The 244,936-nt window shown below is 38.5% G+C and overlaps 1 protein-coding gene across 2 annotated transcripts; it reads right to left on the bottom strand.

Moving 5' to 3' along the window:
* Positions 1-50,938: 50,938 nt before the first annotated feature.
* Positions 50,939-244,442, bottom strand: LOC136867275 (SLAIN motif-containing protein 2). 2 transcript variants are annotated; one of them, XM_067144424.2, is made up of 9 exons: positions 244,055-244,442; positions 217,364-217,509; positions 211,097-211,401; positions 198,246-198,639; positions 172,902-172,949; positions 131,064-131,252; positions 101,457-101,551; positions 61,051-61,202; positions 50,939-53,943 (listed from the first exon to the last, which is right to left on the bottom strand). In XM_067144424.2, exons 1-9 carry the CDS (start codon positions 244,321-244,323, stop codon positions 53,886-53,888), a joined length of 1,656 nt encoding a protein of 551 aa, XP_067000525.1. In that variant the 5' UTR covers positions 244,324-244,442; the 3' UTR covers positions 50,939-53,885. The 2 variants fall into 2 exon arrangements, with proteins under 2 accessions (XP_067000525.1, XP_067000526.1); XM_067144425.2 differs by lacking the exon at positions 244,055-244,442 and adding an exon at positions 239,740-239,875.
* Between the last annotated feature and the right edge of the window lie 494 nt (positions 244,443-244,936).

Below are 244,936 nucleotides of genomic sequence, written 5' to 3'. Positions count from 1 at the left end.
GGAAGTTGAGCTTGGCGTTAAGAAGTTAAAGAATCCCCAGGAATGGATTTAATACAATCAGAGCTTGTAAAAAATGCTGGAAAAGAATTTGTTAAACACTTTCACAAACTAGTGGCCAAGATATGGGTAGCTGAAACAATCCCTGATGAATGGAGCATAGGTATCATCTGCCCGATACATAAGAAAGGTGATATCATGATGTGTTCTAACTATAGAGGTATCTGCTTATTATCCATTGCTTATAAAATATTTTCCAATAGTCTCTTTAGCAGATTGGTGCCTTACGTGGAAAATGCAGTTGGTGACTATCAATGCGGATTTCACCAAGGAAGATCTACAATTGATCAGCTCTTCACAATTCGCCAGATACTTGAAAAATGTAAAGAATTTGGAATTGATACACACCATCTCTTCATTGACTTCAGATCAGCCTATGACAGCATTGATAGAAGTAATCTCTATGTAGCAATGGAAGAGTTTGAGATCCCTAAGAAATTGATCGCCCTTGTGAAAGCTACCATGGAAAATACTCGGAATCAAATTAAGATCCAGAATATGTTATCAAGTGCTGTAACGACTAAGAATGGAATTAGGCAAGGAGATTCATTATCATGGCTTTTGTTCAATATAGCTTTGGAGAAAGTTGTTAGAGATGCGAGTATCAACACAAGGGGAGCCATCTTTTATAAATCAGTTCATATTTTGGCACATGCAGATGATATTGATTTAATTGCAAGAACACCATGAGCATTGAAAGAAGCTTTCACAAGCCTCGAAAAAGCAGCAAGAAAGATGAATGTACAGATTAATGATGGAAAAACTAAGTACATGCCCGTAACCAAGAAAGACTAGCCTAGTGGGTCTACATTCATAGAAATTGGCTCGTATAAGTTTGATGTTGTGCGTAGCTTTACCTACCTTGGATCAGAAGTTAATTCCAAGAACAATGTTAGTTCTGAAATCCAAAAACGTATACTGTCTGCTAACGAGTGCTATCATGGCCTCAGAAAACATCTGAAGTCTAAGCTGCTGTTCAGTAAAACTAAAGTCCTGATGTATAAAGTTTTAGTAAAGCCTGTATTAATATATGGTGCTGAGACTTGGACACTCTCAAAATCTGATGAAAGACAGCTCAATATATTTGAAAGAAGGATTTTGAGGCAAATTTTTGGGCCAGTGGAAGAAAATGGTGTCTGGAAAAGAAGATATAATCATGAATTGTATAATTTGTATAACGAACCAGACCTTGTTAACTGTATAAAGATCAGAAGGTTGGAGTGGGCAGGACATGTGCTGTGTGCTAATGACAGAATGATAAAGAAGATATTTAATACAGTGCCAGAAGGAATCAGGAAAGTTGGCAGACCAAAGTTAAGGTGGGAAGAAGGGGTGAGAGAGGATGTAAAGATAATTGTAATCAAGAATTGGAGGAGCACTGCACTTAACAGGAAAGAATGGGGAAAACTTCTTCAGAAGGCCAAGGCCCACAAAGGGCTGTCACACCATTGATGATGATGATGATGATGATTATGATGTCGCATCAGTGAACCTAATGTTTTTATGACTAGATAGACATGTTCTATTGATTGAATTTGTTTGGTTTGGTTAATCTACAAAGTACCTATGGGTCAAGTACTTCATACTCAACAGGGAAGTTAGGATTTCCCTCATTTAACCCTGTAACGTTTAAATGGGAAATGTTTTAGTCATATATAATTTATAGTAGCTGAAGACGTCCAACATTTGGATGAAACGTGGACTAGTAACTTTTAACAGGTGACTCATCACTGATTAAGAAGTATTGTATAGGTGGATCTATAACATTTTAATGTATGTATATTTATTTATCTGGCGTTCAGCCCACCATAACTCCACAGGACGTTGTGTATTATACATACAGATCAAAACCTTGTGATGTGTCTTCAATAGACAAACATGAGCCTTAGACAATTTCCCAGACTATAAGACCTGTGAACTCACAGGGGTGAGAAATTCATTGATTCATTTGGGTGCAGATCACCATTGACAAAGTTTCTTACTAATGTGGTCCATGGCCGAGCTAGCTGGAAACTGCTTGATGACCACAAAATCTCCAGCCTGAACTGGATTGGGTGACATCCCCTGTTGAATTTACCAGGCATCCATCTTTGAGCTTTCCTTTGAAGCTCCACCACTCTTTTCCATTTCTCCTTGTTGTCAGTGGCCCGAGATGGTTGCCATGGATAATTGAATTTCCACTTCAGCTGTACGAGGGTCGGTGATGTTTCTCCTAAGAAACAGTTCCGCCTGAATGCACCGTTTGACTTGTGCATGGCTATGTTGAATGCTGCACAGAAATAAGGTATATGTCCCAGCACTGCTGATCACAGCTGTAGTAGGCAACCAGGCATACACGAAGATTTCTGTGAAACCTCTCGATGGGAGATTTGAGGGTGATGCGGACTAAGTAAAACGTGAGTGGTACCCCAGGAAAAACAGAGTTAGTGAAATTTAGCAGAAGTTAATGTGAAGGCATTATCTGATACTATATATTTGGGAGGGCCAAAAACATTAGAAACATGGTGAGACTGAGTGTCAATGGCAACACAGGAAGAAACGTTTCTGACCAGAAACAACCAAAAAATTTTGGAGAAGGCATCCACAACGGAAAAAATTCCAACATGATTTCTTTTCAACTGAACTAACAGACCAAAAAAAGTTGATAAAGGAGCACTCGCCGGGATAGATCACAATGTCAGCAGAGTAAAAAACCACTAAAGTATTCTGGGTCGTTTACGTTTCCAACATATTCCAAAACATCAGACCTCATACAGGGCCAGAAGAAGAGACCTAAAATTTTATGGAGGGTTTTATACTGTCCAAGATGAGCACCCAGGTACGAATCATGGAAGTAATTTAGAATCATTTTCCTCAAAGAAACAGGAATGAAAATTTTAGGCACCTTATTGCAAATGCCCGGATACATCAGAAAACCTTGTTTGATCAAGAATCCTTTCTGAGTCATCTGCCCTCAGAGACCTCCTTCATCAAACAGCACATTCAATATCATCTTTCTGAAAATTTCCAATATCTGTAAAAGACCAGAGAATATTTTAGAGAAGAGCAACAGACTCTTTGTTGGAATATCGTTGATAGTCTGCAACACTTGGTTCAAGAAAAGAGACTCCCATAAAATCACAAGATATAGCTGGGATGATAAAATAGGTACAGTAATAGATTATATTCTGATAGATCAAAATGTATGGAAAAATGTCAATGATGTTAAGGTCATTCCAAGTGAAGACCTTGGTGGAGACCATAGACTATTGGTTGCAGTTATTGCAGAGAAAAGACCTCCCAAAGTCTGTAACAAAAGAGTCCCAAAAATAAAAACCTGGCAACTAACCAAGCCAAGTCTAAAGGAAGGATTTAGGGAAGGTGTCCGCAGGTTGTTGCCAAGAGAAGAACTGAAATTGGTAGATGAAGAATGGGATACTCTAAAGAAGGTTGTGGTTGGTACAGCAGAAAAAGTATGTGGACGACAGAGTCAAATAAGAAAACCTAAAGAAAGTGCCTGGTGGAATGATGATATTAAAAAGGCTATCAATGACAGAAACCGTGCAAGAAGATCCTTATATCAACCAAGAACGCGGGGAGATCAATATGAAATAGAGGAGAAGCTGTCACTTTACAGAAAGAAAAAATTACACGTCAAACAGTTGGTTGTAGCTGAAAAGCAGAAATGCAAGGAAGATCTGGCTACCAAAATAACGCAGGATGGAAATAAAAAACTGTTATACAGTATTGTTAAGAATGGAAGAACTCAAAATGAATCTATCCAATCTGTAGAACTTCCTAATGGTGAGGTGACTAGGGATAAGACCAAAATATTACAGGAGTTCCAAAGGCACTTTGAAACTTTGCTGAACTGTTATGAAAATGTCACCCCATTAGACGACGAACCTTATGATTTTGGCAGCACAAATACCACTAATCTGACATGGTTGGAAGTAGACAGCAATATCTAAGCTGAAAAACAACACATCAACTGGATCAGATGAATTAAGTGTTGAGATGATCAAAGCACTAGGAGAGGTAGGACAGCAGTGGATGTACAGGGTACTAAATAGAATCTGGAAAGAGAATGTAATACCCAATGACTGGAAGCAAGGAGTCATCATCCCATTGTTGAAAAAAGGATAGAAAGAAATGTACCAACTACAGAGGTATAACTCCGCTGTCACATGGCCTCAAAATCTACGAATCCATCCTTGAGAGCAGGATTAGAAAATATGTTGAACCTACACTTGAGGAGGAACTACATGGATTTAGACCTCATACATCAACTATAGACCTCATTTTTGCCACCAGAATGCTCTATGAGAAGTATTCGGAGAAAGGTAATAACTGTTTTTCTGGACATCGAGAAAGCATATGACCTTGTACCACGCAGGCATTTATGGGAATGTTTGAGACATAAGAAAGTGCCCGATGACATCATAGCATGAGTACAACAATTATATGATGAAACCAAGGGTTGTGTCCAGGTCCAGAATGGAAGAGTCAGGTTGGTTCGAAATGAAGAGTGGAGTCCAGCAAGGAAGTTGTCTTTCACCACTTCTCTTCATAATCATAATGGATGAAGTTTTAAAAGTGGTTAAAAGAAAGGATCCAACAACTAATGGCATGGTTTTTGCTGATGATGTAATGGTATGGGGTGAGACAGAAGTGGAAGTACAAACTAGACTACATCTCAGGCATGAAGCTTTTACAACCTTAGGTCTCAAAATCAGCAAAATGAAGACAGTTGGCTTGGTGATGAGTAGAAACTCTCCAACTGTTCATCTAAGAATTGGAGATGAGGAGATGGATATTGTAGACAACTTCCAGTATTTAATTAGTGTTCTGTCATCAGACAATACTATACATCAAGAGATTAGTAACAGAATACAGAAATCTTCCAAATTCTATCACGTCAAATACTTTGGGATGAAACATTTCCGTTAGTTTCCAAGATCAGCTTGTGCAAAATATATCTAGTACCTATACTGACGTGTGGCCTGGAAGCAGCAACACTTACTGGACCAACAAAGAGTCGTCTTCAGGCAACAGAAATGAAGTTTCTCCGTTCTTGTCTACAAAAACCAAAAATGGATAAAATAAGGAATGCGGATATCCGACAACAGCTTGGATTGGAAAGAAGCTTGCTGGAGACTCTAGAAGTGAAGAGATTGCAATGGTATGGTCACATGAAAAGAATGAACCCTCACAGGACTCCTCAAACATACTTTGACCACAATGTTCCTGGGAAGAGACCAAGAGGAAGACCTCGTGATGTATGGGAAAACCAGATAATGAAGGACCTTGAAATTAGAGATGCTAACTGGTGTCGCATGTGTGAGCAGCATCTGTGGATGGATAGAACAAACTGGAGGAGGCTCGTATACAACTGCACTTGGCTTGCTGGAGCGATGATGATGAGTCTCCAACAATGTTGTCTTTCCCCCTTAAATGGACAGTGGTAAATTTGTAGGCCAACAGGCACAGTATCCATCTAGCTGTTCTCTCGAGCTTTTCCACATTGGTGGACATCCAAGATGGGGCTTCATTATCAGTATGGATGAAGACATGCCTGTGTTCCAAATACAAGTGGCATTTATCAACCCCTAACACAACAGTCAGGCATTCCTTCTCATAGATGGAATATCAAAGTTCAGCTCTGTGAAGCAATTTATTGAAGTAAGTGATTGGAGCTGAGCCCGCATTGCTCATTCTTTGTTTTAAAACAGCAGAGACAGCGATGTCGCTGGTGTCACTGTAAGACAAAATCTCTTGAAAAATCAGGGCTATAGAGGATGAGCGAATGAAAAAGGCTGTCTTTCAATTGATTAAAAGCCAGATCATGGGACTCCCCTCCAAACAAAATTGAAATTCTTCCAAAATGTCAGGTTTTAAAAAATGAAATAGCTGTAAAATCCAGTCATCTTAAGGAACCTTCTCACAGCATGGACATTCTTGGATTGAGGAAAATCTTTAATACATTTAACCCTGTCAGGGTTCACAGAATCCAAGATTATATGGCCAAGGAATGACATGCAGCTTTAACACAAAGGTATGTTCTCTGGGTTTACAGTGAAAACCTGCCTACGCAATCAATCAAGGACCTCTTGCAGATGATTGATGTGATCATTAAAGGATGGAGAATAAACAACAAGGACATCCAAATAAGTGAACACACAGAAGAACTTAAAATTCCCAAAGACAGAATCCAGAGTACGACTGAGTGGTGTTTGTCTCCCTACAGGAAAGCCTATCAGTTTGTTATTAAATTCAGAGTCCAAATGGGGTGGCAAATGCAGTGTAAGGTCGGCACTTTGGGTGTAAAAGCACCTGATAATTTGCAGAATTCAGATCAAGGATAGTAAAGTATTTTGTGCTATTGAAATGCTGGAAGGCATTTTCGATAGTAGACAACGGGAAATTGTCAAAGACAACTTTCTCATTGAGTTTCTAACAGTCTACAATTAGCCAGAATGCATTGTCATTTTCAGGATTGAGGAAGGCTGGGCTACTATAGGAGGACTTTGACTGATGAGCTCACTACCTCATTTTCCAGAAGACTGTTCATACAATCTCTCATGGCAGCAAGCTGCAGCAGAGAACACCCGAAAGGAGAGGACCTGATCAGGAGATCGTCCTTCAGTTCAATAGAATACAAAAAATTCTTTAGCGCACCCTAATTTTGAGGTTACAACATCAAGAAAAATCTTCCAACAGACTGCTTAAAATCAACCTCTGGGATTCTGTGAGATCACAAGAAACGGCAGGTAATTTAGGACCTACAATGGCGCAAAGTGAGGCCTTTTGGAAAGGAACCTCGAATGGATAGTTTATGTCAGACCTGAAACGAAAGGTAAAACTGCAGAAGATAAAATCAATGGACAAACCAGTGAAGTGCAAAAAATTGGATCATTGGTCATGGAAACCAAGACAGATTGGACACCACATAGAATTCCAATCCCTAGAGAGACCATTTATTTTAATGTGACACCTAAAACTTGAACACATGTCAAGATTTACCCCACACAAACCACATTGATTACAAAAACTGGGGGGAATGAACTTGGTCTCAACACTCCTTGGAGACATGTCCCGCCCCACATTTCCAGCATGTTATGACACCCTTATTCAACCTACGGGGTGCATCTCATTGTTGTACAACATTGGCAACAGGACAAGCACAGGAGAACGAGGTAAAACAAGGGCGATGATAGTTCCCCAAAGCACAAACTGAAAAAACAGTTGAAGAGAAGGAGACAGCTTTGGGAGACGAGTGACATGCAACCTCTAGAAAGGAGGACTCTGCTGGGAGGAGGTTGGTACAGGTCATTTTATATCAGGATAGATTCCAATTCTCTGCCTAAACAGATGATATCGTCAGGAATCTCAACCTCACACCTTCTGATACATCATTCATATTTGGGAGACAAATTCCTATAGAACATGTTAAAGATTTCTGCACCAGAACGAGGGATGCTTAATCTATTAAACAAGGTTAAAATTTAAAATCCCTGTCGCATAGTCATTTGTTGACTCATTTAAATCCTGTGTGCGTCTCAAGATCACCTGTTTGAGATGAAAATTGAGGAGGGGGAGGGGGGGAGGGGGCAGAATCAAAGTTTAGTCTCATTTTCAAAATCTTCCCAGGTATGAATCTTTCTGTTAGCTAATCTAAACCATCTTAGTGCCACATCCTCTAATATAGCAAGGATCACAGGGACAAAATGATCTGTGGAGATTTGGCAACATTCAACAATGTTGGCCACCCTTTCCAGAAATTCAATGGCACAGGAGTACTTTCCATCTCCTGAAAATGTTAAACCCCATTTACTTCAACACTGAGGGTAGGATTGACAGAAGAAGGTTCGGAATGATGAGAAGGCAAAATTATGAGGTTATAATTCAAAGGACAAACCAACCTACTGTTACATAGATCATTCTGTGGAGATGGGTCGCTCTCAGGCTTGGTAATTCTTCTATCTAGGTTTTCTGGGGAACTACTAACTCCAGATTCTGATGATGAGTTTGCAGCTGCCAACTCGAGCCTCTTTATGTATGAGTTCCTACACATTCATTTCTCTGCAGAAAACTTCTTCCTCACTATTAAACAACATTAACTTTTGTCTCTCTCCATGGTAAATATGCTCAGTTGAGATATTGTCCAGGGAAAAACAACAAAAAGAGTGATAATATACAAAACACACACAGAGAGAGAGACAGATTACCCAGCAATGAAACTTAAATAAAAAACATAATCTAGTATTGCACACAGGACACAGAACACAATAAAGAAGAAGAATATTAGTAAAGTCCAAATATACCCTATCGAAAACCCTGTTTTTTGATAGGATACCTTTGTCAAACCACAATTCTGATACTATTGAAACATCCACCCAGTAACTACCTGTAAAGTTGCAACAATGCCAAACCGATAAACGCAGAGTCGTCAACATAGTAGAAATGAGTATTACAGGCTGAGGACCCTTTGACGAAGAGTGGACTAGTGTTGTAATAATTTGATGACTACCAATACATAACATCCTGAATAAAAATATATAATCGAAATGTCCGTAGTATGGGCGCCAGAGTTCACCAGAATGGATCCCTCGAATTTTGATAGAGCATGATAATTCTTTATATCCCAGGGCGTGTACATAATGCTGCGTACTGGTACATCTGCTGCAGGCCTTACCTAACCTCCTGAAAATGACTAAATAGGTAGGAACTGCACCTAGGTTCATCAATAACTCCACTGATTCTAAAATAGCTAACTATATTCTTAACAAAATCTGTGCATGAGCACCCCATCAACACACAAAATTATACATAAAATACACACACAAGAGATTGCTGGAAGACTCGATATTTACAACAACAACAAAAATAAAAACAGTGGGAAAACAAAAGCGAGAACTAAACTACCATTTGTAGATAGTCCAATGAACAATGTACATATATGTAGTTAAATACCCTTCACTGTCTCTGTATCAATACGACTTGTCGATTCTCATAATCGGCAGTTATAACATCATACAGATACTGTACCATGTAATACTGTGTTCACAGACTTAAACACTCGTTGTAAAGATATATACATTTGAGTAACACACGCTTGTCGATCCTGAACATAAATTATGGAAAGTCTGAGATAGCTTTCACCAACATATAATGCCAAGCCACCACAAGTGCTACAATACTTAATGCGTAAACACTCCACAATTTGTCGATCAGCCACTTTCCATGAACATAACAAGACTACGTTCCACGAACGTTTGAAGTCCAGTCCAGTATATTGCAGCAGTCTCACTCCAGTACTGTGTATCAGCACTACTTCATTCCCGTACAGTGTGTCAGTTGTGGTTCCTTTCCAAAATCGAGATAGATCCTCGCCAGCCAATCATGGTAGATCCTCTTGTCAAGACCATGCCCTGAACTTCTCCTTGGTTCCAAGTTATAAACAAACTCTTGGCTGTTCCACATGAGTCATAGAACTTTCCTAGTACAACAACAAGCTCAACTCATCAGACTGGGATGACTGCATGAGTCATACAAATTACCAGAGTCCAATATAGCAATGTTTTCCCACTCATGAAAAACAAATTACTCATACCTATATATGTGGATATCTCCCAGCTTACGAATATAAATGACAAAATATACAAATGATTTTTTTTTTTTTTTTTTTGCTATTTTGCTTTACGTCGCACCGACACAGATATGTCTTATGGCGACGATGGGATAGGAATGGCCTAGGAATTGCAAGGAAGCGGCCGTGGCCTTAATTAAGGTACAGCCCCGGCATTTGCCTGGTGTGAAAATGGGAAACCACGGAAAACCATCTTCAGGGCTGCCGACAGTGGGGCTCGAACCCACTATCTCCCGATTACTGGATACTGGCCGCACTTAAGCGACTGCAGCTATCGAGCTCGGTAATATACAAATGAAAAAACTGATAATAATAATAATAATAATAATAATAATAATAATAATAATAATATTAATAATAATAATAATAATAATAATAAATCGAATGCTGACAATAATATCTCTCAATTCTACATATAGTGCGAGGGTGTGATATATGTACTATCACAGTGTACTGTCTGAATTTAGACTCAGCTACCCTGATTTATTTGAGATGAAATGACTACCTGCATAAGCACAAACCTAGTAAATAAAAGAGAATGTAACTCAAATCGTAGTTTATTGTATAAGAGTAAAAGAAAAATTCAAAGGAAAAATGACAAGGGAAATAGAACGAACTATAGGGAATGAGGGAAATGACATAGTATTCTGTTACTTACAGGCTCGCTATTGCATAGATTGTGGGCAGGTGGCAAGGGATACAATATGTATTTATCTGGCTTTCAGCCCATAACTCCACAGGATGTTGTGTATTATACATACAGATCACAACCTTGTATATAATATGAAGATTGCAGCAACGCTCAATCATTAAATCAAATTCTGGCGCAGTAAATTACTAGGTTATCACTCAAATATGCCACAAATATTTAATCCAAAGAATAGAAATGATGGTCCCAACACCCATTCTTTTCTGAAGCAAACCCCATACACTCTCCAGCAACAATCATAAATCCCAGAAGATGCGTAAAATAAAAATATTCCAAGAGGAGTTGACGTAAGCAAAGCTGGAACAGATACTGAGGTCCCCAGGGAATAAAAAAACATGGAGGTGTAGTAAGATAAAGGAGAATAAACCAAAATGGTTCTTGGCATCCAGTATAATACCAGCGCATGAATGGAAGAACAGAGAAGTCAGGTAATGTAAAACATATGAACGCAAGTTAAAACAAAACTCAAATAATGGAAAGAAAATTCTCGAAGGACTAATAAGAATACCTTTTTCCCTCTCAAACATCATTCACATGAAAGAACAAGAGCTGTCTGTATGAGAGAGACAATCTCCCATGGCAGGACATTCATGAATAGGATTTTTCACACATATATCAGATGACAATATGTGACAGACTAGACTCTTCTAACAGATGTTTCTCCAAAGATACCATCAACAAGAACAATAACAATAACATCTCATATACCAAGGCATATTCAACACATCACATAAGGTCCCTTGCTGTCAGTCTCGAAAGCTACAGGGAAGCTGTTGAGTGTGTGTGTGTGTGTGTGTCTCTCACTCTCTCTCTCTCTCTCTCTCACACACACACACACACACACACATCAAAAATGAAATATAACTCGTGTTGCTGCAGCAAATGTCTCTTGTGAGTAGATCGAATCTTTTTAAGTGAGTGTAGACTCTCTTATACCATAAAAATGCTGTACAATAAATTTGGTCATTCATCCCCCCTCTCAACAAAAGTCCACACAACATGACATGGCCAAAAACTCCCAGAGAAAACAGTAAAATAAAACATTGAAAATTCCATCAGATAGCTCCTCAGTTGTAATCATGTAGGCTGTATGGACCTCAAACCAGCCTTCAGGTCCAGGTAAAAATCCATGCCCTGGCCAGGAATTGAATCCAATGCCTCTGAGTAAGAAGCAGGCATGCTACTTCTACACCATGAGGCTGGCTGCATACCATATTAATCCTCTCCCGGCCATACCATAGTAAAGCGTACTGTGGGGAGAATGTGCCTCTCAGCCATAGCGTACTAAAGTGTGGTAACAACTTTGAATGGACTGTGGTTTTTGGAGAGCTGAATTCAATCGCATTTCTTTGTGTGAACTGCGACCAGCATTTTATGAATATCTATGAAAAACAACCTTTTAACACAGAGCAGCATTTTAGGAACCTCTGTTAAAAGGATCTCTTTAACTTAATTGCAACAAAAATCTTGAACATTACCTTATTTCTCATATCGTATGTGCATATCATTGTTAATATTATTGACACTACACTGTGTCTTCCATTGCTTAAACTTTTTACAGAAATTATTTTATTCAACCAGCCATAACTTAATATTCTATTGATTGTAGTACAGTTTTTATGACCATTGTGTCGTTACATTGTTTATTTTATTCGATACATTTGTGTGATTTGCTTCATGGCTGATGATGACCTACATGATATCAAGTCTATTAGTACGAGCCATGAAAGCATCAATGGCAATATTGTCGAAGTTATTATTGTTATTAATTTTAGTATGTTCTAAAAAATCCAAGTAAATTTCTGCTAAGATACCCATAGCTAAACCTTCTTGCTGATAGATAACACTATCAAAAATAAAATAGTTTTTATTCACAACCAATTCTAGCATGGACATAAAATCTTGTATTTCTAAAATACTTAGATGGCTGTATTTGCTTAATTTTTTTTAATGATAGGGTATAATTTAGAAGTTGGTATATTAGGATATATATTTGTAATGTCGAACAAATGAAGGGAATGATTAGGTTGGATATTAAATTTATTTAGTTCCTCTATCAAATCTGTAGCGTTATTAATGGATTTTTTGGATAAAAAATTATAATTTCTGCTTAAAAACTTTAGAATGAATTGAGAAGTTTTATAAAGAGGGCTTGGTCTATAATTGATGATCGGACAAAAGGGGATGTCAGTTTTGTGTATTTTAGGAAGGGCTTAAGCAGTGGGAAGTCTTGGTTTCATAGTAATTTATTTTGTTTTTTCTTGATCTGTTAAAAGGAACAAAATATTCTTTGAAGTTTGCTTAAGTGGGCGTTGGATTCTTTGAGTAAGGTCCTTTTTGACTGTAGAAAATGAACTGTCTGTAAAGAATTTTCTAGTTTTATCTAAATGTTCATTTTTATTCATTAAAAACAGTCGTGTTACCCTCGTCTGCTTTTGTGACAATAAGATTATTATCCACAACCTTCTTTTTAAGTGCATGTACTCGTTTCTGTTCAATAATGATTCTTTATTATTATTATTATTATTATTATTATTATTATTATTATTATTATTATTATTATTATTATTATTATTAGGGTGGTTACTATTATAGATACGATTAAGGATGTTATTCAGTTTTCCTTTTACTTCAACCTCGTTTCTTCCTGCTTTTCTGTTTTTCATGAAATTCTTATCTTTTCATATTGCGGATCTGCTGTTATTTCAGTAACTGTATATCTCCTGCAATCGTTACATGCTGTAACCGTTCCAAGTGCTTACTGGTTAAAAATACTTGTTACGTTATTTACCAGCCACCATAAATTTTTTATAAATTCCTGCACTTTTTACTGGCGGTCTAAGAAAAAATACTTTCATTTCTGGGGATAACATGCTTATAAATGCAACCGGGAGAGGGTTAAGAATGGTAAATAAGTGTATGTTTACAACAATCTTTGTAGTGCTCATACCTTTGCATTATTGTTTGAAGTCTTCTGGAGACCCAAAGTTAAAATGCGAGGATCTTCAAAAGGCAAGTAAAGGTATGTAAAGATTGTTGGTTACAAGAATAATGTCCAGATAGAGGAGGTGACTAATACTAAAGAAGTATTCAAATTCACCTATGTCACAATGACATTTACAGTAAGATAAAAAAGCTGAAAACTAGAAAAGCAGTTGGAACTAATAAGGTTTCGGGGGATATGCTAAAGACAACGGGTTGGGATATAGTACCACATCTGAAGTACTTATTTGGTTATTGTTTGCATTAAGCTATACCAAATGAATGGAGAGTTGCTATAGTAGACCCTGTGTATAAAGAAAAGGGTGATAGACATAAAGCTGAAAATTACAGGCCAGTTAGTTTGACATGCATTGCACATAAGCTTTGGGAAAGCATTCTTTATGATTATATTAGACATGTTTGCAAAAATTAATAACTGGTTTGATAGAAGCCAGTTTGGGTTTAGGAAAGGTTATTCCACTGAAGCTCAACTTGTAGGATTCCAGCAAGTTATAGGAGATATCCTGGATTCAGGAGGTTAATTGCACTGTATCACGATTGACCTATCTAAGGCATTTGATGGGGTAGATCATGGGAGACTACTGGCAAAAATGAGTGCAGTTGGACTTGACAAAAGAGTGACTGAATGAGTGGCTATGTTTCTAGAAAATATAACTCAGAGAATTAGAGTAGGCAAAGCTTTATCTGTCCTTGTAATAATTAAGAGGGGAATTCCTCAAGGCAGTATTATTGGACCTTTATGTTTTCTTATATATATATCAATGATATGTGTAAAGAAGTGGAATCAGGGATAAGGCTTTTTGCTGATGATGTTATTCTGTACAGAGTAATAAATAAGTTACAAGATTGTGAGCAACTGCAAAATGACCTCGATAATGTTGTGAGATAGACAGTAAGCAATGGTATGAGGATAAATGGGATTAAAAGTCAGGTTGTGGGTTTCACAAATAGGAAACGTCCTCTGAGTTTTAATTACTGCATTGATGGGGTGAAAGTTCCTTTTGGGGATCATTGTAAGTATCTATCTAGGTGTTAATATAAGGGTACAGATCTCTGCACATGGTTATGACGGTGTTTAGGGGTTGTAGTAAGGATATAAAGAAGAGGGCATATAAGTCTCTGGTAAGACCCCAACTAGAGTATGGTTCCAGTGCATGGGACTCTCACCAGGATTACCTGATTCAAGAACTGGAAAAAATCCAAAGAAAAGCAGCTCGATTTGTTCTGGTGATTTCCAACAAAAGAGTAGCGTTACAATAATGTTGCAATGTTTGGGCTGGGAAGAATTGGCAGGAAGAACACAAGCTGCTCGACTATGTGGTATGTATAAAAATAGTATATCAGATGTAAGGCTTTTCAGGTGTTTGCTCTATTAACCAGCGTTTTGTCTTAGGTCTGACACTAGAGTCATCAGAGTGGGATGTGTTAGACCCTACCCACTGATGCTGGGGTATATGCAGGAGAACTACTACTACTATTCTCGTTTTCATTCCTCCCCTGAAGGGGGAGGCGGGCCTCTTAGACGGTGACGCCGTCGCTCAGGCCGCGAGATTTGGTACGGTGAGGGAGATGTGCGGAGAAAGTGAGGGGGTAGGCGTCCGTGGCCTATAATATGAACTGTCCCGGCATTCGCCTTAGTGCAGGAGAATGGAAAACCACAGAAAACCATTCTCAGGACAGCCGACGGGCGAGGCCAGGCGAGACATGCAGCACTGTGCCCCAGGCCCATCTCCCAAATGCGGAGGCGTAGAGCCACGGTATATCGCGTACTTTCAAGGAGGTATAGCACGATAGTATTTGCACGACCCAGGGCAGTATGAACAAGGAAATTCCCAACAGAAGGTCGTAGCAACACGTGGAAAGTACTAGGGCCCACCAAGGTCAGGTGGATAAAGAATAAATAAATTACTACTAAATAAAATAAGTTACTACTGACTAAAATAAATACAACGATTTGAAGGAAATTAGGAATTTAATAGGAAATGAAATATTTCAAAGTTCTTCATTAATATAATTCTTTTGGAATAATAAAAGGTAAAATTGCGAGATCTCGTTTTAAAAAAGTAAAGAAAACCCTTAATCAGACCTTGGGATCCCAGAACTACACCTAGCAAATTACAGTGAGTTAATGCAACAGAAAGTAAAACTTGACTGTAGCACAAGAGGAGAAAACGGTTTCTTATGAGACTATCTCTGGTCACCAAAGAGAAAACTCCATACAATATTTCACCAGAACAAGTTCATAAAGGATAATACTCAGAAACAGAATTAATTCAGAAATTAATAATCAGGCAGAACGAAACTTATAAGGAAATAAACATTAAACTCTTAACACCAATCTTGCGGTTAACTCAACAGTATTCCCATTCACATCATAAGTCAACATCATATCCTTGATAACTCCCAATAATCCTCGCTACAGAGAATGCCCGTCAGCTGTTAGCTCATAACAGAGAGCTCCATCACAGTAATGTTTACAAGTACTGTCATAGTAACGCGGTCACATGACCGAAAGAAAATGGCTGCGCATCAACAACCGAGGTAGTCAAACGAACCGCTTTCTGCTGACTAACTAACTTTTCTCCAGGATGAACCATTAACACACTCCAAAAATCAAAAGACATTAAGAATAAACCCACCCATAATATAATGATTGAAAAATGCCTTTTAGATGCCACAGTCAATGAATAACATCGGTTTTTGCAATTACATCTAATTTGAATTTTAAGATGAAAAGCACAAGATAACTTGTTTGGAATTAATTAATAGGCGTAAACATAGCCAAAATATTACATTAAAGAAACCCCAATAACTTAAATCATATCGTTATTACGAAGTGATAATCTGTAACATCATGTCGAAACATATTCAAAGGTAAATCCTTTGATTATAGAAAGATCATGCACAATATAATTTAGAATGTTTCCACTTCGAAGGATCAAAAACAGTTCCACTTTCAGTTAGCATGCATTTCTTCAAGTTAATCCAGTCCCCAGTTAAAAATTTTTGGTTATCAGTACTTACGGACTCGCCGAACATATAATAATGAAATAAAAAGGAAACCCAGACATCTTGGCTCTTGCCGGATAGCGAGTAATTCATGCAGTGTTGAACACCATGACTCCTGCTTCTTCTTTACTTAATTTTCAATGTATTTTCCAACAGCAGCGATGAGAACGAATCTTTTCACACCGACAAGCTTCGACCACCACAATAATCAAAACAAAAACCGGTCGGTGTATATACAGATTCACGGAGATCATGAGAACAAGTTGAGTACTGAGAATGTCACTAGATGGCAGTCCAATGCAGAGAGCGGGTTTCACACAAGATTAGGGCTCGTGTGAATTATACAGATAACTAGGAGTTTGCGGGCAAATGCAAAATCTAAAGTGATGCTGCAATACAATCAACGGAGTATGACGTTGTTGGAAAGTTGACTTTGATTAGATGAGTCGATCTCCAGGTACTCGGATACTTTTAAACTCTTCAAATATCGTCAGAGTCTCCCCCCCCCCCAAAAGATTAAGGCAAAAAGTCTTCATACCAACTTTTAATAAAATAAAATCCTCATGACTTGACTTGCAGGAAGGGTGAAGGATCAGGTCATATAAAACCCTTGAGATTTCACAGTAGGCAGGTAGTACCAACCGTTTACCAGTGATTTAATATACATCTGGGTACGGTACCAACATTAGTAGAACACGAACACACAAATTCGAAAGTCTTCTTCCCATAAAGTAATACCAAATTCCACATTAAATCATCCCATTCGAAGAAAACTAGATCACACTTCATTCTAATTTTTTTAAGGAAAATAATACTGATAAATGCATACGTTAATTAAATTTCGGGGTTTCTACTATAGAGAAAGGCATGATTCTCTTGTAAATTCTAACTAATTTATCTAAACATATTTATTTAGTGATAAAAGGAATCAACGCATAATGATTCACTACACGGAAATGTTAAATCCCCAAAACTCAGGAACATTAACCATGTATAAGGTAAATAGAGTATCAGGTTCATTTCAAGATAAATTCTAAAGATAAACAGGATCACCCCAGAAAATCATACATAGATCAAGAACAGGTCTCAAATAAATTCAATAAATAGAAAACCAAAGAAAATTAAAATATACTTTGAACATAATAGCAACAGCATTACCAATCAGTGAGTTAAATAGTCAATATTTCAAAATCTTTGTTGTACAACCAACACTACAGAAGCATTTCAAAAACTTAGATCAACATCTCATGGGTTCTAAGCATCACCAACAGGAAAAGGAAAGAGAAAAGTATTCAACTCATCCAACGGAAGAAAAACACAGAAAGCACAGAATTCAAATTAATGCTAATTCCATGACTCTAAGATAAACAATTCTCAAAGCAAGGGAAACATTGACCTGATCGGTTGGAGACCTTTTTCGAATAAAGATGGTAGGGTTGCGCATAGTCCGTCATCAACAACAGATCAGCCAAGCAACACCAAGCAAGAATAGTTTACAGATCAACACCAAACACTCGTCAGAGCATAATAAACCCCATGGAATTAACAGGACAGAAATCGTGCCCAAAAAAAAAAAACTTCAGGAGGGAATACAATCCGGAATTAAATAACTAACCTATTGCATGGTATCACTAAGTAATTCATCCCCAATGGCACATCCAATCACATCAAAAGGCAAAGGTAAGACCTCAGATTAGATAACCAAGGAGGAAGATAAAGAGCAATGACCTACACAACGTACACTACCGGTTGTCCCTTACAGAACCACTGAGGAAACGAAAACCCCAAGAGAGTGGCACATAACATAAATAGAACCATATAGTAAAACAAAGCAAACACAAGATTACATCGGATTAGCTGGTAACTCAGAGAAACGTGAGATGAAGCAACCAAGGTACACGAAACCAAGAAGAATTTAATAGCAAGACAAGGTAATTCACTATGAGTTGCAGATACACCCCTAAATTCCTTCCAAAATCTACTGAGACACAGAGGTACAATTAAAGGTAACACACGCCCATACCAAAGTGCCAAAGCTACTAAATACTTGACATGATACCCATAGGAACGACCACTGACAAGACACACGGGTTAACTTGTTAGAGTTTAAAAGACAAACATCTTCCACACCATGAGCTTCAGCCATAATTCCATCGCAATAAACATTAAATTAGAATTACTCCACCAAAACTGATCATAAATCAATGTTCTCAACCACACCGATTAGGTCCAAGAAGATACACGCTTCGGGAAAAGATCCCATTAGCAAAACCAAAACAACACTGACAGCCAATAGATTAGGTAAATTACATTGCACCAGCAGCGATCTGCAACTCAAGAATGAAAACAAACCCTAGATACCTCTAAAGTTGAGAGTTAAAGAAATTCAACAACAATACTCAAGCAGTTCACAACCCAATTCCATTACACCAAGAAAAGATAATAGAATTCCAATATAGTTTCCACCCAAGTAAGCAATGTTAATACATTTACCAGATAAATAAGATTAGGAATAGTTTCACGCTTAGAACAAAACCCCACAAGCAGTTGACAAGGCTAGCCAAGAAGAGAACACAAGGTCATTAAGCTATAGATAAGTACAAAGTATCAGTATGTAGGAAATGAAGCTCGATTAAGACACAGAGTCCATGCACTAGGCAAACGAACTATCATCTCCACCACTAACTAACCATACAACATCAAAACCAATAACCACTCCAAAATAAACGACATAGGACGTCCCTCGAATCACTACCAATCCCACACACACACCCAATGAAAAGATGACAGATGGAAATCATTCATGTAGTAAACACACGCCATACATATCAGCACAGTTACTCTTTAGGATAGCAATGATCAAGTCACATCGTGATAAATTGATCTAGTGTTCAACATTCTATGCGGAAACAACCAGGGCATGATTTGTTAAGTTAAATTACCCACTTAGTAGATAGAAAATATCCGCAAAGCACAATTAGCAAGGTAAACACGATAAATTACTAAACTGGTAATTCAGTAGTACACCACACAAGCATTAGTTTTCAAATAAACAATGATGATAATTTGGGAAATAACTCAAGAACACTAAAACAGATAAGATTACCGGAAATTCACAGGTTACAATTTATCAATCAGAAAATCATCCAAGAAGTTACCAAATGAACCATCCACAAATACTTAACACAAGGCAAATAATCAATTCACTCACCAATTAGTAGTATGCGTAACAAGTTCAATTAAGGGTGTCAGTTCTCCACCAACGTTACACTTAACAAAAGGTTTCAAGAAGAAAAATCACCAATTAACCAGGTTTAATTTGGGAAAGGTGAACACGCCTAATACGTTTAGTAATCGGATCACTGACTAAGACAGATACCAGAGTTAGAAACTGCAATAAGGTACAGGAACCTTGATACCTGGGGGCAAGTTTAGCAGAAAACTTATGGACAGCCTTGCTGATGGGGTAACACTTTACATAGACCTGATCACCAACTTTCAATCTCGATGACTTTCTGCCTTTATACTTATTTTTAACCTTTTCATAGGACACAGACAACTTCTTCTTTGCTTCATCCCAAATTTTTTGCACATCTTTAGGTTTAGACAATTCAGGCAACAGATCTTCAATAGACAACAGATCGGACATAGGAGAATATGGAGTATAACAGAATATAAGGTCCATAGGTGTCTTTCCATGAGATTCATGAGTAGCACAGTTAAAAGCATGGGCCAGCCAATGCAAACAAGAATCCCATTTGTATTGTTTGTCGTGATGATAGGCAATCAGAGCAGACCTTAAGTTTCTATTTAACCTTTCAGCATATGAAGGATTCGGATAATACGGAGTGGTAGTAACGTGGGAGACACACAATTCAAATAGATATTTCCTGAAAGAATTACTAGTGAAGGAACTAGCATTGTCCAAAACCAGAAACTTGGGAGGACTGAAGGATGAGAAGATGGAATATAGGCAGTTAATATAAGTACGGGAGTTGGTGGACTGGGTAGATAATACCCAGCAAAATCTAGAGAAAGCATCAATACATACAAAGATATGGGTGTTTCCTAGAGAAGAGCATGGAAAGGGTCCTATGTAGTCTATAAATAACCGTTCCATGGGGCGAGAGGCTTGGGACAATGACAGAAATCCAATTCTGTTGTTCAAGTTAGGCTTACTAATGCCACAAGATTGGCAAGATTTTATCATAGTTCTAATGTCATGATCCATTTTCTTCTAAATGAATAACTATCGAATCTTTTGCCTGGTTTTGTAAGTACCTAGATGGCCACCAATGGGCGAAGAGTGATAGTACTTAAGTATGATGGGTACAAGAACCTTTGTAACAACGATTTTTAGATTACGGTCCTTCCGACCCTTACAACAAGGACACCTTTAGACAGAGAATAGGGTTTTACTTCCATACCATCATTAATTGCATCTATGATCTTCTTCAATTCAGGATCCGACTTCTGATGATCTTCGAACTCATGACACAATAGAGGAAAGTCTGAAAGGATTGCGCCGGCACCAACAGCATTGACCTCAAGTTCCCCCACATTAGGGTTCAGTTCAGACTCATCATTCCCTTCGAATATTCTACTTAAACAATCTGCAATGACATTCTCAGAACCTCTAATATGTCGAACGTTGAACTTGAAAGAAGAAATACGGAGCGCCCACCTGGTTATCCTTCCGGTTCTTTTGGGCCTATTTAGTACCCAAGAAAGAGCCTGATTGTCTGTTTCCAACTCGAAGTTCACATGCTCAATGAATGGTCTAAACTTTTCAAGAGCGAACAAGACTGCAAGACATTCTAGTTCATAGACGGAGTACTTGCTTTCCAAACTATTAAGAGTTCTAGATACGTAGGCAATAGGTCTATACCCACCATCTTACTCCTGTAAGAGTACCCCAGCAATAGCTTTGTTGGAAGCATCGGTTTGCACAACAAATCGCTTGTTAAAATCAGAAATTGCCAATACCGGAGCATTGGTCAAGGCAGCTTTCAGAGAATCGAAGGCTACTTGTTGGGCGTTACCCCAGGTGAACTTCACATCTCTGCGTCTAAGACAATTCAAGGGAGCAGCAATTTCTGCAAAATTTGGAATGAATTTCCGAAAAAAAATAGACCATACCAATGAAGCGGGCAACACCTTTAACATCTTTGGGAGGTGGGAAATCCCTGATAGTCTGAGTTCTGGAATGATCAATTGAAACACCTTCAGAAGAAACTACATGTCCTAGGAAGGACATGCTGGGTCTGGCGAATGCAACCTTTGATAACTTCACTGTCACTCCGGCCTTCTTTAGCCGTTGCAAGACTTCTCTGACGTGTACCATATGTTCCTCAAAGGTATTCGAGAAAATTACCAAGTCGTCCAAATAATTAAACACAAACTTAAATTTAATGTCTGAGAGAATGGAATTTAGCAGTCTCGACAACACGGCTGCACCACAGCTCAATCCGAACGGTAGCCTCAGGAACTCATACAGGTTCCAGTTGGTTATAAAAGCAGTAAGGGGAATGGATCTCTTGGATAAAGGCACTTGATAGTACGCTTGGTTCAAATCAAGTACGATCAAAAACTTTGCCCCAGAAAACCATCCAAAACAAGTATGAAGGTCGAGTAACGGGATAGATTGTAGTACTATCTTACTGTTGAGGGCTCGATAGTCTATAACAACATGAAAACCACCAGAGGGCTTAGGCACTAAGAATACCGGAGAAGCATATGGAGAGGTGGAAGGTCTGATTACCCCATCTTTTTCCATCTGTTCCACAATCTTCTTCAATTCCAGCATACGTGGTGGAGACAGACGATACAGAGGAGATCTAACCGGTTGGTGGTCTAACAACTCAATGTCATATTCTAGGACATCAGTCAACCCTAATTTACTCGTTAAGACTTCCGGAAATTTTTTACAGAGGTTACGCACTTGTTCAGCTTCAATTTCCCCTAGATGTCCCAGATCAAGGCAATTCAGATTACTATCCTCGTCAGCAGACGGGTAACCTACACATGAAGCAATAGGTATCTTCAACGGAGCATCAACCAAAGCAAACTTAATGTCAGATGAAAATTTAAAAAAGAAATTCCTACTCTGTAAGTCTAACACTAGACCCACACTAGACAGAAAATCCGAACCAAGAATTACATTACAAGTTAAGTTAGGTGTTACCAAACATTTGACCTTCCAGGTAAATCCACCAATCCTCAATTTAACCTTCACTGAACCTAAGATTTTCAAAAACTGAGAATTAGCAGTGACGCATTTGACATTAGTAGATTCAAGTTCTGGCAATTTACATGAAGATTTCATTCTATTGTACCATGTCGAATTAATTAGGCATACCATACTTCTGGTATCAAGTAAGGCATTTACTGGTTCATTATTGATTTCTACGGGAGTACAAGTACCTTGGGAGGGAACATGAACAGAAATCTTGTTACATTGGTCTGGACAAATAATTTTTTCAGAAGTCCAAGGATTTTCAACGCTAGGCCTGTTACATTCCAACTCGTCCTCTAGTCATTGATTACTATTCTGAACTGACAAAGGACAGTTTTCTTGACATGTTGTTTGGATCCACAGGAATAGCAACCACCAGAAAAACGTTTAACAACTGGACAAGTGTTCCTCAAATGACCCTTAGATCCACAGTTGAAACATTTGCAAACATTTCCATCCTTAGAAACTGAAGAGACAGTCGGATTCCCTGGTCTAACAGGAGGAGGAAGGCTGACAGGTCTGGTAGTCACCATGTTTGATATCCTCGGTGAATGAGCATGCCTCTTCCAGTTCTCGAAAATTGGTGGGACATCAGGTCAACGAGAGGTAGGAAAGATATGAGGGTGATATGCCTTCTAAAATCCTAGCTACCACCTCACTTTCCTGAACAGAGATCATAAATACTTTGCAGTAAAATCTTAAGTCCAAAACATAAGTTAACAAATTTTCATGTAGAAACTGAGTTCTACAACATTGTTGAGGAATTAAGCTCTGGAGAGCAAGAGATGGAATGAACTTCCCTAGTACCAGCTCATGGAAAGCATTGATGGATAGGTTCCATGATATAGCTTCTGAGATCTCTCTTTTTAAAATCCCTTCACAGTGAGGAAAAAGAGCACGAAAAATACCCAAATCGTCCACAGAATAAACATTAGCTGACTCTGTCAACTCCACAAGAAATTTTAAAAACCTGATGCTTTCTTCAATAGAGTTAACTGAAAAATTGTTTACTCCTTTAAAAATTTCCTTCAAACAATTAGGAGAGGACGCAGAATTAACTCGAGTTAGCAAGTTTTCTAGAAAAGAAGTTGTGATACCACAGTTACATGGGTTATGAAGAGAGGATACTATAGTAGTTGGAGAAGGTTCAGACGTAGGCGTGATGGAGTTAACTTTCTCAGAAATTCCCATATTACTAAAATCTTTGTTGATCAACAAAAGGTCAAGTTTGGCTGAAATGCCCAAAACAATAGTTATTAACTTAATACATTCTAACACAATTTTGTCCTCAGGTTTAACAGCAAGAATGTCCTGAATGCGCCCAAGATAGTGATGAGCTCTGGCCTTTAACCTGTTCACTTGAGCTCTTGAGGGAGGTAAATCAGAACATTCTTCCCTAATAACGTTAATTTCTTGCAACGAGTCACATATCACACTTAAAAATTCCCCACATTTAGTTCGATCAATAATAGACAGGTCAATAGGAACATGAAGATTGGCTGTCAGTAAGGCAGCACACTCCCGTATAGTACTAGGTACCTCTAAATTACGGATCGATAGTTCATATATCAACTCAGCCTTTCGAAGCTGATAGGGAAAAATCACCATACGAGACATAGTTGTGGGTAAGGAACAATCAAACAAAGATTACACCCAATACACACTTCCTTCGCTAAACTTATTTCCAACTAAAGAACAGGTGGATCTACACCCAAAGGAAAGGTTATGCGCAACGCATAAGAGACTTTAGACACCAAATAAACAATTAGAGATCCATTAATCTTTACTCCGCAGTTAATTTGGGTAGGCCAAACCCGTAGAATCATCAAACACAAGGCAGAAAGACACAGATATACACAAAGACAAATAACAGTGTGAGATGTTTTCACTTTTCTTCGTGTAAATAAAATTCTCAGTTACAGGACTGAAAAGTTACTAAGAGAAAATCAAATAAAATAACTCACCGGTTGTTAGCCTTATTATTAGATCAAAGCAAATTTCTCAATCAATCAATACTGATCTGCATTTAGGGCAGTCGCCCAGGTGGCAGATTTCCTATCTGTTGCTTTCCTAGCCTTTTCCTAAATCTTTTCAAAGAAATTGGAAATTTATTGAACGTCTCCCTTGGTAAGTTATTCCAATCCCTGACTCCCCTTCCTATAAATGAATATTTGCCCCAGTTTGTCCTCTTGAATTCCAACTTTATCTTCATATTATGATCTTTCCTACTTTTATAAACGCCACTCAAACTTATTCGTCTACTAATGTCATTCCACGCCATCTCTCCGCTGACAGCTCGGAACATACCACTTAGTCAAGCAGCTCTTCTTCTTTCTCTCAATTCTTCCCAACCCAAACTTTGCAATATTTTTGTAACGCTACTCTTTTGTCGGAAATCCCCCAGAACAAATCGAGCTGCTTTTTTTTTTTTTTTTTCCCGTTCTTAAATCAGATAATCCTGGTGAGGGTCCCATACACTGGAACCATACTTCAGTTGGGGTCTTACCAGAGACTTATATGCCCTCTCCTTTACATCCTTACTACAACCCCTAAACACCCTCATAACCATGTGCAGAGATCTGTACCCTTTATTTACATTCCCATTTATGTGATTACCCCAATGAAGATCTTTCCTTATATTAACACCTAGATACTTACAATGATCCCCAAAACGAACTTTCACCCCATCGACACAGTAATTAAAACTGAGAAGACTTTTCCTATTTGTGAATCTCTCAACCTGACTTTTAACCCCGTTTATCAACATACCATTGCCTGCTGTCCATCTCACAACATTTTCAGCAGCAAGCTAGCATACCAAGCTCCCAAGCCAAAGAATTAGGAATTCATAACCCTCAGATACCTCACACTGCAGCGATAGGCTCCCCCTTGATGATAAACTGCACATGGAACAGAAACATACAATATTATAGTCTCAAGCCGAATCTTGCCTTCCCCTTTACAGTTCAATGCACTTAACACATTTAATTATTTTAGTCAGTATTTAATCATTTTAAAGATAGGTAAAAATGACCTCCAACAGTTTATAAAACGAAAATAGAATCACAGGGAAAATTACAATGCAAACCAAACAAAAGAACCACGCTCTGCTACCAAAAACACTATCGCGTACTTTCAAGGAGGTATAGCACGATAGTATTTGCACGACCCAGGGCAGTATGAACAAGGAAATTCCCAACAGAAGGTCGTAGCAACACGTGGAAAGTACTAGGGCCCACCAAGGTCAGGTGGATAAAGAATAAATAAATTACTACTAAATAAAATAAGTTACTACTGACTAAAATAAATACAACGATTTGAAGGAAATTAGGAATTTAATAGGAAATGAAATATTTCAAAGTTCTTCATTAATATAATTCTTTTGGAATAATAAAAGGTAAAATTGCGAGATCTCGTTTTAAAAAAGTAAAGAAAACCCTTAATCAGACCTTGGGATCCCAGAACTACACCTAGCAAATTACAGTGAGTTAATGCAACAGAAAGTAAAACTTGACTGTAGCACAAGAGGAGAAAACGGTTTCTTATGAGACTATCTCTGGTCACCAAAGAGAAAACTCCATACAATATTTCACCAGAACAAGTTCATAAAGGATAATACTCAGAAACAGAATTAATTCAGAAATTAATAATCAGGCAGAACGAAACTTATAAGGAAATAAACATTAAACTCTTAACACCAATCTTGCGGTTAACTCAACAGTATTCCCATTCACATCATAAGTCAACATCATATCCTTGATAACTCCCAATAATCCTCGCTACAGAGAACGCCCGTCAGCTGTTAGCTCATAACAGAGAGCTCCATCACAGTAATGTTTACAAGTACTGTCATAGTAACGCGGTCACATGACCGAAAGAAAATGGCTGCGCATCAACAACCGAGGTAGTCAAACGAACCGCTTTCTGCTGACTAACTAACTTTTCTCCAGGATGAACCATTAACACACTCCAAAAATCAAAAGACATTAAGAATAAACCCACCCATAATATAATGATTGAAAAATGCCTTTTAGATGCCACAGTCAATGAATAACATCGGTTTTTGCAATTACATCTAATTTGAATTTTAAGATGAAAAGCACAAGATAACTTGTTTGGAATTAATTAATAGGCGTAAACATAGCCAAAATATTACATTAAACAAACCCCAATAACTTAAATCATATCGTTATTACGAAGTGATAATCTGTAACATCATGTCGAAACATATTCAAATGTAAATCCTTTGATTATAGAAAGATCATGCACAATATAATTTAGAATGTTTCCGCTTCGAAGGATCAAAAACAGTTCCACTTTCAGTTAGCATGCATTTCTTCAAGTTAATCCAGTCCCCAGTTAAAAATTTTTGGTTATCAGTACTTACGGACTCGCCGAACATATAATAATGAAATAAAAAGGAAACCCAGACATCTTGGCTCTTGCCGGATAGCGAGTATTCATGCAGTGTTGAACACCATGACTCCTGCTTCTTCTTTACTTAATTTTCAATGTATTTTCCAACAGCAGCGATGAGAACGAATCTTTTCACACCGACAAGCTTCGACCACCACAATAATCAAAACAAAAACCGGTCGGTGTATATACAGATTCACGGAGATCATGAGAACAAGTTGAGTACTGAGAATGTCACTAGATGGCAGTCCAATGCAGAGAGCGGGTTTCACACAAGATTAGGGCTCGCGTGAATTATACAGATAACTAGGAGTTTGCGGGCAAATGCAAAATCTAAAGTGATGCTGCAATACAATCAACGGAGTATGACGTTGTTGGAAAGTTGACTTTGATTAGATGAGTCGATCTCCAGGTACTCGGATACTTTTAAACTCTTCAAATATCGTCAGAGGTAGAGCCGTGACCACCTCTCCTCTGCTCGGTTGGCCGGTCAGAGTACAGAGCTGATGGGACAACAACCCACTCTGCATCTACCGACCTGCAGGAGAAGGACCAATGGGAGGGGCGGACCACCTAGAAGGTAACGCCTTCTCTCTGGCCAGGAGATCAGGCAGGTTTGGTGGATTTGTAGGAGTTGGACAAGGGAAAACCGTGATGTATTTTGGGGTTGTGGTGAAGGTTTGGCATCTTGTCTAAGGGGGGTGCAGCTCTGCTCTCGTGCTTTTTATTGAGAATATTTACATGAGTTATATATTAAGTTACATATAAGATTTACAATACAGTTTACAAATACTTATAGTGATGGTACAGTTTGCCAGTTAGACATGATAGTTTAGTAATGGGGTACTGGGGTAGAGTTGGGATGTAAGGATATGGAGGGTTGATGTGATGTTGGTGATGGATGTGACTAGAAGACGGAGAAGGTCTAGTATTGGGAGGGGTGGTAGAAGGTAGCTGGTTTGGGGAATGGGTAGGTGTATGGCTTGCGGAGGTGTGGTGGGTGGTGGGGGTGGCCGGGGATGACCGTGAGGGTTGTTGGGATGGGAGCGCATAGTTTGGGGTGGGGAGCGGGAGTGCTCTACTCGGTGGTGCTAGCTGTGGTTTCGGATGCCGGTGGTTATGAGATGTTGTGCTTCTTCTTCGGAGGGGAGTTGAATTCGTACCATGAATGTCGAGCCGTTCCTGTTGTAAATGCGATATGCTCGGAGGGCTGGGACGCCTGCTGTTTGGTGTTCTTCCAGGATGTCTCTTGTTGTTATGGTTGGGTCGATACCCCGAATGACACAGCTCAGCATTGGTGTGGCTGCTGAGGTGCTGGTGTCGCGGTGATTGCATCTTCTTGTGAGACTGGGCGCGCTGCGCTGGTTGCATCTGTTTGGTTGGTAGGGGGTTGCTGAGGACTAGGTGGTGAGGAGCTTAGGGAGGTGATGAGTATTGACATTATAGGGGAGGGATGAGTGGTCGTGGTATTGATGATAGAAGTATGGGGAGGAGTGAAGGGCGAGGTAGTGGTGGTGGTGGTGGTAGTAGTAGTAGTAGTAGTAGTAGTAGTAGTAGTTGATGTGGACGATATGGAGGTGGGGGGCGGTGAGGACTTCTGGGTTGTTTTAGGTTGATATTCATTAACAGTAGGGAGAGTGTTGGGATTATCAAACATTTGCTGCCGAATATATTCTGGGGTTGGCACCACTGCATATTGTCTGTTGTCGATCTTCGCTCTGCAGGCTTCCTGGACTGCTGTATCTTCTCTGTCACGTAGATATGCCAGGACCTGCATTGAAGGCCGGGAAGTTGTTCGATCCATGAGTCGGCGCACATCGTGGACTCGGTAGCCAGACTTGCGTAGTTGGGTCAAGATGAAGTGTTCCGTGATGGCGGTGTCCTCACCTGTGATAAGACAGGAATACATTTATTTTTCTTGGGCCGACTGAGTTGCAATTCGAGGTCAGGGCACCCCAGCCGAAAAAATTTCAGGTGTGTTGGTTGATCCCGAGTTAGGTCAGAGATGCTGCAGGAGAACTTATCAGAAGCCTTTACAAGAGGCACAGTCTGATAACTGCATACAGGAGGTAAATCTCCACAATGGAATTATTGCCCGCCTAGCAATTCCAAATGGAAAATTCTAAATTCCCATGGAGGGAATTAGATATTTTTTCACCAATAGAGCATGTCGAAAATATATCAGATGTAAGGCTTTTCAGGCATTTGCTCTATTAACCAGCGTTTCGTCTTAGGTCTGACAATAGACTCATCAGAATGGGATGTGTCAGACCCTACCCACTGACGCTGGGGGGTATATGCAGGAGAACTTCTTCTTGAGACGTTTTCATTCCCCACCCTGGGCGGGCCCCGTAGAGGGTTACGCCCTCTCTCGGGCCAGGAGCAGTGAAGAGAACAGTGTGAAGTGTTATATGGGTAAGGTGGGTGATCGAAGATGCGTGTTGATGAAGGAGAAATGATACGGGTCTCTTTGGGCAGGGAGATGCGTTTTAAGGAGTGGCCGAAATTTAGATAGGAGTTCCAAGATGTAGAATGAGGAGGTGAAGCGTAGCAGATATAGTGCAAGGGGAGGTGGTGAGAAGTTGGAGGAGTTTGGCTTGCGGTGGTGATGGGAAGGAGGAGTGAATTGGAGGAGGAGGAGGTGGACGGACTTGTGGTGGAGGACGAAATGGAGGTAGTGGCCGGGGTCGATGACGTGGGCTGTGAGGTGGGCGGGGAGGGGAGCGGGAAGGTTCCACTTTCAGGCGTCGACCGTAGAGGCGTGCTCCGCTGGCGATGAGGTGTTGAACTTCGTCCGCAGTGGGCAGGTGGAGTCGGACTAGATAAGTTGGTCCCAAGGCATTCCATATACGAAAGACTCGACGAACAGGTATGTCTGCCAGGTTTAATTCAGTGAGTACGTTTTGGTCTGAGATTGCAGGATCCATGCCGCGAAGGACACAACTGTACAGGGTGGTGCGATCTGGTGGTGGTGATGACGGTTCTGGAGCAGCTTCTGCAGTGGAGCAATCTGGTGGCAGCGACAGAGATGATGGTCCTTGTGCAGACTCGGGGTAGGAGGATGACTGTGGGACCCGTGGCGTTGCTGCGGCGTCGGTGTTGGGGGACGAACTGTTGAAGTAGCGGGGAGGGATGCGAAGGAAAGTAGGCGGATCAAGAGATGATGAGTGAGGAAAGCGGTGAAAGATGGGAAAATGTTACTGTGGTGATAGGCAGGTAAGGATAAGCAAAGGCAGAGGTCGTAGTGGTCGTGGTGAGGGTGGTGGTATTGGCCATGTTAGAGCGTAGCGTAGGTTGGGGAGGCTGACTTCCAATGCGGTGTCAGCCATATGCTTTATTGGGGTCAGCAGAGAGCTTGAGTATAGGTGAAGAGCCCCTGGCCGAACAAAAATTAGGTTAGTTGATACGGAGTTCAAGTCCAGATACTTCTGAGAGGTCGATGAAAGACCCGCAGGAGAACTTTTCAGAAGCCTTTATAAGAGGCACAGTCCGATAACTGCATACGGGAGATAAATCTCCACAATGGAATTATTGCCCGCCTAGCAACGCTGGTTAATAGAGCAAACGCCTGAAAAGCCTTACATCTGATATATTTTTTACATGCTCTATTGGTGAAAAATATCTAATTCCTTCCATGGAAATTTAGAATTTTCCATTTGGAATTGCTAGGCGAGCAATAATTCCTTTGTGGAGATTTATCTCCCGTATGCAGTTATTGGACTGTGCCTCTTATAAAGGCTTCTGGTGGGGTCTGACACAGGCCAGCCAGCGATTCTCGCCAGCCAGGAACCAGCCCCCGAATTTAAAATCCGCAAAAATGTTTTCAAAAAACCTACTCCAGTTCAATTTTCTACGCGAAGAAATTGCAGATATACACCCCACGACAATGAGTTCATTCTTAAGCTCATTGGGGAGGACGCCGCACAATGGCTCGTGGGCTCAGTGGGATCAGCCCACTTCGGCTCATCCGAACCCCTGAAACCCCTATCCCTACCCACAATTAAAAACCAATCCCCACCACCCCGTCACAGCTTATTTAGCTGCGTAATCCGTGGGGTGGACCCCGACATTCCTGACGAGGTTATAGTACAGGAGCTCAACGAGGAAGGTATCCCCGTGCAGAAAGCTTTCCCCATGAAGAACAACTCTGGGCCCATCTTCATGGTAAGAATCTTGCTCCCTACCTCCCAGGACGTCGACCAAGTACTGGCCCATGGGGTATCTATTTTCAGACACCACCATCGGGTGGAACCCTCCCGAGCACCAGCCCCCCAAACCCATCAGATGTGAGCGGTGCTTATCGTACAATAACCATGACACAGCACACTGCACCTCCGTAAGACCAGTGTGCAGCCACTGCTCACAACAGCACACCACCTCCCGATACCCCAATACCCAGCTCCCACCTAAATGCAACACCTGCGGCGAACCCCACCCCACCTACTCCCTCAAGTGCAAAGCGCATCCACAACCACCTGAAAACCGCCCTGACTTAATATCCCCATTCCGAACCATAGACTCCCCCACCCAACTAACCCAATCCCTTTTTCCTCCCCCATCCCTTGAATACATAATCCGATTTCTAACCCTCTCCCTCATGAACATCCACCCATACCACCGACCACTGGTCCTAGCCCAACTCCAAGCTGCAGCCAACCAGACCCTAAATGCCCACTTCCAAACCACCCACTCCAGACTGAACACCCACTTCCACTTCACCCGCCTTGAAACATTAGTATAAGCCTAGTCCCAACTCACCTCCGTGAACCCAGGCCCCACCTCGCGCCTTGATCACTAAGATTAACATTAACGATCCTCCCACTACGGCCTAGACCAACTCCAGGCTGGAATCCCCCCACCACCCCCACCCCACCATTTTCCCAGAACCCCACCCGATAGCGGTAACCCATGGGAAAAATAAGCTGTGACATCCAACCCGCCACCCAAACTCCCATAACCCCATAGATATTCCCAATCCCCAACTCCCATTCCACCCCCCCCACGCACAAAAGCCCAACGAGCCCTCATCGAAACCCCTCCTCTCCACCTAACAGCAGATGTAATCAAACATACACTGATATATGTCTCATATGTTTCAGAAACAGAGTATCTCCAACAACAAGGCAAGAATAGCAGTACCATATAAATACTGTAATCTAACAATTTGTAAATAGCACAGCAGAACAACCGAAATACCTTATAATATGGCAACTCACTAAATAACACAAAACATTGTAAAAAGTTGTAAATATGATAAAATCATATAAACACTCACTGTAAATACCCTATGTATAAATATTTTCAATAATGTAAAAATAAGTAAATAACCATTGTAAATATCCTAATAGCCCCCAAATAAACTCATAATAATAAAAACAAAAACTGTAAAAGCCTCATATTGTCAACAAATAACACTAATCAACAATGCAGCAAGTAGAACGGAAAATGTAAGAACCAAGATGAACATTGTAAAAAACAAATTGTAAAACAGAAAAAATTGCAAATTGTAAATATGCTGTATATAATGAAAAAAATCAATAAATACTTAGCCAAGAGGTCGAAACCCCCTCCCACCTCCTTCATAGAATCAACGCCCATCCCCCCCCGCCCTCAAACCCAATCAATCCTCTAAACCCACCAAATCTCCTGGCCAGAGAGAAGGCGTTACCTTCTAGGTGGCCCGCCCCTCCCCTTCGGGCCCTCCGTAGGAATTTACAATTTTCCATAAGTGGTATGTTCCGAGCTGTCAGCGGAGAGATGGCGTGGAATGACATTAGTAGACGAATAAGTTTGAGTGGTGTCTTTAAAAGTATGAAAGATCACAGTATGAAGATAAAGTTGGAATTCAAGAGGACAAACTGGGGCAATATTCATTTATAGGAAGGGGAGTTAGGGATTGGAATAACTTACCCAAGGAGATGTTCAATAATTTTCCAATTTCTTTGAAATCATTTAGGAAAAGGCCAGGAAAACAACAGATAGGGAATCTGCCACCTGGGCGACTGCCCTAAATTCAGATCAGTATTGATTGATTGATTGATTGATCCTGAAGTGCTCCCTGAGTTATGATGCCTGGTTTCAGGCTTCTCTTCCTGTTGGTTCTGGTAGCATTCGTTGTGCTGTGGATTTGGTGATTCCATCATTTTTAGTGTCTTTCCACAATTCTCTTTGTCTTATCGAGGCTCTCCTTCCACCTGGTGGATGCCTGGATCCTGATGCTGCTGTACAAGACAGCACAGGTTAAGCTTAGTCGGCATAGTTCCCCCTGATATTGGCAAAAGAAGTATTCAAGCTCCTTGGGATGCCCCTCTTATCAGTCATCTCCACTTGCTTCGCAGCAGTCAACTAGTAGTCTTCTCGCTACTGCTTCTCCTGAATCTGGTGCATGGCTCCAAGCATTACCTTCGCCTTCTCTTGGTCTCTATCTTTCAAAGAGAGTTTCCATATCTCTGTGACTTTACATTTGGGAGCAGAGGTCTACAAGCCTCACCGATATTGTGGTGCCTACGTTGATCAACGTGGCCTGCATGGCCTTTCCCGTGTGAAAAGTAAAGGCAGACACATCCGTCACTCCACTATAAATGATGTCCTCTTGCAGGCTCTCATTTCAGCAGAAGTTCCTTCAATACGACAGCCTACTGGCTGCTGCCATTTATACGGTAAAAGGCCAGGCGAAATGACATTCGTGCCATGGAAAAAATGAGGTTTTACCTGTGCCGACACATTTGCCCAGTCCAATCCTGCCCTTTCATCAATGAGTGCTGGAGGTGCAGCTGTGAGTAGGATAAATGCTAAACAAAGAAATTACAATGATTTGTTGGACAAATTCTTCTTCGTTTTTCAAATCCAGTGGTATGTGGGTAATGATGGCCTCAATTTTATCAAAGAGGTTGACCAATGGATTGCTCAGATTTCTGGCAATACCTTCTCAACTAATTTCCTTATTCAGCGCTTCAATGTTGTTCTACAGCTTGGAAATGTCACATCCATTCTTGGGACACTACCACCTAGTAAAGACCTGGATGAAGTTTATCTTCTTTAAGACATGGCTTTATATTTTATAGAAACTGAATTTTTGTTTGTAAAACATACAAATGCAATAAGCAGTGCCTATTCTAGCTGCGTTAACCAACTGTGCAGTCTGTGGTCAGTGGTTGTTAAGGTATCCATTACGCTGATAAGTACACCTAATCCACTACTTGATATTGGAAAACCATTTGTGTACAGTAGCTGTGGATTATCATGTCCATTCAGGAGTAATATTAAGCCACAATCCATGGCATAAGGCAATGGAAGGTCAAGGAACAATGTGCTCCATACCGTCTGTCCTGTGTCCGATGTTATATTTCTTTGCAAACACTGCATGCTATTTGTTGAATGCCGCATGGCCGGCCTTGTGTTTAATCCTTGAAGCTCGTGATATGAATAAAATTATTTGCTTACAGTGAGTTTCGAACTCACCACCCAAACACAAGACGTGGTACCATCTCTGTACTTAGTCCATTACACCAAGGTGACTGTTGCCTCTAGCTTATCAGAAAGCATACTTGGTGTAAAACTATTTCCCGCTTCACAAATTCACACAGATTTTCTACCAGTATGCCATTGCTTTTAGTGCTAATTTCATATCTAATCGAAAGCTTATAATTGGCATGTACTTTTTACATAAACGTATGACAGTTTGATATGTAGTGTAAATACCTGTTGCATAGTCTGGCTCCATGGCTAAATGGGCAGCGTGTTGGCCTTCGGTCACAGGGGTCCCAGGTTTGATTCCCAGCAGGGTCGGAAATTTTAACCATAATTGGTTAATTCCTCTGGCACGGGGGCTGGGTGTATGTGTTACCTTCATAATAATTTCATCCTCATTATGACGTGCAGGTCACCTAGAGGCATCAGATCAAAAGACCTGCATCTGGCAAGATGAAGTTGTCTTCGGACACTCCTGGCACTAAAAGCCATACACCATTTTTTTCTTTCTTTTTACCTGTCGCATACATGTTTTTTTTTTTTTGCAAAACTCTTGCTGTGATGACGCAGTAAGTGCTTTAAAGGTGACTGTAACATCTTGCAGTCAATGCTGGAGTGGAAACAAAGCACGACATTATTAATATAAGTTCTAGATTTTTTTTCCTAAATATTAAACAGAGGTAAACATAACTCTTATTTCTAAATAAGTGAGTGTGACGTGATAGAATCTGATGATGTTCTGAATTTATATACTGTATCACAATGACCCACTGTCCTCATTCAGGGACATCAATATTTTCTTCATTATTACTTTTAAATCAAGGGGTGCTTTCAAAAATACTTGCAGCTGCACTTTTTGTGAATCTGTGCAGAATCTTTCACTAAAATCATTTTGTGAAATAAAATATGTTTAATTTTTCATAAAATCCAGTAGCATCCATTTCATCAAAAAATGGAAGTCAAAAATTCTCATCTCTTAAAGCATAACTGAAGGTTTGGATACGATTGTTTTAAAATTAATCTCGAATACCAATGCATGGATTCCGATGACTTCAATTTCCCAACTGGTCAAAATGGACTTGTTAAAAAATAATAAACATACTGTCCTCAAATGAGGACAGTGCTGGGCCTAAATGGGTTAATTACATAAGAGTCATACAATTAAGATCTTTATGTGCATTCTTAACAGAGTCACAAGATCTTCAAACTGACAATAAACCAAGCTGGATTCATGAAGAAAAAAAAAAAATACAGAACTAATGCAATTCATGCTGTACAGCTCCTAGTTTGGGAGGCCATTAGAAGAACAAGCTGTAATACACTAATGAGCAATACTGCAGTGAAGATACCTGGCTGGTAGCATCCCTTTTTGCCTTGATGACGGCAGCGGTGCAACGTCGCATGGACTCCACAAGACACTGGAAGTGTTGGGGACCCATATTGATCTGTGATCACTGCACAGCCTCCCATAATCTACAAAGATTGGTCAGATCAGGGTCCAGGGCAAGCACATACCGCTTGACACCATGCCAGATTTAGGGCATCCTCGGATGCCAGGCAAGCAACTTCACATCCGTGGAGTGCTCATTGAAGCAATCAGCCACAATTCGGGAATGATGGACTGGAACATTGTCTTTCTCTGCAGGATGCTAGAGGTGAACATGATCTGCCAGAAGGATCTTGAAACATTCGCTGGTGACAGACTTTGTCAGATGTACCAGGGGTCCCATTTCATCCCAAGTAAACAGTCCTCATACAAAGACACCACGACCATCGGCATGAATTGTACCCTGCCAGCAAGAGGGATCCACTGCCTCATGTGGTTGATGACACACTTGTACCCAGCTATTGGCGTGTACCAACTGGTACCTTGACTAATCTGTCCAGGTGACCTTTTCCTATGCTTTGAGCATCCAATAACGGTGTTCCTTTACCCATGTCGGTCATCATGCCTTGTGACAGGTGCTGAGCAGGGGTACCCTTGTGGGATGCTTGCTTCTGTGACCCATGGCATGGAGATGTTTCTGGATGGTATGGCTGGTTACATGTCTTTGTTGTCCAGCATTAAACTGATGAGTAATCTGATGCAATATGGTCATTCTATATGCTCTTAGGATCTGAGCTAGCCGACAACAACCCATCATCAACACGTACACTGCAAGAGTTGACCCTGGCGTCAGTGGTTTTGCCCCAGTCCACAAACTCATGGTACACTCTTGATACGGTGACCTTTGGAAAGCCTGGTGCCTACACTACTTCAGAGATAGTGTGACTCGTATGTCTGGCGCCAACAATCTGGTCACAATCAAATGTGCTAATCTCGTGTCTTATCCATCCTGTAGTCAGCTGTTACTCCTATATGCCATACGAGGTCTGATGTCCTCACTGTTACATGTCAAGCCCTCCTATTACATTCCCCAGGCTGAGCACAACACCATTTTCCAACTACAGTAGCTAATAATTGCTCACAAGTGTCTCTCACTTTCCTTGACCTCGAGGACGTTTCTGATAGCATATCAAATGCCTTGATATGGCTAGCACTTCAAACATGGTGTCAGGTGGGTGCAGCAGCTTTATGCACTGCCAACAAGCTATGTAAAAGCTGCTGCAAGAGCATCTGGCAACTTTTGCTTACAGTTGGCATCCACCAGAGGTTGGCCCTCTCATAACTTCTGTTCATCTGTCTGATGGACATTGTTGTGCAGACCTACAGCTAACTTATATAAGATATTAATGCAAGCTGGATGAAGAGGCAATCAGTGACAGGCATCACTTGCAATGGCTAGAAATTAAAGACCTATCACATTGTCATCTGTCCAATTGCACTCTATAGTGCATAATGTTGGCTGATTATGAAAGAGACAGATGGTCAGTTCCCAAGTGTTATATGAGACAAAGATGCTCAAAAAGTCAGCCGGTATCACTAGGTTGCATTGTGAGTTGAACATACAAAAATGATCGGGGTATTGTTAATCCAGGAGAAAATATGTGACAGCTAACAAAGATGATTTGAACATATGTTACCAGCAGAAACAGTTTTACTGCAAAGATTGGAAGGTTTTTGGAAAGAGACCCATACAACAACCTAAATACTGATTGGCCAATATGCTACACAAAATGAAGAGCATAAATCTACACTCCAAACAGGCCTCATGACAGAATGAAATGGAGACAGCACAGACACATATCAGATCCTGCCACGAGGTGAAACAGCGAATAATAATAATGATGCAGTGTTAACTATAAAAATTGGATGGACAAATTTTGTAGCATTAAAGAGGCTTTTTTTAAAATCAAGTCTCATAAATCATTTCTCTCAAAAAGTAACCAATCAAAACATTATTAGAAAGGTAAATTTCAGTACTGTAGCTACAAAATCCAATTCTATATTTAAGGTAATATGGAAAATTTTACTTTTATGATGAACACAGTTTATGAAGCCATTGTTTATCAACATATTTGACTTAATGTAACATGAATTAAAGCTACCCTCATTTATTGGACATATGTATTTGTGTATGGGGAATTTATCTCCAACTATCATCCATTGTTTGAATTGCCAATAATTAGTGTGACCTAGCACGTCTGCATATCTAAGACTGTTATCTGCAATTTTACATCAATAGCTTTGATTATTCTAATTCGCTCAATAAGCGAGTTGATCGTGCACATATCTCTCTTGAACTGTGCAGTGTGCAGCTTCCTTGCTTGCTGCGAGCGAGTTGTGAACAAGCAGAGCTCCATCATGGACGCAACTACCCGTGTTCATTGGAAAACTTTGTGGAAAACGCGATTGAGAGTTGGTGGAATGGAGTCTGATACTCCAGGATAATAGCCATGTAAATTAAGGCTTTTGCCTTAATTCTAGTGTTTTACTATTTATCATTCATTTGTAATAAATGTGACCTCTGAATTACTGGGAGCACGTGTTTCATTTCAAAAATGATCTAAGAACGTAAGCTATGGAATTATATTAAATTGGACACTCAAGGATGTAAGTACAAATACCTTTTTTAATTATTTTGAAACTGTTCTACTGCTGGATTATTTGGAGAAGAAGAATCTGAGCAACATGCTATCATTGACATTAATATTGTGGGAAGTTCTAGCAATGCTGCCTGAATTGTATCAAGCCAACCTCGTAACTTTAATTTGTAATTACACCTACCTTTTCATGGACCTGTCGGCGACGGTTTATTCATTAAATTAGACTGAGATTTCTTCTGCATCCGACATTTTATTAATATAATTTGAATCCCCAAGATTTTAAAATGTAATAAGACTTTTGTAAAATTTAACATTACAATTGTAACTGATAATGGGGCAATTCTGGAACTCTTTATATGCGCCTATGAGAAGTAAATTATTCCATTCGTTTAATTTAATTGAAAATATCGTGTTAACTTTTCTGTTTCTTAATGTTGTTGGGATTATTATTTTTATTATTAATTTTGGTTTGTGGATTTTTTACTATTTTTCCTGGTTCATGTTTGCGGTCTCTATTGCACTGTTATTAATGTATTGAATGATGCTGTGTGCTAGTTTATTTTTGTGATGGAATCATTCTTTTACTCCTTTCTGGGATGGTTTATTTTCTGTCTCATTCGCACATTGCTGTATTTCCAGGGCCTCCTAAAATTTAAATTTTATAACCGGCATTTTGGTCCTTTATTAATATTTTGTTAGACGAAATGACAAATTCAAAATACCATACATTATTATTGTAATATCGTGGTTGTAGGGAACTGAAATTTGTTTCTCCCATTCCTTAAAGATACTTCAGTTTACGCTTCTCAGTCTATTCTTGTCCGTGTTTTCTTTTCCCTTTTCTTTCTTTATTACATCACATTTATTTTATCTCCCTGTATGCTATATATCAGTTGGCTTTGCCAGTTGTTAATGAATTATGTTAGCTTGGGTTTGAAGCTGTAGGCTTTATTGTGTGTATCGTTGTTCAGTTAATTGTGGAATATTAATACTGTTCTCCCTTCGTATTTGTAACTAATTTGGGGAATATTATTTTTTGGTCTCCTGCAATTCTCTTATCTGTTCATGTAATTATTTACGCGTGTAATATTTAATTTGCTGTCATTGCATTTTAAATTTTGTGTGTTACTGTGTTTCTGGGATGTTTGAAATGTTTATGTAGAGGGACTGGGAACAAATTTCAGTTTAGTCAGATTAATTGTAGTCTACCTGATGCTTGTTGTTTTAAGGGGCCTAACATCGAAGGTCATCGGCCCCTATGTAGTCTACCTAGTTAAACTTACTGGCCAGTGGTGTGATTAACTAAACGTATGGATCCGCTTAACATTTGAGTTATTGGTTCTGATGCGAGTTGCAGACTTCGCTTATTTTTTTATATATTGTAAGAATTACAGTAGCTTGTCATCTGAGTGTGTGTTCATAACTAATTATTTTAAACATAGACATTTGTCTCCTATTTGAATGAATTCATTTAACAAGGAATATTTTTTGGGTGTAAGTTCTTCAACTTGCTTATTTTGTTACATTGTAACAATTTCTTTAGGTTGCTATGTGAGTGTACACTCATAATTTTAATAATTTTAAAAATAGATATTTAATACCTTATTCAAAGAATTAATTTTAACATTAAATTATATGTTCTCGATTTTGTTTATTTTTCAACTTATTGCAAGTAATTTTAAATCTTATTTAAGTATCATCCATGAATATTTTTTTCTTCCTAATTTTTTAAGTAAAGTTTGAGTTATTGATTTTTTAAATTTCGTCTTTTATTTGGTAGTTAGCGATATTGACGTGGCAAACCCTCAAGTAGTAATTTAAGATCCTGTCCTCTTTAATCCTCAATTTTCTGGACCCTCCACATCGATAATTTAATGGTACTGCCTTCAAGGTAAGTAATTTTGTGTCTTGTGCTCATATTGACATTTCTTATGTGTCCATTGTTGTGTATGTGCTCAGGTATTGCACTTAACTTTGTTCATATCTGAATCAGTGGCAGCTCGTGATGATAAAAATGGGTGGGGCACATTCAACATACTAGGAACACTAGGAATCAATTAAATTAATCTTCCCTTTTTATTTCTTGTATATAAAACTGCGATTGTAGGTTCTATTTTTATCTTTGAATGATTTATGCTAAGCTCTGGTCTTGGTCAGCCCATTTCTTTAGCTAATAATCTGTTTTCGTAATTAAGAGATTTTGTTTGTAAGTAGCTCACTTGATTCATTTTAAAAACACTTATGCTCGCACAGGAACACACTCCGATACATCCCACTAATCTTCACACACTTTTCAGACTTACAATGAACATCGACACCCATGGACACGATTAATCTAATAACAGGTTTGCTACAAACACTACTTTTGCGCGCGTTAATAATTTAATACATGTGCCGACAAGAAAGTGTAGCTGGGTGCTATCTGGTCGGCTGTAGGAGAAGTAAGTTCAAAATACGAACTAGCGCTGAAGTGTCACGTCGTAGAAATACTGTGACCGGGTCAATGGAATTTGCCATTACCCCCTTCACCCCTCACAGTTCACAGAATGAGGGGATGACGTTCAGGTATAAGAAAGAGTCGGTCCCATCCGGGATTAGACCTTTACTATGTTGCCTAGTTTAGTCCAGGGCTGCTAGAACAAGAACAACCATGGTGAATCATAGCCTCTTGAACTCACTGAAGGTGGTCGTGACAGCAATCGTGCATAATGTTGTTCTGATTTTTATAATAGTTTTAATCGGTGGAGGGGCACGTGACCATGTGACCTAAAGGCAGAACCGCGCCTGATCTGAATGATGTTCTTTGGTTTACCCATTAAGTTTGTGATCGGAGCATCTTAGACAATACCAAGGATATTAAAAAACAAACACATAATTTTTCTAATAAATGTATTTAAATTATCAATCACTTTACATTAACGTAGAATTATTTTGGATATGTACATGATTATGTTCACATGTTTGTAATATTAATATTTAAATAGTATTTACATAAAGAGTCCATCTGACAAAAAAAAAGCACATTTCCTTTAAAAATTTGGTAAAAAAATTACAATTAAACATTTTTATACATTCTATTATGGTTATCAACTTCACTTTACAATTTCATAAAACAATTAAAATTTCAATGAAGAACAGGCAGAGTTCCTCATAAAATTTTAGACGGTTTGATAATGCTTTATCTAATATGTATCATGCAATACAATCTAACAAGCTTAAAGAAAATCAAATTTTACAACAAAAGAAACTGGTAGAGTTTCTAAAATTTGTAGACTTGTGCAGGGTTCTCGTAGATAATACTTTTAGGTAGAGCTGGGTATAAATTTGAATTTAGCTAAACAAACTGCCAGCATGAAAGTATACCATTAAGTTGTTCTGTTACAGACCATCCTTCTCCATATTTTCTTAATGTTTTGATAACTAAGATGAAACCTAAGCTCCTTCCAACAACATATTTCCAGTTTTAGAGGAATGTCACATGTTTATTTAACATATTTTATTTCAGTATCACAATGCAAATCTGCAAAGATCAACTCACCATTACAAAACAGAAGGGGAAAAAATAATGAAAATATCAAAACCAGGATCATGTGAACACAGGCAGAACACTTATCTCTGATCATTATCTTGACACTTGTGACAATTTTAAATTACTTGAGGCCTTCAATATATGGCACTTGCATTATATTGCTGCTTTATGCACTAGGGTGACTAGATTTCCAAAACCAAAAGAAGGACACTGAAAATTTAACACAACAAAAGGGGCAATCTACATAAAAGGTGAATAATATATAATTATACTGTATCATTATTTTGAACACAAGTTAAATGCAGGACTAAAGTGTTTATGATTACAGTTATACAGTATCAGAATTATCATTATATTTATGTGAAGTCATTATATCCTCCAAATGCTTTTCTTCTTTCAGTATTCTCTCATAAAAGTCAATATACAAAATATCAAATTGTTTTTGCTTTTGTAGTCTTGATGTTAAAGGCTTGTTTCATCTCACCACACAGAACTCATGAAAGAAAATTCTTTCCACAACTGCATTTGTTTCTGGGATTGTGATAATAAATTCAACAATCAACAGTAAGTTTTTGTAGTGAATTTCTTTTTCTTGGAGCACCTTAAACACATTCAAACCACTTTTTGTCCACTTCAGTGTTTGTGCCCTTCCATTCTTCTACCTTGGAGTTCACAACATTGTTTACACGACTGACTTCATCAAGTAACTCATCTTCATCAATGATACTGAATATGTTGCTATAAACATCGCTGATAGTTTTTAGGCTGCTTTGAACTTCAGCCCAAGTTGGGGGAGTTTGCAACTTAATCCGACAAAATGCTTATATTGGTTGGAAATGGTGAGTCCATTTACTTACATATTCAAAGGAAGTATTATAAAATAAATTTGTAGTTGTTAAATATTTCATAAAAGATGCTCTCATCTTTCAATTCTGAAATAATCAACATTTTAAGGTTTTAAATTCTCAGCTTTCCTACTTGTAATTTTCTGTCAGAGCAATTCCAGTTCTACCATTTCAGATGCCAAAATGTTTTCTTTTTCTGTTTCCATTGTTGTTGCTGAGAATATTTTCATCAGCTGGCCTTGAATGAAATGGAGCCAAAGGAATAATCGTTGATCTTTAAAAGTGATTTCAACAATGTAGGACATTTGCCTTGTGATGAAAGTAACTTCGAAGTCCATCATACATGTCAATAATTCTACTCACAGCCAGTACCGACAATAACCATCATAGATATGGTAATAAGCTTTTGGGCTTTTGCCAGGTCAAGAAAACAAGGTGAAATTTTTTACATTACGCAGAGAACTTTGCTCCGCGTCTTCAGAAAAAAATATCTGTTTTCGAGGAAGACTTCTCTTTTATGGAATTGTATGGAGACCACTATGAACAACATGAGCAGCACACCCATACTAAGAATGTTCATTTTTCCAGTCTTGAAAATACCTTGTTGGTGCCACCTCGTTTGTATCCACCAAAATTGGTGTTGCAGTTATCTGCGAAAAATGCAAGAATTTTTTCAGTCAGCTGGTGCTTTCACAAAATATCTATGTATGATATGGTTTGCAGGCAGTTCTGCTGTTTCTCCTGTTATGTTCTGGAACTTTGTCAGGATGAAGTACCTAATAAGGATGGGCACCAACTTCAGATGTCTATGGTTCCTGTTTTACTTACGGCAAGTGCATAGTTTGAACTGAGCTGACACATAGGCCTACTGATGAACAGTCAAACGAACACACATCTTCTTTCACTTAAATCTGGCATGTAGCTTAGTTGAGTTACGTTTTGTTTCACATTCCTTATCGCCTTGATTGCTTGTTTACATAATTCAGACAATTTCTTAAAACTAAATATTCAGCGACTTTAGGGAGACGTATCATCGGAAATCCTCACGACATATATAAACCACCAAAGGCCAGCATATACAATATGGTACCACAAGAAAACGTACGAATTCCTTTAAATTCCGTGCGAGCCGTGTAAACACTGTACGGAGAAAAGCCGGGCAGCTTCGCGGTTTTTTTTTTTCCACCAGTTCTTCCACAGTCCACAGCGGATTCTCATCTCGTAGGCTTCTGTGTTGAGACTTTTTACTTAATCACCTCCCCCAACTTTTATTAGCTTTGAAGTATTTCACTTGTTACTCAAGCGTTACAGCATCACCCACGTGTTGCTCACGGCTGGCAGCCATTATGAATATTGAACATGCATGCTATTGCAGCCAGTACTGCCAACAGTTTTTTTGGATCCATCTTCAACACCGTACAAATTATGCAAACTAAACAGCAATGGAACGAACTCGAACAAAGCTTAAAAGAACACATTGCAATAAGATATCAAACTCATGTTAAATAATTATTTATTTTGCTACATACACCACTGAGAACAATAACTATTCACAGCCATCTACGTATGAAATATAAAAGTTGGTAACGAACCCGAATAACATACAACTTGTGAAATGTTTTCCATATTTTTACAACGCAAAAATGTTTAATTGGTCAAGTCAGTTCACCAGAATATCTAACCAAACTGAGGTAAGCTACTGACTGCAGCAACAAGCAACAAACATAGGAACTATTTACTGCTGCGGTAGAAGTCTGGCTAACATCAAAGGGATCGCTTAGGTCTTGAGTTGACTCTTAGTATATACACAGACTGGCATTGGCATGCGTGCTTGATATAACAGTGCTACCAATCAATTTAGCATTTTCGACTTATCCCAAAGAGAGGGCTTTCACAAAGGTGGATGTTTTCTAATTCAAAAGGTAACAAATTATGTCCGAATATACTAGTGAAGTCATGCTATGAATTTAAGAAAGACAGGGACAAAATGGGATCAAGGTCTATGTAAACAGGCACAACGCGAGTCCTGTTAAGGTTTTGTCAGGACAACGGAACCAGAGGATTAAAAAAAAAAAAGAAAAGGGGGGACATCCGGTCACCCTATTATTCACCACACTGCATCACACACCTATCAAAACAAGTAATGCACCAACCATAATATAATAACAATACTACAAACAACTAAACAGGAAAAATAATCTCTCTCTCTCTCTCTCACAGGGCAAGATTCAAGCAACAATTGACATAGCAGAAGAATTCACTGTTATCGTTATAAAACAAGAGGGAATAAGTGAGAAATTCAGCATAGGTTGAATGGAAAACTGTATTTTTAATGTGGTCTCCTCTCACATGTTAAGTGAACTGGTCAGATAATTAACAGAAAATACCATTTTCAGTTTTAAAAACAAGTAAGTTGGCATTAAACATACATACCATTTGGTCTCTATCACACAAATGAGAAGAAAACTAAAATGAATAATTTTCTATATCAAGAATGACAAAAATTTACATTCAAAAGTTGCTCAAACATAATTCATAACCAAGAGAAGATTGAGATACAACATTCTCCATATGTTGTTCCCATGTTATCTCCTCTCACTAAAATAAGGAAATACTGTTTCTATGGGATATTCTTCTGTTCAGGGTTGTTTCCCATAAGATCTCATCCCAGTAAACACCTGCTGTAATTTCATTTTCTATGTAATAGCCCACTAGATTAAGTTTACTCCAGAATCTGAAAAGGTTTGAGTGCCAACACATCTGCAGAGCAAATATTTAACACAAGTACGTAATGGACTGAACAGGACTATTATAATTTAATTGATTTCTTAGTGAAGATGTGATATACAAATTATTCCTAATCACAGAAACTGAAAAGGGGGAAAATCCACATTTTTCAGAAAGAGCTTTTTACAGGGCCATCATCATTGTTCTGCTTGTCCAATATGATCTTGGATTTGGTTGTGAGTCATTGATCTCCGTCTCTGTCTGTCTTTACCCCATACTTCATCAAAGACATCTTGAAAGTTTGCCACTCTCTTCCTTAGGTGTTGTTCAATTTGTTTCTTCCATCATTTCTTGGGTCTACCTCTTGGTCTTTTCCCTCTAATCTCCAGTTCAAGCATCAGCTGAGCTGGTATGGTCATATGAAAAGAATGGGAGGAATGAGGATCCTGAAGTTGATACAAGATTATACCAATGGGCAATATGTGTTTAAAAATGCCATGAGACAACAGAAAATTAAGTAGCAGAAGTGCACACTGAAAGCTTGATCAGACAAAGCTGTTCTTGGCTTTATTAAGTATTCCCAATATTACGCCAAGTTGGCCTATAAAAATTAAATATGCTACAAAGGGAACTTACAATATTGTGGGTTGCCATTGCTTACTATGCCTTTTGATCTCTAAACCACTGGCAATGCAGAGTGCATTTTGGTACCATTTCTCATATCAGGGGTAGCCAACCATTTTAGATTTGAAAAAGTTTTATTTCAGAAATCACAAGTGGGCAACTAATAGCCTAATATTATAAGACACTTTGACAACCAGTCGAGATATGCCTAAAGTTTTATATAAGCTCCATTTGTGAATGGACATTAAAAACTGCATTAAAAATGGTAAACTTGTTTCGAGAGACAGCTGGAGCATGTACTCACTAGGTTGCTTCGTAGTCTGTACGTTGTGATACTTTTCAAAGCAATACCATTTGTGGTTCCATTCAATAGTCTTTCTAAGCAGAGTGTAGTATGAATGCTGTATTTGTACCATTCATATACTCATTGTTTTCAAGTATGGAAGGATTCCTCTTTACGGTTACTCCCCATTTATTGTTAGCCGTTAATCATTAGAAATATCTAATTCAATGTCGTTCGGTACCTATTATAACCGGTCTGTACATAATTAATCACAATTATACGCTGCACCATGTTGACACCAGCTCGGGTGCTCCAGGGAATAGCTCTACATATACGACATTGTTTTGTAAAAATACATTAAGGTTTAAAGAAAGAAAGATGCAGCAATAATTTATATTCCAAGACTACACCATTTGGAACTCATAATCTTGCCCACAATTTCATCAATAATCAAGAAAATACAAGGTGCATAAAAGCGAGAATTCTCACAGCCCGTCACCTACTATCAGCTGGAAACTGTCTGACTCGTTGGCTGAATGGTCAGCGTACTGGCCTTCGGTTCAGAGGGTCCCGGGTTTGATTCCCGGCCGAGTCGGGGATTTTTACCTTCATTGGTTAATTCCAATGGCCCGGAGGCTGGGTGTTTGTGCTGTCCCCAACATCCCTGCAACTGACACACCACACATAACACTATCCTCCACCACAATAACACGCAGTTACCTACACATGGCAGGTGCCGCCCACCCTCATTGGAAGGTCTGCCTTACAAGGGCTGCACTCGGCTAGTAATAGCAAAAAAAAAAAAAAACCAGCTGGAAACTACAAGAATTCTCAGTGCTCATCACCCATCAGTTAATGAATTTGCATATAAATGTTGAAATAGTTTGTTGTTATATAGGGCACGTTGCCATGTAGAATGATTCTCGGCGCATAAGAATACCCGTGTATATACGAAGTTTCCATGGCTACAAAGATCATACAATTAAAAAAAAAAATGCATGGACATTAAAATCTACGATCCCTCTACTTCATGACATGATTGAAAGTAGTTAAAATTATAGCCAAGAGATAGCACAACATGCTACGAACGATACCCGTGCATAAAAACGGAGATCTCCGAGGCCCGTCATCAACCGCTGGCTGCAGTACTATGGAGATCTCTGGGACCGGTCGTCAATGTATTAAATACTGCAGTAAAAAATGGTAAATCTAGATTTGTTTCCAGACACTTGACACATTAAATATTAAAAACACAATTACTATCTTCCTAATTTTGTCAAAAACAGTCCTTTGTTATCACTCTGACAGTCAGTTCAGTTATAGATAAATTCTTCATATTTCAAAAGTTACACTTCCTGATAGACATTAAACACTGCAGTAAAAATGACATGCCTAATTTTGTTTCAAGAGACAGCTGATTTGCTCCCAGATGCTTGACACTGTAATTTAACATGTTGCAAATCATACGACATAAGTGTTACTCTCATGCAGGAAATCAAGTGATCATCAGTAATTCTGTACCTCTCCTTATTTTTTATGGCATTCATTGTAGAGAATGTTGTTTTACACAGATATGTAGATCCGAGAAAAGCTGTTATAAATGCCACCGTTTGAATATTTGGATAGGATTCTTCAGTCAGTAATTCCTAAGGTGTGTTGCCATCAACAGCTCTTACTTTCAGGTAAATGTCACAGCACAACTTTACTACTTACTATTACTACTTTATTGGGATCTCCTTCCATTAATTCTGACATTTTAGCACAATAAAAAATACATGGACATTAAAATCTACGATCCCTCTACTTCATGACATGATTGAAAGTAGTTAAAATTATAGCCAAGAGATAACACAACAAGCTACAAACGATAACCGTGCATAAAAACGGAGATCTCCGAGGCCCGTCATCAACCGCTGGCCGCAGTACTACAGAGATCTCCGGGACCGGTCGTCAAATCATCCACGCATTCAGTTCCCAGTTCTTTAAATAGAAATGCCATGAAAGTTGCAATATCCTCTAACTGAAAGAACTCCATAAATCTTGTTTGAAATTCCAAGTGCAAATAATCTAGCTGTGTTCCAAATGCTTGAAACTGGAGGTTCTTTTACCTGTGCATTCATTGTCCATATAGCTTAAATTACCCTTCCTCAGATCAGTTGAAAAAATTGTAATCCTTTCCTTAAAAGTTTTGATTAGGCTCATAACTTCTATAAAAAATTTGTTCTTTTTCCTGCAATCTGACATTTACTTCATCGAGCGTTTCAGTAACATCACAAGGAAGAACTAGAAAAAATCCATAGGAAAGCAGCATGATTTTTTCTGGGTGACTTCTTACAAATGAGTGGTGTTATGAAAATGACATCAGTAGATGAATAAGCTTGAGGGAGTTTTTTTTAAATTAGAAAAGATCATAATATGAAAGTAAAGTCGGAATTCAACAGGACAAATTGGAGAAAACGTTTTTTATAAGAAGAGGAATTAGGAATTGGAATAATTCACCAAGCAAGAATTTTGATAAATTTCCAACCTCTTTGATATCATTTAAGAAAAAACTAGGTAGTAAACAATATGGAATTTGCGACGTGGGTAGCAGCCCTAAATAGAGATCAGTGGTGATTGATTGAATGAAGAAATTACAGCTTTACCAGCCACTGCTGGTCTTCTAACACACGATTACATTCTCCTCCCGATTTTAAAAACTCCTTAATTTCTGGAAGAAAATTCCTGAACCTTCCTGAGCCAATGTACCTCTGTATGCAAAAAAGGAGATCTCCATGTTCAGTTCTACATTCTTCAAGCAAAGCTCACATCTGGCATGAATCAAGTTGACAATTTTGAATGCTGGGATCATACCATCATCTGAACTCAGAATTTTTATGAATAATACAACTGTACGATATGAATGTAGGTATATCTTCATCATCCTTGCAGAGTGCAATGAAATCAATTTTATTTCCAGTCATACTGTAGCTGGAGCACCATCTGCTGTAATGGACACTAACTTGTGCATTGAAAATTCTGTCTTAGTGATATAATCTTTAAAAGTATTGTAAATGTCTTCACCTCTTGTTTGGCCATTCAAGGCAATAAATGTTAGCAGTTCTTCTATTAATGTAACATCAGGAAACACCATTCTTGCAAAAATTCCCAATTGTATTGTGTCAGTAAAATTAGTGGATTCATCAAACTGTAGACATAACAGCCCTGCGAGACTAAATTCCGGCACCTCGGCATCTCCAAAAACCGAACGAGTATTCGCGGGACATAAAGCCGATATCATTAACTGGAAGAAACATAAATCGCATATAATGGAGTGGGAGTAGCACCCCATTATATGTGAATTAGCTGTCAGTACATATCAATATGAAACTTAATACATATGAGAAACATAACTGTCGACAACTGATTTACCCAGTACACCTCTAGCCGAAGATCTTCCATCATCATAAATTGACACCACTGGTCAGGACCATCAGGAAGAATACAGAAGTAGTAGAAGTGAAGAACAAGCCAGTCTGTTCCAGCACAATCGGTTTCAGCAAGGGCAAGACAACCCCTTTTTCCTATGTTCCAAAGAAGAACAAGAGTGTAGTTGTTGTCAACAATGCATGACAATCCATACACAGATCCTAAAATTAGTGAAGCACAGAAGCTGAAGCAACATTTTTTAATAACAAGATTAAAACAGGTGTTGATGTAAATCAGATGAGCCAGAACTTTCTGGCGAGTTGTAGATCCAACCATTGGCCATGGACAATTATTTTTTCTTCCTGTTGAACATGGGTGCCCACTGGAGGCTGCAAGGAATCTGATTCCATAAGCTCCTACTTCAGAGGATGAAGGTGTTGAAATGGCCTGAGCTTCTTGCCATGCGCAGTCTTCACTCTTGCCACTTGCCATCAAATTCAGGATATGTTACCAAAATCAGACCAAGGGGCCAGTTGGTCCTCTTCACTCTGTCTGATTCCATCAACTTGATCTCTCCAACCAGTAACATCCCTTGCCTTTGCTTCCTCTGATGGACTAGCAAGGCTAAATATTCGCTGCAGAACTGCTGATGGAAATCCTCTCGTAGCTTTCGAAGGTATCTCAGCCTTCGGTTCATGCTGCTGACATATCCAAACCCAAGACCTCAAGAGTCAGGTAGACCCTGCACAAACATGGCAAATGTTAACCGCTTCAGAGACTCGGGTGTGTCTACCACATAGATTAAAGGCCGAGAGTTCAATGTTGCCTCAATGTCACACAGGATGGTTAGAAGCTCTTCAGAAATTAGAAGTTCCTTAACCAATTGGCCCAGCCTCTCCAACCATAGTGCTACAGGGGGGATTGAAGACCCATTTGATTTTTTCCACACTAAACATTGCTATTATTTCCTCTCAAGTCTGGAAAGGCTATAGTTTGTGCCCAGAAAATTAGTGCCATTATCAGTGTATATGATGTACAGTGCACTCTCCCTCTTCGTACAATAAATCTTCTTTGTGATATCATGAAACATTCTGAAGAGAGGGACTTGGCAAACTTGAGATGTACAGCATGGCACACAGCACTTGTGAAAAGTACTATCCATGCATACCTTTTCTCCTGATTAAAGTCCCCAAAAAGTACTTGGCAGTCACTGCTTCCTAAGAGTAAGCACTGCATAATATTCATTAGGACGTTTTGGTCACCTAGACCAGCTTCATGTAAGACTGCAGGCCAGCATTATTAAAAGATGATGTATCCAAATAGAAAAAGTATTTCCAAACTTTTGAGTGCTTGCTTAGTTGAATCTGATTATTATAAAATATATGAATTTTCCAATTCATAAACTCAGTTCTTCAGAGTAATGTTCTCCAAATTTCTAAAAGTATACAAAGGAACAAACCAAAATGGAAGGTTCAGCACTACAACCTGCATCCTGATAATTTCTACATGGGTGTATCTTATACCAGAAATGCCTTCATGGACAAATTCTTAATTTTTAACTCATTACCGGTACATGATGTCAGACAGAATAGCAGCAGAATTTTTAAAATTATTTAAAAATGTAGAAAGAGTTTTTATTGTAGATGGTTGGTTTTGGACATGACCAGGATATTACACTCTCTCAAAATATACAGTAAAATAGTAAAGTGGTGGTTATTATTCTTTTTTAATACTGTTCCAAAAAGAATCACAAAGAAAACTCTGAATATCAATATCTTATTAGCAATATGCCTGCATATTACTAATAGATAATAATTATGAGAAAAACAACTTTTTAGTATGAGCAGCAGTATAGATTAACTCTCAGTAAGTGTAACAAAAGTTTAAAATTGAACAATAGAAACTATTTAAATATATCAAAGATAATAAACTATGCCTGAGGAAATAGAGAAAAGAAAAACAAAGAAAACCACAAACAAAGGGTTCTGTGAGCAGAGAGAGCAACAGAAAGGAGAGACCAGGACAACTTCACATCTTCATACACTGCCATCTTTGTAACCGTGGGGCTATTCCTGAGAATTCTGTTTCTTGAGGAGGAGAGTGTAGGATTATAAGAAAGCAGGAAAAATTGCACTGGACAGAAAGGCAATCAGAAAAATATGTTACCGGTAATACAGGTCTTAGAGGACAAGGAGGACAGGGTAAGTACAGATAAATTGGCCGTGCGGTTAGGGGCATACGGCTGTGAGCTTGCACCCGGGAGATAGTGGGTTCGAATCCCACAGTCGACACCCCTGAAGATTGTTTTCCGTGGTTTTCCATTTTCACACCAGGCTGCACCTTAATTAAGGCCACGGTCGCTTCCTTCCAATTCCTAGGCCTTTCCTATCCCATCGTAGCCATAACACCTATTAGATCTGGGAGAACTGGGATTGATGGGGGCAAGCTCATCTATGAAGACAGCAGTGTATGAAAATGTGGAGTTTGTTCTTGTACTTGAGTGCTTTTATTTCTGTTTGTTGCCCTTCCCCTGGTCACGGACTCCATGGTAGTCTGTCAGTTTATATTGTGCGTGTTCCTATTCTCTCTCCTAGTTTCCCATTATTGATGATTGTTATTTGTATACTTGTGTGCACTGTTTCTATTAATTATAAGTTTTTTTTAAAAAAAGTGACAATGTATAAAATTCTGAACATACAGATTAACAGGTAAAATTATAGGAACACAACAAAAAATACAAGCAAGTGACATTCTCTTTTGACCACCGTCCCCTTCATCTTAATCTGTCTTACTGTATGGCCACAAAAATGGATACTTCTCTCACCTCTGCACTATAGTTTAAGAAATCCAATTTAAATATTGTAGATAATTTATATTCAACTGCACATATCTATTGAAACTTCAATGAAAGGCAAGTAGTGATTCCTTTCAAGCAGATAATACTTATCAAATTTGCATACAAAAACTTATCCCATAATATGAAATATGAGGACAATGAGATCTAGTAACTGTTAAATTCAGTTTATGAGGAATGCGATAATCCCTTCCAGCAATTCCCTGACCAACGACTGAATAAGACCTGAGACAAGCAAGTACCTTATTCTCAGGTACATCATACCACCAAAGGAGTGCACACACTACTGTATTATGGAATGGTATCAAACCAGCTCCTATAGAATAAAAAAAAGATAAAACATTTGAATTATTACATCACATGATTGATGACTGAGGGATAACAGTGAATTGTTTACAGTGTAATGGGAATAAGTATGTTTAACCAAAGACAAAGAAATGCAAGGAAGACTAAATAAGAATTTTTATATGTCCCAGCAAGTCATTGAGTATTAATAGCTGAAGTTCATATTCACACTACTCCCCCAGTGTTATCAATCAGATGTTTTTAAAGCACAATCTGACTGTCGCTTGAGTAAAATTTAATGATGCATTAAATAATACTCAGCAATTTAACAACCCAACAGAATACCTGTCTTCACATGCTACAGTAACAGCATTACCTACTTCCATTCCAGAATGATGAATGAAATACCTTTATAAAGTCAGTCACAATTATAAAAGCACCAGAACCAACAGAGTTTCCTCTTTATCACAAAATTACTTGTTAAATAAAACTGTTATACTGATTTTAAACTTAAAGTACAAATGCAACTGGTATAACATGGCAAATTCTTTGAGTTAATTAGCATTAATCAAATTAAAACTTAACATAGTTAACAAGTACCATTTACATTAATTAGCTCATTTTGACAGATGATAGCATTTTAATCTTATTAAGTCTAAAAAACTGTATTTTTAGTACAATGAATACTATTCTGTCTTTAGTAACAGTGAAATATTTCAAGTTCTAATACTATCGACATTTATCAGTCTGTCAGTTGGCATTAATGGAATAGGTTAACGAATAGGCACTGTGGTGAGGAGTGTTTCATTACTAGCATCAGTAGCATCCATCCATCCAATCAACTTTCGTCGTTGGTTGAGCAGAATATGTAGATCTATACAACAGAAAAAGAATTACATGATTACAAATGGATGAGAGCGCGCTCTTAAAAAATACAAGCAGCCATAATGCAGGAAAGGTTATATAAGAATGCAGTGATAATCTGTTAACAAGTATGGAAAAATGTTGTAAAAATACAAATACAAGGTCTATTTCTATTATTTCTTCCTCACCACAAAATTACTTGTTTAACAAAATGTTATATTATCCATTTTTGAGAAAGTGTCTGGTAAAATATTTTGAGTAAACCAACCATCTCAAAAATGCATTGTACCGTCTTTAGATCCTACTATTTGTAATGTGTATTCATTATTATTATTATTAGCTGCTTTATTGCCCCACTTAACTATGAAAAGTTATAAAAATATCAAGTCCACCTTACAAGGAAACTGTCAATATGGTCATATCAAAACCAACAATTAAATTTCGCTGAGAGGATGAGGGGACCATTAGAAAGCTGCTGCTGCTGCTGCTGCTGATGATGATGCTTATTTAAAGAGGCCTAACATTTAGGTCATCGGCCCCTAATGGTAACGAGGTGGAACAAAAGACATGATAATTAAAATTTTAAAATGTATCCACTGACTAGAATTTAAAACATGAAAAAAATGATTATGAATTTAAAATAATCAGTGCATCTAATTTGCAATGCCTTATTTTCATATAAAATGACAGAAAACATAGATTAAGGTAGAATAAGCCATTGCCATGAAATGCAGTAATATATACAGTTGAACCTGCTTTATACATAACTCTGTTCTGCGTAATTCGTATTTGTACGTAATTTGCTTCAGGTCCCGGCAAAATGTAATTTTAAAGCGTGTTAATTAAACCTTAGTTATACGTAATCCGTTTATACGTAATTCGCTGTTATACGTATTAAGTGTCAGTTAAATATAACTGAGTTGTGCGTAATTGTAATGAGCACGTGCTTTCTTAAAAGAAAGTACCGTATTTACGAAGTTTCCTCTTTGTCGGCGTAGGTTGAAGTAGAGCGGTCGGGTTTCGGTGCTGAAACGGAAGACAAAGTCGCTGAGCGACATTGTTGACCCTTACTTATTGGCGGCGTAACACAGGCCAACCGAGCGAGTCCCCTTCGCTCTCTATCTCGCTCCTCCTTTACCTTCGTCGTTTTTGACACGCCGCCAAAGATTAAGATACATTATAAGCAAAGTGGGCACTTTCGGTGTGGAAACAGTAGAAAATACAGTAAATTTGATTGAATATCAGAATTTCTTTCGTGGGAACAACAGAGAAGTAAAATGTCCACGGTGCCGGTATCTGGTGTTTACTGTTGAACAGTAGTTTTGTCATTCAGTTGCTTTCGATTAGCCATGGAGAACAGTAAAAAGGAAAAGTTATACCCTAGATGAAAAAAGTAAAATTTATACGAGAAGTGTACGCTAATCCACACAAAACAAAAACTGAAATTGATTCAGACTTATGGATTGCTTATACCACGCTATGTACAGTCATCAGGAAAAGAAACGCTATTTTGGATTTCTTAAAACTGGGTTGAAAATCAGCAAAGCGCAGCCATCAGCAAGAAGGAAGGTACGTAGAATTGTTAAAACACTTTTCACATGGTTCCAGCAAAAGCGGGCTGCAGCTCTACTAATTAGTGGAGACATGCTGAAGGCAATAGCTACAGATTTAACTAAAATGATGAGTATCACTGCTGATTTCAATGCTTCATCAGGATGGTTGCAAGGTTTTAAAGATCGTCATGGAATCACAGGGAGAACAATTTGCGGTGACTCAAAAAATGTGGACGACGTTACAGTGCAACACTGGAAAGAAGAGATTCTGCCGGGTATCGTAAGCGATGATCAGCCTCCAAGCATCTACAACTGTGATGAGACGGGCCTATTCTACAATCCCCTTCCTAATAAAACAATAGCTTAAAAAGGTGACTCATGCCATGAAGGGAAGAAAAGTAAAATTCGTGTAACAGTACTTCTCGCCACCAATGTAGATGGATCTAACAAACTTCCTCCACTTGTGAAAGGAACATTGAAGAATCCGAGGCGTTTTAAGGGTGCGAAAACAAAACCTATGGAATATGAATCCAACAGAAATGCTTGGATGACTATGCTTCTAATGGAACAGTGATTGAAAAAACTGGACATTAAAATGAAAAATAAACAGAAGAAAATCCTTCTTCTTATGGATCGATGTGCACCACATCCATCTCAAATCGTTCTGGAGAATATCCAAGTGGAATTTTCCCCTGCTAACTGTACCAGCGTTCTACAACCGCTTGATTTGGGCATCATTGCAAATTTCAATGTGCATTATAGAAAAATGCTGGTTCAACATTTATTAACACTGAGTGATGGAGGAAAAGAATCTCTCTCCAGTAATTTGCTACAAGCCATGGACTTAATATTTGAAAAATGAAATTATTCTCTCTTGAAACGTTTAAATCCAAGAAGTTTACAAATTCTAACAAACTGATGAAATTCTAGCTAATATCTTTATGGATGATTTAGAAAATAACAAAATAATAATACAGTATCAACGGTCTTCAATTATGGTTAAGGTATATTGATGACACTTTTGCCATTATAGATACACAGAAAAATGATAGTCACAGCGTGCTAACATCCCTTAATGAGCTTGACAATGATGTCAAATTCACTAAGGAAGACGAGATCAATGCTTCTCTAAACTTCTTTGATTTAAACATTTCAAGAGAGAATAATTTCATTTCTCAAATATATAGAAAGCCTTCTTGTGCCCCCAATTACTATAAGAAACTATTCCTTACATGTGCAATCTCATAAACAGGCTGCATTTTTTAGTCTTGTCTATAGAGCATTAAAATACCCACTCACAACTGAAAATAGCAAAAAAGAACTAAACTATATCAAGGATTTGGCCAGAATTAATGGCTATAATCCCTTGATGATTAATAAAATCATCAACGAGATAAAATTAAAAACCGCAACCAAGTTGATTCCGGACAAGCCTAAAAAAACAAAATATGCTACCTTTACCTACACGAACCGAGGCCTATTTCAAGTTACTAACCCTCCAAAGAAATACGATATCAATATCGCTTATAGAACCCGATACATGAACCGTAATATATTCTTCAATTCAAATATAATTAACATTAATCACAAATTTGTAATATCTGAGGAGCAGAGAAAAATAAGGAGTGAACGAATGAAGAAGTTCTGGGAAGAGAAAAGAAGAAGACTGGCCAGAAAGCATTAAGTTTCATGCGGTCCACAGTTGGCCAAATTCGGAAGCAAGAAAAGAAAATTCTCGAACTCTGGTATCTATAGGCTTAAATGCACCCATTGAGGGTTTTCTTATATCGGACAGACTGGACGTAGCTTTTTGACCAGATACCTTGAACACTACAATGCTTCAAAACATAAGAAGTATTCCGCCATGAGCACCCACATGGAAGAAACTGGTCACAGTTTTAAGACAATTGAAAAAGACCTTCAAATCTTAAAATACGTCAATAAGAGTAAACTTATGACAGAGTTTGAGAACATTTACATATTCTTTGACCAGCATTTTAACGGAAATCATAAATGATACTTCAGAAATTAAAAGTCCAATAATCGAAAAAATTCCAGAACTACTCTCTCTTTTCAATATAAATAATAATAACTTTATGAGAATTTTCAATTATACAACCGCTAATAATATTTCCTCTGTAACAACAGCTACTGCTCTACCATCCTTTCATGCGACACCCCCTCCACGAACATCCGACCCGCCTAACGAATCGGTCACCCCTCCTCCTCACATGACTCACTCCCCGCCTCTACGTATACGTACGTACAACACTAGAAGCAATAATAAATCTACTCGCCAGTTTGCTTCACGCAGCCAACGCTAGCGGACACCTCACATTAGTCCCAAGGGTAAGCCTCCTCTTTCAAACTTTTTTTCTTTCTTTTCTCCTTCGTTTTCATTTATAACATAACTTCATTTCCCCTCTTTTTCTTTTCATTTCAGATTCCAAACTCCAATTTGTGCTACAATCTGCTCTATTCATCTAAGAATTGCTAGAACTCTCCTTATATTCAAGATCGTCGTTACTCTTTAATGAGTCCATTATTGCTGTTCTATGTTACATACGATTTTAGTTTTACTGCTAGCGCGTGAATATGGACTAGTTAACTTGTATTTACTTCTGGCATCGAGATCATCTCTCCTACAGAATTTGCAACTATTGGAGATCACGTCATATCAACTTTAGTTTTGTCGTTATGCACCTTTTGACTGGTTCAATTTGGACTCTTACTATTCAATGAACTCTATTTCAACTCTTGTTTTTGCATAACTGAAGGAACTCCATCCTTAATAATTAATCCACACTTCATGCATTGACGTATATTTTAATGTCCACAATATCTATTTTTTACTTTAACAACCCATGATTGTTTTTAACTTCACACACTGCCATTGTTCAATGTATTCCACAACAAATTCTTGCTGTTAATCTGTACATATTGTTACAATCTAAGTCTAATGTTATATTATTACTTTTTATTACGACATTGTTATTCTTTTAACATGAGTACACAATTTTGATCATTTTAAGCTCAGAGCCCTGACCTAGTCTTTGTACATTAACGGCTGATGATGTTCGCCATGCTGAACGAAAAAAAAAACATGTCCCATTATTTAAGACACCTCATGATTATTTTATAATTCAATGAGTGTATTGAGTAGGTGGTTGTAAATAAAAGAATTTTACAAATGAAGGGCTTAGTGGAAAAGGGGGGTAACCCTCCAAAGTGTACTTTTGAGATATTTAGCATTTTATTAGATTGCCTGTAACTTTATCAAAACAATAAGAATCAGAAAATGTTTTAAGGATTGAGTGATGTAGGTACTGTATTAACTTCCTGCAAATGTGGGGCTGAATACGTTGATTTTTATTGTAAAAAACGTTCACTTGACTACTGACATGTAGATGATATTGTAGATAAAACACAGATTTTCAAATACAGCCTCATGAACATTAAACACCCTAAATAACATCAAGCTCATTGGTTTCTTCTATTTCATTTTCATTGTCTGATTTCAAATTCTGATAAAAGCCATGGAGTACGGGAGGCACAAAATTCAACATGGACATTATATCACGCAGTTTAGCCGCTTTGATGGGCCTACCATTAGGATACTTTGGTTCCAGAACAGTGTCATTTTCTGTGCCCTTCCCTTACCCTTCTGCAGACTTATGGTAGTATATTGGCCTATATCACTGTATGTGAACCGTACATGCACTTTATGCCCTCCCTGGAACCTCATAACAGATGCCTCTCGGAAGTCCACGCTTATGCCAGAAGGGGTTTTGTTTCTTTTTCTTAGCTTCTTTGTTAATGGAGTTAAACTAACAAAATCCTCTTTCTGCATTTCCACTACAGTGAACGGTTTCTTTTTCCTTGCATTTTGGATCAGGTTCACCCATTCTTGAGAGGAGTAAACGTATTGGGTACGTCGCTTTAACTTTTCAATGATGCCAAAATCTGCATCCCAAGGCAAATATGTATGGCTAGGCACCAAAAATCTATGTTCTATGCTCTCAAACCAGCCCATTTCAATCATGTAGATCCACACACACATAATGGGAAAATTATTTTGTCCCACACAAGAATCACTATAAACAATAAGGTGTTTCATGTTTCCTCTGATTTTGGGGATAATTTGAAGCAAAACTAACTATTTTATCCGCTCCACGTCCTGCCATACACTCTGGCCAAACAACCAAAAAGATAAGCATTTTGGATATTTCGATCTCCTAATTTATAAAAAGCATTAAAAAGTTCTTTCTTCCTGTCTTCTGCAATATCCTTGTAGCCACACCATTCTGTTTTACAGCACTGGATACTGGTACACACTTCAGCAGGTATAAACTCCCATCCGTGTGCAATATATTCTTCTCCACCGTTACATGCCTTCTTCCTGCTATTATCTTCCCATTTTTCTGGATTTCTCTTCCTCTTTATTGCTTTTAATTTCTATATTTTCTTCATTTATAAACAAACCACTACTTTCTGCATGAGTCATATTGATTACAAGCCCAGGTTTGCAACCTGCTCTCCCATTGGTTGGTTAGGTAATCATTTAGCCAGTCGGAACCCAGGCATCAGAGAAATTTGGGATACCTCCTTATTCCATTCAGAAGTGTGAGACTGCTCTGTAAGGCCTGTTATATTATCCTCTTTAGTACTGACATGGAGCAATCCTGCACTCTGATAGTTCAATAAACAGATGCCAGATGGACTCAGCTCACATAATATGCACTTAGCTCAATTTTCACCAAAAGGAGGGATACCCCCCTTTTCCACTAAGCCCTTCAATTTTAATATATTATCTTTAATATGGTTCTATTATGAGATTAATTACATGTAACCTTGATATATTATGCGTAAGATATCTGAATTCAGAGCCCAAGATGGTTTAAAAGCAATAGATGATCCTTGCTAGAATTTACCAGCCTTTTCAGCTAAGCACGGAAAATTAGCTCGAAATGTTAATTTACTATCTATTATGACTCCCAAGTAAGGTATTTTGTCTGCAAATGTTAATTGTTTTGAGTTCAATCTGATCTTTGGTCTCTTTACTTTTCTTTTTCTTGTTAACAGTGCAGTAGTTTTGTTAGGATTAAATTGTAATTTGTTATCACATCCCCACAGTTTCTTTATAGAGTTCATCTGATTTTATCAGCGCCACATCTAGTTTGTTCCATCATTTTCTACTTCAGCTGTCCTTCCCAGATTAATTTATTTACCCTTTGTTGGTCATGCTTTCTGTCATTGGTATTTCCTTCCCAATTAATAACTAGCAAACTGAGATCACCTGCTACAAACACATTTCTTTCTGTGTTGTTCCCACACAGCTGATTATCTTATCAAATAATTCTGCTTTTGCATGACCCCTTTCAGATCTGTACACCCCCAAAACTTCCAGTTGCCTATTATCTTTAGAGATGATCCTCAGACCTAGTAATTACACAATAGCAATGAGTTGTTTACAAATAAACTAGTGAAATAATCAGAAGCCCTTATAACTGTTACCTCAGTATAACTGAAAGCTTTTCATACTATGAATACTAAAATATACCTACCGAAATCTTGGAGCAGGTATGCGAGATTGGGGACGAGGAATATTACTTGCACCAGCAGAAGACGGTCTGCCAATACCTGAAGGCCGAGTAGCAGGGGGTTTTAAACCAGATGCAGGACGGCCTCGGGTTGACTCTGCTGGTCTGACAGCACCCTACATAACAATACAAAGAATTTGTTACACACAAAATGATTTTCTTTTGAACAAATTCAGTCTTTATGCTGTCAAACTATGGAAATATGACAATAACCAAATGCAGATTTCATAAAAAAAACCATTGAACTGTTCCTGTAGTTCAGTTAAACACTAGCAATGTAATGACAGACAAAGGCTGTCAAGCGGCAGAAAGAACTTCAAATACATTAAAAACCAAGAAATGAATTTTAAAAAACCCTCACAGATGAACAGGACGGGATGTGACATCTACGGTTCCAGTTACATGCAAGCTACAATAGCGCTACACAATTCCTTTTTATCAAATAAGCTGCATCTTACTGAACAGATATTACTGACTTTCCATAAATGTACCTAAATATAAGTCTATCCTGAATCTAAGGCCCGGTTTCATCAACACATGTTAGTACTTAACATGGTGTTAAATCATTTTAACATACGATTTAAGAAAATTTGCGTTTCATCAACAACTGTTAACATTAACAAATGTTAAACTGCATATTAAAGTTAACATCAGCCATTTCCAATGTTAAATGGCTAACATTAGCATTTAGCAACCTGTTCCAAAATGGCTGCTGTGAATCTCGCTTTCGATGCGGAATTGCTCTATTTAGATCTTTTACAAAACAATCCTGATCGTAGAAGAGTTCAGCGACGTGATGACTTTGAAAATTTGACGGATGTGGAATTTCTTCATAGATACAGGTTATCGAAAATAGTCGTTGCTAAGGTTGCTGACGAAATTCGAGTGAGGTTAGAATATCCAATGAAGATAAACTTACGGTACCTCTTTCTCCAATGTTGCAGGTACTGCTAATATTACGATTTTTTTGCTACTGGTTCTTTTCACATAATGGTCTGAGACAATGCTGGAATTTCTAAAGCCACTGTTAGTAGAGTTGTTTGTCTAGTGTCTTTAGCAATAGAAGAGCGTCAGCAAATTATCCGCTACTTCTATGAAATAAGCCGTTTTCCTAGTATTTGTTCTAGGTGCAACAGATTACACACATGTAAGAATCCAATCACCTGGGGGCAATTGGGCCGAAATATATCGTAATCGGAAGGAATATTTCTCTGTATATTTTCAGGTGATTAGTGAGCCTAACCTCCAAATCAGGGATATACCTACTTGCTAGGTGGTCTGGTTCTGCACACGACAATACAATATTTAATAACTCCCATATCGGAGAACAGTTTGAAGTGGGACAATTAACAACGTCATTTTGTTAGGTGACAGTGGATACCCGCTAAAAAAGTATCTGTTAACCCCATTGAAACCCTCGCAGACTTTCTTCCATGCCTCGTCCTTTTCTTTCATCGTCAAGCCACCTGTGCGCTTGCACTCAATAACTTATATATATTTACTAATTCAATTAACAATTCTTTTTCGAAGGAGGAAAAATTAGAACTACGATTCCGTTTCACTTCACGCGCCATATTTTACAGCTGTACTCAAACAAAAGCGCATTGGAGCGTGCTGTAAAACTGCATGTTCGTACCACTGCCTCCTTGATTCGCACCAGTTCGCAATATTGAGAGAGTTAACAGTCGATTAGTTAACATTTCACAAGAAAAGATTGATGAAACGCAAGAAACCTAACAAGATGTTAAATTTTTTACTCCGTATTAACTACTTGTTAGTATATATTCAACATGTGTAGATAAAACCAGGCCTAAGAAGACTAATTTGAAGAAACTTCCTAAGAATTTTCTTTATTCACTTACTGATAATATTCCATGCCATCATCATTATACCCATCACCACTACCACTACAGTCTTAATATGCACTGCTGCATTCTTCACCTACATCATCTTCCCACAAGATGTCATTTTTAGAGCCATCTATGGCATTTGATATGCAGCACGTTTTGAACCCATTTGCAATCAGTTCACTTGAGATCCTCCTCCAAGATGTAAGGATCTATTCCTCAAGGATAATTATTGAGAGATTATTTTCTATTCTGGAGGAGCTAAACATCTAAACAAGGCTGTAAATAATATGTAATATATCCAACGTAGAGGAGAGAACCAAAAGAAAAACATCACAGGAAATATCCTTAACTAGAGAGAACATGGACACGCTCCTCTACATTCACTCAACACCACAAAATAAGCAACTGCAACATCTTTCGTGAAGGTTTTGTATCTGGCTCAGAAACGGAAACGATGGCGAAATATACACAAGCAATATCCATGGAGATCACAGTCCTCAGTATTAAGGAAATGATTATACTAGCCTGCAAAAAACTTTTTTTGTGTGGTAAAAACAAAAATAGGTGGGTTTTATGTATTTCTTAACGCAGAATTTGAGACAAAAATTAGTTTTGGCGTATCGTGTCTGGTTTGGTGGCAATTTTACAAAATGTTATTTTGTTCTTACATAAAATTGTTGATACTTAGTATTGATTAAATTTGATATATTAATGTAAATTTCAGCTTGCAAAACGTAATCATATTTTGCATGCATTAAATACACATAAATGCTGCTTTGTAAGCAAGTAGATAGTTTGTATTATATTTTTAATGTATATTGAAATTCGTCAAACTGAAGCATAAAGCACCTATTTAGTCTCGGCTGTACAGTTGCTTTTAAATTAATATAACCGTACCTTGAATAAAAATAACATGGTTAAACATACGTAGTTTTGTTACTTACATAATGTGCAGGTCTTTTTCCGTTTTCTGTGGAATTTCCGGGTTTTTGAAGTTCTTGAATGATCTCTAGAAGGGTAGTCTTGTGCAATCGACTAACAGTAATCGGCTATCATATTCACATCCCAACCTCCCTGAAAGCATCGTTCTGCATCTTTGAGACCCTGGTGAAACCTTTCACCTTGTTCTTCACTGACAGCTCCTAAATTTGGAGGGAAATAATCCAGATGCGAAGCTAAGAAATGAAGCTTAAGGCTCATATTACAACCAAGTTCCTTAAACTTTACCAACATTTTCCTTACAATGTATTGAGGGTCCTTAATGTTGCCAAGGAATTTAGTCACTACATCTTTGAATGCGTTCCATGCCTCTTTCTCAATTTTGGTCATCATATCTGTGAAATTTTTATCCTTCACCAGTTTACGAATCTGTGGTCCATTAAATACGCCTTCTTTGATTTTTGCATCTGATAATGAGGGAAATTTAGAGGATAAATATTGGAAGCATAGGCTACTTTTATCTAATGTCTTGACATACTGTTTCATAAATCCTAATTTGATGTGCCAGGGTGGAAGCAGAATTTTTTCATGGTCAATAAGACTTACATTCAAGACATTTATTGGATCCTGGTTGTAGTTGTTTCCTTTCTGGCCAATTCACTGTATCCCAATGTTTATCCTGTGCCCTGCCATCCCATTTGCATAGGAAACAGGGAAATTTTGTATAGCCTTTTTGTTGTCCCAGCAACAATACAATGATCTTCAAATCACCGCAAATTTGCCACCCATGCTCGTGATATTTAATTTTTTCAAGCACCAATTTTAAGGTCTCTCATGTTTCAGACATTTTTGTGGAGTGTGCAAGTGGTACGGATGCCAGAACATTTGTATTATAAAGCAAAACAGCCTTTAAACTTCTTTTGGAAGAGTCAATAAAAAAACGCCAGTTACTAGGATCATACTCTTTCTCTCCCAATTGACATAGAAGATTTGAAACATCCGTACAAAATACAAGTTCATCTTCTTGAGTATATTACTTTCGGAATTCTTTGTCACAATTTCAGTACCAGGAAAATGTAACACCGTATGCCAACATATTCTTTTCGCGCAATCTTGAACCAAGTAATTCACATTTTTCTTTGGTTAGCTCGAAGTCCCTTATCAGATCATTCGATTCGGATTGCGTGAATTTGTCTGAAGGTGTGTCATATTGATGTGGCTCGAAATCTATTTCTTCATAGTCAGATTGCAATGCAAACAATAACAAATCGAATCACATAATTGTATTCCAAAAAAAGTTGCGTGAGAACATCTCTCAACATTACATCTTACGAATTCATGCAGATACTAAAACACTGAATTACGTCAAAACTAGACGTGATAGGAAAAAAATAGCATCATTTTCGGAATCAGGGCAGCGATTTCCATAAGAATTACATATTTTCTATTTTACCGCAAAATCATGTTGGCTAGTGTTATTAGAGAGACGTTTTCCACCAGGAGTGAGAATGTAGTCTCCTTTAAGAAACTAATCATTGTAGTGCTGCCACAGATTATCCCTGAAGGGCTTGTTCATAACAACAGCCATTACTTGCAGGTGTGAGGTTATGTCAGCAGAAATTACAACAAGGTTGAGTTTTGTGATCAGGTTCCTTACTTCCCAAGTGATGTGCCATTTGAAAGAATCCAGTATCAACATGCCTTTGTTGTTAAGTTATGAGCCTGGTCTTCAAATCCAAACATTCTAGCATCAGGACAATCGACATCTATTCCTTCTCCTGGTATACAAAAACAAATCTCATGGACAGTTTCTCTTTTAGGTATGATTTTTCTTTTTATCATCAGGAAGGAGAATTCTTCTGGCTGTTGACTATGGCATAAAGCATGATTAAAATTCTTGCCTTCTCATTATCAGTCGTTTTAATTACTACATTTTTTCACCCCTTTGTGTAGACCATCACACCAGATATCACGTTATAATAGATGGCAATGGTCATGGTCTTTCCTCAGTTTTATTACATGATGCTGAAATGTAATAAGTTTGCCAGCATAATTATACTGCGGGAAGATGTGCTAGCGTGGTTCTTTGCAGCAACAATAACCGTACTCTTGCTTCAACTCAAGCACTTTCATTTGTATAATCTCCCACATGATGAGGAAGCCTTCATTTCATTTTTCATACACATACTGAGCAACTTGCTGTTCCAAATTATTAAAACTTTCCTTCTTAGGGCTGCTAAAAGATTTGCATTATGAACTGCCATTCTCTAACTTCTTGTTTATTGACATTACTTACAAATGTTCGCTTTTGAAACCCCAAATGTTCTTCCTTTCATATATCTATGAACCTCAGAAATGACATCGTCATTGTTGTCTTGATACAGTCATGTTAGATCTTATTTCACCATCTGAGTGTTCACTCACAAGTGACATGTCACTGACCAATATAGTCCAAATATATTACACATGTAACAATATTATAGGATTAATCTTTTAAGTGATGTATTCTTCAGCATAATAGAGTTGTGATTGTGGTTATTTATATTGACTTTTATACAATACTATGTTATCTGTGTTTTCGTCAGTATATTTTTTGATATAATCTTTTCAAATTGAATGTGTGTACATCTTCAGTCTGGGAAGCCATATTTGTTTATTTACTTATAGTGCTTAGTTACCATAGCACTTGAATGATCACGTAAGGTTAACCGAAGTTTATATACCTCTGCTGACACATCATGCATTGAGATGGATAATTCAAACAGAAGTAATGTTTCAGCTAATGACAAAAGTAATTCCTCTCAGCCTGTGTGTAACCACTGCGGGCAACTGTTTAAGTCCACTCGGGGGAAGGGGTCAATATTCATATCTCAAAAGCACATCCGAATGAGCACTGAACATGGCTAGTGAATAGACAGACAGCTGGGGAATCGAACCACCAAGTAAATACTGAAATAAATTTAGGAACATCTGTAGAACAAGTGCATGAATCTAGAAAAGAAATAAAACAACAAAACACACATAACTCGTACTACCAAGAGCAAATGGTGATATGGAGGAAAAGGCTACAAGGTGACATCAATGATTCTGAATTTTTCTTATTTGTAGAAGACTTTCTAAAGTTTCTGTCCACTGCAATTGATTTTTTGCCTGGGCCTAAACACCCAGCAAGGAAATTTTACGAGGCGCGTAAAAAGAAATCGTATGTTAATACGGAAAAAGGATATAAACAAAGTTCAAATCCGCAAAGGTCTGCTAATAGGGATAGAGAAAAAAGACGAAGTAAATATTTATATCAGTTGACTCAATTTCAGTTCCACAATCAACGTAGGAAAGCAGTTAGAACTGTCCTTCATGAAAACAATGAAAGATGTCTGATTAATTCGCAACATGTATATGGCTATTTCCATGAAATATTAGGACATGAAAATAATTCAGTGAGAGAAAATTATCCCCCAAAAGTGAGTGAAGCTACACAAATGGTTTACAATGACACGTTTAATGATGTTATATCTAAAGATGAAATACAGTTTGCAACAAGTAGAATTGCGGTGGACACTTCACCTGGACCAGATTATGTCATCGTTAGAGCTATTAAAAGTTACATTGCTTCCCAGATAATTGCCACAATAGCCACTCGTATGCTTCAAACAGGACAGTTACCACAGTGTTTTAGAAAGGCAAGAACCGTTCTTATACACAAGGGAGGTGACCCTGATGAGATTGCAAACTGGAGACCAATCACAATATTTTCTGTTGTTAGGAGAGTAATTGAGCAAGCTCTTGATAAACACCTGAGAGAATACGTTGCTTTTAATCCACAACAACGGGGATTCATATCTTCAGCCGGTACACATATCAATACTTCTACACTCGATTCGGTTTTAAATTCCGCGAAACTGAACAAAACTGATCTAACAGTGATTTTTCTAGACGTCAGAAAGGCGTTTGACAACATTGGGCACCTTTATTTACATGAGACCTTGAGGATATTAGGAATACCTGAGAAATTAAAGGAACTAATAGTTAATCTCCAGACAGGAAACACTACAAAAATAGAAACTGTAACTGGAAAGACAGCCACCTTAAGCCTAAAAAGGGGTGTTATGCAGGGATCACCTCTTTCTCCCTGTCTCTACAATCTAGCAACAGATCATATTTTAAACGAACTAACTGAAGACTCTCTCACAAGCCACTATGGATTTTCTTTAGTACCACATCTTCCACCTCTAACGATCATGGGTTTCGCTGATGACTTGGTTGTCATAGGAAATAGTTGAAGAGCAGCACTTGAGCTCTCGAATATAGTCACAAGGAGATTTCATGAAATAGGGCTTTATATCAACCCAATGAAATCTACGGCAATCTGCAACGAACGCGGAAAGTTAATCGAAGACCCAGCTGAATTTAAGAGCTATGATATATCGAGTTTGCGACGTGGGGAAACAATCCGCTATCTGGGAGTTAACTTTTCAAATGAAATAATTTTTCAACCTACACAGGAGCTTAAAAAATTACGGAATAAATGGAGAAATTGGTTTCTTCTCCACTATTACAGGTTGACCAGAAATTTAAAGTAATAAACACAGTTATATGCCCATCTCTCATATACCCATTCCAACAAGCCAGAAGATTCCGAAAAAGTTCCTTGCTAATACAGACATACTAATTCGAAGTGCTCTTAAGGAAATTCTTCAAATACCTGCAGACATTCCTAATGGAATGGTCTACACTGAGAAAAAATATAAGGGGTTGGGACTCTTCTGTGCCACATGGGAAGCTCATCTTCAGCACATTAACATCTGTAAGGTACTATTAAGCTCAGGTGACGAATACATCCGTGCTACAAGAAATCTGAAAGAAGAAATAACTCTCACTACAATCCCTCAATGTCCCTCTATCTGACACTTTGCTGCATCCACACCTAGAAGTAACAGATGCCAGGAAAGTGAGAAGAGTACTGAGAGAAAGGGCATTCAGCGAGTGGTGTAATTTGCAGCAGAAAGGAAGAGGTGTATGTTTGTACAATGAATATACTCCTGCCAACTCCTGGATTCGAGACCATCAAGGCTTATCATGTAGTGAATGGCGTGAAGCAATTAAGATGACAGCAAACATTTCAGCAGTTAGATCAGTACCAGGAAGATCTCAGAATGATTCCCTTTGTAGGCGCTGCCTCAAGGAGATTGAAACTCTTGTGCATGTTCTGGGATCTTGTCCTCATGGTGAACTTTTAAGGAATACGCGTCATCATAACATTCGCTCGTTAATTGTGGCAACGCTAAAAGACCATGGTTTCCAGGTATTTGAAGAGGTTCATGGCTTAGCGGACAATGGAAGCCGCAGAAGGATTGACATCATTGCTTTCAAGAATAAGAAGAGAGGTTACATCATCGACCCCACAATTCGCTTTGAAAGCCATAAGTCGCAGCCCTCAGATGTTAACCTAGAGAAGAGGAATATTTACTTACCAACAATTCCTTACTACAGGGAGAAATACCAGATAGAGGAAATCAACATAGTAGGTCTGATGACTGGAGCAAGGGGAACGATTCCTGCTTTTGCTGCTAATTTCTGGAAACAGATGTCTCTGCCAGTTACAGTGTTACGGGAGATTGCCATCATAGCCTTAAGGGGCTCACTGATAATTCTAAGAAATCACTGTTACAATTAGGTTACCTTCAACATTTATCAAGTACAGTATATCTATTTATCTTCTAAAAATAAAGGTAAAAGTATACTTTGTCGCAAGGCAGCCTCTGCATGAGAGGAAGTATTTCATAAAATAAACTAAAATAAACTAGCTAAACCACCCATTCTTCATACAGATTTATCAGCAAGGATTAAAGAGGTTAATGAAGCAAAATGAAATGTGAATTATAAACTCACTAAATATGAATCCTAAACCTATGTACACAATATTACAAAGATATAAACGCAGAATATAAATATAATACGATGACGACGGTAATGAAGAGCCATTAAGAGTTATGAAGAAAATGCATATGATGTTTCTTGTATAAAATTTAATTTCAAGGTCACTTGGTGCACTTCATTTTGCAATAGGGCTTAAAGAACAAGCCTAAAGGATCTGCAAGATCATTAGCATTGATATATACTTCAATTATATTAACTTGTATTATATATATATTTTACATATTTTCGCGGCTGAAGCATTTGCAGGCTTGCTCTTCAAGCTATTCACCAAGTTTTGTCGGCATTTAAAAGCACAGTGCCGGACATTGCTTATGTTGCGCTGATCTTCAGGAGCTAGCATCTTACTTTATTTAAGCGACATGTCTTCGACTTCTACACAATTTTGGGACTTCAAATTTATTAAATCGTGTTGTGATTTCGCGCCTGGCAGTGTTTGCAGGCTTGTTTAATGAACTGTTCACCTCTTCTCGTAAACATTTTAAGGCACAGTGCCTGACATAGCGTGTGTTGTGCTACTCTTCAGGGACTTGCGCCTCGCTACATATAAGTGACTGATCTTCGACTTCTTCTGGATTTTATGATTTAAAATCGTGCAGTGCTAACCCCTATTGTCTTATATTGCTCCTTGAACTGCTTTTGTGAAAGACTTATCCTTTAATTTTTTGTTTTCCTATGCATTGTTTTTGTATTTTTAATCGGCTGATGATGACCCAGATTGGTGGTCGAAACCGGTACCGCTTTTAACCAAATAAGAATGTAACACTACATTTCTTATTTACTTGTATTGAATAGGTTGAACCACTTAATTTTCTTGTTTCAATTTAATTAAGCATTACTAGTGACAAGTGCCGACAAGTTTCCATGTTTTGTTTCCCTAACGGAGTGACTAGCGAGTAGTAAATAGTGAGTAGTGACAAGCAACCGACTAGTAAGTTTTTGACAAGTAACAAGAGGTCTGTTTCTGAGAATGAAAATCCACAGCCTGTTTCCAGTCATTCGACCGGGTCAGGAATGGAATGAAGCCCCATCTAGCGGCGAGGATAGGAAATGTGAAATTCCCAGCCGGCTGAAATAAGACATACCTAGTACTAAGCAGTTCAAAAGGTGTTGCAAACATTACTTACATATAAGAACTTAATCTATAGCACATATCCTAAGGTAATTTACGTTCTTCATGTAAATATTAACCGTAGGAACTAGATGATAAGCTTTTCCAGTTAGTCTGTAAGTTATGTAATTTTAGTTTGTTGGAGAATTTAAATTAAACAGTGTATTATGGTTGGGCATAATAGCAGGCTCTACAGTCTCAGCCACACCATAGAAAACAAGACAATAATAAAATATCAGTGCAAAGAATGAATAGAGAGCATAGGATCTAAAAATAAGCAATGTGTAGCACACAGCTGCCAATCATTACAAAAATCAAGGAAAATGTTTGCATGATACCGTACTTTCTCATAAAACAATAATCACCACCAACACCCACTGATTTACTTTTAGTGACAAGCAGGCTCTTCAAAATTAACCTAAAGGCATCTGTCAATCTGTAGTAGTAGTATGGGTTCTGGAAAGGAAGAATTTTCTCTTTCCCTTGGAAATGGTGGGTGATGTGATGTATGGGCAGGGTTCAACTGTATTTTGTGTAAAAGTTTAATTTTTTAAGACCAGCTTGGATTACACAGAAACTCAAACATTTCCATGAATAATATGTTACTAGGTGTTTTCTTTTTTCCAGGTTTCTTTCTAATTTTATTTATCATGAATTAGTTTCGACAAACTGAGAAACCTCAAAATTGCAGACTCCATACGTACGCACCAGAACTAACATGCACAGCACAGGACATGGAGCAGTTTGAGGAAGAGCTACAAAGAGATATGAGTGGCCAGAACACCATGGTCATGGAGGAATCTAAATGCCCATGTAGGCATAGATAGGCAAGGATTCAAAAAATGTGCTGCGAGCAGAAGGCTGGAGAACCAGGTACCAGAAAAGAGAAAGCTGCTGGATTTCTGTAAGAAAAACAGTTTACTGATCAGAAATTCATGGTTTAAGAACAGGGAGAGGCACAAGGTAACTTGGTATAGAAAGGATTGGTCATAACGGTCTAGTGGTTCATGTGCTCTTTGAGTGGGATTTTTTTTTTTTTTTTGCTTTATGTCGCACCAACACAGATAGGTCTTATGGTGATGATGGGATGGGAAAGGCCTAGGAATGGGAAGGAAATGGCCGTGGCCTTTAAGGTACAGCCTCAGCATTTGCCTGGTATGAAAATGAGAAACCATTGAAAACCATCTTCAGGGCTGCCGACAATGGGATTCAAACCCACTATCTCCTGCATACAAGCTCACAGCTGTGCACCCCTAACCGCACGGCCAACTCGCCCGGTCGGGGGGGGGGGCGACGACGACGACGACGATGGACTAAAAGATGCATAACCAATGTAAAGGTAATTCCTTTGGAGGCCTTGTAGTGTGACCAATGATTGATGGTAATGGACCTCAAGGGCACCCACAGGGATATTAGAAAGCCAGAAAGGCAAATAAGGGTATGAAAACTCTGAAAATAAGGTAAAATACAAGGTAATAATAAAAGAAAACCTTCCATTTGGAGAACCAAGAGCATTTGAGGAATAATGGGAAAAATTCAGAAGTACATTGGTAGCTACTACAGGAGTTTGTGGTAGGAGTACCAGTCAGAAAAGATGGAAGGAAACACCCTGGTGGAATGACAGGTTAAAAGAAGCAGTAGTAACAAGACAATCAGATGTGGTTCAAAGGATAGAAGAAGCAACAGAAGATTGCAGAGCCAGAAAGAAGTGAAGAGGTAGCTGGAGAGTAGGGCCTCTCAAACGCCCAAAATCTCACACGTGCACACTGAGGCACAGAGTTCCTGTGCACAGTGCATCAGTCCCACTTGGCTCGGCTCGGACCAATGCTTTGTCTCTAGGCTACTTGGCTAAGCTTGGCTCAACCCGGCTTGGATTTGGAGCACTATGGAGCAAGTGTGGAAGAGGGAGACAGGCGTGGGGAAAGAGAGAGACAGCGCTATTGCTCCAAATCGAGGAGTGGGGGGGTCTGCACTCTGGTCAACCAAGCAAAGTCGTCTTTTGCACCGCGCACAGCGCAATGCACTGGTGCATTCACCCTGAGAGGCCCTGCTGTAGAGGAATGCATGAAGTACGTGGGTAAGTGAACGGTGATAATGAAGAAAACGGCAAGGGTAATGGAACTGGATGAAAGAGTATGTGGGATGATGCCATAATGATAGGTTGATAGATCAAAATGGAAATGAAAAACTCAAAAAAAGTGGAAGGAATACTTTGAAGATCAATTAAACTCAAAAGAATGGCATGAAATAGAACCTCTCATGACTGGAGGTGGAAAAAGCACTGAACAAGCTGGAGGGAAAGCACCAGGAGAGGTGGGGAAACACAGAGGCTGTATTAGGTAATTAAAGTAATGTGGGAGGAGAGAAGGATCCCTGAAGACTGGAAGAAGGAAATAATTATACCCATCTTCAAATAGGGAAATAGAAAAGAGTGCAGAAATTACAAGGGAGTTGTGCAAAAGATTTTGAAAAGATCCTAGAGAAAAGAATCAGGGGCAGAGTGGAAGGAGAGCTGAGGTAAAAACAGTATGCCTTCCAACCTGAGAGGTCAACAGTGGACCTCATGCTTGCTACAAGGCAGCTACACGAGCATTGCTACGAATACAGGAAAGATCTGCTGATAGCTTTTTTTTTTTTTTTTGGATACAGAGGAGGTATATTATGATGTGAATAGAAGCAAGGTATGGAAAGCACTGGAGACGAGGGTGTCATACTGTAAACTAACAAGGCAACGTACTGTCCCTCTTACTATTCACTGTGGTAATGGATGAGATGATGAAAACAGCAGCAAAAAGTGGGGACAAAAAAATGAGAGCAATGATGTCTGCAAATGACTCGATGATTTGGGGAAATAGGGAAAGGGAGATACAGGATCACCTGAATGAATGGGAACAAACTGCAGAAGAATATGGGATGAAGATCTGCATAACAAAGAGTGATTTTTGGTAACATCAAGAGAAAAATAGAGAACCTCAAATGAGATAATTTTCAGTGGGGAGAAATTACAAGAATAATTTGGTATAACAGGGACTGGTCACGAAAGTCTAGTGGATTACATGCTCTTTGACTGGAAAACTAAAAGATGCATAACCAATGCAAAGGTAATTCCTTAAGATGCATAACCAATGCAAAGGTAATTCCTTTGGAGGCATTGAAGTGTGACCATCAATTGCTGGTAATGGACCTCAGAGCCCCCACAGAGGTATCAGGTTTCTAGGAAGCATAATTGAGGAAACAGGAAGAAATGAAAATGGAATGAGTGAGACAAACAGGAATTTTTCTTAAGAATATGAGAAGCTCGATCTGGAGTAAGGATGTCCCCAAGAGAAGTAAAAAGGTTATACAGTATACTGAACTTACTATGTACTAATGCCAACGTAAGCAGCAGAAATCTAGATTATGGGGTAAAGAGATGAGGGCAAAGTACATGCAGGGCAAAAGTTTCTGAGATGCAGTAAAGGAGTAATGAGATTGGATAGAATGAGAAATGAAAATATCAGAAAGAAAGTACAAGAGGAACTATTGCAGAACAAGACTACGACAGCAAGACCAACGGTATGGATACAGGAAGAGAATGCCCAAGAATACAGTATCCAGGAAGATACTCGAGCTGGATTTTCAGGAAAAACAACCAAGAGGAAGACCAAGGGATAGGTGGCCGAATGGAACAGAGGACAGTACAATTTACTGAATTAAAATACGGTCTAATTCGGAAGTATATAGGCTAACATAATGATTATAAAATAATTTATATAGGACGGACTGGCCGGACATTGGCCTAGCAATACCAAGAACACTTTAAAGCAATACAATATAATAAATATTCAGGTTTTGCTGAATACATTTACAACAACCACACCTTTCAAGGTATTGGAAAATATCAATCAATCAATACTGATCTGCATTTAGGGCAGTCGCCCAGGTGGCAGATTCCCTATCTGTTGCTTTCCTAGCCCTTTCCGAAATGATTTCAAAGAAATTGGAAATTTATTGAACATCTCCCTTGGTAAGTTATTCCAATCCCTAACTCCCCTTCCTATAAATGAATATTTGCCCCAGTTTGTCCTCTTGAATTCCAACTTTATCTTCATATTGTGATCTTTCCTACTTTTATAAACGCCATTCAAACCTATTCGTCTACTAATGTCATTCCACGCCATCTCTCCGCTGACAGCTCGGAACATACCACTTAGTCGAGCAGCTCTTCTTCTTTCTCTCAATTCTTCCCAACCCAAACATTGCAACATTTTTGTAACGCTACTCTTTTGTCGGAAATCACCCAGAACAAATCGAGCTGCTTTTCTTTGGATTTTTTCCAGTTCTTGAATCAGGTAATCCTGGTGAGGGTCCCATACACTGGAACCATACTCTAGTTGGGGTCTTACCAGAGACTTATATGCACTCTCCTTTACATCCTTACTACAACCCCTGAACACCCTCATAACCATGTGCAGAGATCGGTACCCTTTATTTACAATCCCATTTATGTGATTACCCCAGTGAAGATCTTTCCTTATATTAACACCTAGATACTTACAATGATCCCCAAAAGGAACTTTCACCCCATCAATGCAGTAATTAAAACTGAGAGGACTTTTCCTATTTGTGAAACTCACAACCTGACTTTTAGCCCCGTTTATCAACATACCATTGACTGCTGTCCATCTCACAACATTTTCAAGGTCACGTTGCAGTTGCTCACAATCTTGTAACTTATTTATCATTCTATAGAGAATAACATCATCCGCAAAAAGCCTTACCTCTGATTCCACTCCTTTACTCATATCATTTATATATATAAGAAAACATAAAGGTCCGATAACACTGCCCTGAGGAACTCCCCTCTCAACTATTACAGGGTCAGACAAAGCTTCACCTACTCTAACTCTCTGAGATCTATTTTCTAGAAATATAGCAACCCATTCAGTCACTCTTTTGTCTAGTCCAATTGCACTCATTTTTGCCAGTAGTCTCCCATGATCCACCCTATCAAATGCTTTAGACATGTCAATCGCGATACAGTCCATTTGACCTCCAGAATCCAAGATATCTGCTATATCTTGCTGGAATCCTACAAGTTGAGCTTCAGTGGAATAACCTTTCCTAAAACCGAATTGCCTTCTATCGAACCAGTTATTAATTTCACAAACATGTCCAATATAATCAGAAAGAATGCCTTCCCAAAGCTTACATACAATGCATGTCAAACTTACTGGCCTGTAATTTTCAGCTTTATGTCTATCGCCCTTTCCTTTATACACAGGGGCTACTATAGCAACTCTCCATTCATCTGGTATAGCTCCTTCGACCAAACAATAATCAAATAAGTACTTCAGATATGGTACTATATTCCAACTCATTGTCTTTAGTATATCCCCAGAAATCTGATCAATTCCAGCCGCTTTTCTAGTTTTCAACTTTTGTATCTTATTGTAAATGTCATTGTTATCATATGTAAATTTTATTACTTCTTTGGCCTTAGTCTCTTCCTCTATCTCGACATTATCCTTGTAACCAACAATCTTTAGATACTGCTGACTGAATACTTCCGCCTTTTGAAGATCCTCACATACACACTCCCCTTGTTCATTAATTATTCCTGGAATGTCCTTCTTGGAACCTGTTTCTGCCTTAAAATACCTATACATACCCTTCCATTTTTCACTAAAATTTGTATGACTGCCAATTATGCTTGCCATCATGTTATCCTTAGCTGCCTTCTTTGCTAGATTCAATTTTCTAGTAAGTTCCTTCAATTTCTCCTTACTTCCACAGCCATTTCTAACTCTATTTCTTTCCAGTCTGCACCTCCTTCTTAGTCTCTTTATTTCTCTATTATAATAAGGTGGGTCTTTACCATTCCTTACCACCCTTAAAGGTACAAACCTGTTTTCGCATTCCTCAACAATTTCTTTAAACCCATCCCAGAGTCTGTTTACATTTTTATTTACCGTTTTCCACCGATCATAGTTACTTTTTAGAAACTGCCTCATACCTGCTTTATCAGCCATATGGTACTGCCTAACAGTCCTACTTTTAAGACCTTCCTTTCTATCGCATTTATTTTTAACTACCACAAAAACAGCTTCATGATCACTAATACCATCTATTACTTCAGTTTCCCTATAGAGCTCATCTGGTTTTATCAGCACCACATCCAGGATATTTTTCCCTCTGGTTGGTTCCATCACTTTCTGAATCAGCTGTCCTTCCCATATTAACTTATTTGCCATTTGTTGGTCATGCTTCCTGTCGTTCGCATTTCCTTCCCAATTTACATCTGGCAAATTCAGATCTCCCGCTACAATCACATTTCTTTCCATGTCGTTTCCCACATAGCTGACTATCCTATCAAATAATTCTGAATCCGCATCAGTGCTACCCTTTCCCGATCTGTACACTCCAAATATATCAAGTTGCCTATTATCTTTAGAAATCAGCCTTACACCTAGAATTTCATGTGTCTCATCTTTAACTTTTTCGTAGCTTACAAATTCTTCTTTCATCAGAATGAAAACTCCCCCTCCCACCTTTCCTATCCTATCTCTACGATACACACTCCAGTGCCGTGAGAAAATTTCTGCATCCATTATATCATTTCTCAGCCATGATTCAACTCCTATTACAATATCTGGTAAATATATATCTATTAAATTACTTAATTCTATTCCTTTCTTTACAATACTTCTACAGTTCAACACTAACAATTTTATGTCATCCCTACTTGATTTCCAGTTCCCTGTTCCCTTATCACCGCTCCCTAGGCCATCCCCTTTCCCTGAATGTACCTCCCTATTACCCTTCCAAACAAATTTCCTAACTTATAAGTACCACTGCGGTTTAAATGAAGGCCATCCGAGCGCAGATCCCTATCTCCTACCCACCCATTAGGATCTAGAAATCTCACTCCCAGTTTCCCACATACCCACTCCATAGTCTCATTTAAATCCCCAATCACCCTCCAGTCAGTATCCCTCCTACACAGTATTCCACTAATAACAATCTCCGCTTTCTTAAACTTCACCCGTGCTGCATTTACCAGATCCCACACATCTCCAACTATGTTGGTACTTATATCAGCTTGCCTTACGTTGTTGGTACCAACATGAAACACTACCACCTTCTCCTTCCCCTCCTCCCTCTCTTCTACTTTCCTCAACATCTGCCTCAACCTAATTCCTGGATAACATTCTACCCTGGTTCCCTTTCCTCCACACACTTTCCCCACGTGTCTAACGATGGAATCCCCCATGACCAGAGCCTCAACCCTACCCACCTCATTTGATCCCCTCCCCTCCTGGTCAGCCCTATCTTTCCTGATAGCTGCAGAAGCTACTTCCTCCTCCCTTTTCTCCTTCCCATGACCCTGTTCCACCTGTCTTTTCCTATCCTCTACTCTACATTTCCCTTTCCTACCTTTTCCCTTCCTCCTACTTCCATGCATCTCAGCAACAGTTCCCTGTCCCTCATCTTTCCTCTGTTGTTCTACCTGGAGTGACTCGTACCGATTTCGCACAGACACCTGTCCTGAATTCTGATCCTGAGTAGAGCCCTTGGCCTGCAATCTCCTTCCCCTTAGAACATTAGACCACCTGTCTTCTACAACTCCTCCCTTTCCTTCCCCTCCCTCTTGTACACCTACTGTAACCTGTACATTGTTTGAGGGAGTCCTATCTTCCTTCCTGTCTTCTGTGAGAATCCTAATTATCTCCCTCAAACTTTCCAACTCCTCCCTCATACCCCTCAATGCCTCACCACACCCACAATAAGTACACTCGCGCTCCTTAGCCATTCTTTACGGGGGAAAAATTTTAAATTAAAAAATAAAGTAACTTATTTGCAAAAAAATAAATGAACGGAGGGATATATTGTCTGGGATACTACACAACAATAAGGTAATTAATATACGACTACACTACAATACTACTTTGTCGTGCTCAATTTTTTTTAAAATCCTACAACCCCTAACAAGATAAAAACTGCTGTTAATTACTGAATATATTAAACTAATCTCTAAAGATAATTACAGGTTAGAGTTAAACATTCGTAAGACTATTAAAATATTCCTAGTGCAGAAAAAGGAACCAGACAAAATCTTAAATGAAACTGCTGCAGAAAATATTGTATTTACAAACTTGAGATGATGTAAGGTTACATACAGCTCACTCACTAGCAGCACAGAGGTGAACCTTTCTTAGTACCTGAGCAACAGTTGAGACAATATGTCCAGTCAGTCCTGTAACAAGGTAAGTTAATTGTAACAGAATTTTGGATGTACATATTTTAACTTCCTTCACTAGTATCTCCGTTTGTTTTGTTTTGCAGCACAACTGTGCTTACCAACATTTTAAAATCTTGATGACACATCAATACAGATTTTAGCACATTTTAAAATTACATTTTTAATTAGATGGAAAATAAGTTCCGAAAGCTGGATTTGGACTAAATGAGTTAGACATATTGTGCTGATATGGACTGTATTTTAATTCAATAAACTGTATCATAGCCATCAGCACTGTATAAGAAAATGGCTTTAATTTTTTATGATAAATTTGACAGAGGAAGGTGTTCAGATGAGAGGAGACTGAACCAGGGTGAGGATAGAAAATTAGTGGTAAGGCAGAAGATGGAGGGGCCTATGTTCCAAACAGGCCAAGCTTGTGGTTGGGAACTATAAAAGACGAAGTAATAAAAGTCAAAATGGTATTCCAAACTTTAGGTGAAGTATATATTTCCAGGAAGTAAGAACAGATCTTTTCCATAAAAAGAGAGGGGAAATTTGACACATCTGAAGACAGCAGGAGGCCTGTTGTTCTTCATTCATCAAGACCATATAAAGCAACAACTACAGAAAGACAGCATATTTTCTACAGAGATACCGGTACCATAGAGCTAGACTCTTTGAGTATATCTAATAGAATGTTCTGGCACCTCTTATGTAGGCAAGACAAAGAGATCAAACACACTATGTAGTCAAAAAGCTAAGGACACCCCAATAAAAACACTCTATGTGATGTCCGGCTATGCATCCGAGGGTATATAATTACTGTAGGCAAAATGCATCAACATCATAGATGTGTTTTCTGTCAGAATGAGTCAATGCAGAGAACTGAGCGAGTTCAAATGGCTCATGATTACAGGGGTCCAGAAGTTCAGGAAAACCATCAGAGATATTTCACAGGAGTTACATGTGCCCAGGTCCAATGTTAACGATATTATTGTGGAGTAAAAATGTCAGAGAAGCACTGAACCCAACTACCACTCTGGCAGGCCTTAGAAAATAACTGATCAGGACTGCTGAGCTCTAAAGCAAACTGTATGAACCAATCGTCAGATGTCCTAGTCAACTACTGTACAAGACTTCCATTGTAGTTTAACTGTCCAACTAGTTGGCTGAATGGTCAACATACTGGCCTTCGGTTCAGAGGGTCCCGGGTTCGATTCCGGCCAGGTCGGGGATTTTAACCTTCATTGGTTAATTCCAATCGCTCGGGGGCTGGGTGTTTGTGCTGTCCCCAACATCCCTGCAATTTACACACCACATATAACACTATCCTCCACCACAATAACACGCAGTTACCTACACATGGCAGATGCCGCCCACCCTTATCGGAGGGCCTGCCTTACAAGGGTTGCACTTGGCTTGAAATAACCACACAAATTTTTTAAAAAAAAATTGCAGTTTAACTGAAAGGAATAAAATAATGAATATGCAAGTTAAATTATGTCGTCGAAGATTTTTGCAACATGCTGCTACCCGGAAGCCACTGATCACATGAATGAATGTGCAGTGCAAATAATGCAGTCATTGGTCTTTGGATCAGTGGAAGGAGGTTATGGTGGGTCACAGTTTATGCTGTGGTACTCAGCTGGGTGTATGGACCTAGCAGCAGCCTGGTGAACAGTAATGTGATGACAGTGAAAATCAGTGGAGATGGTGTGATGATCTGGAGCTGTTTTTTCTGGCTTGTACATGGACCATTAGTTCCAGTCATTGGCACAATAAACATAGGTGTTTATGAGAACATTTTAGTCAATAACATGCTTCCTACACTATGGCAACATTTTGGAATTGCATATTTTCTGCATATCAGCATGATGATGCTCCTGTCCACAAAGCAAGGAATGGGCTGGACTGGCCTACTCAGTCTCGATCTGAACCCCAACGAACATGTTTGGGATGAACTAGAGCAGGGATGGCGAACCTTTTCCAACTGGTGTGCCATTTCAAGTCTGGTTTATTATTCTCAAGTGTCTACTGTGCCACCTGCTATTTTCCTAATTCCGAAATATGTTTCATAATATGGTATTAATTAATTATTATTTATTCATTTATTTATTAGATATAAGTATTGCATTTGATTGTATGTTTCGTGGTCTCAATTTGCAAATACTGCAAAAATACATTTTTGTAAGTTTTAAGAATACGTAACATTATTTGTAAAAATCATATACAGTAATAAGCGTCCATTGTAACACACTTCCTCATTAAGTATTATTAGATATAAAAATAAAAAATACTAATATTTGCCAATGGACTTCAAGTGAAATATCGTTCTGACATTTAGTGTGAAACTTGTTGCTGAATCTTAGTAGCCATGTCATTTATATTAGGTTCATAACTTGCTCTCTTCAGTAGGTACCACACACGATGCACGTAGTTCTGAACCAAGACAGTTTTTAACTGTTGACTTCACAAAGTTCTTTGTAGAAAATAGTTGCTCGCAGGCGTATGATGACCCAAACAAAGTTAGTAGCGCTGTAGCAAGTTTATTCGTGGCTGAAAACTTTTGTGGGAGGCTGTTCCACTGTTCAAGTATTTTCTCTGGCTTCTGGAGAGAGTATTCACCATCAACAGCACACTCAATTTTTACCAGTGCTTCACCAAGCTGTACGAATTTGTTCACCCATGTATTGCTTTCTTGAAATTCAATCAACTCTATTTCTAAATGGTCAATATGTAACCTGACCTATATATCACTCATTTGTACAATACGAGGCTTTGAAATAAAGTGCAAATTTTTCTCCAAATCTCGAAATTCGGAAAATCTCTTGGAAACTATTTGTTTTGAATTTTGTATGACGTTCACATACTTCTTACAAATACTTTTCTGTGTCTTCAAAAGTTAATTGTTCTGAAAAATTTGACATCAATTCAAGTTGCACTTCAAGTTAAGGAAAGTATTTAAATGTCTTTGTTTCAACATCCCTGATGAATAATTCAAGTTTTCATTGAAATAATTTTATGATCTCAAACAATCTATCTGCAGTATGTCCCTTTCCTTGCAGGTCCTTATTCACATCACTGTATATTGCTGTAAAATCACGGAGAAACATTAAATCGCACAGTCAGATAGGGTCCATGAGTTCCGGAAATTATTCCTGTTTTCTGTCATGAAGAAGCGAATTTCGTCCAAGAGCTCGACAAACCTCTGGAGTACTTTCCCACTACTCAGCCAGCGAACATTATTGTACATTACAAGTCCGCCATATTGAGATTCCACTTCGTGTAACATCTTCGAGAACTGGCGATTGTTTAGAACACGTGTAGGAAGTTCCCAATTTTAGTTACCACCGAGAATACACTTTCAAATGACTTCATACCTTCTTTCGCACAAAGGGCTTCTTGATGTAATAAGCAATGGAACTGTAAAATTGGGTGTTTAATTTCTTCTTTAAGAAATTCCACAAACCCATTATGAATACCCACTATACTTGGGGCAGCATCAGTTGTTACGGACACAATTTTCTGTAAGTCAAACATTTTTAATACAAGTTCTGGCTTCACTTCGTTCAATATATCTTTTCCGGTTGTCATAGTTCATAAATTTAGCAAATTAACTAATTCCTCCCTCATCACATTTCCACAAGGAAATCGGAAGAAAACAGCTAACCTTGCTTGTAAGGTCACATCCGAGCTTTCATCAAGACATATTGAATACATTTGGGAGTGATCCAAATAAGCTTTCAATTGCTCTGAAACATCTTCACTCATTCTTATTATTCTATCCTTGACAGAATTTCTGCAGACTGGCACTTCTTTAATTCCGTTAATTATTTGTTGTTTGTTAGGAAAGTCTTCAAATAATGTGTCGGACGACAATAAGAAACCCTTCTTCAAGAACTCACATCAGAAAGCGGTTTCCCATGAGACAGGAGGAAACAGCTGTACTGATATTATTCCTCGACCTGAAAGATGATACAAAAACTACTTTGTTTTGTGTATTGTTCTATTTTTTGTGAAATGAACTCTCTTCTTTCTTCATTTGGCATGGAACAAACATTTGAATGATTCGTCTCGAAATGACGCTTTACAGATACAACTGTTTCCGAACAGGCAACATGAAACTTTATCGTTCCTTGTTCTTGAAAAATCTGGTCACTATCTTCGTTAAGTTTTTTCGGCACCGAAAACATGTTTACGAGGTCCATGTACAAAACCACCAGAAAACAATATTCAATAAGCAGTTACACACCAAGAATAATTACGCGCTACTGGCTACCACACACAAGTCGAACTTCACTGACTGAGGTGTGTGTATGAGTAAAGGGCACGCCGGCCGCATCTGACACTTATCTCACTAGACTTCTGGACCTATCAGTGTTGCCATATTGCACGTCGGAATGGAACTACAATTTAGATTTTCGATATTTATTTCTTACACGTGAACACTATGATTATGCGATGCACGAGATATGTATAGTGTACAGTACAAGGCTTAAAATGTTAATATGGTCATGTGGCGTGCTACCGAAATCGTGTTCACGTGTCACTAGGTTCGCCATCCCTGAACTAGAGCATCAATTGTGTGTAAGATCAATTTACACAGTAACATGGCAACAAATGGAAGAATGGAAACAAATTCGACATTCAGTGTACCAGAACTTGGTGGAAAGCCTTCCATGAAGATAAAATGCTGTAACGGTAACAAAAGGATGTCTTACATGCTATTAGATATATGGTGGTGTATTTGCAATGAAAGTAAGGGTTATCCAGAGACTTTTGTCCACAAGTGTATAAAACATCGAGCTCTCTTTGGGGGAAAACTGTGGCATTGGCAGCTGGGCGTTGAAACCTCCAAGAAAATTCCATGAAGATTTTAAAATAAAGAAATATCTGAACAACAAAAATTTAGACTAAGGATACAAGATAACAATTAATGGATGCTGATAATTCAAAATTGACCATCATGTATTCAAAGATACAACTGTCGTAGGAAATTCTACCCAAGCTGTCACACAATAACCACTTATCAGAGGATTAATTTGATCTGAGGAGAAACTCTTGCTTTTTGTTTTTTAAGGGGAAGTACAACTAGATAACCATCCCTTATATCAACTGGGACAGAGAGGTGAACTACTTAAACAATATTAACTGAAAATGAACAACAGGTCAGCACACATACCCAATGTGTTCATCCAGTGGTGAAATATCTGGTAAGTAAGCAGAAGTGCACGATGCTTTTGGACATTTTATGCGGGGAGTCCTTTCTGACGTCATGCATATGAGTCCAGTAGCTGCATAGATCATACATACATACACCACGTGATGGGTCAGCTAATGAGGCTTCAAATGGAAATTCTAAGTTCCCATGGAGGGAATTAGATTCTTTTCCACCAATAGAGCTATCAAAAATCAGATCAAAAATTAGATGGATGGCTTTTCCGGCGTTTGCTCTATTAACCAGCGTTTCGTCTTAGGTCTGACACTAGACTGTATGCAGGTGAACTTATCAGAAGCTTATTTATGAAGCACAGTCTGATAACTGCATACGGGAGATAAAACTCCACAATGGAATTAATGCCCGCCTAGCAATTCCAAATGGAAATTCTAAGTTCCCATGGAGGGAATTAGATTCTTTTCCACCAATAGAGCATATCAAAAATCAGATCAGTCTTTCAAGCTCTGTCCATGCTTCTTTTTCTTATACTCAATCAATCAATCAATCAATCAATCAATCAATCAATCAATCAATCAATCAATCAATCAATCAATCAATCAATCAATCAATCAATACTGATCTGATTTTTGATATGCTCTATTGGTGAAAAAGAATCTAATTCCCTCCATGGGAACTTAGAATTTCCATTTGGAATTGCTAGGCGGGCATTAATTCCATTGTGGAGTTTTATCTCCCGTATGCAGTTATCAGACTGTGCTTCATAAATAAGCTTCTGATAAGTTCACCTGTATACACCCCAGCGTCAGTGGGTAGGGTCTGACACATCCCACTCTGAAGAGTCTAGTGTCAGACCTAAGACGAAACGCTGGTTAATAGAGCAAACGCCGGAAAAGCCATCCATCTAATTTTTGATCTGATTTTTGATATGCTCTATTGGTGGAAAAGAATCTAATTCCCTCCATGGGAACTTAGAATTTCCAATTGGAATTGCTAGGCGGGCATTAATTCCATTGTGGAGTTTTATCTCCCGTATGCAGTTATCAGACTGTGCTTCATAAATAAGCTTCTGATAAGTTCACCTGCATACACCCCAGCGTCAGTGGGTAGGGTCTGACACATCCCACTCTGAAGAGTCTATTGTCAGACCTAAGACGAAACGCTGGTTAATAGAGCAAACGCCGGAAAAGCCATCCATCTAATTTTTGATCTGATTAATGAGGCTTCTCCACCAGTTCCGGTCTCTGAACCTCTCTCCTTCTTCAATGTTCTCCACGGTATGTCCTCGCTGTTCAATGCCAGTTTTCACCGTGTCCTTGTACCCGAGTTTAGGTTGTCTGCCCACTTGGTCTTTTGTCTCAAGTTTTAGATCAAACATTTGTTTTGGTAATCTGTTAGCAACCATGTGTCACTTACATCCATACCAGAGGCGCTCAGCTGAGTGCCCATTGAGGCTTGCCCATGCGGCTGGACTGGCGTTACGTACATGCGAGCAGCTCATGTAAGAAGCATCCGTCACAATGAAGCGAGAGAGTGAACGCACTTTATCAGGGAAACGAGGGAGCATTGACATTCAACTGTGATTACGAAGCTCTCCTCCACTATTCAGGGAAGTGTTGATTGGGGTATATTATTTAAAATAAAACTTTATAATCGGAACAAAAAAATCTGATCTATTCAAGATATTCCGGTTTGATTTATACTGCGCTTGATATAAACAGTCTATTTTCTTTTCTTATATTGCCGTGGTGGGGAGGCTTGCGTGTCCCAGTGAAGCAGATAGCCGAGCCGCAGGTGCAACCATATCGGATGGGTATCTGTTGAGAGACCAGACTAAGGAATGGTTCATCGAAAGGGGGGTAACAGCCTTTCGGAAGTTGCAAGGGCGGCAGTCTAGATGATTGACTGATATGGCCTTGTAATAATACTCAACATGGCTTAGCTGTGTTGATACTGCTACATGGCTGAAAGCAACGGGAAACTACAGCCGTAACTAACTCCCGAGGACATGCAGCTCTCTCTGTGTGAATGATGTACTGAAGATGGCTTCCTCTCAGGTAAAATATTCTGGAGGTAAACTAGTTCCCCATTCGGATCGCCGGGTGTGGACTACACGAGAGGGGGCGATCATCAGGAAGATGGATACTGACATTCTACGAGTCGGAGCGTGGAATGTTAGAAGTTTGAATCGTTGTGGTAGATTAGAGAATCTGAAAAGGGAGATGGATAGACTAAAGTTAGATGTAGTTGGTATAAGTGAAGTACGTTGGCAGGAAGAACAGGATTTTTGGTCAGGCGACTACCGAATTATCAACACAAAATCAAACAGAGGAAATGCAGGAGTTGGTTTAATAATGAATAAGAAAATAGGGCAGCGGGTAAGCTACTACGACCAGCATAGTGAAACAATTATTGTCGTCAAGATAGACACCAAACCAATGCACACCACAATAGCGCAGGTCTATATGCCTATCAGCTCAGCGGATGATGATGAAATCGAAAGAATATATGAAGAGATAGAAGATTAATACAATATGTAAAAGGTGACGAGAACCTAATTGTGATGGGAGACTGGAATGCAATGGTAGGCCAAGGAAGAGAAGGTAATACAGGAGGAGAATTCGGATTGGGACAAAGGAACGAAAGAGGAAGTTGGCAACTCTACGATTGACACGCCCCAGTGCCTACAGGAAAGGGTTCCAGAGCTGTTAAACCAAGCACAGATGATGAAATTTGCCACTTAATGGCTAAATAAGACAATGCTCATAGAAGATACAAACACTACCCAACAGAAGTGAACCAGCAGACTTAAAAAACACTGCGTAAAAAAAAAAACCTCTAAAATTTGAAGCGCTAGACTACGTTACGCCCATAACTTGATTCGACCTGACGTACACACTGCGACGATGTGTAAATCTATGAAATATTTTGGCATCAGTAACCAGAAATCTAACGAAGAACAAAATGTTAATGTAGATGAATTAAACGACCATTTCATTTCGCCAATGGGAATTAATTCGGCCGTGAAAGAGAAAACAAATAATACATATGATAATATGCCATCCCCAGTGATAAATTTTACTTCAGTCATGTCACACCTCAAGAAGTGATTGACTCAGTCAAACGCATTATGACCAAGGCTAGGAGCATAGAAAATACATACATACATACATTACATACATTATCATTATAGACTGTTATGCCTTTCAGCATTCAGTCTGCAAGCCTCTGAGAATTTACTAAACGTCGCCACAATCCTCGATTTGCAACTAGTGTTGTGGCCTCATTTAGTTCTATACCTCTTATCTTTAAATCGTTAGAAACCGAGTCTAACCATCGTCGTCTTGGTCTCCCTCTACTTCTCTTACCCTCCATAACACAGTCCATTATTCTCCTAGGTAACCTATCCTCCTCCATTCGCCTCACATGACCCCACCACCGAAGCCGGTTTATGCGTACAGCTTCATCCATCGAGTTCATTCCGAAATTAGCCTTTATCTCCTCATTCTGAGTACCCTCTTGCCATTGTTCCCACCTGTTTGTACCAGCAATCATTCTCGCTACTTTCATGTCTGTTACTTCTAACTTATGAATAAGATATCCTGAGTCCACCCAGCTTTCGCTCCCGTAAAGCAAAGTTGGTCTGAAAACAGACCGATGTAAAGATAGTTTCGTCTGGGAGCTGACTTCCTTCTTACAGAATACTGCTGATCGCAACTGCGAGCTCACTGCATTAGCTTTACTACACCTTGATTCAATCTCACTTACTATATTACCATCCTGGGAGAACACACAACCTAAATACTTGAAATTATCAACCTGTTCTAGCTTTGTATCACCAATCTGACATTCAATTCTGTTGAATTTCTTACCTACTGACATCAATTTAGTCTTTGAGAGGCTAATTTTCATACCATACTCATTGCACCTATTTTCAAGTTCCAAGATATTAGACTGCAGACTTTCGGCACAGTCTGCCATTAAGACCAAGTCGTCAGCATAGGCCAAACTGCTTACTACATTTCCACCTAACTGAATCCCTCCCTGCCATTTTATACCTTTCAGCAAATGATCCATGTAAACTACGAACAGCAAAGGTGAAAGATTACAGCCTTGTCTAACTCCTGTAAGTACCCTGAACCAAGAACTCATTCTACCATCAATTCTCACTGGAGCCCAATTGTCAACACTTCCCATTCCCATTAGCTTCCATATCTTCCCCACATTTACCAATCACCCTTTCGTATCCTTCAGTTCTATTGCCAACTCTCGCATTGAAATAGCCCATTAGCACTATTCTATCCTTGCTGTTGATCCTGACCACGATGTCACTCAATGCTTCATAAAACTTGTCAACTTCATCCTCATCTGCACCCTCACATGGTGAATACACGGACACAATTCTTGTCCTAATTCCTCCCACTGACAAATCTACCCACATCATTCGCTCATTTAGGTGCCTAACAGAAACTATGTTGCGTGCAATGGTATTCCTGATAAAGAGCCCTACCCCAGACTCTGCCCTTCCCTTTCTAACACCTGTCAAGTACACTTTATAATCTCCTATCTCTTCCTCATTATCTCCCCTTACCCGAATATCACTTACTCCTAGCACGTCCAGATGCATCCTCTTTGCTGACTCAGCCAGTTCTACCTTCTTTCTTCCATAAGCCCCATTAATATTGATAGCTCCCCATCGAATTCCATTTCGTCATGAAAATTCTCCATCACATCATTTATCCATTGGTGAATATCTTTAATAAAATTATTCACTGCAACAGGGGGCTTATCCAGAAATATGGAAAATGACCATAGTTCGCCGGCTTCTGAAAATAAGACTGGCAAAGGGCGTCAGTGATTATCGGCCGATTAGCATCTTATGTATACTGTCAAAAGCATTAGAATTCATAGTTCGCACGCAGATTACCAACTATCTTACTCAACACAATCTCCTCGATATCCACCAGTCTGGCTTTAGTCCAAGACACAGCACTTGCAGTGCATTAACACATGTGATTTGGTGGTGGTAATTTTAGTTTTAAGAGGAAGTACGAAGAAATCATGTGACTGATGACATAAGGCAAGCTATGGACAACAAACAACTGACAGTTCTAGCATTATTGGACTTTAGTAAAGCTTTCGACACTATTGACAGAGACATACTTATATACAAATTAAATAGTTTAAATTTATCCGCAAGTGCACTCCAGTGGATCAGTTCCTATCTCACTACCCGCCGGCAGTATGTTCTTAATAACAATGTATATTCAAATTGGTGTACGGTTGACGTAGGAATACAACACGGATCAGTACTGCACCCCCTATTTTTCTCTTTTTATATAAATGGTATAGCTTTTGGATTAAAACACTGTAAATACCACTTACACGCAGATGACTTACAGATATATATACGCAGTAAACCCAAAAACCTTCACTCAGAAACACTTCACCTGAATGAAGACTTCATGACCATAGATATACAGGCCAAAACTCACGGATTAAAATTAAACCCATCAAAATCCCAGCCAATAATTATTGATTACCCTAAATTACTTTGCAAACTCAATCAAACAGCGTTGCTACAGTTATCCATAAGTGGTACTCGCATACAGTGTAGCCAAAACGTAAGGAATCTTGGTATAATATTTGACGAACATCTGTCCTGGTCTGCTCAAACTATATCTGTATGAAGAAAAATATACAGAACGCTACACTGTCTCAGTAAATTAGAATTCACTTTCCCTTTTAAACTAAATAAAATTCTTGTTGAATCACTCGCATTACCTCATTTTGATTATTGCGATATAGTTTACAACCACCTAGGAGTAGACTGGGGAAGGAAATTACAGTGTGCTCAGAATGCTTGTGTAAGATTTGTCTGTAGACTTTGTTACGCTGACCATGTTTCACCATCTTACAAACGGCTTGGGTGGCTTCGCCTGCAAGAATGACACACACTTCATACTCGCTCCTTTCCACAGGTCATAACAAAAATACCTGATCCTGCAGCACCATGTGTTTATTATCCCTTTCTGCACACAGAACTATTTATAATTATAAGCTATAAATTTCATTTTTGTTCCGCATTGAAGTGCAATTATAATAAATCTTTTCAATACAATATATCAAGTAAATAATATTACATCAGTCTTGGTCATTACAACATATCCAGTAAATAATGTTACATCATATTATTTACTTAATATATTGTATTGCCAATTCATTTCTTGTATGTTCACAGAACAGCAATCTACACAAAATCATTCACTGTTACCGCAGCCCGACAATGGAATCTCTTATCAGTGGACGTCAGAAGCATGTCTAGCAGCTCAGCTTTTAAAAATGCCTGTGCCGAAATACTAGGTAAACATGTATGAATCATCAAATTTTGACCTGAAAACACCTCCTCCTACTGCTTCTTCATTATTATTTTACCCCTCCTTTCACACATCATCTTCTTCATACTAATCCCTCTCTTCATCACTCAATTGAAGGTGATATCTTGGTATAATGTAGAAATGTATATATTTTCTAAACTTTCTCTTAAGTAGTAGTTATAGTACTCATTATTAATATATCTTTAATGTACTCTACATACGCTGTGTATTATATAGATGATACGATTTGTTTTTAGTATAATTTCTTTTATTAATATTATTACTGTTATTATTATTAATATTGTTTTCATATTATTGTCATCAGTAGTTGTTATTAACAGTGTTCTAGGTTAAGACTGGTTAAGTGTATGAAAGGGAGTACATCCCTAACTTCGCCAGAATAAATAAAACATATTATTATTATTATTATTATTATTATTATTATTATTATTATTATTATTATGTAATTCTTTTTCAAAGTAATGCAGCTGGTATTCTGTTTAAAGACAATGAAAGTATTATTTATGGGATAATTTACTAGGATATATCAATTATCCACGGACAGAAAGGAGGTTCTTCAATTTATTTAATTTTGCACAGCCATAATATATTTTTTTATTTTACTTTCACTTGCAGAATATGCCAGATATGTCATTGTCATCAAAAATCTAGCAATTTGATTTTGTAAAAAATTAACTTTTTTTTTTTAATTTGAAAATTTGTGTCATTCAGACAGCACCTAGCAAGAGACTATTTTGTTAAATCTTGATTTTTCTCTTGTGCAGATCTTAAAATAAATGTCAAGCCTGTTTTAAATTGTCTTCTTTTGTGTTGTCATCAACCCTTGTCCTTTAAATGCCTCTAAAATTGTGACTGCTAGTAAACTAATCTGGGATCTCTCGTATGCTCGCTGAGTTAGACTGGGTAAATAGGAGGCAGTATTTTCTTGTTCCATATTAGGTCTTTAACTATTCTGTACAAGTTTACTACCTGGCTGAATAATTTCCTTGTCTCTAGAATCAGTATCAGACATAACACTTCCAAGATATTTAAATTGATGGGTTCATCTGTAGCCATTTCCCCTCCCATAGGTGTCCCATAGGTTGTCACTATCTTTTCATGACCAAAACCTCACTTTTCTCTTGACTGAAGATGAGTCTATATTTTTTAACAGCTTTTGTCCAGGTTTTCTTTAGTCTCCCCATATGCATAAGTCATCAGCAAAGATGATGGGGTGTTTTATTTTTTTATTATTTTTTTTTACCTCCAAAGGTTTGGTGTACTTTTCTCTGAATTTCATTCATCACAGTGATGAAAAGAAGAGGTGACAAAACATCACCCTGCCTTAACCCCGATTTTAACCTTTTCACTGCTGAGTTTTGATGACCAAGCGAGCACTTTGGGCCGGTTTCTTTAATTTTTTTTAAGGAAGTAGCACTTTTACAGATACATATTTACTGATACTATTTATGGAATGCATATTGTCCCGTTAGCTCCACAGCCCAATACGGGGTCAGGGATGAAGTGAGATTATATTTTACACCATTTTTTTACGGCCGAATGCCCTTCCTGATGCAGACCTGTTGAGAAGATAATAAATATGAATGATGGTGAATGATAATGGGTAAGGAAGTGGAAGGAATCAGCTATGCTTCATGAATAAAAACAGTCCTGACATTTGCTTCGGAGTGAAAAAAAAAAAAAGAAAAAGAAAAAAACCATCCTCCTGACAGCTGATGGTGAGGTTCGAACCCACTCGCCTGCCGAGTGCAGAGCTGGTCTCCATAGCCGCAGCACGTTAATATGCATAGCTACTCTGCTCGGTGATACTATTACTGAAATATAATATAAAATTGTTGATCCAAGAACTGGTATTATCAAAATCATTTACATTTGGGGGGAAAAAAAAATTATCTGAGGAAGGGGTGACAATTCCACAGGAGATTCATCATTACTACTTTTTCTCGCACTTTCTTGTAGTTCAATATCGCCAACTAGATATTCTCCATATTCGTTATCGAAATATAGCTCTCCAGAATCACTATTTATGAGGAAACATTCGATTTCTTCGTCAACAAGAGATGAATGTATACTTCAAGATGCCATGATGACTACATGTTAGCGGGAAAGATGTTCCACTCCATCGAAGCTGAAATAACACCAGATTGCTTTCATAACACGTGAAATGGAGTGGTAAATCTGCCGTACAGAACTTCTTTGAGCATTTCCATGGAATCTCAAAGCATGACACTATATCGCATTCATTTGTGAGATCAGTGACGTACACACTGTACCAAAACGTATACATACAGGTATGGCGGACGAGGCACAGCATTCAATAACGTATATATATGGGTTTGGCAGTGAATGAGTTAAGAAAAAGTTTCAGTCATCCCTACAGGCACAGGAAGAGCCTCATGTCAGTGGCCTTGGGAACTGGATAATTTCTTCCAAAGTGGCTTGTTTAAATGTAATGCCAAATTCTTGCACTATTTCCAGTTGCAACTTCATGTTTTTCTCCTTTTCCTTGTACAGTACTGTTCCAGATTTTCTTTCACTAATAGCAAATATATGACCTTCAACTTGAAGCAAGTTTTCCTAGAGAAAACTCTTTTCCTGTAGTGTCTGTAGTCTTTACTTTACTGTGGGTAAATATGTGAAAAAGAATGGAATGATGTATCATTAAGGACATTCCCTTCTCTAGGAAAACTTGCTTCAAGTTGAAGGTCATATATTTGCTATTAGTGAAAGAAAATCTGGAACAGTACTGTACAAGGAAAAGGAGAAAAACATCAAGTTGCAACTGGAAATAGTGCAAGAATTTGGCATTACATTTAAACAAGCCACTTTGGAAGAAATTATCCAGTTCCCAAGGCCACTGACATGAGGCTCTTCCAATATCCCCAGTTTTTCCTGTAGTGTCTGCCTTGTCTCTGAACTTATTGGATTGCAGAGGTCCCAACTTTGAAGTGGTTTATCAGTAATCGCCCTCTGCCCCCGAGAAAAATTTGGAGTCAAATCCAAAGCATACCCCTTCCTTCTTGATAATGACACCCCTTTTGCCCTTCCCTCTAGCAATCTATCCGGAAGTATATCATATTACACAATAACATTTGCATGCAACCTGTTGGTTCTGTGATAAAACATTCCTTGTAGCTTGTTTCTCATGCAGCAGCTGCTTTTCAGTGTAGTTTTTCTTGAAGCATCCTTCCGACTGTGATGACATTTTCGTTTTCTGAATCTAAGTGATACCACTGCAGATGTGCTTAACGTAGACCTCACTTTTTTCTCAATCTTTCTGTCAACTGTCAGGTACACTTAACACAGCAAATACAACATTACTGAAGGATTTGTAGCGGAGAAGAGCAGCGCCTGAGCTCCTTCACTCACAATGAATTTGACAACGCTTATGGGTAGCAAAAGGAAGTCACGATCGAATAAGTATCATTGCCATCTCACAAGCATTGAAATAAAGACGATTTAGGAGAAAGGCTCGAATGACTGAACATTTTTCCTTTTCTTTTGTTTCCGTCGAAAATTATTTTTTCGTGATAATGTCAGCTTTTCCGTAATAATTTCCCCTTTGACCATAACTCCGTAATCGTGAGGTGAAATCCGTAATAATTATGGACAATCCGTAATAGTTGGCACCTCTGGGAATGTAATATTGGATTATATTAAAGAGACGACTTGAGTGTATTCATTAACTTGGAAATCAATGACATAATAATGTCAGGAGTTTTTGCCACATACGCTGTCTCAGGAAACACTACAAATAATAATCACAGGTGAAAAAAAAACATTTACTACTACTATTACTACTACTAGTATTAAACTTTATAAACCATATCTTTAGTCGTAGGATACATTCCTTTTGGACTATACTCTTAACCCTCGGTGTAGCCCAGTCATTTATTTTGTTGTAGTACAGAGTATATTCGTTGCTAGGAATATTGATACTCTCTCTGTGAATGATGCAGTTAACTGACGAGTGTGTTTCCGACTTGACTAGGTGCGCCATTTAGGCGCCAGACGGATTAAAAGTGGTGTGGGCTACAATAGTATAATTCGACCCTCTAAGTCGGCGTATTCATCGCCTATCTTCCTAGTTCCGAAACCTCAAGGTGGCTTCAGGCCTGTAATTGACTACAGGACATTAAATCAGAAGGTGGTGTTACAATCTGTGCCCCTTCCCGACCTTCACTCTTGTTTCTCATGGTTTCGGAAAGCTAAGTTCTTCACCATCTTAGACCTTAATCAGCCATATAACCATATCCCTCTAGCAGAGGAATCCAAACATCTGATAGCTTTTGCCATGGATTGGAACTTGTATGAGTACAACCGCGTGCCTTTTGGGCTCCCCACGGGAGCAGCTGTGCTTACGAGACTGCTAGATAGGGTCTTCTCCGACATCAAATTCAAGTACTTATACCATTATCTTGATGATGATGTCGTATTTTCTGAGACCTTCGAAGAACATCTAGATCATATGAAAGAGGTCCTCAATCGCCTTCGTAAGGCAGGGTTAACTGTGAAGTTATGTAAGGTTGCTTTCGCTAAGCCTTCCACGTCATTTCTAGGGCATATTGTGTCGCCCGATGGTGTCGCAGTGGATCATTCATTGCTGTTTCAGTGCTGACAATGACCGAGCAAAGAAAACGTCGCTGCGCAGGTGGCCTAGTAGATTAATTAAGTCAGTGGTTAGATGAAAGTAATGATAGTATTGTTAGCGGTTATAGTGACGATAGTGAACAGGATATTCTTACACACGAAATACACTAAACTGAATCTGAAGAAGGCACAAGCAGTGTCCAGCGACAAATAACGATGTAGGTACCGGCAGCAATAATTTCAGATGGTTCACTTCCAAGTACAATTTCAAGTGTCTAATGGATCATCCACTTCCAAAGTGCCTACAAGAGCCCATATTATTGTGCACTTTCCTGGCCTTAAGGGAATTGTTCGTACTGTGAAAACTGAACTAATTGAATATTTAGAGCTTTTTATAGATAGCAATATAATACAAATGATAACCACAGCAACAAATATTTATATAGGTGAATTAAGAGACAAGTTTGAACGTGATCGTGATGCAAAATTTACCGATACTACAGAAATATGTGCTTTGATAGTATGCTTAAAGTAAATACAAAATTTTTTTTTATTCCACCTTCTCAATACTAAAAAATCATTTGATGTTTTACAAAAACATTACAATGATATTAATAGGTGCTAGTTTCGGTCCACTGTGGACCATCATCAGCCTAGCCAAATTACAACAGTAAAAGACATAGTGATAAAATAAAGTTAAATAATGTGGAGAAATGAGAGAGGATCTAGAAGGATGGGATGGTGGTGGAATGACAGACAAAAGTGAAAAACTGTATATGCGAATTATGATAAAAGTAACAGAAGTGTTCACATTGACAAGTAAAATATTTGTGAAGTCACGTAAAAACTCTTGATGAGATAGTCTTTGGTTGACAGTTACTCCTGTGTTGCACAATTAAAATTTATAACTAAGTATATGCTTCCAGAAAGTTCTAGATGTGAGTTCCACTTTAGCATAGAGGGAAGAGTTGTCCGATGAGACCAGCATAAGATTAAAAGTTGACGAAGTTGGACATGTTCTATGGTGGAACGAAAAGCTTGCTGTGTTAAACAGAAGTAGTCTCAGTTCAATCGGAACCCCAATGAACTTGGGGAAAGAAGTTAGTATTAACGCGATAAGAATGAATATATCAGTAAAACATCAGACTTCTTTAAAGATAGTTCCTTTTCCATAATTAAAAAAGACCCCACACAAAAAGTCCAAAGACTCCTTAAACAAACCTTAAAAAACTCCTCCTTCCTACTCACTGAACATGAAAAAAGCCAGCTTATAAGTATGAACCCTGGGCTTCCTACGGCTAGAGCTCTTCCAAAAATTCATAAGGCAGGTGCTCCCATTCGTCCAATCATCAATTTTAGACTGAGCCCTTTGTATAAAACTGCACAATTTATTCAAAAAGTTTCTAAGCAAAAATAACCGTTTTTCATCCAATAAGTCGGTTAGAAATACCTTTGAAGTAATAGACAAACTTAATAAATTTAACATGCAACCTCACTACTCACTTCACTCCTATGATATCGTAAACAGGTACCCAAGCATTCCAATTTCTAAATTAATTCCCATCATCAAAAGTAACTTACACAAAAACAGTCATTTGAGTAAATGGGAAATTCAAGATTTCATTACACTGTTCAATTTAGTTGTAAACAACAACTTTTTTTACGTTTAATGGTACCATCGTATCAACAAAACGGTCTGGCAATGGGTTCACCTGCATCAGGCATTCTCGCATTCTGGACTTTCTCGAGAATACTAAAATCAACAATAAATTCGACAACATCCTCCTTTGGGCTAGGTATGTCGACGATGTCCTAGTAGTTATTAACGAGAATTTGGAAGATGCTCACACCACACTTAAAACACTTAATAACATCGATCCTCATATTAAATTCACATTGGAGTCGGAAGTAGATCAAAAAATCAATTTTCTGGATCTTACCATCACTAGACAACAGGAATCTTTAACCTACAAGATCTACAGAAAGCCCACCCAATCGGCCGTCACAATCCGACAAGATTCAGCTCACCCCCTCCCCCACAAAAAAGCAACCTATAACAGTCTTGTACATAGAGCATTCAACGTTCCCATGAACAAAAAAGATCTTCATACCGAATTGAATACTATCCGCTACACTGCCAGATTCAATGGCTTCAATAGCCATTTCATAGAAAATATCATTAACAAACATAAATTTCGCCCCAAGACCACACTTAAAAAAGAACCACCTAAACATGACTCTCTTTCCACTTTCACTTATGTTAATGGAATTCACAAGATCACCAATGTTTTAAAGAAAAAAGGTATGAACATAGCCTTTAAAAACAACAACAACAACAACAACAACAACACAAATCTTATATAACACATCACATATTAATAAAATAAATAGGTACACAAAATCAGGCGTCTACAGGATTAAATGTAATACATGTTCTAATATTTCTTATGTGGGGCAAACCGGCAGGAGCTTCAACATTAGATATTTGGAACATTTCAATGCAGTCAGATATAACAAATTCTCAGCTATCGGCCAACACATGGTCCTCTACTCAATATAACTGAGAACTTTTACATTCATTTGGATCAATACTTTAATGCCAACTACAATCTTAACGAAATAACTGAGAAATAATACCAATACAAATGGTCCGTTATTGGACATTATAAATTTTCCAGCTAACTCATTCCTGGCTGCTAGCGTTTCGCCCTCGTGTGCTAGGCTGGGCTCATCAGTTGGTACCTAGCACACCTACCAAGACACTGGCTAGTGCATACCGGGGAGGCCACTGCGTAGGCTAATTGTAGCCACCAGCAGTGCCAATGCACTATAAGACACTTTGTCTCATTATAAAAAATTGATGCCTGCTTGGCCATCAGATGATTAGATGTTGATTCCCGTAGGGAATCTGAAATATTTGTTCCAAATGAGTAAATTTATAATACCAATATAAATGGTCCATTATTGGACATTATAAATTTTCCAGCTAACTCATTCCTGGCTGCCAACGTTTCGCCCTCGTGTGCTAGGCTGGGCTCATCAGTTGGTACCTAGCACACCTACCAAGACACTGGCTAGTGCATACTGGGGAGGCCACTGCGTAGGCTAATTGTAGCCACCGGCAGTGCCAATGCACTATGAGACACTTTGTCAATAACGGACCATTTGTATTGGTATTATAAATTTACTAATTCGGAACAAATATTTCAGATTCCCTACGGGAATCAGAGACAAAGTGTCTCATAGTGCATTGGCACTGCCGGTGGCTACAATTAGCCTACGCAGTGGCCTCCCCAGTATGCACTAGCCAGTGTCTTGGTAGGTGTGCTAGGTACCAACTGATGAGCCCAGCCTAGCACACGAGGGCGAAACGCTGGCAGCCAGGAATGAGTTAGCTGGAAAATTTATAATGTCCAATAACGGACCATTATATTGGTATTATAAATTTACTCATTCGGAACAAATATTTCAGATTCCCTACGGGAATCAACATCTAATCATCTGATGGCCAAGCAGGCATCGTATTTTTTATAATGAGACAAAGTGTCTCATAGTGCATTGGCACTGCTGGTGGCTACAATTAGCCTACGCAGTGGCCTCCCCGGTATGCACTAGCCAGTGTCTTGGTAGGTGTGCTAGGTACTAACTGATGAGCCCAGCCTAGCACACGAGGGCGAAACGCTAGCAGCCAGGAATGAGTTAGCTGGAAAATTTATAATGTCCAATAACGGACCATTTGTATTGGTATTATAAATTTACTAATTCGGAACAAATATTTCAGATTCCCTACGGGAATCAACATCTAATCACATAACTGAGAAACCCAATATTTTATTTGACCTTTTCATTACTTATTACAGAAAAAACAAATCGGTCGTTCAAAACTCTTTCTTTACGTCAATTAAGTGTCCCCCGCCAATACAAACACCATCACTTCCTCTCCCGTCCACCGCGCCTTGAACCTTTCCTATCCCTCCCACCTTCCACCACTTACATCATTCCTCCCCTTCGTATTCACCTACCCCCTCTCCCGCTGATCTACTCCGCGCTACGCTCACTCCGTAAGTTGCGATCAATACAGCAAGTTTGTTCCACGCAGCGCAAGGCGAGTTATCGTTTATATTTTCCGGTGCCTCGCTCGTTCTCTATTTGATTACTCGCGTTAATACTAACTTCTTTCCCCAGGTTCATTGGTGTTCCGATTGAACTGAGACTACTTCTGTTTAACACAGCAAGCTTTTCATTCCACCATAGAACATGTCCAACTTTGTTAACTTTTAATCTTATGCTGGTCTCATCGGACAACTCTTCCCTCTACGCTAAAGAAGTGGAACTCACATCTAGAACTTTTTTTTTTCTTTTTCTTCTGCTAGGGGCTTTACGTCGCACCGACACAGATAGGTCTTATGGCGACGATGGGATAGGAAAGGCCTAGGAGTTGGAAGGAAGCGGCCGTGGCCTTAATTAAGGTACAGCCCCAAAATTTGCCATCTAGAACTTTCTAGAAGCATATACTTAGTTATAAATTTTAATTGTGCAACACAGGAGTAACTGTCAACCAAAGACTATCTCATCAAGAGTTTTTACGTGACTTCACAAAGATTTTACTTGTCAATGTGAACACTTCTGTTACTTTGACCATAATTCGCATATACAGTTTTTCACTTTTGTCTGTCATTCCACCACCATCCCATCCTTCTAGATCCTCTCTCATTTCTCCACATTATTTTACTTTATTTTATCACTATGTCTTTTACTGTTGTAATTTGGCTAGGCTGATGATGGTCCACAGTGGACCGAAACTAATACCTATTAATATCATTGTAATGTTTTTGTAAAACATCAAATGATTTTTTAGTATTGAAAAGGTGGAATATTAAAATTTTGTATTTACTTTAAGCATAGTCTTAACTCAATACGGAACCTAACAATGAAGTTTATTACTTTGAACTTTGATAGAGTGCTAAAATTCCCTAAAATAGTCATAGAACCTCTAAGATTTTTAACCTGATATAGTTTTTACTTATTCACCCTGCAAATATGTTCTAGTGCAGGTATTTGGGTATATATAAATTTAAAAGCTGTAATTCTTTTATTTCAGTTTCCATGGTATATTTCCCGTAGTATGAGATGCAATTACATTTTTTCTCATGGGTTTTTATTTCCACTTCTTGCTTCTTGTTGTTTTAAGGGGCCTAACATCGAAGGTCATTGGTTTCCACTTCTTAACAAAAGAAAAACCTACATATGGTCTTCAAATTTGGCTTAGAATATTTATATATACTACTTTTTAAGATATTATTACCAAAGAAACCTAAAAATAGCACATATGGGTAATTCAGATTGAATTTTAGTTTGTAGCCCTAGCGCGAGTGTCCGAGGGTCAAGACTTCCTACTCTTCTGCCCTCTAGTTATTCCTACGTTAGTTGGATATAATGCACAAAGTAAGCGAGACAAAACCAAACTCTACGTCCCCAGTTAAGTTCCGTGAAGGTCAACTGTCAGAGAGCGACTAGCCTGCATCAAGACTGGCTGGTACAACCTTGCAATACTTGCTGGCAAGGAGGGATGGGTGTGAAACAAGACTCACCTATGGGAAACTGGCAGGTACAAAGCTTGCTGTACTCACCATCTGAGCAAGTTGGGCAGGTGCAGAACAGGTTTTTATTCATCTCCAATATTTAGCTGCCAGAGGAGAGTGATTACTTCAGTTATGTACAGATATTTCAGTTGTCTTAACAGTGAATACTGTAATGTACTCGAAACATCAATAACCTGTAACTAATGTCAATAAAAACACTGGTATGGATGGAGCCACAGGAAGAATGTATGTTCAGTTTAACAGACCCCCAGGAACTTCAACACACAATAACTTTATACGATCACGTAACTTGCAAAATGATCCACTCTGTTCGCTCTGTTTAACCCTATTGATTCTACATTTTACTTAGTTATTGATGGTGATGGTGGTGGCAAATTTTGTTTTAAAAGGAAGTACAACTAGGTAACCATACTTTCTTAACAACTTGAGTGTAGACATAAATTAGAATAATTTAATTTCTATGCTTACACACTTGTTGGCACTGATATATAAACACTAGATTTCTCAACAGACAGAACTAATAAATATGACTGATTATGTCTTACCTGAGGTTTAGGCACCGGCTGTTTTTGGCTAGGAGGAACGAGCTTCAATTCACGACGCGGTAAACCAATTGTCGTATTGCTTGGAGGAGGGCAGTCTGAAATGAAAATAAATTATTTCAGCTTTGGAATGACCTGCACTTTTTTTTTTGGCACAAGTGAAGTTGCATTCATTTTTGCATATGAACAAGAAACATTCAGGGTTGTATGATATTTCTGAATACCAGTAATTTAATTAGAGAACTAAAGAGGGTGATAGAAAGTTCTTAAACCTTAATAGACTACATTATAACAAACATTCCAGGGGAAGTATGCAGAAGTACTGTAGTAGAGAACTTTGTTCCAGATCACAGTGGTCAAGAATGAAATATTTCTTATCCTCTTTAATCTAAAATAAATAACCCAGTAAGGGAAGTCAGAAGAAATGTGTCAAAAATAATATTAACCCCTTATGTGTCAAAAATAATATTAACCCCTTAAGCGGGGAGCTCAGTACAGACCAGCGCTCTCTCAGATGGGAAGCAATTTCCCTGATCGAAGAAAGAATTTAAATACTTGCTTAAAAATCATCTTAGACTAAAATAAACTCTGCAAGGACCCTAGGAGAAATATTTACTTGCAAAAGGTACATTAATTGTTGAAAAATCATATTATTTTTAATTTTTCAATACTTTGTGCAAGAACTTACTAAGTGCTTTTGCACTGTGATACTGAGCTTAGTTTCTCCTATAGTTTTTTTTACAATTTGTTTTATGTAGCACTGACACAGATAGGTCTTATGGCGACAATGGAATAGGAAAGGGTTTGGAGTGAGAAGCGAACATGGCCTTAATTGAAGTACAGCCCCAACTTTTGCCTGGTGTGAAAATGGGAAACCACAGAAAACCATCTTCAGGGCTACCGAAAATGGGGTTTGAACCCACTATTTCTCTAATGGAAGCTGATAGCTATGCGACCCGAACCGCACAGCCACTTACTCGGTTTTCCTAATATTAAAACTCGGGAATTACGTTTATACAGTAACTTATACCTAAATATTTTCAGCAGTTTACTAACATCTCTGTCTGGAAAGAAATGTTTGTACATGTAAATTGTAGATTTACAAAGTTTATATGCACTTAAAAAGTTGAGAATGGAATAAATTATAATACCCATAAAATTTTCTGTTATGTTTTTATTGTTTTGAGGGATCCAGTTTATATACCTTAAGTTTATAACTAACACACACGGACTATATACATTACACTACACCGCAACACACCACACACCTTCACAGCGTTATGTCTTTTACAGTTGTTAAGTATGATAATACATGAAAGCAAGGAGTGGGACATGGGGACACTTTGCAATCCTGACATGTAAAGATTGTCTCTCATCTTTACTTTTTTCCCTCACTTAGAAGAGAGGATTTCTTTACAGGGAAATGTTGTCCCACTAAAAACAAAAACGATCCTGTATATGACATAACATAAGGAAAATAAATGTTCAATTACAGTCGACTCTCGATAATGTGAAACTAAAGGGACCAAAGAAAAAGTTCAATTTACTGAGAGTTCAAAATAATAGGAGTTCAAGTAACCAAGAGGAAGGGAGGGAAAAATTCAAATAAGCAAGTTTCTTTCACAACATTTGTACAATTATGAAATGTTCACACAGAAATGTTCATTTGAATGTTCATACAGAAATGTTCATTTGAATGTTCATACAGAAATGTTCATTTTGAAAAAAAGTCCGTAATTTTCTTTTGAGTGAGCAACTTCCATCTATCATTGTCCAATGAATTTTCGATAGTGATGAGCGCTGAGAAGAAATCGTCACTTGTGTCCGTTCTGAGGGCGTAGGAACGCAGGGTAGTAAGAGATGTCCTTGCCTAGCTCAATGTGACTGCAATTGGCGGTTGTTGTTCTTCGTTTTCTTCCTCGTCCTCATCCAGAGAGGCTAAATTCAACAGTTCAGCATAGGTTAGGGCACCGTGGACACCGATGTCATCGTCAACTTGAACGTAAACCTCAAACGTTAACTGTCCACAGTTAGGTAGAAGTCCCCATCCTGAGTCAAAATTCGTAAATTTTGGCGGCTCTGATGACTGTTCCACGTTTTCAATTTGCTTAAACCTGCACTTTTTGAAGCAGATATAAATGGTGGTATGGTTGACATTTTTCCAGACCTTTATCAATCATAATTATAGCTGCCAAACTCTTATGTTCGCCTTCTCACCTTTTTCGATGCTATCCAGTACAAGAAAAACAATTTCTCTGCGGTAGAGAGTTTTTAAATTTTGAATAATGCCTTGGTCTAATGGTTGTAATCTTGATGTTGTGTTGGGTGAAAAAAAAAAAAAAAATCAATTTTAAGTGGTCTAATGGTGGTGGGTTATTATGCATGGTGCAGTGGTACAAAAACAGTAAGATTTTGCATTTTTCCTTTTTCATGTCACTATTAACTGAGGTCAGCCATTCATTAAACAACTCTGTCGTCATCCATGCTTTTTTGTTTGACCGATAAGCTATGGGCAGCAATTTTATTCCTTTGAAGCAGCGTGGTTTTGCAGATTTCCCTATAATGAGTGGTTTCAACTTTTGAGTCCGTCCATGTTACATGCTAGAAGGACAGTTATTCTTTCCTTGCTCAGTTTCCCTCCACGACACTTCTCGTCTTTGAACGTTCAGGATCAGGAAGACATTTATAAAAAAGCCCGGTTTCGTCTGTGTTGAATATGTTCCTTGGGTCATAGCCATTCAAAAGTTAATTTAGTTCGTCAATCCATTCGGAACAAATGGAATTATCGACACAGACGTTCTCTCCGCAGATCTTTTTAAATGCGATGGCATGTCAGTTTTTGAAATTTGAAAGCCACCCCTCACTTGCTGCAAATCCTTTACTCCCGAGAGAGTGAGCAAAAGACTTGGCTTTTTCCGTCAACATGAAACCGCCCAGGGGAATATTTTGTCCTACACTGACGAATCCACTTAAGCAAGTACTCTTCAAGATGGGGAAATTCACCCTGACGTGACCTTTTTCTACTCGCACTTAAGGAACTTTTGGTGACGCGATCTTTATTTTTCAAAATCATCAACAATGTCGATGGTAAAATACCAAACTGTTTAGCAACATGTTTTTTTAATTGTCTATCCTGCACAACTTGAAACATATGCTTTTTTTTCACTTATGGAAAGACACTTGTTGAACTCATTTTGATACTTAAAAATTACTCAAATCAAATGTTAACATACTGTAAAACACTTTAACGTTTGAAAGAAGACTCAACACTGAGAACTCACTCATACATCTCATTATTGATGTAAACAAACGACAGGTCTGTGCACGATAACAATACATACTGTAATCACCGACTTCAAATTATAGAACGTCGATGAGCAAGATGCCATTCCTACAACTTCAAATTACCGATGGGACCAAATAACATTGATTTTTTTCAATTTATCAAGTATTTTTCAAGGGACAAGGAAAAAACTTCAAATTATCGAGAGATTCAAATTGAGTGCATTCTGGAATGCAATGACAACCAGACAACAACTCTTACTCTGAATTAGTCCTGATTAACAAGAGTTCTTCTATTATATCATTGTGTAAGTCGCAACGATGAGGAGAAAGTATGTACTTTAACGATGAAAAGTCTCCTGACACTTGGTTGTATGGATGGAATTGTCGCAAACTTGTCTGTATGCATGTTGCTCAAATGTACCTCCAAATTCCTTCAATGATTGCCCTAGAAATAAATTGGCCCGTATAAGGCTCGCAATGCGCCACAGGATTCAAACATGTGGAAATGAGATTGTGTGAGGAATATTCCTAAAGGCAATATATGTACAGCAGATTGGGAACTAAATGCAGTAACTATGAGCTGTCTTGGTGATAATCCTACTATATGAAGTCGCATGTCAGTTCCTCACAGAATCGACTTTTCATCATTCAGAATCAACATAGCTGAGCAAATACTGAAAGAGCTCTGAATATGCCACAAGAAAATATTCATCTCATGGAACCACAATGCAGAGGCTCCTTGGAAGCCACTGGGGACATTTCCCTTAGAAAATTGCTGCTACAATGAGTAAATCAGCCCCATCAAGGGGATGCAATGTCTCTTTCAAGTATGGAATCTGGAAGAAATCTTGTTTTGAGTGTGCCAAATGTAAAGTTGCCCCATGTGGATGGTCTTTCATCCTGTATATAAAGGAAAGGGTGATAGGCATAAAGCTGAAAATTACAGGCCAGTCAGTTTGACATGCATTGTATGTAAGCTTTGGGAAAGCATTCTTTCTGATTATGTAAGACATGTTTGCAAAATTAATAAACGGTTTGACAGAAGGCAGTTTGGGTTTAGGAAAGGTTATTCCACTGAAGCCCAACTTGTAGGATTCCAGCAAGATATAGCAGATATCCTGGATTCAGGAGGTCAATTGGACTGTATTGCGATTGACTTATCTAAGGCATTTGATAGAGTAGATCATTAGAGACTACTGGCAAAAATGAGTGCAATTGGACTTGACAAAAGAGTGACTGCATGGGTGGCTCTGTTTCTAGAAAATAGAACTCAGAGAATTAGAGTAGGTGAAGCTTTATCTGTCTCTGTAAAAATTAAGAGGGGAATTCCTCAAGGCAGTATTACTGGACCTTTATGTTTTCTTATATATATATCAATGATATGTGTAAAGAAGTGGAATCAGAGATAAGGCTTTTCGCAGATGATGTTATTCTGTACAGAGTAATAAATAGGTTACAAGATTGTAAGCAACTGCAAAATGACCTCGATAATGTTGTGAGATGGACAGTAGGCAATGGTATGATGATAAACGGGGATAAAAGTCAGGTTGTGAGTTTCACAAATAGGAAAAGTCCTCTCAGTTTTAATTACTGCGTTGATGGGGTGAAAGTTCCCTTTGGGGATCATTGTAAATACCTAGGTAGAAATATAAGGAAAGATCTTCATTGGGGTAATCACATAAATATGATTGTAATAAAGGGTACAGTTCTCTGCACATGGTTATGAGAGTATTTAGGGGTTGTAGTAAGGATGTAAAGGAGAGAGCTTATTTGTCTCTGGTGAGACCTCAACTTGAATATGGTTCCAGTGTATGGGACCCTTACCAGAATGACTTGATTCAGGAACTGGAAAAAATCCAAAGAAAAGCAGCTCGATTTGTTCTGGGCGATTTCCGACAAAAGAGTAGCGTTACAAAAGTGTTACAAAGTTTGGGCTGGGAAGACTTGGGAGAAAGGAGACGAGCTGCTCGACTAAGTGGTATGTTCCGAGCTGTCAGTGGAGAGATGGCGTGGAAGGACATCAGTAGACGAATAAGTTTGGATGGTGTCTTTAAAAGTAGGAGAGATCACACAATATGAAGATAAAGTTGGAATTCAAGAGGACAAATTGGGGCAAATATTCGTTTATAGAAAGGAGAGTTAGGGATTGGAATAACTTACCAAGGGAGATGTTCCAATAAATTTCCAATTTCTTTGCAATCATTTAAGAAAAGGCTAGGAAAACAACAGATAGGGAATCTGCCACCTGGGCGACTGCCCTAAATGCATATCAGTAGTGACTGATTGATTGATAATGATATTTTTAAAAATGTTATAATGTGGTGTGTAAACACTTTCTTACTTTACTACCATTAAATGTAAAAGAACTGCATTCCCAGGTACTCTTTCCAGAAAAATAATTACATGCCTATGGGTTAAATAAGACACAAAAAGAACAACTTCTTTCTGTTTTGATAAAAGTTAGCAGTGAATTTATTTCATCTGCACAATTTCTATAGTTTCAATTAGAGTGCTATTTTATAATTAGGACACGCCTAAGTAAAATAATTGTAGTGCAGTTATTTTAACAGTTAGTATCTTGCTTTACCATCATGAAAATTTTGTGTAGTATAAAGTATTTCCATCCTCTGACATACATATTTTTATTCACAGAATACGCTATTTTATTTCTATTGATATTTATGTGAAAATAAAAGAATAACCGAGGGAGGCAGGTATACGGACTGTGGATGTTAATGAGCATTAAGGAAAATGAGGGAAGAGAGAATTATGTTTTTAACAGAGAACAAGAATGAAGGTAAGTCTCTCGCAATCAATGTACAGGATATGAAAGGTAGGTAAGGGGAAGGGAAAGGAAAGGGAAAAGTTGTGTAAAACAGATGGGCTAATATTTTAGGGGGAAGAAAAATAAGGGCTAAGGGTTCTCCCCAGGGAGTGAGTGCAGGACAGGTATTTGTGAAGAATCGGTATGAGTCACTGCAGGTAGAACAGCAAAGGGAAGATGGGAAACAGGGAAGTGTTACAGAAGAGAGGCAAGGCAAGAGGAAAGAGAAGGAAAGGGAAATGTAGAGTAAAGGATAGGGAGAGGGAGGTGGAATGGGGTTGTGAGAGGGAGAGAAGGGAGAAAGAAGAAGGTTCTATAGCTGTCAGGGAAGTTAGGGGAGATGAGGAGAGGAGGGGATCTAATGAGGTGGGTAAGATTGAGACTCTGTTCAAGGACAATTCTATTGTCGGGTATGTGGGGAAAGTGTGAGGAGGAAAAGGAGCCAGGGTTGAGTGTTATCCAGGAATTAGGTTAAGGCAAATATTGAGGAAAGTAGAAGGGAAGGAGGAGGTTAAGTAACAAACCAAACAAACCAAACCCCATGGCACTACAGCCCTTGAAGGGCTTTGGCCTACCAAGCGACCGCTGCTCAGCCCAAAGGCCTGCAGATTACGAGGTGTCGTGTGGTCAGCACGACGAATCCTCTTGGCCGTTATTCTTGGCTTTCTAGACCGGGGCCGCTACCTCACCGTCAGATAGCTCCTCAATTCTAATCACGTAGGCTGAGTGGACCTCGAACCAGCCCTCAAGTCCAGGTAAAAATCCCTGACCTGGCCGGGAATCGAACCCGGGGCCTGCGGGTAAGAGGCAGGCACGCTACCCCTACACCACGGGGCCAGCAGGAGGTTAAGTACAAGGCATTTCCATTTTGATACCAACAACATAAAGCAAGGAGAAATAGGTACTAACATAGTTGGGGATGTATGGGATGTGGTTATGACAGCGCAGGAGAAGATTAAAAGAGCATAGACGGTTATCAGTGGAATGCTGAGTAGGAGGGATACTGACCGGAGGATGATCATGGTTTACATGTGACTGTGGAGTGGATATGTGAGAAACTCGAAGTGAGATTTGTAGATCCTAATGGGTGGGTAGGAAATAGGGATCTACGCTTAGATGGACTACACTTGAACTGCAATTGCACATATAAGTTGAGGGGTTTGTTCAGAAGAGTTATAGGGAAATATATATCGGGAAAAGGACTGGAGTAGGGAGTCGAAATGAGGGTATAGGGATGTGGAAGCCCAGTAAAATGATATAAAGTTGTTAGTGTTAAACTGTAGAAATACTGTAAAGAAAGGAATACAATTAAGTAATTTAATAGATACCGAGCAGAGTGGCTATGCATGTTAATATACTATGGCTATGGAGCCTAGCTCTGCATTCGGGAGATGAGTGGGTTCGAACCCCACATCAGCTCTCCTGAGAATGGTTGTCTGTGGTTTCCCATTTTCACTTCAAGGCAAATGTCAGGACAGTTCCTATTCACAGGCCACAGCTGATTCCTTCTACCACCTTATCCAGTTTCATTCACAAACATTCATTTCATCATCATTAGCCTCTCAATTGAGGGTGTCAGGAAGAGCATCTGGTCATAAAACATGGCATGTAATTTCATCCTACCTCATCCCCAACCTCATATCAGTAAATGGGTCTAAGGGGAGAAAAAAACACATACACCTGATATTGTACCAGGAATTGAATAACGGCTAAGAAGTTATATTATAGATACAGACATTTTCTACCCGGAACTGGAGTGTTTACCATAGACAGGACCGGAATGGTAGAAGGGAAGTGTTCATGCTGGTGAAAGAGGAATTCGTAAACTATAAAAAGTTGATTATGGGAAACATGAAATTCTACATGTAAGGCTCATCTCTAAAAATAATAGGCAACTTGTTTTTGAGGTGTTCAGACATGGGAAGGGTGGCACTGACAAGGAATTCTTTGATAAGTTATGCAGGGAACGCTATAGAAAGGACACATTATTGTAGTGGGTGATCTCAATTCACCAAATAATAACTGGGAATGTAATGCAAATGATAGAAAGCATGACCAACAAATGGCAAATGAGTTAATCTGGGAAGAAAAGCTGAATCAAAAAAGTGACAGAACCAACTAGAAGAAAAAATATTCCAGACATAGTGCTGATGAAACCAGATAAGCTCTATAGAGAAATCAAAGTGATAGATGATGTAAGTGATCACGAAGCTGTTTTCATCACAGTTAAACATAATTGCAATAGAAAGGAAGTTTGTAAAATCAGGACTACTACGCAGTACCTTCGGACTGATAAGAGAGGCAGGAGGGAGTTAAAAATTCTTATGATACGTAGAAAATGGTAAAAAAACAGCCTATGGAATAGGTTTAAGTAATTTTTGAAAATGTGAAAATACGCATGCACTTTTAAAGGTGCTACAGAATGGTAAACACCCATTATATTATAATAGAGAAGGAAGTGGAGGTTAAAGGGAAATAGCATTAGGAATGGTTGTGGACAGAGGGAGGGCATATGATGCTGTTGATGATTTGTCTGTCAGATGGAGATGTAAAGCTTTGAGCAGACCCAATGGTGCTATTCGATAGGAGCAAGTTATGTGCCAGCACTGTGTTTCACCCACTCCCTTTCTACTACCATATATTATTAATTTCATCTCTCTCTCTCTTTTTTTTTTTTTTGTGCTATTGGCTTTATGTCGCACCGACACAGATAGGTCTTTTGGCAACGATGGGACAAGAAAGGGCTAGGACTGCGAAGGAAGTGGCCATGACCTTAATTAAGGTACAGCCCCAGTATTTGCCTGACGTGAAAATGGGGAAACCACGGAAAACCATCTTCAGGGCTGCCGACAGTGGGGTTCGAACCCACTATCTCCCGAGTACTGGATACTGGCCACACTTAAGCGACTGCAGCTATCGAGCTTGGTCAATTTCATCTCATTAACTCCTCTGATAAGGTTGATATCAGGAAGGGCATCCAGTCATAAAAATTAGCTACTAAGATTCATCTTACTTCATACCCGACCCGTAGAGAAATGGGACAAGGGTTGGACTTAACTGGAGCTAATAACTTATGGTAACACTCGTATGTGATGTGGCTTATGACAATGGAATATATATTTGATTTGTAGAGAAGAATTTCCAACATTCAAAGATAATCATTACTGCCTACTCGCTAGGGATACATATCGCAACGGCAAGTATACTTGCTAGACCATAGGTCTTTGAGGTTTATGCCTACCTGAAACCTGAGTTAAAGGGATGGGGAGGGCTCACAGAATGTTATGTTATATAAACAAAACAAAAACAAGGCATCACTGGCATATGTGTATGGATAGTGGGAAACTGGGAGAGAGACTTGTAGATCAACAAGGGTAGGTGGGATATAGGGATCTGTGAAAGCCTTCACTTTACTTGAAGTAGTATGTATATATTAGGTGGTTTGTTTAGAAGGATTATAGAGAGGTATATACAGGGGAATGGGGTAAACTAAGAAGTAGAGGAAGCTGGAAGTCAAACAAGGATAAGGTTACCAGATTTCCAGATGGCAAATAAGAAACACTTCAATTTCTTCACCATCGTCATCATTATCATCATCATCATCATCATCCAGCTCCTGCTGGGTCGGGGTATTTATGGCACTTTTCCATCTTCCTCTTGCCTTCCACCATTCCTCTTCCACGCACTTGTCCCAGTCTAAATTTCATCTTCTTATGCTGCTCTTCACTGATTCAATCCACCTTGTTCTAGATCTTCCTCTTGCTCTCTTACCCTCGCACTTTGCCTACAGTATCTGTCTTGGAATTCTATTCTCCTCCATCCTCTTTACATGTCCAACACCTTAGTTTATTCTTTTCAATTCTCTCATTTAGCTTTTCCATCCCAACTTCCTTCCTAACATCTGCATTTCTCACTCTGTCTTTCCTTGTCTTTCCTATCATACTTCTTAGGAATTTCATCTCACTGGCTTGAATTCTATTCTCTTGCCTGCTAGTCAAAGTCCAAGTCTCAGTTGCATAAGTCAGTATAGGTACATAGTACATTTTGTACATTATCTCTTTACTTTTCCTTGGTACTTCTTTGCTCCAAACAAGTTTTGTTACACTTTGGTAGAATGCATTGCCCTGCTGTACCCTCCTGCTAATCTCCACATCCACCCTAGCATTTTGCATTAATTCACTTCCTAGGTATTTAAAGCTGTCCACATTTTTTCTAGACTCTGAGTTCCAGTTTTTTTCATAGGGCCCTTTCCTAGCCTTTCCCCACTGCAACACCACCATAGTCTTGCTTTTGGTGATGATGCTTGCTGTTTAAAGGGGCCTAACATCTAGGTCATCAGCCCCTAATGGCACGAAATGACAAAATGTAAGGATAATTAAAAATTCATAATCTTCCACTGACCATAATTCAAAACGTGAGGATGAAGAATGAATGGATGGATATGAAGTTAAAACAATTAGTGGATCCGACCTGCAATGCCCAACATTTCAAGAAACTAGCGTTAAACAATAGTATTACTGACCAAGAGACTGCTTCTAAAGCACAATACTGAATCGATGATGTTTGTAGTCTAAAGAGGTCCAAAATCCATGTCATCGGCCCCTCATAATGGTACTTATCGCTAGGAAAGTAGAACCATGGTATTTGTCATGTTGCAGTACTAATCCAAAGTAGCGTAGACTCGCGGTTTTCCACATATTATGGTACTACTCACAGGTAATGTAATGCGTACATGTAACACAGACCTATGGTGTTTCACACATTGTGTTGCTATTAAAAGGCAACGCAGACTTATACATGCAACGCAAACCTATGGTGTTCATAAATGGACCAACCACAGGGACTCGCACTATCCCGTGACGTTCCTCACATAGTGAGTACTAATCATAGGCAAGGCAGAACCATGGTGTCGCTCATATAGTGGTACGAATCACAGGTACTGTAAAATGCATCCTAAGCACACACTGTCGCTACTAATCACAAACCTATTGTGTACCTAACATAGTGGTACTACGCACAAATAAAAGCGACCCATGGTGTTCCCTGCATGGTGGTACTTATTACAAGTAGTATCATGGTTCTAATTTGATCATCCCTTGGTTGCCCCTTTTAGTTGCCTCTTACGACAGGCAGGGGATACTGTGGATGTATTCTTCATCTGAATGCCTCACCCACCGGGGGTAGTCTTGTTTTTATCTGTAATGATTTTCATTACATACTTCTCAATTTTTTCTTTCAGTACATCTAGTTGTTGTTGCACTTCTTTACTGTTCCTTCCCCAGATCACATCATCATCTGCAAATGGCAATATCTTCATCTCTTTATCTCCATAGGCTCCCTTTGTTTCCTTTACAACTTCATTCATGCCCATAATAATTAAAAGAGGTGACAGCACACTCTCCTGTCTTAGTCCAGTCTTATTCTTAAACCATTCTGTCTTTCCAACTGGGGTCAGTACCCTGCTAACACAGTTTTTATACATTGCTTGCACCATTTCTAACATCTCTCCTAAGTCTCTTCTTAACCATGGTTTCCCAAACATTTTAATTTTATTTTTAGAATTGGCTTTACGTCGCACCGACACACATAGGTCTTATGGTGACGATGGTATGGGGAAGGCCTAGGAATGGAAAGGAAGCGGCTGGCCTTCAGGTACAAGTCCAGCATTTGCCTGGTGTGAAAATAGGAAACCACGGAAAACCATCTTCAGGGCTGCCGACAGTGGGGCTCGAACCCACTATCTCCCGGATGCAAGCTCACAGCTGTACGCCCCTACCAGCACGGCCGACTCGCCCGGTCCCAAACCTTCTCTCTGGGGACACAATCATATGAATTTCTTTACCATATAGCACTAAAATAAAACACCATAGCCATTAATGAATGGAAAAGGTGACCAAGGATGTATTAACTAACCGGTAATAATATACCAACATGAAATATTTATTATATATTACAAACTAAAATGCACTAGTCTCTGGACTGAAATATACATTTCACAAGTACTTGTCATTTGAAAGTGCAATCTGCAACAATTTCTTAGTCAACAAAACTTTTTTGTGAAACTCCTTACAATTATCATAGTTGAAGTGCAACAACAACAACTCCCTTTTTCCAGGCGACACAGGTGAAATGCAAATATGGTTCCTCTCCACTTCGTCTTGTCTCTCCAGCATTCCTCATCCAACACTGTGTTCTGGTCCAGAGTCCGTTGTCCTATGCCGTTCTTCACAGAGTCCATCCATCGTAATCTTGGTCCTCCTCGTCCTCTGTCTTTCCAGAGCTTGTCTTAGCAGTCTTTCTTCATTCATCCCCTTGATATGTCCAAACCACCTCAATCTGCTCTTTTTCAGTTTGTCACTTAGTTTTTGCACATTTAGCTCTTCTCGTATGTCTGCATTTCTCACTCTATGCCTCCTTTTCTTCTGTTTCAAACTCCCCAGGAATTTCATTTCAGCTGCCTATACTCTACTCTCATCTCTCTGAGTCACTGTCCAGGTTTCTGCTGCATGTGTCATTAAAGGTAAGTAATATCCCTTGTACATCATTATTTCTTCAGCCTTCATTGATACATCTTTATTCTATACTAATCTCTGCACCTGGTGGTAAAAGGCACACCCCAGTTGTATCCTTCTACCAATTTCCATATCCAGTCTTCCATTTTCTGGCAGTTCACTTACCAAGTATTTTAAGTGTTCTACTATTTCCAGTTCCATGTCTCCAATTTTGATAGCTCCTTTTCCTTCTTGACTTCCTCTACTCATCACCATTGTTTTGCTCTTCTCCACGTTGATCCTCATCCGCATTGTTCAATCCTTCTATTCAGTACATTCAGCTGTTGTTGTACCTCTTCATCTGTGGATGCAGTCCACATATGCAGATCTGCAGAGTGGTCTACACGAGGTGTAAGTTAACACCTACAAATGTAATCCCAAAAGTAAGGTCTCCTATTTTTTTATAAATACAAGACCTGTTTATTTCTACAATGGTTTACATCATTTTACAGCTTGAACATTTAGCTATTTTTCTACATAATCACATCTTTATACATTTTTGTAGATGCTGTGATAGTTTTTGTATGCCCATGTCATACCAGCTTGCCGCCATGCTGTTCAGGAAGTTGTGAACCTCATCTTTCATCTCGTCGTCGGTGCTGAATCGCTTTCCAGCCAAATGTTTTCTTTCAACTTAGAGAGCATGTGATAGTCACTGGGCACCAAGTCGGGACTATAGGTTGGGTGGGTGGGTGGTGATGTTCCACTGAAACTGTTGCAGGAGAGCAACGGTGTGCTGGGCGACATGCGGGCAAGCGTTGTCATGGAGAATGTTTACACCCTTGCTCAACATTCCTCTTCTCCAGTTCTGAATTGCCCGTCTGAGTTTTTTCATGGTCTCATAGATCTGTCAGCGTTAATTGTGATCCCAGTGGACATAAAGTCGACCAACAATACCCCTTTTCTATCCCAAAACACAGTTGCCATGACTTTACTGGCAGACTGTGTTTGCTTGAATTTCCGCAGCTTTGGCAAAGAGGGATGCCGCCACTGGCGTGATTGTTGCTTGGTCTCAGGTGTAAAGTGGAATGCCCAGGTTCCGTCACTCTGACAATTGAGTCCAAAAAGTTGTCTTGTTCGGCTGCAAAGCGTTGAAGAAATGCGTGGGAAGAATCAACTCGTTGCTGCACGTGCTCTTCAGTCAGCATGAGTGGCACCCATGTTGCGCACACCTTCTGGTACTTCCGGTATTTCAACTTTTCCATTAAAATTCTGTGTGCGGCGTTTCGGGAAACCTCAGGAACCAAAGTGCAGAGATCATCCAGGGTGATCCGCCGATCTTCACGCATGATTTGCTCAACCTTCACGACTGTCTCGACGGAAACTGGCGGTCTCCCGCTCCTTTGTTCGCCATGAATTTCATTCCAACCGGCTGCAAACTCTCTACACCACTTGCGAACATTTTTGACATCCATACACGACTCACCACACACTTCTGTTAATTGGCAATGGATTTCCATCGGTTCAGTATCTTTTGTGTTCAAAAACCGAATAACTGTGCGCACTTTGCACTTGGCAGTAACATCCAACGGGAGCTCCATTCTCAACGGCTGCCAAGCGAAGACCGAGTGTCTCAGCGCGGCGCGCATGTTTACATGCGAGCACGGGAAACACTCTTCACAATATTGTGACCAACAGCCACACAAACAGAGTTCTGTATTTATCAAAAAAATAGGAGACCTTATTTTAGGGATTACTTGTAAATATGCAGCAGAACATTATTCCTAAACTTAACATATCGAAATCATTAAATTTGATTCAGTCATTTTCTTACGGGCAAGTGCGTATAAATTCGTGAATATCTCTGTTGTTAAACTGGCAGCCGGTATATTCATACAAGTATTTGTGCACAAATTTTATACTTCACAATATCACTGAATTACGAAGTTCATTATACAGTCTATCCACACGAGTTGTTTCAAATGGTACAAGTCTGTTACGATGATACGCGAACAGTCTTTCGGCACGAATTAAAGTGTTCTAGGCTCTGATAATACTAAAAATAGTCAACGTGTTGCAACCTATGCTCGCAATATTCTGAGTTGAAACAGTTCAAGATCATTACAATTTAAAGTAGCCGTGCTAATTTTGAGTTTGTTCAAATCATTCACACGAAAATTGAGATATTTGTCAAGTCCAAATATTGGCGAAATATTACAAGTCTTATGACTTTGATGTTATATATACGTTAATTTCCTAAGTTTGAATGTCTGACGAATTACAAGTCCAACAATTTATAAGTTACTCACTGGTATTCACAGAAACTAAGTGTCAACTTGCAGTCGAACTTATAAGTATTATAATGTTCCGGCAAGATGAATAATGAGTTCGACTCGTCGCGTGCATCATGACATGTGAGCCAGCTGTGAAGAATGCGAACTGAATTGCTACGGTCTGGTCTTCTGCTTATATTCCGTACGACCCAAGGATGCTTGCCACATCACTGGGGGAGTGATTCCTTTCTCGCTTATATCTCTTGAATGCCGTGATGGATTTTATTGAAATTAACATATGTTTACGTTCAGAATGTGACCTACACGATGATGTATGTCTCATTTCCGTATCTTTATCGGCTGAAAAGTTAGAAATTTTCCTTCAAGTACATTCGAGAGAAAGGCGTGCAACATGTGGCAGTGACGTCACCCGCAGGGTCATTGCTCGTGAAGTGTCCAGCTCACCATGAGGAACTTCATATAGCGCTCTCCCAAGACGTCGGGCATACGAACATATATTTCTGCTGTCACTTTTCCATATATTCCGGCAATTTTAAAATAATGTACTGGGATGGAACAGTTCCTGGTACTATATATATATATATATATATATATGTACATACATTCACCATACAATAAATAAATAAATAAATAAATAAATAAATAAATAAATAAATAAATAAATAAATAAATAAATAAATAAATAAATCTCACCCGTTAGAGGAGAGATCCTCACCAAGACTATGTGTAAGCAGGGTAGCATCCTGCTCCACAAAATTTACCAAACTCAGAATGTTTTAAGCAAGCCTCGGACCTACGAAACTAAATTCTATAACCTCATACATCTTCAACAGGAATGCTACTGCACCCAGGAGAGTTTCTGTTAGGCATGTAAATGAGAGTAACAGAGTCCTACTTCCATTTGAGAGGCAAGAAACAACTTGGGAAACAAAATAGAATTTGATGGGGAGCTATCAATATTAATGGGATCTTAAGGAAGAAAGTAGAATTGGCTAAGTCAGCAAAGAAGATGCATTCAGACTTATTAGGAGTTAATGATATTTGGGTAATGGGTGATTTGAAAGTATTCTTAACAGGTGTTAAAAAGGAAAGGGCAGAGTGTGGGGTAGGGCTCTTCAAAGGAATACTATTGCACACACCATAGTTTCTGATAGGCATGTACAGTAAATGAATGAATGATGTGGGCAGATTTAGCTGTTGGAGGAATTAGAACAAGAATAATTGTCTCAGTCTACTCTCCATATGAGGGTGCAGATGAGGATGGAGTTGACAAATTTTATGAAGCACAGAGTGACGTCGTAGTCAGGGTACCTGTACCTTCATGGTCTTTCTCCTGCACCTTTTCCAACAATCAAAAAGATGTAAAATGAATATCAAAGAACAGGATGAGAAGGTACCAAGATGTCATTGTATAAATAATACCTTATTCCCCATACCCACATATAGTCTAGAAACCTGCATGTTGCAGACTAGAGACCTTAGTAAACTGCAGGCCTGTGAAATTAAATTTCTCAGAAATGAGGATGTCAGATCTTTGGCAGTGTCAGCAAGACTTACATGGTTCAGGGCATGTAAAGAGAATGCCAGGCACTTGAACATCACATGCATACATGGAACAGACATTCAGCAGATGGAGACGTGTTAGACAACCAAGGAAATGATGGCTAGACCAACTGAAGATAAATTTAGAGAATGAAGGAGGGGACTGGAGAGTGATGTAGGGAGAGACCTACATGGAGAGACAACGCTAGTGAGAGCTTGAGATACAATAAAGAAGAGAACAATTGATCCACCTCGTGCATTCTGCCTGTTGTGTCTTAGGGCAGTATGAATTCTAGTGTATTCACAATTCATCACTATTACACTCTATTTTAATACACATATCTTAGATACACTACGTCATATAGTTTTGTGTTAAGTTTCGTTTTCAAAAGATTTGAGTTTACCTTAGAGATGTTTGAGATTATAAAAAAAAAAGCTTACTACTGTCTATAAGATGAAGATCTATTATTAGTTTCAGACACAAGGCTTTGGATTGACAATGTGATAATTTTAATCTCTCAAGTTATCACGATTTTAAGAAGTGTTTAGTGTTGTCTTTTAGATGTAATGTAAAAGAGTTTTAGAGACTATGATGTAATTTTAATTTTAATACTGACAACTGATTTTTAATATGTTCACTATTGTTCAAGGTCATCATTTTAAGATTAAGTTAAGGCTGAGGATGCTCATTAAATGAGCGAAACATGTCCCATAAAGAGATATAATTGTATGAAACTGTCACCACCTAAAGGTGGATAGTGTTGAGTAGATGGACAATAAATAATTTCCTATTATAATTTTTGTTAATAACAGTATTCAATACAGATTAACCATGAGGATAATGACCTTTATCTGGGAAGCTGTGATAATATTTGTTTTGTGTGAAAGCTGCTACTTTCACCTCTTTATGGCATCAGGTCTCGAAGAAAGAAATACTTTGGATCACGTTTTAATTACCACTGTCTGGTAATGAATGAATATAATTGTATCACTTTTCATGATACCTCTGTTGCGACAGTGTAAAATTTCACGAGATCCAGTTTGATGAGTCAAACGACTCGATTGCGATTGATATATCTTCACAAACTATGTACGAGGGCCATCCGGAAAGTAGTACCCATTAGTGCCACATGAAGTGCTGATGACTCAGGTAGCCGCTGGGCAAGGTCAGACCGCGTCAGTGGCTTGTCTGCCTGCTCTGTGCGAGGTTGTGTGACGTTAGCATTGCCTGTGTTGTGTCTGTGATTGTTTAAAATGTTTAAACAAATTGAGAACCCCGCCAGTTGTAAAGTGAGGGCCGTGATTAAATTTCTTAATGCACGAAACATTTGACCTTGTGATATTTATTGCCAATTAACGGAGGTGTATGGAGACAAGTCGTCTGTTCAGCGCTGGTGTCGCAACTTCAACCTGGGGAGGGGGAATACACACGACGAGGAGCGTTCAGGGAGACCATCTGTCATTACAGACCAACTGCTGAGCGCAGTAGACGAATGCGTGAGGAACAATCGGTGCGTCACAGTTGATGAACTCTGAACATTTTCTTAATGTGTCTCGAACAATTGTTCATGAAATTGTCAAAGACCATCTGCATTATTCGAAAATCTGTGCAAGGTGCGTCCTTTGCATGCTTACAGAGGAGCACAAAACCAAGCGCATGGCTGCAGCACTGACGTTTCTGGGACGTTATTCTGATGAAGGAGACTCTTTCCTGACTCGCATCATTACTGGGGACGAAACATGGGTTTGTTATGCATCACCTGAGAGTAAACGACAGTCAATGGAGTGGCATCATGCTCATTCACCAACCAAACCAAAAAAATTCAAACAGTTCTGTCCACCAGGAAACTCATGGCAACCGTTTTCTGAGATCGCCAAGGTGTACTGCTCATTGATTTTATGGCCCGTGGAGACACAATTAATGCTAATGCGTATTGTGAAACATTAAAGAAATTACAGCGGGCAATACAAAATCGACGGCGAGGTCTATTGTCTACAGGCATCATTCTCCTTCATGACAATGCCAGGCCTCATGCAGCTGCGATAACACAACTTTTGCAGCAATTCAAGTGGGAAACCTTCGACCATGCCCCGTATAGCCCAGACGTGGCCCCTTCGGATTTTCATCTCTTTACGAAGCTTAAAGACTTTCTGGCAGGAAAAAGATTTGACAGCGATGAAGAACTTAAACGAGCCATGACTACGTATCTCAATACGCTGGCGGCGGAGGACTATGACGCTGGAATACAAAAACTCGTCCCACAAATGCCTAAATTTGCTTGGAGATTATGTGGAGAAGTAGTGTAAAGTATGCTCTTTCCAATGAAAATGTGTATATTTGTTAATATTTACTCCTGTGTCTTTATTGCGAAAACGGGTACCACTTTCCGGGTGGCCTTCGTATGAGAGTATTCGACCCCTTGTGTTTCCCCATTTTGCTTGTTCTATGCCCATGTCATAATCTTTTCTTGCTAAGCTTATGTTAATAAACCTTATTCGTTTTAATAGACCTCTGCTCTACGTTATTGTGTCTCTGCTTTGGTGACATGCCTTTTACACTTTGTTTCTCTAGTGTAAGAGGCCCGGATTCAACTCCTGACAGTTTCTAGCCAGTTTCGACTGATCCAGAGTAAATAGGTAGGTAGATAGGTGGTGTAGAATGGAACTAATTTCACAGGCAAAGCATGTAACTTCGTCTACCAAAGTGAAGTAATAAGCCACACACAGTGTCACAACAGTGTTAAATTAACTTTGTAAATACATGCAAAACAATCACAAAGCCGTAGAACTCTATAAATAATAGTGCTATATTCTTCAAAGCTTAAGTGAACTATTTGTGAATAATATGATAATTGTGCCAAGTGTCACGTATGTTAAAAAGCATGCGGGTTCGATTCCATTGACATTCAGCCGCATAAAAGTCAATTGCTTTATGTTCTCAAGTGACCAGTTTATTTGCGGGTTTGATTCCAATGACATTCGACCGCATGAAAGTTAGTTGCTTTATTTTCTCAAGTGATCAGTTTATTTGCGGGTTCGATTCCATTGATATTTGGCTGCATGAAAGTTAATTTCTCACTTTCTCAAGTGAACAGTTTGTCTTAAAGAAAACATTTGTTGTTGGTTTCATTGACATTCGATATGGCATCAGTGCAGTTATTTTCTTCAGTTCAGAAATTACACCTCAGACTTAACACTTTCAGTATGTCCAAGGGCTTAAATACGTGTGTCCACGCTATTCTTCCGAGTGAGTGATCTCAGCAAACCAAACTCCTACACCTCCAAGATCTTCAAGAACTTCAAGAATTTCTAGAAATTTTAGAGTTTCCCTCGTTGGAGGATACCTGGTTCCATGGTGCCAAGAGCTGATCCATGGTGAGGACAAGAGGGGTAGCAGAAAAACGCGGGACAATGCCAGCCACAGCTTTCAGTATTCTTCAGTTGATAAGGTCCCATTTTCCTATTCCGAGGCCAATTCATCTTCTACTGTACTGAGGTTATATGAACTTGACTTTTCACAATAAAACAAACAGTTCTGAAAATTTTTAGAACATCATTTAAAGCAAATCCTCTCCCTCTCCATACCACTCCAATTTAATGTGCCGTACACACTCTGCGTAACATCTCGTGCTCTTCAAGCCTAAAGTACGGGCATTTCCTGTTACAACATATATATATATCTTTCTTTCCAGACCTTGTCTTTTGAAGGGAGATTAGAATTAAAGCTTTTAGTATTCTTCAGTTGATAAGGTCCTATTTTCCTATTCCGAGGCCAATGTTTAAATCTTCCTCACTCAGTACACTGAAGCTACTGGCTACCAGCACTGCATATCAAATATCAAGAAATACCATTTAGAATCAAATTTTAACATGTAAAGAATTTTCACAAGAAAGTGATGGACTGCTTTATGGAAAAATAATGTGTATTGTTTTTAGTGTATTTTTAAACATTTCGTAAAGGACACGGGTTCATCCATTTTAAATTATTAGACAGTAATAATGATGTATCTTAATCAGTTACGAGACGCTATGGCTGAAGAAGTCTCAAATTAGATGAAACATGTACCAAAGAATGTATAATATATTTTAATATTGAATGTGTTCTCGCTTGTAAAGTGAAGTGTATTGATTGGGTGGACCATTAAACCTAATACTAGTTCTTAATCGCTGTCACTGTCGTCACACAAGTTAATTATTAACTCTTCAGTAACAGAATCAATGTGCGGTTCCTGAACTCTGTAAGAATACAAACCTCCGCTTTACACTTTGGTGAACTAGCACAAAGCTGCAGAGAGTGAATTCAGGTAGGGGATTGGGGCATGTGCACTGCTGAAGTGTGTAGGTTCCCTTGTATTGAACACACAAAGATTGAACTGCTTGATCAATCGTTCAAGAATTCTGACCCTACGAGGATGGAGAGCCCCAGAGGGTGTTACGGGCATTCACCTCTCCCAGCAAGGAGGAGGAGGAGGTATCAGAGTGACCAGATCTTCAAGGTCAGATGTGAATATCCAAGTTGGGCAGAAAGTACACGTTGCACACCGTTGTCATTGCGAACTGCAACTGCCTCCAGCTAAGTATGCAGCGGCATTTCTTCACTGAAGAGTGGTGGTGATTATAGTTTCAAGAGGAAGTATTAGACAACCATCCTCCATATAACAATATCAGAGAGAAAAATGGAAGGGATCCGACACTCAGAAAAAAGACGGTATCAGCCAAAGGAAGACAAGGGCCACAAAGGACGTGAAAATGACTCCCTAGGATTCGCAAACCTACTGCTACACCGTCGGGGTCAAAAAAGAACAAGAGTTGACCAAGGGAGGTTGGATAGGATAGATGAAAGTGAGGAGCCTGGCACAAGAAAGTAGAAGAATGCCAGGACTCAGACAAGGGCCCCGTCGTCGCCAACCCACACTCCCAATTCGAGAGCCCCTGGGGCCCCTTTTAGTCACCTCTTACAACAGGTAGGGAATACCGTGAATTATATTCTACTGCCCCCACTCACAGGGAGATCTTCACTGAAGATATAAGAATGGACAAGGGTATAAATGCCCCCAGATGCCCCACTGTCCACAGCTAGTCGGCCCTTAGAATGAAGACAATATCCTCACATGGTCATGTCATGTCCAGGTCTCAGACAAGATTCCTGTACACAAGACTATGTTGGCTGCAGAGATAGATATCAGTTGACAACTCAGCTAGGCAATGCTGATAACTACTGCAGTTCCACTGCAATAGTGCCTTTCTGTAGATGAGCAGAGTGATGAAATTAGGACAATTGCTTATCCTTCTTTTGTCCAAGCTATCTGCCATTTTTTGACATCATTGTCGTCATCACAATCCACAATAATGACTGGTTCAGCTTCCACTGTCTCCTTAGTAGAGGGTGACTAGGCAACTGAACACTGCATGGATGGTGAGCCATCTGATTGGGAACGGTGGGCTTTCTTCCTGGGAGAAATGGGTTTCCCAGAAAGAGATTGAACAAGATGGCATTGGGGCCTCTCGGTTTTGCTCACCGTTTGTGTACTCTCTGGAGGAGGTCCAACGGGTGGTTGGCCGGATTTCTTTGGGGGTGCAGTGACCCTCTCCCTCCCCGATCAAGGCTTCTTTTCCAATATTGTAGGGGAGCGCTGGGGCTTCCCCTTCTCTTCCTTTTTATTCTGGGCATCGGTAGGAGGGCCAGAGACCTTCCTACGATCTCCACTTTCTTCACTTACTCTATTTTGTGGATGGTTTGGACTTTTCAATGCTTGTTGAATACTAGTAACTGGTGTACCAACTTGGTTTGTTTACGTTCGGAGGAGCGAGCAGGCGAGCCAGCGACAGCTGTGTGTGTGACGTAGCTGCAGGACAGGATGGACTACCCGCCTGATGCCATGTGTAGACTGCATGGCCTGGTATGTTCTGGATATGAACGTCACACCTTCGCGAACATTCTATGTATTTTAAAACCTCTATAATAATAATCGCAGCGACTTGAGCGATATGTCAATTTGAAGAGGATAACGTAAACGTCTCAAATTATGAATCTCAAGAAAATCCGTCGAGGGATTCGCGAGATAATCAACTTCAAAGAGATCACGTTATATGATGACGTAGGAGCCCCGAACTGAATATAAGCTGGGCTCACTAGACCCGATCACAGAGTCATAGCTGGGCGTCCAGCCTGACTCTCCACGCTACAGTGTTCGTCAAAATGCTGACAGAGTCTAACTTCAAATGATTCAAAGTCTTCATGTGGGACTTAAACTCTGACAGATGTGTTGAACTTATAATTTGTGCATGTGTGAACTCTAATGTATAACAAAGTCTTTATAATGGACAATGTGTCCATCAGTCACGTTGAATTTATAAATTTTGCGTGTGTTGGAACTCTGATTATGACAAGTCATGTATTGGACTTAGGTGACAACAGTTGAGTTGAACTTATATTCTGTGCGCTTGTAGAAACTTCGATATAACTTGCTTTCAATCTTGTAGAACTGAGTTTATTACCACCTTGCCTGTGTGAAACTCAGCCTCTGAACAAACATGTCATTAATTACAATGTGACACTACTACGTTATACTATTAACTGTGACATTTTGTTAAATCTCAGTTAGCATAATTTCAGTTATGAACACGGGTGTTTATGAAAGTGTTCGAACTTTCACATGAATGTTAATGCAAATGATTACCATAACCGTGTGCTACGATGCCAGTGTTTCACTCCAAACTCAAACTGTGTTCTTTATTCAATTCAAACAAAATTGTGTATTATTTCTTCTGAACAGCCTGTAAATTATTTGTGTGTGTTTGAGAGCAGTGTCTTTGATAAACTTTCAAACAGTAGCCTATTTTATTTAATGTCAAGTGCGCCTAACAGCGAACTGTGCTTTTCATTTCAACCTTAGTTCTTCATTAAAGTGTTTAGTATTATTGCATGACTGACAGCAGTGTCTTTGATAAACTCTAGAGCAGTAATACATTTCTTTCAATGTCAAGTGCTCCTTTATTTAGTGGAAAATCACCACAAACTGTGCCAAGTGCGTGAACAATTTTCAGTTTCGTTATTTCTATTCATGAACTGTGCTTTATTTTCTTCCAATTTCGATGCTACCTGCATCTTCATCTTTAGTGAACTTATAAATTCTATCTACAAGATTAAGAGTGAATTCGACTGCATATCACAACCACATTAAATGAAACTGTGCTGTTAAACCAAAATGTCGGGGGACTGTGTAAATTTGGACACTCGTGTAAGTTATGTGACATGTGATTACCCCCAACATCATCGGAGATCGTCCAGAACGTCGCAAGTTCGAGGCTCAAACCCATATCAAACCGACCTGGTTGTTCCGGCCTTATCTCAACGTAATAGTGGCAACTTGCAGAGCGTGTTCCAGTCCCGTTCAGCCTGGTGAACTGGGAGCAAGGGTCATCAAAAAGGCGATGTTGAAGACAGAGACTATCAACAGTAAGGTGATGTACACTTTAAAATGCATTTTCTGAATAAAAACTATTATTCAATCTCTTTCAAAATTTTCTTGTCGATAGGACCCTGCCTCCTGTACCAAGCCCTAGCTAGAAACCACCCAGTATTGCCCTGAGACCTACTTCATGCTAACTTTAAAATTATGGTGAGTTCTGTGCTTGGGCGACCTATTCAGCAAAGGAGACGGAGAACTCTGGAGCAGCCATGTATTTGAACTTTCTCCGGGCATCTGGATAAGATAGCTTATCCATATCCTATCTGAAATGACCTGGGAGATAAAATAAATGCCAAAATGACGTGGTAAATACGTTGATATTGTCTATCTTTTGGTAAGGCGTTAAAAATACTTTAAATGTGTTAAGTAATGTTATTTCCGCATAAAAGTTATGTACGTCATCTAAATCCGTTAATCTTCACTTTTCATTTTAAAAAGCTGTTTAGTTTCAATTTAAAATGAATACTCATGCATTAAAGTGCCTTTTGAGAGGGGAAATATGTCAACAGCAGAACAGCCATTGCAGTATTCAGTAGTGGCTCATTTAGCTAATATACAACCAACGTGCATTCTGTTTACTGCTGTGTTACAGGTGTTATTGGCGCACTAGTGACTTTGCATATTATTACGAGTTTCTTTCGTGTTAATATTTAGTAATACGTCATTATTAATCAGGTTGGTAGTCAGTGTTTGTCTTGGTGTTTAGGATTTAGTTAACTATTTTAATTTACGTTTACATAACCTTTGTTAAAGTTCCGCGTGGAGTGAAGATGGATGATTCCGACATTTCTCACATAAAGCATAAGAAGGGAAAAGCATTGAGAAGTGGAGAAAAACAGTGTGTTCTCAACGTTTTTAAGAAGTTTAGTGATGCAAATCCTGGTAGTACTCTTGAAAATGTGATGAGGTTAATAACCACTACTACTGGCATTTCAAGGACTAGTATTTATCGTGCTAGAAAGGAACTTAAAACTGTAGGAACAGTCGTTCCACAAAAAAAAAAAAAAAAGAAGTTGGAAAAAACCGAAGTTATTGGACAAGTATGGTTGTTTCACTAAAGACGCAATTCAGTGAAAAGTTTACGAGCTTTTCTTTAGAAGTTAAATACTCACAACCGACAAGATCTTAAGGGTCTATGAAGAGTGATGAAACCCTGTATTCATTTTCGCGTGCGATGCTTCATAGGCTTTTAATAACTTCAAATTTCAAGTTTATGTCACGTAGTCTCCAACCTCTGCTTACTGAAAGGGAGGAAATAGTTTTGCGGCAGGGACGTTATTTGTGTCAGAATAAGAACGTTTCGGGAGGAGGGAAGACCAATTTATTACTTCGATGAGACTTTGGTAAATTCAGGGCATAGCTGTGCGAAAGTATGGAGTGATAAAACTATCACATCCAGTAAGGACGCATTCTTGAAGGGATTATCAAGCGGCTTAAAGAATCCTTCGGGGAAGGGGAAATGCTTGATAATTACACATACTGGCAACGAGAAAGATTTTGTGATGATGATGCTTGTTGTTTAAAAGGGCCTAATATCTAAGGTCATCGGTCGTGAAAAGTTTCGTGGAAGGAGGGTTACTGTGTTTCGAATCTACCTCCACGAAAGACTACCATGAGGAAATTATCGGAGATGTATTTGAATAATGGTTTGTGAATGTTCTTACTTGTCTTCAAGCCAATGCCGTAATTGCTATAGACAATGCGTCTTACCATTCGGTTAGAATTGAGAAACTGCCTAATCAATTGTGGAGAAGGGGAGATATAATTAAGTTTCTGGACAGGAAGGGAATCCCTTACGAACCGAACAGTGTTCAGTTGGAACTTCTTAATGTCAGCATATTAAGGAATCGTGTGGTGCGTATCGAGTAGATGATATCGCATTGCAATTGGGAAGGCAACTTTTAAGGTTACCTCTGTACCATTATTCTTTAAATCCAATTAAAAGTGTGTGGAGCCAAGTTAACAACAAAACTTTCACCCTTGTGGAAGTAAGAAAACTGCTGCTGGAAGGAATTGAACTAGTAACCCATCAATGTTGGGAAATGTGTGTAAAACACGTCATTGAGACAGAAGAAAAACAAATGTGGGATATAGACCACTTAGTAGATGATGTCATTGAACGGATAGTGATAAATGTGAATGATTCCGGCAGTGATGACGACCACGGCAACATGGAGGTGATTGAGTAACCTATCTTTCTTCTGCATGCGACATTGGTCAAGAACATTAACCTTCGAAATTGTATTGAATATCATCTTGATTCGTTCTGGTGACTGTATAAATGTTGTATTCTTCTTAACACATTAGTTACAGATTATCTGAACTAGTTATCGATCTTGCGGTTTATTGACGCTACTAGTACTGCAATGTGCACGTGGCCAGACTTGTTATTCTTATCTCCCAGGTAATTTGAGATAGGGTATAGCGTGCTGGTCGCCTGGACCTTCTCATCCTCCCTGAATGTGGGACAATCATTGGAGAATGAAGTGTGCACGCCTGTGCAGTTGACGATTTGATGCACACAGGTGGTGGTGGTGGTGGTGTGCACTTGACACCAGCATGCTCACCTTTTCCATACATCTTACCAGTCGTGGAACCTTGGCATCGCAATGACGTGTAGCCAAATTTCTGGCAGGTGTAACCCTTCGTTGGAGCTGGAATGTACAAGTGTAGAGTCAGATGACACATCAATCTTTATACATTCAAGCAGGGACTGGGCTTCGAAGGTCAGGATGAAACCACCCGTATCAAACAACTCATCACCAACATGCCTCTTTAAACTCGTCACATCCGTTACACACCAGCAAGCAAGCCTAAATCACATCCCTGTGGAAGATCACTCCTTTACAGGAGTTCAGAGATTTGTGCTTCTAGATGTTAACTCCCACATTCCTTAACATGTTAGCCTTAAGCAACCATCTAGAATGCTTGGCCGCCAGTGTCTTAACAAGTATGGAACAATCGCAAAGCTTTTGCAATTATTGTTTTTAACATTATGGTTTATTTTGGTCCGTACTCATATTTATCTATTAATAACACCGAGAAGTCCCTGGTAATGTGTCTAATACTGTCATTAAAAAATACGTATTAATCCTTATTAATTAATCTGTCATACATGTTTTGAGAACCACATTCATTTTCTTCATCAGTGACCAAACATTTACCAAATAAGTTATAAATTAAAAACATGAATTTTCAATCTAAATAAAATCTTTCAAATTGCATTAAAAATATATATTTTTTCCTTTAAAGTATTCTGAATACTCTATATTAAGTCTCTAAAACCCATGTTTGCAATGAAAATTTAAACTTAAAATTCATATTGCAGCTCCTTCTGTTATCCTCGTCTGTTGAAACAACCCCCAATATTGTTAATAACTTTTGAGCCGAGTTGTGATTAAGCTCTCTATTAGATGTTGTGGCTGCTTGTTTAATTATCAAAAACTCAAATACATGCAGCCAAACTTGACTCAAGAATCAGTGTGATCTTGCTTTCCTTTCTCACAGAACATGCGAGCCAGTTTTGTTGTAACTCACTCCTTTGTTACATGCGTGGCTTCTTGTTTACTCGTCAAACCAGAACCGTTTCAACGACAGCTGTCTCATAATTCATCTTGCATCATTCGCATCTCGTTGACTTCACTAACAACAATTCCCTCAGCTGCATTACTGATTAGGAAATGATTGCTGTCTAAGGAACTCTTTCCGCAGACCCTGGAACCAACCAGGAATCGAGGAAGATGTTTGTCACTTTCTTAATCGACGGACACTGGAACATACCTCTTACGCTTTCTTTTGCAGAAACTGGGGTTCCATTTTTGGTCCCACAAGTAGCTAGGGAAGTAATGGGTCAACATTTGGCAAAGCCCTGCATGCCGAAGTAGGCTGCATAATCTAGAGGTCTCCTGGTATCTGGAGGTGGGTCGCTAGTGACTATTCTCCCAGTAGCCATGTATTACCTCACCACAACCCAAAACTTGTGATTGGGGGAAGATGAAACATCCACACACATGCACTCATTCAGGAAACAAACATTCTACCCAAGGCAGAGAAGCTGGCTAAACAGTCAGAGAAATGAAAATTGAGGAATTTACAATAAGAAAGGAACAAAAATGAAAAAAGAGAACAGACACCTCTCAGACAACTCAGGAGACACCTTGCTAGTCTGGTCAAACTCCGAGGCCAATCCAGCGTGGGCAATCCCGAGCTGGCACAGCCCTCAGGATCAATGAGCACACAAGTCCCCACACTGATGTCAAGTTCCTGGTGTCCCTAGAAGGGATCAGTGGAAGCAGATGACAAAGTTTAATAGACATCCAGTTGCTAACATTTCTATGGAAGTACATGGTTAAAATTTACCCCGACACAAAAGAAAGAGCAAAGATTAGATCTGAAGAGCCTAAACAGGTGTGAGTTGCTATATGCAGTACAAATGGGGCTGGACTACCACTCCAAGCTGTTAGTGTACATTTGTAAATATTGTTCATAGCCCATGCACAATGTACCAGCAATTACAATTATGAACTTGGATTTCCCAACTTATCAATACTTGATTTATTTCTTATGTAAATACATCAGAAATAAATTGAGTATTGATTAGGTGGGAAATCCAAGTTCATAATTATGATTGTTGGAACTATCAATACGGGGCTAATGAAGCTAATAAACTACAAAGTACCAATAGTTGTACAGAAACCAAACCAAACAAACTTTTGAATAATTTCTCATAGTGACTGTGTACTGCTTTATCATATTTATTCAAAGGGTCTTCTATAACTGTATATTTTATCCAATGCTTGTTTTCTGGTTAAATCAGGAATGGAGTATTCTAGTAATATAAACTTATCCAGTTACATGTATTATACATCGCAACCTTTCACTCCACTGGAATAAAAATTGTGCAAGTTTTCCGAATACGTTACATTAAATGTGAGAAAGAAACTAGTCAAGGAATTGAATAATATCCTTGTACACATGGGCAGTTATGATGATGTGATATGACAAAACTAGCTTTAATGAAAGCATGCATATTACTACTTATATTGTTCTTGACACATTCAACATTATTAAGGGTTACTAAGGAGAGAAATAATATGTTGGTTGGACGAAATGAAACCATCATTAGAATAACAATAAGATGTATATGAGAATCTATTTAATAATTGATTCAATAGTGATAAAAGTATAGGTTATTCTTAAGAGAAGTTTGCTTAATTCCAAGTACGAATACAGTAACATTAATGCAATTCAATACTAAGGCGGATGTCGTAAACATTGGAATTGGGGTGTGATAAACCGCTCGTAGCACGTAACTAATTATCTTTTGTAAGTTGGAGGGTGAATACTGGAGTAATGGGATACATAAATAATATTTGGACCAAAATTATTACACTGATAAACTGATGAACAATGGTCCAGAGGGGTGTTTCGAGCTAATTAATGATATACCCTTAACCCATATAGAACTACCACTACCCTAGAGAGGAGTCTTATGTTTTCAGTTTAGTTAGGCATATTGATTAAAAGACACTGAAATCAATAATAGAGAGAATATTTAACAAGGGAGCTGCAAAATTCTAAACCCATTCTCATGGATGCTCCCAACAAAGTGGAAACTTCTATAAGGCAACAACTTCAAACTAGCAATATAAATACCATGTAACTCTGGTACTTAAACCACCTGGAAACTAAAGTTTTCTTACCATGGCTTAAAGCATTGGTAGAACCAAATGGACTTCCAGCAGGACTGGAACGTACAGAACTTCTAGCACTCCTCACTCGTCCTTCTGCTGAGGAATGATCTGAATGGTCAGACTGATATCCATGATTCAAATCTTGCATACTACGTTTTATGGGAGAGAGGCCATCATCTCCATTGCCGAGAGTCAAACCTACATAATAGGAAAGTTCACAATTAATTACCTCTGACTGACAAAAGCTCTAAACATTTGATGAAGTAATGACCAAATTAAAAATTACACCATTAACAGACTACAAAACTAATACACATTTTTACCCTAATACTTCATATTCAAAACTAATCTCTGAAATTCTAACTAATTTCAATGCTGCTGGAAATTCTCTGTTAATGTACATATTAAAAATCATACATTTTTTATTGAAGTTTTCTGGGTCTGTTATTGGATTCTGGTGGTGAGGGTTTTCTTTTCCCTTTGATTCTAAGCAGACAGTCCCGCTTACTTCAATGGACGATTTTGCTTCGTTTGAGTACTGACACAGCATGCAGCTGATGTGAGTTCCTGTGATGTGGCAAAATCTCCTCAGGCATCCTTTAGCTTGTCGTTCGCTTCAGACTTCACATATTTAAAAATCTATGTACTTCATGTGTTATTTCTCTAGCTTGCTTATGTAAAATCTTACAAGTAATAAATGTCATGTTGGTTCTGTACTGACTTATAAACATATAAAATTCTTATTCTTTTATTATAAGACCCACCAGTCATAATACGAGGATGAATCAAATGTGAACCGGACTTCATTTTTACAATTTTGCTGAATCCACCATTAAAAAATAAACAGGCACCTCATGTTTCTACATAGTCTCCTGAATTTGACACACATTTTTGCCATCGAATTGGCAACTTTTTGATGCCATCCTCGACGAAAGAAAAACGTGTGTGCAGCCAATTGCGCACGTACTCCTCTACCACTGAATCATCATGGAATCGCTTTCCTCCCAGTTCTTCTTTCAATAGTCCAAACAAATGGATTCAGATTCAGATGCTTCTGACAAACTTCCTGGAGAAATTTTTTTGTTCCTGGGTGGACACGAGGAACCCACTTGGCAGACAATTTCCGAAGGTTGATGATGGCTTGAACACTTCCAAAGCTTATTCCTATGAGTGAATAAGATCACATACAGCATGAATGTTGTCTGCAGTGATGCTTGTTCGTGGTTGCCTTTGGTGGGGTTCATTTCCACTACTTCCTGTCCTGCCAAAAATTGTTTGTGCTGTTCATAAACCTGGGTCTTTGAAAAGGTTGCTTCCCCAAACTGTGCATGGAGCCTTCTATAAATTTCTGAAACTCTGGTGCCTTATTTCGTCAGAAACTTGATGATGCGCTGCGCAATGGACGTGTGTACCTCTTGCTCGTTCATGCCATACTAAAGCGAGCGATCACTCTGTGGTGTGTGTTGCACCAAGACCCCTACTCTACACATCCCCACCAACAATCTCTCAAAACCCCACCTATTTCTGTTCGCTATCAAAGTCGCTAATTTTAAATTCCAGTTTATATTTGATGCACTCTCGTATACAGTCCAATTCAACTAAAAAGAACATTCACAAAAACACATTTAAGTACAACATGTTTCAATCCATTAACATCATCTTCAGCTACATATTGTTAATAATAAAGTATACAAAACATTTTAATTCTGACAAAAATGAACAAATATTTACTTAACACATTGGAAACCGAGCCTGAGTGTGTATCGGGTGGGGTAACAGCGTAGATTGACCACGCACGAGGCTAACTCGAGCCCGCATATTTATTACAATGTCAACACAGCCAGAATGAGAAACGGGCGGAAACTAAATATACCACTTTGTAGAACTTTCATAACAGCTACACCGTGTGTTCATATCCTCTGTTGTTTTCTCGAACTTACAGCAGCTTATTTTTGCATGCGTTTGCTTCTACACTTGCTGCTCGAGGCGGATGCTTTAAGAGTTTTGTTTACATCATGCAAAGTGTTTAGACTGTGATTTGTTTCTGCTATCATGAGTGGATCATTGAATGAAAGTGGAATTGTAGAGATGTTAGAAGACATTTTTGATGACAGTGGTTCAGAAGAAGAGGTAGATGATTCAGACCAAGACCCTGATTTCAAACTTCATGTTAACATGCGAGAGGTGGCGCCTGCGGCAGTTTGCCGTACTTTTTAATTATCTGTTAATAATTTTGTTGCTAGCTGCTGTAGGGCTTAGGGCACTCATTTTATCCCTTCCCTCCCTCTCTCTCTCGCCTGACGATTATCATCAGTGTATTGCCTGCTGCATTCCGGAGTAGTTTAAGTTTTCTTCCACTCTCGCATCTGCCGTGGCAAATTGCCTTCGTGCGACGCCTCGCGTAGTACATTCTTACATGACTGCATTTCCAAGAAAGTTTCTTACGTAAAGTTCATGAGGTTTATGGTGGCTTTTAGTGAACTATGGTGCTGTAGTTTTATCTTGAATTGTGACCAAATCATTCACTGAAATGTACAAAAGCAAACATTGAGGCTCATGCGCTACCTCTCATGCTCTTTAAAAACTCTATGTAATTCTACCAGATTTTGCAAAAAAAAAAAAATCATTACATTTTTGAACATTGAGAAAATATTGTTACTGGGTTATTATGTTAGTACTAGTTGAAAGGCAGTTAAACAGGGTACATATTTATATTTTCATCAGAGCATTTTTTGCAAAAGAAAAATAGCAGCTCATTAAAATATTAAGAATGAGCAATTTGCCTTCGCGTGACCTCTCGTGTTCTAAAATGGGCGCGACCTCACGCGTGTTAATCATATTCCACCCAGGTTTGCTTTCGCACTTTGTACTTTATTTCGCTAATGTTTCATGATCTTCATATGATTAGAGATTCATTCAGAAATAAAATAGTAATGTAGCTTTCTTTATTTTAGAACGAAGTGACACAAGTGATGATAATTCAAAGGCAGGGAATTTCACATTCGCCGGGTACTTCTGGTGATTTGGATGCAGCTTCTGACATCGCAACAGCTCCAAAAAAGCATAAATGCTGTGCTTGTGGTACTAACACTTGTAGGAAGCTGAATTAGGTTGGACTTTTACTGATTTTCTGCCTCAAGAGCCTATTTGTCAATAACAATCGGGTGTGTCCGCTCCACTGGATGTAACATTGACTGCGCTAGATTGTTTTTCAATTTTTGTTCCTGAAACAATGGTGAAACTCTTCAAGCCCGAGACTAACAGGTATGCTGCCTTCGCCACTGAAAAACTAAGACTAACAATGAAATTGAAACCGAAAAATTTGTAGAGCTTATGGCGCCCAGTCAAGTTATGTGAGATTTATGCATTTCTCGCAGTTGTCATTCATATGTGCCTTGTAAAGAAACCCAAACTGAGTGTCTATTGGTCAAAAAGTGCATTTCCTTTGACTCTATTTCCATTGTGTGTTATGAGCAGAAACCATTTCAAGGTGATTCTTTCAAACTTCCATTTGAATGATAACACAACATACATTCCTCGTGGGCAGCCAAACCATGATACATTACATAAAATCCGCCCTTTCTTGACAGTCTCGTTCATACATATTGCTCTTCTTACATTCCATACTCTAAACTAACAGTTGATGAAGGAATGTGTGGTTTTTGTGGTCAAATTCAATTCAAAGTGTACATGAAAAAACAAGCCTGAAAAATATGGTATATACAGTTATTTGTTGTTTGAGATACTTTTTCATGGTATGTTTTGAAAATGGAAGTCTATTCTGGTAAAGGTGCTGCAGACACTAGTATTATTCCACTTCTTACTAGATTGCTAGCAAACTACTTGGACAAAGGCCATACTATTTACATGGACAGGTATTATAGCTCCCCTGCAGTTTTTGACTTTTTATGGGAAAGGAAGACTAAAGCTGTAGGAACTTGTATGCACAACTGAAAAGAGTTGCCTCAGAAGAACAGTGTTCAGAAGAAGATACAGAGAGGCAAATTAGAATTTATGCGCAGAAATCATCATCTTTGTTTGAAGTGGAAGGACACAAGGGACATCTTGCTTTTGTCAATTTGTCACAAGGCGACCTCGTCTGATGTTCGCACAAGAAAGGGCCGCAAAATTAAATCTAAACCAGATGCTATCCTTGATTACAATGTGAATAAAACAGGGGTAGACAGAAGTGATGAGATGACAGCATATTATCTCTTTGGAAGAAAGCAACTGAAATGGTGGAAAAAATAGTTCTTCCATATGTTTGTTATGGCAATCACAAATGTATTTGTGTCGTATCGGGAAACCTGGGATGTGGGTAACAGAAAAAATTGCCACCTACAACAGTCTATGGTTGAGTTAGGCTGTAATCGATGTAAAGACGTGAAGCTCTTAGCAAAATCTGGAACAGATGTCTACCAGCAAAAAGGATGAAGTACAGCCTCCAACAGATTGTTAGGACGGCATTTTGTTGAGAGGATTCCTCCAACAGAAAAGAAAGCACAACCAACGCACACTTGCGAAGTCCTTGCAGGTAAAGAAAAAGCGGAAAATGGGAAAGTAACGAGAAAAGAGACATGCTGGTGGTGTCGAATGTGTTCTGTAGCACTTAGTGCCCCTGAATGCTCCGAACTGTTCCACACTCAAGCTCATTATGTGTAAGATTTTGTTGTCAGACTTTCTGTTGCTGATGTTGTAAAAGGCATACCATTGGAAAATGTGTAATGTAAAAAGTATTCAACAGATCTTAATGCAACTTTTTAATCTGTAAAATAGACACTTTTAATTTTGTGTTACAATTGCAACCTAGTACTATTTTCTACAATTTTTAAAAACTTCAAAATATGGCGGTCTGCTGCCCATATGCCACCTTAAGACATGGTCTCCAATGTGTTAAAAGTAAAACATGTTTAACATATAAATATGAGGATTCAAGTCCTCTTTTTCTGTTAATAAAAAACAGTCTTCTCATTCACAAGTGGAATAATGAAATTCAGAATAAAAGTTCCTTTTTTTTAAATCTTTAAAATAACTGGTGAACAACATGAGAAATAGTTTAAAACACTTATTTTATTTTCACATTATACATTAATGAAATCTTTTTGCTCAGAAATGCATTGAAGGCCTGATGTCAACACAGAACCTTAAGTTGTATTAAAATAATGATGGGGAGTGAAATGCATAATATTTATTTAAAAAAGGAATGTTATATTGTGAATTTCATTAGTCTACATGTAAATGAGAAGAATGATTTTATTAAGAGAAAAAGAGGGCTTTGTGGGTTACTGTAGTCACGCCCTAGTTTGTGAACCATGGGCAACGGCTGAGTGGCCTAGTAAGTGGTCCTAAGAGTCGGGATACCAGTTGCTATGGAATGGAAGTGGGCATCTCGGACATATTCTGAGTCCTGGCCCTCCTTGTGCTCAGGCGGCTAGGACTACACAATTCACCGGTGGTCCATAACCCGTTAGAGGAGAGATCCTCACTTGGACTATGTGCAAGTAGGGTAGCATCCTGATTCATGAATTTACCAAGCTCAGAACATTTTAAGCAAGCCTCAGACCTATGGGAGTAACGGAGTCCCACCATCATTTGACAGGCGAGGGACTCCTTGGAAACAACTTGGCCAACAAAATGGAATTCGATGGGGAGCTATCAATATTAATGGGGCTTATGGAAGAAAGAAAGTAGAACTAGCTGAGTCAGCAAAGAGAATGCATCTGGATGTGCTAGGAGTAAGTGATATTCAGGTAAGGGGAGATAACGAGGAAGAGATAGGAGATTATAAAGTGTACTTGACGGGTGTTAGAAAGGGAAGGGCAGAGTCTGGGGTAGGGCTCTTTATCAGGAATACCATTGCTCGCAACATAGTTTCTGTTAGGCATGTAAATGAGTGAATGATGTGGGTAGATTTGTCAGTTGGAGGAATTAGGACTAGAATTGTGTCCATGCATTCCCCATGCGAGGGTGCAGATGAGGATGAAGTTGACAAGTTTTATGAAGCATTGAGTGACATCGTCGTCAGGGTCAACAGCAAGGATAGAATAGTGTTAATAGGCGATTTCAATGCGAGAGTTGGGAATAGAACTGAAGGATACGAAAGGGTGACTGCTAAATGTGGGGAAGATATGGAAGCTAATGGGAATGGGAAGCGTTTGCTGGACTTCTGTGCTAGTATGGGTTTAGCTGTTACGAATACATTCTTCAAGCATAAGGCTATTCACCACTACACATGGGAGGCTAGGGGTACCAGATCCATAATAGACTATATCTTAACAGACTTCAAATTCAGGAAATCTGTTAGGAATGTACGAGTTTTCCGCGGATTTTTTTATGATACAGACCATTATCTGATCTGTAGTGAACTAAGTATCTCTAGGCCTAGGGTAGAGAAAGTGAAATCTGTCTGCAAACGAATAAGGGCAGAAAATCTCCAGGACGAGGAAATTAGATAGAAGTATATGGATATGATTGGTGAGAAGTTTCGAACAGTAGACATTAAGCAGGTTCAGGATATAGAAAGTGAATGGGTGGCATACAGTGATGCTGTAGTAGGCACAGCAAGGGAATGCCTAGGAACAACTGTGTGTTGCTTTACGTCGCACCGACACAGATAGGTCTTATGGCGACGATTGGATGGGAAAGGCCTAGGAGTTGGAAGGAAGTGGGCGTGGCCTTAATTAAGGTTCAGCCCCAGCATTTGCCTGGTGTGAAAATGGGAAACCACGGAAAACCATTTTCAGGGCTGCCGACAGTGGGATTCGAACCTACTATCTCCCGAATACTGGATACTGGCCGCACTTGAGCGACTGCAGCTATCGAGCTCTGTAATGTGTAAAGATGGGAAAAGGCGAACATCTTGGTGGAATGATGAAATGAGAGCAGCTTGTAAACGTAAAAAGAAGGCTTATCAGAAATGGCTCCAAACAAGGGCCAAGGCAGACAGGGATTTGTACGTAGATGAAAGAAATAGTGCGAAACAAATAGTTGTTGAATCCAAAACGAAGGCATGGGAAGATTTTGGTAACAACCTGGAAAGGCTAGGTCAAGCAGCAGGGAAACCTTTCTGGACAGTAATAAAGAAAGGAAGGGAGGGGAAAAAAGAAATGAACAGTGTATTGAGTAATTCAGGTGAACTCATAATAGATCCCAGGGAATCACTGGAGAGGTGGAGGGAATATTTTGAACATCTTTTCAATGTGAAAGGAAATCATCCTGGTGGTGTCGCTAACAGCCACGCTCACGGGGAGGAGGAAAATTATGTTGGTGAAATTATGCTTGAGGAAGTGGAAAGGATGGTAAATATACTCCACTGTCATAAGGCAGCAGGAATAGATGAAATTAGACCTGAAATGGTGAAGTATAGTGGGAAGGCAGGGATGAAATGGCTTCATAGAGTAGTAAAATTAGCATGGAGTGTTGGTAAGGTACCTTCAGATTGGGCAAAAGCAGTAATTGCACCTATCTATAAGCAAGGGAACAAGAAAGATTGCAACAACTATCGAGGTATCTCACTGATTAGTATACCAGGCATAGTATTGACTGGCATCTTGGAAGGGAGGGTGCGATCAGTCGTTGAGAGGATGAAAACCAGTGTGGCTTCAGACCACAGAGAGGATGTTAGGATCAGATTTTCAGTATGCTCCAGGTAACTGAAAAATGCTACGAGAGGAATAGGCAGTGTTTATGTTTCGCAGATATAGAGAAAGCATATGACAGGGTACCGAGGGAAAAGATGTCCACCATACTGGAGGACTATGGAATTAAAGTAGGTTATTAAAATCAATCAAAGGCATTTATGTTGACAATTGGGCTTCAGTGAGAATTGATGGTAGAATGAGTTCTTGGTTCAGGGTACTTACAGGGGTTAGACAAGGCTGTAATCTTTCACCTTTGCTGTTCGTAGTTTACATGGATCATTTGCTGAAAGGTATAAAATGGCAGGGAGGGATTCAGTTAGGTGGAAATGTAGTAAGCAGTTTGGCCTAGGCTGACGACTTGGTCTTAATGGCAGATTGTGCCGAAAGCCTGCAGTGTAATATCTTGGAACTTGAAAATAGGTGCAATGAGTATGGTATGAAAATTAGCCTCTCAAAGACTAAACTGATGTCAGTAGGTAAGATATTCAACAGAATTGAATGTCAGATTGGTGATACAAAGCTAGAACAGGTCAATAATTTCAAGTATTTAAGTTGTGTGTCCTCCCAGGTTGGTAATATAGTAAGTGAGGTTGAACGAAGGTGTAGTAAAGCTAATGCAGTGAGCTCGCAGTTGCGATCAGCAGTATTCTGTAAGAAGGAAATCAGCTCCCAGACGAAACTATCTTTAAATTGGTCTGTTTTCAGACCAACTTTGCTTTACAGGAGCGAAAGTTAGAAGTAGTAAGTTAGAAGTAACAGACCTGAAAGTAGCAAGAATGATTGCTGGTACAAACAGGTGGGAACAATGGCAGGAGGGTACTCAGAATGAGGAGATAAAGGCTAATTTAGGAATGAACTCGATGTAGCTGTACGCATAAACCGGCTTCGGTAGTGGGGTCATGTGAGGCGAATGGAGGAGGATAGGTTACCTAGGAGAATAATGGACTCTGCTATGGAGGGTAAGAGAAGTAGAGGTAGACCAAGACGACGATGGTTAGACTCGGTTTCTAACGATTTAAAAATAAGAGGTATAGAACTAAATGAGGCCACAACACTAGTTGCAAATCGAGGATTGTGGTGACATTTAGTTAATTCACAGAGGCTTGCAGACTGAACGCTGAAAGGCAGTCTATAATGATAATGTATGTATGAAATGTATGTAAAAAAGAGGGCCTGAATTCTCACATTTGTATTTTAAAGATGTTTTGCTTTCATTTCTGTCAAAAATGAAATGACGTGTACACTTTATTAATGTGGCTGAAGATAATCCTGATTGATCGAAACATAGTCTACGTAATATGATTTTGTAAATGTTCAATTTTTAGTTGAATTGGACTATATATTAGTACTGACTGAGTGGACCTTACAGTAAAGGAAAAAGAATTTTATGCCAAAAACACATTGTTTACTTCCTTCTTCTCCCATTGGAATCAAAACCTAGAGAACCGCTTCAAGTTTCTCATTAAAAATTGCAAAATAATCTGTCGTCATAAACAATACACTTCCAGCTCAAAAGTCTAAGTGATTCTACTGGTGGGATAGCAGAATAGTATGATGTAATAACAGCATAGCACTCAGATCAGATGTAAGGCTGGGGTGTATACAGGTGAACTTATCAGAAGCCCATTATAAGAGGGACAGTCTGATAACTGCATACGGGAGATGAATCTCCACAATGGAATTATTGCCCGCTTAGCAATTCTGAATGGAAATTCTAAGTTCCATGCTCTATTGGTGGAATAAATATCTAATTCCCTCCATGGGCTGGTATGTGGTTGAAATGGTACACGCAGCTATCTCCAATGGGGATGTGCCTGAAAAGAGCTGCAGCACCTCGGGATGAGGACATGAGTTTACTTTTTTAACTGAAATTATACACATAAGGCCTGTAGAGATTTCAGACGAATTAAGAACACTGCAATCAGAACGAATGAAGAAGTACTGGGCAAGTAAGAATAATCAAACAGTACAACCTTCCAAGAAAAAGTGTACATGGAAGACTCAAGTGGTCCAATGTGGCCAATAAAGTAAATAATAATAATAATAATAATAATAATAATAATAATAATAATAATAATAATAATAATAATAATAAATAAGAGATGGAGAGATAATGTATTCCTCGCGTCCTACCTGACAACCAAGGTTAGAACATAAGGTATAGTGATGGGATATTCGATCATTTTGCTGAATCGATTCATCTGATTCTGTTCACGTTACTGAATCGATACACTGATCCGATACATGGCACATCAGTGTCACCGTTCCTATTATATCTGTGTACTGGTAGGTAGTAGCAACAGCATTCATGGCTCACTGCTCCCATCTGGTCTTCATTCGATGAACTGCTTTCCTATACATGTCGTCCAACCTTTAGCTTTCTGCTGCAGCCACTCTTCGCATTAAGTTTTGATGCTACAAAGTCTTTGCCCCACCGTGACAACTGCATTAAGTAAATATACAGAATTAGATGTAAAAATATCTGTCTGCGAGCAACTTATCGCTTAATTGAATTATTTTTTCTGCTTTTAGGCTGGAGACAATTTTTCAGTAGATGACGTTGCTTGCATTAAAGATGAGCAAGTGGAATTCAACAAAAAGAATATGCAGCAAGACTTAATTGATATAAAATCAAATTTTGTTGAACTGCCTGCTGCGATACCAAAATTGGAATCTACAGGTCTACCCATTGTCGAATTGTTAGCTGTTATTAGAGACTTTCAAATGTGTGTGAAATCATCACACTGAAAGGAGCCGTGACAGCTAGAGATAAGCTGTACAAAGTGTTTCGTTCAAATAATGATTCTGAATTCAAGCACAAATTATACGTCTTGTGTGGTGAAAATGCAAAAGACGTACAATATGATCTTATTTTCTCCAAAATATTTTAATTTAAGCATGCACCTGTCACTTCATGTAACGTAGAAAGATAATCTTCTGTGTTTAAAAATCTGCTGACATTCAAAGCAATTTGGAGAACTTAGTTGTTGTGCAATGTTTCTAAAGAAGCTGAAAATGTAACCATGTTGAATGGAATTATGATAGTACATATTTTGCAGTTTATTGTGTTTCTTTTGCCATATGGCAGTGCATGAATGCATGTATATTTTGAGATTTGATAGTACATGGAAATCCGGGCTCTACTTATGACAAGTGAAAAATATTCCCAGATCAGCAATGCTCACTGTTGACGGACTTAGCAATATATAAATGTATCTTCAACCCCTGTCCTGTTTCTCTACAGAGTCGGGTATGAAATAAGATGAATTTTCGTGGCAAGCTTTTACGACTGGACTCCCTTCCTGACGTCAACCTCATCAGACGAGTTACAATGACATGAAATGAATGATGCGATATGTGGTAAACTTAAATTCATGAACACCTCCAAACAACCGCTGAACAAGGCTGTATGGAACTTAAATGAAAATATACAGGAACAAAGAAAAAAGTTTCTTCATTGCACATATATTAATTTTCAACTTTAAAACAATTAAACATAATTATTGATGAATAACAAATCATGTTCAACCACCAGATGCCACAATGCTGCTTGAATGAATGTCCAACACCTGTTTGAAATCCCAATATAATGGAACAATGTTGTATACGACTGCCTGTATAGTGTTGTTCCACAGAAAACATAACATACGCGAACATAATATCAGAAATAATTTTCTTATGTATTTCATTACACAGAAATTACATTTGTTACATGAACACAATACAAACTGCACTATATTTATTGGTTCATATTAAATAAACCTTGTATAATTACTGACATTACTTTGAAAATAACTGAAAATATAATCATACTTCAAACAGAGGGTCTGATTAAAAAAATGGAAAAATCAGATAGATGTGGACTATTAAAACATTAAACTACCGAGCTCGATAGCTGTAGTTGCTTAATTGCGGCCAGTGTCCAGTATTCGGGAGTTAGTGGGTTCGAATCCCACTCTCGGAAGCCCTGAAGATGGTTTTCCGTGGTTTCCCATTTTCATACCAGGCAACATCCTACCTTGTTATATGCATCAAGCCGCGCAGAATGCTCTATGTATCAGCGTGGCCTTAATTAAGGCCATGGTCGCTTCCTTCCCACTCCTTCCTGTCCCATCGTTGCCAGAAGACCTATCTGTGTCGGCGCAACGTAAAGCCACTAGCAAAAACAAAAAACAAAAAAAAAAACCAACATTAAACTGTCATTAAAAACTAATTAAAAAAACAAATAAAATTAAAGAATGCAACCATGTCAAAGTATACAATACTCAACAAAGTCAAAACAGCAATGCTAGACTTCAAAGAGGAGATTTTTGTGAAGATTCCTGTATTCTGTAATCAGGTACTTGCACATGTCTAGTAAATCCTTTTTGTTATCTTTCGTGATGGGAAGTGGATTTACATATCACGCAGGAATATTTTGTGGCAGAGTACCTGCTGAAACACTGTTCATTGATGTCGCCTTGCTCTTGTTTAGCGTACCTTACTCGTGGACAAAGAATGTTATAGGATTCACGAGCACTAAGTGCAGTTGGATCATCACTGGACAATTTTAACCACATAGCATTCATTATTTTTACGCCACAGTCTCTGTTTATGGATGCTTTGATCTCACTTAAATCCTTAAAATCAGTTTGGAGTTCAGTCACTGTGAGTTGTTTGTTCAGAGATGCTTCCCCAAACATGTATTCCACTGCATAGGAACTATCACTTGAGAAATCATACAGCGTTGTTCCAGCGTTGGTTCAGAGGCTGTTTAGCAGGGATATTACTCCAATGCCTACTTATATACACTTTCCCCTGATCCTTCAATGTTTTTCTTGATCTGTTCAGTCAGTTTACATTACTAGGACACAATGCAGCATCTCTCGCAATGTTATAGACTCCACTGTGCCGTACAGCATTGTTCCACCTGGCGCCAAACTTAGACTCGAAACGAGGTGCTTGTAGGTAAATAACATCCTACCTTGTTTTATGTATCAGGGCGCGCAGAAAGCTCTATGTAGCAGTGTTCTTGACAAAAAAAATGTGCTATACAGCGTTGTTCGGTGGTATGCTTCAATTATTGCTGCTATATGCAGTTTTTACATAGAATTAATATTTCCAGAAATATTTCTAGGTTTATGAAAAATGTAATAATCGTGAATATGTACATTATTATTATTAATACTGTTCAGGAAAATCGAAGGGAAAGAAGAGGGTAAGGAGGAGGTGGTAATTTTCCACATTGGTGCCTCACTCGTTTGCCTACAATTAACATCATACGATCGCATTATCTACTGTATCTTTATCCATTATTGTTGTTCAGGTACTCTTTGTCCTTGGGCAACCTGCAGCTGTTGCAGGAAGATTGTATAATAATAAATAACTAACATAGTTGGGGATGTATGGGATATGGCTACGACAGCACGGGAGAAGTTTAAGGAAGCAGAGATTGTTATCTGCAGGGCTCGGATTTTAAAATTATTTAAAATTATTTTTTATAATTACATAAACTCCTGTTTTTCAGTTATTAGCACATTATATGTAATATTCACACTTTTAAAAATAAATTTGCTAGATCTTTCAGTTAATTGGATTTCTAGTTTTACTTAAACAGTTAAAAGCTCTGAGCTATCTAATCTTAATAGAATCAACCACTACCCTACATGCAGAGTGTATATTATTCCATTTCTACTTATCAGTCCCATACCAATTGTCTGGGCACACTGTCATAAGCTCTCTCAATGTCAAAAAATGTCATCACTATGTCTTTTTTCAAACTCCCATCTTTTCTCCATCATATGTCTTAATGTAAAGATCAGGTCAAATGTTGATGTCTTTCCTAAAACCATACTGTTCTTCTATTTTTTCCTTCTAGCTTCCTCCTCAGTCTTCCTTACAATACTCTCAAATATCTTAGCTACACGGGCAATAAGGGTGATCCCTCTGTAGTTATTACATTCCTTTTTATCACCTTTTTTAAATATCGGGATAATTAAACCCTTTCCCCACTCTCCTGGGATCTCTTTCTTCCTCCAGATTATTCTAAATAATTTACATAGCCACTGTAGCCCTACTGGTCCTGCTGCTTTTATCATTACCGTAGTTACCTCACCCACTCCTGCTGCTTTACCACTCTTCATCTTTAGTATGGCTTCCTCTATTCCTAACATCGATATCTCCTTTTCTTGTTCTTCTTCTTTCCCCATTGTTTCTTCTTGCTCCTTCTTATCTACCAGTTCACTGTATTTAATATTTAGCAATTCTGAGAAGTATTCTTCCCGTCTTTTTAGTATGTAATCTATTTCTGTCAATATCTAACCTGTTTCAGTTTTTACAAATTTGATATCTTCACTATTTTGTAAACTATTCTTCACCAAACCATACAAAACCTTTTTACTTCCCTTTATATCCTCCTGTACAGTTTCTGTGAAATATTCCCAGCTCTTCTTGTACTATTTTCTTACATACCTTTTTGGCTTCTTTATATTTCTGCCAATTCTCTGTACTATTGCTGCCTATCCACTTCCTCCAAGCCATTTGTTTCTCTTTAACTGCTTCCTTTACCCTGTTGTTCCACCGAGGAGTCTCCTTTTCCTTTTTCCTCCCTGATAGTCTTCCACAGGCGTTTACTGCACACTTTACAAATCCATTTCTGAAACATGCCCATTCCTCTCCCAAACTGTTCACATCATCTTTGGAAATTTCTTTCTTCAGATCCTTTTGAAACTTTCCCTTTATTTCCTTCTCTTTTACTCCCATCCCTTTATTTTTCTTTCCTTTTTTTTCTATTAACTTTATTATTTTACCAAGTCTTAATTTGGCTACCACCACTTTATGGTCTCCTTTGAAATCTGCTCTTGGCTTTGCTGTCACATCTTCCAATTTCTCCTTCACCACCAGAATAAGATCAATCATTGTCTTTGTCTTACTATCTCCCCAACCATATCTAGTTATTTTTGGCGAGTTCTTTTTTCTAAACCACATATTGCCAACAATTAATCCATTTCTTCTAAAAAAATCTATTACCAAATCTCCTTCTTCATCTTGGCCAATTATCTCTTCTTTTCCCTGTCTGTCTGTTCCAACATGTGAATTCATGTCTCCCATTATTACAACCTCTTTGTCTTCAATACAACTTTCTAGTTCTTCTAGAAACTCTTCTAAACATTCATCTGCATTCCCTGATTGGGGTAATTAAACCTGCATAAAATCCTTGATTCCACTCTCAAGTCCAAATCTTTAATTATCCTGTCACTGATCTGGTCAATTTTGTCCACATATTGTGCTAGGTCTTCTCTTAATATAACACCAACACCATTTGTTGCCATCTTTCCTCCACTCCAATATAATCTTCAATTATTCAATTCTTTTTGACCCTTCCTCTTCCATTTTGTCTCACTTATTCTCATCATTGCTGTCTTCTCCATACAGCCTACTCTATCAGTTCTTCTAGCTTGCCATTCAAAGCCATGACATGGATGATACTGATTCTTGTGATGTTTGGTAACCCACTTCTCACAATTCCCCCAGAGAACCAGGAACTGCACGTCACTTCAGGGTGACGCCCTAGCATTTTCTGAGGCCCCGATTCACTCGCACTAATTTTATAGGATGTTTGTACGATGGGTTTGCCACTCCCAAAGGCATTTTATTACCTTCTGCCAGGTTCAAATTAGGCCACCCCTATCATGGAGTCAGATGCCTCTTGCAGCCGCTCCTCTGGAGTACAGACGCTACGGGTTTGACCTTTCCGCCATCTCAACCGTACTGAAGTCCATCTTCTCGCCGTAGATGCTGTTGAGGTCAACACCCATAACCCAGGGCAAGGGCCCTCCATATTTATGACTCCAGGAGGGAGGGTGTCCCAGTATTTTAAAGTCCCCAGGAATTGGGCTACCTCTTGCTCCGTGGGTTGTATTGGGTATTTCGACCAGCCCTTAAACGTAAAGAACTTCATATTTCTTATCTGTATTGAACTGAGATCACAATTGAATTAAAATATATCAAGTTCCACCTTTTCAATACAAAATACAATGTTGTTGGATGGTATTTACAATATTATTTTATTACAGAACATGTTTCAGTGTTTCATTTTGACATCATCATCAGCTGTATAGTAAGTGAAAAAAACTTGGTGATATAAACAATGAAAAACAACATATTGCTAAACTTAACTCCTTAAAATCTAAATTATGCTAGGTTTGAAAACTCTAATTTACAGCAAGAAAAACCCTTGTAATGTCATGAAGATAAAATCTCATCTGGGTGATGAGTTGTCTTCAAATTCCGTAATGGCTATAATTCAGTACACTCGTAATGTCGGATTCAAATACGATCTTAAAATTGAGGAGTTAAAGTTGAATACAGTCCTTTAATGTTAAAATGTTCATTTTCTATATACATTGTTAGCCATTTGTGGATAAAAACTCATGTACAATAAAATTGTTAAACTGCGCCGTCTTCTAACCTTTGTTAATGTGTAGAAACGTAGTTTTATGTGCTGTATGTATAATGGTTGGAACTGTGATTTGATTTGCCCTGAAGTTGTTAGGCGGGCATAGCTTCTCAGTTCAATGCAACTCTGATAATCACCCAGATGAGATTTTATATTCACGACATCACAAGAGTTTTTCTTGCTGTAAATTAGTTTTCAAACCTAGCATAATTTAGACTTTAAGGAGTTAAGTTTAGCAATATGTTGTTTTTCATTGTTTATATCGCCAAGATTTTTTCACTTACTATACAGCTGATGGTGTCAAAATGAAACACCAAAACATGTTCTGTAATAAAATAATGTTGTAAATACCATCCAACAACATTGTATTTTGTATTGAAAAGGTGGAACATGATATATTATAATTCAATTCAACCCGCCCTACGTATTGTAAGGACCCCCTAGTTACTTATTGGAAGTTAACCCCACCTACAAAGGCTGAGTTTATTATCAGCAGAAGTAGTGTGGTGAGGTAGAATGGCTCGATTAAAGAAAAGTTTGTTGAAGGAAGCAACTGCTTTTTGAGAAGACAATTTTGTCCTGTGTTAGTCTGGATGGTGGTTCATGATGTGGGTTATTCTAGTCACATCCTAGTTTGTGAACCATGTGCAATGGCTGAGTGGCCTAGTAAGTGGTCCTAAGAGTCAGGATACCAGTTGCTATGGAGTGGGAGTGGGCATCTCAGACATATTCTGAGCCATGGCCATCCTTGTGCTCAGGCGGCTAGGATTATACAATCCACCGATGGTCCCTATCCCGTTAGAGGAGAGATCCTCACTTGGACTATGTGTAAGTAGGGTAGCATCCTGCTTCATGAATTTACCGAGCTCAGAATATTTTAAGCAAGCCTCGGACCTATGGGAGTAACAGAATCCCACTCTCATTTGACACGCGAGGGACTCCCCGGAAACAACTTGGCGATCGAAATGGAATTCGATGCGGAGCTATAAATATTAATGGGACTTATGCAAGAAAGTAGAACTGGCTGAGTCAGCAAAGTGGATGCATCTGGATGTACTAGGAGTAAGTGATGTTCGGGTAAGGGGAGATAACGAGGAAGACATAGGAGATTATAAAATGTACTTGACGGGTGTTCAAAAGTGAAGGGCTGAGTATGGGTTAGGACTGTTTATCAGGAATACTATTGCACGCAACATAGTTTCTGTTAGGCAAGTAAATGAGCGAATGATGTGGGTATATTTCACAATACGAGGAATTAGGATGTGAATTGTCTCAGTGTATTCACCATGTGAGGGTGCAGATGAGAATGAAGTTGACACGTTTTATGAAGCATTGAGTGACATCGTAGTCAGGGTCAACAGCAAGGATAGGATATTGCTAAAGGGCAATTTCAATGTGAGAATTGGAAATAGAACTGACGGATACGAAAGGGTGATTGGTTAATGAGGGGAAGATATGGAAGCTACTGGGAATGGGAAGCATTTGCTGGACTTCTGTGCTATTATGGGTTTAGCAGTTACGAATACATTCTTTTTTTTTTTTTTTTTTTTTTTGCTAGTTGCTTTACGTCGCACCGACACAGACAGGTCTTATGGCGACGATGGGACACGAAAGGGCTCGGAGTGGGAAGGAAGTGGCCATGGCCCTAATTAAGGTACAGCCTGGTGTAAAAATAGGAAACCACGGAAAACCAGCTTCAGGGCTGCCGATAGTGGGGTTCGAACCTACTATCTCCCGAATACTGGCCGCACTGAAGTGACTGCAGCTATCGAGCTCGGTACGAACGAATACAATCTTCAAGCATAAGGCTATACATGGGAGGCTAGGGGTACCAGATCCATAATAGACTATATCTTAACTGACTTCGAATTCAGGAAGTCTGTTAGGAATGTACGGGTTTTTCGGAGATTTTTCGATGATACAGACCACTACCTGATCTGTAGTGAACTAAGTATCTCTAGGCTTAGGATAGAGAAAGTGAAATCTGTCTGCAAATGAATAAGGGTAAAAAATCTCCAGGACGAGGAAATTAGACAGAAGTACATGGATATGATTAGTGAGAAGTTTCGAACTGTGGACAGTAAGCAGGTTCAGGATATAGAAAAAGAATGGGTGGTGGCATATAGGGATGCTGTAGTAGAAATAGCAAGGGAATGCCTAGGAACGGCTGTGTGTAAAGATGGGAAACAGCGAACATCTTGGTGGAACGATGAAGTGAGAGCAGCTTGTAAATGTAAAAAGAAGGCTTATCAGAAATGGCTCCAAACAAGAGCTGATGCAGACAGGGAACTGTACATAGATAAAAGAAACAGAGTGAAACAAATAGTTGTTGAATCCAAAAAGAAGTCTTGGGAAGATTTTGGTGATAACCTGGAAAAGCTAGGTCTAGACGCAGGGAAACCTTTCTGGACAGTAATAAAGAATATTATGAAAGGGGGGGGGAACAAATGAACCGTGTTTTGGGTAATTCAGGTGAACTCATAATAGATCCCAGGGAATCACTGGACAGGTGGAGGGATTATTTTGAACATCTGCTCAATGTAAAAGGAAATCATCCTGGTGGTGTTGCGAACAGCCAAGCTCACGGGGAGGAGGAAAATTATGTTGGTGAAATTATGCTTGAGGAAGTGGAAAGGATGGTAAATAAACTCCACTGTCATAAGGCAGCAGGAATAGATGAAATTAGACCTGAAATGGTGAAGTATAGTGGGAAGGCAGGGATGAAATGGCTTCATAGAGTAGTAAAATTAGCATGGAGTGTTGGTAAGGTTCCTTCAGATTGGACAAAAGCAGTAATTGCACCTATCTATAAGCAAGGGAACAGGAAAGATTGCAACAACTATCGAAGTATCATTGATTAGTATACCAGGCAAAGTATTCACTGGCATCTTGGAAGGGATGGTGCGATCAGTGGTTGAGAGGAATTTGGATGAAAACCAGTGGGGTTCCAGACCACAGAGGGGCTATCAGGATCAGATTTTCAATGATACAGACCACTACCTGATCTGTAGTGAACTAAGTATCTCTAGGCCTAGGATAAAGTGAAATCTGTCTGCAAATGAATAAGGGTAGAAAATATCCAGGACTAGGAAATTAGACAGAAGTACATGGATATGATTAGTGAGAAGATTGGTGATACAAAGCTGGAAGAGGTAGATAATTTTAAGTATTTAGGTTGTGTGTTCTTTCAGGATGGTAATATAGTAAGTGAGCTTGAATCACGGTGTAGTGTAAAGCTAATGCAGTGAGCTCATGGTTGTGATCAACAGTGTTCTGTAAGAAGGAAGTCAGCTCCTGGACGAAACTATCTTTACATCGGTCTGTTTTCAGATCAACTTTGCTTTATGGGAGCGAAAGCTGGGTGGACTCAGGATATCTTATTCATAAGCTGGAAGTAACAGACATGAAAGTAGCGAGAATGACTGCTGGTACAAACAGGTGGGAACAATGGCAGGAGGGTACTCGGACCGAGGAGATAAAGGCTACCTTAGGAATGAACTCGGTGGATGAAAATGTATGCATAAACCGGCTTAGGTGGTGGGGTCATGTGAGACGAATGGAGGAGGATAGGTTACATAGGAAAATAATGGACTCTGTAATGGAGGGTAAAAGGAGTAAACGGAGGCCAAGACGACTATGGTTAGACTCAGTTTCGAACGATTTAAAGATACGAGGTATAGAACTAAATGAGGCCACAGCACTAGTTGCAAATACAGGATTTTGGCAACATTTAGTAAATTCACAGAGGCCTGCTGACTGAACGCTGAAAGGCATAACGGTCTATAATGATAATGTATGTATGTTTGGATGATTCCTTTTATGAAGAGAAATGGACTTTCTATTTGTGAAAAAAGCTATGCGAGAGCAGATATGAGATGGGGTGACGATCAAAGACCTTGAGCAAATTTATTAGGTCAAGAACATGAAGGCAAAAAGAGTAACAGGAGAGAATAAGGGATAAATTCTTCTGTTACTGGAAGAAGATGGTAGAGACAACATGACGTTCTTGTCCAGTGAGCAAAAATTAACAAAATAATCTCATCAACCACCATAAATGCAACCTGATTAAGGAGGAGCTCCTGAAGAACCATAGCATTAAGAATTAAGTTCTGAGAATGTGTCAGAAGGAACGAGTCTGAAGGATTTGTGAAGGAAACTCTGTAATACACAACTACTGAATCCAAAGCGTGCAAATACACTGCTTCTCATCATGGATGATAAATGAAGAACATTAAATGATCATCTGGATTAATGTAAGGCCTTTGCTAATGATGATATGGTCAGGGAAACAAAAGAACAGGAACAGATGAGAGACTCAACAAGTGGAAGGATAAGCTCTAGGAATTCAATCTTGAAATACGTAAAGCCCCCCACCCCGCCCAGTGCCACAAAAAATTGTGATGGCAGTAAATAGAGAGTTGGACTACAAACATGATGCTAGCAGACAATTCCCATGAATGTGTGGAAAACTTTGCCTACTTTACAGAGTAGTTTCTAGCAATACCCTAACCGAGAAAGAGATAGAAAAAATACAGAAGAGTTCCCCTTTTAGTGAGAACACTTCTTTGGGACTCTAAGATGCACAGAAATATGAAATTAGCAGTGGTTCAATATTGATTTTAATCTATGGCATCAAAACATACACCCTTGTTGAAGTGACTTGTCACAATGTAGGCATGAGAGAAGATTTTTCTGTGGTGCACAATTCAAAAAACAAATCTGGACAAGGTACGGAATAACAAGGTGGGAAACTATGATGGAATTAATACACTCATATTCATAAAAAGCAGAACACCTTGAAAGACTAGAGATAGGAAGTTCATATCCACAGGACATGTTCATTAGTATGTTCTGCAGAAACGATTAGCATTTCAGCCACCTAGGTTCAGCATGTGTCCTGTTGCCTAGTAGGCACTGGGTCCTCCATGGACACAACTCGTTCCATGCGTGATGGCATTGGCGGGTATAAGGCGCAAATGGCGTCCTCGGGTATGGCCATCTATGCTGCATTCACCTGGTTCCACAGTTCATCTTTGGTGGTTGGCATTGGGTCTTCTGTATTTTTTCTATCTCTTTCTCGGTTAGGGTATCGCTAGAAACTACTCTGTAAAGTAGGCAAAGTTTTCCACAAGTTCATGGGAATTGTCTGCTAGCATCATGTTTGTAGTCCAACTCTCTATTTTCGATTGGTGACAAGTCCGGTGATCCGGCAGGCCAGGGCAACATTCTGACATCCTGTGACAACAAGAAGGCACGTGTTCGTGCATTGTCCTGCTGAAATATGGCGCCTGGGGTGTCGTGCAAAAAGGGTATGGCTATGGGTCACAGGATGTCATTCACGTAGGTCAAACTGGTCACAGTGCCCTGCACACGCACCAACTGTTATTTGTGGTTGTACCCAATAGCACCCCACACCATATGACCTTGAATTGGCATTGTATGTCTTGTGCGAATGCAGTCAATGTGATGCCTCTCCCCTGTCTGCGGTGAACCAAAATGCGGCCATAATTTTCAAACAAACAGAACCTGGATTCGACCGAAAACACTATCTGCTGCCATTACTGTTCCCAGTGACGTCGTTCCATACACCATTGCAGTCTAGCAAGTTTATGCACATTAGTCAAAGGTAGGTGGAGAAGTGGACGATGCGCCAGTAACCCAGGCGGTAATAACCGGTAATGGACTGTCACTCCTGATAGTGTACGATTTGTTACACCGTTCCACTGTTGCACCAGAGCACAGGAGGATGCAGATCTGTCCTGCAATGCCATTCGGATGAGAGGTCGATCTTCTCAGGGGGTAGTCTGGGTGGTGTGACCAGACCCATCTCATCGTGTTCTACAGCCTTCTGTGAACCATAAATATGAAGTTTTGAAGCTTCCACCTAATCAATACATACATTTATATATTATTGTTCTACAGTACCGTTTTCGACCTTGTAAAGGTCATCTTCAGCTGACTAGCATAACGTACAATTAAAACATCACAATAAGAATGTCACATGATATGGGTGAAAACACAGTCATTACAATTGTTCTAGTTTAAATAATAGTCTACAATAACTGATATAATAATTAAAACTTAACATTATTATATGTACATGAATGATGTATGTTAAAATACATTTTTCTTAAATTATAAAGGTGTCAACATAGTTTGGATAAAAACGTTATCAATTTGCAAATGTTTTTCGTCTTATCTTCGTCTACATTAACCGGTATGAGAGTTAAAACTTTGTAATATATTATGTGCACAGGTGATATATGTTGAATGTACAATATTCTTGAATTGTGAAGTGTCCTTTGTACCACATTAAAACTTATGGCTAGATGAATAAAACATTTTTAAGTACAGATTAATTCTTGCGGCGTGCTGTACATGCGACTATGTTATGATATATGATCAGCCGTGTTCGTCTACTGGTGGTATAATAGTATGAGTTTCTTGAAGTAATATGAACACTTATGTTGAAATCAGGTAGCTGTCCGGTGTTTAGTGCGGGACTTCATCGATATATACACACAGCTTATAGTTTATGCTAAGACTGAAATGAATTGACCATAAAATACGGTATATAACTGTAGATAAGTTGTTGTTTTAGCGACGTGCTTCCCTTAGTTTTTATGTTATTTGATTTTGTCAAATGTCAATATGTATTATAATGCTTGATTTCAACGTATGTCCTACAACACGAAGTGAAGAAAGAAGCCTTCACGCTAACCAAAAAACACAAGATTTGTTGAAATCAAGTATTATAATACATATTGACATTTGACAAAATCAAATAACATAAAAACTAAGGGAAGCACGTCGCTAAAACAACAACTTATCTACATTTATATACCGTATTTTATGGTCAATTCATTTCAGTCTTAGCATAAACTATAAGCTTTGTGTATATATCGACGAAGTCTGCACTAAACACCAGACAACTACCTGATTTCAACATAAGTGTTCATATTACTTCAAGAATCTCATACTATTATACCACCAGTAGATGAACACGGCTGATCATATATCGTAACATAGTCGCATATACAACAGGCCGCAAGAATGAATCTGTACTTCAAAATGTTTTATTCATCTAGCCATAAGTTTTAATGTGGAACAATGGACACTTCACAATTTAAGAATCTAGTACATTCAACATATATCACCTGTGCACGTAAGAGTATTGCTAAGTTTTAACTCTCATACCGGTTAATGTAGACGAAGATAAAACGAAAAACATTTGCAAATTGATAACTTTTTATCTATATATATAAAATAAGAGTTTTGTCTGTACATTGCTCAGAATTTGAAAAGAATGGTATTTCTGTATCGGTCATGTCCATAGTAGCAAGGAAATGCACTTTTTACTTTTCCGTAATTTCTGTCTGTCTGTCTGTATGTACATGCATCACTAGAAAACGGCTGAAGAGAATTTAATGAAAATTGGTATGTAAAGTCGGGGTATGAGCCTCTACAATCTAGGCTATAAATCATTTTACTCACGCTGAGTGAAATGGTAGTTTAGGGGAAGGCCTAAAATTTAATTCTCAAATATTTATTTTATTAGTGGTCCTATCGATAAATACTACATATCGAAAGCTGTATATAATTAAATTTTCGATCATTTATGTCATACATTGGTACCGTACCGGCCTTGATAACATAGATATTCATGAATTTATATTTTTGTTGCCAAGTCCACATCAACGCCGAGTCACGAGAAAATGGGTTAAGAGAATTTAATGAAAATTGGTATATAGAGTCGGGGAATAAGAAACTACAGTCTAAGTTATAAACAATTTTATTCACCCCCGATGAAATTGTAGTTTAGGGGAAGGCGCTTAAAATGTAATTTTTAAATACCCATGTTATTGGCCCTACCGAAAAGTACTACATAACAAAAGTTATAGAGAATACAATTTCCGATCATTTATGTTTTATTCAGTTTTACCGTACCGACTATGATAAGAGTGGTATTTCAGAGTCGGAAGAAAACTAAATGTGGATGCCTACAATATTGTAAGTGCTTAACAATGATCGACAATAACATTACACTGACCATTGTTTGTTGTGATGTTCTTTGTCTCTTATGCTGCTGCTCAACTCAAATAGATGGGATTACTGCTGGCTGCATAACGAGTATAACAACCTGACTGAATATTGGCGGAAAATAGCTAGGGTGTTAGAAAACTTTCTTCTCTAGCATGCCATTCCTCTGGTTCATGTATCTTATTTTCTGATACTGCCGGTACATTACAGACTGGTTCTTCATAGTTTTCCAGCTAATCGATCCCTACTCTGACGCGCTGCTTTGAATGAGCAGTGTGCATACTTAAGGCAGAGGCTGACTTAGTAGTAGTAGTAGTAGTAGTAGTAGTAGTAGTAGTAGTAGTAGTAGTAGTAGTAGTAGTAGTATGGCCTGGTCTAGAATAACAATTTTTGGCTTATTCCAAATTATAGCACCACAATTCACTAAATAACTGAAAATTCAACCCTGAAAAGAGGCGTTTCCTAAGAAAAGCTTCTTCCTCCTCACTTTTATTACATTCTATGTGCATTTTAATCCAAATTAGCAGTGAGATGGGGGTTTTTCCTCTGGCTTGGAGGAAAAATTTGTCTCCAAGTCAGATAGATTTTCCGCCGCCTGCGTAGTGGACTCAGATTTTCCGATTCATCAGGTAAGAGGGCATAGTTTTTGCCCTGGGAGTCTCCACTATTCGACACACCAACCTGGCCGAAGATAAGATGAAGAGTGTTCACGGATTACGGCTCTCTGCGGCTTGGTGATTCCAGCGCTGGAACTTTGGGCTGTTAGATCGGCAGTGTAGTACTGCTCGTTAAAAGTGAGAAAATGTGTGGTTTTTCATTTGATCAAGTATTTCATATAAAAGCATTGCTTTTAATCATGCCATTCATACTGACGTCATTGTAATGACATATGTTCATTTCAGTTGGGGAAACTAATAAGACAGTCTTTCTAAGGATTTAAAAAGGCAGGTGGAGAGTGAGTGTCTGTCATTAAAATGAAAACTCCCCAACCTGATTGTGACTGATGGTAGGCAACGGGGCCTACCCTTACAGTGAAAATTCCCTAACCCAGTCTTCATATGAGAAAAGACTTTGGTGACTTCCCCGTCGCGTTTCTAGGGTAACGTTAAGAGCTACGCAATTTAATACAATCTTGCTTACAACGTGTACACTACCTAACCTAGAATACTGTATACAATGTAGAATTCCGTAGCGAAGCACGGGTATATCAGCTAGTCTATAATATGTGACACCTTTATAATTTAAGAAAAATGTATTTTAACATACATCATTCATGTACATATAGTAATGTTAAGTTTTAATTACTATATCAATTATTGTAGAACAACTGTAATGACTATGTTTTCACCCATATCATGTGACATTCTTATTGTGATGTTTTAATTGTATGTTATGACTGTCAGCTGAAGATGACCTTCACAAGGTCGAAAACGGTACTGTAGAACAATAATATATAAATATATGTATTGATTAGGTGGAAGCTTCCAAACTTCATATTTGTGAATATAATCAATACGGAAATTAAAGTTATAGATTATGATATCCTATGAACCATGCTGTACACATTCGTTGCACTGCCGACACACTCCGTCCCACACGAGCAGCAATTCCCGGGTGCATACATCACATTCTTTCATGCCAATAACGTGCCCTCTTTCAAACTATGGTACGGTTCTTGCATACGGCTGCGAGACATCCTGCAAGTCTGCTCAAGTCACAACGATCCATTACCTTCAGTTTATAGCGACGAAAAGAGCCGCAGGCACATTTTACCAGTCAGTGGTGGTGCGCCGGGATATCGATGTGGATCTTGAACCTGAGGGCCGACATGGTTCAAATACTAATCATTTCTTCAGAACATATTAATGCAAATGTCCTGTGAATATGAACTTCCTATCTCTAGTAATTCAAGGTGTTCTGGTTTTTATGAACGTGAGTGTATATTACTTTTAATCACGTAGGAGGTGGTTTGGGGAAGCAATGAGAATGAAAAGCAATACAGTGAAACCTTGATTATCTGTTCCCCAAAACTAAGTTTACCCATATTATTCGTACAAATTACGTGGTCCCGCGAGCATTCCAATTAAAACATGTATTAAAAATCCAGCGTTATCCGTTCCTCGAAGAAACGATTTCCCGCATCAACCGTTGAGAAATTTCAGTCCCATCAATGTTGAATCCTCGATCAAGCATTTTTCAAGATCTCAAGAATGTACGGCTACGTCAAAACCATTGATCTTCACGTTAACGTCCCGTTGCTCTGGTAATTAGAGCAAGTACTGGGAAAGCGATTGGTGATGAAGTTCCTTCTTCGAATCGCATTCAGCTGGTATTACAGTAGAAGTCCGTTATAGCGAAAATTCACAACAGCGAAAAATTTACTCGCTATAACGGATTGTCGTTATATCCGATTTTTGTATAAAAGTCCGAAAATCCTTCATGCACTTTGAAATCGGTATGAAACGGCAATCCGTTTGTTCAAAACTTCAGATGATATCCACATTACGGCTTACTTGTTTGTTATTTTTCGTAATCCGATACTACGTGAAAGTGTATGTTTAATTTCATTCTGAAAAAAATATAGTTCCGTATTTCTCCGAATCCAAGATGAACCCCACTTTTTCCTTCAAAAAATTTAAATCAGGCTCAAAAAGAAAATTGTAAAATCATACAGGCCTACGCATTTTTAGACTATTTTTAGACGCCGAACATTGACTTGCGTCACGCCGTATTTCTTTTCTTTTTGCGGATGCACAATTATTCTTTATTTCCGCGGGTTAAAGGACCATTAACTTAACATTGGCATCATAATATCGAAGAGAACTCGTTGAAAAATTTCCGGCAATACCTATTCCATGCGTCTCTACAATACAACGATCCATCGGGAAATTATTTTTGCTGTCTATAAAAACTGTTACTTTTACGCAGTGTCAGATATAACCGGCTACTGCTACACGCACGTCTTGCTCGTCGGGTGCGGCCACATTCAACGGCTACCGATGTATAGGCCTAATCGCGAACGTTGAAAGTCAACGAACGAGTTTATTGCGCCACGGTATGGACAACCGCCCTTGCGTTTTTCGTGCACATACCTCACAATTTCATCATCGACTTTCATTAAAGCGTCCTTGTTGCGGACCACAGAATGCATTTTTGTACAGTACGCATTTTTTTAGCTCTTTGTCTTCACGCTAACTCCAAATATTGACTTTAGTTAGGCCTATGCCGTATTTTCTTACTTAAAATTGGCATCATAATATCGACTAGAACCCGCTGAAAATTTGCCGGCAATACCTTTTCCACGTATCTTTACAATACGACTATCCATCACGAAACTATTCCTGCTCTCTATAAACCTTAATTTTACTAAGCGTCAAGTACAATAGACGCGTCAGGACTCTGCCACTGAGTAGACAGGGTTTTTCTAAGAATTCGAAGGGTCGCATGTTCTGATGCCATTCTGTAGATTTGAGAAACACACAGGCACTGTACAACCGGTAGCGATGTGTAGTAAAGAGGCGGTCGTTTATTGTCAATGAGTTCTGTGCGCGTGTGAAAAGAAGCAACGTGGTTACCGCGGTAGTTGCCAGTGGTATACATTAACTTACTGTTAGGCCGCGAATGCAACAACTCTCGAGTTTTCGCATGAGATTCTGAGGGAAAAAAAGTCTTGAATTCGGAGAAATACGGTATCATTCCAGAGATTTCTGTGGTAAACACCTCAGCTTTCTTCTTCAAACAGCGTCACCTAACCTAACCGTATATGTAGCCTATCATGAAAACATATTTGAAACGCATGTAGAGAAATAACCTCCTCGCGAAAAATTTACATGTAAATAGCCGTAACTAGATGCGAGAAGATATGAAATATCCTCTGAAATCAGTGATGTACTCTGCCATATCTTGAGGTGTATGACATTCTCACGTAATTTCCGTATATAACACTAAAATTAAGATATCGTTTATTCAGTCTTTATTTTTACGAGTTAAGAACTGCTTATCGGCCACGTTATTTACGCATTTATTACGAAAACGTGTTATACCGTACTCTTTCATTTCGAATTTCCTTTAGAGAACAGCAGTCGATGGGTATTACTAATCAACTCCATCGCCTTTGAATGTCAACGAGAGAGCTCGCAAATGCACAAAGTGAGAAAACTGTACCGTACCGAAAATGATCGATCGCATTTTGTTGCCAACGTTTCAGTTTTCTTATTCAAACATCGTCACGTATCCTCACTTTACCGTACTACACGTATGATGAAAACACACTTCAAGCGCCGGTAGAGAAATTATACCTTTCTCGTTAGCCTATACATTTTCATAATAGCCTTTCCGTAATTTAACCAGACGCGACAAAATACAAACTAACCTATGAAATCAATTAAGCACTCTGCCACATCTCGAGGTGTATCCCATTTTTACTTAATTGCATTATTTAGCCTCAAAATCAAACGGTCGTTTAGTCAGCCTTCATTTTTAACGAGTTAACAACCGTTATCGGACACGTTATTTACGCATTTATTACGAAAATATGTTCTCTTTCATTTCGAATTTTCTTTACGGAACAGCTGTCGACGGATATTACTAATCGACTCCGACATCGCCTTCGAATGTCGACGAGAGAAATCGCTAGTGCACATAGCGAGGAAACGATGACGAAGGTAATCGATCGCATGCAATATCATCGCTGGGGTGAATAAATATCGGTAACGGGAAAAAAAGCGCGCGCTTTATCGCTCGTAATAACGGATGCGCCAGTGATAGGGTTCTCGCTGTAACCGAAGGACGATACACAGTTTAATATAGAAATTTTGAAGGGGCAGAAAAAGTCGTCGCTATAATGGAGTTCTCGTTATATGCCGTACTCGCTATAGCGGACTTCTGCTGTAATTAGAGAAACCACAAAAATCCTAAGGCTGCAACCGTTAGGAGACAGCATATTCTGACAACTCTACTTGATGAAGGAACAAGTTTCATCAGATGTCCATACTTATAAGAAAAATCTATAATATGTCCATGGCTAGATGTTCATTATTGAATATTTATGATTGTATCATCAAACGTATTTTCACCGCTTCTCTCAGGGCATTTAGTCACTGGAACTTTCAGACAGGAATCGAACTTGCGAGTTTAGCGTATTTTAATTCGGTTGGATATCTTGCGCGATCATAGTTACGGAACATTCTGTACCATGCTAAAAAGAGAAAGATGTACCACCTATTCAATACAATAATACTGTTGCACGAATCAATGTAGCAACATATTTGTTATGGGACCAGTTTCGACATATGTCCATGTCATCATCAGCCTACACAAAAATGGCAAGAAGTCAACACAATTGTAACACTTATGACACTTTTCTTGAATTAAAAATAGAAGTTCATGTAGAGGTTCTTGAGCACTCTTGCTGATCTTGAGGTTAAAAAATGATTCAGTATAATTCACAATATTGTTGTTCAAGGAATAAAATTTGTTGCTAGGTAACAAATGATATGATTTTGTTTTAGTACATCAAAAGGTGGATAGTGGTATATATAAAAACTCTTAGAATATGAGACTATTAGTACTGATATGGATTTTATGATATCTAAGGAAAAGAAAAGAAATTAAAAATAAGAAATAGAAAAGTGAAAATGGTAAGGTAAGTAATATTATGAGGCTCACTTTAATTTAGCCTTGTCATGAAGTACAAGAGGAAGTAAGAACCGAAAATAGTTCAATTAGTTCAATACGGATCAGTGATGAAGTTTTTAACTTTAAATGCATTCCATACCAGGCTAACAACGAAGGCCTCCGCCGACTTGTGCTTTGTTAAGAGCTTTCTGTTGAATGTTTCATTCAGTTGGCTGTGTTACTAGCAGGCGAAAACTAACAATTTACACAGTAGAGTTTTGGTTTGCTTATACAGTACAGACTGAAATGGCGCGACCTGTAAAGCACGTGAAAAATCTGCAAGAAAAACTTCAGATTATAGACGAAGTTGAAAGAAATCCAACAGAAAAAAAAGTTGACATCGCGAAACGTTTAGGGTTACCTGCTCCGACGCTGAATACAATAACAGGGAAACAACAAGAGACATGTGAACAAGTAAAAAAATGTGGAACCTCCACTTAGAAGAGAAAAATGGGGAAGGAATCGAGATATTCCAATAGTGAAGCAAGAATGGGCGTCAAAAAATGTTCTGTTTCGAATGGATGGATTTTCCGGTTTAAGGAGCGTCATGGGCTGGTGTATAAAAAGCTTGTTGGCGAGAGTGCTGCAGTTGGCGGTTCGGCTGCGGAAGACTGGGAAAAAAATCTCCAGAGCTGGTTGAAGGATACAAACCGAAGAACGTCTATAACGCAAATGAAACCAGCCTATTTTTCAACTGTTTACCGGATCGCAAGCTAGCTCTTAAAGGGGAATCTTGTCATGGAGGCAAAAATGCAAAGGACCACATAACTGTTTAGTTGTGCTGTAACAGTGACGGGTCAGACAAACATATCCCTATCGTTATAGGCAAAGCAGTGAAACCGAGATGCTTTACAAACGTCAAGAAGTTACCATTGTGGTGCTATGCGAACGGTAAAGCCTGGATGACCACAGACATTTTTTTTTTTTCTTCATGGATTGGACGCTTCTATGGGTGCTCAACCGAGAAAAATAGTTTTGTTTGTAGATAACTGTGCTGCCCACCGCAGGAACTTTCTTTCTTAAGAAATGTGAACGTTATTTTCTATCTCCCAAACTGTACCGGTGTCCTCCAGCCTCTGGAAGAGGGGGTGATAAAGTGCATTAAAGGCTACTACCGCAAGCAGCTAATGCAAGGGCTGTGTGTATGTTGGATGCAGAGTAAGAAGTGAAGATGAATAGTATTCTACAGGCAATCCACTTTGTTGTGTCAGCATGGTTCCAAGTTTCGCCCTCCACCATTCAAAATTGTTTTCATAAATGTGGCTTTGGCGAAATCAGACACACGAACGACACGGTCAGCGAAGAACAACTTATTAGTGAGGACTGGGAGAAGCTCGTGCCAAGGGATGTTAACTTTGAGACGTACGCTACAGTCGATAGTGAACTCGCCACTTGTGGTGTAAAGAGCATAGAACAGCTGTGTGACGATGCTACTGCTACAACCAGTGCAAGCACCATGCTATTGCTACAACCAGTGCAAGCACCATGCATGAGATCGTGAACGAGGGGGAAGACGAAATCAAAATTGAACCCCTGCCAACATTTGCCGAAGCATTAGCCACCTTTGACAAAATTCGCAACTATATTACTGTGCATGACACAGGCAGCAGCAAAGTACAGAACATTTTAAATGTTGAGGAGCACTGTACCGTATTAAGGTAAGACAAAACAAAAAACAACTAACAATTAAAGACTTTTTCACTACAAAGTGACTACTATATTCTGTGGCTGAAGAAATAATGATGAATAATACAATACATCATCATTGGGAACTTAAATGCACAAGTTGGGACAGACAGATTTGGTTATGAGGAAATCATTGGACAAAATGGGTTTGAGAACAGAAATGCAGAAGGCAAAAAACTGCTTGATTTGTGCAGAAGAAATGGACTGATCATCAAAAAACACCTTCTTCCAAAAACAAGACAGCCACAAGATAAGATATAGCTGGGATGGAAAACATCTCTCATCGACTATATCATCACTAACAAAGGAGGAGGGAAATATGTAACTGATGTCAAAGTTATCCCCAGTGAGAGTATGGACAGTGATCATAGATTATTAATTGCAGACCCCAATCATGTGGTTAACACAATCCCGAAGAAAAGAAAAAGAAAACGTAAAGTGAAGACTTGGAAATTAGAAGAAGCCAAGCTGAAGGAAGAATGTGTTACACTGTTGCACCAGAGCACAGGAGGATGCAGCCTAGGATACAGAGACAATTACCAAAAGGGGAAATTAATACAGTAGAAGAAGAATGGAAAGTTTTTAAAGATACTTTGGTGGGTGAAGTTAGACACACGTGAGGAGTAACAGGATCGAAAATGAAAGAAAAAGAGACACCTTGGTGGAATGACAGAGTCAGATTGGCTATAAAAGAGAGAAATTAGGCAAAAAAGATGTTAGACAAAGAAAAGCAAAGAGATGAACAAGATCCAGGTGGCTAAGAAATGATTAAACTACAGAAACTCTTACAGGGCAAAAAACCTTACAGCTAGGAGGATAGTAAGAGAAGAGAAAGAATGGAATGAGTTTGTGGAAAAGTTGGAAGAGGACAGCAGAGGAAACAAAAAACTTCTTTGCCACCAAGCAAAATAACCTAGAAGATATCAAGGTAATAGAGCAGGACAATGGGTCAGTAGTATGAGAGGAAGATGGAATCAAGAGAGAATTCAAGACCTCCTTTGACAAGCTCCTGAATGGAGAGGCATCAAATGTAATTCAAAACAGAGAAGAATCTGGAAAATGTGAAGAGCACAGTAAAAATATGGAGCCACCCATCACATGGCTGGAGATAGAGAAGAGCCTTAAAGGTATGAAGAAAGGGAAAGCTGCAGGAATAGATGAGTTAGGTGTAGACATGTTGAGAACAGGAGGAACCCCAGCAATCCAATGGCTATATAGACTCCTAAATGTAGTATGGCTGCAAAACACCATCCCAGAAGACTGGAAGAAAGGTATAATTGTACCTATATTCAAGAAAGGCAGCAGACAGAAATGTACCAACTACCGTGGCATTACTACTCTCTCGTGGACTAAAAATTCTGGAAAAAATTATACAGGATAGATAACGAGAAATTGTAGAACCACTTTTAGAAGAGGAACAATATGGCTTTAAGCCTGGAAGATCTACAACAGATCTTATATTTACTGTCAGGATGCTAATAGAAAAAACAATAGGAAAAAGAGAAGCTTTTATATCTACTGTTCCTTGACATCGAAATGGCCTATGACAGCATACCAAGGGAGCTTATTTGGGAGTGCCTGAGAAAGCTCAAAGCTCGAGACAGTCTAATTTCAAAAGTTAAGGTGCTTTACAAGAAAACCAGAAGCTGTGTACAAGTCGGTTCTGGACTGTCAGACTTGTTTGAGACAAAAAGGGGGAGTACAACAAGGTAGTGCTTTGTCGCTCGTATTATTTATCATTGTAATGGATACCATATTAAAAGCAACAAGACTTAAAAGCATTTGCAGATGATGTACTAATTTGGGGTAACTCAGAGAAAGATGTGGAAGAGACTTCAGGAGTGGAGTAAAGAGTTTGAGAGATATGGATTAAACATCAACAAAGCTAAAACAGGTGTGTTGAAGGTACAGAGGGGTGACAACCAGCCAGAAATCATGCTAAATGGCACTAAGCTGACAGTGTCACAGAATTTAAGTACTTGGGTAGTATAATGTCCAAGGATAACTTCGCTAAATATGAAGTAAACAGTCGAATCAGCAAAGCAATATATTTTTTACCTCCAAGTAAGCTACTATGTGATAAACAAGTACCACTCAAAACCAAGATGACACTGTATAAATCATACTACACCCCTATCTTCACATACAGCCTGGAAACCGCTACATTAACAAGAAAGGACGACTCAAAACTCCAAGCAGCAGAAATAAAGTTCCTACGCACAATGATCCAGAAGACCAGGAGGGATAAAATCAGGAATGAAAAAGTCAGAAGATGTAGGACTAGAAGACCCCTTACTCCAGAAGATTCAAAAGGCAAGACTGAAGTGGTTTGGTCATGTGAAAAGAATGAGTGCCAATAGGTCTGCAAGAAAGGAGTATGAAAGAGAAAGAAGGGGAAAGAGACCAATGGGTAGACCTAGAGAAAAATGGACAGAGTTAGTGAAGGAGGATGTAGAACAGAAAGGTCATAACTGGGAGCGGATTGTGAAAGAAGAATGGTTCATGGACCAAACAAAATGGAAGGAACTCGTATACCACACCTGGGAAACAGGAGTTGGTCAACGATGATGATGATGATGATGAAGAAGAATACAATTTAAGTGTTTTTTTTGTATATACAGTACCTAGTAGTGATGGGACATTCAATTCATTTTACTGAATCGATTCATTTGATTCCGTTCACGTTACTGAATCGATACAGTGATCCGATTCACGGCTCATTGGTCACTGCTCCTACTGCATCTGTGTAGTATGTGCTGGTAAGACAGCAGCAACAGCATTCAGTGCTCGCAGCTGCCATCTGGTCTTCATACTATGAACTCCTTTCTTAGAAAAAATGCTAGTTACTCTAATACATCGAAGGTTTCCGGCGACGCAGGGTGGGAAAGGTTAGGATTAGGAAGGTAACACCAATGGCCTGAATTAAGGTACAGTCTCAGCATTTCCTGGTGTGAAAATGGGGAAACTACGAAAAACCATCTTAACGGCTGCCGACGGTGGGATTCGAACCCACCATCCCCCGAATGCAAGCGCATAGCCACGCGATATTAACCGCACGACAACTCGCTCAGTCATTTTTGAAAATATGTATTTTTCTATCAGCTGAGGATTTTTTTAAATCGTCATATTTTGTGTAGGCTACCCGAGATGTACAGTAGCCCGCTGGTTTTCTGATTCAACATACTGTTATTGCGTCTGTCCACATATTATTGAAGTCTTGTGCAACGATGTGACATATGAACTGAGAAAATACTGAGCCTTTTTCCCAATATAAAACAGGTACTTTTGAGTGGTCATGAGCATGACTCATAGTCATAGGGCAGGCTAGAGTCGAGTTTAATTGTCAAATGTCAACTAAGTTATAATACTAAAATTCATTAAACTAATAAATAGTATAACCTAATAGCCTGCCTACTTACTAGCTACTTCAGAATTATGTTGTGACTACCTTTTTAACGCTGCAAATAAATCCATCTATTATTTAAACCTCCCTGTAAGAAGAGGACAGTGAATGCAAATGGGTATTATTTTCAAATGAGCTGAGTTCGAGAGTCCATTATAAAATACGATTCTTTCAGTGTAGCATGTCTCACTGTATGTCTCGCTGCAGTGAGCCGATAAGGAGCCGTGCGTATCTTGTGTCTCACTGAGCCGGCTCGTTCACGATTCTTTCCGTGTGCCATGGCTCACTGTATGTCTCGCTGCAGCGGAAGCTCGGCTCTCCGCGTGTCCAGTGAGCCGATAAGGAGCCGTGTGTATCATGTGTCTCACTGAGCCTCGCTCGTTCACGATTCTTTCGATGTGCCATGATTCACTGTCTCGCTGCAGCGGAAGCTCGGCTCCCCGTCAACGTTCAGTGAGTGCGCCACTCAGCACTGTCCGCTGGGAGTAAGCTGAATCGTGTGCCGTGAGCTCGCCGTTCCTGTGAATCGATTCACTCGGACGCTTGAATGAATCGATACACTGCTTCGAATCATGCATTCAGTAGCCAACACTAGTACCTAGCCTATATGTGTGCGACATGACACTTTATTTTTGTGAGTGTGAGTCTGTTACATTACGATATCTTCTTGGATTTAATGTATTTTGGTATAATTTTTGTATATGTGCATTGTAATTAGCTTACTTCTTTATAAGACTGGACCTATTACAACTTATGCTTATTTACATGTTTCCAACTATCTTTTTAAACTACCACAGGTATATTCATGTGAACTGCACGAGTAATATTATGCCTATCGTGCAACCCACATTTCTCGCCTGTTTATCGGTCAAAAAAAAAATCATGAATGGAAAGTACCGAGGCCTAAAACTTGGGCGACCTTGAAGTTAAATTCCGCGCCGTAAGTTCGTAATATAGCACGAAAACATTTACTGATAAAAGAGTTATGTCATTCATTTTTAGGTTATTAAATCAAAGTCATCAGATAACGATTACTGTAAATAACTGTATCTCTTCCAGTTACATTTATTCAAGGTAAAAGAACAGAAGAGAGGTAGCTACCATACACCTTTTTAAGTCATCAATTAAGTGACTGGATGATAATGTTTTCCCAATCGGCATAATTACTCCGATACACTCTCTTTGCAGTAATAGTGAAACTGGAGTCTCAGATGTGGTTTTGAATTTCTTAGATATTAATATAATTCAGATAACTTATTTAGTAGAATATTTCTCGATGAGCTTGGCTGATGAAAGTTGCTGCCCTGAAGGATGTTTTCACGGGAAAGTGACAAAGTTTCCCGGTAAAATAATTTAAAATATAAAGTTTTTAACTAATGTATCTTATGCAGGCGTTTTTGTACAAATAAAATTATATATTTAATGCCAAAAACTTCATAATGGTCCGTATTGAAAAAAAGATTTACATTCAAAAACAGAGGTAAGGTTATCCACCTGTTCAATACTACTTACAATGTGTTATCATTAAAATGTCACATTTTATTATTCCATTTGGTGGGTACCGGTTTTGGCATTATATAATGCCATCATCAGCCCAAGATTTAAGCAAGCAAGGACACTTAATAAAATACATATATATGTATACATAGATAGAAGTGAAGATAGCTCCCAGTTCTCTTGCGAAATGATCGGGAATAAGTGTGGTGTAAACAATAAGCAAGCAAAGAATGGTATCCAGTGTGAAAAGTGTTTAATTAGGTACCATTTTGAGTGTATATGTAGTGCTGGTTTTGCTAAAAATGAAGATACTTGGACCTGTGTGAGCTGTGGCGAGTGCAATTTGAATAGCGGAAACAAACCTAGGCCTACAGCGGTCAACTTATCACTGGTGTCTCATTCCTTGGAGGATGGAGGTAATGAAAATGTACTTCTAATTCTCTCTTTATTGCAACAGGATTTACAAGCATTAAAAGCGGAGAATGAGATCTTAAAGGAGAAGCTACGTTTACTGGAATCGAAAGTACCGGTTAACACTCAGAACACAGGTGGCTCCGTGAATTCTAGCGTGTGGTGTCAAGTTGCTTCGGATTCTAGGAGGAAAAGTGTACAGTTAAATAAGGACAACTTTGTAACTGATACCAAAAATAGATTTTCAACCCTGGGGGTAGTAAGCAATACGCAAGGACTTACCCGTATGGGAAGCAGTCAAACGTATAGCACAAACTCCATTACAACACGTGGCAAAGTTAGGCCTAAAATCCCATACAGTGCACCGGCGAAAGTGTCAAACATACTTATATTTGGTGATAGCCAGGCGAGGGGAATTGCGAAGGAAATGAACAATGAAGATATTGCAGCATCGGCTGTCATCTATCCTGGGGTCCCAATCAAGAAGGTACTGGAAAACACGGAGCAGGCAGCAAGAAATCTCGGAAGTTGTGATGCAGTAGCGATCATCGGCGGGACGAACGACGTAGCTCACAACGACGCTAAGAATGTAATTTTTCAACTTAAATGTACACTAGGTAAGCTGTCTCACACTAACATCTTTGTACCGGGCGAGTTGGCTGTGCGCGTTGAGGCGCGCGGCTGTGAGCTTGCATCCGGGAGATAGTAGGTTCGAATCCCACTATCGGCAGCCCTGAAGATGGTTTTCCGTGGTTTCCCATTTTCACACCAGGCAAATGCTGGGGCTGTACCTTAATTAAGGCCACGGCCGCTTCCTTCCAACTCCTAGGCCTTTCCTATCCCATCGTCGCCATAAGACCTATCTGTGTCGGTGCGACATAAAGCCCCTAGCAAAAAACAAAAAAAAAAAAAAACAAAAAAAAAAAACATCTTTGTAGTGAACATGTCCCACAGGCATAATTTGAGTAGAGACTCGTGTGTGAACACTGAAGTGGACAAAGTTAATAGATATGGTTAAAATTTGTAAACATTTTCGTAATAATACTCAGGTAATTAAATGCAGCAGTTTTGAGAGACACTGTTACACAAAGCATGGCCTTCATCTAAACAAGTCAGGTAAATGAAAGATTGCAAATATTGTACTATATTTTATTAATCATAAGATACGTATTGTAAGAAAGGCAACTCCCTTGAGTTATAATACTGACCAGGAAAACTAGTAGAAAGAGCCAGCTGTACTTCAAGCTGGCTCATTCATATAGAAAATGAAACTCAGGCTAAGGAATTTCAGGTTACCCAACTGCAACAGTCAAGTTTTAGGGAGGAAGGGGGTCTGAGATTGCTCCTGGTAAACTTTCATCAGAGTGTAGTAAATAAACAATTAAAATTCAGTACATTGATGGAATCTTATGAGACTGATGTGGTGATAGGAGTGGAATCGTGGTTGAGAGAAGGGGTGGGTAATAGAGAAGTATTTCCAAAAGGGTAGTCTATCGTAGAGACCGAGGAGATAAAATGGGAGGGAGGTGCTTATTCTGGTGAAGGAAACTTACTGTTCACATAAATGGTTTACCAAAGAAAGGGATGAAATATTAGGAATAAAATTAATTTCTGATAATATGAAGGAGGTGGGAATTACAGGAACATATAGGCCTGGAAGAGAGGAAAGAAACATGGAAATATTTGAGAAAATAATAGATTATGCTCATAAAAACATTATTTTTTTTGCTATTTGCTTTATGTCGCACCGACACAGATAAGGCTTATGGCGACGATCATAAAAACAATAATAATGATATGGTAATAACTGGGGGAGATCTAAACTTGCCTGAAGTTGAATGGAATGGAGCTGCAAGTGAAGCCCATGAACAGAAACTGGCAAGTAAGTTAATTTGGGAGGGAGGATTTACACAAGTAGTATAAGAACTGACTGGTCTCAATAACTTGCTAGATGTATTCTTGGTTGAACCATGGGAAATTGTTGATAAAACTGAGGTAATTGAAGGAATAGGTGACCATAAGGCTGTAATAATGGATGTAGGACTGGTACCAAAAAGGCTTAATAAGAGGGTCACACAAGACAAGAAATTGTACTGAAAAACTGAAGTTGATGAATTTGGGACTTACCTTAAATCACAATTCAGTTGTTGGATAAGTGAAGGGAGTAATGTGGATACACTTTGGGCTAAATTCAAAGGAATCATTTGAGAAGGTGAGAAGAGATTTGTACCTGTTAAGAAGGGTAAAATGACCTCAGACCCTGTTTATTAAACAAGGGAAATAAGGAAATTAAAAAGAAAATGTAGAATAGTAAACAGGAAAATCAAAGAGGGTAGGGAGAATAGAGAAACTAGAAAACAGCTAATGAGGGAACAATAGAGTGAAAAAGGAAGCAAAAGAAAATTATATGAATGGCATACTTCAAGGGGGTAATGACCACAATGGGAAATGGAAAAAGCTGTATTCATATATCAGGAATCAAAAAGGAAAAGGAATCCAAATTCCCAAAATGGTGGGAGAAGCGGGTGAACACTGTTTAACAGATACTGAGAAAGCAAATTTATTTAGTAGGGAATTCAGAGATTCAGTAGAAGATTGTTAGGAGTTGGAAACCGAAACAGATTATAAAGAGGGAAAGACACATAGGGAAACAAGAAGCTTCTTATTCACAAATGAAGATAATTTCAGAGAAATCCAGCTGCTTCAGCAAGGAAAAGCAGCAGGAAGTGATCAAATTACTGGGGAGGTATTAAAGACAATGGTGTGGTACATAGTGCCTCATTTAAAATTTCTCTTTGACTATGTGGGGAATCTGTAATAATACCAATTTATAAAGGAAAGGGTGATAAAACAAAACCTGAGAACTACAGATCAATCAGCCTGACCAGTGTAGTTTGTAAAATACTGGAGAGTTTAATAGCAAAGTACATCAGAGGGATATGTGATGATTAAAATTGGTTCATTATGTCATCTGCATAAATCTTATTTTTGATTTTATATAGTTCGCTAAATCATTTGCGTATATTAAGAAAAGTAACGGACCGATTATGCTACCCTGTGAGCCAGTATGGATTTAGAAAGAAATTTTCTTGTGAGGCACAACTGGTGGAATTTCAGCAGAACATATCAGATCAGTTGGATTCAGGAGGCCAGTTAGATTGCATAGCCATAGATCTTTCCAAAGCCTTTGACAGAGTGAAACATGGAATATTATTAAAGAAACTGGAGGGAATAGGATTGGACGTAAGGGTTATACGTTGGATAAGAACTAAGTTCAAGGGATCTGAAAGTCAAAGTAGGAAATAATGTATCACAGGAAGAGAAAGTTTGGAAGGGAATTGCACAGGGTAGCATAATCGGTCCGTTACTTTTCTTAATATACGCAAATGATTTAGCGAACAATATAAAATCAAAAATAAGATTTATGCAGATGACATAATTGTTTATAGGGAAATAAATAGCATTAAGGATTGTTCAGAATTACAAAGGGACCTTGAGAGTATCCAACAATGGGTTGAAGAAAATAACATGAAGGTTAATGGAGGCGAATCAACTGTTTCAACATTTATGAACAGGAGCTTTAAAACTGAATTTAAATATACTTTGGGTGCAAATACTTAGGTGTGAGATTTGGAAGTAATTTGAACTAGAAGGGTCATGTTGATGAAATTGTTGGGAAAGCATACAGATCGTTACATGTCAAGATGAGGCTACTTAAAGGATGCAACAAAGAATTAAAAGAGAAAAGTTACTTATGCAAACAGTGTTTGGGATCATCATCAAGAATACCTAATAAAAGAAATAGATAGTGTGCAGAGGAAAGCAGCAAGATTTGTAACAGGGGATTTCAGGAGAAAAAGTAGTGTATCAGAAATGTTAGAGGAACTTGGGTGGGAAACTTTAAGTAAGAGAAGGGAGAAAACTAGACTAATAGGATTATATAGAGCCTATACAGGAGAAGAAACATGAGGAGAAATCTGTGAGAGGCTTCAGTTGGAAAATAATTATATCGGCAGGACTGACCACAAGTATAAAATTAGAAGGAATTTTAGCAGAAGCGATTGGGGTAAATTTTCATTCGTTGGGAAAGGCGCGAAGGAGTGGAACAGTTTACCAGGGGTTTGATCCTTTTCCAAAATCTGTACAGATATTCAAGGAGAGAATAAACAGCAACAGAGAAAATAAATGAAGTGTTAGAGGGCATTCGACCAGTGCAGGTTATTGTAAATAAAAAATGTTTGAATAAATTAATTCCATCCCGTGGTCTATGGAGATTGGACAGCTGAAGTAGTGGACTGCCTGTAGGGGTGAGGCACAGAAGGGACTTGAGGGCCCTGGGACCGCTACAGTAGCTGTGAAGGCCCTTCAGGAACTCTGAAAAGCGGTGACAAAAGGGGCTCTTGGTTAAGACGCAGCAGGTCGTTATGCTACTTAGGTTCCAAAATGGGTAAAAAATAAATAAATAAATAAATGCAAAGTAAATTTTAATCTTATACCAGTTGTAAAGTACTATTTGAAGTAATTCCACATACTGTATATGAGATGACTATGTTTGTAAGTACAAGAGATATTATAAGTAGAATTTTGTAAACAATATAAATTTATTAAAGACGAGCTGTGTGTTTAATAGAAAAAAAATTGTTAGTGTAAATTGTATAATATTGTATTCTAGAAAAATGTCTTCTTCTCTTGTTAATTTAAAATTTAGTGTTTGACAATAATGTATTTTAGTGTACCATTTGCCACTGAGGTAGACACCCCATTTGCAAATAAAGTGATTTTGATTTGATTTATTTCCAAATGCATATCTTAGTCTTTCCGTGTTGTCTCCTGTTTGCGAGGAAAAAAAATAGTTGCTATGACATGACTCGACACTCGTATTTCTTTACTGTGAAGTACAGTCAAACTGTTGACGGTTTTAATTCGTCCCCAGATTTTCCATTTCCCCGTATTGTACATTTTCTTTTTCTGAGGCCCCCCCCAAAACGGAGAATCAAGGTTCCACTGTAATTAAAAGAGAACACAAGAAATAAACATATATCAAAAGCATGTCTCACCATCTCTGTTATTACTTCGCTTTGGAGTAGATGTAACTTGCTTCAAGCCTGAAACAAAGAAAGCATATGTTGTTATTATCTGCACAAGACCAAGATATCTATTGAAATATTCACACTATTCTGATTTACACTGAGGAACAAATTCTTCACATGAAGTAGTGAAGCACATTCTACATACCATATTTTCTTCCATAATTAGTGATGCTGAATAATTTATACACCCCAACTTTTTTTGGTTCAAAGTGGGGAGAAAGAAATTTTTGCACGTTTGACGCACCCACCTTCTCCATGATTCATCGCACAGTTCCAGATGCGTATGGAAATAATGTCGAGTAGCAGCCTTCTTACTGTGAAACTTGGCATTCCAAATACTATACAATTTCTTGTTATTACCCATTAGGAAGTACAACTGCACTAGTTCAGTGGGTGAATCAATGCAGACCTGACTAGTGACACCCTATTCCAGTCAGGTACAAACATACTATTTTAGGTGTGTTTACAGTACATGCATGTTCTGTGACCTCAAAATTGTTTGTTAGTCCACAATGAGCAAGTATTCAAGTAATTCTGTATCATATTAACTTGTGGTGATCAGTTACGCCAAAACACATGGGAATAAGGCAGTGGCCCACAAGTATTCCATGTCCGAGTGCAATGTGTGCTAGTGGCAGAAACAGAGAACTGCACTTCAAGCGATCAGCGCGTCTCGCAGTGCATTTTGTGGCCAAAATTGTGGCAGGTTTCCACAAGTAGAGGAGGATCTGCAGAAATACAAGATTTCGATGGCATGCAGTTTATTTTACAAAATGCTGTATTTTAAAGAACGAGAAGTAGCTGCAGCATATGGGATCAGAATATCGGATTTTAAGGTTAGCTGAGGCTGGACGATTAATTTTATGGAGAGAAATGGCTTTCCCTTTGATGAAAATCATCATAATGTCAAAGAATGCCAACCTATTTTAACCAAAAGTAATTAATTTTCATCCCTTCGCGATTGGGAAATGGACAAAGAATGCCGAAAAAACTTCAACTAAAAAGTCATTGATTTTTGTCACTTCGTGAATGGGAAACAGAAAGAAGAAAAACTGCCTTCCCAAATAGGAAACTCAGATCAGACATCAATTAGTTTCAATATGCCACAAAGTTGAGTAATCGATAAGATAGGGCAATCAAGTGATAATGTATGCACTACTGGAAGCGATAAAGAACAATGTAATACGATACTTGCTGTTACAACTGATGGCGAAAAACTTGCATCTTACATTATTCTGAAAAGATAATGCCAAAAGTAAAATTTCCGGGAGGGATCCAGGTTCATATCCAAGAAAGAGTGTGCATGGACACGTCACTCTTGCAAGGTTGGTAACCAACGGTTTTGGGAAATGCTTAGCCCTCCTCATGCTGGACAGTCTTCGTGGCCACCTGATGGAAGACACTAGGAAATTACTGGAAACCACGAAAATAGATTTGGCAGCGATTCCTGGTGAAATGATTGGTACTTCAACCCTTGGACATTTCAAGGACAATGTGTGAAAACTCTTACCAGTCCTGGATGGTAGAAAATGTGCATGAACTTATTCCAACAGACAAGATTCAGAAACCAGCTATGGAACTCCTTTTTGAGTGGGTATTGCATACTCGGGACATGATCTCTTCAAAGGTGATCGAAAAGAGCTTCAAGAAAGCATGAATCATGATTACATGAGATGGGAGTGAAGATGACTTCTTATGCAGAGATGTGAGCAGCGACAGTAGCAGTTCTTCCTGCAGTGCTGATAGCGACAATGAAGGTTAAGAGTTTTGTGTTTTTTTTCCCTTTCTGAAGGTATGTCATTATTACGTGATTGGTGCTTTAGTTAATCCATATTTATTTTACTTCAGGTCATAGTAACAGCTTGTAATGGGAAGAATACTGTCCAGCGTTTGTACTTCAAACCTGCATGTCCAACTTGCCCAATGAGAGTGAGTGTTCCGAAGGAAACTTATGCTGTAATTTTATGACAAATGACAGTAATTGCAAATAAGTTAAACATATTTTGTGAATGGTATATTTGATATATCCTTCAAATATAAATAAACTATTTACATATTCCTTGAATAATTTATGCACTCAAATTTTTTGTCTGTTATTTTTGTCAAAAAGTGTGTTAATTATGTGAGAAAATATGGTATGGGAATAATCAAGTACTTCACCTAGGACTTTCTCTAAATTGATTATGAAACATATAAGAGTTTCAGTTCCTATGTACTGTAGTTATCAATTTATGGAATCTAAAATTGGTGGTTGTAGCAGTCAAATAAGAGACACCTCGAAATGAAATTGTGTTGCAAGCACCTTTGGGCATAACCAAAGAAATTGATGATTATGATGATGCTTGTTGTTTAAAGGGGCATAAAATCTAAATCATCAGCCCCTGCCAAAGAAATTAACTGGGTAATTAACTCCCACAAGGTTTTAACAACATCAACAAGAAAATTAAAATTATGATCAGTTCCTCAAATAGAAATTCCCGGACAAAAAATCTGTTTAGATCTGTCAAATCAAGGAACTCTCCATCATTTAGTGTAAACTGTCGAAGGCCTTCCTTTATGAGGTAAATATAAAATCCTCCAAAACAGTAAAACCTGTGGCAGGAAGGCATGGAAACTAAAAGTGCGCAACCTTGAAGATTACCTCGAGGAACCTTTGCCCATAATTGAGCTATAGGTGGTCATTTCTGACATTAAATTGAGCAGGGGACCTGGAATTGACAAATTGATGATGATGCTTGTTGTTTAACCCCTATGTGCCCACTGTCGACATTTGTCGATGTTAATATCTGAACATTGTCAATCTTATATCAGAAAACCGGAAGAATATTTTTGAGGTGCATTGTTTACAGTTCATTATTTGATACTTACTGCACAGCACGAAAACATTCGGTTTTGCGTCTTATCGTGTGGCTGCGTATGAAATATCATTCCGTATACACTCAAGAGGATGACGCTTCCATCGCAGTGAGTAATATTTTCTTATAATATTGTTACAGTTGAAAGTAAGATCGGACTGTTATGTTAAACATAATAACGAAACATGCCTTTAACAGATTTTGAATTAATTTATGGCTGATTTATAGTTGCTTTTGTCTAACAGAGCACAAAAGTTCCATGCCGCGAATGGGATTGCCTCAGTACCAATATTAGAATTTTCATTTATTCTTCTCAGATTGACCGTCGAGCAGATCGTAAGCATTCTGGAAGAATTACAAGACATCCTAGATGCTAATATATACATAGAATCACCTGAAAATGCTCTCCATAGTGACGGGGATAGTGACGATGATGAGTAATGTGGAGATATAAACTGACCCTCTGTTAATCAACTCCGGGCTGTTGCTGAACTAGTGTGTACAAAAATAAGTGAAAGTGGTACAATCCATGTGCGAGATGGTGTATTAAGTAAAAATGAAGTAAGTCGTTATTGATGAAGCAGTACCGTGTACGCCTTCAAATTATTCTGATGACGGTCAACCCAAATGTAAGAAACAAAACTAATAAGCAAGCAGGGCCAAGCACATCTAATCATGTGAAAACCAAACCAGCATGTGGGAAAAGTGTGACATCATGAACAAGCCAAGCACAGAGTTTACTCGACCAAACTTTCTAAACAATGAATATTCTCCAATGTAATTGTTTGAGCTGTTCTTTGATGATGAAATACTTGATTATATAATTCAGAGCACAGTTCAGTACTATGTTGAAAAAGGTAATGCGTCATTTTCATTGGAAAAAAATGAACTTCGGCTGTTCTTTGCAATATTGTTCCTTTCCGGTTACAATGTTATGGCCAGGACAAGAATGTACTGGGAAGCTGCTGAAGATGTACATCATGTTGGGGTAAGCACAGCAATGTCGCGCAATCGCTTTGAAGAAATTCTTAGATATTTACATTTTTATGACAACACTGAACTAGACTGCAATGACCGTTTTGGAAAAATTCGCCCCGTTTGGACTATGCTAAATGAATGCTGGCTACGGCATTATTCTGGTGATATGCATCTTTCTGTGGATGAGTCAATGGTCCCCTACTTTGGAAGACACAGTGCCAAGCAACACATTCATGGCAAACCAATATGTTTTCAGTATAAAGTCTGGGCTCTATCGACTCATCTCGGGTACCTAGTTCCCTTACCAAGGAGTGGTTACTGGAAAAACAATACCAGAATTAGGAGTAGGTGGCTCAGTTGTTATGGACCTAATTTCAGAACTACCAGAAGGTACTCAACTCCGCTTGTTCTTCGATAATTATTTTACATCCTTTCGTTTGTTGGAAAGGCTGAAGGAGAAAGGCCACGAAGGTACTGGTACCGTACACCAGAATCGAGTGGAAAATGCTCCACTTCCTGAGATTCATCTCTGTAAAAAAAAAAAAAAAAAAAAAAAAAAAAAAAAAAAAGAGAGAGAGAAACGTGGCAATTACCACCAGCTAACAGAACGTAACTCAGGTATCACCCTTGTACGCTACAATGATAATAATGATGTTATAGTAGCCTCAACTGTGTCTGGTGTAGCGCCTGTAGGAGATGCCAGAAAATGGAGTAATGCTGAAAAGAAATACATAACAGTAATTCAGCCAGCATGTATAATTTTGTATAATATGCACATGGGGGCGTCGATTGGTTGGATCAAAATATATCTTGTTACCACATCAGCATCAAAAACAAGAAATGGTACTGGCCTCTAATTGCGTTCCTTCTGAAAGTCTCCACGAACAATGCATGGCAACTGCAACCGTTTGACCCCAAAGGGTAAAGAGGAAAATTTATACCTTCTCGGCTTCACACGGTACATCGTTAGGGCATATATCTGATCCTGTGCCGTTATGCGTCCTAACGCAGGAAGACTAAGTACGACAGTATCTTCACACGTGTTGCCAGAAGTGAGCTTCGATGGGGTATCAGACTACCTCGAAACAAGAGAGAAGCACGTGCGGTGCGCTCAATGTGGTAAAGCTGCCAGGAAACAGTGCAAAAAGTGTAACATTGGCTGCCACGTCCTTTGCTTTGAGGAATTTCACTCACGCTAAACCAGACTCGATGACGAAAAGCAGAGTGTAACCTCAAAAAAGACTAAACTGTTTTTGAAGTTCTATTCGTAGTTTTCCTTTTTTTCTATTTTCAGAGTGATCATACTTGCTCAAAATTTGATATAGTGTGTATAACAAGTTCTACAACATACAAATATTGTCCTTTTGTTTTGAAACAGTATGCATTCTAAATTGAGACAAAACTGTTCCTCATTTACGTTTTGAATCATATATTTTGTACTTATTCAACACTTGTGTGACTAATATTTAAGTGATTAATTATTACATTCATATGAGCTTAAAATGTGAAGAAAAGCTCCTTTATTGAGCATGACTTTTACCCTACCCGTCCATGCTCATTGTCAACATATGTAGACATGGTAAATCTCCACGAAAATATGTTAATGAAACCTAAAATCATCACAACCCTTTTGTTTTAGGTTACAAACAACTGTACTTACAAAATATACCGCAGACCGAGCTGGATAGCTGCAGTCGCTTAAGTGCGGCCAGTACCTAGTATTTGGGATATAGTGGGTTCGAACCCCACTGTCAGGAGCCCTGAAGATGGTTTTCCGTGGTTTCCCATTTTCACACCAGGCAAATGCTGGGGCTGTACCTTAATTAAGGCCACGGCCCCTTCCTTCCCATTCCTAAGCCCTTTCCTGTCCTATCGTCGCCATAAGACCTATCTGTGTCGGTGCGACGTAAAGCAACTTGAAAAAAAAAACAGTTAAAAAAGAAAGAAATATACTGCAATATTCCAACAGAAAAATAATTTGGCCAGATATGGATTAAGGGGCCTAACATCTAGGTCATCAGCCCCTAATGGTACGAAATGAGATGAAAAACAATGACAATTTAAAAGTACAAAATTCATCCACTGACCAGAATTCAAAACATGATGATGAGAATGAATGGATGAATATGAATTTAGAACAATCAGTGGTTCCGACCCGCAATGCCTTCTCACTTTCCCAGAAACTATATTACTGACCAAGGGACTGCTTTCAAAGCACAATCCTGAATCGATGATGCTTTTTGTCTAAAGGGGTTCGAAATCCAGTTAACGGTCCCTCATAATGGTACTTATCACTAATAAAGTGGAACCATGATATTTCTCAAGTAGCAGTACTAATCAAAAGTAGCGTAAACTCACGGCGTTCCAAACATGATGGTACTACTCACAAGTATTGTACGTCACACAGGTAACGCAGACCTATGGTTTTTCTCACATAATGGCGCCATTCGTGGGCAACGCAAACCCATGGTGCACCTCACATAGGTGTACTAACCACAGGGACTCATACTATCCCACAGTGTTCCTCACACAGTGGGTACAAATCACAGGCAACGGTGACCAACGGTGTCGCTCATATAGTGGTACTAATCACAGGCAACGCCTAGACCTGCAGTGTTTCTCACATAATGGTACAAATCACAAGCAACGTAAGCCCGTGATGTCCCGCATATAGTGGTACTAATCATAGGTACTGGAAACCCACAGTGAACCGCTCTCTGCTGCCACTCATCACAAACCCTCATTTGTACACAATTCATCCACTGACCAGAATTCAAAACGTGATGATGAGAATGAATGGATGAATATGAATTTAAAACAATCAGTGGATCTGACCCGCAATGCCTCACCTTTCCAGAAACTATATTACTGACCAAGGGACTACTTCCTAAGCACAATCCTGAATCGATAATGCTTTTTGTCTATGAATATGAATTTAAAACAATCAGTGGATCCAACCCACAATGCCTCACCTTCCCAGAAACTATATTACTGACCAAGGGACTGCTTCCAAAGCACCTAACATTGTGGTACTACTCGCAAGTAAAGGCAACCCATGGTGTTCCCCGCGTGATGGTAATAATCACAAGTAGTTTCATACTTCTAGTCCAATCATCCGTTGGTTGCCCCCTTTTAGCGGCCTCTTAAGACAAGCAGCAAATACCGTGGGTGTATTCTTCGTCTGCGTCCCCCACCCACAGGGAGTGGAATTGACAAATTAAGGGTCAAGCAAATCAAGAACTTTGGTCAGAACGTACTTCAGTGAATTCTGAGGCAGATGAACAAGTGTATCACCAATATCCACATCCCAAAGATGTGGAGAAAAGTGTGTGTTGCTGCACTGCTCAAACCAGGAAAGAAGCAAATAATCCAAAACACCTATACCTGGAGTCCCTCCTGTGCCACACATTCCAGATCCTGGATAGCCTGATTCTTAACTGTTCTTAAAGATCCTGGAAGGAAAGCAGGATTCTGATCCAGCAAATCATGCTGTGGTCAAATTTTCAACCTCACCCAGTACATACAGTATGGTTTCTAGTGAAGGGAAATCACTAGAATGGCTTTATTGATCTTGCAATTGCATATGATGTCATTAATCAGGAAACTCCTGAAGAAAGTGTATGACCTGACTATGGATCAACACCAACTGACATAGTTGATAGGAAGCTCCTGAAGAAAGTGTATGACCTGACTATGGATCACCACCAACTGACATAGTTGATTGGCACCTTCGAGGAGGATGACAGAGGTGTTATGTCTCCCTCCAGGGGAAGAACAGAAGGTGGAGGGTCCAGAAGAATAGTCTGTCCCAAGGAATTGTCCTGGCTTCAGCCTTTTACAATATTTACACAGAGATGCCAACCTTCAAAGGTGATCATCAGTAATGTGAATCTCAGAAGAGATGGTGGGGAACGTGACATCTCTGGCACATTATAATATGCTACTTCAAACAATATCAACATGTTTTTCTGTTCCTACAAGTTAAAAAACAAAAGAATCACACACACAAACATAACCAAGTTACTTTTCTTGCAGCATGTTCACAGATGCTTCTGGTGAGAGACTCAACATCTTGGACAAATTATAATAGGCAATTTCAAACAGTATCAATGTTTCTCTATTCCTGTGTTAAAAATAAATAAATTATACACACTAACATAACTTACTTTTTTTGCAGTATCTTCACAGTTGCTTCTTTGCCTCACTCAGAAGGCTGTAAAGTGACCAATCACTACAGTTACCCGAGCTCCCAGTTTTTATTCATATTTCAAGATTCCCTTGTTATTTTAAGGATTGAAATTGTTTTTATATACACCTGCATAGTGAAGTGGAATATTTTGTAGCATTTATTTTTCTTAGGGTACGTTTATACTGCAGCCTCGCTGCTGGCACATCGCCAAGCCTCGCTGCTCGATGTTAGACGTGATGAAACAAAACAATGGATCTCTGTGCTTTTACCCTGGAGCTCGGCTTATCGCTACGCTGCTATCCTCGCCACATCGATGGTCTCAAACAAGTTTGTTTTTCGAGCATGGCACATCGCCGGCTATCCTGTAACTTGAACTGTGATTGGTTCTTCCAAGGTCACCCACTCTTCCTCCCTTCAGATCTGTGATCTGTGATCCCTTGCTATCTGCCTTGTCTTTGAACAAAATGCAATTTGGAACCAATGGCGGATCATCATAAGAGGTTCAATGGGATAAATAGAGTGATGAGATGACGAGCGGCAAGTAGACCTCGTTCTCCATTTTATGAGGGATAGTGGCCTGTTATATAGTGTTTTGAAAGTGAAGTTTCTATTTGTTTTTAATTTTTTAATTGTTAACTACTCTTTTATTCTATTGACTATGTGTTTATCTATATTTGTGTATTTATGATTTTACTTCTATGCCAGTGCCTTATTAAATTTTATTATGTTTTACTCTTTAATTTTAGAGGAAAATAAAGCATTGCGTATTACATCTGCTGATTATTTTAAATTCATTATTATGAATATTCTTTCAAATATAGTCAATCCTTTTAATTGTTCTGATATGGAGTTAGTATCAATCTGTTTCCGAGGCCAGAATTTCTATCTCCCCAGTCAACACACTAAAACTACCAGATTCTAACAATGCTTGCCAAGTTTTTCAAGTAAGGTTGTTCATATTTAACTTGGCTGAAAGAATGTTTGCAAGAAGTTTTAAGCTCCCTCTTTAAATATATGTATATTTGTTCCCCTATGTTTTCTCAATAGCTTAAAAAGGAACTTCCGTTTCAAATACGGACAGCAACAATGGACATTGATTCCGTATGAGATGTTATGGCAGGCTTGTCAATTTCAAGTTAATTTAATTTTTTAACATTGAGGACAAACGTTTTTGCAAGAAATGAGGTCAATTTGTGTAAATATGTATATATATTTATTACACTGGGTTCTTCCATTTTTTTTTTTACATTTTTTTCAGTTTTCGATTTGAGTTTTGTAATCTACCACGTGATTTTATGGCTGATGAAGTCTCTAATAGAGACGAAACATGTCCCTAAATATTTTTAATATGTTTTTAATTAAATAGTTCACTTGTAAAGTGATGTGTATTGATTGGGTGGACCAAAATCTAACATTGTTTCTTAGTTTTAACTGTATCAATACTTATCTACAAGATGAAGTTCGTAAATTGTACTATTATATATGACGTTAAACCACGATCACAGACCGAATGATCACCGGTATAAGAGGTCCACCTCTACCAAATGTCAACAGCCTCCTTGGAGGGCAGATGAGTCGGTAGAGGTCTAGGGCACCCTGTTGTCCTTAAGGTGGGGAAACTACCTCTAAAGGCAGAAGAGCCACTTGATGGCCAACGGCATAGGAAGTAGAAGGCATGGTTAATCTTCTCAAGTTAAATTAGTATCCGAAGGTAAAACAGTCCCCAACTTGGATATCCAGAGGTGAGGACGTAAGAAGATGCAAAGAAATAATCCAGTTTTTAGAACAAGAACATGAAATGTTTAATCGCTTAAAAGGACTGGAAAACTGGAAAATGTGAAGGAAATGGATAGGCTTGAGATTGACGTACTACGACTAAGTGAAGTGAGATGGCCAACGAGTGGAGATATCTGGAGTGAACGAGTGGAGATATCTGGGGTGGTGACAAGAGAATCATTTATTCAAGGGATGTAAAAGGAACGGGAGGTGTTGCTTTCGTATTAAAATGAAAACTAGCATGTCAAAATCAAAGCATATGGGGATTTAGGGAAAGAATTATCATGATCACACTTAAGACAGAGCCTAAGGATACAGTACTAATCCAGACTTACATGCCCGCATCTGGACACTGATGATGAAGAAGAAGATATATATGAACAGCTGGAGCAGTATTAATGAAAGTTAAAGATGATAACCTATTCATCATGGGGGACTGGAATGCTGTATTATATGAAGGGTAGAGTTGGCAACTGTGTGAGAAAGTATGGCCTTGGAAACAGGAATGAAATAGGTGACAGGCTAATTGAGTTCAGCAAAAGTTATATGTTGGTGATGGCAAATACAGGCTTTGAACAACCAAAAAGAAGATACACCTGGACCATGCCAGTTAATGGTGACAGATACCAGATAGATTATATAATGATAAAAGACCGCTATCGTAAGCAAGCTAAATCGTGTAAGAGCTATCCAGGTGTAAATGTGAACACGGGCCACAATCTGATATTAATGAAGAGCCAAGTGCATTTTAGAACAACGATGGAACATCAGTAGGGTAAAAAGTGACAAGCTAGCTTTAAATGAGTTCAGAGGAAAAACTGATAAAAATATATTGACCTCAAGAAGATGACAGGAAGTTATGTAGAGAAGCAATGGGAATACAAAATAACTCAAATGGCTGATGCATGCTTTGGAATACTAGAAAAAGGCAGTGTACAAACCATGGATCACAGGAGATATACTGGAGTTAATGGAAGAACGTAGGAAGTGCAAAGCGAGAAGAAATCAGGAAGAATATGCAAGACTACAGAACAAGGTAAACAGAGAAACAAGGAGAATAAGAGAAGAATAATACAAAAAAAAAAAAAAAGTGCAAAGACATAGACAATATATGATGAAAGGTAATAGTGAGAGAGCATATGCTGAGATATGAAAACAATTTGGAGCAAGAAAGAAATTAGGAAATAGGAAACGTCCTCTCAGAACTTCATTGGAAGTACCTAGGTGTTAATATAATGAAAGATCTTCATTGGGGTAATCACATAAATGAGACTGTAAATAATGGGTACAGATCTCTGCACATGGTTATGAGGGTATTTAGGGGTTGTGGTAAGGATGTGAAGGAGAAGGCATATAAGTCTCTGGTACGACCCAGTATGGTTCCAGTGTTTGGGACCCTCACCAGGATTACTTGATTCAAGAATTGTGAAAGGAGACGAGCTGCTCGACTGAGTGGTATGGTTACAAAGATATGTACATTTAAAAAACATAAGAGTTATTCAATGATTACACAATAGTTTTACAGGACCCATTAATAAGAGTACAATGGAATTTAAAATGTTTAATTAAGAAGTTTTTATTTAATGAACAAGACCAGCAGAAACTCATCAACATGAATCCTAACATACCATTAGCGAGAGCCTTACCTAAAATACATAAAAAAGATATCCCTATCCAACCTATTATTGTCGTTTTACAATAACATTTCCAAACACAGTGGCCTTAGTAAATTGGAAGTGAATGATTTTATGAAGATACTAGAATTCGTATTGAACAACAACTTTTTTCGTTTAACGGTAAAATTTCCCAACAAAGTGGACTGGCAAGGGGAGACCCTATATCTGCTATCATGGCAGACAAATACATGGACACGATCAAACACACGAAGATAAAGGATAAAATCAGAGGCATAGATTTATGGTTAAGATATGTAGACGACACATTCGTTATTACTGATAAAGACATCACTAATAGTAATGAGATTTGCTGATGACACCACCTTGATAACATCATCTGAAGAGGAGTTTACAGAGTTGATCGTGAGAGTAAAGGAAGCAAGCCTAGAAATTGGATTACGCCTAAATCGACAGAAAACCAAAGTCATGAATGTTGATCGTAAGAACAACAACAGGCCACATAACAAACAGATTGGAGGGTGTGAAGTTGTACATCAGTATGTATATCTAGGCTCCTTACTATCCAATTCTGGTAGTTCCAAAGCGAAGAAATAAAGCGAAGAATTGAAATAGCAAAGGTAGCGATGATCCGTCTGCGGAAGATCTGGAAAGATAATAACATCAAGATCAATACAAAAAAGAAGCTCGTTGCATCTCTAGTCTTCTCAGTCTTCTTGTATGGTTCAGAGACGTGGACCATCCTCAAACGTGATCATGAACGGATAGAAAGCGTTGAAATGTGGTGCTGGAGGAAAATGTTAAGGATTCCTTGGACAGCTCATCGCACGAACACATCAATCCTGAACCAACTTCAGATAAAGGTCTCTCAGAGGATTGTACGCTACTATGGATATATAACGCGCCAAGGTGGTAGTCTTCAAAAGCTGGTTGTTGAGGGCAAAGTCCAGGTAACCAGACAACGAGGACGAGTACCAACGAGATGGATTGACATGGTGAACGGCCCCCTACAGAGGTCTCTCAGAGCAACCACATTGAAAGCTTTAGATAGGGAAGAATGGCGGAAAATGGTTCATCGGCGAGAGGCTGAATATTATGATAGTCACGATGCCTCAGTCGTGAGGCAAAACGAAGAAGAAGAAGAAGAAGAACTGGAAAGTTTAAACAGGATTGACGCCAATGTAATATTTACGAAGGAAGACGAGTCTAATAAATCATTGAATATTTTGGACATAAGGGTCACAAGATTAAATAACACTTTTGAATTCCAAATATATAGGAAACCAACACATGCTCCAATAACCATAAACAACTCGTCATTACACCCCAGTTCACAAAAGCAGGCATCTTTCTACAGTTTGGTTTATGGAGCTTTGAGAATTCCACTCTCCCCTAATAATTTAAAGACAGAATTCAACTACATAAAGAATCTGGCAAAATTAAATGGATTTAAAGTTGAGATGGCCAATCGTCTGGTTAAAAAAATTATAAATAAGCTGCCTACAAATATGACACCAGACAGAATTAATAAAACCAAATATGCCACATTTACATATAATAATCCGACGATTCACCAAATTACGAATACGTTCAAGAAACACGGTATGAACATAGCCTTTAGAACTTCTAATACGAAACAAAGTATATTTTTTAATCATGGTAAAATTAATCAGGGAAACCATCGTTACTCGAGATCAGGAGTTTACAGACTGAAATGCTCAGAATGCGAGTTTTCATATATCGGATAAACTGGGAGAAGCTTTTTTACGAGGTACATGGAGCATTTTAATGCAGAAAAACATAATAAATACTCGGCAATTAGTATACACATGAAAGAGACAGGACACCATTTTACTTCCATAGAAAAAGATTTGACGATAATTAGGAGTATGGAAAAAGGTAAGCTTTTGAACGAACTGGAAAGCCTATATATATTTTTGGATCAAAATTATAATAAGGATAAAAATCTCAATGATGTTATGGAAGTCAGAAGTCCTTTAAATGAATTAACATCCATGTTACTAAATACTGTTATATCAGGTCAGAAAGGAATCCAACAGATGTTTAAGTTGTTAAATACGAAGGCTTCTACCCCTCCCCCACACGTTAAGCATGCTCCTGTCACTCGTTAGAATGCCCCTCCTATACCGCCAATGGTGCAAAAGGATCCGCCTACCTCCTCTCTCCTGCCAGGTTCCCCACCACCTTCTATACCTCCTCAAAACGTTAAGCAAACCCGTCACTCCTAAAAGAGCCCTTCCTATACTGGCAATGACGCAGAAAAATCTGCCTCTCTCCTCTCCCACTCAAGGTTCCCCAGCACCTCTATCACACAAATACAATACTAGGAGCCTCACTGGCAGATAATTTAACAACTCCGAATCAGTAGGATGTACCTAACATCTTAATAATAACAAGTAAGTTCCCATTTAAATGTTGGTCAGTTAGGAAATTCACACACATTTATAATATTAAATCCCCTTTTTTTCTTTACAGATTCCACTACCTGTATAAATTGGTCGGAGGTCAAGCACGACGTTCTATACCTCGCAAATTTGCGTAATATAACTTGCTACCTACATTTGTAAACAAGTTGATCAGCATTTTCAACTGGATCCCACATTTGACTCCTGCCCATATTCTACGTCCTGTCTGTTATGTTTTAAAGCAATATGAATTATTATGTTTTCACAATTCATCATGTGGGCACTCTATTTTAATACACACATTCTGGATACACCACGTCACATAATTTGCATTTCAGTTTCGTTTTTCCGTAAGATCGGTGTTCACCTTGGCGCTGTTTTATAGAAAAACATTTGCTACTGTTCTTAAGATGAAGATTCAATATTAGTTTCAGACACAAGGTTTTGAATTGACAACGTGATAAATTTTAATTATTCGTGTTAACACATTTTTGAGAAGTGCTTTAATGTTTTTTTTTTTTTTTTAGATGTAATGTAAGTTGGTTTTTAGACTACTGTAATTTTAATACTGACTATTGACTTTTTAATATATTTAAGATCGTTCAAGAACATCATTTTAAGATTAAAATTAAGGCTGAAGATGCTCATTAAGTGAGCGAAACATGTCCCGTAGAGAAATTAATTATATGAAATTGTAAACACCAAAAGGTGGATTGTATTGAATAGGTGGGCAACAAATAACTTCTTATTATAATTGCTGTGAATAAGTGGTATGGTCCGAGCTGTCAGTGGAGAGATGGTGTGGAATGACATCAGTAGACGAATAATTTTGAGTGGTGTCTTTTAAAGTAGGAAAGATAACAATACGAAGATAAATCTGGAATTGAAGAGGACAAATTGGGGCAAATATTTGTTTTTAAGAAGGGGTGTTAGGGATTGGAATAACTTACCAAGGGAGATGTTCAATAAATTTCCAATTTCTTTGCAATCATTTAAGAAAGGTCTAGGAAAACAACAGATAGAGAATCTGCCACATGGGCGATTGCCCTAAATGAAAATCAGTAATGATTTAAGTGTTGAACATCATACGGAGTAAGAATGGCGAAGCCGTAACTGAAGAAATTGAAGTAGTGCTAGCCTACGCTGGAAGGAGTACACAGAAGAACTCTATCGATAAGTTGATACAGTTGTCCTAGAAAGTGAGGACCAAGTGGAAGTTGATTAGCTAGGACCATCAATACTCAGAGAATAATTTGATGTAGCACTCAAGAGATTAATACAAAACAATCCATACAAGCTAATAAAGGAAATGTACATAAAAGGAGGAATTCCAAAAAATTTTGAGCAAACTATCCTTATTCTTATCCCAAAAAAGGCACAGAGCACAAATGTGTGAAGATCATAGAACGTTGAGACTTCTCTCCCATGCTCCAGAAGAACAGTTTGGATTTAGGAAGGGAAGATGCACACGCGAAGTCATCATCAAAAAACCTCTAGAAATAGGCAGACCAATGATAATTGCTTTCATTCAATATGAACTGGAATGTACTCTTTGATTTCCTAAGGAAGCTGAAAATAGACTACAGGGACAGGAAAATATTTTTTATGTTGTGTGTTGTAATAGCAAATAAAGACAATATTATTAAGTACAACATCATAGCAGCATCAAAAGAAGCCTAAAACAAAACATTATAAAAAGGAACAAATCAATACTCAGCCCATTTTAAAATGGTATTTCACTTAAGCGTAATTGTGGTCCTTAAGGCCATGCGCGAGTCCTCACATTACAAGTCCTCGCAACTTAATGAAAAGGGGGAGTGTGTATGGGAGGATCTTCGGCAGAAGTATTCAGTCAGCAGTATATAAAGACAGCTGGTTAAAGGATAATGTACAAATAGAAGATGTAACTAATACTAAAGAAGTATTAAAATTTACCTATGACAACAATGACATTTACAGTAAGATACGAAAGTCAAAAACTAGAAAAGCAGCTGGAATTGATAACATTTCGGGGATATACTAAAGACAATGGGTTGGGATATAGTACCATATCTTATTTGATTATTGTTTGCATTAAGGAGCTATACCAAAGGATGGAGAGTTTTATAGTAGCCCCTGTGTATAAAGGAAAGGGTGACAGACATAAAGCTGAAAATTACAGGCCAGTAAGTTTGACATGCATTGCATGTAAGCTTTGGGAAAGCATTCTTTCTGATTATATTAGACATGTTTGCGATATTAGTAACTGGTTTGATAGAAAGCAGTTTGGGTTTAGGAAAGGTTATTCCACTGAAGCTCAACTTGTGGTATTCCAGCAAGTTATATCAGATATCCTGGATTCAGGAGGTCAATTGGACTGTATTACGATTGACCTATCTAAGGCATTTGATAGGGTAGATCATGGGAGACTACTGGCAAAAATGAGTGCAATTGGACTTGACAAAAGAGTGACTGAATAGGTGGCTATGTTTCTAGAAAAGAGAACTCAGAAAATTAGAATAGGCGAGACTTTATCTGTCTCTGTAATAATTAAGAGGGGAATTCCTAAAGGCGGTATTATTGGAACTTTTTTTTTCTTATATATATCAATGATATGTGTAAATAAGTGGAATCAGAGATAAGGCTTTTTGCAGATGATGTTATTCTGTACAGTAATAAATAAGTTACAAGATTGTGAGCAACTGCAAAATGACCTTGATAATGTTGTGAGATGGACAGTAGGCAATGGTATGATGATAAACAGGGTTAAAAGTCAGATATGAAAAGTCCTCTCAGTTTTAATTACTGCGTTGATGGGGTGAAAGCTCCCTTTGAGAATCATTGTAAGTACCTAGGTGTTAATATAAGAAAAGATCTTCATTGGTGCAATCACATGAATATGATTGTAAATTAAGGATACAGATCTGCACATGGTTATGAGGGAATTTAGGGGTTGTAGTAAGGATGTAAACGAGAGGGCATATATGTCTCTGGTAAGACACCAACTAAAATATGGTTCCAGTGTATGGGACCCTCACCAGGATTACTTGATTCAAGAACTGGAAAAAATCCAAAGAAAAGCAGCTCGATTTGTTCTGGATGATTTCTGACAAAAAAGAGTAGTGTTACAAAAATGTTGCAAAGTTTGGGCTGGGAAGACTTGGGAGAAAGGAGGTGAGCTGCTCGACTAAGTGGTATGTTAGGCAAATATATCTTAATGATAGTTTAATAAAACCACCTCTTCAATACATACCAAGTTTAATGTGGATTAAATCTATATACAGACTTATCAGGTACATGTTTCACCCTTGTTTGGGCATCTTAAGCCTGTAGCCAACCTTAAGGTCAATGTCCGGGACCTTATTTAACCATATATAGTATGAAATATAGATGTTAATGTTACACAGTAATAACCTCTTAAAATTAACATGCCGCAATAATATTTTTTTAAATGTGAATAATACACTTAACTGATGTCATGGATCAACACAGGATTCTAATCACAACCCTACAGGAACTTGGGAACACAGATCAGGACCCATTTGAATCTGGGGGATATCTTCTTTACAAAGGACCTCCAGGAAAGAGAGTAATGAAAAATGTTCCCCAATTTGGAATGGGATTCCTGGTTCATACTAGCATATTAGATTCAGTGAAGGACTTCTCATCGAACTCATCAAGAACTGCAACCTTTAACGATTAGAGTAGAGAACAAAATATATACACTGATTAATGTGCATGCGCCAACAAATGAAAAAAAAAACAGGACAAATAAAGAGGAAACTGAAATGTTTAGGGAGGAGCTTGACCAACTGATTTCAAATATCCCTGACAACCATGTTAAAATTATGCTTGGAGACTTCCACGCAAAAATTGGACAAGAGAGAAAATATTGCACAGTGGTAGGTAAATGGCCAGCACATAAACTGACAAATAGAAATGGTCAAAAATTAATTAGGCTTTGCACAGACCGTGGGCTTATTCTTGAAACCACAAGATTTAAGAGAAAATCACACAAATTAATGACCTGGAAATGTCCTAATGTTAAACTGGGCGAGTTTCAGATAGACCCTGTAGCAATGGATAAAAAATACCATAGAGAAATTTATGTCAAAGTCCTTCGTGGGGTCGACATTGATTCCGATCATTATATTTCAAAGATTAAAATCAAGTTAACCCCAAGAAAACATCACAAAACATCTAAATTCACTAGGAGGAAATATGACCCCAGCTACTTAATAAATAATGCTGTGTATACAGAGAGATACAAAACACCTCTAAGTGACAAACTGGAAATGATTGATAAACTAAAAAATATTGCCGAAGAAATTGCTCCTATGAAAAGGAGAAAGAAACACGCATGGTGGAATGAGGAATGTGATATGGCAATACAGAAAAGACACAAAGCATGGCTAAATGACCAACAAAAGAAAACGGGACAATCTTGAGATGAACTAACTATTGCTAGAAGACAAACAGCCAAAGAACTTAGAAGAATCAAAGGAGACCATCAAAAAGAAAACCTAGCTAACATAGATGAATCATTCAAACAACATAAGATACGAGACTATTAGAGGACATTTAAACAATATCAATAAGGATATACTCCACCTACTCATGATGAGAAATAAACAAGGACAACTAGCAAACAATAATCAGGAAAATGCCAAAATTCTAGCTGATCACTTCAAAGAATTACTAAATGCTGAAGACCCAAAAGAATACCTAGAATTTTCACCTGATCCAAAAAATAAAACACACTTAGACAAGGTTATTCCACCAGATTTCCATGAGGTATTTCAAGTGATTAATTGGCTCAAGAATTATAAAGCTGTTGGAGAAAATCAAGTGGTTGCAGAGCTGTAGAAGAATGCAAATAACCAAACACTTCAAAACCTACACAAACACATCATAGACATATGGAACTCTGAAAAACTGCCTGCAGAATGGAATACAGCTATAATTCATCCAATACACAAAAAGGGGGATAGACTGGATCCAAATAATTACCGAGGGATCTCTCTACTTGATATCACATAAGATCCTGTCTAGAATTATCCTCATGAGAATTCAAGAACAGCTCGACCAAGAACTTGGAGAGTATCAGGGGGGATTTCGACCTGGAAGAAGTTGTCCTGACCAAATAATTAGTCTTAAGTGGATTATGAACCATCAAAGAATGAGAAACAAAAAGCTAGTTGACTTCAAGAAAGCATATGACAGTATTCATCGTGAGTCATTACTTACAATCCTTAAAGAATTTGGATTACACCAGGAACTCATTAATCTCGATGGTGTTACCCTCAAGAACACTACAGCAAAGGTTAAATTTCGAGGAGAGTTGTCTGAATCATTTTAAATCCGGACTGGACTTCGACAGTCGATGGTCTCTCACCAATACTGCTTAACTGTGCATTGGAGAAAGTCATGTGAGAATGGTCTAAGAAATGTCAGCCAAACATCAAGATTGGCAAAAATATCAAACTCAATTTTCTAGCTTTTGCACATGACCTTGCGCTACTTGCAAGTAGTGTGGAAGAGGCTAAACTCCAAATTGAAGAATTAGAACAAATAGCAGCAAAAATTGGATTACAAATCTCCTTTGAAAAGACAGAAATGATGCCATCCTTCAAAGTGGAAACATCACCTATCACACTGACTAACTGACTAACAAATTACGGTTGTTAATAAATGTAAATATCTTGGAGAGATGATAACTTGGAACTTAAAAGAGAAAATTCAGTTGAAAATAGAATTACCAAATTAAAACAAGCACAACACATTACTTGGCCAACCTACAAGAAGAAATCTCTCTCAATAAGTGCAAAATTTAAACACTACAACTGTTATTAAGCCTGAAGCAACCTATGCTATGAAACCTTATTCAATTTGAATACAAAATAAACTACAGATAAATTACAGAAAATAGATAGACGAATCATTAGAATAATTCTGAACGAAAAACACCAAGTAGATGGACAACGGCGATTAATACCCAATGAAATTGTATACCAGGAGACTGAGTCTATAATAGATACAATGCGGAAAAGAAGAGTTGCTTTTTTCTGTCACATATCACTCAAACATACTCAAACATTTATTCAACTACTTTTGGAAAAGTAAGAAGTCCAAGAAGATTTAAATGAATTAGGCTTGACAATTCAACAAATTGAAAACAGAGAAGAGAAGAGGATCCTGAGAAATAACGAGGTGAGACTTAAACTGAAGACCTATACACGCAAACAGTACAACATAACTGACAAAGAACGGGCAGCCAGGTCAGAGAGAATGAAACATTTCTGGGAACAAAAGAAGAAAAATCAACCAAACTGTAACCAATATTCATAAGACTTGACTGTATATAGATTGATTTCAGTGCTCCAATGTGGGCGTAAAATAAATAAAAATAAAAAATACACTAACGAACCTGGAAAAACTACTAAAGATTGAAAGGAGAATATTAAGGAGGATTTATGGCCTAAGGGTGGTAGAGGGAAACTAGAGATTACGACCAAATAAGGAGATATACAAAAGAACAGAAGACCTGGAAACAACAATAAGGGAAAGATGGATGCGATTCTATGGACACATGGTCAGAATGGATCCAGCAAGGTTAAATAAATAAATTTTTAATAAAATATATTACTTGAAGAGCCAGGGGATATGCCAAGCAGATGCAGGAAGAACTTGAGGGGTTAGGAATTGCAAATGAAGAATGTCGTGATAGAGACCAATTCAGGAAAAGACTTTCCAACATAAAATTTCTTGTGGAAGAAAAGAAAGAGCCCAGAGAGCAGGATGTACTGAAGAGAGAAGAGCGCAACATTCTGAAAGAATGAAGGCACTGTGGAGAAAGAGGAATGAAAGAAGGAAGTGAAGTGGTATTGGCATGGTCCTAAGTTTGGCCGGTTAGCAAGAAAGAAAGAAAGAAAGAAAGAAAGACAAAGAGGAGATATGTGTAAAGAAGTGGAATCAGAGATAAGGCTTATCCAGCCTACAAAAAAAAAACTTACTCCATTCATGATTGACAACACATTCCAAATTGGTTTTGTCAAGATTAAGTAAATGATATATGTGGGTCAAATGAGCCCCCGAGTGCATTTATTTTCTTTATCCGAGACCATTGCCATCCTAATGATGCTCAAGTTGGATGAAGATCAATTTTAATTTTGGACATTTTATAAAATTAGATAGAATAGGACTGACAAGTTTTAGTTTGTGTTAAAATACCATTAATTTATGTCACATTGTTCCGACCTGTCAGTGGAGAGATGGCGTGGAATAACATCAGTAAACGAATAAGTTCGAGTGGCGTCTTTTAAAGTAGGAAAGGTCACAATATGAAAATAACGTTAGAATTCAAGAGGACAAACTGGGGCAAATATTTGTTTATAGGAAGGGAGTTAGGGATTGGAATAACTTACCAAGGGAGATGTTCAATAAATTTCCAATTTCTTTGCAATCGTTTAAGAAAAGGCTAGGAAAACAACAGATAGGGAATCTGCCATTTGGGCAACTGCCCTAAATGCAGATCAGTAGTGACTGATTGATTGAAGCCCCCTAATCAACACAACAGAAAACCATTCCATACATTTAGATCAATATTTCAACTCAAACTATAACCTGAATGACATTTCTGAGAAAACCAACATTCTATTTGACCTCCTGATTATTATTTTTAAGAATTTTAATTTAACTAACCTAAAATCAATTCTTTACTCTATACATAGCACCTTTTCTCAGCGTTTACTCCTATTCCCTCATCCCCACCTCTCTTCCCCAATTATCTCCAAACTATCCTACCTATTTTCTTTTTCCTTGCCTTTCTTATTCTTGCTTCCTTTCACAAATTATACAATACGTCCAACACTTCGTACCACAGAGTGAATCACATATTACATATTTTATTATCTTTTCTATTTGTTTTCTTCCTGTATTTTCCATTCCCTTTAAATTAACCCCTCCTCTTTTTCCCCTTCCACTCCCTATTTCTCTTTGAAATTTCCCCTCCCTTTCTTTTTCTTCCTGTATTTTGCTTCCCGTCACATAATTTATCCAATACGTCCAACACTTAGCAACGCACGGTGGGTCACATATTACATATTTTCTTTATTAAAAATTTTCTATTTTTCCTCTTTTTCCATTACCATTTTATTAATTTGGCTTTTATTACTATTTACAACTTTATTCATTTCATTTATTTCCGTATTGAACTGCGAATCTTCTCCACCATTTTAAAATTTTTAACTTTTACAGATTTCAGCTTGTAAGATACATAAAAAATAACCTTCATGTAGAAAATCTTTTGTAATTGACAGAAAAAAAAAAAAAAACCCACAACAACAACACTTGAAATACCGTATTAACGCAAATAATCCCTGCATAAAAATAAAAAAATAATTGAGGCACGAAATTGGGGTGCAGGTTTTATTTGCTTCAAGGTTGGCAACATGCTCTTGGTTCACGTAGTTTTCGATATTGGGTATTGAAACGGGAATGCCCTGCGAGCATTCTCGTTCATATATTTCTTGAAAGGAACTCGCTAACACCCGGCTGTATGCATTCAAAACGCCAGGCATTGTGGGAGACAGCGTGCAAGCTAGCACTGCTCCAGAGTGTCAGCCAAGACCAAGTGACGTCACACCGAAGGTTCTCTCTTGTTCTATGGGATTTCATCATGAACAGAATGTAATATCCTAATTTCGAGAACGTCACCTTGTAGGCCTGAACAATAAATGTTGCTAGCCAAAATTTCATGTAAATCGGCGGAAGGATGGCTAAGATATAAACTTTTCTAAATGCCCACATGTACAACCACGCCGTCCGACCTTCGGCAATAAAAGGGAGTCGCCAGCCTGGAGTAAAGCAGTGTGCAGTATGCAGTGAGTGTGTGTGTCACTCAGTGTGTGTGTGTGCGAGCAAGCACATCATCGCCTCGCTATACGGTTCGGATGAGTACATGGGTTCGAAAGTGTTAATGTTGAAAGCCTTCCCCGTGGACTTTGACTGTGCGCGTGAACGAAAGCTTATTTTCGTTTCTATCAGTCTGTAGGGCTGTGCAATTGTATTTTGTTTGTGGATTGTGAATTTAAAAAGATTGTACGTTTGAATCTGTGCTGTAGTTGTTTCCTCTACCGTGTTAAGCTGTCTCATAAAATTGTGCCCTAGCAACTGAACAATTCTTTTACAAACAGTGTCACGTTATTTTGTAAAGAACAGTGCTTACTCTTTTTTTCCCTCAAAGGCTGTGTCTATCACTCCGCGTGAAAACAGTGTTAATATCTCCTGCCATAAACTGTGCCAACCTTCAATTCATTCAAAGACTATGTCAAATCCCCTCATAAAACTGTCAAAAATTACGCCTCAGTGATAAACTTGCCTCAGAGAAATTACGATGTAACAGAACTTGGACTGTCATAAACTGTTTCTTTATATTCGTAGAAGCTCTAATTTATTTTAACGAGAGTGTGGGTGCTGAACTCATTGCATACAGTGCAGAGACTGTATCCAAAGAATTTAATTTATTTTTTTGAGACTGAGCGAAGTGCTTAATTATTGCATCTCGGAAGATTCCAGATTGCTTTCATTGTTTATTATTTCAAGTACGATAGTGCCTACTGCATTCTTCTCACGGAACTGTGACTTTGATTTCATCTTTGTTTCAAAAGTGAGTCCAACACCATTTACTGTGGAAACTATTCAAAAGTGCTTCGCCTTAATTCGCAGTGCGGTAGAAAAAAGTCCCACCAGATCCCCTTGACATTCTGTGCGGAAGTTCATTTCACCGCTCCTTAACAACGGTTTCATGCCGCATGATCTGCCTCAGGTTCAAGTTGCCGTCAACGTCCAGTGCTGAGACAACACCAACGACGCGGGACGCCACCGACACCGACGAACAACGTCGCCTCCACACCTTCAAGGGCAATCTCACAATACATCTGTAAAAGGTGATATAATTCCTTTGCTTATCTCTTGAATAAATTGCAAGTTCCACTTTAATCCTAAGTTTATTTCACTACCCTTCTCTCACACTCTCTAAGCATGAGCCGTACACGCCTTGACGTTATTCATGCTCTCCGAAAAATTGAAGTACGGGCGTTCCTGTTTCAGTATATAGTTTTGCTTCGTGTAACCACAGATGGAAGAACACTATCCACATGTCATATTTAGACGGAAAACAATTCAGACTTGTAATTCAAAACTGCCTTTACATTTTAAAAAAGTCTTATTTTACAGAGTGATTTAAATTTGAATTTTCTCGGCGTCACAATACAATGCGTCTTCTAGAAAGTGCAGGGGTAGCTTTTCACACTTTGATGCGATTCGGTGTTTCTACAGTGCGTTTCATAGTTGCTAAGTTTGAGTGAAATAATAATTTGTTTGTATCCAACGTTTTAAGGAACGCCACAACAGCATGTAGCAGGCAATATGCAGAGAAGCAGAATCCGCGAACACTGGCAATGCCAACAGTTGGCGGAAAAGTGTGGCTCATAATAATAATCAATTCATACGTGTCGAACAATATTGTCAATGCCAATGAAACTGCATTTTTTTTGTTGTCTGGTGTTTTTAACACTTTTCAATGCACTATTGTTATAAGCCCCAGTGGAATAAGTTTTCATATTTGTTCTCTCATGTTTTTTCACATCTTTTAATACTCTCTTCTCATAGAGTTTTCACTGAACCCACGGATATACAACGTATATCAATAAATATTCTTGTAATGTTTGTGATATACGTCAACTTCAATACGGAACAAAATGAGAATGACTACTTGTAAATCCCCTTATGTCGGAAAAAATTGTATCTAGTGTTTCCATATCCCTGTTGGATAGCTTTTATTCATGTATTCAGCAGTACGTTTCTCGTTTAACATGTTCTTTTTCCTTGTCCCCTGCAGAAATGTCTTAACGAGGTTTTACTGTACAAGATACAAAATTTCAAGTTTGATTTTCATAGAACTTTTTAGTATTGTGGTCTTTTTACTGTTGTACTATGTTTTTATTATATTTTTAAGGCAGAAGAAGGCCCAATGGGGCCAAAACATGCACCAACTCTGTGAATTTTCTTAATTTTTCTTTTAAGACATACTTGTATTGACTAAGGAGGACCAATCGTACAATTTTTTGTTTACTATACAGTCAATATGGAATAAATTCAAATACAAGATTTTTATACTGCAAATTAAAGTGTTATGCAAAATAAGCAGAGAATGTAATGGAGATGACTCTTGCTCAAGGGTGAAAACAATACAGTTATCAGGATAGAGACAATATGCAGAAAGGGTTGAATTAAATAAAGTTATTTTCTATCTCCCCATTGAAATGTTTCCTTACAACACCACCTATGTAAGTGCAAAATCTGGAAACTCCTATTAGTTGAAAATCTCTGTAAATAAGACATCCAAATTTTTCCATAAATTCTGCAATATAAACAGGAAGCATCAATATACTGTATTTCCACACAGTACTTACTTTCTTCTTGGAGTCTAGCTATGTTCTGGACATCTCCAACATTCATAAGCCGAGTGGTTGAAGAAAAACTGCTGTCAGATGCACTACTCATTTGATCATCGTCGGCCATACTATCACATGACGGTGCCCGACCACTACGATGACCACTATTATCTGCTACAGAAAATGTACAGTTCAGACCAGATGGTGTAATACTTCTTGATCTGGGAGACATTTGATGTGATGGTATAATTTCTCCTGGAGCTTTCAAAAAGGTTGCATTTAAACATGGATCAGATGCTTTCCTTGAACTTGTGCTTAAATCAGAATCTGAAGACTTTTGTGATGTATTGAGTTCTTGGATTTCCAAGTCCGTTTTTAGGAAAGTGACATCAAATTTTGGATCTGATGCCATCTGGCAAAAAAGAAGAAATTAAATTTGGTCACAAACATATAATAAGATATCTTCATATGAATTTATGTTTCATCATTAAAATTAATAGCATTCTTATGAGAAAACATGGCACAAGAAAGAGGATCTCTCAGGTATTTGATACATTAAAATTAGTAGGCCTGAGCCTACTCCGTAAGGACAGTGAAGGCTCCTCAGGCACTAAGTGGAATAGATAGGTTAGCTCTATGCCCAGCTACCTTTGCCCCTGGAAATTAACCTGGTATTTATTTTTGGTGTAGGCTGAGTGAACCCAATGGTCATGTGCCTCTCCAGCAGTAGAAATCGTATTTTCGACTTCAAGGGGGAATCAAAACCACGCCCTTCTGAATGAACAGATCACACTTTTACTACCTCAGCTAAGCAGCCCCTACTAAAAGTAATAAAACAGAAAAATAAAGTGCACTATGTATCAATTATATATATTGTATTACACGATTCTAAATCCATTTTTAGTCAGCATGAACACAAAATACAGTATAATGAAGTAGATAGAAAGTGCAGGACAGCTAAGGAAGAATGGCTGAAAGAGAAGTGCAAGGATGTTGAAGGTTGTATGGCCCTAGGAAAGGTAGATGCTGCATACAGGAAAATCAAGGAAACCTTTGGAGAAAGGAAACGTAAGTGCATGAATATTAAAAGCTCAGATGGAAAACCACTTCTAGGGAAACAAGACAAGTCAGAAAGATGGCAGGAACATATTCACCAGTTGTATCAAGGTAAAGAAGTAGATGATAGTGTTCTGGAACAAGAAGAGGCTACTGATGATATGGGAGACCCAATTTTGAGATCCGAATTCAACAGAGCTTTGAGAGACCTAAGTAGGAACAAGGCACTAGGAATTGATGACATACCCTCAGAATTACTGACTGCCTTAGGAGAAACCAGCATGGAGAGGTGGTTCCGTTTAGTGTGTAAGATGTATGATACAGGAGAAGAGCCATCTGATTTTTGGCAGAATGTTGTTATACCTATTCCCAAGCAAGCCAGTGCTGACAAGTGTGAAAACTACCACACTATTAGTTTAGTATCTTAAGCCTGCAAAATTTTAACACGTATTATTTACAGAATGGAAGGACAAATTAAAACTGACTTGGAAGATCAACTTGGCTTCAGAAGAAATGTGGGAACATGTGAACGTCTGATCTTAGAGGACCAAATTAAGAAAGACAAGCCCACGTACATGGTGTTCATAGATCTAGAAAAGGCATTCGATAATACTGATTGGACCAAGCTGTTTGAGACTCTGAAGGTGATCGGGGATCAGATACTGAGGAAGAATTATCTACAATTTACACAAAAATCAGTCTTCAGTGATAAGAAACGAGGGCTTTGAAAAAGAGGCAACAATCCAGAAAGGAGTGAGGCAAGGCTGCAGTTTGACCCCTTTCCTTTTCAATGTTTACATAGAACAGGCAATAAAGGAAATCAAACAGGATTTTGGAAAGGGAATCACAGTCCAAGGAGAGGAAATCAAAACCTTGAGATTTGCCGATGATATTGTTATTTTATATGAGACTGCAAAAGATCTGAAGAAATTGCTGAATGGTATGGACAGAGTCTTAGGGAAGGAATACAAGATGAAAATAAATAAGTCCAAAACAAAAGTAATGGAGTGCAGTCGAACAAAGTCAGGTGATGTATGAAATATTAGATTAGGAAATGAAGTCTTAAAGGAAGTGGATAACTTTTGTTACTTGAGTACCAAAATAACTAACGATGGAAGAAATAAGGACAACATAAAATGCAGACTAGCACAAGCAAGGAAAGCCTTTCTTAAGAAAAGAAATTTGTTCACCTCGAACATTGATATAGGAATTAGAAAGAAGTTTTTGAAGACTTTCGTCTGGAGCATGGCATTGTATGGAAGTGAAACATGGGAAAATAACTAGTTCAGAAAGAAAGAGAATAGAAGCTTTTGAAATGTGGTGTTACAAAAGAATGCTGAAGGTGAGATGGGTAGATAGAATCATAACTGAAGAGATACTGAATCGATTTGGCTAAATTTGACCAGAAGAAGAGATAGAATGACAGGGCACATCTTAAGACACCCAGGTCTTGTATAGTTGTTTTTGAGGGAAGTGTAGGTGATAAGAACAGCAAGGTTGCCCAAGGTACGAATACGACAAGCAGATTAGAGCAGATATAGGATGTAATAGTTACGTACTGGGTAGAAATGAAAAGGTTAGCACAGGATAGGGTGGCATGGACAGCTGTATCAAACCAGTCTACGGACTGATACTCAAACAACAATGGATCTAGTGCCCCTACCCTCCCAGGTGTAACGGTGAATAGCCCTATGCTTGAAGAATGAATTCATACCTGCTAATACCACACTAGCATAGAAGTCCAGTAAACGTTTCCTATTTGTATTAGCTTCCATACCTTCCCCACATTTATCCATCACTTTCTCATTTTCTTCAGTTCTATTTCCAACTCACACTGAATTTGCACATTGGCAATGCCCTATCCTTGCTGTTGACCCTGAATATGACTTCAGTCAGAGCTTAATAAAACATGTCTACTCCATCCTCATATGGTCCTTTAAATGGTGAATACACAGATGATTTTCATCCTGATTCCTTCAACTGCTAAATTTCTCTTATATCCTTAATTCATTTTCATGCCTAACAGGAACTATGTTGTGTGCTTTATTTTCCTACTGAACAATCCCACCCCACACTCTGCCCATCCCCTTTTGATGCATGTTAAGGAGACCCTATAATCCCTATTCATTATCCCCCCCTAATCCAAACATCATTCATTCCTAACACATCCAGACACATCCTCTTTGCACACTCAACCAGTTCTTCTTTCTTTCTCTTCTTCTTTCCTTCCCCCTATAAGCCTATTAACACTGATAGCTCCGCATCCAATTACATTTCATTTGCCAAGTTGTTTCCAAGGAGTCAGTGGTGGTTGTGATTTTTGTTTTAAAGGGAAGTACAACTAGGCAACCATTCTCTCGAGGGAGTTCCTGACCTGTCAAATGGTAGTGGGACTCCATCATTCCACAGGTCTCAAGCTGCTTAAAACATTCTAAGCATGCTTGGTAAACTTTCTATGAATAGCGTGCTACCCTCCTCACACAGTTTCTCCTTTAATGGGTTAGAACCCAATGGTGGACTGTATAGACCTAGCCGCCAGAGCACAAGGAGGGCATGACTCAAAATATGTCTGAGATGCCTACTCCTGGTATCCCAACTATGAGAGCCACTTATTAGGCCACTCAGCCATTGCCCATGGTTCACGAATTAAGACATGACTACAGTAATCCACACCACAAACAATTACTAATAATATATTCAATTAATTTCTTAGAATTGTTATCTACAATTCGTAAATACAGTAGAAGTCTGTTATAGTAAGAATTCATAACAGTGAAAAATTTACTTACTATAGTGGACTGTCGTTATATCCCATTTTTAGTTAAAATTGGGAAAATCCCCACACACATTGAGTTTTTGTGGACGATATCCACACTACGGCTTACTTGTTTGTTATTTTTCAAAATCTGATACTATGTGAAAGTGTATGTTTAATTTCATTCTGAAAAAATTATAGTATCACTCCAAAAACTTCTGTGGCAAACGTTTCAGTTTTTTCTTCAAACAGCGTCACCTAATCTAACCATTTATGTATCATGAAAACATATGTCAAGCTCATGTAGAGAAATTATAAGCTTTTCGCTAAAAATTTACATGGGAATAGCCTTATTACATGTGATAAAATTCATTTTTGGGTCCGTATTGAAAATATTTAATACGTATTGTATTGAATAGTTGGATGAATATTAAAACATACAAGTGTTATTTAATGAAAATAGCCTTTCCGAAATTTAGCTAGACGCAAGAAAAAATAAACTATCCTTTGAAATCGGTGGTGAAGTCTGCAATATCTTGAGGTGTATCACATTTTTAGTTAATTTCAGTATAAATTATTAAAATTAAGTGATCGTTTACTTCAGCGTTTATTTCTAATGAATTAACATCTGCTATCGGCCACATTATTTACGCATTTATTACAAAAACGTGTTACCCTCTTTCATTTCATATTTTCTTTAGAGAACAGCAGTCAAACGGTATTACTAATCGATTCCGACATCACCTTCTAACTGCAAGCTGTCCACTTCATGACCGTATCGATGAGTTCAATCAACAGATTCATTTAAAATACCACCTAATAGATACTTTATTTCTAGCCTTTGGCAGAGTTATGAAAACATTAACAAACACAGGACATGTTCTGACCACTTAGTGGTCATCTTCATCTGTATCTAAATAGCTTAGATGAAAACATTTGGATAGTAAGCACATTAAAACCTTAATCTATGTTCCTATGGGATCCTAAAAGCTATTTCTCTAGGTGCTGGAAATGAAAGGAGGGGCGGGGGGAGGGGTTGGGGGAGGTAAGGTAATAGGTGAAAAAGATAAGATACTTAAATTATAATTCACGTTTACAATTATGTAAAAAAACTTATTTTCTAACAAACATATTTAAAAATATCTTAAAGCTTCTATGGTGAGGCACTTTTTGTAAAAAAAAAAAAAAAAAAAACTAGGTGGCTTGAATAAAAAGTTAATATGTATAACAGTCTTCAGGTATTTGTTGATTGTATGTTGTGTCGAGTATCTTCCTTAAATGTTGCTCTTTAGATTATGGTAAAAGGTTGTGTTGAACTGTTTGACTTGTAATAGTCATATAGTAACTTCTCTGTTATGATGCATAAAAATGGCGGTCTTCTGATTAGGGCAGTTTGCCTCACGATCTGCAACCAGCAGAAGATCGTAAAATGTTAAAATGTGTCATTAAACAAAAAATGTTCCAAATTTAATTAGATAGCGGGAAGGAGGAAGTAATGAAAAATTGTATTGTCTTAACTCGCCTTTTCTGGAATGGTGTCTATACCCCGCTGCCTTGAGGATGTGTCTGTGTACACGACCTAAGCGATGAGACACGGCTTGTTTGTTCATACGATTCGCCGGAGAAAGGGGAAGTGGAGTTGCTCGTCATCTAATAGTCTCGTGAGGGGGAGGAGTACTAGCTGTGGTTCCGTGACGTATTTGATTATTTCACTTGTTCGTTTTGTTTGTTTTCTGTTTACCCATTCCATGTATTTACTGATATGCTCATATAAGAGATTTTTTTGTTCATTAATTTCATTTAAATTCTGTTCTTTGTTCTCTAATAATGTGGATGTTTTCTAGACTATTCATGCGACTTCCTTTATTGATCCTACTGATGATTTGGAGATTCTGTTTGATGTTAGTGAATTTGTGGCTTGCCTCTTTCATATGAGCTCCCATAGCAGACAATCTCCTGTACTTCTCTGCATTAACGTGCTCCTGATATCTAATTTTTAAGCTCCTTCCTGATTGTCCCCCGTATGTGTTTTTGCACTGAGTACATGTCAGCCTACAAATGCCTGATTTCTGGAATTCACCGTCCTTAAGTTTAATGACTTTGTTGTGATTGAAGAATCAATGTTTCGTATTGTTGTTAGTTGAGAAAGCTACTTTGGTGTTGTGTTTCTTGAACACTTTTGTAATTTCGTAAATCCTTGGGTTATTAAAAGTGATTTTGACGTACTTCTTTACTTTCTCCGATTGCTGCTTTAGTTTAATTTGTTGATATCTGCACTTAGTAATGATTTTGTTGATGAATTTCAAACTGAAACCGTTATACAGGGCTGGTTGGCGACTGTAAGTTAGTTCCTTCTTTCTGTTACCGGATTTTCAAAGGCCCTGTTGACAAAACTATAGTAAGTGGATTTCTTTTGCGAAATGAGATATAAAGAATTGCTTTTTATTGTAGTCTGTGCAAAAGTGGGTTTTCTATGTATTTTAAACTGGAACTGGTTGGTTTTCCAAATTGTTTGAATAACTAGAAAATTGAGTGTACCTTCTTCTTCTGCTGTAAATTTAATGTTAGGGTCCAAATTATTTAAGGTATTTACAATACTTTGACTGTCATTAAGTTCTTTATTTATTATGCCATAGGTATCATCAACACAGCACAGCCAGAGATCTAGTCCTTTAATGTGGCCTACTATCTGAGTGTGTTCTAGGTGATCGAGGTAGATATTAGCTAAAATTCCAGAAGCAGGAGCTCCCATAGGTAGGCCATCCTGTTGATATATTCTATTATTAAAAGAAAAGAAATTATGGTTCAATACAAATTCCAGGATAGTTATTGAGTTTTCTATTTCTGGTTTACTGATGTGTTTGTGATCTAATAGATTCGTTATTATAATCTTAATAGTGTCTTTTATAGGAATATTTGTATGTGTGTTTGCGTCATTACTCCATAGACTGGTTTGATGCAGCTGTCCAAGCCACCCTATCCTGTGCTAACCTTTTCATTTCCACGTAACTACTGCATCCTACATCTGCTCTAATCTGCTTGTCATAATCATACCTTGGTCTACCCCTAACGTTCTTACCGCCTACACTTCCTTCAAAAACCAACTGAACAAGTCCTAGGTGTCTTAAGATGTGTCCTATCATTCTATCTTTTCTTCTCATTAAATTTAGCCAAATCAATCTCCTCTCACCAATTCAATTCAGTATCTCTTAATTTGTGATTCGATCTATCCATCTCACTTTCAGCATTTTCTGTAACACTACACTTCAAAAGCATCTATTCTCTTTCTGAGCTAGTTATTGTCCATGTTTCACTTCCATACAATGCCACGCTCCATACGAAAGTCTTCAAAAAAGTCTTTCTAATTCCTATATCAATATTTGAAGTGAGCAAATTTATTTTAAGAAAGCTGTTCCTTGCTTGTGCTAGTCTGCATTTTATGTCCGCCTTACTTCTGCCATCGTCAGTTATTTTACTACCCAAGTAACAATATTTATCTACTTACTTTAAGACTTCATTTCCTAATCTAATATTTCATACAACACCTGACTTTCTTCGACTGCACTCCATTACCTTTGTTTTAGAGTTATTTATTCTCATCTTGTACTCCTTACCCAACACTTCGCCCATACCATTCAACAGCTTCTCGAGATCTTCTGCAGTCTCAGATAAAATAATATCATCAGCAAATCTCAAGGTTCTGATTTCCTCTTCTTGGATTGTGATTCCTTTTCCAAATTCCTCTTTGATTTCCTTTACTGCCTGTTCTATGTAAACAATGAAAAGGAGGGGGGACAAACTGCAGCCTTGCCTCACTCCTTTCTGGACTGCTGCTGTTTTTTTTCAAAGCCCATGATTCTTATCACTGCATAATTATTTTTATACAGATTGTAGATAATTCTTCGTTCTCGGTAACTGATCCCAATCACCTTCAGAATATTAAATAGCTTGGTCCTATCAACATTACCGAATGCCTTTTCTAGATCTACGAGTGCCATATACATGGGCTTGTCCTTCTTGATTCGATCCTCTAAGATCAGACGTAAAGTCAGGATTGCTTCACGTGTTCCTAGATTTCTTCTGAAGCCAAATTGATCTTCTCCCAACACAGCTTCAACTTGTTTTTCCATTCTTCTGTAAATAATGTGTGTTAAAACTTTGCAGACATGAGATACTAAATTAATGGTGCAATAGTTTTCACACCTGTCAGCACAGGCTTTCTTGGAAATGGGTATAACAACATTCTGCCAAAAATCAGATGGGACTTCTCCTGTCTCACACATTTTACACACTAAATGGAATAACCTTGCCATGCTGGTTTCTCCTAAGGCAGTCAGTAATTCAGAGGGAATGACATCAATTCTAGGTGCCTTGTTCCTATTTAGGTCGCTCACAGCTCTGTCAAACTCTGACCTCAAAATTGGGTATCCCATTTCATCAGCATCAACAGCCTCTTCATGTTCCAGAACCAAATTATCTACATCTTCAACTTGATACAACTGTTGGATATGTTCCTGCCATCTTTCTGCTTTGTCTTCTTTCCCTAGAAGTGGCTTTCCATCTGAGCTCTCAATATTCATACACCTAGATTTCCTTTCTCCAAAGGTTTCCTTGATTTTCCTGTATGCAGCATCTACCTCTCCTAGGACCATACAACCTTCGACATCCTTGCACTTCTTCAGCCATTCATCCTTGGCTACCTTGCACTTTCTATCCACTTCATTCTTTAATTGCCTCTATTCCTTTCTTTCCTTCTTCATTTCTTGCATTCTTGTACTTTTGTTGTTCATCAATCAGGTCTAGTATCTCCTGAATTATCCACTGATTCTTAGCTGATCTTTTCTTCCTTCCTAACATTTCATCAGCAGCCCTGACTTCATTTTTCATGACTATCCACTCTTCCTCTATTGTGTTTCCTTCAACCTTTTCATTTAGTCCTTGTGCAACATGTTCCTTGAAACAATCCCTCACACTCTTTTCTTTCAACTTGTCTAGATCCCACCTTTTGACATTCTTTCCTTTGTTCAATTTCTTCAACTTCAGATGGCATTTCATGACCAACAAGTTGTGGTCAGAGTCCACGTCTGCTCCTGGGAAAGTTTTGCAATCCAACACCTGGTTTCTGAATTTCTGCCTAATCATAATGAAGTCTATTTGATACCTTCCAGTGTCTCCAGGTCTCGTTCACATATACAGCCGTCATATGTGGTGTTTGAACCAAGTATTGGCAAGGACTAAATTATGATCAGTGCAGAATTCAACAAGCCGACTTCCTCTTTCATTCCTTTGTCCCAATCCGAATTCTCCTACTGTATTACCTTCTCTTCCTTGGCCTACCACGGCATTCCAGTCTCCCTTCACAATTAGATTCTCATCACATTTTACATATTGTATTAAATCTTTTATCTCCTCATATATTCTTTCGATTTCTTCATCATCCGCTGAACTAGTAGGCATACAGACCAGCACTATTGTGGTGGGCATTGGTTTGGTGTCTATCTTGATGACAATAATTCTTTCACTATGCTGGTCGTAGTAGCTTACCTGCTGCCCTATTTTCTTATTCATTATTAAACCAACTCCTGCATTTCTCCTGTTTGATTTTGTGTTGATAATTCGGTAGTCGCCTGACCAAAAATCCTGTTCTTCCTGCCAACGTACTTCACTTATACCAACTACATCTAACTTTAGTCTATCTATCTCTCTTTTCAGATTCTCTAACCTACCACAATGTTTCAAACTTCTAACATTCCACACTCCGACTCGCAGAATGTCAGTGTCCATCTTCCTGATGATCTCCCCCTGTCGTGTAGTCCCCACCTGGAGATCCCAATCGGGGACTAGTTTACCTCCAGAATTTTTTATTTTTTTGCTAGTTGCTTTATGTCGCACCGACGCAGATAGGTCTTATGGCGACGATGGGAAAGGAAAGGTCTAGGAGTTGGAAGGAAGCGGCCGTGGCCTTAATTAAGGTACAGCCCCAGCATTTGCCTGGTGTGAAAATGGGAAACCACGGAAAACCATCTTCAGGGCTGCCGACAGTGGGGCTCGAACCCACGATCTCCCGGATGCAAGCTCACAGCCGCGCGCCTCTACACGCACAGCCAACTCGCCCGGTTCAGAATATTTTACGCGGAAGGAAACCATCATCAGTACTCATTCATACAGATAGAGCTGCATGTCTTTGGGAGTTAGTTACGGCTGAAGTTTCCCACTGCCTTCAGCTGTGTAGCAGTATCAACACAGCTAAGCCATGCTGAGTATTATTACAAGGCCATATCAGTCAATCATCTAGACTGCCACCCTTGCAACTTCCGAAAGGCTGCTACCCCCCTTTCTTATACATATCTTTAATGTCAAAGGAACTTGTTACGTGAGAAGAATTTAATTTATAATCTTTAATAACCTTGCAAAACTCCTTGGAGTTTTAAAAACGTAATATTGAGTCAAAAACTTATGAATAAATTTAGAGGTTTTATATGTGAGACTTTTCCTAAAATTAATTAGAGGTCTAATAAATATGTCTTTTTATGTAGTTTAGGTATAGCCCTTGCTTTAGGAAGTCCTGGGTTCACATTTGTGAGTTTCTGAATTTCTTGGTCGTTTAGTATCCCTTTCAAATTCCTTTGTATTTTTAGGGTGGGGTCTCTCTCAATGACCTTAAACTTGTTGTTATTGAAAAAGGTTTCTGTTTTTATAATGTATTCGGTTTCATTTAATATTACAACTCTTCCACCTTTATCGGCTTTCGTGTTAACTATGTTACTTTGTCTAATTTTACGCTGAAGTTCTTTCTCTACCTTTGTATTGTCAGAATTCAATACGAGTCCTTTAATTATGGAGGAAAATTTTTTCCTAGCTTCGTACCTTAGATCATTCATTTGGAATATCGACTGGAAGGGTTTGTATGGCCGTTTCCATTTCTGCCAAAGTTTGTGTTGATACTGTGCCAATTGTGATTTGGCCCTTTGCCTTAACATTTGTAATTCTTGTTCTGTAAAAGTCATGTTCTACAAGATTTTTGACAAGAGGTGGGAATCTTTCACAATTGAAGCATGTTTTAAGTTGTGGCTTATTTTCTTTTGTTGGCGCATTGTTTTTAGGTTTTCTAATTTCTTATTCATTGTCTGTTTCTTTTCCATAAGCTCTACTTTATCTCTGCTGTATTTTAGCACGGAATCCCATTCTAGCGGTACTAAGTTTATTGAAGCTGAAAGGTGTGCTAGGTAAAGTTCCCGATTAAGGAAGGATTTCTTCCTGTACATAAATTTGATTTCTCTTTTAATCCACAGACAGTTAACTGTTCTCTCTGTTGTAATTTGGAATACTGAGCGTGTTGTTTCTTTGTGTCCCTTTGAACAATTTTGGAATTAGGTTGTTATTTCGACATTCTTTAAGGAATATTACATCTTTGCTTACCTTTGCAAGTTTCATCTTTGGTTTAACATAGATGTTCGTACTATTTTTTTTTTTTTTTTTTTGCTAGTGTCTTTACATCGCACCGACACAGATAGGTCTTATGGCGACGATGGGATAGGAAAGACCTAGGAGTTGGAAGGAAGCGGCCGTGACCTTAATTAAGGTACAGCTCCAGCATTTGCCTGGTGTGAAAATGGGAAACCACGGAAAACCATTTTCAGGGCTGCCGATAGTGGGATTCGAACCTACTATCTCCCGGATGCAAGCTCACAACCGCGCGCCTCTATGCGCACGGTCAACTCGCCCGGTCGTACTATTTCTTGCTTGGTTAGTGTTCGTATTGCAAGGTGTCCACTTCATGACCGTATCGATGAGTTCAATCAACAAATTAATTTAAAGTACCACCTAGTCGATACTTTATTTCTCGCCTTTGGCAGAATTATAAAGACATTAACAAACACAGTCTACATAATTGTAGATGCGAATTATAATTTAAGTATCTTTTTCACATATTACCTTACCTCCGCCCTCCTTTCATTTCCAGCACCTAGAGAAATCGTTTTTAGGATCCCATGGGAACACAGATTAAGGTGTTAATGTGCTTACTATCCAAATGTTTTCATCTAAGCTATTTAGATACAGCTGAAGATGACCACTAAGTCGTCAAAACATGTCCTGTGTTTGGTAATGTCTTTATAATTCTGCCAAAGACAAGAAATGAAGTATCGATTAGGTGGTATTTTAAATTAATTTGTTGATCACCTTCTAATGTCAATGAGAGAGCACGTAAGTGTACATAGCAAGAAAACGATACCGAAGATGTTCGATCGCATTTTGTGGCAAACATTTCAGTTTTCTTATTCAAACAGCATCACCTAATCTAACTTAACCATACTCTATGTATGATGAAAACATATTTCAAGCGGCAGTAGAGAAATGATAACCTTCTCGCTATAAATTTACATGATAACAGCCTTTCCAAAATTTAATCAGGCATGAGAAAATATAAATTAACCTCTCAAATCAATGATGCCCTCTGCCATATCCTGAAGTGTATTTGGCATTAAGCGATAGTTTATTCAGCCTTTATTTTTAACAAGTTAACAACTGCTACCGGACACGTTATTTACACGTTTATTACAGACACATGTTCTCCTCTTTCATTTCCGAGTTCTTTACGGAACAGCAGTTGATGGGTACTACTAATCGACTCTGACATCGCCTTCGAATATCATCAGAGCTCGCTAGTGGATATAGCGATGAAATGATACCGAAAATGATCGATTGCATGCAATATAATCGCTGCGCTGCATAAATATCAGTAACAAAAAAAATTGTGCATGCTTAAATGCTTGTAATAACGAATGCGTCAGTGATACGGCTCTCGCTGTAACCAAAGGATGATACACAGTTTAATACAGGAATTTTAAAGGGGAAGACCAAAACTGTCATTATAATGGGGTTCTCGTTATATACCATACTCGCTATAGCGGACTTCTACTGTAGTTCGTAATATTTCGTTACATTTATTCTGAATATTGTATATACCCGAGTATCCTTTTTCCACCAATTTTTAGTAAATCTTATCTGCAAGCAAGTAGCTTATATTTACAACTAAAATGAATCAATATGGACCTACACTCAGTCGATTTTCAGAAGCTATCTTCTGATAAGTTGTATTAAGTCCCATATTATGAGACGTGTTAAACGTAGCATTTAGATTAGACAAATCTGAACTAAGAGATGGGAATGTATTGTCAAATTTAAGGCTGAAGTCATCAATATTTTCTGTTATTGCATGAGTCGCCAATAATCTCTGCCAAGGTGATAAACTAAGTTTGCTATCTAACAATGGACTTTCAGACATAGTTTCTAAACTCGGACGGCTCATTCGCTTTTTTGGCCTTGTGAAGGTTCTTGTATCTATAGAACTCCGGCGTAAACCTGCAGAAGAAAAGAAAGAAAAAACAGTTAGCCATGAGCAATACAGCAAACAATAATAACATTTTCTATCAGTAAATATTCTGAGAGAAAGAAAATTATGTTTTCATAGTGGGTACACGAAACAAGCAATGCCAAGTTTATGGGACTTGTTTTACTTTATCTATGGGTTTATTAGAAGCCACAGCAAGAAGAGTGAGGGAAGGGGCAAATGACTGGGAAGGGCTACAAAGGGCTTAAAATGTAAGAAACCCTAGGCCTTGCAAACCTAATACCATCAGCCTTCGAGGAGAATAAGACTTGACCAAGCAACGTTGGACAGAAAAGATGAAGGTGAGGAGCCTAGCATAAGTAAATGGAAGCAATGTCAGACACAGCTAGAGGGCCTATGATTGCCAATACACACTCTCCAGTTCAGCAGTTAAGAGCCTCTGGAAGTTACCCTTCAGTGGTCTCTTACGTGTTCTACGGCCCCACACACAGGGGGTGGAAGATGACATCACATTACATCTGGTTTGTTACAAAGTAATAAAAAATGTACAAAGGAGTAAAAGTGAGACCAGAATGATGTTTCACGTAAGATTCTGCCACCTTCCTAATGGAAGGGTTTAAAAGTAGACTGTCATCTACTCCATCATTAAAGCCATATTTGGTACACCAAAAACCACTGTGAACCTTAAACCTGGACTCCTCTTTAAACAGTACAGAGTATCACCGTTCCCAGTTCCCAAAGGTCAATGTTTCCTGTACCAGGCTAATTAAGTGTTTTTGAGGGTAGTTGTCAAAGGGATATATCTCACAGCCCTCTAGGATACAAGCCTACTTAGTAATGCAAGCATCAATGTATAGTAAATTTGCAGCTAATATCAGGTTACCAGTAATGTTGTTTACTGTGGTACTCTAGTAAGTCATCAGGCAGTCAGGACCAAATAAACTTCTCATGAAGATGTACTTGGACATCAGTGTTGAAAGAATAAAAATCTGGCTTGCATAACACTGCTGACATGCACACCAGTTACAGATTAAGAACACATGTACAACCAGTTTGTTCAAGTAAGGTGTGTTGTTCACTATCTGTCCCTGACCACATTTTCTGTGCCATGTTGCAACCTTCTGAGACACCATTTATATGGACAGATTGGGAACAGTAAATTACATTGCTTTACTGTCAGTAAAAGTGAAGTAGTCCACCACTCCACTGCATTTCTCATCATCATACATTCAAAACCAAAAGAGGTATCTGGATTTTTTTTACAAAAACAGGTTCAGAAACAGCATAACCATGGTCAAAACCTACCCAGGATCAGATATACCTTCTGACCACAACCCTTTGGTTGGCCAGATATGTGTAAAACTGAAAAAGGTTATTAAAAGCAGAACCCAGTTTGAACATAACAGTAAAGGCAGAAGGAAGTTGAAACAACGGAGGAGGTCCTAACGGGCACCACAGAAAGGGTTATAAATACTGAGAGGAAATTGAACAACATTAAAAATGTGGTCAAAATAGTGGGTAGAAAACATATGGAGAAGAAGGAATGGATGACTGATTATATTCTGCAGTTGATGCTCCAGAGAAGATCATTCAAGAACATACACAGAGGAAAGTATGATAAGTTGGAAAGGAGGATCAGAAAGGAAGAGCAGCCAAGGAGGAGTTGATGAAAGGAAAATGCAAAGGAGTTTCAGGACAAACCCAACCATTTCAGTGTTCATTGTAATATAAGGCAAGCAATAGGCAAGCACAAACAGAAATCTACTTCATTCCACCTCGACAATGACAGGAACTCTAGTGATGGAAACTAAAGAAAAACTGATCTGGAAGGGGCACACTGAAAAACTATTCTGGGATGAACAACGAGACAAACCAGACATGGGTAGACAACAGGACTTCAAATACTCGTGAGCATGGTGAAAAGTGCACTTCAAATACCTAAAAGCGGAAGGGCAACGGATCCTGATGAGATCCCTGTAAAGAATCGGTTAATATTCTTCTTCTTGCTAGGGGCTTTACGTCACGCCGACACAGATAGGTCTTATGGCGACGATGTTTCATGTTGTTGCTGAAGAAACCATCTCAAAAAAAAAAGTGTGAGGATTCCTAAATCCTCAGCCTGATCAGCTATGTGTTGAAACTCTTTCTGATGATGAAAGAAATGAAATGGCGTGTGGCCTCCAGAGAGGCCTGGTGTAGGTCTTTTGATTTAACACCCGCAGGTGACCTGCACGTTGTGATGAGGATGAAATGATGATGAAGACGGTACGAGTCCCTGTGCCAGGGAAATGGACCAATTATGGTTAAAATTCCTGATCCTGCCAGGAATCAAACCCAGGACCCCTGTGACGAAAGGCCAGCATGCTAACCATTTAGCCATGGAGCCAGACTTTCTGAAGATCATACATGCCAGATGATGCCAGGTGATGGATGAAGCAAGAATCAGCCAAATGACAGAGTTCTTCAACACCATCTATGATTTAGGGATCATTTTAGAGGACTGGCCAATATAGACTTTTGTGTTGTTGAAGAAACCACCTGTGAAAAAATGTCAGAATTTCCAAACCATCAACCTGATAATCCATGTGTTGAAACTTTCTGAAGATCATATATGCCAGAATGTAAAAGAAGCGTGAACAATACACAGGTGAAATTCAATTTGGATTCCGCAACTTCCTGGGCACCCACGAGGCCCTCTTTATGTTGCAAGTACTCATTCAGGGATGTAGGGATGAGAGCTCTGAGGTGTTTGTATGTTTCATCGATTATATCATGGCATTGATTACAGTCAGCACAAGCTTCGCACAGTACGTGTGGATGAAAAATAAATTTGACTTATTAACAATATCTATCGGTACCAGCATACATCTGAGTGGAAGACCAGGTGACTGAGTTAGTAGAAATAATCAGGGGTGTAAAGCCAGGTTTCACACTTTCTCCTATTCTGTTCAATATTTACTCCCAGCAATTATTAGTGGCCTGAGAGAGAACTGCCAGTGAAGCTTCTGGAGTGGAACTAAATTCTAAGACAACCATGCTCATAATAAGCTGCACAGAAAGGGCAGGTACATTGATGGCAGGAAGTGAAGAAATTGAGAGCGTTGACGAATTTGCCTACCTGGAAAGTAGTCTCAATGCACAGCAGAATCTCTATGCAGAAACCAAAGCCCAAATAGAAATCAACAGATCAACCTTCACTAAAATGAGACCCTTGTTGTGCTCCAGAGATCTAAGCTAGTCGACCATACAGTGCATTGTCAAGTGTTATGTCTATCCAGTTCTGTTATGCAGTGTCTTGGCATGTATACTAACAGGAGTAACAAAGAGGAGAACAGATGCTTTTGAAATGTGGATCTATAGAAGGCTCCTCAGAATATCTTGGAAAGATCACATGACCAACATCGTAGTTCTGATAGACAAAAATATATAGTTTTAACCACCTAATCAATACACCACACTATAATCTGAGAATATTATTTATGAAAAAATAGTGACATGTTTTGGTTCTTGGAGCCATTATCAGCACATAAACATTACAAACACTTAAATAAGATTATAAGAACATTAAAATACATTAATACAATTGAGATAAAGATGTATGAAAGCAGAAATTTTGATGAAAAGTTTATAGAATCACCAAAGGATGGCCAAATAAATATTATAAAGTTCAAAGACATCAAAGCACAATATAAAGGAGAACTTCACACTGACGATTGTATGATGCTGCAGGGCATCATCATGTAATAACCTTGCCGAGAAGAATGCGGAGGGTAGGTGTGTTGTTGCAACATATGTGGCATCCTATTGTCAAATGTTGACTTCTTCATATGTTCCATCATAAGTATTTGATAGGAAGGGGATATGAAATTGGTTATGGATGGATATTTTTGCTTTGAAGTTGTACTGGAAAAATAATTCTAGAAGGGTGTTGATTTTATCTGAGATTTCATTTAGATTAAGGGTTGAATTTTATTTTCAGCCAATGTCTATATTTTTTTTTCTTTTTTCTTTTTTGCAAGTAGCTTTACGTCGCACCGACACAGGCAGGACTTATGGTGACGATGGGACAGGAAGGAGCTAGGAGTGGGAAGGAAGCGGCCGTGGCCTTAATTAGGTACAGCCCCAGCATTTGCCTGGTGTGAAAACGGGAAACCATGGAAAACCATCTCCAGGGCTGTCGACAGTGAGGTTTGAACCCACTATCTCCTGAATACTGGACACTGGCTGCAATTAAGCAACTGCAGCTATAGAGCTCGGTTGTCAATATATTAGTTTTCATAAATATTGGGTAATTTTCCTTTATTACTATAGTGAAGAGTTTTCATATCTTAATCTATAGTAGAAAAGGAATGTCCATTATCTGTCATGTGTTTGCTCATAGCTGAATATTTATTATATTTAGAGGCATTAAAATGTTCCTAATATCTTGCTGAAAAGTTTCTACCGTCTGGCCTAATTAAGCAGCATTACTGTAATGCCAGAAAGGTGGAAATTTTTCATGGACATTCCTTTAATAAAGCCAAATTACTCAATTTTGATGAAAACTAATTTATTGACATTGACCAGAAACAAAATCCAACCCTTAATCTAAATGAAATCTCAGATAAAATCAACACCCTTCTAGAATTATTTTTCCAATACAACTTCAAACCAAAAACATCCAATCCATAACCAATTTCATATCCCCCCACTCCAACCAATTTCTTTCAACCAGTTCCAACCCAATCATTTAATATCGATCCACTATTTCACTTTATAAGAAATATCTTTGAACCTTTTAATATTTCACATATAAGCAAATGATATGATGTAACATATGAAGAAGTCAACATTTATTTGACAAGAGGATGACATTTGATGCAACAACTTTACACCTACCCTCTACATTCCTCTCTGCGAGATTATTACATGGTGTCCTGCAGCATCATACAACCTTCAAATATGAAGTTCTCCTTTATATTGTGCTTTGATGTCTCTGAACATTATATTTATTTGGCCATCGTGTGGCGATTCTATAAACTTCTCATCAAAATTACTGCTTCCACACTTCTTTTTCTCAATTGTATTAATGTATTTTAATATTCTCATAATCATATTTAAGTGTTTGTAGTGTTTATGTGCTCCAAGATGGCTCCAAGAACCAAAACAAGTCCACTATTTTTTTATAAATCTTTTCACATTAACAGTACACTATATTTTTCTCACATTATATATAGTCAATACGGACCAATATGAATATGATTACTTGTAATCGTAGTTCTGAAGCCGATCGGCCATGATAAAGAGTTTATGAAAATCTTGGACACATCGTGCTCAATGAGAAGAAATGCTGAATACTCCAACTTATCATTCAGGGTAAGTTATTCATGAAAGAAAGGCGCTGAGCTATTCTTAAGGTCTGTGAACAAGACTACAACAAGCCCGATGATCGCCAACATCCAGACCAGATAAGGTGTGGGAAGAAGCAGAAGAAGACCAAGGAGAAGAAGAAAGAAAGAAAGGTCCAGTTTACTTAACAAAATTAATTGAAAACATAGCAATAAGTTGCCCAATAGAGTTCTACTTTCTGTGCCGTTTAGAAAGGTAAAATGGGCTGTCAAAATTGACATATAGGTAGTCTAAATGGTCTTGTGTCCAATCAAAATATCTGAACAGTATAGCTGAGATTATATAATTATTACTATTTACTTCAGAACCTTAATTATAAGAAATTCTGTAAACATAAATTCAGTCATACTGCAATATTGTTCATTTAACAGTCTGAGTTAATTATAACTTGGGCAATTAAAATCATCGACTAGTCAAAGCTGATATAGATGTTGATTCCCATAGGGAATCTGAAATATTGGTATTGGTCAAAGCTGGCCGGCCATACAACTACTTCTACTGTAAAGAATGTTTTTCAAAAGGCCTAATATGAATAATTCTTTATGAAGTTCTGTGAGATAAAGAAATATTTTCATACACAAATACCTTGTTCTATTTCATCAATCCGTTGAATTAATACTCTTCTTATCCTCTGCATTTCATAGTTATTATGATTGTCTACATCTTGACGGAGCCATTGTATCAAATCGTGCGTAGTATTATCCACCACACTTCCCCTGGTCTTATTCAGCCTAAATAGGAAAAATAAGAAAAAAATGTTCATTACAATCAAATTCTTTTCTTCCATTCCTGTTCTTACCTCTCAATATTAAGAAAAGTAAGAATCAACGAGCTAGAATATAATACATAGAGTGGCTATCATGGTGCCATCTTTGAAGAAGTTGAACTGACGACCGCCATGTCTTAAATGTACCTCAGTAGGCAGAGCGCTGTAAAAGAGAGTGCAGAACAAAGCGGGGACATAGATCTTATTTATTAGGTAGACAATTAAGAGAATTTGAGTTCATGAAAATATCGGGTGGAAAGCGTAACTATTTGATGCATGCAAGTTTTCCTTAAGCAGAGGTTCCCTACAGAATCACAATGTACTGTAACTTAAAATAGAAGAAACACAATACGTAACTTTTTTTTTTTTCCCTTGAAGCAATGTATAAGGGGGTACCCAAAAATAGCCGGAATAACATAGCCGAGGGCGAAGCTTGTGTAGTACGCATTTCTGCCGCTAGGCGCGTATAGCGCAACTTATTGCCAGTTCAGTGCCGCCTGTGTTGTCGACCTGGCTTGTTCTGTTCATCAGCGGTGATTGTTTTTGCTGGTGCTATTTTGTTTGTTTTATTTTTTATGATGGCAAGTTTAAGTGAACAACATGCAAACTTTTTACTGCGAAGTTTTAAGAAGACTGCACAACAGTGTTTGTCAAAAAAGACCCAATTTGTGGCAGACAGGAGACTGGTTCGTAAACCACGACAATGCACCTGCACACACAGCCATCTGTTAGTTTTTGGCTAAAAAAGGCATGGTTCCGCCGCCCCACGGCTGACTTGGCTCTGTACGACTTTTTCTTATTTCCACGCATGAAAGGACACCGATTTGAAACACTGAAGAGGTCAAGAAAAAAACGAGGGAGGAGCTGTCAGCCATTTCTAAAGATGACTACAAAAAAATGTTTCGAACAGTGGAAGCACCGATGAGACAAATGTAGTAGTGGCAATGGACAGTATTAAGAAGGGGATAAGGTGGTTTTGTAAAAAATTTGAAAATATATAGCTCTTAAATTTATTTTTTTTTTTTTTTAAGGGGGTATCCCCTCATATTGTTGAAAATGATCAAATCAACAATTGTTTTATCACAGAGATTTGGAGATTTACCCAATTTATCAACATGCAGATGAGTGTAGACCTACAGTACAAGATTACGGATTAGAATATGTATCTAAACAGCCAAGAAAATTAAACACACTTTAATGAATTGTCATACATTTCAAAGGCAACCTTTCTACGTAACATTAAAATTTACAATAAACAAATTGAATTTTATATTGATCTATTAATAGTTACATTTCCCTATTCGAAACAGCTCTCTCTTTCACATAAACCAATACGTATTTTCTAGCTCTGATTCACTGCCCCATAAAAAGTATTAATTTTGTGTACATCTAGCATATGCTTACGCCTTTCAGTTCTCGTCTAATAACTCTGAATCTGTGGTGCAGTCTAATTTAATAATAATAAATAATGTTATTTGCTTTACGTCCCACTAACTACTTTTTAAGGTCTTCGGAGACGCCGAGGTGCCGGAATTTAGTCCCGCAGGAGTTCTTTTACGTGCCAGTAAATCTACCGACACGGGGCTGTCGTATCTGAGCACCTTCAAATACCACCGGACTGAGCCAGGATCGAACCTGCCACGTTGGGGTTAGAAGGCCAGCGCCTTAACCGTCTGAGCCACTCAGCCCGGCACACAGTCTAATTTAAAATACTGCCTTAAGAGAAGTTTTGTCATGCTGGTGTAATGGGTTTTCTCTCTGAACTCTGTAACAGTAAATAATCATTACTGTAAAACAACTGCCCAGTAACTGACGAGAGAATTTCAGATGATGATGATTATGCTTGTTGTTTAAAGGGGCCTAACATCTAATGGTATGAAATGAGATAAAACGTAATGACAATTTAAACATCCAACATCCTCCACTGACCAGAATGCAAAACGTGAGGATGAAAAATGAATGGATGGATATGAATTTAAAATAATCAGTAGATCCGGCCCATAATGCCCGACATTCCCAGACACTAGTGTTAAACAATAGTATTACTGACCAAGGGACTGTTTCTTAAGCACAATACTGAAACAATGATGCTTGTAGTTGAAACGGGCCCAAAATCCAGGTCATCGGCCCCTCATAATGGTACTTATGGCTAGGAAAATAGAACCATGCTATTTGTCATGTTGCGATACGAATCAAAAGTAGTGTAGACTCGCAGTATTCCACACATTATGGTACTATTCACAGGTAATGAAATTCGCACATGTAACACAGACCTATGGTGTTTCGCACACTGCGGTGCTATTTACAGGCAACGCAAACCTATGGCGTTCCTCACACAAATGGACTAACCACAGGGACCCGCAATATCCCGTGGTGTTCCTCACACAGTGGGTAGTAAGCATACGCAAGGCAGAACCATGGTGTTGCACATCACATGGTGTTGCTCACATAGGAATACGAATCACAGCTACTGTAAAATGCATCCTGAGCCACACACTATCGCTACTAATCAAAAACCTACTTTGCACCTAACACAGTGGTACTACTGTTGATAAACTTAACCATGATAGGTTAAAATGACTGTTTGATCCGTATTGACTAGTTTGAATGTAATACAGAAATATTATATAGTATTCTTATTCAGTTCAACAAAATTTTGTGTATTGATCATTTTTATATTTTATAAGTTTTCTTTACTCACTGATATAGTGCATTAGGACACAATACTTCTTTGAATTGTAAAAACAAAAGATTGTTTTATGTTGTTTTATTCTTTGATCTGACCACTGATGAACGCAATGGTTGAATTCCTGAAACATGTTTGGTTGAATACATAATTTTCTTTCATTAAAAAGTGTATTGACAAGCCAGATTCAAATAACTATTCTAAATATTTCTGTATTACAGTGGTACTACGCACAAGTAAAAGCGACCCATGGTGTTCACCATGTGGTGGTACTAGTCACAAGTAGTTTCATGTTTCTAATAAAATCACCAACTTGGTCGCCCCTTTTAGTGACCTCTTACGACAGGCGGGGGATACCGTGGGTGTATTCTTCGTCTGCATCCCCCACCCACAGAGGGTTAACATAAGGTTTATGTCACATCTTCGCAACAGTGACTTTTTTTCTGAACACTTTTTCAGTCACGTGACTACGTATTTCACATCATCATGAGCTGGATAAAGAGACTGAATTTTATATATTTCCAGACAATAAGTTCTTTCTTCTCTTCAGAATGCTGAACAAACATAACTGTCAGACAGTCATGGCTTTTAATTTTCTCTCCCACTTCATGGATGACATTTCCTGCTATGTACTCAACAACATTTTCAGAGTACTTGGTGAATGACTCATAATTTGTAGCACATCAATCATTATCAGTGGAGGTGCTGTCATCAGAGAGAACCATAGTACATAGATAAGAGAAGCATCACTTCTGTCTATGGGTCAATCTGTCCCAGTAAACACTTCCTGTGTGCTCTGCATCAGGATTATTTCTGCTACCTCCCGTATTACATATGGATGAGAAGAGCAATTCTAAATTGTTGGTAATGTCTTGTGCATCTAACTTTTCCTGTCATTAACTAAACACCCGACCCCGTAAAGAAACGGGACAAGGGTTGGACACACACATATTATGCTCTTCAAATATTCTGAATAGAGAGTTTTTTGCTGCTTAGGATACCACTTGTCTCTCTTCATGTTAATTCACTCACTTCATAGTCAGCTATTTTTCTTTTAGTGAGAACCTGTAACGAGAATTTGTGCTTTACAGCAGCAAAAATTAAGATCTTTCAATCTACAAAACCAAACCAAACCCCATGGCACTACAGCCCTTGAAGGACCTTGGCCTACCAAGCGACCGCTGCTCAGCCCTAAGGCCTGCAATTACGAGGTGTCATGTGGTCAGCACGACGAATCCTCTCGGTCGTTATTCTTGGCTTTTGAGACCAGGGCCGCTATCTCACCGTCAGATAGCTCCTCAATTCTAATCACGTAGGCTGAGTGGACCTCTAACCAGCCCTCAGGTCCAGGTAAAATTCTCTGACCTGGCCGAGAATCGAACCCGGGGCCTCCGGGTAAGAGGCAGGCATGCTACCCCTACACCACGGGGCCGGTGCAATCTACAAAGCCTTATAATAAAAAAGAAATGAATGGACCTGAAATAAGATACATTGTATTGCTTAAACAAAAGCATGAAAAACAAAATGTAGGCATATTCTCGCTACAATAAATAAAGCCAAAATCTATATAAATAAAGTTGTAGGGGGTCCGCTGTCTGTAATTTCGTTTGTTTTGCCAATTTTTCAGATATTTATCCGTTTTAGGTCAACTCAAGACCAAATCGGGCTTTTTTATTTTTCATGTCTGTTTGTTCCACCATTACAGCGAAACGGCTGGAGAGATCTCAACCAAACTTCATATTTAGATTATACTCATCCCGAGGAAAGTTTCGATATGCATATCATACTAAAATCTTTGAACAGACCGTACGTGAAACGCCATCTTCATTATAAACAACTTTCGTTATGTTCATAATTTACCTTACTCTTCAAATGACGGAGAAATTTACTATTTTCCGCGGGTATCATGCTCTGCATTGAGTGACCGACAGACCAACAACGAACCTACAGGTTACCATGGCAGTAATAACACCATTAGTCATCTTCTTACCTGTTAACCTAAGAATCCCTGCGCCTAAATTTCTCCTCTGTTACCGCTTTCTTATATCCATAACTCATACCAGCATAATTTATTTAGGGGCATTTGATTTTCCAATACATTCACTTAGAATTTACATATTTGTATTCATCCCGCTGTCCTCAGTTATAATCCTATTTTCTGTTAATTTCAACTTTCTCAACTGTATTACTTTCTTCCTTAATTATTCTGTATGTATGCGAGTGCTAATCCCGAAACCTGGACAATCTTTTCTTGGAGGAAATACATCTTCCAGGCTATGGCCCCGGAAAATATTGAAATATGGATGCAATTTTTACAACGGTGCAGACCTTCCTTTCGGAATAATTGGTAGCTAAACCGTAAGTCGTATCACAAAAGATCGCGTTTCAATTTGGAGAGATCTACAACTTTGGGCCTATGACATTTCGTCGTATCTCTATCCCTTATTTGTAAAATAGTATGGCATTTCTTGACTTCAAGTTAATGTTGTACTTCTTACACATGTATGTTATTGTTTGGCACACTTATAGGAAAGATGCAATCATGGCATTGGGCAGGCACATTGACATGACCAGTGGCCATATGTTCGCAAAATTTTATGATTTCAGGGTCATATGAGTATCAAAAAAATAAAGTAGTATGTGAAAACTGGACCAAATTTCACCCCATTTAATGAATAACTGAATCTAACCCATAAATATAGCAGATACGGGAAAATGTCACAGGATCAACCCTGTAGAACACTGAACGAGTTGACTGATGGTGAAGTCCGTTTATAGGAGCAATTTAATATAGTCTTACTCACTGCATTTACAGTAATTTATGGAGAAATCCATATACATTGTAGAATACCGTAGCGAAGCACGGGTACATTTGCTAGCATAAAATAATTTCTATCAATGATTAACTTGACACACATGTGAGATTACTCAGACAGATGTTGCTAGCTGATACATTTATGTCATGGCAGCCGTAGTGCAGCTTGCCTCCGCATGGAGCATAATCGAGCTGCTATAGCCACTCTATGTATTATATTCTAGCTCATTAGTAAGAACAGGAGAGTCTATGGAGGAATAAAATAGCCCTAAGACGTGATATTTTTGTACTTCTTAATCAGAAAATAATCTTCTCTTCACTACCATGCAAAAAACCTTCTTTTTAAACTTCAAGATTTACTTGACTGTTTATACTACCAATTTTATGTGGAATCTGATCTACTAGGATGTTACATAAAAATGTTAAAATGCCTTTTTAACAGGATTACAACCACAGTTGCCTTAGTTACAAGCTAACGAATACAGTATATTCAAATATATTGTTGATAAACTTTCATACTACATAGGCTAACTGCACCTACAGAAGAGCAGAAATACACTTAAATTTAACATAAAAATCAAACACTAGTGTGTCGTCCCAACAGGTTCAAGATATCCAGGTCAGAAATCAATTTCAAATTTCAGATATCTACACTCTATATATCCAGGCTGGCCACAACGAGGCTCGCAAGACGCATGCGGCTCTTGAGTCAGTCTCTTGCGGTTCTCGACACCAAACTTAGAGTAAAATTAAGTGATATAATTAATGTAAACTATAAACATCTCGCGGTCAGCGTCAGTCAGTAGCAGCCATGTGCGGCTTAACGTTATTGGCGCTGTAGGTCAGTGGTGAGAGATGAAGGTGAAGATAGTTCCGGGACCTTCTGTTAGATATTGCTTTTAGTGCAAGTGTGTGTCAGTGAGTCAGTGTCATGAGGTGAAGCCAGTCGCATTCACGTGTAGGCAGTAGCGAGTGCCGATACTTTCTGTGTGCAGTTGTGGTGTGCTGTTTGAGTAGGCCCTACAGTTGTGGCCTGGTCTCTGAACAGTTACGATGCTGCCTAAGAAGCGTAAATATGAAGAGGAGAATCGAGCTTTTAATACCGATTGGGAGGAAGAATTCTCTTTTTTTAGAAAGAAATGGTAAGGCAATGTGTCTTTTGTGTCAAATACCTGTGTCACAGTTCAAGGCCAGTAATTTAAAATGCCACCATGACACTAACCACATCAGTTTCTATAAAGATTTTCCTGTTGGCTCTCAGTTAAGGAAAACCAAACTGAAATCACTAAACGAAAAACTTCTTGGTCAGAGTAGGGTTATGTCAATTTTTACCAAGGAAGCAGATTTGACAACCGAAGCTGGCTTCATCTTGGCTTTTAATATTGCAAAAGCAAAAATGCCTTACACAGAGGGGTAGTTTATTAAGAACATGGCACAAATTATTTCTGTTTCTGAACCCGAAAATAAGAACCTGCAGAAACTGATCAACGAAATGCCTGCTGCTAAATACACAATAGAGAGGCGAGTTTCTGTTATTAGAGTGGATATTTTAAATAATTTACAAAAAATCGAAGTGAGTGCCCAGCAGTAAGTCTGGCTCTGGACGAGTCTACTGATATCAAAGATAAACCACAACTATGATATAGATGTTGATTCCCATAGGGAACTTGAAATATTTGGCCCGACTGAGTAAATTTATAATACCAATATTAATGGTCTGTTATTGGACATTATAAATTTTCCAGCTAACTCATTTCTGGTTGGCAGTGTTTCGCCCTAGTGTGCTAAGTCTTGGTTGGTGTTGGTAAATAGCACACCCACCAAAAAATAGCCACCGGCTCCAAATAGGCTACACAGTGGCCTCCACGGTATGCACTGGCCATGTGTCTTGGTGGGTGAGCTATTTGCCAACTGATGAGCCCGACTTAGCACACTGGGGCGAAACGCTGGCAACCAGGAATGAGTTACAAGATATTAGAATCATTCCGTATTGACGGTTTTCACTTTACAAAGGTGAAAAATGAGAGTATCCTCCTATTCAATACAATAAATATTCCGTCATTAGACGGAGTAAACAAATTTAAACATGTTTCGGCTCATTTGAGCCATCTTCAGTGAAAAATGAGGGGAGATTTGTAATAATATACATAAGTTGAAAACTTCTATTATATATATACTTATATAAGTTGAAAACTTATATTATATATACTTATATATATTTATATATATACTTATATTATGTATATTATTACAAATCTCCCTTCATTTTTCACTGAAGATGACTCAAACGAGCCGAAACATGTTTGAATTTGTTTACTCCGTCTAATGATGGAATATTTATTGTATTGAATAGGAAGATACTCTCATTTTTCACCTTTGTAAAGGAATGAGTTAGTTGGAAAATTTTGTAATGTCCAATAACGGATCATTTATATTGGTATTATAAATTCACTCATTCGGGACAAATATTTCAGATTCCCTATGGGAATCAACATCTGTATCATCTGATGGCCAGGCAGGCATCAATTTTTGGTAATGAAGCAAAGTCTCTCATAGTGCACTGGCACCGCCAGTGGCTCCAGATAGCCTACGCAGTGGCCTCCACAGTATGCATTAGCCATGCGTCACGGCGGGTGTGCTATTTACCAACTTATGAGCCCGACTTTGCACAATGGGGCAAAATGCTGACAACCAGGAATGAGTTAGCTGGAAAATTTGTCCAATAACAGACCATTCATATTGATATTATAAACCACAACTAGCCATATTTGTGAGGTATGTGTCAAAGGACTTGGAGGTGGTGGAAGAAATTTTAGACCTGGTTACTTTGAAGGATACTACTAGTCGTGGTTGTGACATTAAAGAAACCTGGATGGTGTTTTACAGAAAAACTCAGTGCCTATTGGTAATATTGTCAGCATTGCTACCGATGGTGCACCATCTATGACTGGCACGAAACAAGGGCTTATTGGGCTTTTAAACGCTGACACACAATTTCCTGATTTCCTACCTGTGCACTGTATTATTCACAGTGAACATTTATCAGCAAAATATTTTCAGTACCTGCATATTATGCAGGTAGTTCTAAAACTTGTGAACTGCATTCGCTCAAGTGCCAAAACACACCGACAGTTCAAATCTTTTATAGAAGATATGAACAATGACGAGCTTCCTGATGATGTATCTTGGAAATGCTTAATAAGATGGCTATCAAAAAAATTCTTTCCCGGAACTTAACGACCCCCAGTGGTTGTTAGATTTGGCTTTTTTTACAGATGTGTTCCAGCATTTAAAAATGCTAAACATATCTTTATAAGGAAGAGAAAAAATTATTTCTCATTTGGCCCAGATTGTATTTAGCTTTCATGGCAAATTAAAGCTTTTTGGGAAAAATATTTGCTCACTTCAAATGTTTGAAGAAAATTACTGAAAGCCTTCCTGACATTCATATGGAAACTGAAGATTGAATGAGTAAAATGTCTGGCCTTCCTGAAAAAATCAATGGCAGATCTAATGATTTGAGATCACTTAAACCTTCATTTTCATTGCTGGAAAATCCTTTTGCTGTTGATGTTGTGGGCGATGGCTGTCCTATTTCATCACCAATAACAAAGGATACAGCAGCTGTAGAGTTGGAGCTACAAGAACAGCAAGAGGACGAAGAAATAAAAGGACTCAAAAGAAGTGGCATTTCTACCATAGAATTTTAGAAGTATGTTCCAGATGAAAAATACCCACTAACAAAAGAGTGCGCTAAGAGACTTATCTCAATCTTTGGGATTACTTATGTGAATCACTGAACTCAACGCTTAAATTCATTAAATCTACATATCAATCTGAACTAACTGATGAAACATTTAAGTGAACTTGTACGAACTGTGCTTACCAATTATCAGCCAGATTTCAAAAAAACTAACAGCAAAAATGAACACTCTAAAAAGCACTTCTCAAAAGTAAAACCTCATTCCTTGATTGTACCTGAACAATAATGTTTTGTGTAGTGTAGAAAATTTGTTATAACAAGAAAAACGTGTCTTCATTCTATAAACCATTTTCTAAACATGTTCCCAATTTTGTCTCCTAAATGAAGGTTAGTGGCCACCCCTGCTATATATAGTATTACAATGGACCTAATACTGAGAAGTGCGATCACTGAGGAGAGCTGTTTCAGCAACTGAAAGAAACATTTGATAGGGAGATGTGAAATTGTTACATTGTTATATAGATTTGAATTAAGGTGTTACAAAAAAAAAAAAAAAAAAGAAACAAAGAAGTTGGTGGAAGAGTCTAATTAGGGTTTTTATGTAGGATATGTATGTACTAAATCAGCGGAATGGACTGAGTTTTATTGCATCAAAGACCTGTCAAATATTTAATTTACTTTTGTAACGAAGAATTATAGAATCAATGTGTTTTCTTACTATGACATGACCGTAGTAACTCCTAAGAGTCTGTAGAACTCAATAAGGGTATTCAATAACTGGTAAAAACTATTTTAAGAATCCAGTAAACTCAAACATTTCAAAACTCAAGGCTTAAGAGGTTGCCTTTAAATTACACCTCTTGATACAATTCTTTTGAGATCTCATTGTTGCTTCACTGAACAAACAGAGGTATCACCAAGGTGGATTTGGCAGACACAAACCTTCTAACAGCCAAGTTCAGGCCCCTTTCATGCTATCTGAAAGTATCAACCACCACCCCCATCATATTTCTCCACGTCATCAACATACCCTTGTCCAATTTAATCTTGAAATTGGTTGTGAATCACTGATCTCTATCTTTGTCTCTCCACCATTCTGCAACAAGATATCTTGAAGGTTTGGCATTTTCCTCCTTAGGTCTTGTTCAATATGTTCTCTCCTTAGTTACCTGGGTCTACCCATTAGTCTTTTCCCTCTAACCTCCAGTTCAAGCACTGATTTTGGGATCGCTGTTCAACCCGTTCTTTCATGTCCCTATACCATCCATTTTTGATCGTTCTCTCTCTCCCCTATTCTGCATACACCCACTGTTTCTTGTACCGTATTTATTATTTGATCCTGTTTTTCTTTTAGCTGTTTATTTTACATCACACCGACACAGACAGGTTTTATGGCAATGATGGGATAGAAAAGGCTAGAACTGGAAAGGAACCAATAGCCTTAATTAAGGTACAGTAGTGGACAAAGACCTTCTGAGAGGCAAGTTCAGGCCTGGTATGAAAATGGGAAACCATGGAAAATCATCTTCAGGTCTGCTGAATGTAGGGTTCAAACCCACTATCGACTGCACACAAGCTGGTAGCTACATGACCCAAATCATGTAAACAACTCACTTGATGGTCAGGTTTTGCCTTGGTCAGCATATTTCTTAAGAATTTCATGTCAATTGCCTAGATTTTACTTTCCTCTGCTTTGATAATTTCCCAAGTGGTCAATTCCATATGTCAGAATTGGTAGAAAGTAGTTCTTGCACATGACTTCCTTGCATTGTATTGGCCCTTCCTTAATCCGTAAGTCCTTTCACACTCTGGTAAAACCCTCCGATAAAATGTACTCCTTATCTCCTGTATCATTCCTCCATCTTCCAATATTCCACTCCTAAGGTACTGAAACGTCCTTACTACTTTTATTGGTTCCCCCTGGACTGTTAAAACACCTCTTCCACTCCTTGATCCTTTATGTAAGAACAACAGTTTTCCTCTCTTAAAAAAATTAATTTTCATTCCTCAATCACTGTATTCTATAGGTTCACCTGTTCTTGTACTCCCTCTTCACTTTCACCCATCAACTAGCAAATAACCATGCTTTCAGTTTCCCTGCCCCAGTCCTCTTTTTGATCTGAGTATTTCAACCATTAGATATTTATTTCATGACAAGCAAAAGCATGCAAGATAAATATATATACATATCAATATTTACAAATTTACAGGTGCATGTGACAAGGAAGGCTTATATCTTTTAAGTCTAAATTGCCTATCCATTCTATGATTGAGGATGTTACTAATAGGAAATCGGACCTATTTCCCTGATGTGCTCTTCTATCACATTCAAATACAATATGGTGAAGCACCACAATCACATTGGGGAGAAGGAATTTTACCCCATTTAAAGAATGATCTAGCACAGATTCAATGGTTAGTCCTAGTCCTATTGAGGGCAGTCACGGTTCTTGGCAGGTCAAAATCGGGTGCAGGGTTGTTTCCAATTAGATCACTCCAAACTTGAAGGTTGATGTTGGTACTCCATTTCTCCATTGGACATTCAATTCAAAATGGTTTTCTGTTCGAGTCCTAGCATAATTGATTGGTGGATGTCTAGATTTCAGGCAGTTTTCTATTCAGACCAGGGATGTTACAACGAATAGGAAGAGCCAGGTTTCTCGGGATCTTCTTATACTTTCAGATGATGTTGCTGAGGACAGGGAGTCAGTAAGTGGGCATAGATCTAATAAATCCACTGACTGGTTTCATGGTGTTATTGAGCTGGGTATCAATTATTTTTACATGGGGGCTCTTCAGCCATACTGGAACACAATATTCAGCTGCAGAAAAGACAAGACCTAATGCAGAACACCCCAGAGTTATTGCAGAAACATCCCAGTAGTGTTACAAAGCCTCTGCAGAATATTATTCCAGCTTCTAATTTTGGCACCTGTATTATTCTTATTAACGACATTTCTGATCTTAATCTTGAAGGGAATTTCTTCTGTTCGCAGATGATCGTGGTCTTTTTTACTCAGGAGAAAATCAAGATATTGTCATGCATAAAATGAGGAATGACCTCTCTGTATTAACTGAATGGTGTAATTGTAATTATCTTACAATCAATGAAAATGAAAATCCACAGTCTGTTTCCAGTCATTCGACCAGGTCAGGAATGGAATGAATGAAGCCCCCATCTAGCGGCGAGGATAGGATATGTACCGGCTGCCGAAGCCTGTCACACTCCTCTGGGGCAATGATAAATGACTGACAGATGAAATGAAATGTTAATGGAGAATGTTGCTAGAATGAAAGATGACAGAGAAACCAAAAACCTGTCCTGCCTCCGCTTTGTCCAGCACAAATCTCACATGGAGTGACCAGGATTTGAACCATGGTATCCAGCGGTGAGAGGCCGACGCGCTGCCGCCTGAGCCACGGAGGCTTCTTCTTATAATCAACTAAAAAAAAACTGTTTTCATACTTTTCCGAAGAACTGGAAATATAGGGCCGAGTAATACGTTGACTCTTAATTATGATTACATTAAACATATCTGCTAGATCTACTTCACCCATGAACTGATTACATTCTTTCACCACTTGGGGACAATCTATTTCTACAGTTTTCTTTTCCGACTGGCTCCATCGTTGGCATTTATCTTCTGGATCTACACCTACATATGTAGAAATAAAGTTGATTGCCTTCCTATCGAACCACTGAATCACTATCTTAATTCCATTCCAGACTCGATGAAAACTTGCCAGAATTTCATGATGATGATGCTTGCTGTTTAAAGGGGCCTAACATCTAGGTCATTGGCCCCTAATGGTACGAAATGAGATGAAACATAATGACAATTTAAAAGTCCAACATCCTCCACTGACCAGAATGCAAAACGTGAAGACAAAAAATGAATGGATGGATATTACTTTAAAACAATCAGTGGATCTGACCCGCAATGCCCCACATTCCGAGACACTAGCGTTAAACAATAGTATTACTGACCAATGGACTACTTCTAAAGCACAATACTGAAACGATGATGCTTGTAGTCTAAAGGGGTCCAAAATCCAGGTCATAGGCCTCTCATAATGGTACTTATCGCTAGAAAAGTAGAACCATGGTATTTGTCATGTTGCGGTACTAATCAAAAGTAGCGTAGAATTGCGGTATTCCACACATTATGGTACTACTCACAGGTAATGTAATGCGCACATGTAACACAGACCTATGGTGTTTCTCACATTTCGGCGCCATTTACAGACAACTCAAACCTATGGTGTTCCTCACGTAAGTGTACTAACTCCAGAAACTCTTACTATCCCATGGTGTTCCTCAAATAGTGGATACTAATCACAGGCAAGGCAGACCCATGGAGTCGCTCATATAGTGGTACTAATCACAGGTACTGTAAAACCCAGTCGGAAGCACACACTGTTGCTACTAATCACAAACCTATTGTGTACCTAACATAGTGGTACTACGAGCAAGTAAAAGAGACCCATGGTGTTCCCTGCATGATGGTCCTAATTACAAGTAGTCTCATGGTTCTAATTCGATGCTTCCAAGATATGAAAAGTGATCAATCTGCTCCAGTGTTGTGCCTAAGATGGAGATACTGAACTCAGCAAGAGTTAATCCTGGGGCAGATTGTGCAAGTACCTTCAGTTTTTTTTTTCTTTTCATTAATGGCAAGACCAAAGCGACCACATGCAATTTTAAAGCAGTTGACTGACTATTGTAGTTCTGCAGGTGTAAGAGTAGTACATGCGGTGTCATCGGCATACTGCAGTTCTGCCACCTGGGTAACCAGAGTATGTCTTTGTGAACGAAGTCTTGCCAGAATGAAAAGGCCACCATCTCCATGTCTACGTTGTTTGCAGATGATTCATGCAGCATGGCAGTCATATACAGTGCAAAATATGTAGGAGCAACCACACAGCCTTGTTTCAATCCACGAGTAATTGAGAACGAATCAGATACGGAGTTACCATGAAGAACCTGTCTCACATGCCATCATGAAGAGCTTGAACCAATTCCACATAACGTTCAGGGCATCCAAAATATCTCAATACTTTCCACATAGCAGATCTTGGTACTGAATCAAAGGCTTTTTCCAGATCATAGAAAACTAAATACAGAAGCTGCTGTTGCTCTATGCATTTTTCCTGGAGTTGTCTAGCACAGATCACAGCTGTTGTGCCTTTTTAGGTTTGGAATCCACATTGAGACTCAGGCAAATTCTTCTCTAACTTGGAGCCGGTTTAATATAATTCTTGCAAGAATTTTGCCTGCAGTTGACAAAAGCGATATACCACGGCAGTTCCCACATTCCTACAATCACCTTTCTTGAAGATAGAGATGATGTAACATTCTTCAAGTCGTCAGGTACTTTTGAGTTTCCTAAATCAAGAGGATGAGTGTGAAAAGTCTAGTCTTAAAGGGTATACCTCCATTTTGTATCAGTTCCAGAGGGATGTTATCAGGACCAGGAGCCTGTTTTGGTTTTAGTTGATTGAGTGCTTTGATGAAATCTCTGTATGTAGGTGGAAGTGCCATCCAAGGTTGTTGGGGATACTGTGGGATATTACGAAGAAAGTCCTCAACGACATTGGAGGTATGAGTTAAAAGTGCAGAGAAATGTTTCTTCCAACGCTCTAAAATTTCTCCATTATCAGTTAAAATGGAGTTGTCAGCAGTCTTCAATGACCCCGATGAAGATCGAATTGGACCATATATCTCCTTTACGCCAGCAGAGAAGCTTTGCAGGTCATGGGCATCAGATAGTCTTTGCAGTTCTTCAGCTTTTTGTTGCCACCAGTTACTCTTGATTTCCCTAATTTGTGCCTGATATTTTCCTTCACATTGGAAGACGGATCTTGAAGATAGGACAGATGGGCTTTTCGTTTTGCATTGGTCAGACACTTAATTTCTTCATTACTTTCATCAAACCAATCTTGGCTTTTTTCCTAACAAAACCAATTGTTTCCTCAGCTGACTCAGTGATGACCTTTTGAAGTGTGGCTCACTCCTGATTTGTACTACCACTGCTGACTGGATGACTAGCCAGTTTGATTGAGATTGCATTTTTGTAATCTGTAGGAATGGATTCAATTTGAAGTTTATGAGTATCGAATTTCTTTCTGGGCAGGTTGTGGATGGATCTTTTTGATTTGCGACAGATCGAGATTCTCAACCGGCAAAAAAGGAGCTTATGATCTGTCCAGCAGTCATCAATGTTGCTTGCAGTCCTTGTAACAAGGGCATATTTTTCATCACAATGCCTGGTGATGATATAGTCAAAGATGTGCCAGTGCTTTCAGTGAGGATGTATTCAAGTGGTCTTACGATCAAGCAGATAGAACTGTACCGTTTTCAACGTCCTGATAACGGAATAAAGGTTGTCATACGACATTAAAAGTTTGCCATGCACGGTAATGAGATCGCGAAGATTACGGAATTGGGCCATACATCTAAAAAGAACGCATATATTAAATGAAATAGGCCGTGATTTCAGAATATATATATAATACGAACGTAAAAAATCAAGGAGGCCATGCACGTGACGGCAAAGATGTTCATTTGGCGAATTAAGTATGCCTAGGTCACGGAGTGAGACGGAAAGTTATAAAGGATCCATGCGGCCGTGATAAAAAAAATAATAGAAGGTTTTTAAAATTGTTAAAAAAGAAGAAGTAGGTGAACAATAAAAAAAATCTTGTACGCAAAACTACTACGTAAATTTATCCACGAGAAAAAAATAATCCTCGCAGAAAGAAGAAGGAAGATATTTCAGTTATTAAGAGCTGAAGAACCTGCATAGTGAAGAAATATTTGAATTACACCTATATCTGAACAAATATCGTGATGGAAAATCAGAGCAAGTTGAATAATATCCGGACAGTAGTCGGAGTATAGATCGAAGGCCGTTACGAGATATCAAGTCAAATTTAACGCATTATAGGTTGATTAGCTAGATAAAAATATTTTTAAAAGCTAATTTGATGATTTTTACCTGTTAAAATCTGTCACAAGGAATTAACATTGAATTACTGGTTTAATAATCTGAGACAAAGATATAATCTAGATTCTCATTCTCAAGGATATGGACGTGATATTAAATGCCATTTTGGAAATGTTTCTTTCACATATGACTAACGGCTACAACATGAGAGGCTAAATCGGAGATGGAGCCGACTTTCCGACGTAGACCGCCCAGCTGTTTCTACTATCCCGGGTCCCAAAACTACAACCTGATGGTGACGTAATGGATGTTGGAGACGATCTACGCAGTCCTAAGATGACAACATCGAAGCCTAACCCAGTCATCTAACGTCAGCAGCCGCAAGCTAAGTTCCAAAGAATTACTTTATTATCTTGAAATTAATGTGTCGTAGATATAGTATTCATATATTTGTAGTGAACATTGATATGTTGTTTCTTACGTAGTTCTTCGTGATGAAATCTCAGTCGATGTTATCTTTGCAATGAGATTATCCTAGTTGATTTATCATTATGGGAGTAGGTATTTCTTCCAGAGTTACAATCAATGTCATAATATAGGAATGTTTATAATTGAAGAAGGAGAGATTTAGAGTGTGATTTTCAACCATTATGGGATTGAAACAACGTAAACAAAGAGACGTATCCCAGATTTAATATTTTTTTAAGAAGATAGTTGATTTCTGAGAAACTAATATCTGGTTGATGTTACGACGCGATGACATGTGAGTAAATATTAACTTGTTTAGTTTATATATGTGTTTCATTTTCAGGATAACATGTTTATGTGTATTACATATGAAATCTAACCCAAAAGTGTACCGTTGCAGTACATTAATGATATGTTAAGATGATTTGCCGCCTTGTTGGAAATGATAAATGTTTACGTAGGGAAGTTATGATTTGAGTGGCATGTTGATGTGGATTTACGAATAATTATTCGCTGAGATATATTTGTGGGAATGAATAATGATATATTATGGTAATTAATATTGGTAAATGGAGAGATAGATATGCTTATGGATAATTTTGGCGGTAAATACGGCGTATTACTGGTCATTGGTGATGTTTGACATATGCGGTAAGATATTAATATGGTAATGCGAGATATATTGGGTTAGTGGTACACGAATACAATGAAATACATCGTAGATTTCGTATGTGGGTTACCGTAAACTGTCTTCAGATTAAATATCCAAATAAGAAATAAAAGAAGGGAAACTTGTTGTCTTCATAGAGAATATATCAACGTTGTACTGAATATTATTTGAAGTTTGGTGTCGAGAATGTATTCAATTCATAGAACAATTTCATAATTTAAATCTCTACCACAATTAAATAAAATAGCTTACCAAATGCATTCCTACGGAATTTTTGATATCTGATTGGATATTGGTAAAACCATAAATCATGTTAGGTATAATTTTTATTTGAACTACGATAATAATTGATCTTTACACGATACCTACATTTAATTTTAAGATGTTATTTGAATATTTTAACCAAATGACATGGTCAAGGTGACCAATATTTCTCATTTAATGAACGATATATATTTGAAATAGCCATTTTGAGCTGATATATATTTGGAACTTACTTGCGATTGCTAACGTTATAACATCGGAAGAAACGCGTGTGTTAATGACAGAATATCAATTTGATAATGATGAAAATAAGCATTTTTTTTAAAAGAAAGAAACAAAAACTGATGGACTCAGATTAAGCATATTTAGTATGAAGTTTACTAAGGCTTAGGGACTTAGATTTATTTTTTTAACCCAAAAATGTTATACTACGTTTTCAACAGATAGAATATGTACTTTTGATTTATGTAATTAAGAGAATTTATCCTTTATTTTTGTGATGCGCATAATTAATGCAAGAGGAATAGTTGAATCACATCGAAGATAGATTAAAATTAAAATTTAATTTTTTTTTATAGAGAGGAGGAAGATAATTGATGTCAATACATATTATCAGATTTTCTTTTATGATTCTAGAATCATGAAATAAATTATAGATTATCCAATTTAGATGTTATTATTTTAGGAGATAGGCTAATATCATTATGATATAAATGATTTTGAATTAATTCATTAAAAAAAATTTTTTATTTTCTTTTCTTTTCTTCGAATGATTGGACTTGGAAAACTTGATACTGATTCTGGAGGACGAATGGTATCGATGGTAATTTATTAAAAAGGAAATGTGGTGTCCCAGTTGACCTCACGTAAAAAATTATACGGTTCACAGATGCAATTTAATTATCCCTGAGAGGTATCGCGTGGCAATTTAAGGATTATCATATCAATAAATGTGATAAGAAAAATGATATCGCTTAAATTTTATGATGCGGTAACTGTTTATACAATGAATATTAGAAGCAAGCATAGCTACCGACACTTAGCATCATTTTTATTAAATGCATTGATCCATTTAATGATCTATAGAAGTGATGGATGGTTGAGGGGAAAATAGCCGGAGCAATTGATAGGTCGCCCAATATGATGCAAGGAAGAAAACCCCCCTCAGGATGGTGCAGAACTGAGTATTAGTAATAAAGAGTTCGTGTTCGGCACATAAACCAAGGAGCAGCAGACCATTGGCATTACAGTTGCCAAGTCCATGTTTTCCAATCACATTGCTCCATAATTGGTGATCTTTACCAACTCGGGCATTGAAATCGCCAAGTAGTAAAAGCTTATCTCTTGGTGGTACTTTGGTGATGGTAGTGCTCAGCAGGTCGTAGAATTGGTCTTGAGCTTCTACATCAGCATCCAAGGTGGCAGCATATGCAGAGATGACGGTCATAGATTTAGCTCCAGAGAGTGGGATTTGGAAAGTCATAATTCTTTCACTGACAACGGTTGGAGTTAACTGATAATCATTCACCAATGTGGTTTTCACAGCGAATCCAACACCATGAATGCGGTGTTCTCCCCCATCTTTTCCCTTTCAGAAGACTGTGTAACCCGAGCTGAACCTTCGCTGGACAGTCTGGTTTCACTTAAGGCAGCAATATCAATGTTCATTCGTCCAAGCTCATGGGTGACAAGCATTGTTCTTCTCTCAGGTCTGTTATTGTCTTTCAAATCGTGGGGTTCAAACATTCCAGGTTTCTATAATCTTTGTTTTTCAACCGCATAAGAGGTGACCCGCTGGGTGCGGCCTCCCAGCCGGCTGAGTGTGACTACCGATGTTTAGCCCACATTTTCTAGGGCCTTCCCCATTCAGGGTGGGCAGCGGTGATCCTAAATAGGCCTGCCCAGAAGCGAATTCCTGAGTAGTCACATGGTCTCTGAAAGATGACCATCATACATCTGCTGCCAACATGCAGGTCCGACCTAGAGGCTAGTGATGGAACATTCGATTCATTTTACTGAATCGATTAATTTGATTCCGTTCACGTTACTGAATCGATACAGTGATCCGATTCACGGCTCATTGGTCACCGCTCCTACTGCATCTGTGTAGTATGTGCTGGTAAGACAGCAGCAACAGCATTCAGTGCTCGCAGCTGCCATCTGGTCTTCATACTACGAACTCCTTTCTTAGAAAAAATGCTAGTTACTCCAATACATCGAAGGTTTCCGGCGATGCAGGGTGCAGGGTGGGAAAGGTTAGGATTAGGAAGGTAGCAGCCATGGCCTGAATTAAGGTACAGGCCCAGCATTTCCTGGTGTGAAAATGGGGAAACTACGGAAAACCATCTTAACGGCTGCCGACGGTGGGATTCGAACCCAAGCGCATAGCCACGCGATATGAACTGCACGACAACTCACTCAGTCATTTTTGAAAATACGTATTTTTCTATCAGCTGAGGATTTTTTTAATCGTCATATTTTGTATAGGCTACCCGAGATGTACAGTAGCCCGCTGGTTTTCTGATTCAACATACTGTTATTGCGTCTGTCCACATATGATTGAAGTCTTGTGCAACGATGTGACATATGAACTGAGAGAATACTGAGCCGTTCTTCCCAATATAAAACACGTACTTTTGAAAGGTCATGAGCATGACTCTTAGTCATAGGGCAGGCTAGAGTCGAGTTTAATTGTCAAATGTCAACTAAGTTATAATACTAAAATTCATTAAACTAATAAATAGTATAACCTAATAGCCTACCTACTTACTAGCTACTTCAGAATTATGTTGTGACTACCTTTTTAACGCTGCAAATAAATCCATCTATTATTTAAACCTCCTTGTAAGAAGAGGACAGTGAATGCAAATGGGTATTATTTTCAAATGAGCTGAGCTCGAGAGTCCATTATAGCATACGATTCTTTCAGTGTAGCATGGCTCACTGTATGTCTTGCTGCAGCGGAAGCTCGGCTCTCTGCGTGTCCAGTGAGCCGATAAGGAGCCGTGTGTACCTTGTGTCTCACTGAGCCGCGCTCGTTCACGATTCTTTCGATGTGCCGTGATTCACTGTCTCGCTGCAGCGGAAGCTCGGCTCCCCGTCAACGTCCAGTGAGTGCGCCACTCAGCACTGTCCGCTGGGAGTAAGCTGAATCGTGTGCCGTGAGCTCGTCGTTCCTGTGAATCGATTCATTCGGACACTTCAACGAATCGATACACTGCTTCGAATCATGCATTCAGTAGCCAACACTACTAGAGGCTTCCAGTTTCAACCTGAAAACCTGCCTCCACTATCCTTATCCCATCGCCGTTGGACTTAAGCTAAAGGGCGTGACAGCAGGAAAAAGTGTCACAAGTGGGATTTTGTTTAAGGTGGATCGCAGCTTGCAAGGAAGTGACCTACACACTATAATCTCGGAACTATACCCTGCGGCACAAATGAAATGCGACGTGCAGGCTCTAGTACCACGACTGACTCCAAGGCCATTGAGAATCACAAAAGGAGGTTCCTCCGTACGGTTTGCCATTGGGCCAAAAATACAGATGATGGGTTCCAGTGTCATTTCCTACACTAGGGGGGAAGATCACCCTACCCACAGGGGCTCATCTGCCTGAAGACGTTGGCCACTATGGGGAGTCGAGTTATTTACCACTCCTCGACACTAGGCGTTTAAGTACACCACAAAACAAATCTTCTAAATTAATGAATATAATGCTTTATACATAGTTGAAATTAGGTCCCAGATTGAATAGGCAAGGACTGCATTCAACAGATTGAGCAAACTTTTATGTAACAGGGACTTTAATATTAAACTCTGCCTCCCTTTACTTCAGTGTTGTGCATTTTCTGTCTTACTTTATGGTGCCGAGACTTGGACCCTAACAGAGACCACCACCAAAAAACCTTGACCCTATGAGATGTGGTGGTACCAACGCCTGATAAGAATATCATGGATTGACAGAATACGTAAGACTGAAGTACTCCAATGCCTGAACAAAGAACTAGAGGTCATGCACTACATCAGAAAGTGCATTGTAAACACTATGTCTTACCAGCAAAGGCAATGTGATCACTTAAGGGGACACTATAGTGAAATTTCTAACTTCTACATTTTTAAATGAATTTTTTCCATATTTTTTTCTGCAGTGCAACTCCTCAGATATAGTAATGCAACCAACTTTCAATATTGTACCTAGGCCTATACAACTTTTTGAGTAGGAATTTTTTTACTTTCCTTTTACCAGCATAGTTAAAAAAAGTCCCTTGCATCACAATACTTTTACATTTGGCACCAAATATGCTGTACAGTTATATGCAAACAAACATCAGTATCACAGTTTGTTGTTTGAGAAATATATTGGCCTGTAGAATTTTTTAAAATGTAATGTTTAGGCCTAATTTTTCTAAAAAAAAAAGTATGTGTACGCACAAAATTTGGTAGGTCACAAAAAAAATTGAATCACCTTAAACTGAAAAATGCACACTGACATTTATATGCACCAACTATCTACCTACTACCGTGTAAATTTTCACCTACATCAGACAAAAATTGCATGATAAGGGATTATTTTTGTGAAATAAATCATGAAGATTTTGCTAAGCCGTAAAATGCAAAATAAAAATATATGCAACTTCAACTCACTTTAGAACTGTCCAGCACAATAGTATACCCTTCAGACTTCTTTCTTCTCTCCTCCAGTGATATTTTCATCACCTTATTCTCTTTCCTTTCACCTGAGCTCCTTTTCCTGCTTTGCTGTAAGCGCCTTTGGTCTCGCTGGTGACTGATGTCCACAGCAGAAGTTGGTACTGAGCTTGATAGCTGCAGTCGCTTAAGTACGGGCAGTATCCAGTATTCGGGAGATAGTAGGTTCGAACCCCACTGTCGGCAGCCCTGAAAATGGTTTTCCGTGGTTTTCCAGTTTCACACCAGGCAAATGCTGGGGCTGCACCTTAATTAAGGCCACGGCCGATTCCTTCCCACTCCTAGGCCTTTCCCGTCCCATCGTCGCCATAAGACCTATCTGTGCCGGCGCGACATAAAGCAACTAGCAAAAAAAAAAAAGAAGTTGGTACTGGCTTCCCTCCGATGGACTGAAGGACTTCAAGTGTTCTAACACACCCCATACTGAACTCGCAGCACTCACAATACCAATCTGAAGTTTATTCCTAGTAACAAATACCCTTCTTTTGGACATTTCTTCCATAGAACACTGTGAAGGCTCTCATTTGGAATTTGTGTCTTCCCTTTTGTGCACCTCTGTAGCAGTGCATTTGATGCAAGTCTCTGATATGTTGAAATTATTTTTAAAACTAAATCATACAGAATACTACATCTGCTACTCAATGCTTAGATTACATTTGAAATCCAAATGAGAGGGACGTAAGAAAGGGAAAGCAGCAACTGGAGAGGGGTGTCTAGTAGAGCATGGGGCAGTTAAATGCTAGCGCTGTGGGTTTTTAAATGGCGGCATTTAAAATATAAATGCATTTTTCGAAAGAACACACATCAGGGTATTTTTTTAGAGTTCTAAACCCAATTTTGATATTTTCCTCGAAATTCATTAAATTTCACTATAGTGTCCCCTTAAACAATCACTTCAGTTTCTCTATAGAGATCGTCTGGTTTTGTCAGCACCATGTCCAGAATATTGTTCCCTCTAGTTGGTTTTATCACTTTCTGATTCAGCTGTCCTTCCCAGATTAACTTATATACTATTCGTTGGTCATGCTTCCTGTCATTCACATTCCTTCCGAATTGACATTTGGTAAATTGAGGTCACCCGCTACTATCACATTTCTTTCCTTGTCGTTTCTCATACAGCTTATCCAATAATTCCTAATCAGCATCAGCATCACCCTTTGAGGTCTGTATACCCCAAAAAATATAAAGTTGCCTATTAGCTTTAGAGATGAGCCTTACACCTAGAATTTCATGTTTCTCATCCTTAACGTTCTTGTAGCTTAGAATTCTTCTTTCACCAGCATGAATACTCCCCCTCCTGGGGGCTGTATCTTAACTAAGGCCACAGCCGCTTCCTTCCCAGTCCTAGCCCTTTCCTGTCCCATCGTCGCCGTAAGACCTATCTGTGTCGGTGCGACGTAAAGCCAATAGCAAAATATATATATATATATATCCTATCTACGATAAACACTCCAGTTGATATGGATGTAGATTCCCTTAGGGAGCCTGAAATATTCATCCTGGATGAGGAAATTTATAATACCAATATAATGGGTCCGTTATTTACTCATTCGAGACAAATAATTCAGGATCCCTAAGGGAATCACTATCCATATCATCTGCTAACCTGACAAGCTTCAACGTTTGCAAAGGAGACAAGGTCTCTCCTATTGCACTGGTACTGCCGGTAGCTTCAAATAGCCTACCCAGTGGCTCCACACTATGCGTAGCCATGTCTTAGTAGGTGTGCTATTTACCACCTGACAAGCCCAAATTAGCACACTGGGACGAAACGCTGGCTACAGGAATGAGTTCGCCTGAATGGTATAATGTCCAATAACAGACACATAATTCTGGTATTATAAACACTCCAGTTCCAAGAGAAAATTTCCACATACATAATATCACTTCTCAGCCATGAATCAACTCCTGATACAACATCTGGTAGGCCTATATAGAGTATTTACATCTCTATTAAATTAATTCTACTTCTTTCTTTACAATATATTTACAGTTTAATAATAGTGAACACTTTTACTTCATCCTTACTTGATTTCTACCTCCCTAGGCCATCTGATTTCCCTGAATGTACCTCTCCATAACCCTTCCAAACAATCCTCCTAACTTACATGTGCCATGTACTTCTAGCGAAGACCATCTGACACAGATCCTTATCTCCTACCCAACCATTAGGATTTACAAATCTCCCTCTCAATTTCCCACAAGGACAACACCTCCACTCATATAATAATAGAAAATAGTGTAGCTTACATATACTAGTCCTATGAACTTGTTTCATATTATCTATAAATTACATAAAAGACTCTGTATTAATCTCCTTTTGTAAGGCTTAAATAATAAACATATTGTGTAGGCTCAGTGCAGCTTCTCATTAAATTCAATTGTTCACTGAACCTCCTACCACTAACAAGCTACATATTTATTAATCACCACCACCATCTCTTAAGGATAAAACTGGGAAGGATATTTGGTGGCTGTTCAACTCTCTTAGCCTTGACTTTAAAACATAAGGAAAGTGTACTCAGCCCAGGCAGGTGATTAAATCTGTCAAGTGATCCAGGAAAAGCTTCCAATATAGCCGTAGGTGGGTGTACAAGTGTTGACAGATATATTATTATTAATATTATTAACAGGAAAAGCACCCGAAAGGGCATATACAATACGATTACATAAAATTTTTAATTATTCTTTGCTAATTTGCGTGATGCTTTTGGTACTTTTTGAACACAACACAATATGGTATTTTTCGTAGAACTTTCCACAGAGTGAACATACGCAATTCTCGTTTGGTAGATGGAATTTCTTATTGCTACCGGTACATAACTTGTGGTGATAGCCACGAATGGCTAGTCTTGTGATTGTGCGTCTTTGTTCTTCGTTAGCGTTTGTCCATGATCTGTCTTGCATTGCATCGGTACTGTAAAATTCCAAGTCGATATTCATTCGTTTCCTTTGTCTAGCAGCTAGAAGTGCCTGGTAAGCGTCAGTAGATGGCAGGTTGAGCTTATATCTGATGTCCCCTAAAAAGAAGGTCTCTCTTGCTAATTCATAGGCAAGTCTCGATGATGCTGACAGGTATAGAGGAAGCATGTTTTAAAAACTGCCAAAATCACCAAAGAAAGCTGTGGTTCTTCTCATCTCTCTAACAATGCTGTGTCTCACTCACATGAGCTTTCTTCTAATTACAATATCCTTCTCTCTTGAAATCTGCCTGGAACCAGTGGAGCAAAAGCAGGATTAATCTGTATACTGTTAACACTTAGAAGATGGTGGGTCGATGGATTTCTAGGAATCTCACTAGTTTTCAAGACTGCAGTCTTGTAGTCCTGTAGGCCTAGGGCAGATTTTTTTTTTTTTTTTAACTTGCAAAAACCAGTGTTAGTGTGAATATGTCTGTAACTGAAACGGCCTAAAACATGTCTTATAAAGGAAGAGAAAAGTGTCTTCTCCAGAAACAAAATTTCCAGTCTTCCATTTAAAAAATCTGGGTTTTGGGAATGCCACATCTGCTTTTGATAATTTCTCAGGAATGACCTAGTAAAGGCAAATATTTTGTAAGTTATAGTATTCATGCCTCAACTTTATTTTCAGTCCAAACATTCAGCAGCAACGTTTTCAATTCTTCTCCTGGATTAAGCAACTGTTTATTTTATCCCTTAGCCCTGATTTTGTGTTAATTTTATTCTCGGAATGAGTTAATATCCATGCGAAAAAATGCTATTACTTTGTAATATTTTACATTTTTGCAACACTCCTAACCAAACTTCATGAGCTGCCACTTATGTCATAAAATAACTGGAAGCACCCATGAAAAAGACCAATATATTTACACCCATAATACTGCAGGAGTACTTCAAAATCACTTTATATCGACTTATTGACACAGAATCTACCAAATCATTGTGCTTTCAAATAGGTGCCTACGTAATCAGGTCCAAACGAATATAGGCTACACCTACATAAGGTAACGGGAAATAACGCATACCAAACCGAATTATACTAGAGAATACTAATTTTTGAAAACATGAACTATTTGCCCCCTAAATAAAGAATTAGGCTATGAGGAACTTAACCTATCTTAAGTTACGTTTTGCAACACATTATACAAAGTGTCACGACAAAGGGAAATACAAACATATCTTAACTACTAGATACAGAACAAAATATCTGCAATTATTCTGTATAAAATATTTCACGTATCACGATACCTGGATTAGAATGATGACATAACTGACAGATAAAAAAGAATTACCAGGTCTCCTCATTTAAAAACTCTTCATTATCCATTTCTTCGGGTGTAAGATAATTATCGTCCAAGAGCTGTGAAGTGAGATCGTATCTTTTTTTATAGAAGTCATCGTCAGATGCATACGACAAGACACTAGGTCTATTTTCGCGTAAACCGTTTCGTGGAAACTGTTGTGATCGCAGACGTTCATTCTGCAATTCGAGCTTCCTCACTTGGTCCTGTAGTTTGCGCACTTCATCATGAGGATTTCGGGCACACTTTTCGCTCGCCATATCTAGATAAGTAACTGACAATAAATAAAATCACAAACTCAAACTTTTACACACAATAATATTCTACAATAACCCATCCTACACAATTTGTCAACCATCTTGCCCTGTATATCCTTCCCCCAAAGAGTATCATCCTTCCAACCGACGATCTTTGATCCCAACTCTGACAGATATATCTCTGCGGTAAGACCAAAGAGTCATGTCTTGTCTCGAGGATATTTATTTGGGATTCAATATATTATTTCCCAGTCACAAGTCTAACGTAATATTTCACTTGCATCACATCAACACACATTTACATAATTAATTATCGTTTTAGACACAAATACACTCAGATAGGTAAACTGAAAAAGGTACTATTGTGTCTTCTGTGTGTAGATCCATGAAAGTATTACACTATATGCACTGTTCGAATACACAGATATCTTATGGATCTTTAGCAGCATAAACTGTACAAGATTAGAACGAAGTAAAACCCTTGGGGCGAGATACACTCACCAGGAACGTACACAAATGCCACTTCACAAACATGTCGGAAAAAACAACTGAAAATCTTGAGCGTAATTACAATTTGATATGAGTGTTATCAAGGTACTCGTTTAAAATAGCAATG

The sequence above is a fragment of the Anabrus simplex genome, chromosome 3 (genome assembly GCF_040414725.1).
Source record: "Anabrus simplex isolate iqAnaSimp1 chromosome 3, ASM4041472v1, whole genome shotgun sequence".
Taxonomy (NCBI): Eukaryota; Metazoa; Arthropoda; class Insecta; order Orthoptera; family Tettigoniidae; genus Anabrus; species Anabrus simplex.
This window is presented reverse-complemented; position numbering and strand designations above follow the sequence as displayed.

Coding starts and splice junctions, on each gene's coding strand:
- LOC136867275 (XM_067144424.2), bottom strand. CDS start 244,323: ATGGCGAGCGAAAAGTGTGCCCGAAATCCTCATGATGAAGTGCGCAAA. Junction 217,510..244,054: donor TTTTTAAATGAGGAGACCTG/GTAATTCTTTTT, acceptor TTTCCTATTTAG/GCTGAATAAGACCAGGGGAA. Junction 61,203..101,456: donor AGCCGGTGCCTAAACCTCAG/GTAAGACATAAT, acceptor ATTGTTATGTAG/GGTGCTGTCAGACCAGCAGA.